General features: G+C 43.1%; 5 protein-coding genes and 2 long non-coding RNA genes across 16 annotated transcripts; 3 read left to right on the plus strand and 4 right to left on the minus strand.

Annotated features, from left to right (window-relative positions):
- Positions 1–10651: 10651 nt before the first annotated feature.
- On the minus strand, positions 10652–66731 carry WNT7A (Wnt family member 7A). 5 transcript variants are annotated; one of them, XM_081898463.1, is made up of 4 exons: positions 66112–66731; positions 63874–64100; positions 26248–26519; positions 10652–12730 (listed from the first exon to the last, which is right to left on the minus strand). In XM_081898463.1, the coding sequence occupies exons 1-4, from the start codon at positions 66180–66182 to the stop codon at positions 12251–12253; spliced, it is 1050 nt and encodes a 349-aa protein (XP_081754589.1). In that variant the 5' UTR covers positions 66183–66731; the 3' UTR covers positions 10652–12250. The 5 variants fall into 5 exon arrangements, with proteins under 5 accessions (XP_081754589.1, XP_081754590.1, XP_081754588.1 ...); XM_081898464.1 differs by lacking the exon at positions 66112–66731 and adding an exon at positions 65042–65614 and having other exon boundaries at positions 63878–64100; XM_081898462.1 differs by lacking the exon at positions 66112–66731 and adding an exon at positions 64434–64562 and having other exon boundaries at positions 63878–64100.
- Positions 66732–75574: 8843 nt separating this feature from the next.
- LOC309362675 lies at positions 75575–79846 on the minus strand. Its single transcript, XR_014165074.1, has 3 exons — positions 79669–79846; positions 79037–79103; positions 75575–75850 (listed from the first exon to the last, which is right to left on the minus strand). It is a non-coding gene; the product is annotated as an uncharacterized lncRNA (long non-coding RNA).
- Positions 79847–81146: 1300 nt separating this feature from the next.
- Positions 81147–92971, plus strand: FBXW12 (F-box and WD repeat domain containing 12). Its single transcript, XM_081898344.1, has 10 exons — positions 81147–81299; positions 82430–82467; positions 83605–83765; positions 84706–84827; positions 86481–86690; positions 86940–87101; positions 87893–88100; positions 88907–89088; positions 89189–89316; positions 90021–92971. Exons 1-10 carry the CDS (start codon positions 81207–81209, stop codon positions 90112–90114), a joined length of 1398 nt encoding a protein of 465 aa, XP_081754470.1. The 5' UTR covers positions 81147–81206; the 3' UTR covers positions 90115–92971.
- LOC309362642 (tripartite motif-containing protein 54-like) lies at positions 91134–108189 on the minus strand. Of its 3 annotated transcripts, none has more exons than XM_081898346.1 (7): positions 107967–108185; positions 106430–106588; positions 104637–104807; positions 96780–102645; positions 94988–95248; positions 93350–93443; positions 91134–93100 (listed from the first exon to the last, which is right to left on the minus strand). In XM_081898346.1, the coding sequence occupies exons 1-4, from the start codon at positions 108138–108140 to the stop codon at positions 102034–102036; spliced, it is 1116 nt and encodes a 371-aa protein (XP_081754472.1). In that variant the 5' UTR covers positions 108141–108185; the 3' UTR covers positions 91134–93100; positions 93350–93443; positions 94988–95248; positions 96780–102033. The 3 variants fall into 3 exon arrangements, with proteins under 3 accessions (XP_081754472.1, XP_081754473.1, XP_081754474.1); XM_081898347.1 differs by having other exon boundaries at positions 93350–93448; XM_081898348.1 differs by lacking the exon at positions 106430–106588 and having other exon boundaries at positions 107967–108189.
- Positions 108190–114429: 6240 nt separating this feature from the next.
- On the minus strand, positions 114430–146739 carry PTPDC1 (protein tyrosine phosphatase domain containing 1). 4 transcript variants are annotated; one of them, XM_081898317.1, is made up of 9 exons: positions 146588–146739; positions 125635–125727; positions 122581–122752; positions 121737–121817; positions 121430–121548; positions 120598–120735; positions 118404–119548; positions 116113–116298; positions 114430–114570 (listed from the first exon to the last, which is right to left on the minus strand). In XM_081898317.1, the coding sequence occupies exons 2-9, from the start codon at positions 125717–125719 to the stop codon at positions 114445–114447; spliced, it is 2052 nt and encodes a 683-aa protein (XP_081754443.1). In that variant the 5' UTR covers positions 125720–125727; positions 146588–146739; the 3' UTR covers positions 114430–114444. The 4 variants fall into 4 exon arrangements, with proteins under 4 accessions (XP_081754443.1, XP_081754442.1, XP_081754441.1 ...); XM_081898316.1 differs by lacking the exon at positions 146588–146739 and adding an exon at positions 138884–138941; XM_081898315.1 differs by lacking the exon at positions 146588–146739 and adding an exon at positions 133261–133378.
- A 35802-nt stretch (positions 146740–182541) lies between these two features.
- On the plus strand, positions 182542–193923 carry BARX1 (BARX homeobox 1). The gene is made up of 4 exons (XM_081898354.1): positions 182542–183026; positions 189556–189844; positions 190699–190783; positions 193184–193923. Exons 1-4 carry the CDS (start codon positions 182819–182821, stop codon positions 193346–193348), a joined length of 747 nt encoding a protein of 248 aa, XP_081754480.1. The 5' UTR covers positions 182542–182818; the 3' UTR covers positions 193349–193923.
- Positions 193924–219699: 25776 nt separating this feature from the next.
- Positions 219700–221839, plus strand: LOC309362665. The gene is made up of 3 exons (XR_014165061.1): positions 219700–219818; positions 220737–220817; positions 221035–221839. It is a non-coding gene; the product is annotated as an uncharacterized lncRNA (long non-coding RNA).
- The last annotated feature ends 66519 nt before the right edge of the window (positions 221840–288358 follow it).

Raw genomic sequence — 288358 nt, forward strand, 5'->3', positions numbered from 1 at the left:
ATTGTGGCAGGATAAAGAGAGAACAATCTATCACCCAGATACTGCCACTCCTCCTGCCCAAACAAGTCATCAAAATGACAACGTTGGTGCCACAGCCATCAATTAGGGGCTCTGCATCACCTTTACTCTTCTCGTTATGAAATAAATTGGTGTTATGCGACTAATGTTAAGAATGTGCCAGCTCCCTGCCAGTGGCTTTCCCATGGAGGAGGCAAGACGTTGCCAGCTGCCCTTAGGCTTTGATTGATTCTGCACTTTCATCCAAATGGGTCTGGCCTAAATTAACACAATGTATATTCTCAGAAGTTTTCCTCTCCAGGGTTAAATCTGAATTCAGTTCATTAAACATGCGATTGGACATGGGCAAGCATTGAAATAATCTGACTGGTACCCATACTTTGTACAAAGGCAGTGAGAGAGGATAAATTGCCTTTCTAACTTCTTGTTTTTTAAAAGGCTTAATCTGTTTGGGCATTCTTTTACTCTGAGATTCTCACCACTTGTGCTTAGAGTCGCCATAGCTGATTGCCCTCACTCCACCTTGTCATTTTCCTTTTGCAGCAACAAAACACCAAACAATATTTGATGATTGCACATAACACTCTCTGGATGGTGAATTTGAAATCTGGGCATAAATCAGAAAAAGCAAATTGCAGGAATTGCACTGCAATCGATGAGCTTGAGGTGCCCAGTAAAGTACTTAAGTCCCAATGATTTAAACAGAATGAAGCCATGACTGTCTGTCAGTTTTATAGACTGTAAGGCCTTCTTTACATTAGACCTGCAGACATTAGATCTTCTGCACTCTGTTAGCTTTTTCCATATTATTTAAATGCCACTAAACATCCAGGAGCAAAATCATTGCAGGATGCTGCTGTGTACCTCAGGAGGAAGAATTGCACATTAAGCATTACTCAACATTTTAAAATTATTACATTGATTTCTAAATTTAAGAGCTGACTTAACAATAGATGCATGATTATTGAATTCTGTGGCTTTTTCATGTATTATATTTTGCACTTTGGTTTCTGCCACAAGGTGAAACCTTGCATGAAAGTGGCTACTGGTCCTAATCCTAACTTTCTGGGAGTCTCAAACTGTAAGTTTGTATGTTATTGCAAATATCCCTGTTGCAGGGATGAGAAATGATATGGAAATAATGCTTTGTACTCAGGATGAGTGCTTCAGGCAACCACATTCACTACATGCAGAGTGGAATAAAAATATATGCTTCTGTGTAGAGTGGTTGTGTGGAACAGTGGGCCTGCAACATTAAGGTGATTAATTGGTAATGATAATCTCTTTAAACACACACACAAACACAACAACAACAACAACAACAACAACAACAACAACAACAACTTTTGATCAACTAAAAAGATAGTTCAATTTATCAGGCTGCACCATTTTGAAAGAGGCATTCTTGCTACTCTCAGAAGTACTCTGAATTCAACTGACGAAGACTGGGATATAAATAAATATTACTTTCTATCTCTACCTTCCTGAATAGGGACTCTGTCTTCTCAGATGATGCTACAACACACACATGCATTCTCTAAAAGCAAATAAAAACATTGCTTCAGAACAATGGTTTTACTGTATGCAAATTTGTGCAAGTTTGGTTGGTTAATCTGCTCAGATTTCTTTGTCAGGCGGATCTAGTTTTCATACGAAGTAAGAAGCTCACACGGGCAATTTGGGTGTTTTGGAGTATAAGGCTTTTGTTCCCCTCCTCTCTGTTGCTCTTCTGTTTAGCAACACCACCCCACATTATCTTAATTCATCCCTGGCTACCCTTCTTCCCAAGTGGATTTAATTCTAGAGCTATGAAGGGGAGAGTGACACATCAACCACCCTTGAGAAAAAAAGTAATACACAGTCAGCCATGATTGCTGCAGTTAACAATGGCACAGGCTCTTTAGTAAGATAGCACTGAAGAGTTTTGTGAAAGTACGGTATAGTGATTAGCTTTTCCCTCACAACCTTTCACCTTGGGCCACTTCCAGGAGTACACAGTGTACAGAAATTCCTGTTTTCACAAAGCTGCAAGTTTCATCGCTAGGCATAAACTTTCTGGTATAAAGGAATTGTCTCTGGAATGATAAGGGTGAGAGGATTGGCAGGCTGTGTGCCTTTGGCAACTTTTCTAGAAAACACAACATCCTCCCCCCCACACTTTGTAGCAAGCAAAAATAAATACCTTGGTTACGCTGAGGGTAATTTGCTGCAAAACACTAATCTTTGCTTCTAGAATGTTCTGCTTCTTCCCTGCTTTGATATTATATGCATTTAAGGGGGAAACAGTCCTTAATAGCCAATTAGGGGTCCCAGTGTTTTGAAGAGAAAGTGAGAATCCTTCACGCTAACCCAGTGCCAATAGAACCATAATGTTTGATAAAACCCAAGTATTGGGTTAAATACTGTGAGCGACATGTTGGCATGTGCTGCATATAAATGCCTGAAAGCAAACCCATTGCTAGTAGGAGTGCAGGGTAAAATCTGGCTTCCTTTCTTACTCTCATGCATACATTTTTCAGATTAGCTCTGCTCCTAAGAGCAATCATTTTTGAATATTGATAGATGAATATTCAAAGCTGAGTCTGAGAGCTGGTGCATTTTTTTAAAGTTCACAAATTGCAAAATGAGAGTGCCACATTCACTAAAGTAAATGGCTATTCAAATTCAAGGTGCTAAACTGTTTGTTTTAGATCAGGAGATCCATTTAAGATCATATGTAAGCCTATGATTTTACAGGCAAGTTTACTTTCTGATTGAATACTGCTTATTAAACAATTCAAAATCAATAGCCTTGGCTTGCAATCCCATACACACCCAGGGACCAGTCCTAAGTATGGGAGGCCAGTGTAATTTACACTGGTTTACAGTAATCCAGCATAAAGTATACCAGATGGGAACTCTGTTCAGGAGTGGAGCTACTGCTGACCTTAGCCTGGCAGAGAGAAAACAAACCTTTAAAACTGAGTTTGACTTACACCACCTTTTTGTGGCATACGTCCACTGGGTTGGCAGGTCAGGTGACTGAACTGTGCAGATTTAGGATCCAGCAAAAGTTCCAGTCCCCCGCACTCAGTTCCTCCTTCTCCTGGAACACTTATTTTTCAGGGCTTATGCCAGCATAAGAGCCACAGGTCTTGGGATGAGGGAGTTATGCCAGCATGCCTCCATCTGAGACAGGATGGGGGAGTTACAAAGGCACTGCCTAGCTGCACCAGGAATTGGCCAGCTGAGCTGGAGGTCCTCGAGATCCAAACTTGCTCATCCTGGCAGATCCTGGGTTTCAGTTGCCCCCTTATATGGGAAAAAGTCACATTAAGCTCAACAGAGCTTACTTCAAAGTAGACATGTTCTGTAACGGCATAGCTTCAGTATCCTTGGGTTGTTTTTAGAGGTTTTCATATGCCGTCTTGGGTAGACGCTCCATTGTGTTGGTGTGCTTGCCTTTGCTCCTCCCTCATTTCTTATTATTGTTTTGAATTCTCTTAATGCGCAAGCAAGTTCTAATGCTGTAAGCAGGTGGGGTAAAATATATAGATAAATAAATAAAAGTGTGTCTTTAAGGAGGTAGTACATCATTGGGCAGGGTCCAAATTGTCCTGGAAGGGTGAAATCTTCTGCAAGCTCTCTGGTGTTCAAAAGCACGTTCATCCTGCACCCATAGCAGATTAGTCTTGTTGTCATTATCATGCGGACAAAGTGATTCATCACATTATTCTCCTACCTGGCCTGGAAAGATCCATGACAGCCATTAGCAGGAATAGATAGTTGTGGGAACGTGCTACTCCAGCTGAAAGAACAGCGTAGTTATTGGTGCTAAGTGTTATGGCAGCAGCATGGGAAAACCATCACATCAACCCAATTCAGATCATAGGAAGAGCTCTGCTTGGTCATGTCAAAGGACTAGCCAATTGTTCTGTCCCAGGCAATGGAGGGAGAGATTCCAACCACAAACCACTAGTCTCAGCTCAGACTCTAGTAAGCAATGCCAGGTCCAGCAGGTCAAAGTCAAAGTGAGGTCAAATTCCCTTGAACAGGGTCAGCTGAAGTAGAGGTCTGGTTCCATTGAGGTCAGTCAACCAAAGCATAGTATAGATCCAGATAAGCAAAGTCAGGCATAGCAAAGGTCAAGGTCCAAAATGAGGCACGTAGCACCTTGGACAGCTCCAAGTGGACTATAGGCTAGACATCAACTGGGCAGGTTTGAATGTTGCTCCAACAAGCAGCCAGTCCAGACTGCAGTTCTCTCTCAGCCGCTTGCTCATCCAGATGAGTGGAGACTCTACTCTTAAAGGGTCGCGGGCTATTCTCAGAACCAGTCAGCATGGGGGAAGCTGAGACTCTACTATGGTCCTCAGCTGGAGCCTTCAGAGTCTGAGGAAGATGCCACACTTTCTTCAGGATGGAAAAGTGCTGGCAGGGATGTCAAAGAGTCATTCTGAGTACAAAGCCTCCTCCTAGTACAAGATGTCCCCTGTATCCTCGGTCTCTTCCCCTGAATCTGATCCCAGGCTCATGCCACCAGTCCAGCATCTCAAAGGGACCAATCAATGCCTATGGGAAGTCCACAAGGCATAAGAGCAACAGCCCTCTCACACTGTCGTTGCCCAGAGACTAATATTCAGCGGCATGGTGCTGATTCTGCAGGGAGTATATAGCCAGCATGAGTAGGCATCGGGGAGGAGAGGTGAGTGGAGGAAGGAGGGGGATAGAGCAAGGGAATGAAAGGAGATATCCTGTCCTCCCTGCCCCTGCAATCAGTAGCATAGCAGCAGCCACAGTTGTCTCTGTTGGATTCAAAGTGGTTGAATCATAGAAGGGCAGGATCAATTATTTTCCACCTTTGATTTAATCCAAGCCAGAGGCAAACTCAGAAGTTTTAATGTTAACTTTATTTTCAAGGTGAACAGCATGAGTCACCCAATGTCATATTCTGAGCCAAGGAATTACAAAACTCAGAAACATCTTGATCATACCTTAATGAACTTGTTCTCTACTTGTGGCTGTCTGGAATGTCTGAAATGATCTGTTATGGATTGGTATGTAAATTCTCCTTTATGGCAGGAGGGAACTGGAATTGAAAGAGGGGTTGATGCCTTTCATTTGCAGAATCCAGATGTTCTTTAACATGGTGGAATGAAAAAGCTCTCCTCATATAAGACATCTCAAAACATAAGCAAAGATCTACAATATGAACTCATCCATCATTAATCACTATATACGATGCAGTGTTGTAGGACCTACATGCATTTCAACCACCGTGAAGACCTACATTGGTGCAAGTCTCCACACTCACGTTAACCCAACTGTGTGGTTGTTTTGAGTAAATGTGTTCACCTAAACAAACATGGGTTATCTGCAGATATACAGCGATCTTCAGTCACCTTGGTGTTGTGCAGCCCTCTGAATGCATTCCTCTTTCACCCACCGAGTCCCACCAACAGTGAAGAGGTAGGAAACTTGCTCATATACATGTCTGGCAAAGACATTCTGCCACCCCAAGCAGCTGGCTTATGTGATCCAAGAGATGCATTCCCACATCTTTGCAATGTTGAAGAAGACATTAGGAACAACACTCAGATTATGTGCAGATAAGCTCAATCTGATTCCCAACATCTGCCAAGTCACAAAAGATATTTGGAAGTGGCTCTTGGGATGCACACTGCTTCATTGGTATACCTGATAATAGGACTAGCCGAGCGAATGCTTGAGGTTTTCTGTGGAATCATCTGAGCCTATTTGCATGAAAACTCCACTGCTCTGGTCCTGAGAAACCCATATATATCCATATATCCATATATATATCCATTCCACATTGGAAACCCCCACCCCCAGCATTCATCCAGCAGCAAAGTTTCTCCACAGAGACCTTATGTTCCATACATTTATCGCCTGATCAGCACTGTCAGCTCTACATAACATCAAGCACCGGTAGGAAGAGGGAGAACAAGAGAGAAGTAAAGGATTGATTTGGTTCATGCATGGTCTCCCCCAATGTTTGCCCACTTAACAACTGGGTGTGAGCATGATGTCACCTGACCAGCATTTTTGGTGAATGACACTTGAGGTGGGAGCCCACAAGCACCTCAGCAGGTGAGCAGCCTTGTGTTCTGTTTGTAAATTCCAGGACTGAGGTTCATACCTTCATTGGAGCATCTATGGCATTCAGGATCATGAATCTTGATGCATAGTAATAATCTGGATGTGAATGTAACTGGCAAAGTATCATAACAACAAGGCAAATTCATTTCATTGGAAAAGCAACTATAGCTATGCTGATACAAGCCACACCATGTGCCTTTGCAGCCACACGCATCTTTAGGAATGGGTCTTCCAGTTTGTTTCCATAGTCTTTTCCCTTTGTTTTTACTTATTATTTTATTTATTATTACAACATATCATCTCATAATACTATAGGTGAATGGGTTATTCTTTTCATTGCTGGTTATTTGTTATACTTTGAATTGCTATAGAATGGCAATGTGATTTTTGTTGTACTTTTGGTCATTTCTTCAGCCTTCAGTATGATACAGTAGAAGGGTGGTACACAAATTATAAATTAAATGAAATATTTGCTTTCAAATATCCCCAGGGTACCTACAGGGACATTCACTGAACACTTTGTTCATCTGGCAAAAGCCTTTTTGAGGGGAATCCTATCATAAATTGCTATTGTGCCAATCTTTAATAAAGAAAACCCCAAGAGATGGTGAATAATAGGTTGGGGAAAGAGATAAAAAAATACAGAGGTATCTCTTCTTCATGTTTATTTTTCATGCCATTGAGGCATCATCCATCTGTTGCTTCAGATGTCCTGGTTTCCCCTGACTTGTAAGATTGGACCCTGTTATCACTGTATGTCTGTTTTTAATCTGTTTGCTATAATATTTTTTATGTTTAAATCTGCATTTAGATTTTTATTTTTGTTGTGTTCTATTTTTATATATATTGCATAGAGATTTTTCAAATATTAAGCAATGTTGGTCATTCCAAATAATTTATTTATTTAACAATTAATTCCCAATACATGGTTGATGGATCAGATTGATTTTAGTAAGAGAAGATATGGTTGGACTACCCTTTCCTCACTGCACAATTTAAAAGCACTGCTAGTTGTAAAAGTTTTATTGACTTGAAATACTTCTAAGCAAGAGAGATAGTCCAAAATTTTAAAAGGTTCTGTTCAAGTTAAAGCTGATTTCTAAACCTAAATTAGTGCAATATTCATGTACTTTCTCCCTAGTTCATTATGAATTTTCTAAAAATGAATTTTCTTTGTACACACCCGCTTCTTATTGTTGCAAGTAAATCTATTTAAATAAACCAAATCTTTAGGAGTCATTGAGATAGTTATACACTGTGCATCATTAATGTAAAGATATACAGAAAGAGATAAATTCTACGTAATGCTTTCGTAGAGTAAAAACATACTGCAAATGTAACGGTTGGTGCTTTCTGTAATCCACGAACAATGTCTACATTATTAAATCACATGTTCACTTCACAGACATTTAGCTAATAGTAATTAGTGGACTACGTAAAACTTTGAGAATCGGTTCTTATTAATGCAGTGATAGAGTTAGATGTTTCTAAAATCATATGTTGTGGAGCCGTAAGCTGAAAATCTACTTACTGTCAATTCATTGAACATTTCCTAACCCATAAGATGCCATCTAAAGACATGGTTCATCCAGTGCTCCTCCTCAGTGCTTTGTAGACTGTAGCTTGAAAACTGTAGAGAATGTAATAAATGGGTGTATATAAAGTGTGACACTATTGAGCCAACCCAACTTGCAGCTTCATTTCAGGAAAGTTGCACCTGTTGAATTTATGATACAACTGTTCTAACTCATCTTAATGATGTAGATGAGTATATACCAGGCTTTTTGTTCCATAATTCATTGGTTCTCAAATTTCTTTGGGCTCTCAAATTTGATGAAGCTAAACCATCCCCTTCAGCACTCTCGTTCCATTCTGGTCCCTTCCAACTCTATGATTCTACAGCATTGTTGCGGCGCCCCCTGCAGCGCGGCGCCCAGTGCGACTGCACTACTCATGCTAGCCTAAAATGGCCTCTGCTTAAACGCCACTGAGCAATTCAGCAGGTACAGCACTCATTGCAACCCTATAACGAGAGATGCTGTACCTGAGGAACTTGTCTTCCTCTAGGTTATTAAATGGTGAAACTCTATCCCACTGAGGATATTGGTGAGCATTAGCCCTAATTCCTTTTACACTTACCCACTCCGTTGTTGGAGGAAGTTGGAGGGAGGAGGCTTGCTTCCAATGCATTCTTCTGCTCTTTCACTCCAAGTGGTTGTGCCAAGGAACAATTCAAACATTACTTCAATTGTATGTCTGCTACCAAGAAATTAAGTCCTGCTCTGATCTACATGGTACCATTTGTATGACGTGACCCCTGTGTGGTTCATGTGATTTAAATCATGACTCATAATAAAGCTGTGTTTCCTCACATTCATTTCTGATCTCCCAAATGTAGACTAATTTAGAGTGTTAATAGTTCCTAAAGAAGGTAACAACTGGGCATGTATGCATTCTTGTGATAGCTTTTAATGAGACAGGAAGACCTCACAATTTGACCACTGTCACTAAAGTCCTAGTGTGTATACTTTACCAACTTAAAATGCAGCAAGGTTGTTCCTTCTCTCGATCAAAGCTGTTTTGGGGAAACATGCATCAAAGCACAGTAAGGTAAAGGTAAAGGACCCCTGGATGGTTAAGTCCAGTCAAAGGCGACTATAGGGTTGTGATGCTCATATCGGTGCAGGCCGAGGGAGTCGGCATTTGTTCACAGACAGCTTTCTGGGTCATGTGGCCAGCATGACTAAACTGCTTCTGATGCAACGGGACACTGGAAACCAGAGTGCACGGAAACGCTGTTTACCTTCCCATCACAGGGGTACCTATCTATCTACTTGCACTGGTGTGCTTTTGAACTGCTAGGTTGGCAGGAGCCGGGACAGAGCAATGGGAGGCCATCATACAGATCTGAACCGCCAACCTTCCAATCAGCAAGCCCAAGAGGCTCAGTGGTTTAGATCACAACACCACCCACTCCCCAGATCAAAGCACAATATTTGATAAGAAACAGCAGGGCAGACATGGGATAGATATGGGTTGTGGCTAACGTTATATGTACACCGGTTCCCAAACCAGCAGTGGGGGACACACTAGACACAGGACACACAGCTGTAGACACATTCATTTAGAAGTAAGTCTCATTGGTTTTAAATGAAAGGTTGGAATAGAGATTGGAATAGCAGCTTTAAGGAGTTGTCATATTTGATGCAATTGATTAAAAAATGGTTTTATGTTCTACCCCTTCCTAAAGCCTTAGGTGGGGCACAATAAAGTCATGTTTATGTCTCTAACAACTAGGTCCTGTATTTCCAATACATCAGTCTGAAACACACTGCCCAGGGTTTAAATGGCAGTCTTTTCCATCACATCTTGAAAGATAGGGCACACACCAGAGCACATCTGGTGTGGCTTGAGGGGGCTGCAGCCACGAAGAGAAATGAGCAGCCCCTCCATGCATAGACACAAGTTCCTTAGGCATGGGGCTCTTTGGAGCCTTACAACCCAGAGGGCTGCATGGGCAAGACAAAAAATTGTGGATGTCCAAGACTTCACATAAGCAGTGGCGTAGCGTGGGTTGTCAGCACCCGAGGCAAGGCAAGTAATTTGCGCCCGCTAGCCCATGGATTTGCGCCCCCTAACCCGTGGATTTGCGCCCCCTAACCCATGGATTTGCGCCCCCTAACCCTAACCCCCAGATGTTGTGCCCAGTGCGGCCGGCCCCCCCTGTACCCCCCACGCTACGCCACTGCACATAAGCAACCTTTCTATACCTATGGGAAATAGCTGACATCAGGGATGTCTCTGGTTGATCCTGGCTGATCGTGGGACCCTGATGCCCCCCCCCCAAAAAAGGCTCAACAACTTTGATTAAGCTTTTTCAAAAAAGAGCTGAACAACGATGGTCAATCCAATGGGTAGATCACTGCCGGGGGTTTTATAGTGGGAGTAGATCGCAGTCTCTTGGGAGTTGGACAGCTCTGGCTTACATCATGCAACAGATTTCATGTACAATTTTTTACATTTCCTTGTATGAGTTTCTTCCATGAAAGTTTCTCTGGATATAATGTGGAAAGGGGTCCCATTAGTTTCATCTTGGAATCAGGATGTGAAATAGCAAAAGTCAATTACATATTCGGGGGAACGACTTTTCCGTGATCCTGGTGGAATGATCACAACAATTCCCCAAAAGCAAAACAATTTAATTGAACATAATTGCAGAAGAAAATCTTAGGGATAAGAAAGGAAATGCCACAGTGCAGGAACTGAACACACACAAAAAGTAGTGGGTGCCTGATTGAAAGTTTGTCTAAAATGTGACTTGATCTTTTTCACTAAGAACCTTCCGAGAGGGAAAGAGTAGGGCAAATGCCAAAAACTAGTTGGACAAAACCCGTAAGCTTTGTGTCTTATCTATGAGAATCAGTCTATGCGTGTCATGCTAGTTTTTACAGTCATAGTCTACAGTCTTGCACTGATAAAATCAAATTTGACAGTAGCACAATATAGAGGTTTAACTGACAGCACACACAGCACATTTGCTAGTCATAACGCCACAGTTTAATGACTGATGCATCTGGGAAGCTAATTCAGATTTTTTTCTGAATGGGATAAAGGAGCATCCAGTTAATACCAACCATGAATTCAAACCATGTGACAAAACTGATGCTACATACCCTGTTCTTGTTCTGCATATTCTGCAAATTGAATTGCAGGAAAAGAGCCACGTTGTACATACATCCGGAGAGAAAATTCATTCTGTATTTTGTACATCCACCAGTAACAACTGAATGCATCCAGCTTGCTACTTTCAGGTCAACAAAGTAATCAGCCTTTATCTGTTAAATAGCCTAACAATTACAAATTGTGTGCCTGTTTTGAGAAAAAGTACAGGTTATAGAATTATACAAGCAGACATAGTATAAATAAAATATTCATATAAAAATAGTCTCTTACAAAATATACTCTTTTATCCTATGGTTCATTTTCCAAAGATGGAAACTTGTCTGGAGTTTTGCATTTATGTGTGATGCATTATTTCCAACTGGATTTATGTAATGCTCCTTAAAATAAAATTTAAAAAAACTGGACAGGTTATGCACTGGTATCTATCTAGGTGAAGATGAATATCAGTTTGAGATTCCAGACAACTAGCAGCAAACAGCCAAACAAATTATAAAAGATGCCTGCTTTTGTACTTAACATCTATTATTGCAGGAAAAAAACATCCTGCAATTCCAACTAGTAGAAATATCTGAGTAAACAATAATATATACAGCTCAAGGGTGTCCCCTCCTTTCCATATCTACAAAATTATTCCACAAAAAAAGCAGGCTATCTAAATGCAGAATGGTTTTCAAAAATGTCGGTAGAGTTCTTTTTAATTAAATAAATTAATATTAGCTTTATCTGGATAAATTGTTAAATATTGCTATTATTATTATGCCCAGATGTCCCAAATCCCTGTGCTAAAATATCTGCAGCACGACAAAAAGGCAGATAAACCAGTGTTTATATGGAAAACATCAACAATCCTACTTGCAGTAGCACATTGTCTGAAAAAAACGGAAAGACAGAAGGACCAGCAGAAGCTTTTCACAAGTGTAGAAATCCCTAAATCTGCTTAATCCACTCTCTTTAAGTTGAAATTCACACTGGCGCATTGTCACCCCATCCTGTGCAAAGACCATGTTTAAGAATTGTTTGTTCCCCCAGCCCTCTCTTTATGCATGGTGCCTTTCAATCTCTCCCTCATCCAGTCCCCAAGAGCCCCTTGCCTTGGTCTGGACATGGGCTTTTTCCCTTAAGGCAGTCAATAAATTATGTTCTGAAGGCGCAGAATATCTGAGAGCATTTCCCCCCCCCCCCACTTAAATTTTTTTTTTTTTTGTATTAGGTGACTTGTTTGTTTCTGTTTCCTTTTTTAAAAAGTCTGATGTTGTTTTTGGACTATTTGATGGGTCTCCATTTAAGCGCTGATATATTAAGAGGGGAAGATGGGATCCATTTGCTGGTTTTCCTTTTGGAAACAGTGTGGGTCTTTGCTACAGTCGTGTGTAGGTGCACTGAGCTTATGTGCAAAAAAAATATATGTGTTTATTCCAAGGCTGTAGGATCCCCCTCCCAAGCCACACTTTCATTTACAGGTGTACACTTCTGTTCTTTCACTGCACGTATTACATTTAACATAACAGCACCAATGAAATTTACAGTTGCACTGCCACACTCTTGAATACTGATGAGTATTGTAACCTCGACCGCAACACATCAGGTCACAGCCATTGGTCTGCTGGGCTGTTTTGTTGCACATTCTGCCCTGTGTTCCCAAACTTCCAGTGACAGGGTCCTCTTCACAGTAGTTAGGTGATTTCTCTATGTACACTAAATCTGTATCCATGGGTTTACGGTAGGAGAGTGGTTTCTTTATCTTAAGAAAAGTTGGGCGTTTATTACGACTTGCCCTCACTGGTTCAACCTGAACGGCTTCGTTGTATTTGTCCTTAAGGATGTAGCCCAGCTCCCTGAATTTAGGAAGAGTTGTCCAGCATGTCTTGGTAGTACATGATCCCGACACACCGTGGCACTTGCATTCCAACTTCATGTTCTCTTCAAGGATCTAGAGTAAAAGGAGGAGAGGGTGTTATATTTAAAACCACAAGAGAGGATGGAGAAGAAGGGTGGTGCGCTTAAATCTGTTTCAGAATATGCAATAAGGACCCCTGATCATTAGGTTACTCGTGGCCGACTCTGGGGTTGCGGCGCTCATCTCACTTTATTGGCCGAAGGAGCCGGCGTACAGCTGGTCATGTGGCCAGCATGACTAAGACGCTTCTGGCAAACCAGAGCAGCGCACAGAAACACCATTTACCTTCCCGCTGGAGTGGTACCTATTTATCTACTTGCACTGGTGTGCTTTCGAACTGCTAGGTTGAATATGCAATACTAAGCTCTAATTTCAAACGTTCTTTATCTTCATAATTACAATGAAGAACAAATGGTAAGAACCAGGCCAGGCTTAAAACACACAGTGATGCTTATGGAGCCATTTAATCTAAAAATGCAGCAAACACAGCTTTTGTTGATAAAGGAAACATTGGTCAACCACACCTCTGCTTAATCAAAGGAGGGGTTAAGTCTTTAAAACCACTTGCAATATAGTGGGCCAGTCTAACTAGAGCATTACAGGAATCCTACAGATGGATAACATCCATTTTTTATAGATGGTGTTGAGGACAATTCTGTACAAGTTTATTTGCCCTTGTTTTTCCTAGCTTTACACCTTATGTAGTCATGCTACAAAGTCTACCACCTGGTGTCTTGACCAATGTTTAGAATGTGTTGCCCTAATCTAGAGACCCCTTGTAGGGACAGGGATGCCTACAGAAACAACAAAGAGCCTCATCACACCTTCAAGCAGCTTTTAAATAGCAATAAATAAATAAATAAATTTATTATTTATACCCCACCCATCTGGCTGGGTTTCTGGCTCGGTCAAGCATTGCAATATGCTTCAAAAGCTCAGCAAAAAAAGAAATGGGAGACAGGAGCAATCTGACATGCAGTGTACGCTCGGGTTGCGAACGTGATCCGTGCGGGAGGCACGTTCGCACCCCACAGTGCGCCGCATCTGTGCATGCATGGGTTGCGATTCGGCACTTCTGCACATGTGCAAAGTGTGATTTAGTGCCTCTGAGCATGCTCGAGCATCGAAACCTGGAAGTAACCCATTCCGGTACTTCCGGGTTTCGGCATGTCCGTAACCCGAAAACGCGCAACCTGAAGCATCTGTAACCCAGGATATGACTGTACATCTATTTTACAATTGTCACAGACTGTACTTTTTGCATTTCATGGCCTACATTTTTTTCTTTTCATGTGTTTGTGCTTAAATAAACCTGCCAACTGAGGATAGCGCTTTATGCATCTACTCCATGATGCCTTACATAATAAGTCTTCAAGGTACTATAAGACTCCCTTTTGTTTTTACTACAGTAGTCCAGCATAGTTACATCCTCTGAAAATTAAATCTCTCTGTTTCAGGTGGTATAGCTTACCCTGAAATTTAAATGCTGCTGTTTTGAATTCTTGCTAGCCGTGTGGCTTTGTTCAGAGCAGTCTACACTTTTACAGTGCCCAAGTTCCAATTCAGCCCATGAACAGACAGTGACCACAGAGGGAATAAACAGCTCCATTGGAAAGAGCTGAGTAAGCTGCTGCAATGGATCAACAGCTGAAAGGACTTGTGACATGTGTTGAGCTTGCTGTTCTCTGTGATGTATCTTGATGCCAGCTGGAATCAGCTTTGAGACCTTTCTCGTCTAAAAGCGGGGCTGGGCACATGTTGCCATGCCCAAGTTTTCATTCATATAAAAGTGCGAGTCAGACTATCTTTTTTTAGGGACAGGTTATGAGTTTGAAGCAGATTTCGCATCTAGAGATTTCAAGTTAGAGGAGCTCAACTAAGTAAGTAGGAATGGGAGAGATTATTGCCTGACACGCTGGAGATCTACCAGCAGGCAAGTGTAGTTAGTTCCTTTGTAGATGGCAACTGCTCACATATAACTTCTGTGTGTCCTCAAAGCTCACTGCAATTGTTTCAAAAACACATGCTTCCTGGTCTAGCACTAGTTCCCCTTTTCATTTACCCCTCCAGTTTTGAAGTCCTGATGTTTTCGGTGAAAACATTCCTCTCCTCTTTCCACACACCCCTCCAACCACTTCATTGTTAATATTGTCTGACAAACAATATAACAACTTTAACAAACCTTGGCATATTAGTATTCTTGTCACATTCCACAAGTTCCTCTCAGGTGCCTGTCCTCTTTTTTCAAAGTCTTGGCAATATGACAAGAGTAAAGAACTAACACAGATTACTGGTTTCCAGGCAGGTCCCAGTCCCAGTTAGCAATAGCCAAAATATACTCAAAGACTTCTGAAACCCAATTTACACTATTTCTGTTGTTTTTCTTACCATCACCACCACTGGGTTAGCTTTGTTAGTCTGTTGCAGCAAAAGCAACAGAGTATTGTGGCACCCTTAAGACTAAACACATTTAATATGGCATAAATGTTTGTCATCCAGAGTCCACGAACGCTTGGCCCATAATAAATGTGTTGGTCTTTAAAATGCTTCAAGGCTCGTTATTGTTATGCTTTTCTATTGTATCTTTCAGTGAACAAAGTGCCTTCCTGCCACCCTTTGACACAGGCTAGTCTGAGAGACACTGACTTGCTTAAGGTTACCAAGTGACCTTCATGGCTGAACAGGAATGTTAAGCTGCATTTTGACCCAAATCCAAACCCAGCACCCTATTATTGCGATCTTCCTGGTCCCAGCAGAGCCTGAAAGGCTTGACTAGTTTGCCACAGGTAATAGTTCAAATTATACCAGCATATAATAATAAACACAGCAAGATGTGCAGTCTTCAAATTGCAAGCTTGCTTACACACACACACACACACACACAAAGTTCCAGCAGCAAACTTGTGGTTTGAAAGCAAAAGGTTTAGGCTATTCTAAATGCTGATATAAGCAGTCTTTTTAACCTTGCCCACATTTTCTCTAAGCCTCTGGGATGAATTGATGGCACTAGTTAATCTATCCATCTCTTCTCCCCCCTCAACTAATTAGCATCAAAAATTTGGGTGTGTGCACTGTGTATTATCTATAAGTAGTCAAAATTGAACTATGGTATTCTATACAATGCATAGCAATTCCACACTATTTCTAATCACCATTCAGAACATACAATCAAGAGTTTAAATCCTTGATTTCTTTTCTTCTGTTGCACTCTCTACTGAACTACACTTCCACTAAGGAAAAATACATTCTGGGCATGGTGCACACATGCAAAAATGTGTATACCCAAACCACCCCCTTGGAACTGCCCCTTACCTTCCAAACAAGCCAGAGAGCTTTTAAGTTTTGGGAGGCACTCGCAAGATCTCGTAGGGCCATCTGAGCTTCCACAAGATTTCTCAACAGCCTCCCCAAGCCCAGTAAGCAAGTCAGAGACATTAAAAGTGTTTTCCACACTGGGAAAACCCAGAGCATAGGAGCTTTCAGGATCTCCACTTTGGGTGCAATTGATTTGTGGGATTTCAACCAGCCAGCTTTCAACCACATAAGGCTGAAATGGGGCAAATTAATTGCACGCAAGACATGACTGTACTGTACATGCAAATTCCCCTCAAATGAAAGCAAATCCATGTACTTTAGGGCCTGTCTGTTAACATCAGGTTTTGTTGACAGGTAAGAGCCACTTCGGCCAAAATGGGAGTGGTGCAAAAGAAATCCCAGCCTGCTCAACAGCGAGGAAGCCATGCAGCCATATTTTGCCTTCTCTGTGCAATTTAAGGGTGTTTGAAGCTGAAAGGGCAAAGCTATACATCAGAATAAAAAAATCCCCTAAAAAGTGGTGATGATGACATACTTGGCTAACATTACCACTTTCCCCAAAGAGGAAAGAACCATCAAATATTTTGTTGAAACTGGCCATCCAGGATTTCAGGACACCTTTGACACAATTATCCCTGTCCTCCTAAATTTAGGTATGACTAATGGCCTATGGTTTTCAACTGGACTTCATCCTACTTGATTGACTGATTTATTAAGGTGTTTTTATTCTGTATTTCACCACAACCATCACATGGAAAATAAAATACAACAAAACATAAAAGCCGTTAAAACCAATTCACAGAGAATTAGTTGTACACCTATTAATAATAATAATAATTTTATTGTTTATACATCTGGCTGGGTTTGCCCAGCCACTCTGGGTGGCTTCCAGCAAAAGAATAATAAAATGTTAGACATTAAAAACTTCCCTGAACAGCGCTGCTTTCAGGTGTTTTCTAAAAGTTCCCATTGCCCATGACTACGGTCAGGGGCATTGGGAATGTGCAATAATTTGTTATAAGAAGCCTATGCCCCCCCTTTTCTATTTGCCTGTGTCATTTGACAAAAGAAAACAAGTAAAGGGATATTTTAATGTGTTGTTTGTATTTGTTATTAACTGGATTTCTTACCTACTCTTCACTATAAGGTCCCAGTGCAGGTTACAACAATATAAACATGCAAGATTGAAGTAAGTTGAAACCATTTACAATCAGAATAATATTGAGGGATATAGATAGGTGTCAATGACCAGGGCAAAGATGTATGTCTTTAGTAGATTTGAATCAAAAAATGCACTCAGTACTGTTCTGCTTATACTTGGGGAAGGGTGAGAAGGTATTTTTGCTAATTCCTCCACCCCCTACAGCCCCCTGTGTATCCTACAAAGCTTCTCAAGAGTTGAGGGTTCTTAGAGTCTAGGACAACATGGAAAGTGATGCTGTGGCATGGAGCGGGAACTATCAAAACCATTCCCTTTCTGTGAGGAACCTCTGCTGGTTCCCAGTTTCCTCTGTTAATTGAAGGAGCAAGTCTGGATCCAACCCATTACATTTTTGGATACAGCATAAATTAGAAATTGAAGTTTAGCATTTAACTTTTAATAGGAATAGATCTGTTTCTTCATTTTCCAAAATTAGCTTTCAAGTTCTTAATATATGATTGCTACTGTTTGTTACTTAAGCTTGATTTATCTTTAAGCTGCTTTCTGTAGTTAAAAGCTACTGCTGTGATAGTTTGTATTTAAGTCATCTTCTTCCACCGACACCAATATACATCTATCATAGATGAATCATCACATATTGCTAATAGTTTTCAGCTATGTAAACAACTCCTAGAAAAAGGTGAAGAGTTGTCTGCTATTAAATACCCACCAAGGCTAAAGTAAAAGCCAAATAGGCTTATCAAGAGCAATTTTTGGACCAATCAGAACAGAAAGCCTATGAGAATAAATTACTGAAGAAGTTGTAAATCCTTTTCATTGGATATATTTTATGTTGGACAAACACACCATTATATGGATGTCTTCCCAAGGATATATCATGAGCTGCTTCCTTGGAAATGAACCTCAAAGAAATCAATGGGACTAACTTCTGAATAAATATAATTGGGGGAAAGTGTATGTTTTAAGACTTAAATGTTGAGGAGACTTTAATTGCTGTGATTCTTCTGAGAAAATTACATTTGCAACTGCAAAACTGAAATAGCATCCTAATTCCATTTTTTATTGAGAGTCCTTAAAAAGACAAAGGTCGTGGATCTATATGTCTAGGGGATAACATAGCCAGTAGCTTCTTTGGTTTTTCTCCTCAGCAATATAAGTGGCTAGATGGGAGACTTCAAATAAACCTCTGACTATGCAAGCAGCTCTCCAACGTACACATGCCTACAGCTCCTTTGGAATGTAGCCATAAATCTCAAAAGGTTTGAAAGCAAAGATCAGCAATGCTAATCAAACAACAGCAAAGTGAAGGGGAGAAAAACAATTTTAAATGGCGAGATTAACACCTGAGCTTCAAGGCCTAGGTGGCTTTGCTGCTGATACCATAATATCACTTGATTCCAGAGGTATCAGAGCAGCCTCAGTCAGTTTTTAATTATTCAACAGTAGGATGTTCTTCTAGACTTCCTGGAGTCTATGGTAATTTTCAAAAGTTCCAGACACGTGAGGGCATTGAAAGCTTCTTTTCTTTTTCTTTTTCTTTTTCTGCTGGCATGACTTGAGATAGCTGAGTGCTATAGCACATATTTTTGGTTACCATGGTTGTACATCAGATTTTTTTTCTAGACAAAGCTTCTTGACTTCAAGGCCCAACTAAGAATGGCACATGCAGAAGAAGAAAAAAACTTTCTCCTTGAGGTGCCATCTCCACAAATACACAACACATCAGCAAAGAGACCACACGCTGTCTCTCGTCCACTTTCCCCATTGTTAAAACGGTATACACAAACACCCTAGCAGTTTGCCACGGAAATTAGAAGCACAATTCTAATGAGGAAAGATGGAGGACAAAAATACCAGTGTTGGTGGAGGTAACTTGCAATGACTAGCAAATAAGGATTGACCAGTATTCCTAGAAGGACAAAATAATAGCTGCATTACATCCACTTGCAAAACCAGTACAGGTATTTGGAGTTCTAGGAGTGGAACTTGAAAATGCAGGGGCAGCCATTGTTCTACCTGTAGAGTCATGTTGAAATTCTTTGAAAGTCAGTCCATTTATTTGAACCTTAGGTTTACCCAGCGCTTTTTTCCTATAAAAACGGTGCTGGTACTCACCATGAAGTTGTTACAGTAAGTGCCACATTTTTAACCTGTGCTTTTCTTTGAGAAAAAAGGTTGCCAGTACTTACATACCCTTGAGTACCACCAGAAAAACAGCATGAGGTTTACCTTGTCCTTTTTATCTTGATTTGTTCTGCTGCTGCTGCTACTACTACTAAGACTTGTGAAGCTGAATTGCACAGGAGTCCACAGGTTTATAGAGCAGAGAAATGTAACATGACTTGGTCAGTGGAGCATGAGACTCTTAATCTCAGTGTCATGGGCTTGAGCCCAACGTTGGGCAAAAGATTCCTGCATTGCAGGGGGTTGGATTAGATGACCCTCATGGCCCCTTCTATAATTCCACGACAAAACATGTTCAAGTTCTAATTCAAGGGTGGAGGCAATGGGCAGATATTATTTAGCATGGATCTAGGGGAAAGAAGGGTGGAATATAAACTGGAAAAAGAAATGGAAGAGGAGGAGGAGTCTGGGAGTGATATACCAAAATTCAGATTTTCACGAGCAAAAATATCCAAAGAGAATAGAGGAAGGCCTGTAGCTTAGTGGCAGGGTTCATGACTTGCATGCAAAAGGTCCTTGGTTCAATTTATGGCATCTCTAGGGATGGCTGGAAAAGACCTCTATTTGAAATCCTGGTGAGCATCTCTGTCAGTTGAACAGGTAATAATGAGTTTGTGGATCAATGGTCTAATACAGTATGAGGCTGCTTCCATGTTCAGCCACTCTCACACAATTGTTTAGAAATCAAGATTCTTCCATTGACCTTGCCTTTTTCATCTCCTTTCAAATCAGTTGCTATTTCGGCGTGCTCATTTTGTAACTTATGATCTCATCTCGATCAGCTATGTAAGACTGCATTCTTTGTTGTATTTGCTCCGAACTCTTTTATACCAGAGATTTCTACTGGAGTGCTGAAGGAAAAGCAAAGTGCTCCCTGTGCAGGACATGATAGGATTACTAAGTCAGCACACCTATGTCCCTCTGTTGAAGAGACACATCAAATAAAAAGCCACCTTGATATGCCCTTGGTTTCAGGAGCCTTCTAATGCAGCCTGTGTCATGATTTATAACAATGACTCATAACACGGTGTTATATTTAATATGATGTAATGCTGATGCAAAATGCCATTCGGTGAATTTCAATGTCACGAAAGAGAAAGCGGGAGCACAATTCAATAATTTGCTTTCCACTCAGAACCAAAATGTTGTTCCTTGAAAGGTATTGGCTCTTTCTTACACCCTATCATATTCTACAGTAACACCGTCTGAAAATGCATTTCTGTTTTTCTCTAATAAATGACAGGCTTTCCCCGCTACACTCACATGGCCTCAGTAAAAAGGAAGTTGAATTTGCTAAAGCTAATGCATGAACATTTCTCAACCACAGCATGACTTTCAAACAAGCACCTTGTGGCAGAGAACCTCTTCATCACCCATCATTCTACTCCACTGCCATTTAAATGTTCGCATAAAAAACCCCAACCCAAGGAGGGTGACATTTTTTAAAAAAAATAATACAGAAAATAATGAATTCATGTTACATCAGGGAAATAATAATAATAAAACTATATAAAATTATAAAAGAGATTTTTTAAAATCAGAAAAATGGCAACTAATTAAAAACATGATTACATTTTTTAAAATACAAAGCGTAGCAAAGAGCAGCAGAGAATCATGAGGTGATATCCAACTTTCTCAGAGAAGATCCACCGAAATCAACCAACATACATGACTTAAGTCTATTGATTTCAGTTTGTCTGCTCCAAGTATGGCTGCTGGATATAGTCCACAGTCATTCTGCTACCTTGGAGTTTGCTTATAATAAAGTTTTGGTGTTCGTGATGAGCTTTGTGTTCACATGCTCCACCTGCCCTCACTCAATTAACTAGCTACTTTCTCTTTAATGTAAATCCTAGCTTCCCATTACATTCCAACGAGGTTTTGTGCTGAAGCGTGCTAATCATTCCTCAGCATCTATGAAATTACATTAAAAGTGCATTAAAGGGATCTTATGATATTAGAGTCACTCTGATGAAGTACTCCCAAATATCAGTGTTGATGTAGAACACAATTCCATATGTGTCCTAAGTCAAATATGTTGTAAGGGAGCAATCCTAAGCTTTTGGGAAGGGCAGCTAGGAGAATGTTGGATACTGCACATCTCCATTTCCATGGCCAGAAATGGAGGCCCACAGTTGGATGGAAAGGTCCAAGGATTAAGGTCTGCCCAATGTGGAGTCAGAAAGTTCCACATTTACTGATCCAGCCTTAGAGTTCCACGGACTCCAAAGCTCCCTATATCTCCAGAACCAGCAAGGGAAAAGGGGAAATAATAATAAAAACAAAAGTGTCCACCTCACTATCTGCTGTAGTCTGTGCAAGTCCAGTCCTCTGCTGTGGACTTTATCCTGCCAGCCTACATAAGATTGTTTTGTCTAATAATCAAGAATTTGGTAGATGTTCTAGGATATTGGTCTTTCGGTGGGTTATAATAAAGGTTATACTGAGTATTTTTATTATATTTGCAAGTATGAGGTCAACTCCACGTATTAGGTGTCCCCTAGCAAATGCTTAAATTATGTGTGGATATATTTATACCACATGAAATAGCATCATTCAACACTTCTATCAATTTCTCCACTTCTCTGTAGACCTTCAGTAATACCATCCGGTCCAGTGTTGGACTACAACACCAATAGATTGCCAACAACTCCAAACAGTTCAGCAGTTCTACCCAAGGCATGCAGGAAAATATCTCCACATCAAAACAGTTTCTTTGCCTTCTGGAGAAATGGCAGGTGGCCAAAGTCACCACACACCCTATCTCTTCAGATAATACCCTCAATAAAATGAAAGCTTTCATGATCAGATTGTTGGGTGCATACGGAGTGCCTAAGAGCTAGTTCTGCCATGATGTTTTACATCTCCATGATGCCTTTGGAATGGATTCTGTGATTTGAACACTTTTCCATGAGAATGGGTTGGGCATACATCATATTCAAATGTGACACCCTGAGCTGAAGCTCCCCCCACCCCCCATTTCTTGTTTGAAGAGCTAGTTCATTGAAGGATCTCTGAAATGACCCATTTCCAAAATGGAATTGGAATCTATATGAATAGTCCCATCAGCTAATCTGCAGATTCACAATGCTACACTAAAACTTGCACTAGCTAACAGAAACAACAATAGGTCTGTTTACACAACTCCACTGCCACCACCACAATAGCATGACAAGAAGTGAAATTGTCTTCACTGGTGCATTGCCAATGCACTTGTTAACTATGTCCACTAGTGACTGCACATTTATCAATAGAAAGAAAAGTTCCGCTATATATGCTATATGTGTGTGACTCTTTTTTTACCCTATTATTATCTCTGACTCTGAATGCCCTGGGTACTGCCAAGGTTGAGTGCATGTGGAGCCTTCTCATTCATTTCTGGGAAATGAAATTCTACTTGTCTACATAAATATTCTTCAGCAAACATATGTTAAACTCCACGAATCACAGAATAAAACCTAGAGCAAAAAGGAGGCACATCAACATTCTCACAGAGAAACTGAAGTATGCACCATATATAAGGCCTTTTAAATTCAATTTGCAACTATATTTTAGCTGCATTTGCAGATTTGAATATGACATCATTGGTGGAGGTAGGATACTGAAGATCTCAAGTGCCTTGAAATGTATTGTCCTGTCATCCAAAATATGATTGTTGCATGATCCTACCCTGAGACATACATGCAGGGACAGCCATTGGGTGAGAGTGTGTGGAAGATGCTAAAGCTATAGTTCAGAAGGATGTATGGATCCAGAATTGGCCTCCACAGTCATTACTGACTCACTGTTAAAACTGTGTTCGTGGAAGGCAATCTTACTTGTCTATGAGTGATCGCCAAAGAAGAAGAAGATAGTTCAGATGAAACAGAGATGGGGGAAACACTTCCTGTCACTGCCAGCAGCATCGCATTCAAAGTCATTCTGAGTACTGTGATATTTTTGCTCCCATATTTCAGAAACCAGGTGGAACACAATCACTAATGTACAAAGCTTGAAATACCATGCACATCTCCTTCATCCCCAGTGTTTACTTTATTAAGTAATTTGTGCCAACCACACAAGGAAATCTGCACGCTATTTTTAAGGCTTTGTTTTCTTGCCAATTGGGGTGGCAGGGGGAATTACCCAGGTGCCATATAGTAGTATGGTTTAATTGCTAGATTTAATTATGTTTAATTGGTGCAACAAACCTTCAGCTTAACGAACAACACAGGCAGACTATGATGAATCTTCACACTTCAAAGAGTTCAAAACCAGGTTCCTGATCCAATGTTCAGGAGCAGTTATTAAAACTACTTTAAACCAGGAGAACCACAAATATGGTAAACGAAAACGCTTAAAATGCATTCATATTTTGCCTTTGGAACCAGCTTTCAGGGGTATCAGCTCTGAATACAAAGGTCAGACCATGGTGTTTGGGCCACAGAAATAAGCCTATAATTCAAGCCCCCTTTGTGCTGGGTGTATCTCTGTGTGTGGATTGGATGGAGGTGGGCAAAGGGACACTAGTGTTGCTCTGCCAGCACAGACCCTGTTCCACCTGCTGAACATGCAGCTGGGTGGAAGTACCACTGGTGGGATCCCTGTGATAGCCTGCAGAAAAACCCAAAACAGGGTGCTGCAAGAGTGAGATGGGACTGGAAGAATGGAAGCTGCAGCCACATCCTATTTTTCCTGCCACTCAACTGACTTGCCAGAAGGACATTACAATTTACATAAGATTGGACTTTGCCCTGGGAGCAATGGGTTGCCCACTTCTGAACTAGAGACAGAAACAAACAAGAGGTTTCTGGGCAAGTACAGATACTAGCCTGAGAATGTGCATGTTTCCCAGTGAATCTGTAAAATGCAGTCAACAGATGCACATTCCCTAAGGCCTGTTGCTGATGATGGATCTTGCCTGGAGAATGTACAAAAACCTGTTGACATATGCACATTACTCAAGGCCTATTGTAGACTAAGCAGTTATATTGAACAGGAAATGTGCGTGTTACGTGTACGTGATCCATGAGATGTGGTGTATGTGCACAATGACCAGTTGTTATGCACATTAACCACTGTCCTCACAGCATCTCTAACATACACATGGGTGCAGAGAGACTGAGATGTGAGGTCAGATGGAAATGAAATGGGGGGGGGGGAGTCCTGTAGCAAATACATTAAAACTGAAATGTGTGCAAAATAACACAGTGACCATTTACAACAACAGCAATTGATAAAACAAACATCTTAGCACTGCTTGATTCATGAGCTTTTGGGAGTTGAATCCTATACTCAGGAGTAGCTGAACTACGTAGCTGCAGAATTGCAAACTGAGGGTCCCAACCCTTTATTTTAACACATTAGCAGCATTGGTGATTGAAAGCTATTTGCACTGCAGCCTCATCCATTCAGTTTTGAATCCCTTCCAGATGAGGCCAGAAAAAAAGCACAAAGTAAATACTGTCAGTGACAAAAGAGTCAAATGAGGGTAAGGCTTTCCTGAATAGTATTTTAGCTCTCTGAGATTTATCAGAGCTATTATGTACAGAATTGGTTAAGCAGCAATATCCATCATTAGTAAAATTGTTTTCTGAAATCAAACATTTTGTAAACAGCAAATCCAACTCCTTGTCAGCTGTAATATAGCTCAGGCAACATATGCTGACTGTGGTGTTGTTTTTTTAAGGGATAACTAATTTGGTGTCCTCCGGTGTTGTTGGACTCCAATTCCCATCAGTCCCAGCCAGCATGGAAGATGATAGACATAGTCCAACAGCATATGAATGGCACCATGTCAGATCCTCCAAGTGTCCCTATATTCCAGGGACAGTCCTGAATTTACAGAAGCCATCCTGGTTTCTGATTTGATCCTGGAGTGTCCCAGTTTTCCTTAGGACATCCCTAATTTCATCAGAGAAATGTCGGAGGTATGGAGTTATGCAACCCCCAGACCAAGGAGATACATAACTATACAACCTTTAGAAGACATCTGAATGTAGTCCTTTATATAGAGGTTTTTTAATGTTTAATGTTTTATCATGTGCATATATATGTGGGAAACCACCCAGAGTGGCTGGGGCAACCCCATCAGATGGGTGGGGTATAAATAATTTTAAAAATGTTATTATTGTGGAATAGGACATGCCTACTTTCATTGGAGAAATGTTGGAGGTCATTCAGGAGAGGCATCCTGGATTACTGAACTTCTCCAAAAAGGAAACCCCCTTCAGTCCCATCATACCAAGTTGCCTGTCTTTTTTCTAATGATGCAGAGGTAGACATTTCTGCAAGCAAATGGCATTGCAAAAATATGGGACTCACTCCTTCTAGAAAAGGTAAACCAAGAAGGATTCCTGCAACAGATTTGTCTCTCACTCACCCCCAGGAAAGAAAGCAGTATTAGGACAGGAAGTAAGCATGCAATTAATTGGTTCTATGTGATCTGCTAGATTCAAATGTCACCAAAGCAGAGTAAGAATTGAGTTCTTACCACACCTGTACTGTAAAAGCTAGCCAAAGAAGCTGCCACATGGTGGGAGTTGCCAGGCAATCTAGATTACAGCATTCATCATTTCCCTCTGTTTATTTGTATATCTACTTGCTTTCTATAAAAAGCAAGGGTGGACCTTTGTATACCCCAAATCCCCCAAATAAATAATGAGGTGGCCATATGCAATCTCGAAACTTTTAAATGCTAAAACACAGTTTGCTCCATTTTGTTCTTTCTTCCTATTTTATGACTGTAAAGCATCGAGATGTGGTAAACCTTTGACTGGCTGCTGGTCTTGTGAAGTGCAAGTTTGCATAGCTTGTGGACCAGCAAGTGACATTGGCTTCAAAGCATATGCACATAAATGTTGCTGTAGACCAGAGGTGGCCATATTCAGAGGTGAGCAAAGGTGCCTACCTTTCGCCCCGCCTCATTGTTGTGCAAATTCATGAGCGTCCTTGCATTCTGCTTAATCTCCCTTGCGTCCACAAACACTTTGGCGAATCCTATTCCGTATCGGATGTCTGCAGAGCAGCCTCCCCATTTCCATCCTTCGTCTTTGTGGTACTGTCCCTGTTTTTCCTTGTCGCAGCCGCAGTCGCTCAGGTTCCCCTGGGTGCAGGCAGCAGTGATTGCATGCGCTACTCCAGCAGCAATGATGGCGTAGGTGAATGCTGCTTCTCTGCTACCTGAAATTAGGATACATTTCTCAGTAAAGGATAGAACAATTGGAAGAACAGGGTAGGGGGTGGGGTGGGGGTGGAAGAGGGTGGAAGAAACTGTGGAAGTCCATGCAGTGGAAATTCTTCAAGGTTATTATTAGACAAGCTGTAAATATGCAAGGCATAAGCATTTCTTGACATTTCAAAGTCCTGGTCTTTTGTTGATGTTCAGGCACTCCCAACAGAATCAATACACATGCTGTAGTGAAGGCAGTGCATTTTGCCATGTCCATAAAGGTAAAGTTACCAAACCCAAAGCAAATCAATCAGTGCTTAATGATGCAGGTAAGACTGCTGTATCAGAGTGCAACCTTGAGTTCACCATGGCTTTCAAAAACCCAAGCACACAGCTTCAGATCAGGCCAACACATGGCCAACGCAAGTGCTGTGCTATGTGTATTCAGGAAACCTTGATGGTCTTGACTTAACATTGGTCATGGTGATGAAGTTCATCCCACAGAAATCCAGAGTGTGGATCACCACTTGCGTGCTATTTGCCAAGTGCTGGTTGTGAAGGGCGCAGACTTCTACGCCACACAGGTGTGCACTAGGCAGGTCTAGGACAAACCTTCCGTGAAAATAATCCAAGCTGAATTTTAAATAATGAAGCGGAGTTATTAAATGGCCTCTGTGCTTCATCCTGTCATAGTGATTATGAAGGCTTTGGCAGCGATCACTAACATGACAGAAGTGTGTTAAGTTAAAAATGTGTTTCAGCACCCAAAACGAAAATCTAGTTTTCACAGCCAAACTAGTCTGGGAATTGTATTTGTTTGAACCCTGGGGATCTCACAAAACTACAGGTCCCAAGGATTTCTTGAGTGAGTTCACCACAGTAAAGCTTGGTGTACAGTATATTTGGGGTTGTGGGTGTTATTATTTTCTTTGTTTTAACCTTGGAGACGTTCCAGGACCAGATTGGAGCCATGGGCTGCTATACCAAAATATAGACTAGGAGAGTATATTCTTCAGCCAAGGGTCCCTGAAGTCATTTGGGGTAAAAATTTAAGGACAGCCAACTTTGGGTTTCAAAAATGCTAGTATCTGGGCAGTATCCAGGATAGGTCAGGGGCTATAACCTGGTAAACTGAGGCTGGAGCAGGACCAACAGCATAAGCTTTCTTTTTGCTCCTGTGGCTTGCGCTATGCAGGTATAGTGGCCTGAGCCAGTTAGTGTGAACTGGGCTGTCTTAAGTATATGTGGTGCCAGGGTGTAAAGATCCACCTGGCGCACACACACACCCCAGGTTGCCCAGAGCTTTTTTAGGGCGGGCTGGCGAGGCGAGCACAGCAGAGCTGGCCTGGCTGGCCACCTCAACAACAACAGAGGAGGCCGAGGCGGCGGCAGCAGCAGAGCAAGGCTGGGGCCGGGCGCCTGTGGGGGTGGGCAAGCAGAGCCCAGCGCAACAGCAGTTGAGCCCAAGGCAGCGGGGACTAATCGCAGCCGGGTGCCTTGTGTGAGCAGCATGCGCTGGGCGGGTCTCTCAAAGGCCCGCCAATCCCAGGCGCGCAGGAGGGCGGAGCCAGCTGGCTGCATCAACGCCTCGCTCGCCCTCAGCAGAAGAGCTGACATGCTCTGCTCCGCTTGGCAGCAGTTTTCGGCTCTTCCCAATCCCTGGACTCCAAATCTCGGCCCTGGACTCTTGGCCTGGCACCCCTAGCCCCTATGGGTAAGACAGCCCTGGGTGTGAAGGAGCTGCACAGGGATCTGGGTGTGTAATACCACAGCAGCCATAGCCCAGTTGCCATATTGCTCTCCCATCACCCATCCCACCTTACAGAGAAGCTGTGGAGGAAGCACACCAGTTGATCTTACAGCAGTATATGAAATGGAGCACTGGCTAGGCTGGACTTACCCTGGGACCCACAGCCCATGTGTGTGAGTTACCCAGTTCAAGCATGCGCACACAGTCAAAACAATTGTGAATTTTAGTGAAAGTATGTATTGTGATAAGAAATCATCATAAATAGCCCTTGTTAGTCAAACGCAGGGATTCCACCAAATTGTGTGATACATAAACATGCACTGGAGTACTGTAAATCAAACGTCTCTGAATTCCTGCTTCAGGTACTATAAGATACTGACAAACATTTCACAGTTTGGATCATGGCTTCCAACTTATCTCCCTCAAGGACCTTGCCAAGATTATGGAGCACTTTGATGTTTTAAATGGAAGAGGATGCTTCTAAAATATAGTGCTCTCAATTTACATTTAGAACTGTGTCTGGCCTCCACCATAATAGTGCCTTCCAGCTGTTTTAGACCACAGCTCCCATCAGCCCCAGGGAGTTCTGTGCTGGCTTTGAAGCCTCTCGTGTCAGGGTGATGCACGCTGTAAGGTGATGCAGATTTGATGTCACTAGATAAATAACTTTTTTTCCAACTTCTAAGACAGTAACTTCTGAATAAGAATATTATGGTGAGGTGTTTATCAGTATTAATATGAAACCTGGCTAATACACAAAATGGATTCAAATTGTGGATTGATATCCAACTAAGACATTCTCAGAGTAGCTCCAGTGAAAGCAATAGTTAAGTCATTTGATTTCAATGGCTCTCCTCTGAATATGACTAACATTGGATATTTACATGCAGCCAAGATATACAGTTTAGTCCAGCCAGGGTTGCCATATTTCAAAAAGTTAAAACCAGGACACCCCAGAAGTGGTTGAGCTTTTTATAGGAATTATTGAGTCTTTTTTTAAGGAATTTTCAATTGACTTGCCTAAGATCCAGGACAAAGCACCACATTTCAAAAATTCCCCCCCCCCCAGGCATCAAATCCACCTTTGAAATCCCAGGATTGTCCAGGAAAATCCAGACGTATGGCAGGCCTAAGTCCAACTCTCTTGCCATTTCTGATGCATGGCCTTTATGGCTGAGCAAGCTATCTTCCCCATTCTAAGTTATTGCAAATTTTAAGGACCTAAAATGTTTTGGCACAAATGTGCTATGGTTGGTACTTGAAATTCTTTTCAAACTCTGACCTTAGATAAGTAAATCTTCATAGCTACTTCAAGATACAATCCCAAATCTCTGGTACTTGTACATTGTGATTTGTAGAACAAGCATATTTCCGATGTTTCTGTTTAAAAGAAGCACCAAACCAAAAAGAAAGACTCAGGCACTTTATTCTCAGCAGAATCACTCACCACAAGTGATCTATATATTAATGCTTGTCTCTTAGCGGTTCTTCTACTGAAAACATCTACTTCCTTATCATATGCCACAAATAGCTAGCAGCATAATGGATTCAAGGATGACATCAACAAATTCAGTTAATAGGTACCATCATGGCCACTTAGCTGCAGGATATGTATTAATAGAATTGTATACTATCCTTTTTTAATGTTTAGTTGTAGTTTTTTATCATTTATATAACTGCATGTAAACATAAGAGTTCTATAGTACTTTAGTAACAGTAAACTTTCCAAGGGGCTCCTTTGTCATGAGAATAATTTATAATTTAAACAGCTCCGAATGTATGAATTTGAATCAGCATATTTCATTTTAGCAGGATGTCTTGCAGACTTTGCAGATTACAGTTTAGAAGCTCAAGATTTTACCACTTACATGGGCTGTGACCTTAACTTATTCGTAGCATTGGACAAACATCAAAATGTGTTTGATGGTAAATCCTGTTTATTATATCCTGTCCTTCCCACATCCCACCACAAAAGATGCGAGCAGCTTGTCTTGCCAAATGCAAGGTGGTTCTTTTGTTTGGAATTCAGAAGCAATATATAGTGGTATCTCTAGTTACGAACTTAATTCGTTCTGGAGGTCCGTTCTTAACCTGGAACTGTTCTTAACTAGAGGCATGCTTTCACTAATGGGGCCTCTTGCTGCCTCTGCGCCACCAGCACATGATTTCCATTCTCATCCTGGGGCAAAGTGCTCAACTCGAGGTAACTTTTCCAGGTTAGCGGAGTTTGTAACCTGAAGCGTTTGTAACTCAAAGTATCACTGTAAATTTTATTCCTAAACAGCAAACAATATATACACACCAGGGCCGTGCAATCTAAAGCTACCTGGAGGAGTCACTTTGTCACTTTGTCTTTGAGGGCTTCCAAGTGGCAGATAGAAGTGCATGCCCCGTATGTATATATACTGCTTGCTGTTTAGGAATAAAATCTTCTCCCTCACTTTTGTTTTCTATTACTTCTGAATTCCAAACCAAAGAACCACCTTGCATTTGGCAAGACATGGCTTCTCAGCTAATTATGTCCCACCCAGCGGAATATTTGACTCTCCGACATCATTAGAAAACATTGAAGTGGAAGTAATAGTACTTCAGAGATAAGTAGGCCAAACATCTTAAGCTCTCTAGCAAAATTGGGATAAGCCAGTTCTAATGCTTGTGATGATGAAGCGCTATTGAGGGGCTGAAACTGAAGACTAATGCAAGAATCATTTGACTTCTGAATCGCAGCTGAAAACAGCACAAGCAATAGTAGCATATGTGTAATTGTGGCTTCCTGCAATCATGACATGACTTTATTTCTGAAGCAAAAGTATACTATAGCAAAAGTATAGCAGCATTTATTCTGTATGTGGAGGGGCGAGGGAGGTATGGCGGTGGGGGCAGATGTCATAGGCGAAGGGGATCGAGATACGGATATGCTCGTACCCCTTCCAATCTGCGCCCCATCCCGAGAGACGAGGGTAGGGTGAGCAAAGATTACTCACCTCCGTCACTGGTGTTGTGCAATGCCAGGTCTATAGGCAACAAAACCGCCACCCTGCGAGATTTCTTCATCTCGCAGGAGGTCGACCTGGCTTGTGTGACGGAGACCTGGGTGCGCGAAGGGGATACTGTTACTTTACGAGAGATGGCGCCCCCAGGTTTCTCCATCCTCCACCAGTCGCGGACTGTGGGCCGGGGGGGAGGGGTGGCATTATTAATCCGGGAAGATTGTTCTTTCAGGGCTCTACCATCGCCATCGATCCCCGGCATTGAATGTGTTGGCCTAGTGTGGGGCTCCGAGGTGAGCTTGGCTGTCTGGCTGGTGTACCGGCCACCTAGCGCACCAGCAGCCACCCTGCCAGGCCTGCTGGAGGCGGTGGCCGGCTGGGCCTTGGAGTTCCCTAACCTATTGGTATTGGGGGACTTCAACATCCATGCTGATGCCACTCCCTCCTCACAGGCTCTGGACCTGGTGTCTTCCATGGCGACACTAGGGCTCTCCCAGTTTGTTTCGGGCCCCACACATCAAGCAGGCCACACGCTGGATTTGATCTTTGGCGCTGGTATAGATGTGATCATGCTTCCTTCAATGAAGGTGCCATGGTCTGATCACTACGCTCTGAAAGCCAGGATTGACGTTCCACCCCCACCCTGCTTAGGTGGCGAGCCGATTTGGGCTCGCCCGCAGAGGCTGATGGATCCTGATAGATTCCGTCAAGCCTTGCGGGACCTTTCTCCCCCTGGCGACTCATTGACTGAGCTTGTTGAGGGCTGGAATACCCATCTCCTGGCAGCCATCAATGAGATCGCACCTAAGCGCCCTCTGCGACCCCGCAGAAACCGGGCTCCCTGGTTTACCGAGGAGCTCCGGAAAATGAAGCGGGACCTCAGACGGCTAGAGCGAGTATGGCGGCGTGCCCGTGACGGAGCTTCAAGAACATCTTATAGGGTTTTTATGAAAACCTACGAGATGGCTGTGAAGGCCACTAAGAAGTCCTACTTCTCGGCCTCCATTGCATCCGCTAGCTCTCGCCCGGCGCAATTATTTAGTATAATTCGGTCTTTAACGTCCCTCGAAGGACAGCCAAATTTAAATAACAAATTGACACACAGCTGTGAGGCATTTGCGAGCTTTTTTGCGGAGAAGGTCTTGTCGCTCCGCCATGACCTCCCTGCCAATTTGGATACAATAAAGGAACTGGAGGCCCCTCGACTGTCCTCGGGTCCAGTATTGGACCACTTCGACCGGATATCCCCAGCCGATGTGGACAGACTCCTCCGAGCTGGAAAGCCCACCACCTGTCCTCTTGACCCGTGCCCGTCTTGGCTGATTAGAGCGTGTCCAGACGAGGTGCGGGCCCTCCTGGGGGATATCATCAATTTGTCCCTTGGCACGGGGACATTCCCAGGGGAACTGAAGGAGGCAGTGGTGCGCCCGCTCTTAAAGAAAACATCATTAGATCCTTTAGATCTATCCAATTACCGCCCGGTTTCGAATCTTCCGTTCCTGGGTAAGGTGATTGAGAGAGCGGTTGCTGAACAGCTTGGTGGGTTTCTGGATGAAACATCGGCTCTGGATCCATTCCAGTCCGGCTTCCGCGCTGGCCATGGGACCGAGACGGCTCTGGTTGCCCTAACAGATGATCTTCGTAGACAGCTGGATCGAGGCGGGTCGGGGCTGCTGATTCTTCTAGATTTGTCAGCAGCTTTTGACATGGTCGATCATGAACTTCTGGACCACCGCCTTGCCGACGTGGGGATCCAGGGCACAGTCCTTCAATGGCTGCGCTCGTTTCTCTCTGGTCGGGGACAGAGGGTGGCGCTTGGGGGGGAATTGTCATCGCGCCACTCCTTGGTGTGTGGAGTGCCTCAGGGTGCGATTCTCTCCCCGATGCTTTTTAACATCTTTATGCGCCCCCTCGCCCAGCTTGTCAGGAGTTTTGGGCTGGGCTGCCGTCAGTATGCTGATGACACCCAACTCTATCTGTTGATGGATGGCCATCCTGACTCGGCCCCAGACACACTGATCAGATGCTTGGAAGCTGTGGCTGGATGGTTGCGTGGGAGCCGGTTGAAGTTAAATCCTTCGAAGACAGAGGTCCTTTGGCTGGGACGGGATGATATGGGACTGAGGGGGCAGCTCCCATCTCTTGCGGGGGTGCAATTAGTGCCAGCACCGTCCGTTAAGAGTTTGGGTGTAATCTTCGATACCTCCCTCTCCATGGAGGCGCAGATTGCAGCTATTACAAAGGCGGCATTTTTTCATCTCCGCCAAGCTAAGCAGTTGGCTCCTTACCTCTCTCGCCCTGACCTAGCTACTGTGATCCACGCGACGGTCACCTCCAGACTGGATTATTGTAACTCGCTCTACGTGGGGCTGCCCTTGAGACTGACCCAAAAACTCCAGCGGGTGCAGAATGCCGCAGCGAGACTCCTTACGGGGTCTTCGCTGCGAGATCACATTCATCCGGTGCTATACCAGCTGCACTGGCTCCCGGTGGAGTACAGGATCAGGTTTAAGGTGCTGGTTTTAACCTTCAAAGCCCTATACGGCCTAGGACCCTCGTACCTACGGGACCGCCTCTCCTGGTATGCCCCACAGAGGAACCTACGGTCTTCAAACAAAAACACCTTGAAGGTCCCAGGCCACAGAGAGGTTAGGCTGGCCTCAACTAGAGCCAGGGCCTTTTCGGCTGCGGCTCCAACCTGGTGGAATGCTCTGTCACAAGAGACAAGGGCCCTGCAGGACTTGACATCTTTCCGTAGGGCCTGCAAGACAGAGCTGTTCCGCCAGGCCTTTGGTTAGGGCGCAGCCTGACTCCCTCCTCTGGCAACCTTTACAAAACTTTATGGCTGCCATCAATCTTGATTTTAATTAATTTTTATAATGTTTTTATAATGTCGCACTATTTTGGTGTTGTTAGCCGCCCTGAGCCCGGCTTCGGCTGGGGAGGGCGGGATATAAATAAAATTTATTATTATTATTATTATTATTATTATTATTATTATTATTATTATTATTTGTTATCTAACTATAGAAGAATGTCCTTAATCCATGTAAACTCTTAGATGAAAATAATCAGATGAAAATTAAATGATAGAAGCTCCATTAGAAGCATCAGGTGATACCTTCAGAGCAAACTGACAAAGTAGAATGTATGCTTGACTCCGATTAGGGACAGATAGATTCTGTCCTTTGAAAAGAATGGTAGAATCCTACATACTAAGGGTTGTAATCCTACCATGTCATACACAGAGTAGATCTAGTGAAATCAGTGAACTTACACCAGTCTGATTATGAGTTCATAGGATGCAACCCTATATACATGCCACCTATCAAATCACACAGTAAAAACAATCAGAAACAAATAACAACAACAAATATTAAAAACTGTCGTTTTGGAATCACATGAGGCAACATAGGGTTTTATTTTTAATTTGGGAAGGTGTGGCATCTGACTGCACTAAGTATTCAATGTAAGCACAAATACCTAAGAAACAAGCAGCTTCTCCTTAAGACTGGTAGTACTAGGAGCCAATCATGTTCATTTAATTCCTCTCTATAGTTTCAACAGCATGGATATTATCTTTTGAAGCATCTACTCTTGTAGGTAGCTTCATTAACAGTGGAGTCTGGGACTTGCTTCCAAGTACACATGCATAGGTTTGAATGGTCATGCCTTTTCTTCTTCTGCCCAGTATCTCTTGGTGAGATGACTCTCCTGCTATCCTCATCTAGCCCTTCCACATGTCCTCTCGACTGTGCTCCCAACTCATGATTCCAACTCCACTCTACTTTTCTACCATCTTCTCGCCATCAACATTGCCCTTGCTAAGATCTCAGATTATCTACTTATTGCCATACTTAAAGGTCTCTACCAGGGGTGCCATCTTCAGAAGAACATTGAGGGGACTTGACATGACATCACTCTGTGCCCAACGCTGTGTTCAGCCTCAACAATGGGGAGGGCAGCACCCTCAAAATAAATAGAGGGGACCCAAAGAGCCTTGGCCCCCAGGAGCTGGCACCTATGGTAGTTATAGTTACTATTACTATTGTTATTAATGAATCCATTGATGAATGAGGCACCTTGAAGAAATTTGCAATGAAATGGCACCTATGAACCAGTTCCATATATCAAAACAATTGCATACAGAACTAATAAAAAAAAATTATACATGTAAAATTCATTCAAAACAACACATACTTAAAATCAACACAGATCCAGGACAGATACCAGTTGGGATAAAGACTATAGAAGGCTTGGTTCTTGTTTTTATTTTGATTATATATATTGTGGTTTTTATGTTGATCTTTTCTGTGAAGTGCCCTGAGACCTCTGGCTATAGGGTGGTATATAAATTCAGTAATAACAACAACAACAACAACAACAACAACAACTAGCATTTTTAGCAGGTGCTGAAAGGCAATAGAAGAGGCACCTGTCTGATGTGCAATTGGCAGGAGACCTGATCCGGACATTATGTGAAACAGATCTTTTATGATAGTACAGTGGTACCTCGGGTTAAGAACTTAATTTGTTCTGGAGGTCCGTTCTTAACCTGAAACTGTTCTTAACCTGAAGCACCACTTTAGCTAATGGGGTCTCCCGCTGCTGCTGCGCCACCGTGCGATTTCTGTTCTCATTCTGAAACAAAGTTCTTAACCCGAGGTACTATTTCTGGGTTAGCGGAGTCTGTAACCTGAAGTGTCTGTAACCTGAAGTGTCTGTAACCCGAGGTACCACTGTATCTCCAAGATGCCCTTTCCTGCAGAATGCAGTGATCAGCTGGGTATGCAGAGGGCTAGACTATATTTTATGCATCCTGGTACCAAGCTGATTGGGTTTTATACTCCAATACCAGCACCTTGAACAGAACCCAGCAGCTAATTGGCAGCCAGTGCAGTTCCATCAGCAGTGGCCTAAGTCAAGTGAGCAGTGAGCAATCAAGCTGCAACATTTTTGCAGCTTCCAGATCAGCTCAAAGACAGCCCCACATACAGAATATTGCAGTAATCCAGTCTGGAGCTTACCAGTACATGGATGACAATTGTTAGGCTTCCACAGCTCAGAAATGCCCATAGCTGTCTTGTCAACCAAAGCAGGTAAAAGGCACTCCTAGACACTGAGGTCTCCTGGGCCTCCAGTGACAGAGCTGGGGGCATGACCAGACTACAAATATGCTCTTTCAGGGGGAGGATGACCTCCTGCTTGCCTCTGTGCCTTAATTTTTCAAGACTTCATTCTTAACTCCTTTTCCTCCTACCTGTCTGACTGTTTATTCAACTTTTCTATTGGGGGAAAGCTCTCCCGTCTCTGTTGGGATCACTTGGTATTATGGGCTGTGTGCTTCTCCCCCTTCTCTCCTTGGGTTTCATGAAATTAGAACAGCTTTCAATACTCCTGTATGTATACTGGTGAGTCCCAGCTGTACTTGGACCATTTCCCCTTCAAGTCTGCCTGAAATAGTCACTTGAGTGTTTCATGGACATCTTAATATGTCCAAGACCAAACTGTTCATCTTTCCTACCAAGACTTCTTCTCCTTGTTCACTCTCCATACATCCAATAAAGCTTACCATTCACGTGGTTATATCAACCACACAGCCATGGCTTGATCTATTATTATTTTATCTCATTTGTTCCTCACATATAATTAGTTGCCAAGTTGTGCCACCTGGGCTATAGTCTTCAGCTTTTCTATCCCATTCAGTCCCCTTTGACCTGTATCCCTCAGTGTCATTGGAATCTTCCAGAATGCATGTGCTACAGGTGATACAGATGAAATTGACAAAGGGTCTTGTGCCACAAATGCATTCTTTTGAGTCTACAAAAAAAAGGTTATACCATAACAAAATGAGAGAGTCTTCAAGGTGCTACTAAACCATTATGAGTCTGCTGCAGCAAAATAAACAAATACAGCTACCATTCCAGAGAAGGTACAGAGGGTATCTGCATATTTATTTCTTATGAAACACTGCAGGCCCTGAAATATAACTTTGCATTGTACAGGTTTCTATTAAATTAATTCTTTGTACCAAATTTAAGCCCTTCAACTTTTGTTACCTGGGATTCCTGCAAAACAGCCTTGTTTTTATACCTGCAGTTCAGCTGACATGAGCATGAAAAGGGAAAGCTGCCTACCTTTGTGTCTGAATATTTATGGCTGCCTCATGTCAGTTAGAGAAATGTGTCCTGGAGTATGAAACTAGAGGGTTTTACCAAACCCTTTCTATGTTATAAATCTAGCCTTTGAATGTTGAAGTGGTTTTAGCCTGCAAGACTGTGTGTGTGTGTGTATTTGCTTCTGAACTGTCAATTTCACATGTCACGATTTTGTGAGAAGATCAACATGCCCTCATCTTCCAGAGCTCAGAACAGCTCTGTGTCTTATGTTAGAGCATGGGTAGGCAAACTAAGGCCCAGGGGCCAGATCCCGCCCAATCACCTTCTAAATCCAGCCCACGGATGGTCCGGGAATCAGTGTGTTTTTCCATGAGTAGAATGTGTCCTTTTATTTGAAATGCATCTCTGAGTTATTTATGGGGCACAGGAATTCGTTCATTATTTTTTTTCAAAATATAGTCCGCCCCCCCCCCAAAAGATCTGAGGGACAGTGGACCGGCGCCCTGCTGAAAAAGTTTGCTAACCCCTGTGTTAGAGATAGCAGTCCTCTATTTAAAGTGTTGTCAAAGGACAGTCCTCTATTTAAAGGCCTCTCTGGTCCAAGTCTGCCTTAAAGATAAGAATCATGAGAAGAGAGAGCAGGAGGGACCTTGATGGTCAGCCCCAATCTTGGCATAAATTCTTGCTATGAATGACTTCTCTGCAACAAAAGTTTTTCTTTTTTTTAACATGCACACATTATATATGAACTCTCTACAAGCTGAGTTAATGGTAAATCAAATTTGCACAAAGTAGTAACTAACTCCTTCGGCGAGGCCACACCTCTGAGTCAGCTCTCCAGGAACTGGCCTCCTGGGTCATAGCTGTTCCTCTTAAATGGGCCACATGCCAGCTGCTTAAATAATAGTGCATACATTACAATATGTAAAAGGTAAAGGGACCCCTGACAGTTAGGTCCAGTCATGGCCAACTCTGGGGTTGCGGTGCTCATCTCGCTTTATTGGCCAAGGGAGCCAGCATACAGCTTCCAGGTCATGGGGCCAGCATGACTAAGCCGCTTCTGGCAAACCAGAGCAGTGCATGGAAACACCATTTACCTTCCCGCCAGAGCGGTACCTATTTATCTACTTGCACTTTGACGTGCTTTCGAACTGCTAGGTTGGCAGGAGCAGGGAGCGAGCAACGGAAGCTCACCCCGTCGTGGGGATTCGAACCGCCAACTTTCTGATTGGCAAATCCTAGGCTCTGTGGTTTAACCCACAGTGCCACCCACATCCTATATTACAATATGTAAATAGATACAAATCCAGTAGGTGCCTCATGGTTTTTCCTTTTTTCTGAAGTGCTGTTTGGTGTCTTTTATTAGCTAGACCAGGGGCACTGGCTCCAGGGGCTAATGTTGAGGGAGCGGAGGAGGCTGTGGTGATATAGTCCCTTTAAGATTAGCTTGCAGGTTGTGTGGGAATTTGTTAGAATTCCTAGAATACTGAGCCTCTCATTAAGGCCTCAAGGCCAGTGTCGAATGGTAATCAAAGACACGTAATGGCAGCAGGTGCCAATATTGTCGGGCAAAAGGGGTGAACGCCCATAGTCAGAGTTCCCTTATAACTTGGGTTGGGGCAAGCATAAGGAGCTCTCAGCATGGACGGTCGGCGCCTGTTCGGATCTTAGAAGGTATTTTGCCTGCTAAGATTTATGCGTAAGTGTTTCAGTCAGCTAGCTAGGATAAGATAGTTTTGTTATTTTTTAAGCCTCTGAGCAGTCTTAATTTGTGTAATCATTTGAAGCTTTTCCTTTTTGCAGAGTTTTGTTTTAATAAAGTTTCTTGTATGTTTTTATAGAAATTGGTCTTGCTTGAGTTTCTGAACCTTCCCATTTTGACTACACTTTTCAAAGTGAATCATTCATCACAGAGGCCAAGCTCGAGAGAGGAGCTGTCGGCCATTGAGGCCATGCTGTGCTCAGCTCCATGCTCTCCTCCTCCCAACCACATGATGTCACGTACATAACATCACATGTGTGCGTTGCACACACGCATGACATCACACATGTGTAACATCAAGGCCCTGCCATCTTTGGCGTAAGCTGGCACCTCTGAGCTAGACTATATTTGCATGAGGGCTGCAGTCCTAACTAGAAGTAAGCCCCACTGAATTCAGGTAAATTAAAAAATTGTCCAGTGTGCACATGAAAGCTTATACCCAGAACAAACTTAGTTGGTCTCTAAGGTGCTACTGGACAATCTTTTAATTTTTTAATTTATTTTGACTACGTCAGACCAATGGGGCTACCTACCTGAATCCTGAATTCAGGTAAGTGAGGTTAGGACTGCAGCCTTAATCCTCTTCTTACAATGAATTTTAAAAACCAGTTGAATGCATTGCTCATTATTGTTCTTTTCATAAGAACATTAAGAAGAGCCCTACTGGATCAGGCCAGGCCCCTGTTCTTACAGCGGCCAACCAAATGCTTAAGGAAAGGCTAATGCTGCAGTTTTAAAAAGGACTCGTATGTGGTTAAGTAGCAGAAGTAATTCCAACTATCCAGCACACGAAGAGCAAAATATCAGATAGGTGTGAAACTTGCCCTCCCCGATTTCTGAGTAAGGGAAGCTATATAGAATTACAAGTTTATACTGAACAATGAAATCAGCTTACCGAGAAAGGCTACAAACCTAATTCTGTTTACTTGGAGTAAGGCCCTCTGAATTCAGTGGGACTTACTTCTGCATAGACATGGTTCAAACGGCAGCCATAGATGGCTTTGTGATCGGCCACTAGCTACTTACCATATTTTTTGCTTTACAAGACTCACTTTTTCCCTCCTAAAAAGTAATGTGTGTGCATCTTATGGAGCGAATGCAGGCTGTGCAGCTATCCCAGAAGCCAGAACAGCAAGAGGGATTGCTGCTTTCACTGCGTAGTGATTCCTCTTGCTGTTCTGGCTTCTGAGATTCATAATATTTTTTTTCTTGTTTTCCTCCTCCAAAAACTAGATGCGTATTGTGGTCTGGTGCGTCTTATAGAGTGAAAAATACGGTAGTTTATTTTGTCTTTCAGGTGCTGCAGAACAACCCTGTTGTTCTTGCTGCAGAGGACGAACAAAGGAATACTACTTTATTTTACTTTTATTTGTAAACCCCATAAACGTGAAAAATGCTAAGAAATCTAGGGATTCCTGTGTGACATAAAAGCAATATCCTGAGATTAGAATTGACTCAGAGTGTGTTAAATGGTACTAAATGGCACTAATCAAACCATAAGCCTTTTTCCTTCTTCTTTGCTGAAAACTGCTAGTGAATCTTCGCCAGTGTTGAAGGACAGAGGGAAGGGCAGAAAACAGACAAAAATCCAAAGCAATTTACCACCCCAGAGTTATAAAAAGCTTGATGCCATATTGATGAAACATCATCCTCTTGCCTCATTAAATTTAAAAACATTGTGGTTTTCACTGATGACTCATGATCCTGAGCATGATAGTATTTGTTCTTTAGAATGTAAATGAAGTAGAAAATAGTCTGGCATCAGTGCTTGTAATTCCCTTTTCTTATTGGGTTATTTTAAGGCTCTGTTGTATCTGAGAGATTCATTTTACCCTTGAAAATTCGTTTTGCCCTGAAATAACAGTTCTGATCCAGAGCACATTTTGTGCATAAGTTCCAACGCCAGCCATTGGATACAATTAGGTGAAAGAATTGTAAGAAAAACCGCAAGAGCTCACCAACTTACTATTTCATGAATCTTTGTTAACATTCTTCATACTATATCATCATTTAAATACTGCTAAAACAATCCTTGTTTAATCTGTGGCCACCAGATATGCCCTAAAAATGCTCAGACTCATGTTTTGGTGGACCATCCTGAGGAAAGGAATCCCAGTGTGATAAAATGTCACCAAGAAGGTACTCTGTTACTTATACATTGCTGCTTCCACCTGCCACCAAGACGATTGTCTATGAGATATGGCCATCCCAAAATACGATCAAGTACTTCCATTATCAATACAAGTCATGTTAAAAGAAACAACTGTGGAAGAAATGAAAACTAGGAATATAAGTTAGTAGTACATTCAGAACAGACAATTGAGCACTTTTCATATTTCAAATAATTAACATATGGAATTCGCTCCTCAAGAGGTGAGTCACTGCCATGGACAGCTTTAAAGAGGAATTAAACAAATTCAAAAGGATTAGGTCTATCACTAGCTATTAGTCATGACAGCTAAATTGAATCTCCAATTCCAGAGACAGCATGTGCCACATGCCCACTGTTAGAGGGCAATATTAAGAGAAAACCATTGCCCTTGGGCCCTGCTTGTAGTCTTCCCAGGAAGCATCTGGTTGGCAAGTTGAGGACAGCAGAATGCTGATCTATATAGGTTTTTGATCTAATTTTCTTATGTTTTCTTTGCCCATATGCAGCAGGCCAGCGGCTACCAAGGAGGGGGTAGGTGGAGCAGGAACAGCAAAGAAAGACAAAACACCATCTTGGGATTGAAGTGGCTGCAACTTTTTTTATTGATTACAGATGTCAGTGGGTTTTGGCATGGGCACTGGGTATATATCCTGAATCAGCCAACCTGGTTGCTGGCTGATACTCCATCAGGGTCAATCCTGGGGTTAAGGACCCCCCCCCCATGATGTGAATCAATGGGATAAACCTGCCTGGTTGCCACTTCTATGGCCTATTAGCCCCCATCTGGGCTTTAGGACAGAACCCAAACCCTGGACCCCTTTACCAGCATACCCTGCATTTGATCCTGGACTGAGGGGTGAGACATACACCCTGCTTAGACTAAGGATGCAACCCAATGCCACCTTTCCACCAAAGTTGTGGCAGTTCCTATGAGGAAGGCAAAAACCCCAGACAGGCCCAATTCGTCTGCAGGCAAATTCCTCCCTGGCTCTGAATACGGTGACCAATTAATTCCACAGTAAGGCTATACATATGTATAGCCCACTTACCTCCGGGCAGAGCCAGCATATACAGTGGTACCTCAGGTTACATACGCTTCAGGTTACAGAAATAGTGCTTTAGGTTAAGAACTTTGCTTCAGGATGAGAACAGAAATCGGGCTCCGGCGGGGTGGCAGCAGTGGGAGGCCCCATTAGCTAAAGTGGTGCATCAGGTTAAGAACAGTTTCAGGTTAAGTACGGACCTCTGGAACAAATTAAGTACTTAACCTGAGGTACCACTGTACAGGGTGGGTCGGATGTCTGATTTTCGACCATGCTCCCTATTCGCAGAGTGGCTGGCTTTTATGCTCTGGAAGTAGACCCAACAGAAATCTGGCTCTGACGGGTCTGCCACCAGAGCAAGAGCCCTGATTGGCCCACAGAATTCAGAAAGTCGCAGGCATGTCCCAGCAGCCCTAATGACTGGCCAAGGCCAACAATGGTGTCAACCGGTCATGCGGGCATGACTCTTTCCCCCTCTCTAGTTCTCCCATGGCTGCTCTGGGCAACAACTGCTCATTTCTTACCAGATTTGTCAACTGACATGTGGGGGTATAACGCAGCTAAAGTTACACTGAGAAATAGTGACTGACACAAAGTCATCTCGTGAATTTCATGGCTGACCGGGGAGAATTAAGCACCACTCAAAGTTACGGCAACAAATATTTAAGAATCCATGCAATACATTTTATTTATTAAAATAGGTACAGAGTGAACTTGCAGGCTCCACTGTATTCCATGGGCCTTGGTTCCAAGTAAGTGTGCATAGGATTGCAGTCTCAATAACTTGAACTTGTCTGCATTTTTATGTCTATATTCAACCTTGTATACTTATTTGTGTGTATGGGCGGAAGCAAACTAAACCACTGCATGCACAGAACAATTTCTGTGAGCACAAGAAAACTTTTCCTCTCCTGTGTGCACCCCCAAAACCTCTGGGTTTCCCCCCAACCCTCCAGAGCAAATGTGGCGGCAATGCAGGGATGCAAAGGGAAGTTGTTCCAGATGTACAATAATTAAGTTGGCTACCACATTTTGTATTGATAACGAAGTACCGTATTTTTTGCTCTATAAGACACAACAGACCACAAGACGCACCTGGTTTTTGGAGGAAGAAAACAAGGGAAAAAATATTCTGAATCTCAGAAGCCAGAACAGCAAGAGGGATCGCTGCGCAGTGAAAGCAGCAATCCCTCTTGCTGTTCTGGCTTCTGGGATAGCTGCGCAGCCTGCATTCGCTCCATAATACGCACACACATTTCCCCTTACTTTTTAGGAGGGAAAAAGTGAGTCTTATAGAGCAAAAAATACGGTAAATTAATGCATGAGCTAATATTATTCAAAAATGTGGCATTAGTACATGCTAAACATCATTTCCCCCTAAGAACTTGTTCTCTGCTTTTCCTTAAGACAGATGATCAGTTTCACCATAACTGTTGCTCCCCTGCTCTTAAAAGATTTGTATCCCACTTTATCTGAATGCTCGAGGCAGCTACATGAGCAGCTTCCCTTCCCCTTCTTCCATTTTCATGTGAATCTGTACAATGCAAAAGAAAAAAGAAGCCTTGAAGAATACAGCCCAGAAAGCTAAGTTAGAATAATGAATAGTAAATGGTGATACTTAAAGAGGGGATTGTTGCGCCTGCCTGAACAGGGGTTGAAGATTGGTTACAAACTGCTTTCAGTCATTGTGTTTACATAGTTGGAAATGCGAAGTCCGACCAGAAAGCACAAAACAAGGTATCTTATGCTGCACTCAACAAGAGTCCATTTCTATTAATTCAATCATGGAGCTATTAATTTTGGCTTGTTAAGATTTGGCTGGTTCTGATGGTTACTAAAATCAATAGGAGAATAGGAGAGCAGTACATACCACATTCAATCCATAGAGTAGGAAAGCCTGCTTTGTGGCCAATTGCTTGTTATTGGTTCGTGTTCTGCGTCTGTACAAAGACAACTGGAGTAGCAGTGCTACTGTCACAAGAAGCTGACTGATGTGAATGGGTGAAAATAAATGACCTCAGTCATTCATACTGCATGTGATGTTTCTAACACTGTGTAAGAGCCGTGGTACACACCCTCTCTTGAAAAAGCATGCAATACTTTATCAGCGGGGGCGGGGGGGAAATATGATAAATATATTGGGATGGATGGAATAAGGAGCAGCTTTCTTTCAAAGAGTTTTATATTTTTCATAAATGTAGGTTAAAATATTTATAGAAAATTCCTATGCCCTAATAAAACTCATTGTTACTTTGGACAAGAGATTTACAAACAGTATTCATATTTGCTTTCATATACACCCCATGGACATCAATGAGACTTTGGGGATAAATCACATTGAATTCTGAGAGTTACTTATGATTGTTCAGTCTGTAGAGCATGAGACTCTTAATCCCAGGTCATGAGTTTGAGCCCCACATTGGGTGAAGGATCCCTGCACTGCAGAGGGTTGGCCATGATGGCCGCTTCCAATTATACAATTCTATGAGGTAAATATACATAGGTTTGACTGTTAAAAATCCTCACTTCAGCCCTGCACCCAGTAGTCTCAAGGAAGTAAAGAGAAAGGAGGGAGTTTCCTCTATAGAACAACTCCTATCATAGTGGACATTGGGCTCCGAAAATGTTTAGAACCACCAAACCAGCTGTGCCATAAATTAGGTATTCTAGGAAATAAAAAAGACAAATTTGTATTAATCTCCCTGGAAAACATACGTTGCATTTTCTGCTATTTAAAGCCAAGAGGTCAGGGAGGGAGTTATCTGAAGAGACATGTGCTGAATTATATGTTGATTGTGAAAATATAAAGATGGAAAATACAGCAGAGCTTGCCAATTATGTGCCATAAGCTGCATTATTTCACATCTCTATAGAAGTCATAATTCATAGGCAGCAAATTGGAGACGAGGACCCATCTTTTCCCCCGATTAGCTGGATCTGCCTCCTTCTATTCCATCATTCACTACAGACATGACCATTAAACAAAACCCTTGCAATGAAAAATGGTGGCCTTGAAAGTTATATAAGATACCCATTGCTCTGATAAATAGCTAGATCCTGCAAGATGCAGAACACCCACCACATTTCACTGGTGTTATTCGATTGGGCCTGGGGGGGGGGGGAGTCTATTCTTCAGCTTGTGGAATCAAGTAGAAAAATGCCGCCCAAAGCATACTGCCTTTGAAACGTGTTAGCTATGAAACAGTTGCCAACTTCATGGATCGGAATGCATGAATGGATTTTTTTGCCTGTTTTGTTATGTTTCAGAAAGAGGAGCAAAGCAAGTGAGAGAGGAAATGCAAGGAAAAACAAAAAACCTCCATAACTAACAAGCCCAGCTGAAAGTTGTGTTTAGTACTGAACTTTCTACCCAACTTAGAAAGCTAAAACATCATAGAAGCATAAAATGGTAGAGTTGGAAGAGACCCCGAGAGGCATCTAGTCCAACCTCCTGCAGTGCAGAAGGAGCATTGTCTCATATCAATTTGTCCACATATTAAGCTTATTAAGAGGCACTCCTGAGGCTTTCTGGCAGGGGCTTGTGAAAGGGCCTTTTTGGTAGTGGCTCAGAGTCTATGGCATGATCTCCCCACTGAAGGTCACCATGACTCAAGTTTACATTCTTTTAAATGCCAGATGACAACTCGCTTTTTGTCAGGCTTTTAGAGGTTGGTGGGTTAGGTCATTTTAATGATGATGCTATGTTATTAATGTAATTTATGAGAATCACATTTCATTTTTAACAAAATTAAAAAATTCCTTCCAGTAGCACCTTAAGGTAAAGCTAAAGGGACCCCTGACCATTAGGTCCAGTCGTGACCGACTCTGGGGTTGCGGCGCTCAGCTCGCTTTATTGGCCGAGGGAACCGGCGTACAGCTTCTGGGTCCTGTGGCCAGCATGACTAAGCCACTTCTGGCGAGCCAGAGCAACACACGGAAACACCATTTACCTTCCCACTGGAGTGGTACCTATTTATCTACTTGAACTTTGATGTGCTTTCAAACTGCTAGGTTGGCGGGAGCAGGGACCAAGCAATGGGAGCTCACCCTGTTGCGGGGATTCGAACCGCCGACCTTCTGATCGGCAAGTCGTAGGCTCTGTGGTTTAACCCACAGTGCCACCCGTGTCCCCAGTAGCACCGTAGGGACCAACTTAGTTTGTTATTGGTATGAGCTTTTGTGTGCATGCACACTTCTTCAGATCTGAAGAAGGTCTCTAGGGTGCTACCGGAAGGATTTTTTTAATTTTGTTTCGACTACAGCAGACCAACACAGCTACCTACCTGTAACCAGAACTATACAAGGCATTTCATTTTTAGTTTATTGTGTTTTCTATTACCACATTTTTTTGTAAATTAGCCTGTGAACATGTTTGGTGAAGGGAGGTAAAAAAATAATTAAGTAAATGAACACAGGTTTACACATACTTTAGTCCATTCATCATGGGAGCCAATGCTTAGGGGCTGTGGGGGCTTCTGCCTCCACAATAAAATATTTGAGGGCCCCCACATAGTTCATGGTGTGAGTGCACTGCATCATGTGATAGATTATGTGGGGCAGGCCTTACCTGGGCCCAACAATATTTTATTCAAGTTGACACCCCTGCCATTCATTTTAATGTGCACTCCTAAAAGCACTTATTAGTGAGGAAGCTCCATTCAACACAGTGAGGCTAACTTCTGAGTAAGTAGGTTTAGGATTATGCTTTAAATGCACCTAATTTTGTGCTGGATTTCAGCCCAAATACTTTAGTGGTGTGTTTGGTTTTTTTTTTAAAAAAGGATGCACTCTACATTCCCCAAACATGTATAATCACAAAATCATTATTTCACTGCACGTAAACATCATTTTTCAATGCAGAGGGGTTGGTTTTTTTCTTCTGTACCCAACTTTTATATGACATTGTGACATAATTTTTTTTGTTTGTTTTCTTTTAGAGAAAATTATAAGCAGAACTTTAGTAAATGTTAAGATATCCTACCCCTCTAACATACTGTAATGTAATCTTTTTGTTTCTTCTCCCAAACATGTACTCACAAGATACATTTGAAGGCAGGTATGAAATGAGAATTCCTGCAAAAGTGACCTTGGGGCAATGTTTTTTATCTTACTATGACAGTCACTGCCTAGAAAGATTGACTCTCTGGCATAAAGCATCGTGCTGCTTTTTAAATACTCAGCGCCAGATTTCCAACCTGGCTTCTGTTTTTGCAAGAATACTTTTCTAGCTGCCTCCAAAGAGGAAAAAAACTTCCAATAACTCTGCCCCTGTGTCTTTACAGTTATAAAATGTCATGTACACAAATTATTTACATACATATATTGATCCCAGTGAAGTCAAAACAAAATTATCATTCATTTCCTGAAGAGGCAGTAGTTCATTAACCCAGTACAGATGTTCCTAATCCCTGTAAAAAAACTGATCACACACATGTTCCATCTAAGTGAGGAGCCTTACTTGGGAAGAGCAAATTCACACAATATTTTCCTTTCCCTGCCATGAACAGGAAAATGGCAACTTGTGGCTTTTCCTGTTCACAGAAGAGGACCAGTAGTCTCACACACTAATGCTCTCACACCATGAGAGTAGATCACGCTTTATGAACAGGTATTTTAAGAGAAAGGGTGCTACAGCTCCAGTAGCATCTGCATTGGCTCTCAGTTGTTTGACCATCATTTTGAAGCCTCATTGACACTGTGTGGAGAAGAAAGTCTGCACAGTGCATGTTATTTGCGCGTTTAGACCCAGAGACCTCCCCCCTAAATAAACACACATTTGACTCAAATTTTAGTTTTGGTTTTTGGCAGAATTTAGGCCACAACTTTATTGATAACAGAAAAGTGAGTGGTTGCATAGGCTCTGGTTCGACTAGCTCCCTACACCCTTGCAGGTAGCGCTGACCCAGAGCCAAGGGTGAAGACCTGAGGAAGGTGAAAAGGCTGGGAGCAGACTCTATTCACTCCCTAGATGCTCCCCTGGACTCAGGCATGGGCACAACCCCCTTTCGGGGGTTGACTGAAACAAGTTGAGTCCCTGGATTCCTTTAATGGAATAACCTTCACATAGGGATGGCCAGACCGTTCTCCCATCCCTATCACCTGAACCAGTGCCTATCCGCAACCTTACAAGTTGTGACGATTTGCTCCGCGGCAGGCGAAACCCAAATGGCAACAGCAAATTGGCCAAGTGGGGAAAATTCCTGCTGTGGCCTTGTCCCAATGACAGACAACACACGACGGCATAGCAAGGTCAGTCGCAAAATGCCCTAAATATAGGATAAGGTGGGCAGGTGTTCCGATGCACGAGCCAAAAGAGGAAGCTCTGGGTCACGTGCATAGGTATATATAGGTCCCTTTGCCCATCTAGACAGCTCCCCATTGGCCAGATTAAACCCAGCAACGAGGGACCTACCAATCAGGTGTTGTGGCTGTCCAATAGACACACCCACAACCAAGAGGTCAGTCTCCAGGTCTCACCACATGTGCCCTCTTTTAGGGAGGACACGCTATATAGGAGACAGTTTTGCCATCCTGCGGCAAATTTCTGCAGTCTGGATGGAGTGCCGACTGGGTCTCAGTTTTGTGATGAATACAGGACATATTTGGTTCTTCCTAATCTGTTTGTCCTTGCCCATATTAAGGTAAAGGGACCCCTGACCTTTAGGTTCAGTCGTGACCGACTCTGGGGTTGCAGCGCTCATCTCACTTTATTGGCCAAGGGAGCTGGCATACAGCTTCCGGGTCATGTGGCCAGCATGACTAAGCCGCTTCTGGCGAACCAGAGCAGCGCATGGAAACGCCATTTACCTTCCCGCCAGAGTGGTACCTATTTATCTACTTGCACTTTGACGTGCTTTCGAACTGCTAGGTTGGCAGGAGCAGGGACTAAGCACCCTGTCGCGGGGATTCAAATCACCAACCTTCTGATCAGCAAGTCCTAGGCTCTGTGGTTTAACCCACAGCGCCACCCACGTCCCTCAATGCACAAATTATGGAGGTAAAGTATGGGGTTCCTTAATAAAATCTACATGTCTGCCTTGCCTTGAATCTCATATCAAATTTAGCCAAATCATGCACCACTCATAGCCCTCTGAAAACAGTAGCTAAGGGCCTTGGTTGGCAAGCGGGTGTAGGGGCTCTTTTAAAATTCTACTTTTTAAAAAACTATGTTCCAAATAAGGATAGGAAACATATTGAAAGGAAGGGAAGGCAGTTGCAAGCCCATCTAAAATAAATATCAAAAGTAGTCATTAGGAATATTTCCCTTCATATCTTTGAAAGTTCCTTTACAGTAATCCAGGACCAAATATTGCTTTACAGACAATATCAGATGAATGTTATATTGCCCTGATGTAAATGGGGATGTTAGGGGCATATCCAAAGTACAAGCATAGACTATTTTTTATTCCCAAAGACTCATGGGAATTGTAGTTTGTTGAGGTGATTATTAGAAACACTTAATTACAATTTTCAGGGTTTCCCATGAAGAAGGAATGACCGTCTTGTAGACCTGCTCTAATTCAGTTTACTTTGGGTTTTCCAAATAGCTTCATTTTTGTAAAGAATTTTAGACTCAGAAGATATTGTTTTCACTAATGAACAAGTTATGATGTTGTTGGCTACTGGAAAAGAATGTGGCATGAGCACAGAGACATTAACATCCTAACCCAACTCACTGAATCACTGAGCATCTCTGACTGAGATTCTTTCAGTATTGGCCTAAGGCTCATTTTACACTTCTGCTCATTTAAACCCCATGTCAAAGTAAAGCATGTCACAACGCAGCATCATACCTTAACGATCAGATGCTTTCCTGAGTGCACCTCAACATATGCGGAAATTCTGCAGCCCCAGTTAAAACTGAAAGTGCTGTATGGAGCAAGTGCCATTCTAGCTCTTTCTAGCTCAGCATCTGGTCTCTGAAATTACGTTCACTGAAGTGGTCATGCAGCCACCTTAGACTTTGGCAATGCCAGGGCTGTTGGCCCAATGGAGGTTTCTAATAAAATACAGTGGTACCTCAGGTTAAGTACTTAATTCGTTCCGGAGGTCCGTTCTTAACCTGAAACTGTTCTTAACCTGAAGCACCACTTTAGCTAATGGGGCCTCCTGCTGCCGCTGCGCCGCTGGAGCACTATTTCTGTTCTCATCCTGAAGCAAAGTTCTTAACCCGAGGTAATATTTCTGGGTTAGTGGAGTCTGTAACCTGAAGTGTATGTAACCTGAAGCGTATGTAACCCGAGGTATCCCTGTCCTATTTTATTCATGGTATGCATAAGGCAGTTATGCCTTAAAACATAAAAGAAAACAAAGTTAAAAATTTGATAACTATGACAATAGAATACAATGCAGCAGAAAACTTGTAAACTGTGGGATACTAAGGAAACCAGACAGTGGGCCTTCTCGGTGGTGGTGCCCACCCTGGGGAACGCCCTCCCAACAGATGTCAAGGAAATAAACAACTATCTTACTTTTAGAAGACATCTAAAGGCAGCCCTGTCTAGGGAAGTTTTTAATGTTTGATGTTTTATCGTGTTTTTAATTCTGTTGGGAGCTGCCCAGAGTGGATGGGGAAACCCAGCAGGTGGGTGGGGTATAAATAATATAGTATTATTGTTGTTATTATTATTATAATTAACTAAAACAGTAGTAACAGGCTGAAAGGAGGTGGGAAAGCAATACTATCATAGACACCAACTCCCAAAATATATTGGGATAGAGCTGAGCCCCCCCCCCAATCTTGAGGGGCCAGAACCCGTCGGGCCTCACTAGGGGGGGCCCAGTAGGCCTCCCCACAGCCATGGCGGCGGGCCCCAAAGTTGGGCGGAACTCAGCACCTCTAAATCCTATTGTGGGTGTGTGGGTGCTGAGCAGGGGAGAATCTTTTCAGAACTACTGCCACATCCTAAGCTCTGATGACTAGCTAATGGGCAGGTGTAAAGTGGGACACATCTGCCTTTTCCTATTTCCCTCCAAGCATCTCTGCTCCTCCTATTGACTGCAATGGGAGGAAATTAACCATATCAGCAGCAGGGCTATATGGAGGACCTGTTTGGGGTGTGGATCCATGACCTCCCCTGACATGTCCCTGACATGTATTTGGGTCAATGAGACAACAATTCCTTTTATGCAGGCGTCCTTAGATATGGAATAGTGTTTCTCATACCAGTCAATCAGCTTTTGGTGGGTAAGCCAATTTTGTGAGTCATCCAAAGTGGCATGCAATTCTGCCATGCTGAGTGACAAGCACAATTATGATTTTCTTAATAAATGAGTCATTTGATCACATCATCAGTCAGGCATGCTAATAAAATTAGTTGTCCATGTCCATTCAAATTGTAATGGGATTATCATCTAGTATTCTGCTGAAAGGATTTCAGTGTATAAATTTCAAGATATAATATCATTAAAATTGACTTTTAATGAATTGGGCCAGATCCTTGCCTGTACCAAGTTGGTACGGCTTCTTTAAAACCCACAGAGTCCTTTATGACAGGAGAACATCTAATCCATTGTTAGTTCAACAAATATGTATTGGTCTTCTCATATATTTTGATGAACACTTTTTCCAAAAGAGCAAATTGAAAGAGTGAAGATCATTACATTACATTTCACCAGATGATGATAGGCTGTGATCCAGGATGTTGCTTGCGCACATAGATTTCAGTTTTAGCTATCCACATTCTTCAATACTTGAATTCAAAGCCATCTATAGCCACAGTGCATCAGCTAAACTGGATTTGGACTCAGTCTAAAAATCTCTTTGGAGTTCAAGGACATTATGTGTTATAGGAGCATTACCTTACAATCAATGATATTCTTGCTTAGATCTTGAGCATCCTTCAGTGAAACCAAATTATAGGGTTGGGTCCCAAAGAGAACCACACCAGAAGACTAAAGCATGATTACATTCATTCTTGAATGTACTGGAACCAGCATACATCAAAGATCCTCTTCTAAGCCCCATGCTCATCTCCTTGAGAACAGCTTCTGAATTATTCTGTATAACATAGGAAGCTACCTTATTCTAGGTGGTAGCATTTGTCCATTTAGTCCATTTGCTCATCTAGTCCCTTCCAACTCTACAATTCTATATGAGTCTACTCTGAATAGTAGCTGTTCTTTGGGATCTCAGATTGGAGCCTGTCAGGGATTAAATGTGGGACCTTCTGCATGCAAAGCATATTCTCTACCTTTTCTGGGTAGAGCATCTCCTTTGCCCTGATACTAACCTTTCAGATGCAGGTAAGATTTTAGGATTTGCTTTGCTTAGCCTGATTTTAAAAATGTGTGTATCTTGTAATCCATACTTAGATCTAGGGGTTGACTTATCTGGAAGGCTATGTTAAAAGGAATCAAACTGATGTATCTTATCAGCTATGCTCATTTTGTTTGTTTGAACTGAATTGGTTAAAAAATGTAATTTTCATAGATGGATGGGAAATGGATTTATGAATAAATACATGTGAAATGGACACCGGTGAGAAATAAACTGACCCACCCATTCATATGCAATACACATTTTGATATGATCAGCAGTGTTTCAGTATTCAAAGTAGATCACTTTGCCCTCTTGTGAAACAGGGATGGTACTGAATCCCCATTCACAGTGCAGTCCTATAGATATATAATTGGAACTAAGCCCTATTGAGTTCAACAGAGGTTGCTTCCTTGCAGTCTTACTCCAGCGTTTCCAGAAGGAGCTGACCTGATATTTCTGGATGTTCATAAGCAAGGGAGAACATAAAAGTGATGCTCTTTCCACCTTCTATGTTACCAGCAACTGATTCCCAGTAGTATATGGGTTCAGAAAAAGGGTGTTCCATTTAAGTATCATGACTAGTAACTGTTAATAGGACTATTCTCCCTTAATTTATCCAATCCTTCCCCCTTCCCCTTTTAAAACACTTTAAGCTTCTGGAGTTTACAATTTCTAGTGAATCCTTTAATTTAATTATGTGTGTTTTCTTTTTATCTACACTGAACTTACAACTTCCATTGGGAGTATCAGAATTGTTCCAGCAACAAGAAATGAGGAACATTTCTCTCTCTTTCCTCTCTCAAATCTGCTCATATTATAAAATAGATTGAAATGAAGCCAGTAGAGCTTACTTTCAAGGAAAGATGCTTAGGAAATATGTACCATTTGTATTCAAGGTGACCTGCCTTCGACGATATATATACACACAGCTTCTATTAGCATACAGGTTATGTTGGTGCATCTTCCCAAACTCAAGAGCAAAATATTATTCAATGTGATTAGGATACCTACACATTTGTTGCAGTAATAGAACAGAATAATGGTATTACAGCGATACAATGCAGTAAAATCTTTTCATTGTTGTTTGTCTGATTTCATCTTGGGTTACTTTAGAGTCTCAGTGAAATCACTGAACATTTGTGCTTCTCTAATGGCTTTATTGAAAATTGGAGTGGTAGACCGCTGGTTTCCTGTAGCCTCCTGAAACAGCTAGACTAAGAAAAACAATCAATCTACACACATTAGGTAATGTTCATAGTTCTTTTTTTAATCATAGTTAAGTGGCACTGATAAGGTCAGAACTGGAGGAACTAAAGCGATACAGCAAATGCTGAAACTGACACAAGCACACTTTTTAAATAAAAAAACCCCTTTGACTTTAATTTAGGGATGGGGAAAATTTGATTCAGTTTGCATTTAAGGGTGAACATAACTAATCACAAACAATATGGGGACCAAAACACAGTCATCCTTTGAAATTTGCCCATCTCTGAATTTTGCAATGCAATTCACCAGCCAAGTAATGTGTACAAAAATGCATACCCTGGGGTAAAATGTGCATCAAAATGCATAATTCGGTGAAAAATAGCATGCAAACGTGCATTACATTAGGAGAAATTGCTTGGAAAATGTTTGTGTTAAGCGAAACTGCATATAAAAATATGTTTGTGGGAGCAACTTGCACTAAAGTGTGGATACAGTTTTATGAGGATATATTTTTATAACAAATTGGGATGGAAATGTGGAGAACTGAATTTAAGATTGGGAAAATGAGAAACCGACAGATTTGTCCATCCCTAATGTATACAAACTAGTCCACAGTTGAGCATATTAGAGGCATTGGGGCCACTTCTGTACTGGGAAGTTATCTGCAAGTCTTACAGCAATGAATGGAAGTTGCAAAAGACACCATGCTCATGTGAAACTCCCATGCATTTCAATGGAACATCTGCAAGAAAAATTGCAGATAAATTGAATCCTTCCTTTCTCAATTGCAACACACACACACACACACACACACACACACTTTGTGGGGGGAAATCCTCCTCATGGGCCCTTGAACCGAAGTTTACTTTCCCTTGCCAGTGCAGAATTGGGACTGCACTTTAAGACTCCCAGATGTGCATTGGCAATTGCATCTCTACCTGCCTCACACCTGACATCACATGTGGCATCAGGTGTGGGGCATGGGGGTGTGGTTTGGGAGAAATTACTTTGTGGGTCAAATCTGAACCCTTGGCAGGCCAAGTAAATGTGTTAAATGTTTTTAGGTATTCTAAATCTTTGTGAATGTTTTTGATGCGGGTGACGCTGTGGTCTAAACCACTGTGTCTCTTGGGCTTGCCGGTCAGAAGGTCAGCGGTTCGAATCCCCACGACTGAGTGAGCTCCCGTTGCTCTGTCTCAGCTCCTGCCAACCTAGCAGTTCGAAAGCACACCAGTGCAAGCAAATAAATAGGTACCGCTGTGGTGGAAAGGTAAATGGCGTTTCCGTGTGCTCTGGCTTATGCCACGTTATTTCGTTGCACCAGAAGCAGTTTAGTCATGCTGACCACATGACCCGGAAAGCTGTCTGTGGATAAACGTCAGCTCCCTCAACCTGAAAGCGAGATGAGCACCACAACCCCATAGTCACCTTTGACTGGACTTAACTGTCCAGGGGTCCTTTACCTTTACCTAAATGTTTTAGATTCCCCCCCAAATGTTTTTTAAATGTTTTTATTTTTAATTGTACTGTTTTAACTTTTTGAATTGGGCTCCTTTTGGAGAAGGGCAGGATACCAGTTCAATTAATAAATAAATATTTCAGTTTCACGTGTGTTCATGCACCCTTCCTTCCCATGTTTACATCAGTCTGCCTAAACAAAGTCTGAATCCATATGGCCATCTGTATTTAAAAGATACATATTTAAAATGTGTATTTTATCTCATTTCTAAATGTTTTTTCATCTAAAGTACTATTATTAAAAGCATTTTGTTATATTACTGTTATCATACAGGAGTCAGAAACCTGCAGCTCTCCAGATGTTGCTGAGCTCCATTTCCCACCAGCCTCTGCAAACCTGGCCTGTTGGCGGGGATGATGGCGTCTAGCAACATCGGGAGGGGCACAGGTCCCTCCAACCTGGTTCAGTAAATTCAAAAACCTGTGAACTCCAAAGGATAATTGCATTAACTGTGTATTAGTCTGAGAAGTACAAATGAAGTCAGTTCACTTTAAAAAGGGGATCAAACAAAATTATCCTGCGACCTACGATGGGACATAAGAATGTAGCCTTGAAACACTGCTGTAGGATTCTCTTGATTATAATCAAGGAAGCACGTTGAATTATGCCCAGTAGGCTAATGCAGGCATCACAACACTGGTATAATATGCTTCATGCTCCGCCGTCAATCAGTAGAGCAAGCTCAATGCTTTTTGCCATTTCAGATATGACAGAACATGAACAAACTGATGAGCACCTCAGATCCCTTTATAATCTTCAGTGGGTTTTGGAGAACGCTCTCAGTTTCTCCTGAAAGCCATCCATGTTTGAGGTTGCATAAGGGATCCTGCTCTCCCACTGATGCCATCGAGGAAGAGATCCCTTTAATTTTGACACCCTCGCCAGCTACCTAGTCTGCCTGCTGCATTGTCGCACCAAGCGTGCCTGCCTGGAGGGCCTCTGTAAGCAATGACTCAACTTTCAAACAAGCCTTCAAGGGCAGCCATCCAACTCTTCAGCGTCAGGGTAAGGCACGAACAAGGACAGTTGCCAGGTTTGAATCTGAGAAAGTGTTGCTAAGTGTTGTGAACTTGCAGGGAGTTAATGAATTGTGATCCTGGCACCTGCATGGCTTGGGTGCCCAAGAACAGCCCGGGATTTTGAGCTTGAGTGTGCCAGAAGATCCCGTTCAGCAACTAAGCTGGAGACAGATGCAATAGGTTTGGAAGGTGGCATGCTGTAGAAGAGTTTAAGGGAATTCAAAAAGAGGACCCCTGCTCATGGTTTGCATGCATAGGGGTGGTCTGCCCATAGGCGCCTGCGTGCTTGGGATACCCTGCACTTTCACCATTTGCAAACAGGTTTTGCAACATTTTTATGTTGTTTCAAACACCAGCCAACCCTGCTTGACCAGAAGCAACATTACGACAAAAAGTGTTTGTGTGTGTGTACCACGGGAAGTGAAGCCTTTCTCAAACTACTTCCAAATCTTTTTCAAACTATTCCCATTTCCATCTCCAACCTCAACGAAGCTACTTCCTTCCACGCTGCCCTGGCCTCCTTCAAGAGGAAGGGTGGGATATAAATTGAATAAACAATAGTAAGTCAGAAGAGCTCCCCAGTGCATTTGCTTTCGCTTGGCCCAGATTCAACTCGAGTCAAGTCACAGGATTCCTATCCAATTTAGGTGGACTTCCAAGCAAGCGTGAGCCTCACAGACCAATCTGTGGACCTGGGTTTCCCCAGCCTCTGCCTCTTCAGCAACAGCATTCTCTGAACTCCCAGCATGTTTCGTTTCAAAACTCCCCTGAGGCAGAAATGGCTTTTGTAGCTCAACACAGAAAACCACTGGAAAGTCAGATCTGCAAGTGGTGTTTTTTGGATGTGTCCAAAGCAGAAATCCTATGAGAATGAGCCCTGCTGAGCTGGCTGGACTGGCTTCTGAGTAAAGATGCATTGGGTGGGACCAACAGCAACGGAGGTGGGCAGTGGCATGTTGTACATTAGGTGCCATTCTTAAAGAGATAGGAAAGCTTACTGAGTATATATGCCTCTTCTAAAAGCACGTCTGTGAAACTGCTGAGAGGATAAACTGGGAACAGATAAGAATGGCAGAATGAATGAAGCAAGGGGAAATTTTAAGGGCCAGCAGGTACAAATACTACTTGTATGTATGACTTTCTGCACACACTTGTGTGCACCTGTGCTTGTGTGTCCCAGGCAAACTCATAGCACAGCACACTCCTAGTTCTTGTCAGATGTCAGTGGGTGTGAGGACAGATCTTGAGGATGGCAGACAACCAGACTTGCTCTTGAGGAGACTCAGGTTTGCAAGAAGGAAGAGGAGGAGGAGGAGGAAGGATGATGATGATGATGATGATGTCAATTTCTTGTAAGGGCCTACTCCAGACAGGGGTGCCGACTTATAAAAAATATTGGGGGGTCCATACCGACTTATAAAAAATATTGGGGGGGCCCAAGACCTCCAAACCGCTGCTGCTGGGGGAACGAAAGGGGCGAGCCCCGGGCTGCCCCGACCTTAAGTGAACCTGTGAGGGCCCGCCCTTTGCGGCAGCCAATTGGCTGCCGCCGTGGGCAGTGAATATTAATGATGTATCATTTTTGTGCTTCATGCTGTGGCCACAGACATGTGATCTGATGGTGAATTTGGGGTGACCCAATGCAAAAATCCTGAGAATCCCTGTGGATCCATGCTTTGTAACCACGTTTTTGCACCATTGCAGCCCCAGGCAACAGTGGGTGTGTGATTTTGGGGGGGCAGGCTGTAGCCATGGACATGCTATGTGCTCTGATGGTGAATTTGGGGTGACCCAATGCAAAGATCCTGAGGATCCCTGTGGATCCATGTTTTGTAACCACGTTTTTGCACCATTGCAGCCCCAGGCAACAGTGGGTGTGTGATTTTGGGGGGGCAGGCTGTAGCCATGGACATGCTATGTGCTCTGATGGTGAATTTGGGGTGACCCAATGCAAAGATCCTGAGGATCCCTGTGGATCCATGTTTTGTAACCACGTTTTTGCACCATTGCAGCCCCAGGTAACAGTGGGTGTGTGATTTGGGGGGGGGGCAGGCTGTAGCCATGGACATGCTATGTGCTCTGATGGTGAATTTGGGGTGACCCAATGCAAAGATCCTGAGGATCCCTGTGGATCCATGTTTTGTAACCACGTTTTTGCACCATTGCAGCCCCAGGCAACAGTGGGTGTGTGATTTTGGGGGGGCAGGCTGTAGCCATGGACATGCTATGTGCTCTGATGGTGAATTTGGGGTGACCCAGTGCAAAGATCCTGAGGATCCCTGTGGATCCATGTTTTGTAACCACGTTTTTGCACCATTGCAGCCCCAGGCAACAGTGGGTGTGTGATTTTGGGGGGGCAGGCTGTAGCCATGGACATGCTATGTGCTCTGATGGTGAATTTGGGGTGACCCAATGCAAAGATCCTGAGGATCCCTGTGGATCCATGTTTTGTAACCACATTTTTGCACCACTGCAGCCCCAGGCAACAGTGGGTGCGTGATTTTTGGGGGGCAGGCTGTAGCCATGGACATGCTATGTGATCTATTGGTGAATTTGGGGTGACCCAATGCAAAGATCCTGAGGATCCATGTGGATCCATGCTTTTAAACCACATTTTAAGTGGGGAGGGAAGGAAAAACACAGAACGGACAAGGAGCACGAGAGGGGTGTGCAGAGAAGCAGCTGGCTAAGAATGCAGGGGAGGGGTATAACGGCAAGGAGGAAAGGAAGGCAAAAGTTTTCCCTCACCTACCCACCCAAGCCAGCCAGCTCGCACGCGCTCTCTCTCTCTCTCTCTCTCTCTCTCCCTCCTGCCTGCTTGCCTGGAGGGGAGGGGCTTTCCCTGCTCTTTGTTCCGTTTGAGCAAACACAGCAAGGAAACAGAGGAGGGTGGGCAGTAAGACCCTGAGGCAGAATGCAGGAAAGCAGCCGCTTCCTCTTTTTGAGGGAAAAATACGGTAATCATTTTCTTAAATTATTGGGGGGGCAGAGCCCCCCCAAACGAATTTTTGAGGGGGCTCGGGCCCCCTCAGGCCCCGTGGAGTCGGCGCCTATGACTCCAGATTACCTTTAAGGTCCCTGCCAAGGCTTCCTTAAAACAGAGATCCATTCAATTGTCCTCCATATTTTAAAGTAGGGTTGTGTTTTTCCTTGATTTTACTGTACTGTATTATCTTCAAGGTTGGTTTGTTTTTGTTTGTTTGTTTGTTTTACAAACAAGCGGTGTATAAATTTTATGAAATAAATGTCACTCTCTGTTTAGAACTAGTGAGCTAACCACGGACATATGAGTAAGCACACGTGGTCTGAAGTACAAGGGACCATAATCCTCTGCCCATTGCCCCTGTGTTTTGATTTATTGGAAGCCATCCAGTGTGGCTGGGGTGACCCAGTCAGGTGGGCAGCATACAAATAATTTGTTGTTGTTATTGTTAAAAACAACGGAAAAGGATCCCTGGATGGTTAGGTCCAGCCAAATTAGACTATAGGGTATGGCGCTCATCTCTGTGTTCAGGCCGAGGGAGCCGGTGTTTGTCCACAGACAGCTTTCCAGGTCATGTGGCCAGCATAACTAACCTGCTTATGACTATTATTCTGAAGATAATTGTCCTTAAAATATGACAATAAGTTTAGACCAACACCACTGAAACTCCCTCCCTTTCCCAATATTCTCCCTCATCATATTCTGCGTATCTGCTGTTGAATGAACAGCTTGAAAGGCAGTGCCTGCGTTGCAGAGAGATCCCACCATTCCATTGACATTTGGAGCATTTTAAGAAGAAATATCTTGCTATCTGGCTAAATTGAACATGGAGGAAAAAATAAGCATTAGGACATCAGCCAATGTAGTGATTACATCGGCCCTCCAGATCTTCTGGGACTACAACTCCCATGATCCCTAGCTAACAGGACCGGTGGTCAGGGATGATGGGAATTGTAGTCCCAAAACATCTGGAGGGCTGAGTTTGCCAATGCCTGGATTAAAGTGTTGGAGAAGGGCCTGGGATACCTGGGTTTCAAATCCCCACTCAGCCATGAATCTCACTGGGCGACCTTTATGCCTGTCACTGCCTCTCAGCCTAACTTATCTCACAGGATTGTTCTGAGGATGAAATGGGGAGCGGGGAGGACCATGTGTACCCCGCTGAGGTCCTTGAAGGAAAAGGTAGACTATAAATGTTCAAGGTTGCTCTCTCGACTGCATTGGTTTTGATTCACAGCTAAACACTGGTGGGTTAAGATTAAATGGGGTTGGATAACCACTCCTGACAAATAAAGAGTCCAGATGTCCCTTGAGCCTACCAGCCTCCTCATTCACAAGCCCCTTAGGCTGCCGCAGGACTCTGTCAATGTTCTTTCTCCTCAAGATTCTTTGAACTTTGACTGGCTCTATTCCAACAATCCACAGGTCTGGAGTCACAGGTGCCCTCATGCCGCCTCTGAAAGCGGAATTTGTGTCATTATGTGCTACAGTTTTGATGGCGGATTAAAAGTACCTTACAATCATAGGCCTGGAACTCTGCCCTTAATATGTCTCATTATGTTCAGAAATGGCTTGGTACCACAAATGGTGCAGTGACTGAACGCTGAAAGTTTCAGCCAGAGCAAAGCCATCATGAAATCACATTTTTCACAGGACTAAACTGTGTGGGTGGTGGCTATAAAATTTCTATAAAAGCAAAGTCAATATTTAACCATGTGCTTATAGGGGCTCCCAGTCAATATTGTTGGGCTTGCTGTCTATTACACTTACATGAGAAAAAAGTCGATGAAAATCATGGATAGCAAGATAGTTATTACATTGCACATTTGGAGAGAAAGCAACACAACTTCTGACAAATAACTCCTTACCTCAGATGCACCCCCAAGGGAGCTTTGTTATACAAGCACAAAAATAACATATTAATAATGTTAATTTGTTTTTGTTTTTATTGTTAATTGTTGTGGAAGACATTCAGGTTGTATTATTTATTTCTCCAATTTTGATTACTCATTTATCCAAACACGATAGCACCAAGGCACATCCTTATATACCATATGTGTGCATTTGATAAGTGAATTGCTAGGACTTTTTTGAGTAAATAAACTAACAATGAATAAAACAGCTGAATTTCAAATGCAACGCAAAAGTGATTGACCACAGTCCAAAACAAACTGCTATTATCCGTGGCGCAATAATCAAGCAATAAAACACAGATACCCCACATCTGAGAGCTCAGCATGGAATGTGTATATTATTCTGATCTAGTTCACATTTTTGGATAGCTCAGTCAGTAGAGCATGAGATTCTTAATCTCAGGGTCATGGGTTCAAGCCCCACATTGGGAACAAAGTTCCCTGCATTGCAGGGCGTAGGACTAGATGACCTTCATGGTCCCTTCCAACTCTACAATTCTATGATTCTATATGTAAAAATCAGTAAGAAAAAAACCATAACTGCAGGGAAATTGATGTCATCAATCATCAATGATGATATTATTATTGCCGTTCATTGATTAAAAAGAATGACAGTGGCTCTGTGTTTTTTAAGCCACACACTGTGGTTCCCATATTGTGATTATCTAGGCTCTTCCTCTTTATTCCAAGCCTAACCTGAACCTAGTTTTGACACCCTGGAAACATAACCCCTTCCAGATACAGTGAGCCCACATACCATGTTTCCAGCTTTTCCCTTTTCTTGCGAGGAATCCTATTCAGAATAAGGGAATTTCCCTTTTAAAAAAGGAAACATTGACAGCTATGGTTTCCACAGCTCATTGGTGGGTCCAGACTGCTGAACCATGGTTCAGGAATCACTGCCACAGTAGAAACCATTCCTAGTCACCATCAAATGCTATTCTCAAATACTTCTGAGTTGGAAGAATAGTTGGAACAGATGTCTTCTCAGATGTGTAGGACCTGTCTTAGACCACACTACTGTATAATGTGCTAATTAGACCAAAATCAGTTCTGCCAAGACAATCCACACTTTTGTCACCCTTTAACCACCTTGCCTCCTGATTTAAAGAGTGTCAAAAAGCAGTTAATCCACTTTACATGATCACGGGGTTTAGAGCATTTCCACACCTCAGTCTGAAACCAGTTTTGGTAATGCAAATGTAAAAGCTGTATTTGCTAGAATGAACATTTGATTTTAAGAGTTATCCCCCACATTTCATCAACATTCTCCCATATACTGTACAGTAGTGCATGGGAGGCTCTCTGACAGCTCATGTGCAAGAGTGTTTTCTTGCGTTTTCACATCCAGAGCTTACACCTTTCCTACCGCCACCTTAAACTGCTCTGAAACATGATTGTGAAAACCTAGACACACACTGGAAACCACCTCAGCTTTTAAAAATGGCTTTCCATCCCACATGCACTGTATTTGCACATTGCACAATAAACTGTGAAACAGACTTAAGAGCATATTCTTGTGCTGTGGGTTGAAAGGCCTAAATAGCATGCTGTTGGGCATCTTAACTCAGAAGTAAGCCCCACTGAGTCCAGGGAAACCTATTTCCTAGTAACTGGGTTTAGACTTGAAACCCAATCCTAAACAAATCTGGATTTCAATTAGACATTTCTTAGGAAGTGTATTGAGGGTTGCAGCTTTACAGTAGAAACCGTTGTGGTATGTGTGGGGGTTGGGGGGGGCGTGGATAACATAAAAACATAACGAAAACCCCACTGATCAGGCCAGAGTTTTATATAATCCACAGTGGCATAGCATGGGGGGTGCAGGGGGGGCGGCCACACCGGGCGCAACATCTGGGTGTTAGGGTTAGGGGGCACAAATCCACTGGTTAGGGGGCGCAAATCCATGGGTTAGGGGGTGCAAATTACTTGCCTTGCCCCGGGTGCTGACAACCCACGCTACGCCACTGATAATCCAACAACCACAGACAGACAGTGGGATGAGGTGCTATTACTCACTTGACCTCCAGTAGGTCACTTGCTGCTGCTTACTGGGAGTTAGAGCGGGAGGGGCGAGGCGGCAGGGAGTTTGGTGCAGTGCAAATGCACCAATAGGAGGGCTGGATTGGCTCTGCTGTTCTATTTGCACCCTGCTGACCTCACCACTGCCTTGCCCTCTACCACCCAGTAAACAGCACTGATGCAGCTGACTAGAGGTCAAGTATTTGGCAGTGCCCCACCACGCAATCCACTGCTGTCTGACATCCTGTTCTCACTGTGGCTAACCAAAGGCGCCCCAGAAGCTCCACACCCAGTGCAAGCGAACCAGCCGCGTTCCCCTAAATCCACCTCTGCAAGCAGGACCTGAGTGCAACAGCACCCTCTCTCCCCACTTGTGATTTGCAGCAACCGGTAGGCAGAAGCATACTGCCTCCCACAGGGGAGTAGGCCTATGAGTGGAGTAACGGCTGTATACCTAGTGAGGATGAGTATACACCAGGGCTTTGCATATCCCTGCTGAAGCCAGTTCTCTTAAGCAGCCTCCTGCAGATGCCATCACACCCTTTGCCTATCACACACACACATTTCTCTTCCTTGGACTCGAGGGTCCACCTTGCCACAGCTTTTATAGTAAAGCGGTAACATACCCACTTTCAGCTCTTTTCCAAAGACCGTCCTCTCGCCCAGGGCGGAGCAATTCCACCGTCCATTGCGAAACTGAAACTGGCACTCGTTGATGCCCATTTGGGAGCCTTCTCCGATCACTATGATGGCATCGGGCCTGCTCTGACAGATCGCCCTCTGTCGAGGAGCTAGGCCCGGGATCTTGTTGCAGATGATGCTGGCCCCCAGAGCCACGACGGAGGAGAAGCCCCTAGGACGAGAAAAGAAGAGAGAGAAGGTGGAGGCTGGAAGGAGCTGGGCAGCAGCACCAGGTCTGGGTCACAGTCGATCGTTTAAACATGCCTTCTGAAGGAGCCAGGTGTGGCAGGTCTTTCCAGCTTCTAAGTACTAGGTGGATGCCTTTAAAGCCCTCTTCAGCCCCTGGTCTGCCCTTCGAAACGTGGCAGCAGCTGATGCTACACAGTGTTAACTTTTCACCAAGCTAAACGCTTAGCAGTTTGTTTAGTACGATTCCCTCTCCTTCCGCCTCCAGCCCCCCAAAAACCAACACACACACACACGGGTTAAGTAAGGGGCGTCGAACCAGAGCGAACGTGCCCGTCTCCCTTTTCTCTCTCCCAGGCATTTTCACGTAGCATTTTCGCTCCAACCCTTCCGGGTGCTGTTTGCTAATGTCAACTGGCAGGTTGCGGCACATACTCGAGCAGAACCGAAAACATCATTTTGCTCAACCAGCCCGTGGCCAAGACAAGCCCGACGCGGCTCGGCTTGCCTTGCCCGCCCCTGCAGTCCCCCGGGGAGCCTGCGGGTGAAAAGAGTCAAAGGAGCGATTTGGGTCAATAATTAGATCGAGATCTCGGGAGATAAGAGTGTTAAACAGGGATAAGGAGGAGCACGTGGGCTTTTCCCAGAGCGCAATCCAACTTCCTGATATATAAATTAAAGCGCACAGACTCGGGATCAAGAAGCTTTCACCGTTTGAAACGGTGCGTTTCTGTCTAGAAACTAAGCTCCCCACCCGAGCAGCCTTGCTCGCACACGCCTTCCAACATCATCTCGCAAAGTGCCCGTGAGCGCTGCGTTGGGGAGCCTGGTCGTGTGTAGCTTGACGGGCGCACGCGCGCACTCACGTGCAGTTAGACACTCACGGGTATAAAGCACCTACTAGTTTCCAAGCAGGGCCAAACCTACCTGAGAATCCAGTAATGGGCTAACTCTCACCAGCTCATAAGCCAGATCTGAACTGTACGTCATTTCCGTGGTTCTTTGAATACAAATACCATATCTCAGGCGCGCTGTCCGGATTGGGGGAACGCGACTGCCCTGCGTCAACCTGCGCGCTAAGAGCCCTCAGCATTCGGAAGCAAGTTCCGATGTAATGAATGAGACCCGTCTGCTTAGGATCGCGCGTCCTCCTAGGCATCACTTTCTGCGCGGTGCCAAGCGGCGGGCTGCAGCAGCGCCGACTTTTCGCGCTGACGGTGGTGTTGACGGAGGAGTTGGGGTGTCTGCGATCCCACAGGCCAGTGGTCCCGAGAAAGGGTTGAACAAAGAGTTTGCGCGACCGGAGTTTGTCCTGGGCCGGAGGGATTTAGGAGCTCAAGGGAATCCCAAAACGCGGACGAAGTTCACAAACTTAGCTCCGGAACTTGTCTTCCAGCCCTGGAAGATATTGTGCTGCCGAGCATGTGCAGAGCGCGTTTGCTTCCTTTCCCCACGTAACCCATCGATCCGAGATCAGGCGGAGGTTTTGAACCCAGCCAACTCACCCTAGCCCCCACCCCAAATAGAAACACTTTAAATAAATTTGCTCTGAGAAAGGCTGGGTCTGGCCAAGAAAAGAGGGAGGCTGAAGCAGGTAGCGCGCGCTCTCTCTGCCTGTCTCGCCTGAGCTCATTCAAGCGCTCCTCGCCGCGCATTAGAAAGCAAAGCCTGAGTGGATTTCAGCGGGCAGCGGAGATCCAGCCCTCGGCAGCAGCGGAGATCTCCCCGCCGCCTCTTGCCATTCTGGTCATGCCTCTCGCACATCCACAGCAAGTGTTTTCTCTCTCCCCAACACGCCGCCCCCCCCCCTGCGAGCCACACACTTAGAATATAATGTGGGAACAACAGCAGCAGAAATCATATTCTTACCCTGGCTTTAAATAAAAGGAAAGAACTCCCCCCCACCCCCGCCAGTTGAATGCTAACAGGTCCGGGCAGGTTTGGCACGATGTGTTTGCGTTTAAGGGGGGGGGGGGAGACGGGGGGCGGCGACTTACCCAATTTTGATATAGACAATCCCTAGGCTCAGAAAGATGTGGAATATCCAGCGCCTGGTTTTCCTGTTCATATTCCTCGTTGGTTGTTGGGTTTCAGATCAACATGCGATATTATGTATTTTTTTCCCTTATAATAATAATAATAAAAGCAGCAGCAGCAGTAGTAGTAATAGTAGTAGTAATTCCTCCCTCACACTCTTTGCGCGCTGGTTAACTTCTCGGTGCCTCAGACAGTGCAACGCCAGGTCAAAGTAGTGCAGACAAAACAGTCCAGCCCTCCTGAGATCGGAGCCACCCGGAGCGAGCGGTGGGTGTTTGTAAATCCCAATAGACAATCACCATCGCCCTCTCCGCTGGGTCTCTCTCTCTCTCTCCCTTCACTCCTTCTCTATCCCGGATTTGTATGCCTGTCACACGTAACACTTTAGAGCGCGCTGGGGGAAGAGAAGAAGGGGAGAGGTGGGGGGAGAGAACACCCCACACCACATGTATAGGCTCCAATAATCTCTCTCCCTCTCGCAGCGCGCAGCAGCTCTGGAGGATTTCCCCTCAGGTTCAATGTTACTATCTCTCTCTCTCTGTATCTCTCTCTCTCTCTCTTCTTCAGCCTACTTGGGCGTGTTCTCCAAAGGAGGGAGTAGTCCAGCCCGGGTGGGGGGTGGGTGGGAAGGGAAAGAAGTGTACGGTTTGGGATGGGGGCGAAACGGGACGGCGGGAGGAGGGGGTGGGAATAAAGAATCGCACGCAGAAAGAGATCACCTGTTTGCCAGGAGGAGAAGGAGAAATCCCTCCAGGAGCTGACTGGCTTCTCCCCCACCCCGCTGAAAGAAGGAGGGTTTACAGCAGGCAAACCTCCCGCGATTTGAATGGCAGTCCGGAGCGCAGGATCAATTCCTGATCAATTCCCACTTGGTTCGATTGGGAAGGCTCCCTTGACGGAGAGGCTCGCCAGGGCAGCCGCCGCCTCTTACTCGGTTCCCTCGCCTCCCTGTTCTGACGCTCCGCTTCCCTCGTTGCTCCTGTTTTTCCTCTCTGCCCGTTCAGGTCGGCGCGTGTGTTTTTTCCCCGCCTCCCCCGTCCCCAAACCTGATCGATGATTTCGCGCGCTGTCAGGGAGGGAGCGGAGCGGAACTTTCCTGCTGGCGCGCGTGGGGAGGGGTCGTGCGCGCAGGAGCGCCCTGGGCCCGCAGCACACACCTCGGCGCCCCACACCTGTCTAGCCCAAAGCAGGTCCCGCGCAGTTCCGTGGGGCTGGTTCCCAAGTCAAGGGGGACGGAGGGGGCAGGATCGGAGCCTACGTTCCCCTTGGGTCTGACAGGGTGCTTGACATACCGATCCCTAAATAAGACTCACAGAATCACCGAGTTGGAAGGGACCCTGAGGATCATCTAGTCCAACCCCCTGCAAAGCAGGAATATGCAACTCTCCCTTGCGGGGATCGAACCTGCAACCCCAGTGTTATCAGTGCCACGCTCTAGCCAACTGAGCTATTCAGCTGATTCCCCTCTTATTCTCCAGAGGGTTTTTCTGAGGTGCCTACCCAACTTCCTTTCCTTCCATCCAGCCCCCCCCCCCCGGCGTGTTTGTTTTGTGTCTGCCTCGGGATGAGCCGACTGCCCCAGACGCAGAAGCCACCACCCTCGCCTCTCCGCCCCAGCAGGAGCAACATCTCCCAGCTAAACGGGATAGCGAGGAGGGAGAGAGGGAGGGGACGCTCCATCGGCGGCAGGGGCAGCAAGAGGCTGCCGAGGAAATAGATCTCTGTTTTGTTCAGCACCAGTAGCGAAAGCCTCGAGCCCAGGACAATTTAGATCCTATCGGCCGCTATTGACGGCGAGGCTAGACTCTCAGACAGCAGCCCCCGAAAGAAAAAGACCATTGTTGCCTCGCCACTTTTGCCTATATGCTTGGCTTGCCTTCCACCCCGCGCCCCTCCCCGCTCGCGCCGCCACTTCTTTTGGATCGATTTATTCCGGGACGAAAGAGGGGCGGGGGAGGCCGAGCTGCTCACCCCGTGCTCAGGCAGGTGCCCTGCAGCTTCAAGGAGGGGGGGCGTTGTGTGTGGCAAGGCCCGGGGGAGGCAAGCGGGCGGGGGGGATTGTTGCTGGGTGCTTTTGAGTTGCTTGGTTGCTTCATCCTCCACCTCTCCCCTTCCCAGCCGAGAGAAAGTGCCGAGCGAAGGTCTGGAGGGAGAGACGATTCCGAGCGAGGGCACATTCTCCTCCGGATTCCATGTGCTGCGGGATCTCTCCTCCTCCTTCACCCTGGATCTTGCCCCTCTGCCTTGCCCCCCACCCATGGCCTGGCAGCCTTCGCCCAGTTGGTGCCCTGAGCACCTGCCTCGTGGGATTCCCCCCTTACACACACGCCAGCTTTGTTGATCCTAACAGCGGGACTTGACACTGCTGGGGGGCCGCGGGTGGGGTGACGGTTTTATTATGATCCCCTTATCACACTCGCACAAGGGAGGACTCGTCCAATGATAACAGCAGGGGTGGGGTGGCGGTGCTGGAAACGGCGCAGCAGCCGCAGCTTTGGGTTTCAATAATAATCATCATCGCGATGGTGCCGGTGATACTAGAACAATCATAATAAACGTAAAAGGCATGAAAAAAGAGCGCTGCTGCTGTCGTCTCTTTGCCCTGCACAAACAGGTGATCCGAAATATCACTTAGCACATTTGACAGAGTTATGAGTAGAAAAGCAATTTGCAAATACTTTTAATTCCACTGATCTGACAAAACGCCCGAGCGCGGTGCTGTATCCCTCGAGGGCAATACGAGCTGTTTACTACAGTAGAAATCCACATTCCAAAACAGGAGGCTTATGAAACGGCAGGTCGGTCCCCCGCCCGCCCCGCCCCGCGCTCCCGTCTCCTCGGAAAGGAGCCACCTCCTTCGGAGGGGGACAGTGGGCGACCACGACCCGCTCGTCCCACCTGCATTAAACGCTGTCCAATGTATATTTATATATCTTATGCGCGCGGGAGGGTATAAATTTATTCTACCCCCTCCCCCTCTCCCAATACAAATTTATTTCAGGCGACAATCCAAACCCCAAATTTTGCCGGAGAGTGTGAGGTGTGGGGCGATCACGGCTTCCGCCACCGAAGAGAAATCCCACGTGGGATTAAAACAAAACAAAAACTGGCCAGGTAGTCCAGGAAGGGACAGATCAGGCGCCCGAAAGTTTGCTCTGTTTTCTTTGTCAATGCGCCATCTAGTGGTAGTCGAGATCCACGGCAGTAAACGGGGGATGAACTAATAATGGTCGAATTGACCTTTGGGTGAACGCCGTCATCATAGAAAAGAGGGTGGATTGGTTGGTTGGATGAGCTCATGCCTCGAATTATAAACCCTTAGCACGTAGAACTCTGACTAGGTTTGGGGGGTTTTGTGCCTGTTTTGGGAAACATTTAATTGTCTGTTTCGAGCCATGGTTAACAGAAAGGTAAACTAGATAGCAGTAGTAGTAATAATAATAATTTATTAATTATACTCCGTCCATCTGGCTGTTGTCCTTCCTGTCCCTCCCCCCACCCCCAGTTAAAAGCTCACTTGAAGTGGATTTTTAAAAGCTGTAGTTTACACAGAAGGCAGCAGAAAAGTAACCGGAGGGAAGATAGTCTGCTTAAGACAAGGGCAGAAAATGCTTAAATATAAGATGGGAAATACTAGCCTAGATAGCAGTGTTGGGAGGGGGAGGTCCGGGTGGATAATGAAGTAAAACGTGATCTTGCGGTCCAAAAAGCTAATGGAGCCACCATTTTAGGTTGCATCAATGGAAGGGTTGTTTCCACAGCCTGCGAAGCAGCGATGCAATAAGGTAATTTTAGACTCTGGACTTAATGGTCTTTGGAGGGGGCTCTTTAGGTGGTAGTATTACGCCACTTAGTTCCAGATGTAGTAAGGCAGGCCTGCTGCATTTCGGGGCCCTCCTGCTCAGTCTGTGAATGGGGCTCTGTGCGCCTGCCCCAAAGTCTGGCCCCGATGACTCTGCTCTTGTGAGGTTGTAGCACTGCTCTGCTTAGCACCGTGGAGAAGGGGGGTGGGAATCCCGCTTTGAGTTATGTGTTCATCTCTGGGCATCATAGTCCAAAAAGGATGTTGCCTTGTTGGAAAGGATTCAAGAGAGAATTAGGAGGACACAAAGCATTTTGGAATTCAAATGGCACCCTCAAAGGAAACTGCTTTATACTGAGTAGAATCATTGGCCCATCTTCTAGCTCAATGTTCTCATAACCACTAGTGTTTTTCCAGGGTTCCAGACAAGAGTCTTCTTTTTCAGCCCTACCTGAATTAAACATGCATACAAACCTAAGACAAGCCCTGTAAATTCATGCCACTGGCCCCTCTAGTTCACACAGTCGCCGCCCAGATGCTGATGGGAAGCCTGCAAGCTGGACTTGAGCACAAAGCTTTGCCGCTGAGCTACGGCCTTCCAGAAGCATGGGTTCATTTCAAGGGCACTTGCACCAGAGAACTTCCTGGTCAGTATTGCCCAAGGCCCCAATATCTGGAAATCTAATAACGACTTAGAATCATAATCTGGAACATGTAACAGTGGAAAAGGATGGAGTCATCATCATCATCATCATCATCATCATCTATTATCTATTATCTATACCCCACCCATCTGGCTGGGTTTCCCCAACCACTCTGGGCAGCTCCCAACACAGGACTAAAAACAAAATAAAACTTCAAACATTGAAAACCTCCCTAAACAGGGCCGCCTTCAGTTGTCTTATTGTTGCTTATTGCCTTGACATCTGCTGGGAGGGTGTTCCACAGGGCAAGCACCACTACCAAGAAGACCCTCTGTAACTTGGCTTCTTGCAGGGAGGGAACCAACAGAAGGCCCTCGGAGCTGGACCTCAGTGTCCGGGCTGGACAATAGGGGTGGAGAAGCTCCTTCAGGTATACCGGGCCAAGGCCGTTTAGGGTGTTAAAGGTCAGCACCAACATTTTGAATTGTGCTCGGAAATGTACTGGGAGCCAATGTAGGTCTTTTGGGACTGGTGCTATATGGTCTTGGTGGCCACTCCCGGTCATACTGTCAGAGGCTTCAGGTTCTTACAGTGCTGCAAATCTCACTGTGTCTGATCCCATTCAATGTTAAACACATATCAGTGAGGTAAATTTGAACACCTATTTAACCCATGGAAATCACTAGGACTTTAAACTCATCTGGAGAACTTGTGGCCCTTAAGATGCTGCCAGACTACAACTCCCATTATCCCCGACCATCGGCCACGCTGACTGGGGCTGATGGGAGTTGGAGCCCAACAGCCTCCAAATGACCATATGCTCCCCATCCCATACGTGGTGGTGGTCTTGTACCTCTTTATAGCGGGGGGGGGGGCATTTGCTGAGAGAAAATTTTGAAGATCAGGTTGTTAGGAAATTTTGCTCAAGACCACTGAAAGAAGTGGTGTGTGGAGTCAGCAATGTAGAACAACCAGGGCAATTCATTTGTTTTGCCTTCCCATATGTTTATTCGTCTTAAAAAGCAGATGGGCTGCAAAGGAGAGCAACAGTTTCTTCCCAATGTGAGATATTCATTCTCACCAGATGCTAACCGGAGAAGGCTGCCTTTCCATCTCTTTATTTAGCAGCAGCAATCTTCTCCTGAACAAAGATAGCAGACTGAAGCTACACCCAAAAAGCCATTTGTCATTTGTTTCCACATTTGTATTCCTATTGTTAATTGTCTATCAGGGTTGTCTTTGCAGCAAGGCTGGGCAACAGTTTAGTGCCCGGTTAGGTCAGCATCGAATGATGCGGTTTAATTATGAGTTATATATTGGAAGATACAAAAGAGGTCTCCGCAAAGTCCACTTCAGAACCGGAAAACTAGCCTGCAAGAGACGGTCTGCCGCTCCACTTTCACTGAGAGTCAGTTTTGCTTTCAGTGTCAAGATTCAAATCCACTGGTAGCACGAAGCAAGGAAACTTACACAATGCCTCCACACACAATGGTTGGCTCTGGTCAGGGTTATTAATGTCTCATTTTTCATATGTATAAAGGGTTACTCAAGCAATAGCAACAACACCAACCCCCCCATCCCAAAACAAGGCTTCAGGAACGCTAGCCTCTCGCAATTTGAATTCAAATGTTAAAAGCCCATTTTGTAACTAGATCCTAGACATACATGCCATCAATAGCCCTCGCTTTTATCAAGCTAATCATAGCTGCTCTGTTTTGTTGTTAAAACACCTCCTTAACAGCCACCCTCAAAAGTCTTTTCAGGGGCAGGATTTGAGAAGATATCAGTGTTTGAATCATTTCACCACCACCACCTATCTAAACACAAATTACATACTTTCAAACAGAGCTTCAATTCCATATTTGATTCCATACCAGCAAAATGCAAGAACCAAAACTCAGGGAAGCTGCATCGTGATCTGCATAAGTGCGTGTGCGCTATCCGAAGAACGCCAGTCCGGTTTTGAGATTTTTGAAATGCAAATGAGAAGAACAAATCTGAAGGGTCTTTTCCTTGTATGGATATGTTTTGTTACTTGAAATTAAAAATCATTCTTTTATGGAAAAAAAATCTTACAGGTCTGTTAATGTCTCTGTAACATAGGTCTGAAGAGACTAGATCAAGCCAAACTTTCCTCATTGCAGGACAGAAGGAAGAGAAAAATGGGAAATGTCAGTAATCCATGAGAAGATAGTATGACATCTAGAGGTGGAGCTCCAGAGCGTGACAGGAAGGAAGCTGATCAGAAATGTGTCTTGAAAGGCCTAACTGTAAGCCAGCGATGGGGAAATTGGCCTGTGCATGAGGCCTCAGCGCATGAGGCCAACCTGGTCATGCCACAGACACCTGCCCAACACCTGGTATTGGGTCTTATCATTGTGCATAGTGCCTTGCAGGGTCCGGTGATCAGCTGACCAGCTGGGGCTTGCAGATTGCTGTGCTTTAACCTGCACTGCTTTGAGTTCAACCTACCCAGGCAAAAACTGGTCATCTGATGTCATTGTGATGTCAGGTGACTGACAGGTGGGTGGCTGCACCCACCTGCAAAACATGGGCCAGGGGGAATGAGGAGATAAGCTGACTGCTAGGATCCCAGCCCTGATATAGAAAGTAAATTGCCACAAGACCATAGAAGAAAGGGGAGCGTTTTGTAAAACTTATTCCAAATAGGGCAGTATATGTAAATACTTTTTGCAGAAAAAAATATTCCAAAAGTCTTCACATATGTTCATACTTACTACAATTTAATCCTTAGAGATATTGTCACATTAAGTTTGTGTTATTGTTGCTAGCTGCTTTGGACATTTTTTAAAAAAGGAAAAGTGAGCATAACTGTAGCAAATAAAAATGGGAGATCTGATATAACTTGAGTTGGTGGTTGATGGCATAACTAGGCTTCTGCTTCCTCTTCACCCCCCCTCCCCCAAACAAAATCCGCTCCGGAAGGTCCCACAACACTTTGGCACAGATTTTGGAGGGGGTGCATGGGAGATTGGAGAGAGGAGAAGTGAAACCAGAAATCATGTTGTGCAAGTAGGCAGACATCTTTGGATATCACCCAATAAGCTGATGTTCATCCATGAAAAATTGTTGGCCCGGGCCAAAGATCCAGCTCCCAAATAATTCTTTCTTCCAAATATTTGGACATATGGTACAAAGATGCACATGCAGTTGAGTTCTAAGTGATCTAGCTCTACCAGCCACTAGAGACAATCAAAATAAGTTTTTATCCGTATGTCTGGTATAAAAGGAGCACTCTGTATTTTTGTATAATTGAACGCTTATGCCATGATGTAAGGTAAATGAGCATCTTGCTGTAATGGAAGCAAGTCTTGCTGAGTCATCGAAGGATGTGTGTCTTGGAAATTCTGGACGAAGCTATGAAGCTAATTTTTGTTTATGCCAAGTGTGACTTGTGTAGACACTTAGTTTGCATCTGTTTGCAAAAGGCATATTTCCAAACTATAATTTAGGAGTAAATGAAAGGAAAGGCATCACACCTATCATTGTGAACGCTGTCAAGTTTAATGCCATATTTAGAAAATAGACCAAGTACTGGCATGTCCCCTTTGTGGTTCAGAGAACATTTTAAGTTCAGAGAAAGCAAGGAAGGTTAACCAGTTATCAGGATACAAAGGTGTCACATTTTGATGTCTCGTGTCAAGACTGTCAAACAGCAAAATACTGGCGGACAGCCTCTAACTTCAACATTGGAAAGCTTTCCTTCATGTCAGTGAAACTATGCCTGTGAAACATATTACACAGGAAAGCGCATTCTCCAATTAAATGAGAGTGCGTGTTGCGGTGTGGGTCACCAGGCCAGCCCTGTGTTACCGGGCAGGTTAATGGCTATTGCCCGTTGCATTGATTGGATGACTGGGTTGCTGGGGCAAATTGCATGTTGCAAATTGGTGGGTGGGACCATTAGCTTTTAAATATTGGGGCTCTCTGGTTTTCCTTTCTCTTTTGCAGAGTTCATCGGATCACCCGCCCGCCCGCCCGCCCTGTTTTCCGGTTGACCTTGCTTTGCCTGTCATGGGGTCGTCTGCCTTGATGCAGGGGCCTAGTAGGAATTTTGCCATTTGGCTGATTGGCTGGTGCCATTTGGTTTTTGCCCAATACTTAGCAATTCGTCACAACTTGTAAGGTTGCGATTAGGCATTGGTTATAAATAGCTGGTGGTGGAGGGGTCAGGATAGGCTGTGCCTGCCCCTCCAATTGTGCTGAAGGGAATTCCATTAAAGGAATCCTGGGGCTTGCCACGATTTCGTCCAATCCCTGTCATGGGACCAGGGCCGGCAAGCCTTGGGGAGATGGTTGGGTGAGCGGCGTGGGACTGACGCTCAACTGATTCCCAACATTGACTTTTCCTTCTACTGGCATCCGATCGGAGCTCAGAATGTCAGTTCTGTCCCTGGCGGGGGGGACAGATAGTCATAACCAATGTCTAAACAACCACTCACAGATTTTGTATTTTAATAAAGTTGTGGCCAAAATAGTGCCCAAAAACCAAAACTAAAATTACGTGTGATGTGTGAAATTATTTGAGGGGTGGCCTGGACACACACAAAAGCTTCTCATGAAGCCTATGCAATACTTCTTTACAGCAAAGACACATCCGGGGCAGACACAAAAAAAGTCTGAAGAAATTGGAATATTTAGAGAAAGGAAATGAAAGGAACAAAGGGGAAAGGGAATAGGATGAATGAGGAGACTTGGGGGCTAGTGTTTCAATTTATTTATTCCTCCTCTGATCACTTAAAATAATGTTGCTTTTTCCCATACATCTCAAGAACAATCTGGGCTTTTGCTTGCAAAGATTTCACACTACCACACCCGCCTAAACCAAACTATAGTGTTTGCTCTGGAATCCATCTCTCACTGAGGAGGGGATACTTAAGGCACTTCTCAACAGCATGTTTACTGAGCATTCGTCCTGATTTGTTTTCAGGGAAGCTGAGCACTCACTCTGATTTGTTTGCAAACAGGCTAGACAACATCAGGGCCGGATCTACACATTTGGCTACTCGCTCTCCTGCAGGGTCATGTGGCAGAGGGGCAGGGGCACGGCAGGGTAGAATATGTCTGAATCTGCAGACTCTTCTTATGTTCTTACATATATTGAACGTATATTAAGTGCTTTGGGCAACATCAGGCTTTTATTCACCTGATCACCTTCCAATGCCGTTCATGCAATCATCTGCCAGCATTCCCTTCCTGCATTCTGCATAGGAGAAGGAGGTCAGTCCGTACCTAAAAGAATAAAATGGATGTACAATTCTTGCATTAGAAACAGTAATGTTCAAAAGCAAGTTGGGAGAACATTTCAACCTTCTAAGACATTCTGTAAGCATAGCTATCCTCTGGAAACTATTACTATTACTAGTATTGTTTTTAGAGCACAATTTTTATAATAGGTAACTTTTTTATTTCTACTGTATAATAGCTGTTTTAACTGGCCTGAGTTTTACCATGTTGGTAATTTGAAATTTGTAGTGTGTGTATTTATGATGTGCCGGATGCCCCAAATAACCAACCAGTTAAAGTGACTCTAAAAATAAATAGCAAAAGATACCATAGTACAAACTTAACCACTTTACTACTCACCCCTAACTCTAGATCATTTATGAACAGGTCCCAATACTGATTCTGGGGCCAGGGGGCAGGGAGGACTCCACATTCTACAACCTTCCATTCAGAAAACTGTCCATGTATTCCTGCCCTCAGCTTTCGGCTGCTTAACCAATTTATATATCCTGCCCTTCTTCCAAGAAGTTTAAGGTGGCCCATATGTTTCTTCCACCCCTCTTAGAATCTGAACAATCCCATGAGGTCAGTGGCGTAGCATAGGGGGTGCAGGGGGGGCTGGCCGCACCGGGCGCAACATCTGGGGGTTAGGGTTAGGGGGCGCAAATTACTTGCCTTGCCCCGGGTGCTGACAACCCACGCTACGCCACTGCATGAGGTAAACCAGGAGGAAGGAAATCAGTCTGGTGACAGTCAGTATAGCTGAATAGGGATATGAACCTGGATCTTCCTGTGCCTAACCCCTACCTCACACTGTCTCTCACAGAGGCAGTTTTCTCTTAAATCATAATAAATAAAGCTTTTCTACCTCATACCTGAGGAATCTACTCACAGTGCTCCTGCATGAATCATTTATGGGTGCAACCCCGCTAAGGGCAGGTAATTCTGCCACAATCTCTGCACAAGTCACTGAATGATCCAGACACATCACAATGGACACAACAAAATTACTCATCCAGGGGAAGCTGATTGGAAGGAAACCAGGAAAGAATCTAAAGAGGACAGCCTCCGACAAGGGCTTCTGGAGGCCTTTATTGATTTTTCAAGGTACTTCATTGTGGCAAAAAATGCACCTGCCTCCTGACAATGCTCTGCATTTAAAGGGAGATAATAGTTAGAAGGATTTTAAGACGCAAGCATTTGCACTGATATACAGTGGTACCTTGGGTTACATACACTTCAGGTTACATACGCTTCAGGTTACAGACTCCGCTAACCCAGAAATAGTACATTGGGTTAAGAACTTTGCTTCAGGATGAGAACAGAAATCATGCTCCAGTGGCACGGCGGCAGCAGGAGGCCCCATTAGCTAAAGTGGTGCTTCAGGTTAAGAACAGTTTCAGGTTAAGAATGGACCTCCGGAACCAATTAAGTACTTAACCCGAGGTACCACTGTAATAGCTGTTCATCTGACTTCATCATGAAAGCCAAAGCAGGTGACTGGCTAGGATTGCCCATTTTGACATCTATGCCTAGGACAAGACCAGAAACAGGCAGTACAGAGTTTCAAATTTTGGTATGCCTAAATGCTGACCTAAACCCTAGCAGGATCAGCATTTAAGCATACAAAAATTTGGAGATGCTTAGCCTCTTATTTCTGTTGTTCCTTTTCTGACAAAGCTGGGAGAAGGCAGACAACAGGACAATAACTGCACTGGAAAGAAAAATGACGTCTCTTGGAATAACATAGTGCAAGATAAATTAAATTACATTCTTGTGGATGAAATTTAATTTTCAAGACTCGACACAGTATTTTTAATGAAAATTATGAGAACTGCTGTAATACCCTGATATATCCTCCTGTCTTACCTTATCTTACTCATATTAATCATTGCATTAATGGTAGCTACAGTTGACTAATTCTGTTAGACTTTTACTTTGTATTTGTTGTATTCACAACTGGTTCTTAAATTATTATTGTAATGCTGTTGGGCATACACATAAATTGCAATCTTTGTTATTTTATCTAATACAGTAGAAAGGGGGGAAGCAACAACAAAATGCTGCCAGCCTATCTCCCAGTTATTGCATGCCTCAGCTTTGAAATCCTGACTTGGCCTTAAAGAACTTGAAATGCAAGTGTTTGGTTGTTAAGTTACTTCACTCCTAAGACTCCCCTACGCATGCTTTCAGCGGGGGCAGGTGGAAGAGAAATCATCCTTGAGATTCGACCTTATCTAAGACCATCATGCACATTCAGGAATTCTCAACAGCTTTGCTTTGCCAAAAGTTAAATAGTGGTAATAGCTTATTTCCTGCCATTATAGCAAGTGCCTCTCTTATTTATTTTTGCTCTGTGCAAGGTCCTAAAAATACTCTTTTAGCTTTCTGTACACAATTCCAAGCAACAATCATTTCTTAACTTTATATGAATTATGAAGGCTTCCAGAGAACTGCTCTACTTTTAAATACCCTCCCATTAATATCTACAGTAGCACATGAATTTTGGCTTTCCAAAAGTTCAAGGGAGTTGACAGATCACACTGTTACCTTGTAAGGGCACTTATCACCGTAAATCCACCCACAAAAGGTTTTTCCTCAGGATAATGGCTGTTTTGGTGATTCATCTTACAGACCCTGCCCTTCCTTATTTGCACAAAATATCCTACACCCAGCAATAATTTCTGGGTCAGGCTCATGCCACACATGTGATTTCCTTTTGGACACAGAGACAAGAAAAGATTAAGTGAAATGCTTAGACCTCCCTAGGTGAACCTCCCCCACTTCAGCTGCTGGGTCATTTCAAGGGCTACTAATAGGATGTTATCAGATTCAGTGAATATTCTCAGGGGCGCAGCTGATTGTCTGTGCCAGGCAGAGTTTACTGTTGTCTCACTGAGGGAGGAGAGGGGAAAATAGTACTGCTGTTGTGCTGGAAAATTTCACTGTTTCTGTCTCTAGTGGAAAACAGTTATCACTAACACATCCTGGCATGTAATTTGCCTCATTTATTATTGTCTAGCACTGGCTTAGAAATGCACAATAAGCACTAAGGTACTTCCAGAGAGTTGCAGTTATTTAAGGAAACTTTATGCTGGGATGCCAAGAACTTTCAGATTCCCGCCCCCCAAAACATTCAGACTGAGACACACCTTCAAGACTTTGAAAAAATATAGCTCAAATAAAACTTACACTGACAAAGAGGATGACTAAGTGCAATAAAAGACCTTGATTCTGTTCCTGTTTCCATCACATATCACTACAGAAAGGGAAAAAATAACACAGGTTTTAATGTTATAGCCTTTAATACAGTGAATAGGGTTGCATACTTTACAGGGCAATCATACATGTGTTTACTCAGAAGTAATTATCACTAAGTTCAGTCAAATTTATTCCCTAGTGAGCGGGGTTATATTGCAACCTAAAAAAAAAAATCGATAGTTAATTATAACTTTGATAACATTAAATTGTTCTCCAATGTGGAGTTTGGCAAAAAGGACAAGGTCCAGCATCTGTGACTCTGAAACGACCCACCACTAAGCAATTTACACACACGTGTGGTGTCCCACCTCCGGGGCCAAACTGGACGGGGGGGGGGGAATCTTTAAAATATTACTTTTCTCGTCAATTTGTAGCCAAAGTTAGCAGATTGCGTGCCATTCAGGAAAAAGACAATGGCTCTTTCCTGTAATTAAATATAGAGCCGTACAAAAAAATCACTGGCACGTGTCAGTTCTAAGTGGAAATACAGCACTAGGTAGGGATGCAAAATTGTTCCATGTGTAACTCCATTGCCAGGGATGCCTTATATTAAAATAGCTTACTGGCACCTAGCTCTGAAAGCTACCGAGAAAGGGGATCAGGTCGTCGAAGCACCCAAGCAAACACTCAAGGCTCCCCGAGAGCTAAATGTTGAATTCCATATGTAGGATCCCAACATCTCGGTGAACTACGGTGAACTACACTTCCCATGATGCTCTGCTTACACGGCGAATGCTCGTCGGGCCTCGGTGACTCGAGAAGTCGAAAGAGACGCTAATCACTTGTTTGCCTGGGAGAGGCGCAAATGCAGAGGCGCCGCCTCAATGCTTGTGTTGCGATGCTTCCGGTTCCCGGGTGCAGTTCGCAAGCTTCTCTGCGCGCGGGGCGAAAGAGCGCAGGGGAGGCAGGGTGATCCCGCTTGCTTACTCGGTACATTGCCCAGAGTTCAGATGATCGCTAAATCTCCCGTGCTGGTTCTAAGCTGCTTCTTGGTCCTTTATGGTGGTGCTTTGTTGTATGAGAATCGTAGAGTTGGAAACGATCCCAAAGAGCTCATCTGATCCAACCCCTGCAGTGCGGTATTTTGGCTATCATTAATTGTATCTCATGCCTTTCGTTTACCGCCGTAGTAGCTGTATAGAAGAACGTAATGTGTGCTGCATCAGGCAGATTTGGGGGCATCAGGTGGCAGGACAGTCTCAAACAATGATGTTCTCCATAGTGTGTAGAGCGATCGTCTTCAGCTGCTGGGGCGGGGCCCACTAGTGGGCTGCGGCCTGATCCAAGGTGGATCGCCCCAAGAGCAAACACGTGGTAAAAGATTAAGAAATAAAGTCCCCAAATGCATGTTTGGGTTAAAAATAGCACCTAGGTCTGAAAAGGTTGAAGATACCTGGAACAGAGAATGTCTACGAATGTAAAACCCTCTGAACGAACACATCAACATATTTATCTCTGATTGGTTTAAATTACCAACTAAGTTCAAGCTTTTTTATTATTGTGCGAGGCAGTTACAGTGAATTGTATAGTCTCTCCGCTGCAGAGTGAGACTTGCTTCCAATTAACCATTCATAGGAAGTTGATCCAACGCGATCTAGAAAAGACTGGGAGCTTCTGAGTTCTATGAGATGTACAGTCCCACTTTTTAAAAATTGGCTTTATTCCCAGAGAAGTGTGTAGAGCAGACATAGGGACCCTGGGATAATGTTGGGCTACAACTCCCATTATCCCTGCCCGTTGGGCTTGCTGGCCTCGTGTATATATAGGAGATAGACCTCCTCGAGTATTAACATTCCACGTTCACTATACAATAAATTCCATGGATTTTAAAAAAACTGATACTTGCTTCCTTGACGTGCGCGCGGATGTCAGGGGTTCTACTGCCCAGAATCAACAAATGCCTCTTGATCAGGGACAAAAACAGCGGAGCAGCGTTTGAGACCTGCTTGCTTTTAAGTAGTAGCAAGCAGCCGCCAGGCCAGCCCAGAAGGAACGTGACGCCCTCGCCCCGCCTTCGTTACCAGGCTGACCGAACAGGGGCGGGGAGGGAAGAGGAACGTCCGGACTCCGCTTGTCCGTAGCGGGGAATCTCGGAGGGAAGATGAGCGCTGAGACGCTGACCCTGGACTGCATCATCCACCTCTTCTCATACCTGGAGCCACCGGATCTACTCAGAGCAGCCCAAGTGAATAAGGTGCGTTGCAGCGCCGGTTGCAAGTGCCCCCAAATTCGCCCGTGCGCCACGGGTGGAGAGAACATCTTTCTCCAATTCGATCACGGGAAGTGGGGAAAGAGGGCTCCCCATAACGACCTCTCCAAGCCAAATGCGCCAGTAGCAGGCGCGCTTGCTCCAAGTTTCTCTCGACCTCTTCAAATACGTGGAGCGCGATCTTCCTGTTTTAATGGATGTATGACGTCCCAAATCACTGCAACCCTTCTCTCCCTAGCTTCCTCCTCTTCTTCTTCCCCTTGTACAATTTCACCCGCCCCCCTTTGCTTTTATTAACGAGCGAACTGAAGAGGGCGAGATCCGGATTCCGGACGTCTCAGTCTGAGCGCGTCCCCGTCCACTGTCGTGACACAATAGTCAATAAAGGGGGGGGGGGAGAAGATTCTGCAGCAACACACTGGATTCAGCAAAGCGCGCAACAGTATCCCTGGCCACCGCACCGTGGAAAGCCCCCGAACAAGACAGGCGCCTGCGCTCTTCCTGGAAACTTTGCTTTCTGTTTTCAAGCCGACCCCACCCTCGATGTTTCTGCAGTGCTGACAATGCAGCCAGTAAGAGCGAAAGCCGCTGATCCAAGCGATGGTCCTTCTGGCACTTCTGTTTTTGCAGATGTTAATGGGAAGATTCTAGGATTGCAACCTTCCCTAGCGATGCTTCGGGGCCTCTTGCCACCTGTGTGACAAGCAGACGTTAAGCTGACAAAAGTTTTCCCCATCATTGTATTTGCATGACAGGAAAAACTTCACCTGCTGAATGAATATCATTTTTATGGTTGCTTAAAGCAGAACTTTTTTTTTTGTACAAACTTACATGTCCAACTTAGTACTTTGAAGTAAGACGTGCCTAAGGCTGCAATCTGATGCCCAGTAAGCCTCATTACTCTGTTTTATATTTATTGCTTCTTACTGTGGTGTGTTGGGTATTTTATTACTTTTATTGTAAGTCACCCTGGGACTTTGAGGTAAGACAAATAACAGACTGGCTGAATGAATAAATGAAACTGCAAGCACTGTGCTCAAGTGCGCTGCTATGTGACTCAGTCCCCTGAATTTTGAAGAACTGCCTCTAAAACCTGTCCTTCTTTCCCGTTTTAGACATGGAATGAAGCTGCAGAGACCTCTTCTCTTTGGAGGTTAGTGCACTTCTTTTCTATTTTAATATTTGGCTTTGGTGCATTCAGTTTACTTATTACAGTTGTACCTCAGGTTACATACGCTTCAGGTTAGATACGCTTCAGGTTACAGACTCCGCTAACCCAGAAATAGTACCTCGGGTTAAGCTCTTTGCTTCAGAATGAGAACAGAAATCGGGCTTCGGCGGCACAGCAGCAGCGGGAGGCCCCATTGGCTAAAGTGGTGCTTCAGGTTAAGAACAGTTTCAGGTTAAGAACGGACCTCCGGAACGAATTAAGTACTTAACCTGAGGTACAACTGTACTGAGAACACAGCACCATTCGCATACATGGAACTCAGCAGAGTTTGATAAGGACAACATAGCCAAGTCCCCTCTGGTGATCCCAACGGACATGGCTAGAAGACAGAAAGAGATCTGGGGGAAAGTCAAAACAAGGGTGGCAAGCAATGGATGTGAGGAACTTCGTTACAGCTGAGAATGATGATTAATACACACCATGCATTTAATGCACATTCTAAGAGCACACACACACACCTCAATCTTGGAAACTATAGCTTGCCCTTCCCAAAGCTACAGCCATGATTCTTGGGATGGGGACATGCTTAAAATGTGCTTTAAATGTATTGTATGTGCATAGCTACAGAAAACATGGGTTGGGAGGAGGAAGAACAAGATACATAGCAGGGTCAGTGAGGGATCGGGCTTGGGGAGAGGGGTGGGTAGGTCTGGGGAGGCTTGGAGGGCTGCATTTGACCCCCCACCTGAGGTTATCTGCCACTGCATTAAACTTGCAGACAAGAGTTTGTGCTAGATATGAAAGGGATAAATTATTTGGCAGCAGAATTCTGTATTGAGGAGAAAGGACTGGAGAGGATGTAGGAAAGCTCAAAATGAGGAAGGCTGGAATCAGAATTTTAGATGAGGCGATGGAGAGGAAGGAGCAGGTTTTTGCAATGCCGTACATTGTAAAAATATGTAAATGAATGAAATCCAGCTGAAGACTTTGTAGCCAATTGCTTTTTATCTAATGACGGCAGATGATGGTTGTCAATCATTCCCGCCTCATTCAGTGAAACTGCTCTGGAGGAAGAATTTTAAAATTTCAAGATAAATCTGCCATTCTTTAAATTTATAGAAATATGTGTCTAAGACGATGGGCCTTCTGCAATATCTCAGTGATCCCAGGAATGCAGACGTGGAAAAAGTACTATCTCCACCGCTCTAATCTTGAGTATAAAAAGATATCTGGACGGCCTTCAGTTGACTACACATGTAAAGCGATGAGAGGACATACAGGTAGGCCAAGTGTGGTAAAAACTCATAATTTAATTTCCTGGAATAGGAAATACATATCACTCCCTCTCTACTTATTTTTATATTCATTGAAAATAACTACCATAATGGAGTGGGTAAAAAAGATTTGATATGCAGTAATGATGCCTAACCTTACTAATTTGACAGGGGAGGTGAAATGGGTGGGGGGAAGATTTGGACGAAAAACATGGTCCCTCCATGTGATGTGCATATGGAGCAAGTATTTAAAATAAATCCCTTCTCACTGCTGAAATCGGAAATACTTGAGTTTAATGAAGCAGAGTTATGAAATATATGACTGAATGGAATAATGATGGTATACTATAATTATTATATGCAGCTTGTCTTTTATTTTTATTTGGGGAGAAATAAATTGAATAGTGCATTTGAATAGTACATTTTATTCTCAGGGTGCTATTTTAGAGTTATGTGATAGACCGATGTTTCTGTTTGGTATATTGCATGTGCCTGAACACTTTTGTAATTGAAGATTAGGCAATGGTGTTTACATTTTTGGCATATACTGAAGTCCTTTTTGTTCATCCAGCCATTTCTAGATTGTTGATATTTGTCAATTGATACTGTTTTCTGTAAATTGTGGAAACCATAGTGAATTTTAATGATCTTGTTTTATGTTGCTTTTATTATATATTGCATTGTGTGTGTGTTTTTTACACTGTTTTGGAGTATATATTTAATGCATGCTTTGAGGTTTTTTTCTTAAAAAATATAAAGTGGTATAGAGATATACATGCATGTATGTGTGTGTTTATAAGATTTTAAATAAATAAAATTATGTTGAGTGTTTATTACAGATTTATAATATGCCACGCATCTGCAGTATCAGAAAACCCACCAGATTGATGGTTGTTTTCATAATGAAATTATGCTGTTTTTAAAAATTCTGTTCATGTTGTTATAGGAACGATAACTGGTATGGCTTACCTATCAGAGAACGAGCACACATTTGCAACAGGAAATGTCAAGTCTGTTGTGTGTACCACTTCTTCTGATGGCACAGTCAGGGCATGGAACGTCCAAGAGGTAGGACCAAAGAACGTGTGAAAGATGAATGGTGGATTTTTAACAGGAAGGAAAATATTTCTGATTGGTGCCAAGGGGTGATCACACTTATATTCAGAATTACTTCAAAGAGGAAAAGGAAGGAAAGCCCAGGCAGCTCAAATTGTTTGTTATTTGTTTGTTTAGTTAGTTAGTTATGACATTTATCTGCCACCTTTCAAGCCGGGATGCGGGTGGCGCTGTGGGTTAAACCACAGAGCCTAGGGCTTGCCAATCAGAAGATCGGCGGTTCAAATCCCCGTGACAGGGTGAGCTCCTGTTGCTCAGTCCCAGCTCCTGCCAACCTAGCAGTTTGAAAGCACGTCAAAGTGCAAGTAGATAAATAGGTACCACTCTGGAGGAAATGTAAATGGCATTTGCGTGAGCTGCTTTGATTCGCCAGAAGCGGCTTAGTCATGCTGGCCACATGACCCGGAAGCTGTCTGTGGACAAATGCCGGCTCCCTCGGCCAATAAAGCGAGATGAGCGCCGCAACCCCAGAGTCGGTCACGTCTGGACCTAATGGTCAGGGGTCCCTTTACCTTTACTTTACTTTCAAGGCAGTTGCTGTTTTAAAGTAGTGGCTTTGAGATATTTAAAAAGAGATGGGTGGAAAAGGGATTATCCTGCTGGAGAAAGGGCTTAAAGGGAACCTGCAGTCAGGAAAAGCATTTCTAGCACGGACGTAGCCAGGATTTATTTTAAGGGAGCAAAATCGAGTTATCTGCGACACAATTGGTCATTTAGTTAAATATTTCTATTTATTTCCTTGATTACCTGTACCCCCTGGCTATGCCCATGACTTCTAGGAGTGCAGGAGGCGGGGGCAGTATGGTTGAAAATGGCCACTTCCTGTCCTCCAGTGGGAGCCTCTGCTGAATCTCAACCCCTTTCCTGGAAGAAGCCCTTCTATTCACAGGAGGACAAAGCTGGGGGCACCCCAATGAAAGTAGAAAGGAAGAAAACTAAAATTCCAGAAATTGGCATGGCATTTTTTTAAAGGCTGTTGGCATGACGTTGATGGCAATATGGAGGACAAAAGTCTGATACCAAGGAAGCATCCATTTATTTGAAATGAATTCTGTTAGAATATTCTTGGCTGCACATCAGGACTTTGAAATACAATGGAGACTGACTCATTATGTTCTGATGTGCACATAAATCAAGTGAACATGTTTCAACAAGGTAAAGGTGAAAGCAAGCAACAAATACGCAAACTTTTCTACAGCATGTGTTCGTTTCCTTTTTTTCTTACCGACTCCACACCGAAAAAAGTTGGCGTATAGAACATACTTGAAAATACACCATCAGAGAAATCTGTATAGTTAGGTCTTAGGCAACATACACACCAGACTGTTAAAGTACCCCCTGCTCCACACACACAGAATCCTGAGAGTTGAGTTTAAGGGTGCTCGGAAGTATGGGTCTGTAGAAGTAAACTACAGTTCCCAGAATTTTCAGGTGGGGGTGTGTGCTTTAAAGGTTTGAAGCATATCTAGCCTTGGTCTTGGGTGAATGGAGTTTTGGACTGCATGCCATGCATAACATAGATGTGTTAAATGAAATAGTCTGAAGATAATAGAGAATTGGAAATAAGTGAGGCACGAATGGCACCATGTTGTGTTTTTTAAACAGGGTACACAGATTTGGTCAAGTCCCCAGCAGGAAAATGGACTGCAAAACATTGCCACGTTTCCTTCAGATAAATTGGTGGCTACAATAGACTGTCATGGGATAATCAAACTCTGGCATGGAGAGACAGGGGAAGAGCTTGCAACGTTTTCAGTATCATCCGCATCATGCTCTGTGGTTGCCTACACAATAAACAGCAAGCCATTCTTAACGGTAAGTGTAGCGTGACTGACAGTTTGAACCAAACTTCCTGTTAGCTTGCCAAAAGCCTACTTAAAAATGTGGAATAGTAGTTTTTAAAGTTGTTGCAACTCAGGGCTGGATCAGAGCTATTCCATTGTTTTTGCAAGAAATCCAGCAATCGGTGACTCAGCAGAAATTGGTAATCCACAGTTGAATCTTTTGCATGCCGCTGCGAAGGAATCATTAACTATATTTTCTGTGCTTCCTTCCTTGGTTTAGGTAGGCACCGGAGGAGGTAAACTCTATACGTTAGCAGCTGCCGATTTAAGCCAAATTTCATCCACACAACTGTTCCAAAACTGTGGCATAGATTCATTGCTTTGTTCACCCGATGGTCTATGGATAGTTGCTCGCCCTACAGATAATGCTTTACCACCAAAGGTACTGTTACGCTGCAGCATTTGACCATTTGTTGAGACTAAAGTCAACTTCAGGGTCGTGGTGGGAATTCAGTCGGGTTTGTGGTGCAGGAGAAAGGGTTAAATTCCTCCTTCCCTGCATGCTGCAGTCTTGATTTCCTCCCATTCCACATGGCTATTTAAAAGGGAAACTGTAACATTGAATGCAAAGCTGAATGCAGTTTTCGGGTGTCAACACTTTGCGTAGTATTTGTGTCCTTCCCTCCCCATCTCCATGAGGTTACACCTTAGGCTTCCCATCTAAAGAGTTCTGAAGAGCTTGAAAACTTGCTCACTGTGTTGTGGCATTTAGTTGGTCCTAGCAAAGTTACCACTATTTTGTGTCTTCTTTTTTCTCATCAACTTGCAATTGTTGTCAATGAACTTCCACTCAAATCTCCATGCCACATAATGAGCAATCTTTACTTGGGCAAAAGAAAAATGTCCCATTAACAGAGCTTCCCCTTCCTGCCTCTCCAGAGAGATGGGGAGTGGGAGAGGCTGAACCTTGTATGATTTGACGCACAATGGCTAAGTCATTCCCCGTCCCAACCCTGCGGCAAGACACTTGGAGGGCCTGTAGGGATACAACCCTAAAGGAAGTATCAAACACCATTTGTGATGTGCCATGAAGCTCTGTAATTCAAAGTTCAAAATAATTTTTTGCATAAAATTCAAAGTGAAAATCCTCACTTGGGCTATCCAAGTATACCATAAGCAGCTCTTTGGATTCCAGCTATTGTGTGTTAATGCTTGTTTTTGTATATGTAACAGGTGGTTTATACAAATTCTGCAACTAATTCTCCAGATGATGAACTCTTATCTAGTCCTCTTCCGATCAGAGGTCAGTGCCTTGACACCTGCTGGTTACCAGCAGAACCCGCAAGAGTAGCTGTGCTGCATGATGAAGAGAGAAATTTTCACATTGTGAGCTTAGATATACACATTGAGAAGAAGTCTAAATATAAAATGAGTATTACAGGTAAGTTTCTTCAAACTGTTGTCTAGCAGAAGGTAATTTATCCTTTTATTCAGTAGCAGTCCAGAAAACACCCTGAACTGAATTGCTATTGAAAAGGAAATGAATTGTCAGGTGGACCTTTCTTGTATAGGTGAAGAGGAACAGCATATTTGTTTTTAAATGTTGGTTGCAATTCCAACCCACTTATGTGCAAATAAGCTCACTAAATTCAATGGGGCTTATTTCTGAATAGACATGGAAGGGATTTCAGCCTTTGTCTTTCTGTGCATGGTAAGCCATAAAAGCAGGGACTTAGCTGCACTGTGTCAAAGCTGAATAACAAAATGCATGGGAAAGGACAGTTCAGTACTAGAGCATGTGCTGTAGTAGGAAGTAGAAGGTCCAGGTTCAGTCTCTTAACTTCTCCACATAGGTTTGGCAGAGACAACTGCCTGAAAATCTGGAGAAATGCTGCCAGCCAGTGTGGACAACATTGAACTAGACAGACCAATGGCCTTCCTATGTCCCTAATTTTATATAGTGGTGTTTTGTCAAGCTCAGCAGATAATACCCAATTGACAAATTTATTTCTTTAGGCAACTTGTTTTCTTAATCAGTGTTCTCTATGTTTTCATTCCTGTCCATAGCAGCACAATAGACAGAACTGCTAGCTTGGGTCTGAATCAGCATGATGTTCTCGATACACAATATGTAGCTCAAAATTCAGAGAATCGTGACCTGACTAATATACTGGTGAGCACTGTTGCAGTACTCTTCACAGTAAACACAGCAGAAATTTCAGTGCTAAAATGTTTTTTATGCAAAAGCTCGACAGGTTGCAGACTTCACATTACCAGCACAACTACGGATTGGAGAGACAATTATGAAAGGATTTGGCAAACAAACTATTCTTTTAGCAACTGGACCAGAGCTGAAATTATACACTCTGTCAGGAACTGAATTAATGGCTTTCAAAGATCACCACAATTCTATTACATCAATCTGGGTGGTATATACAGTTACTATTACTTACTACTATTAATTTGTTCTGTAGACTAAATATTCTTTAACTAAAAGGATTTAATTTGCATCTGCCCATCCCCAACCAGGATCCTTTTCACGTTGTCACATCATCCATGGACCTCTCACTTCGTGTGTACTCCTGGAAAAATGACAACAAATCATCTTTGCTGAACGGCCGCTACCACTTACTAGGAGGATCCCACAGATGGTCAAAGTAAGTTTGAAACATTTTGCAAATGTAAGATCAGAGCACCTATCACTTTCTTGCTAAATACATCTATAGTAGAAGGCAGATTTGAGAATAAAAGCACATCTATGACCCCAAATGCTAGTTTGAACTGTATTTATATGGAAGACTTCAGTTCAATTTTTTTTTGAAAATCAGTCTAAAGTATAGTGATACTACATCATAGGAGCTATGGGCCAGGGTTTAAAGACAGTGATATGTGAATTATACAAAGGCTCTGGGGATTGCTTTGATTTTCCTTATGACTGGACCCCTTGACACCAAGTCCCATTCAACATCCTCTTTCCCCCGTTTAGGACCATGAGAGGTAGATAAAAGCTATGTGCACTGTTTTTTACCTGTGCCATCCATGGCTTTCCTCATCCCCCAATTTAATCTTTGCAAGCAGTGAAGCTTACAGCCAAGGGATAAACCAATTCTGTTGTAATGAACACAGAATTAACCTACTACTCAGGTTTAAAAAATATTGTAGTAACTCAGCTTTGAAACAGGGCAAAACTGGGGCTATGCTTAGCAGGAAAACATAAAAAACCCACTGCAAAATCTCAAAAACCTGCAATTTAACTTCTCGTACTAAAACAAAACGAGTTTGTTTCAATATGTCAAAGTAGTTAAATGTAAGTACTAGATTGTGCCAAGTACTGTGAGCTATATATTTTTTCCTCTTCTAGTGGCTTTAGAAGTGTGGCTTGTGATGATGTGAGCATTGTTGGTGTGGTGGCTGGAAATGGAGACATCTTAAGAGCATACTCCTTTAACTTGTAAGACTTAATGTTTCTCTCATTTTACAGTCGTGTTAGTTTTGTTTGCCTGTCAATTAACTCTAAAGTGAATTCATCATCACATGATGCAGCCCATGTGTAATCTAGAGACAAAATGTCAGTATGATTTATAACATTTCATGCCACTTGAAAACAAAAGCATGCAGTGAAATCCAAGCTTTGATGTTTTTAGATCAACAAACTATTGAAGTGGTTATCTTTTTCCTTGCTCCTTAAAAATACATGACTTTCATGAAATTCCATCTCAGTCTGGAAAAAGGCAGTAATTTAATTAAATGCTGAGATATAATGTGAGTGTATAATGGACCAGATTAGTAAATATTTTCAAGTTTTTTGTTTTTTTTTGCGGGGGGAAGTAACATGGGTCCAATCTACCATAGTGTACACCTCAGTTCAGTTTCTAAGATAAAGCACTCAAGGTCATGTCCAACATTGCTGCTCTGCAAAACTGAACGTTTCCCTCCAGCCCCCTTGCATCAGAGGCAGATTAAGGGCGCCTAGTGGGGCACCGCAACTATGAAGTAGTGAATTGATCAGAACTGAAGGCTAGAGGTGGGGCGCCAAATTTTGGCCTGGCACAGGGCACTGCTGAAATTTGAAATACCGAAGTGCTTGTACACTCTCAATCTGCTCCAGATGAGATTTTGAGAGTGCAGCAGGAGAGCAAGGGATCTCCAGTTGCCTGAGCAAAACTCCATAGGTGCAGCATTGGACAAAACTATTCAAAGTTGGTTTCACAGCTAAACAATGCAGACATGTGAGAACTCCTAAATGTGGGGGTAGGACCACACAATTTCTAAGGCCCTAGTAAGACCAGCACAGCTTATGTGGAACAGCTGCTTCAAGGAGAATTACACAGACTCTTACCAAAATGCCATGTTCAAAAATTGGACACATGTGAACTCTACAGTTAGATAATCAATACCGTTCATTAAAATCTCATTTTTCAGTTTTATCTACTGGGGTGTTGGAGAAAGGCAACATAAGACAGGAAACAGAATGTACTACTACAAAGCAGTTTATTGAGCAGCCTAGTTTACTTAAGTACTTCTTAAACATATGACACTTTGGAGCCTTAAGCGTTTAAACCATTACACCATTCTCTTTTCTACTCAGTTTGGGTGGAATAATTTGTACCATAGAATTCTCTTAGCAAAAAAGCCAAGGATACATTCTGTAGGCTAAAAGGTAGCTCAAGGTTTCCCCACATTTTTTGGCTTACTCAGTGAACAAAACTTTTCTAGCCAGTCTTCCAAACCTTAAACCACAACCTAGTGGAGGAAGATTTAAAACTGAGCCAATATCATCCTGTTGTAATATTAAAGCCCTAAGAAAGGCAGCAGGTTGTATAGTTAACTCCTTGCGGGCAAAACCACTGCCCTAAAACTATGCAACCTACTACCTCTTCCTAGGAACCCACCACTTCTTCAGCAATCCTTCAAAAAAGAAAAGAAAAAGATTAGCTGTAGTGAAATACAAACTTTATATAACATAAGGTAAGATGCTGTATCACAAATGTATGTGTTCAGTTACTATAGAAGGTGAACCACTTGCTACGTAAGTACAAAGCCATTCACTGTTAGTCCTTTGTTATATCATTAATAGTATACACACTTAATATCCTCCCAATTAAACTTAAACAAAACACTTGTTTCTTTTTAATCCAACTCAGATCAAACCAAGTGGCACATATTTTCAAGATGCAGATACCTGAAACGATCAAATTAATGCTGAAAAATAGAGTTGCATTTAGTTACAGATCTTCTGTGCAAATCATTGCATTTTTTTCCCATTAAGAGAGGTCCCACCAAGGTTGCTGGTAAACTCAGCAAAAACACTGCAGAATTTTTACTCCTCAAGGAAGGCAATAGATTGTATAGTTATCTCCTGAAGAGGGCAAAATAACTGCCCTACAACTATACAATCTACTACCTCAACCTGATAAGAGAAATAGATTTAGAAGGGTTCTATTTCCAGTTAATTTGTTCTGAGTCTACCTGCCCATGGACTGGATCCTGAGACTTGCTTGCAGATGGGGACATCTTTCATCTTCTCTCACCTGTGCTTCACAAAAAGCCTTTCTGGAAGGATATCCTAAACAGTGCGGAATAGGGCATCAGTGGGCCAGCCTAATACAATTTGCTGCCCTAGACAAATGATGATACAGTTCCATTTCATATAAAGATCCAGCTGGACTGGCAGGCACATCTTACTTCAGTATTGTTGCTGGAACCGTTTCCTTTATTTCGCCTAGGGCAGCAGACTAGCTTGGGAGAATGAGGTGGGGGCTGCCTCCTGAGAAAGATGCCTCAACTTTGCCTATTAGCCCTGGCTCAGAGAAAGAAAAACAAAATCATTGGATAAAGGCACACTTTGCACAAGGTACCTCTGGCCAATTCAGGTCTGCTCCCCACATTATAGTTCACACCTTTCGGAAGGCTCCCTGACTCTAAGGAGAACAGGTGGTGAGAAGATGATAGAAGTCACTTTCCACAAGCTTCTTTCCATTCATGTTCCTCATGATCCAACTCTGAGTCCACATTTCCTTGACAAGTGTGTCCGATTAGCCATCATTATAGCCTCCCAGTTGTAATTGTATAGCCAGTAACAAAGCCATACGGATATCACTGATGATTGTCTGCCTCTTTAGGAAAGACAGTAGACTGTATAGTTATCTCCCAGTGGTGGGTATGACCCTAAAAACTATACAACCTACTACCTCATCCCACAGCGCAGGTATCTTCACTTAAGGTATGTTGATTATGTTCTTAAAAAGAACAAGTTTACACGAATGCTTCTAATAGGTCAAGTCATTTAAATACTTTTTAACACACACACACCAAATAGCTGATGGATAAAAGAATGGTTAAACCGTAGACACTTCTCTGGATAGCAAGTTTCAGTAGACTGTAAATGTTCAAGCAAAGGAACTACAATACAATATTCTTCTTCCTGTTCCCCACTCAAACCTGAAAGGAGGAAGAAAGGTTAATGAAAAACCTTCCAAAAAATATAAACTTCAACTATATGGTAAGTGTCATAATATTACACAAGTAGTGCAGGAAATCAATCCTCCAGCTTATTCTAAAGGAAGATGCAGTTCAGAAATTTCAGAAATTTTTTACTATTCCTTCTCCTCTCCGAAATTCTAGTTTTCAGAGAGCTTCTGGAACAGTGGAAGAGGTGGTGCGAGGTTACAAAGACTGAACAAAAATTACCTCCTCTTTCTTCTTTGGGAGCCTTCTCTGGATATTCATCCCTTGCACTAATGTAAGGAGTTCTCCCATTCACAGAAGAAACAGAGGCAACCCACTACTCTCAAAGCAAGGAAATATAACATACACTTTAAAATAAAATTTTAAAATTTCTGGAGCATTTTATCACAGCAATATCTAAATCTTTAAAAGCCTACTCCATATAAGTAGTACTCAGAACAAAAATAATTGGAATCATTTATCAAATGTAGTTAAATTGACTTTTAAAATGATTAATTTAAAGTGTGATTCAGTCACATCTCCTTACTGAACAACTGCTTTTAATTAAAACATCTACAATTTCTTGTGCATTTTCTTAAATTGTTCTCATTAGACATGCACAGAAATTGAAGCACTGGGCCTTGATGATGACTCAAATAATAGTACCTAAAATATTTAAAGCAATTCTGTATTTTTGTGTGGATAGCAATAAAAATTTTCAAGTCTCCCTCTGCAGGTAGAGAGGGAGGCCTATTCCCAGAATAAAAGTTCCATCCTAGCTGTTATGGAGAGGACTATCAATATTAGGCCTCCACTGTCAGTACTCTAAAGGCAGAAAGGAAAATGAGGGAGTGTTCACAGGGCAGATGAGAAGAGGCACTGATCTGCTAAGACCTAAAAAAGCCTACTGCCGTCCCCACATGCCCCGGGAAGAAGATGGGGGAAGTATACCAATGGAGACACACCCAAAACAGGTTTACTGGCAGTAGCAGTGGAATAATCTAAAGTGGCTGTGAAACACTCACCATTTGGATTTCTCACAATACTCTAATGTGTTTCTCCAAGAAATTTAACAGCAGTAAGAACCAGGCTGTTAGAAACAGTGGATGCAGCACTGGTATCATAATCTATGAGTTCTGAGGCAGATGCCCAAAGTCTGGACTAAACCCAACTCACATTAATTAATTCACGTTAAAATCAAAAGTAACCATTTGGCCCTAGTTTGCCTTGCAAAGTTTTACCCTGCTTTGCACTAGTTTATTATTTCTTGAAACACACATAATTTAATGACCCAACTACTACTGTGAAAGCTGCTATACAAACTTTATTCTCCAGTCTTCTGTTTAGCTTCTTATCAGTTCCAACCCTGCTTAGTCAGAGACTAAGCACCCTATATTCAGTTTTGCAAGTTCTAAAACTGAATGAACGTCTCCAGCATCAAATCCAATTTTATTACGTTTACATAGATCAGCATTTGCAGATTAGCAAAATACAAATTTTACTGTAGTGTAGCACTACAGCAGCCTTCCCCAGCCCAGTGTCCTTCAAGATTTTTTGGACTCTCAATGCACATTGCCCCCAAACAGCACACTCATTAGTCAGGGACAATGAGTTAAAGCTGAAACAGCTGGAACACATGGAGAACATCAGGCAGAGGACTGTACTACAAAACGCATCAAGTATATAAAAGATATATCACTAGCTCCTCTATGCTGTTTATCAATGCCATTCATAAACTCAATTTTATCTGACCTAACGTTACGCACAGATTACACTTTCATCTGATTAATGTCCATCAATGAAATGTAGTTTGGTAATATCAATTTTATCAACTAAATATAAATCAAATTCTAAAGAAATAAATTGCTTCTAACAATCTACAGTATGTTTATTCAAGTATCCCAGAAGGCAGTTGTTTCCTGAAGTCTATAATCTCTGAGCTTCCTTCCCTTCTCCTGAAACTTTGTGCTTTCTGTCTTCCCACACACAAGACAGCTGGAGAAGTTCAGCAAACTGCTTAACAAAACCAACTACCCCCAAGGATTTACAAACCCCATAAAACGGTTTCCAAGTACTTTCCTTTATCATCTTCAATGCCAAGTCCAGCCACCACATCTGAGGCTAATGTTTCTCCTTCCTCAACTGTAAAGAAGCAGATATTATTACAGACTGTCAATCTATATGGTCATATTTTCCTACCAATGCAATTGATGTTTTGCCAGAGAAAGCAAATGAGTCGCTTTGCAACCTTTCTACCTACCCACAAGCGGGATATAACAAGGAATGCAGCCCAGCAGCAGAATTGCAAGGGACAAAACACATCCGCCCCATATCGGGAAGAGGTCTGAAGCTTTGGAACATGTAGCTCTAACAACTGCCATAAGCCACTATCTAAAATTGGGAATTTGAGGATTAAGCTGTGCCAGAGGTGCCACCTTCCAAAACCGTCCTACCCTTTCTCCCTCCTAACCATCAGCAACTCGGTGGTAAAACAAAGAGAGTCAGTGGCCACAGCATATGAAAGCCACTCACCTTCCCCGATTTCCAAAGTTAACATACATACCGGTACATACACACACATACAAAGTTAATGCAGCCTTGCAGCCCCCAAGGACATGCAGGAGACCACCCCGCAGTCCCGCCCTACTCTGCTGCCACTCTCAGAACGGGCACTTGATGCCGAAGGAAGAGCTATTGAGGCCCCAGGACGGCGGTTTACTCGGAAGTAAGCCGGCGGGCGCACGATCCTTGCCCTCAGCCTGCGATGCCAGGCACAAGGAAGGGAGGAGAACGCGCGGGAAGAAGAGGCGGCGCGCCTCGTGGTAAGGGAGCCGCTTGCCAAGAAACAGCCCACCTCCTGCTCCTCCCCTGCCTCCCTCCCTCCCGTCCACCGTAGAATGCCCCGGGGGGGGCGCCCGCCTCGCAGGCCTTTCTTCGCCTAGGGGCTCTCGGGGCCCAACGTTCCAGCCAATGGGAGGGAGGGAGGGAACGTTGAAGCGGCGGGGGGGCGCGCGCAGGAGGATGAGCGCGAGAAGGAAGCAGCGACGGTTTTCGGCCGGCAGTAGGCGGGAAAAAGGGGTGCCGAGAGGGAGAGAGACGGGGCGGGGCTTTCCCCCATCTTACTCGGGAGTCCCCGCCGCAGCATCACCTCGCGCCCCACCCACTTTCTCTCTTCCCTTCCATCCCGCCCTCACACAAGCCAAGGTCTCTCTCTCTCTCTTGCCCACCGCGAACTTGCTACGGGAAGTGACGCGACACTTACAAGCCAAGCGCCCTCGGCCAACAGCAACCGAGGGTGACCGCCGAGCAGCCAATCGGCGGTCGCTTAGTGGGCGGGGTTTCCCGGAGCCTCAGGTTTGTCAGGGAAGGCGCGGCGGCAATGGGAGGGGTGGAGGGGGAGAGAGAATGGAAGAGAGCGGGGAAGCGGGCTAGAGAAGCTGACGGGGAAGGAGGAGGCGGAGAGGATTTGTGACTGGAACGCGGAGAGGGAAAGCGGAGGTTCTGTCCCACTCCTCCTCCGCAGCGGGGAGCTCGGGGGTAACCTGAGGGGCTCTTCCCTCTCCCGCGCGCACGAGAACAGCGCCGGCTCCCTCAGTGGAAAGACCGCTGCTGCTTCTTCCCTCAGCGCTCCCTCCCTTATTTCCCCATCTCTCTCTCTCACACACACCGGTACCTGCAGAAGGATGACCCAGCGCCACCCAAGACCCGGATGGAAGAACCGCCGTCGATGGTGCTGCTCCTGCAGCAGCGCTACCGCCTTTCCCCGCAGTGGATCACGGGAAAAAAAGACTGATGACGCCGCCCCCCCCACCTCGGAAGAATGGAAGAACTCCGCCCCCGCGGCGTGTGCCGAGTTAAGGGAAGGAGCGTGACCCGTCCGTCACCCACGCTTGCCCGCTGTCATTGGAGCACGCAGCCCGTGTCCCCGCCCTAGTGCAAGATCGTGTCTTCTGATTGGAGGAGTGCGGGCTCCTGTGTCAGCCTACCCTACCTGGTTGGTGCTCAAATTCCTTGGCCCCTGCTCCGCCCTCTCCTAATGGGAGAGCGCCCTCGGCTTTGCCCACTCGGAGGGAACGAGGACTGGCCGGCGAGTCACGTACTGCCTTCTCGCCCGTCCTCTCTGCGTCCTTCCTCGGAGCTATAACCCGCCCACCTTCCTCTCAAGCCTGTAGGCGCCAGAATTGATAGCTAACGCGGCTCTGGTCTCACTCTGACAAAGGCTGCTGGCAGCCGGCTGTGCTGAGGAGGAGTTAGAAGCAGCCGAGGAGTCTCGTGGAGCCTTGACCATGGCATCGTTAATAGACACGACCCTGTGCATGTTTCCTCAGTGAAGTGAAGAGATGCAGCTTTAAATTTGTTAGCCTTTCGGGCAGTGCAAGATGCTTAGGCTGCCGTCAGTGAGGAATCTAAATGGTCAGAAGTGATGAGGGTTGCAGGCCAACAGCGTCTGGTTTTCCCATCTCTTCAGTTGTAACTTGCTTAAGGATAAACTCTCTTCCACTTGCCTAATCTGTAAGGCAGTGGCAAGAGGTGGGGAGGGTGCCAGCTCTGCCAGTGTATTGCAGGAGAATAATTCTTCAGCAGATAAGACTTTGCACTTTCATACGTTATACATTTTGAGGAGGATTTCTGTTGTGTCCATTCTTTGCACCTGGTATGTAAAAGATATACAGCACCACCTACAGCTTACCTAATACATGGCAAATTCGGAGATTGTAAAGACCTCTGCATATGCAGGGTGTAACACATTTATGGGCTCAATTCTCATGGTTAGTCTAAAAGTTGGTGCTCTTCCCATCCTCAAACTGCATGACTTTTGCGCTTTATATTTCATGCTTCCTGCCAGTGCTCTACTTCATGCAACAGTTAAGGGCAAAAGAAACCAACATTATTTCTTAGTTCCAAGCTCACTTCTGAGAGTATGGGATTTTGACTGCAACCTCATGAAATACCAAGATTGCTGTAGCACATGTTGTGGGCAGGGAAGCAGAAGTTCACATGAGGGAACACAAACTATTGTGGTTGGGCTTCCTTGATTTACCTCCTTCCCCCTTTTTTGCAAAGTGCATTCCTCCACCCCATATATTAAATTCTGTTTCCCCTCTGCCTTACTTTAAGTTAATTAATCGTTAAAGTGAAACCCTGTAGCCTGGCATTATTATTTGCTTATGGAGAGCTGAACTGCACCTGTCATTTCCATGTGAAGCTCAATGTGCCCCATCGATCTTACCAGCAGTTCTGTGGCATTTTCTGTTATTGATTATGAGGTGTTGGCTCACTACTGCAGAATTGTTGAGAGAACAGAGTTCTGAGAATTGCAGAAAACAAGGATATAGAATCGGGAACAGAAAACATTGAATTGACAGCAGGATTTAGTTTAGGACTAGGACTGGATTTGAGCTCAGGCCAAGACATGGACCAGACAAGAAAAAGATATTAAAAAGGCCACTTATGTAAACACTGAGAACTTCAGGATGATTTACTATTCTCAGCATCTTTTAACATATACTTAATAGCCTCAACCCTTGAGGATAGATGCAAGAATCAGCAGGCAAAACGAACTTCTCTGAAATAGCTCCTAGGGGTAGCATACAAGGCAAGAGAGAACAAAACTAGTATGAGGGCTCTGTGATCCACAATAAGTGTGAGGTCTGCCTCCTCAGATCAAGTAGTTGGGCAACTACTTGCCCAAAGAGCAAGGAGTATGGCTACCTAACCATACCCGCTCCTGAGATAATTTAATACAAATTGTTACCTTCATTCTTGTGCCTTGGGTGAGACTCTGGACTGGTTCAAATGCGTAAGCCGCACTCTTGTGTCCCTGCTGGGACCATTTCATTACATGAACTGCTGTGTCAGTGCAGGAGTGGGTTAAACTACAGTACTCTGAATTGTTGGAAAGCAAGGTAGTGCAACTACAGTTCTGTTTTCTATCACAAGAGGGAGCATGAGTCCCATATTGCTGAAGAGGTGTGTAGCTGCATGTATTATGCTTGCATGTAGAGAAGAGCTTGTTCATTAAGGATCATGCCTTGGATCAATTGGGTTAGATGTGATGAGCTTCTGGTCCATAGCTGTCAATGTTTCCTTTTTTTAAAGGGAAATTCCCTTATTCCGAGTAGGATTCCTCGCAAGAAAAGGGAAAAGTTGACAGCTATGTTCTGGTCATTTCAGCTGAATGATTCTGATTCAGACTTGAAACTTGAACCTTACCCTAATAAGAACTATAAACACCTACATGCAGAAATATTCTCATTTGCACCTAATTTTGGAGATATATATTTAAGACGAAATAAATGCCCCTGTAAACTTCGTTGCCAGAATGAGAAGAGATAATGCTTTATATACTAAGCAATATCATTTTACTTCACGTTAGTAAATTTTGCTGATAGTATAAGCCAAATTATCTTTTGGCTATGAAATTATAGCATTGGTGACAAATTGGTACAATAGGAAAAAATTTTCCTGTTGCCATATCACATGCTGAACTAGAGAAAAAGAATTTTTAATAGAGTAACAGGTAACAGTATATTTTTGGAGTGGAATATTTTTGTTCACTGAATATATTAGTTTGAGCCTATCAATAGATGAATGGAAGCTGACTCAACAAGGAGTGACAATTAGTCACTATTGAATTAACAGAACCTCTATTTCTGTTGTATATACACCATTGTTCTGTACCTTGCCCAGTCATAAAGTAATCTGCAGTAGTAATGCTTTCGTTCTAAAATATAGTTGCTCGTATAATTTAAGGGGTTTTACTAAACTGTCAGTAATTTAAAAATAAATATTTGAAATAAGTTGTTTTTAAAACTGCTTAGTTCGTTTTTATCAAACAGCAGACTAAGTACTGTACTAACACAGCAGAACACAGATTAAGACATGGAATCTGCTGTTCTGGCAGAGTGGATTGTCCAAAACCTAGGCTACTCACTCTCTCTCTCAATATGGATACTTGCCACTGTTATGACTAATTGCTTAACAAGCACTTTACACTTGTTTTGCAGCTATGTTTGTAATAATCTCTCAGGTGATCACTTTACACATAGAGGACCAAGGATTCTTTTTAAAAAGGAAGAAACCCTATATCATTTTAATCCTCTCAATCCAGTATTTTTATGCCCCAGGCCACACTACTGCTACCTAAACATATCTGTAATTTTGATATTTTTCCATTGCTGCTCTTGCAATCCATAGATCTTTCAGCCTTACAGCAGTCTAGTGCAGTAGATCAGTACTCTGTTGTAGAGGGCGGAGAATTGAAGTGGAAGAATGGCTTGGATCCCCAGGATCTGGCTGGGGAGGAATCGGGGCAGGGCGGGGCAGGGGGCTGCAACAGGAAGGGGCAGAAGGGGAAAGTCCTGTTCTGTGAACATGAACTGTGTTACATTCATAGGAGGTATATTAAGAACCAATCCAATGATGTGTCCATTGCCATAGATAAGGTAGGATTTATAACTAGGCATTTCAGCTTTAAGTATAAAATGCTAGCTAAAAGATCAGGTTTACTGTCAACAGTAACTTCCATTCATTCTGCCACACTTTGGAAATAAGAGTTGTGTCTTATCATGACCAGCATATTTTTCATGAATAACACACTTACATATAAACCACAACTTCTAGTTTTGAGATGCAAGTAGTAATCAAGAAAATAAAAATTGCATTTTAAATGGAAAATTAATTTATGGATGTCTGCAGCATTCATGTTTTTGAAAAGGAGACCCAGCTCTGGAAGGCACAAATAAAACAAAGCTTGATTTACGAAATATATACGCTATATCTGATGTGTACAATTGTGCACACACAAAAACAGTCCCCTCTCTCTCCCCCCCCCCCCGAAAATTATTACGCTGTGATTAAGAAAGAACTAAGACCAAGTGTTTTTTCATACAATGCTCAGAAATACTTCAGTTTTTCAAATTGTGGTTTCATTTTGTGAAATACAGGACATCTGTAAGAATAACCATCAGTGACATTTTTGTGACTGCAGCTATGCCTCAAAATGTGTCATTTGCACCTGAAAACCTTGGCACCATATGTTTGAGACAATAATGAGTTGGCTCACTACAATTTCAATGTTCCCTTCACCAGTAAATCAATACATCTAAACGTAACATCTAGACGTAAACTCACTAACAGAAAACCATTTTGTTGCCTCAGATCACCCAAAGGGAGATAGGCAGCAAATGTTGAAATGCTGAAAATGTTGTGTGGCTATGATGTTGCAGCATATGACTGACTTGTCTATTTCTTTTGGAGCTGATTTTATCTGGCATTCTACAGTTGCTGCTAATGATGAGTATTTAATCACTTTGTGGTGAGAATAAAAAGTCTATACTGACCCAAACGTATATTTTAATTTTGAACATCTCTTCTACTTTGCATTCCACGTTCAGATCACACTGAGTCTTGTGTGGAAATGTCCTAAAGCATATGTGAAATGAATTCTCTTTACTCAAATTTATCTGTCAAAATCAGTTTTCTAGAAGCTTCAAGGTCATAGTCCTGGCTATGGAAGGTTCTTCTAAGCAAAGTAAACTGGAGTTGTAGAGAGTTTGGGTTTCTAACAATTAGTCTACAAGTTAACTAGTAAGGCCAGATGACAGCAATATTAAAAGTACAATCCTGTAGCCATTATTTAAGCATTGTTGTATCCTCTTGAATTTTACCAGTGACCTTTTTTTTCCAAACTTTCAAATAATTATATAAGGGTGATGATGATTAATTAGCAGGGCCCAACACAATATGTGTCAAATGCCATGCCATGTGGTTGCATCTATAAATATTTTATTTGCTAATGAGTAGTGAAAATCAATTAGAAGAACATTTGTTTGTTTCTTTTTTAATAAATTATTTTGCTCTTGGTGGTCTTGTTTCTAAAGCTTTACCTATTCCATGGCTTGCCTTGATATTGATTCTGTTTCCAATTAGATGTCATTCCTATTTGGTGTACTATTGTTATCCCTATGGGAGACATTTTGATTAAGATCTTGCTTTGTTTCGTTTGCTTTTTGGAAAAAATCCATTAATTTTTCGTAGAAGGACTCATTAGACATTTCTTCAGAAAAAGAAAATGTGGGACATTCTGGCCTGAACACATCAGGGAGCTCATCTGACCTTGTAGGTGTTTCATCGGAATTAGAGGAGACATAGTTGTTGATATGGGTGGCTTTGATCAAGTCTTTAAAATATTGCCCAACGGAAATATGGTAATCTTTTTTGTTTGGGTATAAGGAATTTCCTTTTGCAAGTTTCTCTATCTTGCTTCTGAGTATTTTATCCTCTTGGAGAAAATGCACTGAATTTGAATGCTGTTCCAAGAGAGTTTTCATTTCTTGATAAAGGTTTCTTGGGACTTCAAGCTCATTTGCCAGCTGCTGAAGGTTTTCTACTTTCATAGAATATTCTTTGCCTAATATTGCTTTGAGTTCAGTCATTCTCCGCCGGATCCCTTTCAGTAAACCTGCTCCAGTGGCATCGATAACAACCTTGACTTCAGCAGCAGTATCCGTAAGTTCATTGATCAGCATTTCAATTTCCTGTTGAAGTATGATATAGAATTTCTTAGTAATGCCCAGAAAGTACAATTTAAACATTTTTAAAACTACTTCAGCTTCATTATTCAAAGCAATTATTGGTAAATAGTAATCCCCAGATACATTGCAAAGAAAGCCCTTTGGCTTATATCAAGGATATAATAGCATAATCTTTTCTGGAGGCATCTATGAGTCTCTAAAAGACTGTGCACTCAAATTCTGCTACTGAAAAGGCAGCATGCTGTTCTTTAACAAAACAATCACGAGTTAGCTGAGAAATTGTACTCTCTAGCCACCTACAGTCAACTGTGACTTTGTGCAGTCTGCCTATGTGGTTGCCCATATATATGGGAATGGCATATGGTGACAGAAAATGTATAACATCTTCACAAAAGGAGAAGGAAAAGTTGCCAATATTAGAGAAATCTTAACTTTATGCCGCTGTTATTGTCCTCTAACTCAAAGACCAGTATAGTCAGAGAAGATGAAGAGAAGAAGTGTGTTTTGCTGCCTTTGAGGAAGAATCCCTGGACTCGCAGGGCTGGGCCAGTGAGATGGATGCAGGTGGGTATGCCTCACCCACCAATCCCTATTCATATCCAGTCCCAAGAAAATCCAGAAAGGGACTTGAGTTGTGCTTCCTGACAGCTGTCCCAAGTGTCCAAGAGCTTTTATTTATCCCCTTCCCTTGTAACACTCAATGAGTTGACTTCTATGTCCCCAAGGTGTTGCCTGGCAGTGACGTTGCTGCCTTGCCAGTTTGTTTTGGTTTTTGCTTCGAGCCTCCTCCTAGCTTTGCAGATACTGCTGTTTTGCTTCTCTCACATGGGGTGGTCTGAGGTAAGGGGGTAGCAGCAATGCAATTACATTTCTCATGGGTTGATATTTTGCCATAACAAAACTCCAAATGGCTTTTAATGAAGGCGCTATGACACTATATCTGAAAAGGGGGGAAACATCACTTTTCTGGCCCAAAGTAAACCACAAATGTGGTAATGTACACTGCTCCTAGTGTTAGAACAATATGGTCATGTAATCATATTGTTCGTAGTTTCACAAACAGACACCCAGTTTCTTCCACATCCGGTTTCACCAGTTCCTCCTCTCCTAACTAGTCTTAAGAGTAGTAGCCAATTTCATTCATTCTTTCATTCAAAAGATGTTTCCCCCACTCTTCAGCTGGAAAAGTTTCCAGAGCGGATTGCAAATCAATTTTGAAAAGCAGAATAGCACAGTCTCTTCCCCCAGGCCTACAGACTAAAAAGACATGACACAGAGAAGTTGGAGAGGGGAGACAAAAACTAGCAAGCTCGGGCTCTAAATTGTGTTGCCAAGATCTTTCAATGGCCAGTTTTCAGTGGACATGGATGAGGCACTGGGAGTTCCGAAAATAGGTCAGCACTGGACTGGGTGAGGGCTACAAGTGAATCTCAGTCTAGATACAAAAGGAGTACTATGTGGATATGACAACACATCCAGCCCCAATTAGGATCAAATTCACAGGGGTGGTGTTAGTTCTGGTCATTGCTCTAAATGGCCAGGTGGCAGCCATGGCTTTCCATCAACTTAGGCCAATAACCTACTTGTGACCTTAGAGAAATCGTGGCCACATTTATCTATACTCTGGGTAGACTACTATATGTGATGACTTTGAAGGTAACTTCTCTCTTATGAAAAGATTAAAATCTGTTCTTATAAATAGTCAGGGCAATTTTACCCAGCACACTAAAATTAACTTGTTAACCTGGTATCTGTGATGAGTGTCCATTCAGAGACGTTAAAAGTGTGACCTTTTGGAAAAGAACAAATAGCATACTAGCTATAGCTAACACTGAAAGTCCTATAAATCAGGGTCAAACCAGAAAGACTATAAAATTATTATTGCCTTGTTGGAAATGTAAAGAGGGGGGGAATCACTCAGCATGAAAATTAAAAATTGTTTTTGTTAATGCAGGTGAGGTGTTTTTTTAAATATCAAGCTTCTTTTACTGCACCTTCTTAGCTTGTTCAGCATGTTCAGATTGTTGGTTTACCCAATCTAAATCTTTGATCAATCTCGTTTTCCTCTCTGAGTAAACTTCAGATAGTTTTGCTACATTGTGGGACTCATGCTCTCCAAAGAGTTTGCAGGTGGCGCATATCGGCTTATCATCAGTCAGGCATACCTGGGTGAGAATGGGCAACGTATGTCATGTTATCAGCCAGCACAGCAAAAAAATTACACCACTTTTTAAGCATCTAAATAAGACATTGCCTCAGAGCTATGAACTCTGTTTCTGTTGTTAAAATTAAAAAGACTCATATTTTATTTTCATTTACTCTTGCACCAATCTAGTACTCACTGAATTATATCCTGTAATATTGCTGCAGGAAGATAACTATTATTATTTTTAAATCACAAATGACCTTCCATGTTTGAACATGGAAGCACATACAGTTCAAATAAAGAGCTGTCTCCAACCAAGTCATATTGAGAAAAGACCTGTTGAAATAAAGGGATTTAAGTTAGCCAGGTCCATTGATTTCAGAGGGTCTACTCTGATTATGGCTTAGCTGAATACAACCCACTCTTCTTTTTTTAAGCAAATTGATTGTTAAATGAGGTTACTCGCTGTGAGGGAAGGTGAAATATACTCAGAGTCGCAAGGTGATTTCATGCTCTTTATTCAGCTCATAGTGGTGAGGAGGAATGAATGAAAGTCCCCTCAAAGTATCTGCTTTATATACATTATTTACACAATGGGCTGCACATGATTGGCTAATTCCAGAATTCTACTGTAAGCCAATCAGGTTGTGGATTCACTTCTATCTGGAGCATGATTGGGTGGTTCCTGCCAACCAATCATACTGCTGCATTGTTCTAGGACCAATCAGACTGCTGCCTTTTGGATCCTATTGTTCTAGGACCAATCAGACTGCTGCAGTTTGGATCCTATTCAATTCAGTACATAACAGAAGGGGATGCAGATAATGCTGGTGCTTGTTGCTTTCCCCTTTTTTCCATTAAATGTGTTGATTAGGATCTGGTCTTGTACCTGGGTGCTACAAAGGCATTTGACCTCTAAAGGAACAATGACACCTTTTTTAAAAGGTCACCAAACTGTGTGGGCACAGTCAGGAGGAGCTCTGGTGTCACAAGGAGTACCCAACAGGTACAGTATGGCACAATGCTTGCATAACGTCGAGATATCACTTGAAAAAGTGGTGGCTATGTTAGCTGCATAAATGCAATAGACCACAACTGAAGCAATTCCTTGGTGCCTGGATGATGTTCAGCAGAGAACACTTTCCCCAGCCTGACATGTTTTGCATAGTGTCTTACTCTTACCCAATCTAGAGGATCATGTGAATTTCCATCATATTGGAAGGGGCAGGGCGAGAGCCCTCACTTTTATAGTTAACCAGGGCTGGGCCCCATTATTAGTGTGTGGTGACTGTCTCAGGCAGCAGAAGCTGGGGGACAGTGCTGACAGGCCCAGCTGTGCCCAGACAGTCAGCTTCTCTTTCATAAAATCGTAAGGCGCCATAATGTATTTTGCCTCAGGCAGCAGAATGTCTTGAGTTTGCCCTGAAGTAAATGTGCCTTTTAATCAGCCAGCATCAGATTTCTCTTTAAAGAATTGCTTTTCTCTTTTTATCTGATGTGTTGTTATTGTTATACACTGGTGCGGTATTTTGCAATGTTTAGCAGTTTATACATATTCCAAATTAACAATTGAAAATAAAGCACTGCAGTTAAGTTAGTTTCATTAAGAAATAGGGGGGAAAAGGAGTGGTGGAATTATACCAAATTCATACGCTCTCCATGTTCTTCACATATTTGGGACAATTGGTCTTGTTCTTTGGCATGCACATTTTCAAGCTCATACTTATATTTTTCCAAAATACTCTCCACCAGAATATTTCTTGGCAAGCCAATGATTCCTCTCCCTCTCAAGGGTATGATCTGCAAGTGAGATGAAATCATCAAATGCATCCTGTAACATTTTGCTTCGAAGGTTTAATGTGGGGAAATGACGTAATTGTTCTGTACCCAGATTTTCTATCGATCAACATAATGTGAAGGTAAATTAAATGCTGCAACTATGCGGTATGCATATCAGTTTCTTTTTAGTACTACTGTATGTGTTTCCTTCTGGGTTGCCAGTTCTTGTGAGCTAAAATGTTCCTTATAAATGATTGGAGAGGCCAATTTAAAGGTAATAGAGATAAACTCCTGATCTACAAGATAGCGGGAGCAATAATAGAAATTGCAAAACACAGGAAAACCAAGTGAAGCTCCATCTTTACAGGAGCGGCTACACAAAATATTTTATGCCGTGATCAGGAACAAGGTAGGGAGTAATGACACACTCTCAACTGGGCCAATTAAAGGCAATTCCAGTTTGTCATGAAATGTGGTCTTTTTCAAATAGACTATTTGAACTATAGATTTTTATAATGTAATGTTAAAATGTAGCCATTGGCGTATGTATTACAGTGGTACCTCGGGTTACAAACACCGCAGGTTACAAAGAGTTTGGGTTACAGACTCAGCTAACCCAGAAGTAGTACCTTGGGTTAAGAACTTTACCTCAGAATGAGAACAGAAATCGCGCTCCAGCGGCGCAGTGGCAGCAGGAGGCCCCATTAGCTAAAGGGGTACCTCAGGTTAAGAAAGGTTTCAGGTTAAGAACGGACCTCTGGAACAATTTAAGTTCTTAACTAGAGGTACCACTGTAGTTAAAACAAGCTTGTTGGGCATGCAAAGTGGGGAGATAAATGTGATTCTATTTCTGGTCCTTTTTTGCCTGTGGTTATATATTTTGTACATGCAATTTGTAAATGTTGGGTTGTATCCACTGCAGCATATGCCCAAGGGGGGATCCCCTGTCCCCTGCTCCCTACTGTGGCTCTTGCTGTTACCACCAAAAGCTTCCTCATGCCCAATACTCTGATTCCTGCTCCCACAGGGCATGCAGGGGGCTGAAGTGAGGCGGAGAGGCACATGGAATCTCCCTTGCCTGAGCACTGCAGGGGACACAACCCATTAGGAATGAAAAAGTCATACAGAGCCCTGTGAGCTTGCACCAAGTTTGCACCGTAGCTCTAGAACTGCTACATGAGGAATGTCGCCATCTGCAGAGGCAGTATGTTTCTTGCGATAGTGCTATTGCTCTATACGTCTGCCCAGTTGCTATACCTCTAACTGCCAACTTCTGCTTTAATATTTCGCTGTTTATCCTGTAGCATGAATGTGGGCAGTCGGAAACCCACTTGTACTATTGGAGAGGGCAATCTGTAAGCAGATTGCAGAAGGCAAAAAAAAGCTCTCTCTAACTTACTTTTCTGCACATTGGGCAGGAGAACTGTCCATTGACATGGCTACAGTTCTGGCTGATGAGGATCTTCTCCAGGCACTTCTTGCAGAAATTGTGAGCGCAGGATAGGACCAGCACGGGGGGAGTGAACAACTCTAAGCACACCGAACATGAAAGCACCTGTGCTAATGCCTCCATGACATGGCTGCGCTCAAAAGAACAGAGCCTCAACTTGCCTTCTCTTCTAGCGGCATTCTCATTTAAGTTCTAGAATGGCACTGAAGGCCTTTCCAGAGGCATGTCACAGCAGCTCCATAGCAACATAAACTCAACTGTGTCACACTTTTGCAGAAGACCTTTGAGAATTGTGCTCTGTCATTGCCAAACCATGGAAACGCTAAATTCTCAGTATTTATGGTCGCATCCAATGCTTTTCCCACTAAAAGTAAAGCTATTGAAATTAATGGACAAGACTTAGGTTCATTCGTTCCAATGGGTCTACTTGGAGTAGGACTTCACTGACTATAACCCTTAGTTTTCTGATTTCATTTATTAACTTAAAAGAATGAGATTGGCTTATATTCATCATGTGGCGTTGGCCATTGCTGTGGGCCTGAAACTGACTTAGAAAAGCAGCTTTTGAGTGTTGCACTATTGTTTGAAAGTGCCAATACAGTCTTGACCAAAAGACCAAGTCCCAGAAATGCAGGTTCGTGTTTTGAGAGCTCATTTGCAGATCGTACCAAATATATTTCTTTAATAAGGAGTTTGCAACTTAAGCTCAGGTTTTAAGTTTCCTAGCTTTTTGCAGTTGTCTGGCTAATGTTTCAATATTTCAGATATTGGTTCAAATTGTCCTCATTCCCATACTGGAGCAAATGCTTGCAAGCTGCTATTATAACAGAATTGTCTCTCCCTGAATCTGTTTTCCAATTCATGAGTCAATAACAGTTATAAGGCCTTCTCACTAAGGTTCATTTTCACTACTTCCTTCAAAATTAATAGCATCACTGTTAACAATAGTGTCAGAAAACCTCTGAGAATTAACAAAGTCGTTCTGATGGTGCTTCATGTTCAGCAGATTCATATGCTTCAACAAAAAAGTGCTGAAAACAATTATTTCACATTTCTTGCAAATACCTCCCAATCCATTTAAATGCTGTCTCAATTTTCATATTCTCCTGGTGCAGTAGTGATGTTACAAGTTTAATATATTCCCAGGACATTTAGCATAATTTCAGTAAGAAATACTGCAAAGGACTACAGATCCAATCAAACAATCGAATAGTTTTGTTTTTATTTGGCCAAAGTTTTTACAAGGGAAGGATGCACTGATCAATTTGCAGTTTTAAATTCACCTCAGTATCACAGTAAAGTCAGATGAATTTCTTGTTAACATCTTAGTGGTACATTGTGGAGGTCAGGTGGGATAGTGATGAGGAATTATGAAAAATGAAGCAAGCTATTGTGTCAGCAATGAAAGCATTGCGTTGACTGGGTTTGAGCCATTGACAATAATTTCTGATAGCAATCCCACCTGACCCCCACAGTACGTTCTCTTTCCAAAGCAGCAGTGGGCCTGCTGACAGATGAAGGGTTAGATTCAGTGCTGTTTTCGTCTGGTAAAAGCACTACCACATTGCTTCTGACAGGAGTTGCTGTTCTAGATTTATTTCCTGCTCAAATACAGCCACAACATGTGGCTAATGAATATACTAAATGTGCTATTATTATTAGTAGAATGTCACCCAAAATTTACAATTCAGCAACTTCAAAATAATATATATATCAGTCCATAACCAAGTAGTCAATGAAATGAATTGCTGGTGGGGAACACCACGACGCCTTTCAATGGATGATGTCCAAGACAGTATATCTGGATTGAATCAACTGTTTTGAAGATGAATCTTCATCAGCAAATAGTTTTCGATAGAATATCCATACAGGTAAATGTAATACTTGTGGATCAGAACTCACTAACCAGTGTAGCTAACCAGCAATTCCCCGTCAGCAATTCATTTCATTTTGGATGACATACTAATAACACATTTACTATATTCATTAGCCATTAGCAAATTATTCTGTATTGCAACACAGGGTTTGTTTTTGTCACTAGAATTATTTCCAGCAGAGAAACTTACAATTGATGTTTGCTTTGAAGTCCTGATGATGATGATAATGATAGTGGTGAATTGAAGATATGCATTTCCTCCCAGCCAGAGGAAAATATAACTCAATCTATCTCCTGCCCCCACACCTGTCTAGCAAGGCATAGAATCACACACTGTAGCCAAGAGTTGAAAAAATACAATTTGATTATGAGGTAATTGACTGCTTCAGTTAATTGACTTATTCTGACCCACAGCAAGCAAAGACTACTGAATCCCACCTCACCACTAGTGATTGCTCTGGATGGATATCATAGCAATGGATATCATAGCCATAGGGTCTGTTTGCTATTTCATCAGCCAAATAGGACAGTTGTGCTTGAGCTCTTGAGTCCCTGATTGGTAAATTTAGATACATAAGAACACACCAGGCCTGATAATATTCTCTCCATTTTAATCTCTGCCTGCTGACCCTTCTCACATGATTTTTCATGGTAAGCAAATTCCACTGCAGCAGCAACACCCCCACCCCATGTAAAATAGCATGGAAACACAAGTGGCAGTTTTAAAAGCTTCTCAAAATGATCTCCTTTTTTAAAAAAATCTATTCATTTCTCCCCACAATATAGTCAAATTACAACTACAAAAAAACCGGAGGGGGATTGAATAAATAGAATAGAGTCTTCTCTTAAAAGTAATTCTTAGGCCTTACTACCCTCAGAGGACAGTAGCTCCTCCCAGCTCTCACCTGGGATCTTTCCTTTCTCATCCCAGCTTCTCATACTGGGAGACCAACCTTTTCCTGTCTCTTCCCCAGGGTCCTCCATCAACCGTCTACCACCCCCCAAAATTGAACTCCAAAGAAAGAAAAAGAAGAGAAACGAAGACAGGAAAAAGAAAACGGAAAAGGAGAGGGAGAGAGCAAGAGAGAGAAACATTAGAAAAAGATGCAAAAAGAAAACTTCTGATTTTCCATCCGCTGGTTTCATTAAAATATATATATATTATTTAAAACTTTTAGTCCATGTTAATATCCATCTTCTGTTAAACAATATATCTATTAAGAAAAGGTGTCAGAACTTCTCAAAATCTCAAGCAGCAATCTAAACCTAGGAATACAGATAAAACTGTCCATATCTTATTCTGCCTTAACAAGGTCTGAATGAGATGATATTTTGGAATATTCTAGTTTTAAGGCTCTGGATATATTGATTGATTTGATTTGTATGTTCACAACATACAATTTTTTTCTTAAGAGTCACCAGCAACACTCACCACCTCCCCAGTCAATAATCTATGTAGGAAATGAAGAGACTTTAAAACAATAACTTTCTTTTTTATTCATCCACATGACACTATAATACAGGTCTCACATTTCAGTTTTCCCGACAAATGTGAGAATTATAAATTTATATGGTGTTATAAAGTCAAAATTCTCAATTTTCTAAAAAGGATCTATGAGCAATTGATTGCCTATCTTGGTGCTGCGCGTCAAGTTTCTATTTCCCCCTACATGTTTGTTTTGGCATTACAGAGGAAAAGCTGTACATTTGTACAACAGTCATTAATAGAAGCCAATGTTTACTCACCACAAAATAAAATGAAATACCATTGTCGTAAACTTCATCTTGTATACTTAGTGTTAATATGCAAACATTTAACGGAATAAACCATTGCGTATCATGGCACTGAAATTATGGCAATAGCTCAGTGTGAAAAAAATAGCTTATTAATGATAAACTTTCTAAAATCAATAAATTAAATATAAAATGCCACAGTACAGACACAAAATGGCAACTCATTAAATATTAACTTATGTACACAGCCAGACAGAATTAGTTGTGGTTATTTAATAACCAACGTTATTAGTGAACATGAACCAAGGAATACAAAATATAACAATAGATGGTAAAGGAAAGAAAGTCTTGGAAAGCTGCAGAAAACTAGCTTAGCATGTAAACATCAAAAGAGGGTTTCTGTTTGGTCTCTGGAGTATTGTCTTTGGTGTTCCAATATCTGTTTAAAAATATTCTTCAGAATGCTGTAAATGTCCAAGCCACCTTCCGAATCAGAACTCACCTGCCGGAAGCAAACTTAAAGTTAATAATATTATACCACATACATATCAGGCTTTATCGGAAGACAGTACTGTCTAATTCAAAACACAATGGTGTCTACAGAAAATGAAATAGAAATCCTACATATAGAATCCTGCATATAGAAATTCATAGTGTCTCATTTTACCTAGTACTAGAATAATATCTGAAGTTTACCACTTGAACTACAATGGCTATTAGATGTAGTTTATAAAATGGAGTAGCAGGAGCTAAATAGAGAACAGCGCTTGCAAAATTAGCTGTTCAAATCTATTGTGAACTGCTATGGATGCAGTTTTGTCAAAAAGTAAATTATTACATCTGCGGTTGTCCCCCCCGCCCCCCGCCCTGACTGTTCCCATAATAGTGAGTGAGTGAGTGAATGACCTTTATTTTCACTATACCACCTGTGTACACTGAAATTAAACGAGCCCCCCCACATACACTCAGTTTTGTCTGTGCTCTGTGTGCTTGTCGGAAGTCAACCGCACCACTATTTTTTCCCATTCAGCAGCCCAACAGCCCACGGATAAAAACTGTTCTTTAACCTGTTGGTGCGGCTGACTATACTTCTGTATCTCCTGCCCGAAGGTAGGAGATTAAAGTGGTGCTGGCCAGGGTGTGAGTCGTCCCTAAGAATTTTCCTCACTCTCCTGAGGCAGCGGTCTTCTGCGATGTCATTTAGCAAACTCCAGGGACAGCCCATGATATCATGTGCTGTGTTCACCACCCTCTGTAGGGACTGTGGCTGTCAAAACAGCATACCACATTGTAATGCAGTATGAAAGGACACTTTCTACTGTGGCCTGGTAAAAGCAGATCAATTTTTGTTTGACATTGTTCTTTCGCAAGACCCTAAGGAAATGTAGTCGCTCTTGGGCCTTCCTAACCACCTGGGTTGTATTGATTTTCCAAGTGAGGTCTTCAAGGTAAACTCCCAGGAATTTAAAGGAAGAGACTCTCTCCACACAGCCCCCCCCCCGATATACAACAGGGCTAGTTCCCCTCTCTTCCTCTGAAAGTCCAACACCATCTCCTTTGTCTTGCTGATATTTAATAATAATAATAATTTATCATTTGTACCCCACCTATCTGGCTGGGTTTCCCCAGCCACTCTGGGCAACTTCCAACAAAGATTAAAAATTAGATGCAAGGTGTTCTCTAGGCACCATGTGGAGACTTTCTGAACCTCCTCCCTATACGCTAATTCATCTCCACCTGTAATTAGACCCATTATGGTGGTATCATCTGCAACCTTAATAATTGCAGTGGATGGATCAGATGAAATACAGTCATATGTATACAACGAGTACAGGTAGGGACTCAGCACACATCCCTGTGGGGTGCCAGTGCTGAGCTTCAGAGAGGTAGAAGTAACAGGTCCAGTCCTCACTATTTGTGTGCGATCCCTCAGAAAGTCTTTAATCCAATCACAGATGGTAGGGGAAAGGTCCAGGTCCATCAGCTTTTTAATAAGAATGTCCGGAAGGATGGTATTAAAAGCCGAGCTATAATCAGTACAGTGGTACCGCAGGTTAAGTACTTCATTCGTTCTGGAGGTCCGTACTTAACCTGAAACTGTTCTTAACCGGAAGCACCACTTTAGCTAATGGGGCCTCCCACTGCTGCTGTGCCGCCAGAGCACGATTTCTGTTCCCATCCTGAAGCAAAGTTCTTAACCTGAAGCACTATTTCTGGGTTAGCGGAGTCTGTAACCTGAAGTGTATGTAACCTGAAGCATATGTAACCCGAGGTACCGCTGTAAACAGCATTCTGACATAATTCCCCGGTCTCTCCAGATGACTCGCTGCAAGGTGAAAAGCTGTGGCTATGGCATCATCTGTTGACCTATTTCTCCTATAAGCGAACTGGTGTTCATCAAAATCCGGTGGAAAACATGTCCTAAGGTTGAAGAACCAATCTCTCAAAGCATAGGGAGACACAGAGCTTCATTCCCCCCCCCCAAAGCAAGGTAATTGGGAGCAGAGACCAAGTGGGTGGCTTCTGAAGCAGTCGGAGCTGAATCAGTTTGCTTTCCAAATCGCCAGATCAAGGTCCAAAACAAATCTTGTTTTGTGGTGCCCACCCCTAGAAAGCAAGCAAGCTCCGTGTGGACACTGATTGACACCAGAATTCTATAGCCCTCTGTAGGTGTGCACCCACACATTAATTGGTTCCAGCGTACAGTACATTTGGTTCAGATTCTTTGCATGAAATGCCATGTTTGAAATAGTTTACCATCAGGTTAATTATGGTCAGCGTTCTAGGCTGGTCTGTGAGTTACAAAAGATCACAATTTCACATTCTACTTGCCTTTGTAAACGCTTTAATGGCACGATCAAGGAGAAGGTCCTCCACATACATTGGTATGGTCTGCAATTGCACCACGCAGTTTAAAATGCACAGTATAGTGTGATATTTTCCCTGATGGGGAGCGGAAAGACATTGTTAGGTAGGAAATATTTTAAAAACACCAACGTGGAGGAGATACCAACCACAAACCAACAGCATTTGGCATGCTTGAAGCTATATGATTCTACAAAGAGAGTGTGAACTCTTTCCTTCACAATCACCTTTGTGATTTCCACCAGTGAAAGAGCAAACTACACCTGCTGAAATGCCCTCTTCTGCAGAAGCACAAAATGTCCTCTATAAAAGGGTGGAGAATCTGTGGCCCTTTGGAGGATGCTGGATTCCAGTTCCTATCAGCCCTAACCAGCATGGCCAATGATCAGAGATGATGGAAACTGTAGTCCAGGAACATCTGCAGAGCCACAGGTGCTCCTCCCCTTTAAGCCTGTTAAAGTCAGTGGCATTTATCAACAGTATTCACTCATAGCAAATGCAGGCAGGGCTGGATTAACCATAAAACAAAATAAGCATATGCTTAGGGCATCAAGGGAAGGGGGGCACTACAGAAAATTCCCATTGCCAGATTTACCATCTGAACAAAAACAAACATTATTTATACAAATATAGAAAACTAAACATTATTTTCCATCCTACTGTAGGTTCCATTTCACTTTGAAAAATAAAATTTTATTTTATGGTTTACTGCAGTTTATATTTTGAATTTGATATATATTGGGGCACCAAACTCTCTTAAGTGCTTAGTGCCTTTAAGGATCTTAATCTCTAAGCCTGAATATAGGCTACTCAGTAAATTATGTCCACTTGAATTATGCATTCAAATGCAACAAACAAAAAGGTTTCCCATCAAAAATTTACAAATTCTGAGCACAGGTGACTAGCATACATGGAAAAGAATATTTCTCTTAAAGACTGCCCCCCTAACATTTGCCACCCAGTAGACTGGACAAAAAATAGTTTTTATAAAACCTCTAGATCGGTAACAAAAAAAGGGTAAGTGATATGAAATACAGCATGCACTTATAGGGCTCTCCCACCTAGCCATTATAAGTTACCAAGAAAAGAAAGTAAAAGCTATTAGTAAAAGGAGAACATGTTTTAGGAGGCAAAATGAAGGGTGGACATATTTTCATAGTGGTGTAGAAATACGCAGGAGGGGGCGAAATGCAAACATTACTCTTAAGGGTCGTGCAAAAGATAAATAGCCAAGGAACCCACATTGGGATAATATGAAAGAGGGTATGCAGAAATGTAGGGACAGATACAAGTACCATGAAAGAAGAGGCCTTAGTGAATGTACATTTGTTACGCTGTACTTTTTGTGATAAGGAAAGTGACAGGAAAATACACTGGGAAGTATAGGATAACTATTTATGCAACATTGTATAACCTCTGAACAAACATATTAGAATGAATGCTCAATAAATAGCTGACATCACAAACTCGCTGCAAACTATGTGCAAATAAATCATGACATCTGGAAGCAACCAAAGGCAAGGAGATGTGTATGCCGTATTTGTGTCATCTCATGCAAAATGCTTTGTGAGGTCTTCCTGAAAAGTGGTATATAACTGCCTTAATACATTAAATGCTTACCTTGTCTAACAATTTAAGTGCTTCTTGAGGGTCTACGTTGTTTTTTGCTAACACATCTACATCATTTTTGGTTAGAAGAGGTTCTTTAAGTTGCTCTATCCAGGACCACATCAAACTACTGAGGATAAAAGGATCTGTCTCACCGCATATCCTATCCCAGGCTCCATTCTGAGAATTCAGTTCTTTCTAAAGATAAAGAAGAAAGAAATCCTTGTCAACTTTCTATAAATTGTCTTTGCTTTAGTAATGTTAGGGTAGAATTCTATAAACACAGACCCCTTTTGGTATAATCACACAGAGGAAGGAAGCAAGGCAATTTTCTCCCATTCCCAAATCCCTGCCTGCCATACATGCATGGGGATGAAATGTCTGAAGAGCACTTGTTCCATTTGTGATTTAGCACTCTATGTGACCGTGGTCTTCAGGGAGGGGGGTTGTTGGGAATGTGACAGGAGCAGCAGAGGCAGACCTGCTCTCTTTCTCCACGCTTTTACAATTGTATGGAAAACAATGCCTTCAGGCAGCTTATGTAGTGTCTCTCTCTCTCTCTCTCTCTCTCTCTCTCTCTCTGTGTGTGTGTGTGTGTGTGTGAGAGAGAGAGAGAGAGAGAGAGAGAGAGAGAGAGAGAGAGAGAGAGAGAAGATAATGGGGATATGGGGCAGAGAGCATTTGTTGGGGACCGTCAAACTAGTTTCCCCAAAGCCTTCCATTTTCTGGGTCCAGTTTAGAAGCAAACAGATTCAACACCCCTGGATGCATTTGTGGTGTCAGCTCCACAATCTGGGCCCCCTTCAGCCAATGCATTCTTAGTAGGCTTCCTTGACCTGGATGAGACAAGTCATGTAAGACCAAGGGCGCAGTGCCCTTGACCTTCTTGGGTAAAAGATAAAGGTAAAGGACCCTGACAGTTAAGTCCAGTTGCAAACAACTCTGGGGTTGCGGCGCTCATCTCACTTTACTGGCTGAGGGAGCAGACGTTTGTCCACAGTTTTTCTGGGTCATGTGGCCAGCATGACTAAGCCACATCTGGCGAAACCAGAGCAGTGCACGGAAACACCGTTTACCTTCCCGCCAGAGTGGTACCTATTTATCTACTTGAACTTTGATATGCTTTCTGCTAGGTTGGCAGGTGCTGGGACCAAGCAACAGGAGCTCACCCTGTCGAGGGGATTCGAACCATCGACCTTCTGATCGGCAAGCCCTAGGCTCAGTGGTTTAGACCACAGCGCCACCCGCATCCCTACCTTCTTGGGTACCCCATGCAAAGAGTCCACGACTGGCCTTCAATCCCTACCTCGCTGCCCAGGACAACTGCAAGGGGGGAATGGCTGGGAGGTATGTGTTAAAGCACCTGCTGCTTCAAACACAGTCTTTCTTACAAATGCCTTGCTCTTGTTTTAGGATTTAATGTAAGCAGAGAGTTTAGGACCCTGTGTTGACTCATAAGCAGGAAGTTTGCCCTTAGACTGCATCACATTCATACAAAAATCAAAGGGTTTGTCACTGCTTAAAACCTTTTGCAATTGCATGCCCATTTTGGTTTCAGGCTGTGTTTTGGTAAAAAGCTGATTCCCATGTTCCTCAAAATATCTGCTCAAGTATTATGAAGGAGCACTGAAGGGGAGTGTGCACCAATTGGATGAAGTACTCACTTTGCCGCAACTGAAAGAGGAGCAGTAGTCTTTTTACAGATGCCATAAGTCTGGTTCTAGAGCCCAGCTTTGCACGTTAATTGCATGTGTACAACAAGAACACCTGCTTGTCCCTAGATTAAGCAAATACAACAAAGCTAGTGGCTACAGCGTCTTATCATTGAAGGGCATGAAGTAGGGCATAGTAAGCACCCCTGAGTATGTTCTCTTTATAGAAGAAGAGTTTGGATTTGATATCCCGCTTTATCACTACCTGAAGGAGTCTCAAAGCGGCTGACAATCTCCTTTTCCCTTTCTCCCCCACAACAAACACTCTGTGAAGTGAGTGGGGCTGAGAGACTTCAGAGAAGTGTGACCAGCCCAAGGTCACCCAGCAGCTGCATGTGGAGGAGCGGAGACGCGAACCCAGTTCCCCAGATTACGAGTCCACTACTCTTAACCACTACACCACACTGGCTCTCTATATATAGCTTTATATTTTTGATAGCATAAGCTTCAGTAGGAAGAATGGCCTTTACTGGTATGACTTTATGCTCTCTGAAAGCAAAGATGTTATAGGATTCCCGCCTCTCTCCCTCCCCTTCCTGGAGGTGCTCTCCTGAACTAGACACATGTGCAACATTTACAAAATGAAAATACCTGCCACATCTCCACTTTTTTCTCTTTTTCTTCTGATCCCATAAACTCATTCACATCTGCCAGGGCCTTGGCTGCTAACGTTCTTCGTGCCTCCAGAGTTAGTTCTGACTGTACAACGATATGGGGGATTGATTCACAGAGATCCCGAATATTGCGGATCTCATGCTCTGCTTTTGAAGCGTCCGAGTCCTCAGAGGACCACATTTTTTTGCCATAGCTATTAGTTTTTCTGCCACAATTATAGTTTAGTGCTTTTAGCTCTTCTTCGTCTTCCTCCGCCTCCTCTTCCTTCCGATCACTCGAAAGGCCCGAAGAAAAGGTTTGGCTACGCTGCACTTCTCCGGGATACCTGCTTTTATGGAAAAATGGAGAATTAGCTTCTTTTCCATCTAAAGGCGTCCTGTCCTGACACGAGAAAGTAAATGTACTACGGATTAAGAGTTCTTGGGTTAAATCAACCTTGAGAGTCTGGCAATTGTTCGGTGGGTTTGTTTTGCTGCAGAGTGGCACTTGCACAGGCACCGACCAGGGGGTCTCTCCTTGCTCACAGACAAACACCGCTCTTCTCAAATCTGAGTCGCTGTAGCTCAGGCGCCTTTTTGCACGAGCCAGAGGCTGAAGGCAATCAACGTTCCTCCTCTTCCAAAGAGGATCACATTCATGTTCATTGGGATGAAGAGGATTGGCTCCCGAGAGAGAAAACGGCTCTGAAGCACTACTGTCTTGCCTTGTCAGTTCTTTATCAAGCTGCGTGGAAGCTAGCTGAGAAACAGTCTCTTCAATCTCAGCGGACAGGTCTGGAAGGTCCACAAGTTCCTCTATCACGTGCCGGTTTTCAGCCAAGTCCAAGAGCAATTTGCAAACCAGATGAATAAGCTTTGGCACATACTTGAGGTTCCTGCTCTCATAACCGTGGAGCAAATGCCGCTGCCGGATCAGGTACTGGGAAAGAGTGACGGCGTGTGCTTTGGGTTCACAGGATGCAAAAACATTCCTGAGAGGAATCAAGAACTGGGAAAACTCCCGTACACACAACAGCTGTCCTCTGGTTTGGATAGAGTTAGGCCTTTTCGCCCTGACAAAAAGGATTGCTTGGTCTGCTGTCATTCGTGTGGCAAAAACCAAGTAACAAGCTATTAAAACACCTGGAAGGTAAGTAAAGGACAACAAAGAAGGAGGAAATGTTAAATTTGTTAGGTGAAAACAAAAATGTAATTATCAAAATAGCACAGGGCGTATGGATGCAGGTTCATGTTCCTTCCAATAGAGCAGGCTAGCTGAAGCTGCCGCCAGTTATGAAAATCAATTCTGCCTTGTAGGAGCTCCTCCAGATTATTTTCCCCCCACTGCATCATACTTGTTTATTTATATAAAGAATTGCACATTTACTTGCTATAGAAACATAGAACAGCTTCCAGAACAAAAAATTATTAGAAACCAACAACCTTGAAACATCTACACTGAGTAGGCGGCAACAAATTGACTTAAGGATTACATCATCACCCAAAACGGGAGATGAAAAAATTGGGAAATTGTTTTGAAAACCAATAGGTCTTTACTAGCAGATGAGTGGAGGTCAGGGAAGGCACATACTGAGCTTTTCTAGCAGTGCTTCCCCTGATTTAGAGGAATGAGAAAGCAGTTCTTAACAATAATAAAGCAAAATATCTGCAAAAAATACAAGGCATTGGTGCCTATAAGGGGAAGGAAGGAGTGGCCTTGTTCCTGTTACCACATTTTGGGTTTTTTACAAAAAGGGCTAGATGAATACACTTATGCCTGAGGGATACTTTGGAAAAGAATTAAGTAGGGTTTTTTAAGTATGAGAATGGAAAGTGGGATGGTGTTGAAAAGGCACTTCATGGATATGGCACAAAAGCTTCTTAAATAGCAAGTGCCTCTAGAAATGCTATCCCCACCTCCGATTTCCCCTTTACAAAAGCTCTCATGCCAAATCCTTTGAACACAAAGACCAGTTTGGGAGTTGTGTGGCACATCTGAGAAGAAAATTGTGAAAAATGCATGCATGCAGCCTTTGAAACAATGAGGGTGTTGTGCAAGCATTTCTATCAGAATAGACTTCATTATATGAATGTATCAAGGAATCTACAAAGGAATCAAGGAATCTAAATTATCATTATTTTGCATTTTATAACAATACATTCTCAGTGAATTTATAGTTGAGCATTTTTACCTGTTCTGCCAAGTCCTGCATGACAATGAATAGCTACTCTCCCTTCCTGTAAGGCAAAAGTCATCACTTTTACCATATCGAGGATAGTAGTGAGAGAAGCCACACCATAATCCTTCCATCCAAAGTTATAAAAATAAACTAGAAAAAACAGTTTAGAACATCATTATTATCAAAAGACCATACATAGCTCATTGTATTCATATTGCAACAAAAATATTAGGATCTGTTTTAAGAAATCTTTTCAGAATTGTTAGCCTGTATTTGTCTTCCTCCATTTTAGTATGTCGTCCTATGAGAACTGCAAATGCCACATTGCAAATTGGTCAAGGCATTTCACACAAAACATGGCATATCAAACCTGTAACAAGTAAGGATTTTGCTGTGTGTGTGTGTGTGCGCGCACACACACACACACACAATATGTAACATAATGTTTTGGGAAGTAACAGAATCCCCACTTTCTTAGCAGCTATCAATCTTACCGAAATGAGCAACAGTGTCTTTTCATTGGAAGGGAAAGTCTTTCGATTGCAGCGGAGGCAATAAAATCCACATGCAAATCTATTGCTTTGCCAATGTGCGAAATGCACAGCTGCAGATACTAAACACAGCTATCCATTCTCAGCTGCTTATTTTACGGCTGTTTATGAGATTTCGTATCTATAATGCTCCATAGTGGAGCTGTGTATTTCTTCAACTTTCTCATTAGGTGCAAGTTATTTTCTTTGGCAAACATTTCTCAGCTAGCTGCCACCAAGAAGTAGGTGGCAGAAACAGCCTGTAAGCACCACACTTTATAATTAACAAGGAACAACAGCAGGAGCCAACTTACTTCCCGCCTCCATGAAAGCTTCAGGAAGGTAGGTGAAACCACTCTCTTGTTCCAGTGGATTCCCGCAGCTAGCGTGTTCTCCAGGACGCTGAAGGTTAATTACTGTTTTTATGCCACATCTTAGGCAAAGAAAAAGAAGGCACATTATTGAGCTGTGCATGCTTTTCCACAATCAATATCCCCACCAACGTTCCTTCTTACTTCAGAATTGTTATGAACAGTTCCAAGCCAACACAGAAAAGAAATAATAGGTCAGCTTTACAGCTGTAAGAACTGCAATAATTCATTACCAGTCTATTTCTTTTACCTTTGAAACTGCTCGATAATATTATATTTTTCAATAAGTTCTGTTGATGGTCGAGACATGGCTAAAATGTTATCTGTTATCCTGGAAAGGAGCAGGAAGAGAAGAAGTGAGCAGTTATGGGTTAAAATACTTCCTAGCTGGTGTTCAGCTGTAATTTTCTAATAACAAACCATGCCACCTTAGATAACTATGTGCTTTTAAACCATTTAATGTCTATTATCTCTAGTTAAAAAACGTTATGTAACAAAATTACATTATGGTGCAAGATACTGTGATAAGAATGTAGATAGCACAGAATATTCAGATTTCTATTTCTATATCCATGCACAAAATAACTATACATTTCTTTAAAATGTTCTTTTAACAGCTTTATAAAATAGCACTCTAGTGCTTGGGAATGCTATCATTACATCTAAACCTTACTATTCAATTCTAAAATTTCAATTAAATTAAAATAAGGTTTGTGGTAAAAAAATTCTGAAATATAAACCATGCTACAAAAAGCAAAAGCCAATGCTACCAACAGAATTTTAACATACACATTTTGAGCATAAGTCAAAGACACAGAATTCAAAAGGAACCTTACCTGTTTCACATATGTAGTTCATGTAAAATATGATTACTAGCACTGTATTTAAGCTGGTCTGCACATCTAAAACATAAAGTATCTAAATCTATATAAAACTAGTTCTCTTTCACTGACTGTGGAGCCTGATTCTAAACTTGTTTACTCAGAAGTTCAATGGAATTCAATGTGACTTGCTCACAAGTAACTCTGGGTAACCTTTGACATATAAAAGCAACATTTTTAGAAATCTAGTAGAAGCTAATTGCTTCACATTACCAGGAAGAGTAAAGCCCTTTCACAGCCTGTTCTTGGTCACTCCACCGAGTTGGATTTTCATATTTGCAAGCACGACCACCGCATGCCATAGAACACTGCATATGACCAGGAATGACATGGCGAAGACGTTCTCCAACTTTTGTGTATTTCGCAGTCGGACGCCTGGACCTTCCTGCAACACAAAAGGCAAGACCAAGTAAAATCTTTCATCATACAACTTTTGTGAATCATATAAAAACAAATGTATGCAGTATATATTTCAAAGCAGGCAAAGCAGTCAGGATCATTAAAACATTTACTGAAAACTGGCTTCTGTCTTAACGTTTCCCTCTCAAGGGTCTTTGTATGTAGCAGCTCCTGAATAAAGTAATTGTCAGTCATTATCTAGAAGCAGCAAATGCTTTTTTCTCAACTAAAATTCCATGAAAAATAACATTAAGCTTTTATGATGGTATAAAATGATAAGTAAAGAGTCAAGAACTTCATCTATGATTAGTTATGGGAACAAGATTAGACACATTGCCATAAAACCCAAGTCCAGTTTATAGAAAGGAAATTGCCAATACTTTACTTTTTTTCTCATGGAAAGCAGCATTTAGCTCCTCGGGGCTTACAGAGGAAATGGCCACCATAACTCTATGCGTAGAAGTCGAGAGGACCTCTACAACAGAGCTCCGTCGCCTTTGGAGTATGCGGAGAAGAGGATCAGAGGAGGAATGTCTCCGGCCCTGAAAAAAGTTGCTAAAAATATTCACTGTCAAGCGTCTTCTGGGTGAGCCTTGCATGGTCACCCACTACTTGGAGCAGTTTAGAAATGCTGTAGGAAGTCAAACTGAATGAGAAGTCTGACTTGCTCAGTACTGAACTTGCACAGAGACATGCATCTTTCTGTATGATCTAATAGCTGTTCAGGATAGGCTGCTCTGTCTCCATAGAAACCAACAATGAACTCACTAGTGGCAGCTACCCTTTTGGCAGCTGAATTCTATATACATTGATTCTGTGTGGGACAAACTGTTCCACTGCCGATGAGGATTAGAATCACTTGAAGCAGATCATTCCAAACTGGAGCAGGACTCCCAAATAGTTTACGATGAACAGGAAAGGTTTCTGGAATTTGAAGTACAGACCTCAACAGCCTGGACAAGAAGAGGCTTCTTCTTTTTAAAAAAAACCCCTCAGAAATTAATACAATTCAAGAAATCACGACTAAGGTGTCAACGAACATCCCATGCCGGATTGGAAGATGGAAATCAGAAGTGCGTGGAGAGCCTTATGTAAAAGGATGAAAAGGGGAATTAACCTTTTCTTGGAGAGAAATTATATAACACACTCATTTCCCCAGCAAAATAACTATCATGCCTTTGAATTTTAATGCTAGTGTAGAAATAAAGCTTTCTAAAGAAACACTAAGATCTGTAAAGTATTTTATCAGCAGGAATAAAAAGCAACACTACTCTTAAAAAAGTAAATTATCCTGCTATTTTATGAGATCTGTAAAAGAATGTATAGATACTACTTGAAGGGTGAAGGAAACAGATGAGGGGTAAAATAATTCCTCATAGTATGAACAACAACAAAGCAATCCAAAGCGGTCCTGCCAGTATCTGGGAGCACTTTACATCAGAGAATATGTCAGCAATCCAAAAATGAATTTATTCATTTGCTTACTTAGTCTCCAGCAGGAATTTCTACACCGCGACTTCCCGATGCATAAGCAGATACACAACAGACTGCACTCTTAAGTACATGCCTGTCACAGCACATTGCACCACCAGAGAATTTCTGTGAATATACCTTAAAATTTCCACCAGAAACCACTAGAAGTCACTCATATTCTTTCAGTCCAACTGAGGTTCTTAACTATAATTTAATGGCAAAACAGGACAAGTCTTTTAATTCACTTTAAAAGGTGTTGGACTACATCACAAATGGAGTTACTGGAAATCTTGTAGCTGTGCCAACTGGTTCACATAGCTTTCAACTTCCTTTTTGTCTACACCCCAGTTTATACATTTCCCAACCCAAATGGCCCTCTCAGCACAGCCATGTGTAGGAAGTCATGCATAACCTGGAGCAAGTCATACTGGTGCCCACTCCTCAGGAGCTCGTACTTATGTCATTTCTCCCCCTGCCCATCCTTTTTGAAGGAACAGAAATCAGGTGAAACAAGAAATGAAGAAACTCAAAAGGTACAGACTTCTCCACAGAATCGAAACAATCTCTCTCTCATTTAAAAAAAATGTAAAACATTTAATTGTAATATTTAGTGGTGCGCAGAACCTGGCATGATATTGCTGAATCAACAGCAAATAGTGATCACAGTGCTATCCAAAGTAGCTCCCTGTAGTAGCAAGGCGGAGAGAGTTCTTATCCCAGGTCTCTGGTCAATTTTTTTTTGGGGGGGGACAATTAGGGACATGAGATTCGGACATGAGAAAAAAGGCCTATTCATATTCTGCAACTTTTGTTTTCTTAATTCACTGACCTTAAAAGCACTCTGCCAAAATGATGAATCAGAATTACAAGTCATGACAATGGTCATTTGTTATCCTGCATTGTCAATATCCTCCCTCTGTTGCATTCTGCTATTATTCCAGCACTGCTTCTGGGGCAGCTGCTGATTTTCCACCCTAGTCCCTCCTATGAAGTGTACTGGAGGAGAAACAGGGGGAACCTCTTCCATTGGGTAATATCTATATCTCTAAACTTGCACAAAACCAGAAAACTGCAGAAACAAATTTACAATTGCTTGACTGCGTACTTTTACACAATTCTTGGTCAGGGGTTTTTTTTATTAAAAAAAAACACAGGTTCAACAGATTAGAATCAACAAATTTAAAAGCAGGGAAAATACAAACAGGAACATCTATGGGAAAGGCCAATGTTGCTCCTTTTATACAAATCCAAATTATGTGTGGGTGTGGGACTAGGGCTGGGCGATATCTGGTTTTCAACATCACAATTTGCAAGAATAGCCTGGGTTTTTTTCATTGTTTTATCCCACATTTTAATTTACTAAAAGTAACTCCTCCCCCCAAAAAGCCCACTTACCTGAACTCATGGTTGCAAGATATGCACTGCTTGATACCAGAGAACAGTAGGGTAATTCATTTTCCAACAGGACTCCTGCAGCCATCGCAGTACCTGTTGAAAGATTTGCCACATTAGCCTTAGTTGTGGTTTGTTGCATTATCTTCAAAAATAGCCAGAGGAGGAAAGCCAAGGTAGAACGTACTGTTGCACACCACCCCAATCTCTGAGCAGTGCAAGATTCCAGGGGGTTCAGGGGCTTACCCAGGATCTGTGTTTCCTTTGGAATGAGGAACAGCAGAGACCTTTTTGATACAAGGTTTATTTAAACACACGTATATAACCTGAACCTACGAAGGAGGGGTTCACAGCATCAACACCCCAAAAGGCTCTTGATCCCACAGCCTTGGATGCCAGCAGAAATCAGCCATGACTTTCTCTTTTGACTTTCCAGCCTGCTTCTTTTTCCTCTAGGTCACATCACAGCCAACTCTCCCTTCAAAGACTCAGGCTTTGTCCTTCCAACTGTCTAAGCACTGGATGAGGGGCCCCACCCATTCGTCATCTGGCAGAGAGGGCTCTTTTCTTTGTTCTCTTAATGACACATCACCCAGGTGGTTACCTTGTCAGGAAGCTAGCCTGGCTTGATTAGCTTTTAACACTTGCTATGATTATGGGTTGGTGCTGGAGGAGACTCTTGAGAGTCCCATGGACTGCAAGAAGATCAAACCTATCCATTCTTAAGGAAATCAGCCCTGAGTGCTCACTGGAAGGACAGATCCTGAAGCTGAGGCTCCAATACTTTGGCCACCTCATGAGAAGAGAAGACTCCCTGGAAAATACCCTGATATTGGGAAAGATGGAGGGCACAAGGAGAAGGGGACGACAGAGGAAGAGATGGTTGGACAGTGGTCTCGAAGCTACCAGCATGAGTTTGACCAAACTGCAGGAGGCAGTGGAAGACAGAAGTGCCTGGCGTGCTCTGGTCCATGGGGTCACGAAGAGTCGGACACGAGTAAACAACAACATGATTATGGGTGTATGGCATCTACAAACTCATATCAATACTATAAGCAAAAGATGGTGCGATGTGTAGAAACTGCTGAGTGAAACCACGTAAATAAATTGCGTTAAGGGAAGAAGTATTTTCTTAGTCCTAAATCTATTGCCAATGAATTTAATGCAGTAGATGACCACTCTGTCCCTTCCTAAACTCTTAAGAAGCACTTTTGTGCTAGTTCAGAAAGTGTGAGGTTTGAGCTGCGATTCCAAATTAAATATGGTAAGGCACAATAAAGTCTCTTAACTTAAGAAGGCAAATTTTATGCCAATTTTAGATCTGATCAAGATGCATCTAAAAAAGGTACTGCCACCTGAAACATCACATCCCCAGAGGATTTGCACATGGAAGCTTTTCCCACAGCAGAGAACACAGTCAATTGCTCTCTACTGAAAGAGTCACATTATATTGCAACAAGTTTGCAGACTCTCTTTAAGAGCCGCTCTGTCACGTTTACATACATGTGAGAACAAACAAGAGGCACTTGAAAGCTCCTCTGGAGGAAAGGAAGGGTGAACATGTGATTTAAAAAGCATAAAATCAGTAGAAGTACCCAGAATAGTATTTAATGTGCATTTCTCAGTGCTGACAACTAGTTCCATGAAAAAATACACCTATGATTAAAGAGTTTTAGTATGTTTGTTCTCTAATGAGTTGGAAAGATAATTACACATTTTACATTGGCCTGATTTGCACAACACATTAAGCCAAACTATGGTTTCTTCTTGATGGCAGCTCATGGTTAGGAGAGAGATTAACCAAAAACCCTGGTTCAGACAACTCGCTACAGTCTCAGCATGGCTAGGTGGAAAAAGGATTGGAAAAATGTTTAAAATATCTTTCAGCAAAAAACCAGAGGCTTACCTACTGGGAATCACAGATTCGGATATCCCTAAAAAAAGCAAAGGAACGTTTTCCTTATGCTACGGTTGCAGCAAGAATACTCATTGTGACAAATTGGAAAAGCGAAGAAGTCCCTTCTAGATCAGAGTGGACTCAAAAAATGATTGAATATGCGGAATTAGATAACTTATCAGAAAGAATAAAAAATAAATCAAAGGAAGTATTTCTCTCAAAATGGGAAGTTTTTAAAATTTATCTGAAAAATAGTAATGACAGTTTGAAGTCTGTAGCAGCATTTGAATAACTTCAGCAGGAGTTTTAAGTTTGATGGAAAACCGATAGAATAAATAATATCAAAACCAAAAACTGTTATAATATGGCAGTGAATAATTGATGAGAAATAGAAGTAAGGAGTAGAATGAAATTCAGTTATATAGAAAAAAAGTCACTTTTATGTTAAACGTATTATGAGCACTATTTAATGTGTTGTTATTGTTGTTTTTCCTTTCTTTCTTTTTTAGTTGCTAGGAGGTGATGGATATTTGTTTATTTCTATATTTATTTTTTGTGTGTGAAATAATTAAAAAAAATGAAAAAGAAAAAGGATGGGGGGGGAGCAAAGTTTCTATGAGCTCCCTTCCATGAGCCTGCACATCTGTGTGGCCCCATTATGTAAAAGGAGACATACCGGGTCATGCAAACTAGGCCTATGTATCGTTTGCCACTTTGGAAATGCAGGGGATAAATAAATAAGATTTACAGAAATTTGGATTTATTTTCTTCTACCCTCACTCCTAAATATGCATTTTCTTTTATACAGACAATGCTATTTAATGGCTTCCAGAAACCTACAAAGTTTTGGTTAAAATATATATATATATAGAGAGAGAGAGAGAGAGAGAGATGAATTTACTGTCAAACCAGTTCCAATTTCTGTACTATGAGTAATGCTCAACCTCTGCATTTATATGAGAAAGGAAAGTGTGATGACTAATCACAACGGAAAACAAGAGCTCTTTAGAACTTCACTTGCATATCCACATCAAAAATTGTCAGGAAACACAATTCCCCCCTCTTGTAGCATTGCTCAGTTATTATCTATATATAAAGATGTTTCATCCTCACTAACAGTTGTCAAAGATGCTACATTTCTTCAAACACACATAGCTGAAATATAATACATGCGTTATCAAAAAACCCTGATGTAAAGTCTGAGAGGGGTATTTTTTATTTCTTGAGATGGAGAACATGAAGGCTCAGGGGCAGGCCGTGTTATGCAGAAAGGTGAAGTAACCTATCTCAGACAGCACTGTGGCAGCAGTGGCAAGTCAAAGATCCAGGCAGGAACCAGTGCCTGAATGGTGCAGCAAGACTTTGCAAAGTGTTAGCCCTAATAGGAGAGGCACCATTTGGACTCAGCTTCATGCAGCAAAATATCCTGGGCTAACACAATAACACTAACTTAACAGCCTCTACTGTTACAAGGGAAGACTGATGTGGGGGACATACAGCTTACTGTCCAGGTAGCTCTCGTTTAGAATACCTAAATGGCCAGGTACATGATGATGGGAAAGGCTTGTGCAGGAGACCTTGGGAAGCCACTGCTTGTCAGAATACAGCTAGAAAAACCAGTAGTCTGACTCTGCATAAGACAACGTAAACCAAGACTTATGAGGAGCCATTGAAGGAGCTGGGTATATTTAGTCTGGAAAAGGAGAGACTGAGAGGAGATATGTAAGGGGCTGCCACATGTAAGATGGAGCAGGCTTGATTTCTCCCACTTGAACAAATGGATTTAAGTTACAAGAAAGGAGATTCTGACTAAACATCGGGAAGAACTTTCTGACAGTAAGAGCTGTTTGACAGTAGAACAGATTCCCACAAGAGGTGGTGAACCCTCCTTCAGTGGAGGTTTTTAAGCAGAGGTTGGATGGCCATCTGTCATAGATGCTTTAGTTGAGAATTACATGGGGCTGGACTAGGTGGCCCTTGGGGTGTCTTCCAGCACTACAATTCTATGAACGTCATACAGTGGCTGGAAAATGGACTGTGCCAGCCCAATCTCAGAAATGGAGGAGTGATGGTTTTCTTGGGGCGGCCAGGAAGGTATCAATGAAAGTTGCATTTATTTATTATTATAAAATGAAGTATCTTTTTTTATGTTACAAAAAGTCTTTTTTTCTTGAACAGAAAGAGTATAAACAGATATTATTTATATTTACCAACAAAAGGTTTGCATTAACAAATGTTTCATTACGTATTTATGTAAATAATTTTGGAAGGTATTGAATAATTAGACAACAATGTTCCATGTTATTTCAGGCCATGTTCCTAATTCTCCTGCAGAGCTAATAAAGCCACATGGCTCTAGATAGTCAGGTTATTGGACTAATCAGATCAACTACATTTATCCATGCAACATGCACCTCCATTGCCATGACAGTTAAGAAACATTAATCTCGGGAGCATGGTTAAATAGAAACGTGTCACCTCACTTTGAACCACACCCTCCCCCCATTGTTGATTTAACACATGTAATGGAAATAAAGCATACAAATACATATATGCATTACCTATTTACCTCATGAACAAACACATCACTTATGGTCAGGGCACCTATTGTGCTATTCTTAAGAAACAGCATACTATCAAATGGTTTGTAATAGAACATTATTCCACTGCTTGTGTCTAGCTACCATTCAGCAAACATTTCATTAACATGCTGCTCTCTTCCTTGGAACTAATTAATGGGACATATTAATGGACAGAATTTGTATCGGGTGGCTGTTCTCCCTCTTGGACAATCTAGTCTTCAGATTATTTTCATCATTCTTGAAGTTATCCAAACAAGATAAAGATTACAGCACTGGCATTGCTCTTATTACTTCATTACAACATAATGAACATACTACTCCTTGTTTTGTTTTTAACAATTGGTCTTAAACTTTAATGCCTAGCCAGATAATTTCCTGGTTTTGCATAGGCTGCTGGGCTAAACTAATGAATCACTCCTATAATTAAAGAGGTTATATGTTAAATCCTAGATTACCCCTGCTTCTGTGGTAAATGATGCTGAGAGGTTCCTATATATTAAGGCAAGAGTCTCTGAGCAGGGGCACAAGTGGCCAACTGTTCTAATCCTACTTCTTTACTGATAGCACTTCCTTCTTTATCCCTCATCCATTTAGTGAACAATTGTGAGAGTATTTTTTGAAAGAGCAAAGAGTCAGAAATCAAAATTCAAGACTCAATTGCTTAATGGAAACTCTGCTTCAGTCTTTATAAATTGAGAGATTACCGCATTTTACCAAGGCTGTAACCTTGCTCTATTTATTTCAATCAAAACAGGTCCACATGTGTCTCAGTTCTCTGAACCAACAGAATCTGCAAGGAGCAGCCGAATTGTGCCTTTATAGACGAAGTTCCACTGATCTGCTGTTAAGCACGGAAAGACGGAACTTTCAACAACCCATTGACCTGATCAGTAGAATTGTGGTTATTTGAAAGGGCTACATACATTGCTCTGCTGTTAGACTGGGCGGGCTGCAAATGCAATCCAAAACCATGATCTGCTGGGTTAGAATGCATGCGGACGGAGTGGAGGTCTCCCTCCACCTAGCCCAGGATTACTGCACTGCTTCCTGCTCCACATTCCAGCCGCTGCTCTGATGTCTGGCAGGCTTCCCACTGGCAGTAGCCCATGGAAAGCTCCAGGGATGGGGCTGAACTGGTATGGGCTTTCCTGGATCCCCAACCAGCCCCACTGCCCTCACCCAACAGCACCAGGCCCAGTGACTATGCCAACTCCAGATTGGTGTTGTCCAGAGCAGGCTTTTGCCTACCCTGCCTTCCACCCGGGTCAACATGAGCAGTGCAGCTGTGGTGGTTATGCCACTGCATCATCTCCCACCCCTGCCTGGCTAGGGTTTGAATTCCTCTGCAACAAGCACAATTCTTGTCAGGCTTCAGGAAATCAAATCCCTCCCACGGTGGCAGCCAAGAAGCAGATAAACAAGAAGAGTTCTTACCAAATATTTTATTCAATATTCACAGAGAGACGAAGAAAAGCAGTTTCTCTTAGATAATGGCGTTACTCCAAGTAAAGTCACACCTCCTCAATCTCTTCTATTCTGCGTCATCCCTGCGTCGGCTGATCTGAGTTTTCTGCCTCTGAGCTTTCTGTTCTACTACTCTCAATGCCTGCCTGGTCCCGGGGGAGGGGGGCAGGAATATTTCTAAAGACACTGAGTCTGTCAGCTGTCTCTCCCCTGGTGCATCCTCTTCCTGCTGTTCCTCTCCCATTATTTCCCAGCTTCTCCCCTCTGCAGTCTCTGAACTATGACCTTCTGCAAAACACTGTTATAAATCTATACTGTCCTCCTGTTCTTGGGAAGGTTCGGGGAGGGGGCGATCCCCACCATTCCTCCTCAGTCCAGCTGCTGACAACTCTATCTTACAAGGGATGCACAACACAGAAGTCTGCGTCCACAAGCATGGAGCACCTGGCTGGACTGGCGCACAAGGAGAGTGCTAGTTAGCAGGCAAAAGGCATCTGAGTCAGAATTTACCCTCCAGAAATGGAACTGGTGAAAAATTACTGAATTTATTTTCAGTTACCTACTGATTATCTCAACAAATTATAAATCCACAGTGTATCAATCCGTATCCATCTATCTAACATTTTGGGTAATGATAATAGAGATGTTATATAACAGACGAGAATCATGATGTTCTCAGGGTATGGTATGGCACCTTGCTGAAGCCACACAGGACTGAGTTTAGGCAGTGCCTGGTTGGGAGACTACCTCAAAACCACACACACTTTATCTTGGGTTGCATGATGGAAGAAAGGTCAGAAATAAATGTAAGAAAATAAAACAATAAATAAATCACATTACCTCTTTCTTTTTTACTCATCCATGGTTGGGTCAAGTCTACACACCTCCACTTACTCTCAGTGATTCATATAGACAGTATAAAAAAATGCTTACACACAATCTTAGAAATCAAAATAGGTCATATGGGATACTATTTAAAACACAAGAAAGTAATTTCTTTTGCTTTTTATTGAAAAATTATTAAAAGGAAATAAAAGGAAAACAATACAATAACTTTCAATACACCCATCTTAGTTTACACATATAGCTCAATATAAGCCATCCAAATAGGTAGCAAGGATATGAAGGTCTTCCCGCCACTGCGTAATTAATGGTGGGTATTTATCCTCCAAGGCTCTTCTTTATTACTGCAAGAATTCACAAATTCCATTTTTGTTGTCTTACCATTAATACCCATATAATTTAATTAACTCTCCAAATATCTATTTTATACATTTTATTTGTTAGCACTAAGCAGTAGTATCCTTGCTGTTAATATAGCTAGGCAACGAAACAGTGCAGCCTTATCATACAAGTCATATCATGGGATGCAAGTCTCACCGGCTACAGTCCAGCACAGAGTTAAGCCTGCTTAAGCTGACTGATTTCAATGGGCTTAAAGTGTGCTTAACTGTACTGGCCAGTCCATAGTCACAGCTATTTATTTTCACTTTCAATTCCAGACTTCTAAAATCAGAAACTGGTTGAACTCTTTGCATCTGTTTTCACTGCAGAAAACGTAGGCCGGATTCTTGTGCCTGAACTGAAGCAAACAGTGGTAAGCAGTTCTCACCTTACCAATAAATAAAAAATGAACAAATCCTCAGAGTTCTTAAAGTAACACGTCCCTAAGATCAGCTTCCATACCTGGGGATTGGAAAGTGGCCAATATAGAACCATTTTTTAAAAAAGGGATCCAGGGAAGATCCAGGAAATGACTGGCTGTTCCTGGTAAAATAGCAGAAAGCATTATCAAACAGATAATAACCCAAGCATATAGAAGAACAAGTAACACAGGGAGCTGCCATTTACTGAGTCGGGCAATTGGTCCACTGCTCTATTTCTATTGTAGATTAGGGCCACTTATTTCTTTAGAGTATGGATGTGTTAAGACACTGGTTCAAAAACACCTGTGATTTTATATTTATGCTGCACCGTTATTTCTTTTGTATTTTTATATAATAAATGGATGCTTCTCTTTAGCATCCAAAGAAACCTTTGGTGTGGTATGAATGAACTGTTCAAACAGATCTTTTGAACGGCACTCAGTTGTGACTCCTGCAAAAGGTTACAGAGAACCAGACAGAGGGCCTTCTCAGTAGTGGCGCCCGCCCTGTGGAATGCCCTCCCATCAGATGTCAAGGAAATAAGCAGCTATCCTATTTTTAAAAGATATCTGAAGGCAACCCTGTTTAGGGAAGTTTTTAATATTTAATGCTGTATTGTTTTTAACACTCGATTGGGAGCCGCCCAGAGTGGCTGGGGAAACTCAGCCAGATTGGCAGAGTATAAATAATAAATTATTCTTAAGTTATTATAAAAGTCCCCATCTCTCAAAGCATGTTTTAGGGTCATGTGTGAAGAACACACAAACTCTCCACGTGTAACAGCATGTTGTAGATAAAGTGGCATTTCAAATGAAATCATTAATCCCACTGATTGGGACCAAACAGAAGATCCCTGGGTCCATATTGAACTTGCCCCAGCCATGCCAGCAATCTGAGCACTTCCCTTCTTTAAATTATTAGATTCGCCCAGAATTAAGTTTAAAAGCCCAGAATTAAGTTTAAAATACTAACTGATGCGAAAGAAAGAGGGGGCTTTGCCCTGCCAGACTTAAGGTTGTACTATGAGGCAGCAGCTTTCTGCTGGCTTAAAGACTGGCTGCTTCTTGAGGACACTGATGTACTAGATTTGGAAGGTTTTGACAATGCTTTTGGTTGGTATGCATATTTATGGTATGACAAGGTTAAAATTAACAAGATTTTTAAGAACCATATTGTCAGAAAAGCATTGTTTAATGTCTGGACAAAATACAAAGACTTACTGGAAAATAAAACTCCAAGGTGGCTTTCACCATTGGAAGCCAAGGCCCGGAAAAGACTTAATATGGAGGCCAAATGGCCGAAATATTGGGAAATATTAGAAAAAGATGGAGATAATTGGAAATTGCAGAGTCAGGAGAAAATGAAAGACAAAGTGCGGGATTGGTTACACTATGCTCAGATTAGAGAAGTTTTTAAACATGACAAAAAGCTAGGATTCCAGGTGGAAAAATCGAAGCTAGAAACGGAATTATTAGAACCAAAGACTAAGGTACTTTCAAAAATGTATAACTTGCTGTTAAAATGGAATACACAAGATGAAACGGTTAAATCGGCTATGATAAAGTGGGCACAGGATATTGGATATAACATCATGTTTGAGGACTGGGAGAGGTTGTGGACTACTGGGCTGAATTTTACTGCATGTAATGCTTTGAAAGAAAATGTTATGAAAATGTTATAGATATGTTATAGATATGTTATATGTTATAGATATGTTATAGATATGTTATATATGTTATAGATGGTATATGACTCCAGTCAAACTTGCAAAAATGTACCACTTGTCTGATAACAAATGTTGGAAATGTAAGGAGGGCGAAGGAACATTCTTTCACCTCTGGTGGACTTGCCCTAGAGTGAAGGCTTTCTGGGAAATGATATATAATGAGCTGAAAAAGGTATTTAAGTATACCTTCCCTAAGAAACCAGAGGCCTTCCTGCTGGGCATTGTCGACCAGAAGGTGCTAAAGAAGGACCGAACCTTCTTTATGTATGCAACAACAGCAGCAAGGATACTTGTAGCTAAGCACTGGAAAACCCAAGATCTACCCACATTGGAAGAATGGCAGACGCAACTGATAGACTACATGGAACTGGCGGAGATGACTGGCAGAATCCGAGACCTGGGAGAAGAGACGATAAGAAGACTGGAAGAAATTCAAGACCTATCTATAAAAATATTGTAAACTGTATGAATGTTAAGAAGGATGCTAGAGTATAAACAACTTGGCACCATTAAGCTAGAGGAAGTGAATTATGAAGATAAGCTAAACCTAAGAAAAGATTAATATTTGGAAGTTCTAAGTTATATTTAATGTTTTAAGATTTGAGCAAAAAGATATTTAAAACTAGAGATATAACACTGGAAAATTAGACAATAAGAATAGAAACAAGGGGATAAATTTGCTGGACAAAGTTTTATAGACAAGAACGCAGGAGCGGGAGATGTGAGGGAGTCCAAAGAAGCTAAGAAAATTAAGTTAAGAGATGTGATATTGTTTTGTTTATTGGCATTGTAATTAAAATAAAACTGTTAATAAATATATTTTTTTAAAAAATAAATTATTAGATTCGGTGATAAAGGGAATTGAATCCCTTTTAAAAAACTACAATCTTGACATGGAAAAATCAAAGGAAAATGTTGGCCTCTGGAACGTCGCCAGTACGGTAACTCCCTTTCTAGACCATCCTGCCTTTTATCAAGGCAGATAAATTTATCTGCCATTTATCAATAAGATAAATATTGGCATACAAAGAATGAAAAAACAGAGGCTTATACTCTATAAAGGCAAAGCAATAGGTAAAGAAAGGGTAAAGGAAAATCTAAATGATCTGCACCCCAACTGGCTCCAGATTCTCCAATATTGTTCATTTGCAGTTGTTTGTTCTCTTATGACATTTGAAACAAGGTGTATTGAATCCCACTGTGATATGAAAGGTGTGGTTTCATTGATTTATGGTGTGCTCATGGAATATTACATTGGGAATGAAAAAGGTTTGCACGTAGTATGAGAGACTGAAATAGGCAAAGAAATCAATAATGAGTCGGAAGGCATATGGAGGACCCCACCTTTAAGAACCATTTCATCTCACCTTCAAGAAGCTTCTTTGAAGGTCGTCCTCAGGTGGCATTGGACTCTGGTTCGCTTAGCAAAAATCAACAAATCCTTATCCCCTCTTTGTGGGAGGGGATGTGGGAATAGGAGAACATATTTTTAGGCTTGGTGGGAATGTTAATTTGTCCACACATTTTGGACAAAGGCCTTCGGTATCATTTCTAAAATTGCTACACCTCTCTCGCCAAATCCAGCTTTAGCTCTGCTCTCATTAAATCTAGATTCTGATCTCACTATTCAACATAAAGATCTAATTTTCTTTTTCCTGACGGCTGCACATTTGGTGATAGCGTATTTTTGGAAATTCCAGGCTGAGCTACCCCTTGAAGTCTGATTCAAAAATATCTGGAATGTGGCCATTTCAGAGTGATTAACTGGGCTTAGAAGGGTAGCAAAAGGTGTTATAATGATGAAACCTGGTCCCCCTTCTTTTCTTACGTAAGGGAAGTTGATAGCAAATCTCTCCCACTAATTTCACAAACATGTCTGTAGAGAGCCTATACTGACCATTAATGCTCTAAGGTTATGTAAAATGATGTTATTTATTATTTATTGAATTTATATACCTCCCTATACCCGGAGGTCTCAGGACAGTTCAGAGAATAATGCGATATTTGTTTATTTTGTGTGGGTATACTGTATTGAGTAAAATAAAGGAAGATACAAATGGGAAGACTGCTATGGGGTTCTTAACCTGCTTGCAGGTTTCCATAGGCATCTGGTCCATCACTGTAGCAACAGGATGCGAGACCAGATGGGCCTTTGGTCTTGCTATGCTTTTGTTAAATATCTCAGGAGAACCACTGCTTGGAAGTGATGAAGTTCCAAGGAATGCAATTTAAAATCCAGCTGCACAGCTTCAGATAGTGGTTTTACTGATATTGCAGCCTGAGCAACTGACTACTTGTCATCTGTTTCACAAATGGTACTGACAGGAAGTGGGAAAGGAACTTATGCATTATGTGATCACATAAAAGAGTTGTTTTCTGACTTCCTGCCAGTGCCATTTTTCATTTGGTAGCGGAGCACCCAGATGGCTACTACCACTTTCCTAGAGAAAAGTGTGGTCAGCTGCTCCATTCACCAAGCAAGCAGTTGGGTAGACAAGCAGAGCAGGAAAGGGCTGTTACACTGAAACAATGGCAAATGGGGAGAAGCAAAGCCATGGCAGCAGAAGGTGGAAGCCACCATAAGGCATCTCGCCAGGGCTGCCTCAAACCACTGCTGCAGGCAATGGGAAGCCAGAGTCCACGGGTGCCTTTTCTCACCCCAGCAACTTATTTTTTTTCCTTCTGGCAGAAGTCTCTCAAGTTGCTCTGGAGGGCCTTCCAAAGGAAAGAGTTTTAGGGGGACACAGTACTCTGCTGCCAGAGAGATTCGCTGAAAAGGTATTAGCTAATACAGCTGCAACTGATGGAAAGAACAGATGGTGATACATCTATAGCAACAGCAGTTTAAATAAGGCAAGTGCCAAAGGTGCACGCTTGCAACGCTGCCTGCCAGTGTTAAAGTGAGCTTAAGAATCATAGCTGGCTCAATACTGGCCAAAAGGTCACTAGGACACACGTAAATGGAACGTGAACTTCCTGAGTCCTTTTCTTGGCTTGCTAATAGTTGTTGTGCCACATCTGTCAGAGAAATATTGGTGTATTGAGGTGAGGGTCAGCAAAAGAACCATTGTGCCCAAGCTCTATATACACAGCTATAGCCCCTCAGTCTCACAATTACAAAACTGGAAGTACATAAACTACAATTCTTGAAGCTTATGTACCCAACATTTTTTTTAAAAAGGAACATTCCAGCCACAGGACAATCCCTGTCCTAAGATGAAAGACAAGGTACAAGACTAAATATCTAGGTTAATCATGTGAGATGGTGGCAGAAAAATAATCACTATGTGTAAGACAAGGACCAGAAGAAAAGTTGAAAATTGTCTTTGATTTGCTGAAAAACCATTCACCATCTGTTTTAGTCACAACTGATTTTCACTTAATCAATAAGCACCATGTTTAGGTAGAGCCAGGGCTGCTTATATGCACCAAATAGCAGACAAAAGGAATAAAGACATGCAATTTAATTGGTGATACGTGGTGTTCTATGATAGTTCAGCGTTTCAAACTGCCATGTATTAACGGCAAGAACTTGAATGCTAAATGACAGAAATTAATTAGCAGTAAGTAATCCACTGTCAGTATCATTATGGTAGGATGCAACGTAACAATTTTCAAATATTTTACAGTATCTTGAACAGGCTTCCAGCCAGTAATTAACACAGAAAACTGTAACAAAAGAGTGTGGAAAACTGAATACATTAACTGCTTCAAAAACAAACAAAAAAAGCTGACATTTCCCACCTTTTCCAGTTTTACATGGGATTTAGAATCATTATGTTCTATGATTAAATAGCTTTATCATAAAACTTGTTTTAGAACTGTCCTCTATGCTTACAGTTCTCTTGTATCTGAACATGTCAAATGCCCAGAATTAATGTTAATCTCCTATTTTACAAGCAGATCATTCACAGTAATTGCAGCTTGCTAGCCTTACCTGTAACCCAGTAAAAAGAATTGGTAATAGTTGATCCTTTCATTACTACCAGGTTTGACCAATCACAAGAACAGCACAGTGTAGAAATACAGAAGGGTTCTGCTGGGTGCTGCAGTTTCTGCTGTTGTTAATTGGATTTGTAAATGGTAATCTGGGAGGAGCCAGTAGCAGCCTACTTTCTCTTCAACCTACATGCGGAACACTAAATGTGCTATGTAGATAATTATCCCAAATACTGCTTTCTTGGGCCTGGCCTATATTATAAATAGGTTTTAAACAAACAGGTCATAGTAAACCATTGCAATGCAGTATTCTTCCTTGTTATTTTTGAAGTTAATTAATTCAAAACTGCCAGTTAAGATACACACCTTAATTCAGTAATTTTAGGTATCCTACAAGCATTTCTTGATGAACCCTTATATTAAAAGTTAATTATGAAAAGGAAAATGAAGTTAACCATTTTGAAATAAGAATGCCTTTCTTATCTAGAAAGCACCCCTTTATTCTTAAGAGGTAATTGAAGTTTATCACTTTGGAACAGTGATTATAGTTTCACACTCTAATATTTATAATATAATATTTATATTAAAACAGAGGTGGGACACAGGTGGCGCTGTGGGTTAAAGCCTCAGCGCCTAGGACTTGCTGATCGAAAGGTCGGCGGTTCAAATCCCTGCTGCGGGGTGCGCTCCCGCTGCTCGGTCCCAGCGCCTGCCAACCTAGCAGTTCGAAAGCACCTCCGGGTGCAAGTAGATAAATAGGGACCGCTTACCAGCGGGAAGGTAAACGGCATTTCCGTGTGCAGCTCTGGCTCACCAGAGCAGCGATGTCACACTGGCCATGTGACCCGGAAGTGTCTCCGGACAGCGCTGGCCCCTGGCCTCTTAAGTGAGATGGGCGCACAACCCCAGAGTCTGTCAAGACTGGCCCGTACGGGCAGGGGTACCTTTACCTTTACCTTTATTAAAACAGATGATGTTTTCGTACTACCTCTCTAGACTGTTTTGCTTCCTCCTGTGACTGTTTAAACACAGAATTTGGAAGATAAAGCTAAGTTAACTAGGTTGAGCATGGTAAAAGTAACCTCATATATATCCCTATAAAATGTTACTTGCCTGTAGGGGGCTGGCACAGGAGCGATGGAGAGCTCAGACCCTCTTCCAGCAGTCTGTTGGGCATAAAAAGGGGTCCTTCTTTTTCCACTAACCCACTCACTCACCTCATGGCTACTAGGCAGCTGCTTAAATAACAGGCTGGTATTTTGTTTTGTTTTTAAAAACTGCAGCTGCCAGCATCTGATAGGGCAAGTTTGTAAGGCATCCCTTTGGTAAATTCATTCATTCATTCTCTTCTATTTTAAAAACATTTGTATACTGCCCTTCATTCAATACATTCCTGGGTGGTATAAGAAATAAAGCAGTAAAATATACAATAAAACCAAAATGTCACCAGTAATATAAGGCAGCAGATAAAACACAGAGCAGGTATTAGCCAAATTAGCCTCAGAAAACAGAAATGTCTGCATGCATACATACATAGTTTTATTTGTATGCCGCCTTTCCATAGTTCAACCCATGCTCAAGACAGCTTACAACGTGAAAAAATAAATAATTGCAACATAATAAACTAGTCATAAACACTAAATAAATATAAATTACACAACCAAATCAAACAATTTCCACATAAATCATAAGATCTAAAATAAAGATACAAATAATTAACAGCAATAGCTGAAAAAACCCCAACAAAACTCCCTACCCCCCCCCCCCGAGCCCAAGAGTCTGTTCAATAGCCTCAGGTTTTGTAGCTGGAATCAGGGCCCTGCTCTCCCAGGCCATGTGGGAAAAGGCCTGCAAGGCATGGAGCGGGTCTTCCAGGACTCACAGCCAAGATGGTCCAAGTTTTAGACCAAGATGGTCCAAGACGATGCATGTTTTAAATATGTTTTTATTTTGTTGTTAATTTTCTTTTTATTAGTGTCTGCTGCCCTGGGCAGTAAAATAAGCTAGTGGTTGGCTCAAGGAAACTCAGAAAGAGCTTAATGGCACAGTGGGGATTTTAACTTGCATCTCCCTAGTCCTAGTCTGAACTCCTACAACACACTGGCTGAAATTGTGACTCTTCTACACACTACAGAAGTGAACTTTACTGCACTGTTTTATTTGACCTTCCGGTTCCTCCTTTTCTACAGCTGATACAGCACATAGTTGCCACTGTATTCACCCTAGCCTACTCTCTTTGGAATACAGTAACTTATATTCACAGAACTTTAGGAGGATATATCTACAGTGGTACCTTGGGTTACATACGCTTCAGGTTACACACTCCACTAAGCCAGAAATAGTGTTTCAGGTTAAGAACTTTGCTTCAGGATAAGAACAGAAATCGGGCTCCGGCGGCGCGGCAGCAGCAGGAGGCCCCATTAGCTAAAGTGGTGCTTCAGGTTAAGAACAGTTTCTGGTTAAGTACGGAACTCCAGAACGAATTAAGTACTTAACCCGAGGTACCACTGTATTTGATTTATGCAAGCAAGAAAGCTCTAGAAGCAACTCCTTCCCAAGACCTAAGCCTGAATAGCAAATAAGCCTGGAAAAAAGTGTTTCAGCTAAATCCTTATATTTGACCAGCCAGCAAAGGCACTGGGATTATAAACAACTGAAATTATTGGGTCATTGCATATATTACACTTATACCTAAACAGGATAATGATCAAATGTCAGTCTCTTTTTTTCTTTCTTTTTCTTTCACTTTTTTCTTTTATTCTTCAGTTCTGTATTTTGTACTTTTGTACTTTATAAATACAAATTTTAAAAAATAAATCTCTTTGAGATAGTTATGCAGTTCAAACATATTAAAATGAGAACAGTCAACTGCATACAGTTGCAACTTTAAAAAAAATGGATTAAAAAGAGAGAGCTAACAATGCACTTCAGAACTTTGGTTGCATCCAGCCAATTCTGAAATTTGAAGCATTGCATCACTTGTTTATATATTCCCTTGGTACCATAAAGGACTTTATAGAAACTGTTGATAAGAAAAAGAAGGGAAAGAAAATTGCTTCAAAAGCAATTGTATGTATCACCTCGTATATATTGCTTGTATATATCACCCTGGGATTAATTATCCCACAGGCCTGGGGCCCAATTTTTACTAACTGGGGTGAAAGCTTGCTAGAAACAATAAGTTCTTTCTAAGCACCAAGAGTCAAGGGAACAGCGCAAAAGAAAAAAATAATTAGCTCCACATAATCAGCTAGGAAGCTAATCAGTTTTATTGCTGTTATTATGTGAATAACAATAAAAAAAATCAAGGCAGAAACCAAAACCAGATAACTAATTTTTGTTATTAATTAGTAAAAATAATGTGTATGTGAAAACACTCACTTTTTATTTATTTTCTAATTTGAACCACATTTTTAAGAAGCTCTGTCAAACAAAACTAGGTTAAGTAAGCACAACATTTAGCCTCAAGAGCTCTAATACCACAAGCACAAACACAAATATCAACAAATGAAAAACGTGGTTTTTTCCAGAGCAAAGGATTCAAGAAAAAAAGCTATTATGTAATAACACCGCATATGCTTACCCAAGATGTGTACTCCCTGTGTCTTAGGTCATAGCTACTTATTTGAGTAAGCACAATACTTCAGTGCTGCTAAATCCCACCAGTGCAGTCACTAACCCTACTGGGAGGCCTTGGTAACTCATCGTTAAAATTGTCAAACAGTGGTACAATTCTATCCAGATTAAGCATTTCTAAATCTAATTTATCTCAACATGAGAACAAAATGTATGCTTATCTCCCACTGAAATCATGGGACTTTTAACATGTCTAATGTTAGTGCAATTGGTTCTGAAGTTAAAAAGCTTCTGCTAGTCTACAGGAAAAATTACTGGCAGAATTGGGCAGATGCAAGTTGTTTTTAAAAGAACAAGTATAATCAGTGAACATGTAAAGGAAAAGCTTTAACTTAAGCAGAACACACTTCCCATAGCCATTAGTGAGATACAAATAAAATCAGGCTTTTGACACTGCCAGTAAAGCTGTGAGCTGTCAAATACGCAAAAGTAAAAACTGATCATGTTTGAATCAATTCCCTTACCTAAGCCCATTTCCTTCATAAATTGTAAAAAAATAGTTAAATTATCAGAGCTGATGAAAAACCACAAACACAAAGAGTTGTCTATAGCTTTTAGATGACTTTAAATTGCTAGCATGTAAGAAATAATTCCCAGGTATGTCCAAGGGCTTCTCAACAGCTACCTGGAGGACCATCTTGTTCCTTGCAAGCCTGTCTAGGCCAGTGTTTCCCAACCTTTTTTGGGCAAAGGCACACTTGTTTCATGAAAAAAATCTCGAGGCACACCACCATTAGAAAATGTTTAAAAAATTAACTCTGTGCCTATATTGACTATATATAAAGTAACTCTCTTTAATAGGAATCAAATAAACACAAAGAAAGTATTTTATAATTACTTTATTATGAAATAGTAAGTAAACAGAAATATGAAAAATTATAAAATACTTTATTCATTTACCTTTGAGGTTTGTCTCATGAAAGTTGCCTGTTTCTCCGTGTTTTCACGCAGGCGAACAAAATAGTCCGCATTCTTGTTTTGAAGCGAAGGGTGTTTCGTTTGGAGATGGCGTTTAAGTTTGCTTGGGACCATAGCACTGTTAGCTAGCTTTTCACCACACACCACGCACAGTGGAGTTGGTTGGTTTGCATCTCCGGTGAAAGTAAATCCAAATGAAATATAGCTTTCGCTATATTGCCTTGTGCCGGAGAATTTGCTTGAGCTAACCATCTTTGCTTTCTTTTCATGCCCACTCATACTTGGGCTCTCATCTGGCTCCAAATTTTGTTCAGAGTCCAGTTCTTTTCTTTTCAAAAACTTTTCCATCACTGCAGTATCCGGCCATCCAATTGCCACTGACAAACGGATACAGACCCCTTTTTTTTACAGCACAGCTCGCACAAATGTACACGGAACACCCTTTTCGAATTAAAACACACAGTCTCACGAGAGCAAGGAGCAGCGATTTTATATTTTACAAAAAGAAGTCGCTAGTCCTCATGGTGACAGGGTGGAAAATATTTAAAAGCAGAACCACCTTGAGGAAGGTGGAGCCATATCACATCCGGGCAGGAGGCCTAAATTGGTGGAACGCTCAGGCCCCGCTTATTCAAAGAGGACACCAGGCAACGTCTCAGGGTATTAAGAACCCTGAGCTAGATTAATGTCCCCAAACGTCATGGTTTGTGCCAACCTACTGACACTCCACAAAGCTTCTTAACCATGTTTGTATGAAAAAAAAATGGGGTGCTGCGGCTCTCCCAACCCACTAACTACCAGCACGCTTCAACACAATGCCGCGCGCGGCAAGAGCCCAGGCTTTCTGATCCAAGCCGCTTTCCTTAGCGCTTCCGGGCAAAGCCGAGCACATGCTACGAAGCGCCCACACGTGTACGAAAAGTCCTGGCTCAGCCGCGAGTTGGCGCAGGCAGATGCCGTCCTGGAGGCAAAAGCCGTCACATGGGGATTTTCTTCCTCCTTCCTTTAAATTTGGAACGTACGGCGCGCGCTCCCTTCACGCCTAGGGGGATTCCCCCCTCCCCTTCCCGCTCTCTCTCTCTCCCTCCCTCCTTTGGCGCGCGCTCCCTTCACGCCTAGGGGGATTCCCTCCTCCCCTTCCCGCTCTCTCTCTCTCCCTCCCTCCTTTTCTCCACCCACACGCCTCCCTTTACGGCTGCTCTGCGTGTGTGCGTTGCTGCGACGCTCTTCCAGTCTTTCCCTGCACCGTGGGAGGTAAGTGCTGGCTCCTGACGTGGGTGCGTGCGGCACCCCCTCCCCCCCGACCGCCTTCCTCCCACGGCACACCAGGCAACATCTCGCGGCACACTAGTGTGCCACGGAACACTGGTTGGGAAACACTGGTCTAGGCATTGAGATCTTCTAGAGAGGTCCTTCTCTCTGTCCTGCTGACAAATAACTTAAGTGCCGATGAGAACCACTGAAATTAATGAATATTGACTAAGTTAGGTTGATTAATTTCATTAGGCTACTCTGAGCAGGGCTACTTCATTGAATACAACCCATTGTTTTTCATTAGTGGCCACTATTAGCTGCCTCTGTATACCAATATATATCATCTGTACATCAATATACCAGTTTCCAGACCCTTTCTTTCTAAAGTCTGTGGAAATACCAAATGAGAGGAAGGGAATAGTTTGCACATTAGTTTGAAAACATGTACAGACAACACAGATAGTAGCTGTCATTTTAGATGACACTATCACAGGAAGGTGTGTACAATTGCAAACCACTATATATAAAGGAACACTGAGAAAATGAGCCCTATGATTCGCAAAGGCTACATTGTACATGGCCTCTGAGTAGACTGAAATTAATCAAGTCCATTAATTTCAATAGGTCTACTTTGAGTATGATTTAGTTGGACATCACCCATAACATTTATCTTGGCTTCTCTAGAAATGCATAGGTGTTAAAGTTTAAAGAAATAGTAATTATCAATTATTTTTTTCAAGGCAGTTATAGGTTTTCTACCCCAACAAAATTCTTAGAACTGCATGTTTTTATGTAAATAAACTAGTCTACTGCAGAAAGGTAAATTTATATTTGTTACTCTGCCCATTACCAGCACAAGAGCCTCACCCATGAGGGTAGGGAACCCTCATGCTCAAAAAGGTTCCCCACTCCTGCCTTAGAGTGCACTGCATATTCAGTGCTTGGATATTTTTGCAAATAATACAAAAAGGTACCCCCTCCTATCATTTCATCACATAAAGGATTACACAGCATTTTTATTTGTCCGTAGAAAACATCCCCTAAATACCTAGGTTATCTACACTAAATGGATTTAACGCAAGTTACATCCCTTGCATCTTGACAAAGGCAGGTGACAAAGTACCTTCTGATCAGACAGGAGACAGTATTTTAGGAGTGTTAAGTTGTCTGAAAAAGGTTTTTGCTTTCCACAGCTTCTATCTTTCCACTGTCATCTGGTGGCCAATTCTCTGAAACACCACAAAAAGTCTGAAGCACCCGATTGCCAAAGTGCATGAGTCCAAGCAGCCACCGTGCCTCTTTAGGAGAGGAGAGGAACCCTCATCCTCTTGTCTCCAGATTTCCCGATTTAGTTTGGGTTTGTTTCCCCCCAGCCCCCAAGCTTTTTTGAGCATATCACTGAAGGGGCGAGGGCTCGCCTGTTTGGAGTGAGACGCTGCCTAGGAACTAAAGGTAAACCCTACCTATATGGGGAAGCAGCCTGGAAGATGAGTGGGTCATGGAATCATAAGCATCGTAGAGTTTGAAAGGGAACTCCCAGGGTCATCTAGTCCAACCCCCTGCAATGCAGGAATCTCAACCCGAGCATCCATAATAGGTGGCCAGCCAGCGTGTGAGTGACCCACACAGCAGCACCCCTGAAGGCCACCTGAGAAGCGCACAGGGGCAGCGGAGGAAGTCGTCTGTGGGGTGGGAGAAAAGCTTATAGGTGTGGGGCAGGGGGAGGTGCAACTCAGGGCTCCGAAAACCGAGGAAGAGGCACCGGGGGAGCTGCGAGGCTGGCTGGGGAGAGCCTCGTCTCGGAGCCCTCGGGGAGCCGCCCTCCTCCGGTTGTGGGGGGGGGGGGACAGACGTCGCGGGAGCATATCCTGCGAAGCGGCGGAAGCGAACCCACCTCGTCACGGTCGGCTTCTGAGGCGGCGGCGGCGGGGCGGAGAAACCCCCCATGCGGCGTTCCCGGACCTCCTCTCCGCGCCGGGCCCGGCCGGCATTGGGGAAGGCCCGAGGGATGGGAGGGCCCGTCCCGCCTTCCAGGCGGCGGCTTCTTGAAAAGGCGAGGCGAAGCCGAGAGGAGCGGCCTCCGAACAAAAAAAGCGCCGCGGGTGCGCCTGCGCGGCCCGCCAGGCCAGGCCTCGCTTGGGCTTGTTGCCATGGTGACAGGCCGGCGGGAAAAACGAAACCGGGGAGGGAGGGGCGGAAGGAGGCCGCCCGTGCTCTGTTGGAGGGGAAGCGGCACGGTGGTGTTGGGGTTTGGTTGACCGTCTCCCGCTTCGTCCAGCGGGGCTTTGTAGCTTCACGGCAAAAAGTAAGAGTGCTCGTAAGTTTAAACTGGGCCTCGTTGCCCTTAGAATCAAAGAATTTGGAAGGGACCTCCGAGGGTCATTTAGTCCAACCCCCTGCAATGTAGGAATCTCAACTGAAGCATTAGGACAGGTGACCATCCAACCTCCGATTAAAAACCTCCAAGGATGGAGAGTCCACCACTTTCCGATGGAGGCCATTCCACTGTCAAAACAGCTCTTACCATTATCATCAACATCATCATCACCATCATTACAGGCTGGCTATCCCACAGCATCCAGGCTCCACAGTTAGAGTGGGCTTGGCATTCCTGCGCAACAGAACCACTTTCTGCCATCAAAATGCAGTTCTAGTCGCTACCTTCCATGCATTCGCATAACCATGGTTCATTTAGTTTCCCTTTCTGTCAGTATTTATATACAAACTACATATATTGTCACTAGATCCTGTTTCATAACATACCGGTATTTTGCAGAATCTTGTATAACCTTTTAAAAGAATAAATAATAAAAAGAATATGTGTTTCTGTGTATATAAACTCAGGTTGTTCTATTAAAAGTTTATCATTGTTGCGTGGAAATGTGCTTCCCTCACCACACACAAAAATTGGACCCTTTTTTTGCAATATTGAAAGTGATGAGAAAATGGACTGGGGAGTGTGGGGTACAAATTTGCTTGATGCAACGTCATATAATCTATGTGGCAAATCAGAAAGCTCAGTAAGTAACTGGTGCTGTTTAATCTCCCCGAAAATTTGTGTATGCAAATCAGTTTTCATCCTAGTTCATTTGCCATTTGCAGGAACATTAAACAACACTGGGTGTTTGCAGACTATTGATTTTATGTTTTTACTGCTGTAAACTGCTTAGATATATTTTTATGATATAACAGTATACAAATATTTTATATAAATTCTTATTTTGCTTGTGGTTGAGTTTAATTGTTTTTGAATGTTTTAAGTATCTGTTTTAACTTCTATTACTGATAAATTTAATGTGTGGTGTGTTTGGAATTTTTTGCTTAGAGGTTTTAGTACAATAAGTGGGATATAATTTTTATTTATTTATTATTTATCAACTCTAATAATAAATCTGATGTTGAAATTCCCCGAGTCAAGAAAAGAGAAAGAAACCCAACAGCCCCAATAAATATGCCAAAGAATTACAAGTTTTTCTCCTTCTGGGAGACTTTATTGTTGTCCTCAGCCCAGTAGCAAGCAGGTCAAAAGGGAAGAGAGAGAATAGGGTCCCATTGTACTATGCCAAGCTTTAAGGTCTTCTAGGGATACAAAATGTTGCTGGAATACTGAATTGCTCCATTGTTCTTCTACAGTGCAAGTCAACACAAGAGATGAAGAAAGAACACTGCTTTCTTTATTCCATCAGTTAAAATTAGGGTTTCCGAGCTGGTACTCTGTCTCTTGGGTCAATTTATGGCCTAAACAGTATCTGCCAATATGTGTAACAAACCCAAATGTATTTTCTTTTCCTTACCGCTTCAGGAATGGAGAATCAGCTGGGGTATTAAATTCATTCCAATCCTTACCTAACACTTCACTCCAAATTGGCCCCTAAGCTGCCTCTTCGTGCCGGGTTCCAACTGTGTTTTTGCAGCTATTTATTCTGAACCCCACTTTTCAGACTATTATCATATCCCAAGGGACTCATATCAATTAACAAGGAGAGAGAGAGAGACAAAGCACTGTCATCAGGCTTACAAAGACACAGAAAGGAAGGGGAAAGGCAAAAGAAGGAGAGCAGTTGAAGGCCAGGTCTAAGCAAAAAGAAGTGTTGGTTATTTATACCCAGTTCAGGCCCACCTGATCTTCCCCTGCTGATAATAGCCGTTGGTGGCATATGTGGTCAGTGGATAGGATCAGAGTGTTCTTTTGCTTCATTTAATGGTGGGCTGTGTGAATTCACTCTCACCAGATGCAGTAATGGGCACGACATTGAGTGGTTTTCAAAGAGGGTTAGACAAATTTATGGAGGATAAGGCTATCAATGGCTATTAGCAAGGATACCGATACCTGTATTCCACCTCTAATGTCAGAGGCATTTGTGGAATGTATGTAGGAAACAGGGTGACTGGTGACACTTATGCTAAACATTCCTTTCGGATTTCTTCTGGCACGTTTTTGTTTTGACTAACTTGGGGAAAACACTGAAAAGCAAGTGGTTACAGCGACAATTACCACCTCAAAATGTGAGTGCCTCGTTCCTATTCATTACAGGCCTGCTTCAGAAAGGTGTTATAATTGGACACTGGTATACATCTCTGTTTTTGAAATAAACACTTCAGCTCCAACCCTGTGAATGTTCTAAGACTGTGTGAAGGAATGCAGTATTTGGCTTCAATCCAACAAGCAGGTCCTGAGCTCTACATATATGATGGTGCTTTTGAGTCTTCCTTCCATGAGCTGCTCTTATGCCATTTGACCAGCCAAACCCTCCTCCCCAAATTAACTTGGAGTAGCTTGAAACATCCTTTCCCAAAATATAAGGAATTGTTTTGTGGTGCAGGGAAAGGTAACATGTCTCAAGGTGTATAAGCCTTGGCACTCCTAAAAGGGCTCTTTGGGTCTTATTTTACTTGCCTCTGATCTGGGATCTCTGAAATCTTGATGAGTTTCTTGAATAAGTATCATCATATTAGCTCAGCCACCATGGCATAACTGTGGCAAGTAATTAACATGAAGATGATTTTCAGGTATGTCTGTTAAGTGATGCTTCTTATTATAGATCAGGGGTTCAAACATAAGTTTTTTTAGGGATTTTGCCTTTCTCCCCCCAAAAAACACACTGCTTGGCGCTAAATCAGAGCAAATAGCAATGCATGGAAAAGCCTGTTTGTTCCGATTCAACACGAAACCAAGAGTTTTCTTGGGTGAAAGCAGTGGGACAAGTGTGGAGGAGCCCTTCAAGGGAAGTAAATATACCCAGTCACTATGTACCTGTATTTCAACTGCAGAACAATATATCCTTAATACTGGAAGGGTTAAGATGCAACTCAGCTTGCACAGAAGGCTGATGTATCTGCATGGGGGAAAGTAGATAAAGGAACCTCCAATTTATCTAGACTGTCATTTCTGAGCTAACCAGTGCTGGCCTCCTATCAGACGCTAGACTCAGCTATACAGCTGCAAATAAAATGGTTTAAATGTGTTGTAAAGTTCTATATACAAATGTGACACTAGACGGCGATGGTGAGCTATGCCAAATTCAATGTATTTTTCAAAACTTTTTTTTAAAAAAGCATTTTCACAGCGTTTTTTATATGTGTGTAGATTCCACCTTATATCCTTAGGGTTACTGATCTCACTTCCTACATTTTCATCCTCATATTGGGAGAGGAGACATCTTCCTTTGTCTTTCCTGCTGAGTAAGCATGGCTCATTGCATTTCCACCTTAGGTTAGATGGGTCTTTCCTATCAAGCATGTATGTGCTGGTCCCGGGGGGAAGGTTACCGTTGGCGTAGTCAAAGTCTGGTCCTGGGTCACTAGCCTGGAAACAGTCCACAAGGAGCGGGGCGAGGTCCGAAGCAGGAAGCCGGGCGGGGACAGGAACACTGGAGTCAGGTCTGGGTCCGGGCAGGAACAGGTACTCAACAACGACATTGCTCCCACAACCTGCGACCGGGCTGACTGGCCTTTATCTGCTCTGAGGCCAGGGGCGGTCCCGGCCCCCAGGAGACCCGCCTCTCTTGGCCTTAAGGCGAGCACTCCTGCTGGGAGAAACCAGTTCCCTCCGCCTCTCTACCCTAAGCCTCTGCAGTTCAGGAGAGGCTGGGGAGTTACTGGACCCAGGGGGAGACTCTCCTTCCTCTGGCAGGGCCGGGAGAGGCGCACCTGTAGGCACTGTGTCCTTAATCACCTCTGGAGCTGGAGTGGAATCACCTGGTGCCTGCTCCTGAGGCTCCGGCACAGGTGCAGGCTCTTCAGATCCAAGGCCCTGCCCCAGTTCAGCCGGCCCTGGAGGCGGGGACTCCTGTGCAGGCTGGGATTCCTCCGGTTCAGCCTCTGAATCTGATTCCCAGGCCATCACAATGTATTTCCTACAATAAATGTAGCTTTCTTATTTTCCCAAAGCACACACCAGAGTCTTGGTGTGACTATCCAGGGTAAATTGTGCTCCTCCAGCAGGGATTCAGTATTTAGTTAAGTTCCTGCCAACATTTTAATTCCAAATGTCAACACACAATTCATTCTGGCTCTGTTATGAGCATTATTTACATCCTTTTCTGGCTGTTTCTTCTTTTAATTGTGTTTATCACTAGTGATAGTTATGTATCTCTGCTCTTTACCTAAGTGAATAGAGACTTTCCAGAGACAACATTGCTTCTCACTGGAGGCCTCTTGCTTACCCTGTTTACATAGATGCATCACACATTATACAATAACTGTCTTGTTTGTGACAGAACTGAGAACGGAACAAAAGAAGGCTAGTCAGCTGTTACAGCAAGGCACAGCCTATGATAGGCAGCAACACTGGCTGATTATGATCTGCCATTCCTACAGAAACTATAATAAATATTTCTGTAATATTGTAGGACTCTACCACAAAGTACCATACTCTTTTTTTTTTCAATTCTTTTTATTAATTATTCCATAAAGAAAAACAAAGATTAACACACAAGTAAAGGAAAAGATATACAAAAAAGAATAAAAGAAAAACATCATACAAAGAAGATAAATAAAAAAATACACAAAGTTATTGTTTTCTTAACTCTCCTATTTCATAGCTATCTCTTTCAGGACTTCCTTCAGCTTGGCCGCAAATCATTCGAAGCAATAAATAAAGTTACACGTTTCATCGTTTATATTGCCATTATGTCTAATTTTGTTCTCTATTTTCCTTACACAATATCCCATAGTCTATCACAGTACATCTTTAAATCCCTTTAGCGTTATTTGCCCTTCACTAATACATTCCAGATAATCTACATACTTTCCCCAATCCTTAGTGAACACTTGGTCTTTTATATATCTAATTTTCCCCGTTAGTTTATCGAGCTCTGCATACTCCGATAGTTTAGATCTCCACTCCTCCACTGTTGGGGTTTCCTGCTGTTTCCACCTCTGAGCTATTACAACCCTTGCTGCCGCAAGCGCATAGTATACCAATCTGCGATCTTCCTTTTTTATCTCTTGTCGTAGTATCCCTAATAGGAGGATTTCCGGTTTTTTTATAAACATGTACTTTAGTATCTTTTTTAATTCCGTATATACCTTCTCCCAAAACTGTTTTACCCTTCCGCACTCCCACCACATATGGTAGAAGGAGCCCTCTACTACTTTGCACCTCCAACACTTGTTGTCCACCTTATACATTTTTGAAAGTTTCATGGGTGTCAGGTGCCACCTATAAAACATCTTCATGACGTTTTCTTTTATCGCCGTACACCAAAGTACCACACTCTTCTTATTTAAAATAATCATATACTCTGCCTGTGAATGAATAATCCCCAATAACTCCCCCTTCCTTTGTTTGGTCACATCAGATTCATTTTTACCTTTTCAGCAGTTGCTGATTTATTTATTTTTAAAGCTGAATGCAAAGAAACAAACTGGTACTATATTACCATTTATGAACTGCAATCCAAAGGTTTGGGAGGCAATCCGCAAATCTACCATGTTTTCAATAAATCTGCTTATGAGTGAACATTATGTAAACTCACAGCACTTAATATTTTAACCCTCTGAGGCCAAATCAACCATTGTTGCAAGTTAAAAATAAATGCTTTCATGAGAACCAAACCATCTGTAGCGTCAGAATGTTTTAATAATATCATGCTCTCTTCTTTATCATTATAGGAGTGTACACAGGGTATTTGGTGTGTGCCAAGGCGCACCCTAATGTTTAAAAATCAAAAACAGGAATGTGGAGACAGGAAAGAGTACAGAGTACCTGACTTTCTCAGCTGCCATGACCCACAGGGAATCAGCAATGGGGAAGAGATAAAGGTGATAGTTAAACAAGTTACCCAATCAGAACCCGGGGAGGTAGAGTCAGAGGGACTATAAAACCAGCTCTGGGAGGGGTGAAGGGAGAGTTCGTTGGGTGGTTGGTTGGAGTGGGAGTGAATTGGAATAGAGTCTGTGGGTAGGTTGAGTTAGTGTAGCGAAATAAGCTGAGTCAGGAACAGTTAGGGGCTAGGAAGACAAGTAAATATCTGAGAGGTGGTTTAGTGAGTGAGAGCAGGTAGCGGAAGTTATAGGTCTGGATAGGCACCGATACCGTTTATGAAACCACACGCTTGTTAAACTGCAATAAATAAACAGAAGTTTATGTTCCAATTTAAACCTGACTGGACTCAGTATTGTACCAGGTAGGGCCTGGGTGGCAGCGAGAAATCAAGTGATGGCACAGGGATCAATAGACGGTGAAACGTCCGGGGACCCTGTGTGATTGCCACAGAGAGAAATTGAAGAAAGAGATGCAAGCAGAAGAAAAAGGATGGAGCTTTTTCCTGCACCTGTCTCTGCAAGCACCAGTCCTGCCAATCACCCCCCTGCCACTTCCAGAGACAGGTGCAGGCAAAAGCTGTAGATCCATTCCAAGCGTTTTCTCCTGCCTGCATTGCCCAGTCCCATGACTCTTGATGTTTCCTATTTTCTTCTCACAACAGAAACTTTCCTTCCTCTCATATGGGCCAGCTATTGTGCCTTCTGTCCAGCTATGGAGACATTAGGTTGGTTCACATAGGCAAGCTGAGCATTTATTTTCTCTTGGGTACAGCAGCACATAAGTATCAGCATGAGCTGGGCTGCACAAAGGTATAGGCACTGCCACCATTTGTACGGCTTCAATGGCATCTTTCTCCATGCATCTGAGTTGTATTTTTTAAAAAAGAAAGAAAGAACAGAAGCTAGCTCAACCTTGTGATGCAACCCCTTAGATCTCCTTAAACTAGGCAATAACTTCATATGCACGAAACCTGGATGTAGAGCCTAAATCATGTCAAAATGGTGTTACATTAGGTGTGTGGTTGCCACCCAAACCAGCATGTGCTCAGTAACCCCTCTCTCCCACCACACAGGGCTGGTCCTACCATTAGGCAGAATGAGGTAGCCACCTCAAGCAGCTGATTTTGAGTCTCATAAAAGGGCAGGAGAATGAATTTAATATTGTTGCATTTTAACTCCCATGGAGACCCTGATGGAATTTTCTGTCTCAGGAGCAAAAATAACTTGGCTAGCCATGAACTACTATGCACCTTGATTGAGCCGGGTCGGGTAGAGCACCGTTTGCTGCTCTATCTCAGGAGGTAAAGTATGGACGGTGGAGGGATCCTCCACACACAGCTGTGGTGGCGCGATGGCGGTGGCTCTTGCTGCCGCTCCTGGGTCAGCGGGGTGAGCCCCCTGCAGGGTGCCTTCTTGTCACCCCTCTAGCAATGGCACCCAGGGCAGACTGCCCCTCGCCTCTCTTCTTCCACCACTGCCTATATGTTTTGGAGGCAGAGGGGTGAATCAAATGTTTGAGTGGCACCATGTTTAATTCAAGTTCAGTTTCTTTGGTTTTCAGGCCATGAACATCAAAAACAGTGTAGGGTTAACAAGACAACCACAGCAAACAAGAAACATGATGTACATACATGAACACATGAGAATAAATGAGAGTAGTACAAAATTATTAAAAAAATTAAAAAATAGTTAAAGTTACAGACAATTTTAACTCACAGTTCATCTTCTCTTTAATATTTATGGCCTATTTCTGATGGCTGCACTATGGAACTTGGATTTAGTCCCTGCGATCATTGGGTTAGAATCTGTCGTTAAAACTGAGACACAAAATTCATCTGGGTTCCCCAAATGTAGGGAAAGGGCTGGGGAGCACATTTAATGTCATGTGTAGTTTGTTCTCATCTCAGGGACAACATTCAGAACGAGACTGCCAACTGGTTATGGTAGGTTCTAGGACATTTCCTGTGAAAAACAACTGGAAGAGATGCAGAACTCCAGATACAGAGAACGACAAAGAGCCAGGCACTGTGATTTGAAAACATCTTGTTCCACCGATGTTGTACTTCCAAAGGGAGATGCCAAACCAGTCTATCACTTTGAAGCTTCAGTCGCTGCACTTGATTTCGTGTTGCAAGGCAACACTGTCAACAGTTAATTATGTTATCACTCAGCAGGCTTTCCGGAGGTGGGTAGCTGCGTGAAGCCATTGTGTCTACAAAGGTCACTTGCACATTTGCTTAAATGTCATCCCAAATTATTTTTAACCAAAGTCAACACTAAACTGTGTTTACCTGAGCGCTATAGAGCTCTGCATGAGTGTGAAGTTTCCCTAAGGAAGGGGGTCAAGGTGGAAAAGGACAGGGCCCCTGCACCTCTTCACAGTTGTGTAGAAAGTGGGAATGTCAGCTGGAGCAGACTGCATATGTGGTGCATGATGCCAAATGATGTGGGAAAGATAGAATAGTCAAACTCCACATTTGTACTCTAGAAAGAGCATTTCAAAGCCTGCACAAAGACCTTTGTTAAAGCAGCTTTTACTATAAATGAGGGGGGAAATGACTTTTCCCCAGCATATAATACCATTGCAAGACTATCATTTCTCCTGCACCTGGCCTTGAGGCTTTTGTGTTAGTTTTCCATTTTCTCTCCCCCACAACCCAAACTTCTGACTCCCCTGGCAACGGCTTGCCAAGACTGCCCAGAACTGTCTCACTCCCAAGTAGTTACATTTTCACTTAACCCCTGTTTTCCCCAAGGCAACTAGTCTCATGGAATACCTTAAAACCAAAACAGGCACATTAAACACCACAAAACATGAACATACATACATTATCTGCCACACGGGAAAAGGTGCAGAAATATCCTCTTCTCCACAGAGATTCAGGCACTCATTCACCTGGCTGTCCCAACTGGGATTTCTGGCTCTCATCCGGAGGGATCTTCACAGCACAAACCTGTGTATGCCAACTCAGAAGTAAGCCCTACTGGGTTCAATAGGGCTCACTCTCAGGTAATGAGGTATAGGTATAGGGTATTGACCTCACAGAGCTACAATGCCCAGCATCCATAAGAAACGACAGTTCCCAGGATTTTCCCACAAGCAGCCATTAATGTGGTGTCAATGTATGGTGTGGGTGTGGACTTATACCACTGTGGTGCTAGATCATACTACTTGATCTAGACTGGGGAACCCAGGTTGAAATCTGCTCAGCACCAAAGCTCCCAGGAGTCGGTGTCATTCATTCTCTCTTGCGCAAGTATGAATGTGTGTTGGAATAGCATGCCCTGGAATAATATAAATACTGTTTTTGTCTGATGGAGCAATGCAGTGCATGGAGGAGAAGGTGGACAAACCATTGCAACAACCAAAAAGCTGTTTAAAAAATATTATTCTGGATATTTTAAGCAGGTGCCCCCAATATATTGTTTTAGATCTCTACTGAAATTCAAAGTGTTGGGGCTGACCTTTAACGTAAGGTTACCAGGCGTCCCCATTTCCCAGGGACAGTCCCCGGATTTACAAATCAGTCCCCTGACAAAATCCATTGAAGTTGGATTCATTGAAAAAAAAATCTGGTAACCTTACTTTAAAGCCCTAAACGGCCTCAGTCCTTATACCTGAAGGAACATCTCCGCCCTCATTGTTCAGTCTGGACACTGAAGTCCAGCGTTGAAGGCCTTCTGGTGGTTCCCTCACTGCGAGAAGCCAAGTTACAGGGAACCAGGCAGAGGGCCTTCTCGGTAGTGGCGCCTGCCCTGTGGAACACCCTCCCAGCTGATGTCAAGGCAATAAGCAACTAGCTGACTTATTATTATTATTATTATTATTATTATTATTATTATTATTATTTCCAGCGAGCCTATTCATAGGTTAGTTATGTATTTTTACTTTTATATTTTAACTGACTTAATCCATGATAATTATTATATATTATTCTTGTAGAGATTCTTTTAAATGGAAGCAATTTATATTTTTGTTCTAAATAAAGTAATAAAGAAGAGCAGCCTGTCTGTAAGTCTATGGATTAGTTAGGTTTGGTCCATACTGGGGCACTTTGTGAATACAGTAATGTTGAATCCTGGATGTTTTTAATGGAACAGGAGGTGGTGTGTGGGAACAGTCTACAGTGGTACTTCGGGTTACAGACGCTTTAGGTTACAGATGCTTCAAGTTACAGACTCCACTAACCCAGAAATAGTACCTCAGGTTAAGAACTTTGCTTCAGGATGAGAACAGAAATTGTGCGGCGGCGGCGTGGTGGCAGCGGGAGGCCCCATTTGCTAAAGTGGTACCTCAGGTTAAGAACAGTTTCAGGTTAAGAACGGACCTCCAGAACGAATTAAGTTCTTAACCCGAGGTACCACTGTACTTTATTTGTATTCTCTTTGCCATTCCACTGTGTTCTGTAGCCCTCTTCTGGCCATAGTTGTTACTTCTCTAGTGCAACCTGAAAGGCTTCACAGATGCACCTTGGCATTTCTGTATCTGATTGCACATGATTTATCCCAGGCAGCTAAGGGAGATAAAATGTTAGATACCATATATGCCTTCCTTACATCTATGTGTGAACAAAATAAATAGAAGAAGCAAGATAATTGGGGTATGTTCTTTTGGGAAAGGAAATCCCTCCACTTCCATAAAGTAGTACACTCAACATGCAAGCCTGTTGGTTTTGGAAGTTAGCATCACAGTCTCCCATGCCCTTTTGGAGAGGTGAGCCATTGCCTTAGCTGCCTTGCCAAAATGCTTGTCCAGCTCAGCTTCGACAGAGAGGTTGCTGGTTATGGTGGAGCCCAGGCTGACAAAATTGTCTACCACCTCAAGTGTGGGGTTGCCAGTGCTGATGTGTCGAGTGATAGCAGGACAGAGTCTCATCCCAAGCCCACATGTCCAGCATGTTCACACTTCTGTCTCAGTGACATTTATGCTGGCTTGGTTATGGAAGATGGCAGGATCCACAGGGATGGGAAGCTGGCTTCAGGCGGACCAACTCTGCATTACAAAGATGTCTGCAAATGCAATATAAAGACTGACAACATTAAACCCACTGCATGGGAATCCCTTGCAGATGATCACAGTCAGGGGTGCCAACTTGCCCTCAGGATTGTGGATGCCCACTGCCCAGGGGCATACAAAGTGGGGGCGGAAGGGGCAGTCCGCCCCAAGTGCCACTCTTGGGGGGGTGACAAGATGGCCCCTGCCTCCCCCCAGCTGTAGAGCTGCTGAGGGCGCACAGAGTCAGTATGGGCGCCACTTGCACGGCATCCATGCGGGCTGCCGCTCTCACGTGCTATCCATACGGGTGTCTGTATGGGCTGCTGCGCGTGCGCACTCCGTGCGGAATACCACACATGTGCACTCAGTACGGGCTGCCGCTCTTGCGTGCCGTCCATATGGGCATCCGTACGAACTGTCACGCGTGCACACTCTGTACGGGATGCCACACATGCGCAGTCCATAAGGGCTCCTGCTCTCGTGTGCCGTCCATATGGGTGTCCGTACAGACTGCCGCGTGTGCACACTCTGTATGGGATGCTGCACATGCACACTCCATGCGGGATGCCGCACGTGCACAGTACATACCGATGTCGCATGTGCGCCACCAGGCGGTTCGCCCGGCCCCTTGGCGTCCTGCCCCGGTCAAGCGGCAGCCCATACGGATGCTCGTATGAACGGTGTTCACACGCAGCAGCCCATACGGACGCTGCACGAGCGGCATCCCGTATGGAGTGCGTGGGCTGCCACACATGCGCACTCCGTACAGATGTCACATTTGCGCCACCAGGCGGTTCTCCCCACCCCTTGGCGTCCTGCCCCGAGTGCCGGAGAGGGTTCCTCCACCACTGCCACATCCTATCCACACGCCTGCACGTAGTGTGTGTGTTGTCACATGCACTACATGCAGGCATGTGCGTGCGACATTGCCGGTGGCAGCTCTATTCACATAATCTAAATCATTTAGCACACATTCACACGCAGATTTCCTTGCTTCAAACTGGATGCTGGACAGAGCATCTACAGAAAGGTCAGGTGATCTTTCCTGACCTTCGAACTCAATGGTACTTACTTCTGAGTAGATGTGAATAGGATTGTTCTATCCCAAAGTCTCATGGCAAATCACAGTTTCACACAATTTAGAATAGTTATTTGTTCCAAAGTCCCACTGTAAAAAAATACAAAAATCCCTTTGCCTTCATCCATTCCTCACAATAAGGAAACCACTGATATCCAAGAGTAAAGTTTGGCTGAATTGGGCCCAGTTTAAGACATTTCAGGAGCACAGTCTAAGAATTCTCTATATAAATATGTCAACAAATAAATAAGTATAGCAATACATTTTAAATATTTCTGACATAAAGAGATTGGAAAACTATACATAAAGAAATGTATGGAAGGCAGTATCTGTACCACTTGCAAGCACTTCCGTAACTAAGCAAAAGTCTTTGTAATTCTTTGAGTGCTAAAGCCTATCAAAGCCAGCAGAGGACAGTATTGCCTATGGAAAAAAGTCTGATGCTATTTCCGCTAATCCTGAGTGCTTTGGTTCATTGGTCCTAGGCGTGCACATACTAATAACAGAAACAGGAAGCTGTTTTGTTATTTTGCCACACCACTCTCATACTGCACCTTGCACTTAATAAGGTCAGCACCAGACAGGCGTGTTCTGGGGGAGCAGTCTATAATGAGGACACCACCAGTAAGAAATCCTGCCTCTTGTCACCACACACTTGACCTCAGAAGGTGTGGCACCCAGAAGATGAGGCACGTGGTCATCCACACAGTCTGGTCCGAAACTATCGGGGTATGAGCTTATCTCCATCACATCACACTTATAAGCTTCCCAGTTGCAGCTTGGTGGCTGCTATTCCAAATAAAGATACAGTATTTCTGCAAGTAGCCTGGAGAAATGTGCTTCTAAGCATCTGGTTCTTTCTTTCTTTCTTTCTTTCTTTCTTTCTTTCTTTCTTTCTTTCTTTCTTTCTTTCTTTCTTTCTTTCTTTCTTTCTTTCTTTCTTTCTTTCCTAACCACATTAAGGCTCCCTATATCTGGGCAGAGGGGGTGAGCCATGTAAGAGATATGTGTCTTCCCAGCAACCTAGGATTTGATATTCTTTCGTTCATTCATTTATATCCAACAGTGACAGTGAGATCATATGCATGCTATTCAGGAGAAGTACATCACATTGCGTTCAATAGAGTTTAATCCCAGGCAAGTGGGTACTCTGATTTGCAAGACATTTATTCCTATTCAGCTGAAGTTAGTTGCGACCGAAAGCAATTGGACTTGTTCACTCTGTTGGGACACACAATCTTATGCATGCTTGTTGTTGTTGTTTAGTCGTTTAGTCGTGTCCGACTCTTCGTGACCCCATGGACCAGAGCATGCCAGGCACTCCTGTCTTCCACTGCCTCCCACAGTTTGGTCAAACTCATGTTTGTAGCTTCGAGAACACTGTCCAACCATCTCGTCCTCTGTCGTCCCCTTCTCCTTGTGCCCTCCATCTTTCCCAACATCAGGGTCTTTTCCAGGGAGTCTTCACTTCTCATGAGGAGGCCAAAGTATTGGAGCCTCAGCTTCAGGATCTGTTCTTCCAGTGAACTAGAAAGAAAGTTTCACTGTGTTCAGTTGGGCTTACTCCCATGTAACTGCCCCTTGGGCCGCTACAACTTCAGTCACTTTACAATTAGGTTAGATCATTCTTGAATTCTGCTCTAAGTAGCGTTTTAATGACCTCTTAGGCAGGTAATGCCCAGTGGTAATGCCATGTACAGTGGGTTGGAGAGCAGCTTTGAGGGACAGGCTGGGAGATGGTTAGAGACTAAAGGTCAGGAACTGATTTTCCCCTGGGCCAGATCCCGACACCAAAAAGGAACTTTCTCCCAACCCTTCCCCAGTTGCCTATCTAGAGGTGAAAAATCTGCAACAACACAATACAGGAAGCATTATACCAGATCAGACTACTTGTCTCCGTGTTCTTCAGCCTGGGGTGCCCAGATGTTGGTATAGCACAATTCCCATTGTCCCTGACCATTAGCTAAGCTGGCTGGAGATGAAGGGACTTGCAGTCCAAGAACATCTAGGGATCCAAGGTTGAACAACACTGGTCTAGACCAGCTCCAACTGTCTCTGACAGACATCTGTCCCATCACTAGTGACCTAATCTTTTTAACTGGAGATTATGGGGAGTAAAGGGGGAAACTTTTAGCTGTAAAATATATATTCTACTACTGTGTTGTGGTTTCTTCCCAACAGAATTTGCTGACTGGCTGTTTCAGGGGATCAGGAATTGGCCACCTCCAAGTGGCTGTGTAAGAAACCTGTTGCTAGCCAGGACTGTAGATGTGCAAAAAATAAATTTTAAAAACTTATTTATTTTGCAGAAAAGGATACAAACTGCACGTGAGCGAGCAATAAGTAATTGCTCATGAGAAAATGCAGCTCATGGGGAGTGGGTGAACATCTCCACCCTCAGATTGTGAACCTGTTCTGCAATCAGAGATTGAGAGTAATCCCTAAATGCTCCTGCAACATGGAATCTGATATGAATATGACTGTACTGATCAATTTAATAGCAACACTGCTGTGACTACTTGTTCCAGCCAATCTTTTGAATTACCTGCAAATGAGGTTCATAATGTAATAGCCAAACAGCAGTCCCATTCATTCAAAATTTCATGGTTTTTTCTAAATATTTTATCTGAACAAAGGCAGCATATTATACTAACATCAAATTTGTATTATGATTTAGGTAGACAGAGAGCATTCCACCTCCACCATGCAAGCTTATAAAGGTTATAATTTCTTGCATGAGGCAAAATCAACAATTAGTGAAGCTACTGTTTATATTTCCTAAATATTATGATACAAACAATATTCTCCCATCATATCAATAACTTTCCTTGAATCTGAAATAATCTCAGGTTATTGTGTGTTTTAGTATGTTTTATGGAACTTTTGTGTGCCTTCAGTGACCTGTGCATAAATTCTATAACAGGCATTGACTTTGGTTCCATGAGAAATATGTATGTCAGGAAATATCCATGCACATGAGGTGAGTGACTGCAGTGTTCAAGGACAAGAGCTTATTACCTTGCATGATTGCTCCTTCACCACAAGCCCTGGTTACTGGGTTTACATCATTAGTATAGCTTTGTTGCACTTGTTCTATTTTTGAGCTGGCAGAAATGGCATGTGTGAATTTCTTTCATTTCTTTCATTTTGCAAATTGTTTTACTGGTGGTCTGCAGGCTGCAGCCTTCCTGGGTGACCTCAGTTCCATCAAAGCCCAGGGGGAGGTATCACAAAGTTGCTCCTCCTTATAGGGCTTGTTCAGACCAGAAAGCACAAGCAGCTGGGGAGGCTGCAGGGTGCTAGATAACAGTTAACATGAAAGAAAGATATATACACTACCCATGGATGCCTTGCAATGATAAATTAAACTACACACACACACACACACACACACACACACACACAATTTTAAAGAAATTCTAAAGTGCCCTGAGAACGAGGCAGAAAAGCAAAAGTAGAATCAAATATTGATGCTGCAAAAGCTTTTAGACGTGGGTGGTTCTGGGCCTTTTACAGCTATGGAAATCTGTAGAAGGAACTGAGCCGTCTTTATTTGGAGTGTCTGGAAAGGAAGATGGTGGTGAAAAGGTGATCCATTTTAATTGGAGAGGAAATCACAGGATCAGAGTGCAGTCGGATGTAGCTCACATGGCATGCCAATTACGTGATCTCACTGCACGTTTTCAAAGATAGCCTCATGTTGCAACTGCCTGAGATGGCCAGGTGCTTGCAGAAAAATCATTTGGGGAAGAGGGCCACATGTTTCGGAGCTGACGAAATTTCACTCAGCCGTGAAATGCTGCGTATTACTCAGGCCCAAATTATGCCTTCAACAGCTCTGGTGCTTTGTACGAATGAGAGCATGATTTCACATGCTCCGTGCCTTTCCTGAATGTTGAGTGCAGTAACCAGCAAGGAAGGTAGAAATCAGAGCAGCTGATCTCTCCCTTGCAGTTACTCTGCTGCAGAGGGAGAGGCAAGAGGCTGTGTCCCTTGCAAGGCATGAAGGTCTTCACCAAATACAAGCATCCGGAGGTTAACAGGAAGAAGCTGGTCCTGGTCCTGTCCCACCCAGGGAACCCATTATATAACACAAGAAGCAACATACTGGGCATTACCCTTGAAGGGGGCAAGCGGAACTCAACCCATGCAACCCAGGACTACAAGTTCTGAATGCACATCCCACAGAAAGAATGGCAGATGAGGTGTTCAGGATCAGATCCAGCTGGTTGCTGTCAAGGCAGGAATTTAACCTACATCAAACAGTACTATGTGTTGCTGCAACTCAAGCATATGGGGAGAGATCACCAGATGGGTCTGATGATCTAAGAGAACCTTTCTTGACCTTGAGGACATGTTTTTTGACAGCAGCTCCCATCAGTGCCAGTCAGCATGGCTGTTCTGGCTTGTGGGACTTTTATTTGGGAAAGCAATGCTGTCCTGGCTGCACCACTGGGTTAAATGTGCGGCTCAAGCGCTGGTCATGGGGGTCCCTTTTCTCCTCTTTGCACCTTCCATTGAGCAGAAGGATGAAATCTGCTGTTCCTTTAACAACACAGAGAGAATAACTCTCTCTGATCAGGGCCAACCCCTTAAGGATGGCAAACAAAGCAAAACAAAGGTTTCTCCCAGGAGAAGATCAGGAGTTTGACAGCTAGGTTTATCAAAGTCTCAAGGTAACTGCTTTTATTCTGACTGGTTCTCCCTTGCTCAATAATTGACTCCCTCCCCCATCTTGTCACTCTAACATTTCATTAAGAATTCTCATTAAAATGGTGTGTAACATTGTTATATTCAGAACAAAACTGATCTGTAAAGGCAAGTTTTTAAAAGATCAGCTTTACGTTATTCGGTCTCATAAGCAATAAGCATTTTTTTAAAATCATTTAAAAATATTTTGCTGCAAAATATTAAAGCGAAGGGCTGCATCACTGCAACAAGTTTGAGAACCCCTGTTCTAGACAGTGCTGGGATACTCCTGAAAACGCAAAACTCCAAGGTCAGCCAGATTCTGCACTAAGTTTCAATTATTCAACTTGGGTGTAACATGTGTATGCAACTTAATCTTTTTCAAGAACAAATTGCCACGCAGAGATCCTGCAATCACTTCTAAAGCCACATGTACACTCCCCCTATATTGAAACTGGCAGGATGAAACCACAACAAATGCCAAGGAAGTGGAGGGCTAATGTGATTGCTGCAAGCATCAGCCTGAAGCAAAGGGTACGCTTTGAGTGACATATCACAACAGTGCCCCCTCCTGCACCTGACCTTGAAGCTTCTGTGTTTGTTTTCGCTTCCTAACTATCCCACATAGGCTTCTGCTGCCAATCCCCAATGAGGCTTCCTTTGTATTCCTTGTACTCAACAAGTTAAGGTACAACAGTGCCCTAGTCCGTCCTGTTGAACTTCTGAGCAGGCATGTATAGGATTAGAAGTTCATTCAGCCATCAGATTGCATACTTTTTAGTATGGTACTACTTCTTCTTCTTTGGTGATCACTCGTAGCCGAGTAAGATTGTCTTCCATAAACACAGTTTTAACAACAAGTCTGTAAGTGACTGTTGAGGCAAGTTCTGGATCCACACGTCCTTCCACAGTGCGGACATTGGTTTCCGGGCAGGGGTTGATCACGGTGTGCATTTGCCAAGCAAATCCATTCTTAGCACGTTTCTCCCTTGCATCCTGAGTTTGAGTGTCTTCAAAGCCCATGACACCTTAGGTAAAGGCTGTTCTCCAACTGGAGTGCTCGCAGGCCAGTGTTTCCCAGTTGTCAGTGTTTATACTACATTTTTAAAGATTTGCCTTGAGACAGTCTTTAAACCTCTTTTGTTTAAAAAGCATTACACTTTCCATTTTTAAGTTTGGAATAGAGTAGTTGCTTTGGAAGACAATCATCAGGCATCCGTATAACATGACCAGTCCAACAAAGTTGATGTTGAAGAACCATTGCTTCAACACTGATGATCTTCGCTTCCTCTAGTACACTGATATTAGTTCACCTGTCTTCCCAAGTGATGTGTAAAATTTTTCGGAGACACCGTTGATGGAATCTTTCGAGGAGTTGGAGATGGCATTTATAAGTAGTCCATGTTTCACAAGCATATAGTAAGGTTGCTAGTAGAGTTTACCCCCATGTAATATTTTTGAAGCTGTTACCCTGATTAAAGGGCCTCAATCAAATCATTTCAGGGTGAGTTTTTGGTTGATTCAGTAATTAATTAAAGTGAGTTGTCTCCCACTCAGTTATACTCGGAGTAGACCCATTGAAATTAATGGGTCTATGTTAGTCACCTCCATCATTTTCAACGAGTCTGCTCTGGGTAAGACTAACATTGGCTACAATCCAGTTACATATATTTTCATATTTACTGTCGTGTAGTAGCTACAATAGCTTATTTGGTTAAAGCATGGTGCTAATAGTGACAAGGTTGCAGGTTCAATCCTCATATGGGAGAGCTGTACATTCCTGCATTGCAGGCAGTTGGACTAGATGATCCTCAGGTTCCTTTCATAGAATCTTGGAGTTGGACGGGACCTCAATGGTCATCTAGTCCAACCCCCTGCAATGCAGGAATCTCAGCTAAAGCATCCATGACAGGTGGCTATCCAACCTCCGTTCAAAAACTTCCAAGGAAGAGGAATCTGCCACCTCCTGAGGGAGTCCATTCCACTGTTAACAGCTCTTCCTGATAGAAAGTTTTTCCAAATGTTTAGTCAGAACCTCCTTTCTTGTAACTTGAAGCCATTGGTTCGAATCCTACCCTCCAGAGCAGGAGAAAACAAGCATGCTCCCTCCTCCTTAAGATATTTGAAGATGGCTATCATATCTCCTCTTAGTCTCCTCTTTTCCAGGCTAAACATACCCAGCTCCTTCAAGCGCTCCTCATAAGGCTTACTTACTTTCCAGACCCTTGGCCATCTTGGTTGCTGTCCTCTGCACACGTTCCAACTTGTCAGCATCCTTCTTAAATTGTGGTGCCCAGAATTGGACACAGTATTCCAAGTGTGGTCTAAGGCAGAATAGAGTGGTACTATTACTTCCCTTGATCTGGACACTATAATTCTGTTGATGCAGTCTAGAGTAGCATTAGCGACTTCTTCTTTTTACTGCTACATCACACTGTTGACTCACGTTAAGCTTGTGGCCCACAAAGACCCCTGGATCCTTTTCGCATGTACTGCAAGTAAGCCAGGTGTCCCCCATCCTATATTTGTGCATCTGGTTCTTCCTGCCTAAGTGCAGAACCTTGCATTTGTCCCTATAGAAATTCATTCTCTTAGCTTGCGCCTGGTTCTCCAATCTGTTAAGGTCATTTTGAATTCTGATTCTGTCTTCTGTGGCATTAGCTACCCTTCCCAGTTTGGTGTCATCTGCAAATCTGATGAGCATCCCCTCAATTCCTTCTTCCAAGTCATTTATAAAGACGTTGAACAAACTCTACAATTCTATGAATCTAGGATAAGGACAGGGCTGAGTTCCATGGGCCAATGGGCCAACTCAGTGTAAGGCAGCTTCCTATGTTCCAAGCCGCATCTGTATGTGGAATGGGGAGGGCATCATCTTCTCCTTTCCCCTCAGAGAGCAAAATGTGCTTTACTTCTTGCCTGCACCTTCTAGCCATTCCATGCTAGAAGCTCTGGCTGTCTGGGTCTCCAGGAGCTTTAGGCTCCAAGTTCCTCCACCCACCCCTGCCACTGTGATGGCCTGGGATTCGGACTCAGAGGCTGAACCTGAGGAATCCCAGCCTGCACAGGAGTCCCCGCCTCCAGAACCAGCTGAGCCGGGGCTGGGGCCTGAGCCTGAAGGGTCCTCGCCTGTGCCGGATCCTCAGGTGCAGGCACCAGCTGAGTCTGCTCTGGCTCCTGAGGTGATGGCTGCAAGTGCTCCACTCTCAGCCCCATCAGGGGAAGAGGAGGTTGCCTCTGGGTCCGGTAATCCTCCAGTCTCTCCTGAGCTGCAGAGGCTCAGGGCAGAGAGCCGGAGGGAACTAAGTTCCTGCAGGAGGAGTGCTCGCCTCCAGGCCAGGAGAGGCGAGTCACCTGGACCGGGGCTGCCCTATGCCTCGGGGCAGATAAAAGCCAGTCAGCCCCAGTCCCAGGTTGTGGGAGCAAAGTTGTTGCTAGCTTGTTCCTGCCTGCCCCCTGTCCTGCTCTTCTGCCAGAGTTCCTGACACCTGACTCCCCGCCTTGGACCCAGCTACAGCTTTGATGGACAGCCTCCATACCGCACCATCGACCTTGGACTGGACTTGGACCTCACCTCTCGGTTAGCCCCCGGGACCAGCACAGCCACTTTGCTGACAGGGTCCTCTTTCTCACACTTCCTATTCCTGATCCTGACAATCAGAAGAAGAAAAGCCACACACAGTGCCGAGATGGAAAAATCCATTTAAGTTGCTGCAAGTTACTGCAGCAAAACTATCTTCTCTTAAGGAATCTTTGTGGATGGCTTCCTAACATTGCCTAGTAGTGCAGCTGGTCATGATATTAAATGTGGCACATTCAGCTCTGCCACTAGCAACCAGAACCTTCCTGGATGACAGGAGAGTTTGGGGCTATGCCCTGCTTCTCCAAAAAGACAGGTGCCATCTCTGGAAGTCAGGCTTTCTGATCCCAGAGGGTCTCCTCCTACTCAGTTCATATGCTGCAAAGCTGACCCAGCCTGGGAACCACAAACAAGTGACACTGGAGGTTGCCAAGCTGTGGGACCCATGGATGCATTTTCAAACTGTCATGGGAAGTTATGTTGGCTACCTGATCTATTGGGGACACTCAAATGCTCCTTTCAAGCCTAATTTCAGGAAGGGGACCCTAGGGACGCCCACACGCACTGTGTAAGGGACCTCTGGGTTACGCAGTTAAACCCAAACTCAGAGGAAGTCCCGATTGACAGAAATATTGAGTCTTTCTGGGGATACCACAAGACTAATGAACTATCATGGCAAAAACGATGGAATTTGAGCAGAAACAGTTTCACCCAGGTTGTTGTCAGCATATAGGTAAAGGACCCCGGATGGTTACCGGTAAGTCCAATCCAAGGCGACTATGAGGTGCAACACTCATCTCGCTTTCAGGCCGATGGAGCCAGCGTTTGTCCACAGACAGCTTTCCAGGTCATGTGGCCAGCATGACTAAACTGCTTCTGGTGCAACAGAACACTGTGATGGAATCCAGAGCACACGGAAACACTGTTTACTGTCCCGCTGCAGCGGTACCTATTTATCTACTTGCACTGGCATGCTTTCAAGCTGCTAGGTTGCCAGCATATGGGGCAGGTTGTCTAGGAAGAGAGAGAGAAGGTGGCACTGCAGCTCACAAACCATCTCTTCTCTACTGAACGGGGTGATCAAATAAACGATGCTTGGGGCTGAGGAGCAGGTAGAGGCCCCATGATCTCTCTGCATGCTTTAAAATGGCTGAATGGCTTTAAAAGAAGACAGAGCATGTGGCCGTGGAATCATTTCAGTGGGAAATCCCTGGGTTTGGTGAGATATTAAGACGGGCAAGCTTCCTGGTTGAGGATGACTAATGATGAGCACATCTGGAATTCTACAGTTAAGAAGATATGCCTAAGGAATCTCCCAGTCCAATCAACACTGAGAGGAAAAAAGGGAAGCCCCCTCTCTTACATAGGCTTACTGGAATGTGAAGTGTGTGTGTGTACTGACAAGAGTGGCTAAAGTGTGGTTAAAACCACAGTTTTGAATGACTGAGGTTGGGGGTTGGAGCCAGTTTGGGCAGGATATCTGGAACTCTTGGCTGGCAGTCCGCCTCCATTAGCAGCAGAGCACAGGAGATGGTGTGGGCATGAGGGCAAAGGGAAGGTTAAAATTGCTGCTGGTACGAAACCAGCAGGCTGGTGATTATTCCTGACTGATGAAGAGGATAGGCATGTAATCAAGTGTTTGCAATTTACTTCCACTGTTCACCCAATTATACAGATCTTCTTTTAGCTGTAATATCCCAGCCTCAGTGTAGTTTATGCTATGTATAAAAGTCTCAGTGCGGGGGGACGGGGGACGGGACCTGATTTTTGTATGCTGTTCTTCCCGACTGTCAAGTTCCACAGAGATCCACTCCCTAGGAAGTGTGTTTAGGACCATAGGAAGCTGGCCATGGGTGCACCTAGCTCACTACTGCCTACTCTGACAGGCAGCTGCTCTCCAGAATTTCAGGCAGGAATCTCTTCCCTCCCCAGCTGGAGATGCCAGAGATTGAACCTGGTACTGTTCACATGCAGATCAGACGCTTTGCCTATTGAGCTAGGTAGGTCCGTACCCCGATGGGCCCCTCACAGACTCACTGGATTCAATGGATTCCTCATTGGATTCAGGGCTCTTTAAAAAAAAATTATGATATTCAATTTTATACATTTCAATAATTTTACAATCATTTTAACATTTTGGAACTCGACTTCCTTCCCCCTCATTCTGCACTTCCTTATTTTTTTTTAATATATATTTTCTGCATATTCCAAGTTAACTTAATCATCTACTTTAAATGTGTACTCTTATAAAAGTGCAGACTATTACAATAAGGTTCTTATCTGTTTGCAGTTTGTTTGTAAATATTCAATAAATCATTTCCATTCTTTTATAAAAAGTTCATTGATTTCTTATTTTTCTGGTAAGTTTTGCCATTTCTGCATATTCCATAAGTTTTTGTATCCATTCTTCTTTCATCAGAACTTTTTGGCAAATAACATTCTTGCCTCTGTTGTCGCATACATTAATAAATTTCTATACAGTTTGCAGGGGCGTCTTAACCATAGAGGCTAGTGGTGCGGGGTGCCAGGGCGCCAAGATCTCGAGGGCGCCAGGGAAGAGGCGTAGGCTAGACGCGGCACCTCCCAGCATCAGCTCGCCGCCCTCGCCCGCCTCCGCCATGCCGCACTGAAGCAGCACCGCGCCTGGAGCCTCCATCTGCCATGGCCACCGTGGCATGAAGCAGCCAGCTGAGCCAGGAGGCACCGCATCCAGCCTCCGCCTCTTCCCCGCCAGAGGAGCTGCCCTCCAGCCACTGCCCGCCTCCTCCAACCCTGCCAGCAGCACCATCCTCCCTAAAAAACTCTGGGAAATGGGGAACTTTGCACCACAGCGCTAGATATACTTAAGACGGCCCTGACAGTTTGGAAAGTTCTGCCCCTATAATTCCCAAAAGGAAAGCTTCTTAGGTTTTGTGGTGTGTGTTTTTAAACATCTTTTTCAATTCATTATGTCACTTCCCAGTAAGCTGTAACCTGACTACAAGACCACCACATATCATTGGATTCAGGGTTCTAGACCCCACTAGGTCATGAATCTCACTGTATGACCTGGGGCCAATCACAGTTTCTCAGCCTGTCCTAGCTCACAAGGTTGCCGTTGGAAGGATGAAATGGAGTGGGGAGCAGTGGCGTAGCGTGGGGGGTGCAGGGGGGGCCGGCCGCACCGGGCGCAATATCTGGGGGTTAGGGTAAAGGGGCGCAAATCCACAGGTTAGGGGGCGCAAATTACTTGCCTTGCCCCAGGTGCTGACAACCCACGCTACGCCACTGGTGGGGAGGACAAGGCGCAAAGGTGGGGTAGAGATGTAAGAAATAAGCAAATAAATAAAGGCTCTTTCAGGTTTGTATCAGCTAACCATAGATTGAGGCCCATAGATAAAAGTCCAATGGGAGCTTTGACGGTCAAGCTCGCAGAAGTTTGCCTAGATGAGGGTTCAGCGGCTCTTATCTCCTTTCTGTTAAGATCAGGGATGCCAATCCTGCTCCCTTATCCTTTACATTAAAAAAGGAGGTGAAAAACTACAATGCTGTTGTTGCTGCTGCTGCTGCTGCAGATTCCGTCCACTTATCCATCTTTTACCCCTGCTCGACAGCCCCTCCGTTTCCTCCCTGAAGGGCCGGTTACAAAGCAAAGATGGTCCAGGCTGCAACTTTTGTCGCCTCCTTCCCAGGGCCCAGGAGTTGGCCATTTGCTCTGTGCTGGGAAAAGTGAGAGGTTAATGGAAACATTCTTTGATTATCAACTCTTGCCCACTTTGGGGTCCCTTCTCCCGCAACCAGCTGATGTCAGGGGTACAAGTGACAAGGCTGAGCTTTTAATCGAGCGACGTCGAGCTTACAGAGCACGTCGACCTATTCCTGCCCTGATTTCTTTGTTCTCTGGAAATCTCTAGGGTGCAGGAAGGGGCGGGGGCGGGTGGGGTTCAGCTAGTGATCTGGTGGCTTTCTAGACTGCTAGTTCAGGGGATCACTCAATTCGGATTCAGTGAATACGGAGTAAGGCACACGTCTGAGTTTTCTAGTCACGCTGACGTACGCAGTTTTAAGAGCCACCCATCCATTTACAAGGTTGCCCTGAAAGATTATGAGCACGGATCCGCCCTGTTAGCACTGCCAGAACAGGCGGGCAGTAAGGGTAAAGGAGCGCGCGCGCGTGAGAGGGAAAAACGGATCTGGCTTTCTGGGTCTTAAGCACGCGCTGCAGTTTGCGGTGAGGTCCCCACTGAAATCTGCAAAGACTCCTTCTCAATGCGCATAACTAAGAATGGAGCACCTTCAACCCTTCAAATGTGGTTTTATAATAAAATAAAATAGGAAAAAAATATTGTACGTTGCTATTGTTCTACACCATGGTTCCTCAGTCTTTTTAAGCACTGAGGTAGCTGGGGATAAGACAGGCAGATCATTCTTCTGTAGGGCCCCTTGGCCATTAACTCTGCCTAATGTTTATGTCAATTGTTGCGACATTACGATCTTGTGAATCGTTGCACTAAGTTCCTCGTCGTGGCGAGACCTGACCTGCCTCAGCTCCTACGGGACCAGTTCTATAAAAGTCTGTAAAATGTAAAGCAGCAAGAAGCAGGGTGTCCGCTTGTTGTTGTTTTTTAAAGGGGACACACGAGATATAATCCGAGACATAAAAATATCAAGAGTGTAAGATGCGTGGTGTGATTCTCTGTCGCTAAATGGCGCAAGCGCAGCTCGGAAGAAGCAACGGGGAAAGGAACTGAGCGCTCGGTAGGAGCTACATCTTTTTCTGTAACAAAATGGCAACGATCCAGCCAAAGTCCAGCACTTTAAAGAATCTCATTGTTTTCGACCTGAGCTATTTAAATACTGTGTATGGTGAAGTATCTTGTTAACCAGCAGGGTTTAGAAATGGCTTAATTCTGGCCGGTTCCGCCTCGCTCAAATGCACCAGGAGCGGCGGCGAGGTTGTCTTGGTGGGGAAGGTGAGGACATCTCCCCCCGCCCCGCATTTCTCACTTGCTCCGTCTTTCCCCGACGGTAATCCGGCGCAATCACCTTCGCTGGAACTGAAGCGAATCCGGGCAGATTCCTCTTCTTTGAGGCCAGATCTCGTCGGGCAATTCCTCCCAGTCTGGACTCCGTCGAGCCTCAGCCCCAGACCCGTACCCGCAACCCTGCACTCATTACTCGGAAGCAATTTCCCCTCGTTTCCATGGATCCAGGACTCCCTTGCCAGGAAGTGGGGCTGCTGGCCACCCGCAGGATCACCACCATCTCCTCCTCCTTCTCAGGAACAGCGCCCGACTTCTCCAGCGCACGCTCCTCCTGCCTTGCATCTGCAAAGGATTTTCAGGAAAGCTGCAAATTGCTCCCTTTTGTTCCAAATGGGCCAATTTCATCAGGCGCACGGGGCGTCGTTGGGGAGCAGTTTGGGGGCCAGGCCAGTCCAAAGACGGGTGTGTTATCCAGAGGAGGCGTCCCCAGCACAACAGCCCTCTGGGAGAAGAAGGAGAAAAAGAGGGAGTGTGTGGAAAGCAATCTCGCAATTGTCCGGCCGGATTCCGTGGCTATTAAGGAGCAGCGGAAGAAGTGAGTCCGGATTAGCAGCTCCCGCCTCTCCAGCAGCGGCTAGGGTGAAATCGACGAGGACGCCAAGGGACTGCTAGTGGGCTGAGCTCGCTCTTCTCTGCAAAGGCTGGAGGGTCGGATCCTGAGCGCTCTCTCTCGGGAATTCGAGTTTCTTAGCTGCAGGGAAAAGCGGCGCGCAGCCTAGGTCGGTTCCACGTGACAGCGCTCCAGCTCTCGCCTTACGCTTTGTGCTTTTTTCAGATCCAGTAAATCGCAGGATGTGGAGCGGTTTCTGATGAGAAAACCAGGCACGTTTCCTTGGCAAGAAATGGACAGATCCAGATAATGGGAAAGGAGAAAAATACGAGCCCACGTTTCGGTTCCAAAATTCAGCAGAGGCAGCAAAAGGGGCGAGGCTCAGATAGTTACTTCTGAGTTCTTAGTAAAAAGGCTAGAAAAGTGACATATATTAAAAAAGGAGGATCGTTGTCCCATTCTGTAAGGAATTCATTTACATACTCACAGCCCCAGTGGGAAAAGAGAGGATTCTGCACGCACTGTGCAACGCCAACTCTGAAGGACTTGCGCTGCACAGTGAGTGCGCACAGGACTTCAGCCTTCGATAATGCCTGGTTTTGCTTTGCATTAGAATCCTGCCTAAAGGGGGCTCGAAACTTTATGGGTGTGAAAAGTGGAAATAGGCTCCTTGTTTTTCTCTTAAAAAAAACCAAAACAAACAAACAAACAACTCGTGTCGAATTTTATTCTAGCGTTGGGTTTGAGGAGCAAAGAAAAATAGCGGAGAAGCGGGAAGGAAGTGTTTTCTCGAAAGGAATATATCTGTTAAAGATGTCTGGTTTTCACCCTTACGGAGATTAAACGTCTCCCGATTAACTTTTGCCTTTTTCTGACCTGAACTCCTACAGCCACGGAGGGCACAGGACGCAGGATAGAGTGGGCCGAGGGAAGTTTCGGGTGTGTCATTTCAATTAACCTTCTATTATCGATCACCGGCTTTTGGAGCACGTTGCTCTTGCACTTCAGCCGGCCAAGTGGAGTCAAACCGGTTTTGTCTGGGAGGATCGATAGTAGCACATTCCATCTCCCTGTTCCTAGAGCTATTCGCTGGATACGAGTTTCCATCCAAAGGAATGCCCTGAAAAACCTGGCTGCGTTAGTTCCCGGACGGCCCAATCTTAAATGTGCGTGCTCAAAATGAAGCCCCTCATAAAGCAATAAAGCAGTAGGGCTTGACTCTGACACAGTAGGCATGCCTCCGGATCGGTCTGCACACTGGATTATGCGTGCGTGAAAAAACGCGCACCCAGATCTTATGCACGTTTACTCGCTTTACTGGCCGAGGGAGCCGGCGTTTGTCCGCAGACAGCTTCCGGGTCATGTGGCCAGTACAAATTGCCTTGAGAGAAGGACAGGAGAATGACGCCTGATGAAAACATGGGTAGGAAATAGTTGAGAGCCTAAGCCAGCATGCAGTTAAGTCTCAGTGTGTCCCAAGAGACTTAGTTTTCACTCTTTATTTTATTTTTAACTTAAGTTGTTGTTATTAAACTCATCTTACCCCATTCCTGCCTCAGTCATTTGCACTTCTGCCTGGGACCCAGCGAGACTTATTTCTGGGTAGGCATGTCGCTAGAGACGACGCTTTCTCCGTTTAAAAAAAAATGATCAAAGCGGCTTACGTGGAAGAGGGGCCGATTAAATAATAATAATAATAGTTAATAACGATGCAAAACACGGATTACTTGAACACAGTCAACATTGCAACGCATTGAAACTCTCAATGAAGTTTATTATTCCCTCTGATTTCCAGTAAAAGGTGCCCAAGGTCGCCTCGCCCATCTCCTTTTTCCAAGTGCAAAAGTGTCGCCGAACTCCTCTTACTCCTTTAAAGCTTCCGTTTCTTACACGCTTCTCCCTCCTTTTCACCTCCAGGGTGTCTCTGTGTCTCCCAAAGGGTGGGCAGAAGGTGGATCGGGGCCTACTGATAGATCTCTGGGTGAGTACAGTCGATCGAGGCGGGTTTCTGATTCCCAGTTCAGGACCATAAAACAACTTTCCCAGCTTAAATGAGGCTGCTGGAGTGAATAAAGTTAATGTTTTTGGGGCTGTGAACTCGGTTCAGTTCCGGTCCTGTGGGCGAATTCTTGGAAACAGAGCAGAGAGGAAGGACCTTTCTCAGTCCGAGGGCCGCATTTCCTTCTGTGCAGCTTCCGGGGGCCACATGCCCGTGGTGGGCGGGGCCGAAGACGAAAGCAGGAAGAACAAAGAACATTAAATGTCTCTTTTCCTAGTGGAGGTGGTTTCCACCAGCACTCTCACCGCCTCCTCTGTCCGGCAGCCAGACACAGGAGAGGCATTCTCAGAGTTCAAACACAATTTTCAAACACGCAAAAACATTCAAGGGAGATGCGAAGGAGAGCCAGTCAGAGGTATTACCTGTGGGATGGGAGGTGTGTTGTAGGGAGAGGGTCTGAGGGCCGGATAGGGAGCCTTGGAGGGCCACATTTGCCTTGGAGCCTGAGATTCCCAAGGATTCGAATGTGCTTAGAGGGGACCCCCCTTCAATAATTATATAATGTATGTATTTTTCCCCACCTGGCTCTGGTTGGTAAATCTTTGGTTTTTAGTTTTGAAAACACGCACAGAGAGAAGTAGATCTGGCAAGGCTGACACCTGGGCTGCCCCTGGCCCGGAAGACAGCGACAGTTCTTCCTGGCTTCCTTCAGTGCTTTTCCTTGGCACCTCCTTGAGGTTGCTCAGTTGGGTTGAGCGTGTTGCTGATAATGCCAAGGTCGCAGGTTCGATCCCTGGGTGGGACAGCTGCATATAGGATTGGACTAGATGAGATCTGCAGGGTCCCTTCCAATTCTATGATTCTATGAGATGATCTGGCTTGGACTTCTGCGCAGCGCAAGAGGCCACTCTCGACCCCCGAAGCCGCAAGATAGACGGCTATGGATGCTCGCCTAGAAGTAAGCCCCGCTTTACCCTCTCCCAGAAAAGCCTGCGCATAACGAAACGCCACGGTCAGCTTGTAAGGCTCTTCGGCCCTATTGGCGCCCCTGCCTGTGGTTTTATTCCTGATTTACGGCCCTCCATTCCTCTAAGTGTCTCTCCCCAAAGAAAACCTGCCATTTCCCCGGCTGATCTTCAACGAGAACATAGGAAAGTGCCTTAAGCCGAGTAAAATGGTCCATTTAGCTCAGTACTGTCACTGACTGACAGCTGGAGAAGGAGGCAGGAGAAGCCTGGGACTGAACCTGGGACCTTCTGAATGTCAAACGGGTCCTCTGCCGCAGAGCTACAGAGCTGAGGGATCGGCCGACTGCCAAACCAGGATAAATACATAACTGTGAGGAAGTGAAAGACAACAATAGCGCACGAATGTTCTTCGGACAATCTTTTTGTGTTATCAGATTGTCGTTAATTATCCTGATCAGGTGCTCACACAGCCCCTGAGAGTGAATCCTAAGGTTGTCCTCAACAACAAAAAAGATGCAGTTTTGTAATACTAATACTAATGATAATATCATTTATCTCTGTGTGTTTGCATCTCATTTCAGATGAACAACAACAAAAAAGGAAGAAAAGAAAAAAGGAAGGGAAGGGAAAAAGACTAGAATTTCCTGGGGGTTGACGGCGTTGTTTGCTATTCCCTGTTGATGTGATATTTAGCACTCTGGCTCGAAAGTAAATTTCATGACAACCAATGGCGTTTAACTTCTAAGTCCATTCGTTGATCGTCGGGGTGCTTGGATATTTGATCAGAAGTTCAGGAGGCCATGAAGAGCGATGAGTTAGGAGTAAGTCCAGGTTTAGCGAGGCTTACTTCCCACTGAAGGCGAGACTAAACTTTGACATTCTGACAATCTCCATCCCCAACTCACATCCTCCAGAGTGAGTTACGTTAATTTCAATGAACCTGCCCAGATCAGCAGATCTAAAGTGTGCTGTTTACTAAGAAGTAAGCGCCAGGGATTTCCGTGGACCCTGTTTCCAAGGGAATGCGCTTAGGATCGAGTTGCTAGACTGTGTATACATGACAATCTTTCGCCGCTAATGGAAAGTACACTCGGTTAGGAAACTGAAATCGGTGGATTTCTCCCTTGACTGGTTTCGAGGTTAACCACATAGTATTCGGGCGCTATTCTGCTCTCCCTGCCCACTTTTCTTGCTCAAATCCTGGTCTAGACATTGATGGAGGTACCGGGAGGTGGCGTGGCGACGACTTCCAGAGGAAATCTGTGGCGAATCTGCAGTCGCTTCTACCTAGTCCCCCAAGTTCTCTGGCTGTGGTTTGTGACTCAGGAGGGAGGAAATATCTCCGGGAATTCCATTTGTAATAAATCTGAGATTCTTTATATCCCGTCCCGCTGTGGATATTCTCGGAAGGTGTTGTTGTTTTATATATATAATGTGCGTAAAGCAAAGCGAAGTTTCTCACCGGCCTATTTTGATTACGAAACGAAACTGGTTCTAAATGGTGCTTCTGCCTGGGTTGTTTGAGTTGATGGTTCATTGTATTTACATGTTATTGATTTTAATCCGCGAAGCGCCTGGAGGACGTGGCTAATGCCCAAGATAAACATGAAGTCAGATAAATAGATGGAGATGAAGGATCTGTGAAATAATCTCTCTCTCTCCAAAGCGACTGTGGGTCTCAGTCCTGCCACAGGCAAGCGTCAGTTATGCCTCCCCCTCTCCCAGTTTGGTTCACACACTAGTCGATAGCGGAAGAGTTGCCCCCCCCCCCAAAGTGGAATCTAGAGTAATTCTAATCGCAATTCATGTCTGTATGCACCTTGCTCCAAATATCTGCCCAACCATATTCTGTCTTTCTAGATATGTGTTACCTTGGTGAACAACGGGCGAGCCGAGGTATCCAGGCCAACAGAACCGAAGTTTTGGGAATGGCACTCGCTTAAACATGCATCGACTCGGTTGAAACTGATGTCTGTCCTCCTCGCCGGTGAACTCTTGCTGCCAATGGGACTACCTCCGCTCATGGTCCGCCCTGTGGGAACAGCGGCTTCTTTGCGCTGGGAAAAGCATTGGGTTCCCTATCCTAAGGAGTTTCCAAGTCAAGAGTGTGTTCCCCTCTGCTTGTGTGGAACAGTTTGAGGCGGACTTGCGTCGGCCCCCAGACCTTACGACTCCACTGGGAAGCCTCGGAGCCTTCCTTAATTCGGTTTCCTCTCCCCTGTGCTTCCTATCCACGCCGCGTTTGCTTTGCACACCCGCTACATCTCACTGCGTGGGGGTGGGGGGGATGTGCATAATGTTGTCATCTTCCTATTTAAGAAATAGTAGTCGATTCTTTAATTGTATGATTCGACGGGTCGATTGCGTTTGCGCGTGACACAAAACGACAGCTCGGAAGCAAGGAGCCTCCTTTGTTGTCCGATGAGTCGGGCAGGTCCTCCTCGCAGCCGCCTTGGAGGTGCAGGAATCCCGAGAAGCCGATGTTACAGGTGTAGGAATGTATTTAGGCACTAGGAGAGTATCTATTATTTAGCTATATCCATTCCTACAAAAGGCATATTCGTAGCTCACATCTGACTCCCCAACCCTTCTGAAGTTCAGGGTGAATCCAGACGACCATATATCATCACCAGGTAAAACGGTCGTCTGGATCCACCCCAAATCTTCGCTATGTTGAGTGTACTGCTATGGACTTCTAGACCTGGCTGCCATCCATGACCGCTTTACTCCGAAGTAGTCGCATTCGAGTTATTGGACCAAGCCAGGAAACGCTGCCTTTGGAGCGTGGTAGCTCACGAGTGGCAGTTCCAAGAAGCCATTCCCTTGAGTTCAAAACTGCAGTCTTATGCACACTTTCCGGACGTCAAGATCCATTGAACTCCGTGGGACTTACTGCTCAGTAGATATGCATAAGATTGCAGTGTAATGTCTGCAAGCCGAGAGGAGAGTGAGAGGTAAACGGAGTCCCTTCATATGCGATCTAAATATGAGTATAGTAACCGGGGACGAAGCTGCAGTGCCAGAGAGAGGAAATCGTAATATCTATATCTATACCTATATCCACAATGTTTCCCTATATCCACCACTATTCCCTCTTCTCCATCAGGCCTAACGCCGGTGAGCACACACTTGAGCGTCATTGTCTTTTATGCTTAAGGCCCCGAAGAGTTATGCCCCTTCCTCTACCAGCTCCCATCACCCCTAAACATTGGCAGTGCTGACCCAGGAGTTGATGGGAAGAGGAGAGCATATCTGGAGACCACATCTGGAAAGCACCGCGTTGGTTACCCTTGATGTAGAGCTGCGTGAGATGAACTAATGTTTTGGCCAAGGCAGCGTATGAACTGATGGCGACGAGGAAGGAAACTGCATCTGACTGCCCTGTGGAAGGTCTGTCTGCGGTGTTGCATCTGCGACGGCCCCTTCAGAGGGGAAGGGCCCTGGTTCAGGTCATAGGTTCGACCGCCAGCATCTCCGGGCTAGCAGAGACCGTGGCCAGCCGCTGCCAGACAGTGCAGACAACAGTGGGCTAGATTGGCTAAATACATACACCTCCTGGTTGTGTAAACAAAACAAAACCTCTGTAAGAAGGCAGGTCCTCGTGTCCTTGACACCAGGTAAGGAGCACACCTGTATGAACCGGCCCCAGGTCACTCGTAGGATTGGTTTCCCATAACTTGGATGAGGTAGGAATACAAATCTGGACATCCTTTCTTTCCCAAGTTCAAGGAGAGGCGCCCACGAGCGCCCTTGCCAATCAAACAGAGGCCACTGGGTCTGGTTGGACAGCTTGGTGCCATTCAGTACCGATAAGGAAACAGAGACGTATCGCATTACGTCCTGGTTCATTTTCGCTAGTATTATTATTCTTTATTGACTTTTTAAGTTTCACTACGCACAACAGCCACAAACAAAACTACCCGCCTCCCCCAAAATAGGAAAGGCGGAAAAAGCCCAGTAAAGTCCTACTCCACTTGCGAAATAAGGACATGATCCAACCAACATTAAACACTTTTTGAAGCGTTGCTGGAGAGATTTAGAAGTAAGTCCCACTGACAGGTCAACAGGGCGGTATCCCAAGTACGCATGGCCGCTTTGAGCACTTGCTGAAATCCCCCTGTTAAAATGGCCAGAACTTTAAATCAGCCAGTTGTTGCTGGGCAATGCCTTAAGTATCCTATTTTCTTTTGCAAAGCTATTAGACGTAGTGCTTATTTTGGCGGGACACAGCCGCCTATTAACCTGGACGCTGTCGAACCGGAGTCATTGGAGTTCAGATGTACTGTATATCCGGCCAGCTGCAATTCCCCATACGTTCACAAGGTCCAGGGGCTCTCGACGGTTTTCGGTGCCGGCTCCAAATCATGTTGGAAGCCCAAGCCACAGAGGGGGTCACTTCGATTTTCCACGTCTGTATTTAGAAAACGTCTGCAGACTCTTGGTAAACTCTCTTAATCGCTCAGTTGACTAAAGGTCGTTCCAATAAGGCAACAGTAAAGATATACAGTCAAGTGTTTTATAGATATGAACGTGATATTCTTATTTGGCACGTCTCGTATAAACGAAGCACTGGCTCATCCTGCTCCGATTACTCCGAAGTAAGGCCGAATGAATTCCTTTGGGATTTCTTTCAAGGGCGGATGATTCCGCCATTGCTGCAACTGGAGAGGGGCTTGGTCGGCCTCATCTGCGGAATTCTCCCGGCAAACTCAGGAAACGGTCTTCTACTGAATCAGATCATTGGTCCATGGAATTCAGTATCGTCTGTACTGACTGGCAGCGGCTCTCCAGGGTTATAGACAGCGACTATTCCCTGCGGTGCTTGGAGATGCTTTTCTACTGAGCTACGGCCTTTGGACGCATTTAATTATTGGGGGCCTACTCAGTTTTGCTTTTTTGCAAGACTCGACCGCGCAAACTTCTAACGCCTACTGAAAAGTCAACCCCCACTGAAAGAAATGGAACTTTCTCCCGGACAAGTGAGCCCAAGACTGCAGTTTAGCAATTCCTAAGCCCGTCTGCTCCGAGGCAAGTCGTTCTAAGGACTGCAGCTCCACACTGTCTTCACCCGAGTAACGATTTCCAGTGGGTTAGCTGTGTCAGTTTGTTGATGCTGCTGCTGCAGCGAATGAGCAAAGAGTCACGTAGCATCCTAAGCATTAACCCATTTCCGAGGGCACGAGCAGTCCACTTAATCAGATGCTGCTTTTGCTTCTAGGATAGGCACGCATAAAATTGCATGGGCAGTTACCTAAGCGGCCTATTGCTAAGGAATACAGAAAATGGATTGCTTGCAAGTGAACTTTAATACATTCGGTACATGAGATCTGTATTAAGTTGATCACTCTTCCTGCAGCACGTACTGAGGTCCTATAATTCCTATTTACAGAAAGAATAAAGGCCTAAATCATTATGTGTGAGCCCAGCATTTTCGAGAGCCACATATACGCCTTGCTTTGTGTTTCTTTCAGAATCAGAGACTCAGCAAAGGGCTCTGGTTGCTATTTTGATTGAAGCTGTCGTTAAAATCTCCTTTATTGGGATGACAATTCTTCTGCAGTGTAATCCTAGCCAGGTGTCTTCAGAAGAGCAAATCCCGCCGAGCTGAATGACGTTTACGCCCAGGCAAATGCGGTATAAGGACGGCAGCAGCATACATATATCGACCCAGATATGGAATCAAGAAGAAACCATTGCAAGAAGACCCAAAAGCAAACGCCTTTTGCTGTGTCTGATAATGAGTGGGAATGAGGAAGGGCTGCTTGCTGGCTTCAGGGTTATTGTGGATGCTTTATTTCCTTTATTCCTATACCCTTTGGCCCTCAGGTGGGATCCTGGAAAATGCTTTAGCCCAGTGGTTCTCAAACTTTTCTCTCTGGGCCACACTTTCAGAATGAAAATTTGCTGGCGCCACACCGAATTTTTAATTGAGGAAAAATACCTTGGGTGGGTGGGAGAAACACCTTCTAGCAGTGCTTGATTTTGAAAATACATGTCTCTCTATCCATATTCTGCAGTTTTCTTTTTTTTAAATCTTCCCTCCACATTTGCCAGCCCCTCCTGCCACACCCTTTGAGAACCGATGCCTTAGCTCCATAAAGGCAAAAGCGTTGGACAGGGACCGTGGCCGCCTTGTCCGCCTTTGCTGCCCTGCGCAGGCTGCGGTCCTGGATCAAATGCCTGCGAGCAACCATGCTCCCAGCCACTGTGAAGATACCACTGCGAGGCAGCCTTGGGTCCAGCGTGCTCCCAGAATAGGGGTGTGTTTGTCACACACACACACACACACACACACACACACACACACACACAGAGAGAGAGAGAGAGAGAGAGAGAGAGAGAGAGAGAGAGAGAGAGAGAGAGAGAATCGTTTCCACTTCGGGCGGAGTTGGCCCCCAAAGTAGGGCAGATGCACCTTTTTTCGTGGCTGCACAGGGAGGGGGCGGGAGGACGGCTTGGATTTCTCCAGCCGTCCAGCGTGGAGACTAATTTGCTTGCATTGGCGCAGGATCCAGCGCTCCTTCCCAGGTACCCGCCCCTCCTCATCTCGGGCATCTCTCTCTCTCCCCTCCCCTCCGCGCTCCAGCCCGCGTCAGCCCTATAATAGGCTGTTGTCTGCAGCGGCGCTGGGGCGGAGAAAGGAGAAGGGGCTCCTCCGAGGAGGCCGCGCCTTCGAGCAAGCGGACGCGGCGCGCTCGGCTGCCTGGCCTCACTCCGCAGGGAGGTCCTCGGTGGCGACTGCGGCCAGACGCGCGGGCGGCCCTCGGGGGAGACCGGCCGCGCCCCGCCTTGCTTCCTTCCGAGGGGGATTCGAAGAAGGGGCTTGGCGCCCCGAGGCCGCCAGGATGGTCTCTGCCTCCGCCAGGCCTGCGCGCGTCCGGGAAGGAGAGGCGTCCGGGGAGAGGTCGCGCTGAGGGTTGCGCCGCGGAGCCGGGCCGAGGAGGGACCAGGCTCCCGGGGGCCGCGCAGAGCGATGCAGCACCCGCTGGAGCTGGGCGCCGCCGCGCACTATTTCCCCGCCGACCCCTTCGTCGACCACCGATCGCACCGCTACCGGAGTTTTATGATCGAAGAGATCCTGACGGACCACCCGGACGCCAAGGGCTCTGCCCCGGCAGGAGAGCTGCTCAAGTTCGGCGTGAAAGCGCTGCTCTCGGCGCGGCCCTACCACAGCCCCCTAGGTAGGTCTGCGGGCAGGTGGGTGAACCGAATCCCGTCCCTCCCCGGATCGAGCTGTTTGTGGGGCGTGGGGGGGGGCGGGAGAGCCCGGCTGCCCCCCTGGAGAGGGAAGGTGGGGACTGAAACGGAAATAAATAGACGTGGACCTTCTTTTGTCCGCGCGCAAAGAGCTGCTTGGACGCTGCTTTTCCCCCTTTCCCTGCTCAAGGTCAACTCCCCCCGCCTGGAAGCTCCACCGATCTGCTTCTCCTTCCATCTTTGGCCGCGGGGGCGGCGGGTGCCTTGGGGGCAGGGAGGTGGCGCGCGAGGGACAGTGAAACTCTGCTCTCGGGGGAGTTTCAGCACTCCGACACCCCCCCCCCCCAGTATGGAGAAGTCGAGGGAAGTCCCACCTCTTTCAAAGGGAGCAGATCTCCGTCGAACATGTCTAAGGCTTCACGGATCAGGGCCTCGGGTAATCTTTGGCTGCGATCCCCAAAGACACGCGCGACTTTCGTTCCGTGGAAATCTAGGGGACCCGCTCCCCAAAGGGCTGGCACGCCAGAGCTGTAGCTCAAGAAATGGACGGGCCTGTGGCACAGCAAAGTCTTACGTTAGTAGGGATTTTTCCCGAGTAAGACTGCAGTAAGACATAACGACTGCTGCCGTCCTTGATACACTAAACTAAGGAGTAATCTCCCGTAAGCTTCGTGGTGCTAATTCGTTTTACTTAATTAACTTGCCCCCAGAAACGGAGATGCAAGTTTGTTGTCTTTGAGAGGGTCAGCGTGTCCCGCCACCCATACCCGTAAATAACACAATTCGGAAGATTCCTATTCTGATCCATGTAGATCGGTTTGAATAAGTAAGTTCAGAGTTTTGGCGTGCGCGCGTGTGCTGGGTCCAGGCAAGGCGAAAGGAAACAACCCGATCCACAACCCATTTAATTTGATGCCTTTAGGCAAGCAGTTGTTTCCACTGGCATGGCATCAAAGGAAAGGGAATGGATTTAAGGCTGCAGTCTTGTGTTCCCTGAGCTTTTGGGGCTGTGGGGTGCAGGGGGGAGGACACGCGTTTTGGTTTATGAAGGCCCGTTGAGGTCGGTGACACTTACTTCGGAGTAAACTGGGACGAGATCCGGTCTCTCTTTGACACCCCCGCCCCCTCCCTTGTGTCCAGATGAATCTACTGCTGGCAGAGATAGCAGAGCCGGTGTTATGGGTGGGTCTTGCAATAAAAAGATCCCAAGATCCTGCGGAATGGCATGGAGGGAAAGAGTCGAGGCTTGCACCGCGAGAGCCGCGGCCTGGACGCGAGGGGCAAGGGGAAAGGTATTGAACTCTAGTTGCTCCGAACTAACTCCCTTGTGGTCTAGGACCTCTTCCTCCCGGGTAACCGGCGGAGGGAGCCAGTTTGGGCGCTGGGTGGGTGCTCCGCTTCGCTTCACGCCCGATTGGACCAACCCCAAGCTTTCGATGAAGGACGGCTCAGTCGTCAACCTCCAGAGCACCAAAAACTGGGAAGGATTCTTCCAAAAATGGGGTCCTCGCGTGGCAGCGCACTGCTCCCTAAGAGAGCTAGCCTGAACCCCCTACAATGCAAGTGGGGAGTGAAACGGACCTTCTTGCGAGGGAGAGCCGTTTCAGGCCCACCCCAACCCCCCACCCCGCTCTCCTTAGCAGCATTAGATCAACCGCCCATGTTTCTACGAGTGGTATTGCTTTGTTTTGTTTTGTTTTCAAAGTAACCGTATCCAAATGCGTAAAATGTTTCCTTTGCGTGCCATTCCGTCTTGTAGAGTGGGCCTTTGGACCTTGCAGTCTTGCTCTCGCCTTCCGGTATCTCTTTGCTGTGCCCCCAAACTTGAAATGGCGCCTCCATGACAAACGTGTGCGTGATATTTCTCTGTAGGAGAAGATCCCTTTTCATCCGAGGACGGGTTTTCTTGCCCCTGGTTCCCCACCCGGGCCTTCTAGAACCAAACTTACTCTCCTTTTGCAATCTGCTTGGAAACCAGGTGGGGCTAGACGCGTAAACCTTACAGTTTATTGGCGGAGCTCTGTGTGTGAGAGAGAGGCCTGCACAGACCAGGCTCTCAAGCCGGAAGGATTCCGAGAGAGTCTTTCCCTTCCCTCTTCAGTGCAAAACGGTTCCCTTTTCGGACTCCAGCGCAGAACAAATTTGCATCCCTCCGCGAGCGCTGAGCTGACGCGGGACCAAGCCCATCGATTTCAAAGGCTGCGTTTGGCTAAACCTCTTTTGCTTTTTAAAAAAATCCTGAATTGACATGCAATAGCAGAGCGATCGGTGGGAACATGTATAATATATCTTATCTGTATTTCCCATGACTTCAGGGAAGGGGAAGGGATAGGCCACAAAATGTTAACGAGGATCCGAGGGCGCACAAAAAGCAGATTAACAGCATAACCCTCTGCACCTTTACAGAGTACATCAGCCCAGCGGGGCTTATATGCAAAGGATCATAGCCTTATAAATCCAGCTATTTTCTCTTAGCCAGGTAATGCTTCGCACGAGGCCGACGATTAAGACAAGCATAACACGATCGCCAACGGGTCTTCAAAACAGAGTCAGGAGATAGCAACGGAATTGCCAAAAAGAAAAGTTTACATAAGTGTTCTGCGCGCTGAATTCACACGCCCTCCCCTTTTCTATTTGAATATGTCTGTCTTCAAACACTGGCCTCAGGAATTATCATTTAGGTCTCATTTTATGTCAGGAGTGGAATTCGGACCCGATACAGCCCTCCCCCGGCCAACCGAGGGTCATCTGCGGTTGGGGTTTTTTTGCCTAGGCGTAGCTCTTTCTGCGACTCTGTAGGAGCAAATGGTCCCACCGTTAGAGAAAGCAGCCTTGGATGGGCTTTCTAAAACAAAACCAAAAGACCCAGTCGGACATGCTGGCCCGGTAAAGCATTTGAGCCCACGTCGGCTGTTTATTTTGGGGCCTCTTCCGCGGGGACTAGATCCTTGTAAACGCTGCGCGCAAACGCCTAACAAGCCAGTGGTGGCAGCAGGCGCGTTTCGATCTGCTCGTGCTCCCTGCGGGGTGATCCGCTTGCCTTCAAGGCCCTTCTTCGACCTACCAACAAAGGCGGCGGAATGGGTTCGGTTTGCCAAGCAGGAAGCCGCTGCGCCTTGATTTAAGCCGAAGTAGGGTGGATCCGAGAGTCCCTTTTGGAGAGAAACGTCGTGGATGTTCCAAAAGAGAGACGCGAGGATTCTCTCGCTTCCGCGCCAGGACTCGGAGCACGCGCTACGGACTCGCCCTTTAGAGTGAAGCCCACACTCTTGACACCTTTCAGGATCGCAGGCTGAAGAAAATAGGAGCGCGGAGAGGGGCCCGTGGGTCGAAGAGAGCTGCTCACATGGCACTCATTGGGGAGCCTCTTTCTACTCTACCAAGGAAAGAAATCTGAAATTATAAACGATTTGCGTCTTAGTCTATTTTTAACTGATCCCTCTCCCCCGTAGCCTGTATGCATTGGCTCTCGAGCGCTGCCAGCACCTTTCCCCTCCCCGCCCCAAAGTATGCGGAGTGCGGATGAATTTGTAACTCTCAGGCGGATGCAAATGTACCGCCGCCTTTAGAGTTTGCTCAGCAAGATGAAAAAGTACCCCCAAAATGACCTCCTGCCTGGATGGAGCGAATAAAAATTCCTCCACGGTTTTGCGAGGAAATCACTGAAGGCGGCAGGTCTCTTCTGCATGCTTGATAGGGAAGGTAGTTTCATTGAACTCAATGGGGGCTGCTTCTGAGTAAACGTGCATAGGAAGGTGCTGTACAGATATAGATAGATGCGGTGAGTGGAACGCTGCATGCCATTACTTTTAATGGGTGAAGATTTAAGCATATGTTGAATTCTCTCCACTCAGTGCTTAATTATGTTTGGATCCTGTCCCTGGTTTGGTTTAGTTTGGGTGTGTTTTTTTTGGGGGGGGGTGTAAGCTATGATGTTTTTGCATTAAACAATGGTTGTCTCAAATCTAGGAAAAGTTGTTTACATCTTTTCATTATTCTATTTTCACTTTTTCATTATGGAGGAAAATGCTGGCATTGTCTTAGAAGCTTGATTGACACGCCCTTTAATGTATTTGCATGCAAATTAATGTGTATGTTATGTACAGCTCAGTCCTACACATGTCTACTCAGACGTAAGTTCCATTGACGTCAATAGCATTTACTCCTAGATAAGTGTGTTTTGAGAATCTAGCTTTAATCTAAATATCGGGTTACATTTCCATTGCCTTGAGAATCGGCCTATGAAAGTGGAATAAATTTAGATTCCATTTTAAATCCTATTCATAAGCTGCTAGACAAAAGACTTTCCAAAATCAGAGCAGTAGGCTATATATCAATCTCTATTTATCACCTGTTTTATGGGAAATACTGAGTTACTGCTTCACTAAATAGATTTCCACAAACATGGAAATAGTTTTTGAGCAACAGTATATACAGACTGCATGTAGTGTCTTGAATTCTTTTAAGAAAAGGTTTTCACCCGTTTGCTAGACGCATTGCTTGAAAGTAAATTTCGGTAAAATCGAAGGGACTTGTTTTGTCTAATATTGTGCTTCCAATGTTATTTATTTATTTATTTAAAAAAAACTATTCCTGATGCTCATATGATTTGAAAATACTGTAAATATTTTAGCAGCAGCAATTTTTCCTTTCTTTCCAAACGATAGAATATGTTCTACTGCTCTTCAGGGAAAACTAAATATAAAATATGATCACTGGGAGCAGAATGCTAGATACACAAGCTGCTGAATAAAACGGCAACATTTTCAAAGAAGACAATTTCTGCCGCTGTCTTAAAGCTTTACAGTGGTAGTGCCATCCTAAAAACATGCAAACAAGCGCAACTTGCGAGTAAGTCCCATAATCGAAGTATTACCAAATAGGACGTTACCTAAATTCGACTGACGTCATCGACGTCTATTTACAGCACAGGAAGCGCCTAATTCACCTTCGTCATAATCAATGGAAGTTTCGATTTAATTTGTTTACGTTTGAAATGGCAAAACCACTGAAGTCACCAGGGCGCTAGTTTCCTTGGAAATAGCTTTCGGATAAATACAGCAGCTGAGGATTGAAAGTTAAACCAGTTTAGTTATGGAAAATTGGCAGGATGGCTGATGGGACTTACAGGAAAGGAATCCTTCCCTGTCGATCTCTCCTGCTCTCTCACCCCCCACCTCCACTTTCGATACCCAATCGCTTTGGATCTAGACGCACTTTAAGAGGCGCTTTCATTACTCGGCTCTCCTTCCCAGCGCCCTCCAGTAAACCTCCTAGTGGCTGGATTGGGCTGCGGGAGTATCGCTAGCCAGTGCGCGAGAAATCGTGCAACCTGCCCCTATTCACCTTTAAGCCAGAATCAGACACGCTTAGACTTAATCCTAAATCAGCCTGGAAGGAAAAGATCGCGCTGCACGATTTCCCGCGCTCCTGCTGTCTAATCCCAACCTCGTTTACTCGGAAGTAATGCAGTTTAGTTAAATGCGTCTTAACTGCCAAGTAAATACGTTCATTATTATAAACCCCAGCTGCTCCTATTTCCACCCCCTGCCTCCTCCTGGCTGGCACTCGGACACCTCCTAGCTAAGAGACTCCCCGTTTCACATCCAGCTTCGTCCTGCCAGATTGAGTTGAAGAGAGAGCAGCAGGAGCGCAACCGTAGACCTCAAGGTTCTGAGTACAGGTCCCGCTCCTCCCCGAGGCTTCCTGGGTGATCTGGAGGCAGTGACTCAAATATTCTACCTCACCTGGGTGGGGAGATGAAATGCGGGACCTACCTGCCGCGCAGGTCACCCAGAGCTCCCTTGAGAAAAGCTGACATGCAAATAAAGGAAATACATATATAGATCAAGCGATTCGAGATCTCAGCGGGTTCTTAGTTTCCTTACCACCTTAGAGGCCTGTCTTAGGACTCTATTAATAATCAGCAAGCCACATGATGGGAGTTGTAACCTAGCGAGGTCTTAGAAGGGCACTGTCTGCCCCAGCGCAATCCCTGCAGTAAAGATCTTTGTGGAGAGCAGATTTATAGTGATCCAAGTGGTATGCCCGAATACCAGTTTCTGGGCGTCCCAAGCGGAGCGAGTGCTGTACTCACGTCCTGCTCGTGTGCGCTCGCTGGTTAAGGCGACTCTGGGTACAGGATGCTAGCTGCACTATCTGGGCCTTGGGCCTGATCCGGCAGGGCTCTTCCTGTGACAATACCTCTGTGCGCCATTGCGCCACGGGAAGCCATAATTCATCTGCTCCCCTTTAAAGCGCCACAAGGCTTCTTTTGTCTGTGGGTAAGGGAAAATCCCCTGAAGAGTGGCCGGAGAGTACCGAGCCTATGAATCTGCCAGGCGCAACAACAAGCTTTCTTCCCCGGGATCTTTGTCCTGACGCTTTCGTGCTTCCAAACGCTGCTATCTCGGAAGTGGGGAGCGGGCAAGGGTGCTAGAACTTGGCTGGTCGTCGAGGATTCTCTCCCCCCACCCGGCTGTTGACTCTCAATCTCTCTCTCTTTGTTTTCAGCGGTGCTGAAGGCTGAGCAGGCGGCGGTTTTCAAGTTCCCGCTGGCGCCTCTGGGCTGCTCAGGCCTGAGCTCGGCGCTGCTAGCGGCGGGCTCCGGGCTCCAGGGAGGCTCGGGCCCTCCTCACCTGCCCCTCGAGCTGCACCTCCGCGGGAAGTTGGAGCCCGGGACTCCGGAGGCGGGAGGCAAAGCCAAGAAAGGCCGTCGGAGCCGCACCGTCTTCACCGAGCTGCAACTGATGGGCCTGGAGAAGCGCTTCGAGAAGCAGAAATACCTCTCCACGCCCGACAGGTGGGCCCTCGCCCAGGGAGAGGGAGGAAACGGGAGCCCTGGGAGTGGGAGTTAGAGGGGGGCCCCGGACAGTTCACGGTGGTGGGGATCGTTGTGGGGTGGGTGAGGGGAATCCTATCGGCTTGCCTTCCTGCCAAAAGAGAGAGGGGGAGCGCACGTCGAGAAAGTCAGCCCGGGAAATCTTCCCCGCGGATTCTTACAGGTGTCAGGATCAGTTTCCCCAGTCCCCACCAGACCTCAAAGTCCGCAAAGGTAATGGGGCAGGCCCTCCGCGAACGACCCCACCTGGGCAAGCCTCCGACCCCCGCTGAACCCTTCTTCCCCACAATGGGGATGGGGGTCCAAACCCGGAATGAGTCCATTCTTCCTTTGGCCGCCGTTTCTCCAGCAGGACAGCACCGAGGGTGGTTTCCCACATCACTGCAAGATTTAATTGTGTGCGCAGGAGGGTACTGAGGCCCCCAGCTTGCAAATATGGCTCATTTTGGGTTTGCTTATTGGTGATGCACCAGACATTGCAGTGTGGAATACTAGATAGTTATATATAACCTTTTTTTCTGAAAAGGACCACACAACTAATCATTCATGAAGCTCCCTGGACGGACCTGATAAATTGCTTATTTATTTCTTTTCTTTAGCGAGCCAACCTCTCAGGGTCGTAATATTTGCTCACTTTATATACGAAAATGCTGCGCTCCCAGAACTAGAGGTCCTGACCCTATTAAAGAGGGTGGATGGTGGGCGTAGAGGGGAAGGGATGGTGAGTGGATAGCGGCGCAGTTTGCGCGCAAGGGAAGGAGGATCTGGAGATAGAGATCTCGAGCCACGCGCCCCCTCTCTTCTCTTCCCTGTAGGATAGATTTGGCGGAATCCCTGGGCCTGAGTCAACTACAGGTGAAAACTTGGTACCAAAATAGGCGAATGAAATGGAAGAAAATAGTAAGTGTGCTTTCTGGAAGTTCAACCATTTAAATCGGTGTGTCCCCCCCTTCACCCCATGTACTTAGTTAGGCAACCGCTGAAAAACACACTGTCCCAGCCAAATGGCTTTTCTTGACCTCCTAGGAAAGGGAGAAAGAAGGCGCCAGTACCGTTCATCTTTATATAATGGCAGAGGTTTGTTTTCTCTCCTGCTGCCTGTCTCCAAGTGACCTGGATGCATCCACCCCAGCCGTAAAGGAAAGAAAATGCTAGTCATTTGCAACCCTTTCCTCTGCAGGAAAAGTAATACGCCCCCCCCAACCCACAGATTTCCTAAGGCTGCAGACAGAAAAGGCTCCTTCCAGGGGTGGAGAACCTCGACCCACCAGACGTTTTAGACCACAACTCCTATCAGTTCCAGGCAGCATGGCTAATGATCAGGAATGATGCGAGTCAAAGATTGTACCTTTGCCATTGCTCCAACCCGACTCAAATCTTCAGGGCTTCCCCGGGCAAAACGTACTCTTGGCAGGGAAGAGCCAGTCGACCCCACTTCCACGGTCCCATGATGTATAAGAAGGACTCAGGATTCAAAGCTGATCCTCCTCACTGCGCCCCCCTCCCATTGCTGGCAGAAAGCCTGACACTGGTGTTCTGTGGGATTGATGGACCCATGGATTACTCGTGGATTTCAATGTGGCGTTCTAACGGGATGGTAATCTGTGCGGCTTTGTCCACACCGATGCCTTCAACCTGCTGTTATCCCAGAACAAGACCTTGCCTGGGATATTCAAGGGACGGAGAGGCTGTCCTGTTCCTCACGTGGAACTTGAACGAGATGATGTCAGATTGAATTTGGGCTGTTTAAAACCAGTCTCTCCTATTCTGATCCTGACCGCAACTTTAAAGTCCAGATAGACAGTTGATCGATCTTACTTACCTCCCGATTCTCACAACAGGAATGTGGGAAACAAACTCATTGAAGTAAGTGGGGCCTGACACACATTCACGGTGATTTATTATTAGTCTTATTCCATCGGTGTGCACGGAACACTACAAAGGAACAGTAGACAACTTGGGGAGACACCCAGAGGAAAGGAAAAGCTGGAGAGGCAAGTGTAAAGGATTAATAATAATAATAATAATAATTAATTGTGTTTGCATACTGCCCTTCCTACTGAAAGAGCGCAGGGCAATGCGCAGCGTTTTAGAAAAACCTCACCTTTAAATCGAATCAGTCAATTAAATAAATATTAATCCCACTCTTTCCTCCCAAAGGAACCCAAAGTAGTCAAAACACCCGGACAGTGCAGAACTTAAACCATAGTATGGAAAAGCAGCACCAAACTAACATGGCTGATATGCGCAAACACAGTTAGTACTGGCAGTGCACATTGTAATTGCATTTGCGCGCAGTAGTTATGAAGAAAGCGGCAGCCTTGTACGCCTTCCAGGGCTCATAGGACTCCAACTCCCATCAGCCCCCGTCAGCATGGCCAATGGCCAGGAATGATGGGAATTGTAGTCCAGCGACCTCTGGAAAGCCACAGGTCCACCATCCCGGAAATTCTACTGGGAAGAAATCCTGTGGATCCTGTACAGGATTGCAGTGCGGTTGTCTTTTACGGAGTGAGGGTCTCTTGTCGTGGCCTCCAGCATCCCTCAGACATCATCTGGCAAAAACAGGGGGGCGTTTTGCAGCGTCCTTTAGGCGGAAATCCTGTGCCTGTTCACCCGGGGCTTATTTTAGAGCAGGCATACCTAAGAATGTGATGCGGAGGGCCACAGGTTAGGCACCCCTGATCTAAACTCCTGAAGAAGCTCCAATTGTAAGCAGAAGTACTCCTATAAAACAAACCAGCACGGATCTTTCCTGGTTAGGAACTGGTGCTCTGAGTGAGGGCACAGATCCAGCAGCCAAGGCGATCCTCTCTGTTAGCCTCGCTCCTCTGCAGCAGGAGAGTGACTCTTACTTGCTGCCTGAAGATGGCCACCGGTTTCGGACAAGACTAGTGCTTCTTTAACAGCTGCGCAAGGTAGAAACCCAACAGGTGAGGCGATCTTCTGCGTGGAGAACAACTTGCTGGAGAAAGGCTCGCCCGCTGGATTTCTGCCTGCCAGGATTCTGTCAAAAGCGCAGGATTTCTGCAGGAAAAAACCAAACCCAGACAGTCCTAGTTGACCCACTGGATCGCGCAAGCCAGGTGGAGGGTCAGGGTCGGTGTTAAAATCCTGGGGAACCGATGCTTATTAGAAATCAAGAGCTTTTTTTTTTTTTACTTTGAATTTCCCTTTAAAAATAAAATAAAAAGGACGGGTTCCTTATAAGCCTGTAATTCCCCGCCCCTCAGCTGGTTAAATTCTCTGGGCCTTCTTGCTTTCTTCTCCCGATTTCCCCCCTTTTTTTCTTTTTTGCAGGTTCTGCAAGGCGGAGGGCTCGAATCTCCCACGAAGCCTAAAGGCCGCCCGAAGAAAAACTCCATTCCTACCAGCGAGCAGCTGACCGAGCAAGAGCGAGCGAAGGAAGCAGAGAAACAAGCGGAAAGCCTGGGCTCCCCCTGCCAAGTCAGCCAAGAGGAATAACGGCGCGCCGCAGGCTGAGGCCTCTCGGCGGGAGTGCCTTGCAACACAGAGACTTACGGTATTGCAAAGGCGGCCGCGGCCGAAGCGCCTTGCTTCTCCATTGAGTGGCTTAAGAGGCTGGATCCGCGACGCCTTCGAAATCCTCCCTCTCGCATCCGCGCGCGCCCTGTTGGAACCTCCAGCCATTACGGTTTGAACTGCAGGCTTGTGCGCCTTGCCAATCGACTAGTCCTCGCTGAGGCGCTCGCTTGCGCGTACGTGGTTTCTTTAAAAACCAAGTGGATTGCCTGATGCGTAAAGAGGAGTAGGCGCACAAAACAGACGAGGGGCGCGCTACTGACTTTGTTTTTCAGAAGCTGCAGAGTGGAAGAAGATGGGTGGCAAAATGGTTAGTGGACTATTATTCTCAGTTGAATCCGTTGTATTTACTGCGCGTTTGAACTGCCCCCGCCTCCGTCCCTGTTGTGCACACGTAAGGAAAACATCGCCTTCGCGCTGGGTGGGCGTTGGGTGAGAAGGATTTGGGCAGAAGGGGGGCTCTTTTTCTTCTTTCGCTGTCTCAGACACGGGGTGGGGTGGGGTTGGGCGTCCCGCAAATTATTCGACAGACAGACGCCTTTTACAATCGGTTTTCATTAACATGAAGATATTGATTTTATTTCAATAAAGTATTTTATGGACGACTGGCCTGAGCAATGTCATGCGTTCATTTCCTCAGAACCGTCGAGGCCAGGAATGGGAAACCTAGGCGCCTCCCCGCCCCCCATAGGAGTCAATGGGGCTTCACCCCCCATAAAATATTTGAGGGGTCCTCCGCCAAGTTGATGGACATTTCAATTCAAGTGGTGTGCGTGACCACATGTGATTGATTATGCGGGGCGGGGCTTACCTGGGCCCCAAATATTTAATTCTAGTTGGTCCATGGGTATGACCAGAAATTTTGGTTGGGGGGCAGGTTTTTGTTAAGGGGGGGGGCAGAACATGATTTGATGGACTGATTGATTGATTGGAAGCAGCTGCCCCCTGCCCCCCTTGGCTACACCCATGCCCCTGCCGCCCCCCCACCAGATGATGAGTAACTTAAATTTCCCAGCAGCCCCAGAAAGCGTGGGAGTTGGATTCAAGCAACAATGGGGCTAGCCCAATAATAGGAGGATTCCGGAGAGTCAATGGACAACTCACGTTCCCGCGAGAGTAATCCTCTCCCTGTTCAATTGGACTAACTCCCAGGGACCTGTGCAAAGGCAGATTTCCTGAGAGCAACTCTCAGGCCACTAATTCGAGGCAATCAGCTGCAGGAAAGACAGTCAAATTCTTAACAGTGTTCGTAGATCAGTTTTCGCAAGAATACAAACCTCCCCTTGTTAATACTGTAACGTTAATTGCCACTCTCTGTGCTTTCTGCATTTCCTTTCGCTTAGATCTCAGGATTTACGATCAGGACCCCACACTTCATGCATCTGGGGAAGTGGACCGGAGTCTAGGAAAGTTTACGCCGCAATAAATGCGTTAGTCCTTAAGGTGCCACATGGCTCTTCGTTGCTCTCTTGCGGCAAGACAGACTAATGGGGCTGCCCTCTTCGAATGAGTTATTGCTCCTCTTTTCCCTTCCTTGTCAGCGCAGCTTCCCAGCTAGAAAGGCTCGTTGCCTAGTTTTTGACCTTCTGTGGTATCAAGCGAAGCGTAAGCTTGACTAAATATAGAGAGCCAAGATCCCTTATAAAGCGAAGCATTTTCTTGGGATTTTCCTTCAAGGCAACAGTATGCAAACCTTTAAGGCACACAGGTGTCTCCATCCGCTTGCCGTAGGCTTCTGTGATACCCTGAAGCTGGCATACTTTGACACCAAGAAACGAGAGGGCCCAGTCAAAGCTATCATTTAATAGCTGACACTTTAGGCTATGGTCTTAATTAGGCATGTCTGAAGCATGCTCTGTGAACTTCTGTTCACAGAAATCTGTGCACCAAATCTTGCAGAACTTCTCAAGTGAGCGCAAATTAAGCACCCGCTGGACACTCGCGGGTTGAACTCTGCCGTACTGCCATGTGCTGAACTTTGGCTAAAATTTGATCTTGCACTGCTAGTCATTATTTAAAGGTGCTTAATGCTCTCTGTGTTATTCCTGCATTGCAGGGGGTTGGACTAAATGATCCTTCCTTGGGGTCCCTCCCGACTCTACGATTCTATGATTTTGTGTTACCTTGTCCTAGTTTTGACTGGGGCTACGTGGAGCTTATTGCCCCAGGAAATGTGGTGCGTGTAGGATCACCGGGCCAGCGTGACAACTGCTGCCCCTGCTTCAAGAATTCTCCGCTCTAGCTTGCACACACTTTAAGCTCTGTAGGACTGTCACCTCAGAGCTTCTCCCAAAGCAGTCTACGCAGGTTTGGAAACTGACGTAGGTTTCGAGTTGCCCGCCAGCTATGTGGCGCTACGGGCCAGTGGCGTAGCGTGGGTTGTCAGCACCCGGGGCAAGGCAAGTAATTTGCGCCCTCTAACCCATGGATTTGCGCCCCCTAACCCGTGGATTTGCGCCCCCTAACCCTAACCCCCAGATGTTGCGCCCGGTGCGACCGCCCCCCCCTGCAACCCCCATGCTACGCCACTGCTACGGGCTGCTCCGGCTGTCGGATCCAGCGGAGGATGGAGGCCGGGTGCGCAATCCGAGCCGCGTTGTCCAACAGCAGCCAGCTGCCTTAGGACTGGAGGCTGGCTGGCAGGGCGTGTATGGAGTTGCAGGATGAGCCGCTTTCCCCGTCGCTTGTTCCCACCTGCTGGAAGCCGAGCTCTGTGGAGAGGGGCTCTAATCCAGTTCTGAAGGACATCGGGACTTCTCGCAGCTAAAGGCGGGCGGCGGGCGGGGGAAACAGAGGCTGCGATCCTTAAAAAAACCTCTTTCCTGAGAGTGAGCCCAGTTATCCGTGTACAGGATCGGGCTGCTCAGAGCTGTACTACTTTTAGTGCCCGTTTTAAATTCTACTTGTAAACAATATTTCCTCCAAGGAGTGCCTCCTCCCCTCAGGTTATCCTTAGGACCACCCTGCGAGGTAGGCTAGCCCGAAAGAATGGCACAGTGAGTTTTATGGTTGAGGAGGGATTTGAATCTGGATCTTTCCTATCTCTGATCTAACCACTCCGCTGCTGCTCCCTAGCAGCCTGAACCCAAAGCTCAGATGCCAGCCGCCGCCATCTCAATAGGGAGCTGCCAACCGAGCGCATGTGGGATTCAGCCTGGCCTGCAGTTTAATCTTGTCAGCCAAATGAAACTGGGTGGCGGTGGCCACCCTGCACATACGTGTTTATTCGGAAGCCGGTCGGTGTTTGGCGAGGCTTATTCCCAAGGAAGCGTGCCTAGTAGGATCGAGACTGGTCGGCGCTGGGCTGCCCGGCCCTGTCATTGGGCAGAGGGAGGGAGCGGCCTTAGGTGAACTGCAGAAAAATGCTGGAGGGCGGAGCGGTGTGCCTCGCAACCTGCCTGCCCTGCTTCTCCTCGAGCTGGCCTCCTGCCCCACAGGAAGATTTCAGTGCCAGTGTGGGGTGGGCGCGGATGGGGGAGGGTGGTATTGCCCTTCGCCTCAGCATTCATGGTAAGTGTGTCGGAATAGACTTGTTCATAGGAGCCTAGCCTTCAGGCACACCCGGAAGGAGAAGTACTTCAGGCACAAGAGCGACTTAAAGCCAGGACTTTTGATCAGAGTGGTCGGTGGAGATATAAAAGTAATTAAGACCCGCCCCGCCTCACTGCTGCTGCAGCCCCACCAATGCTCTGTTCATCTCCTGACTTCAGCCTTGACTCCTGAAGTCCCTGGTTATAAATTAAAAGTACAGGTGTCTAGGACTGCGGCAGTCGCTCCTGGCCCTCGTAGTCGTGACTATTCGGGTGTTCCCATTGGGATCACTCACAGCCTGACGATGCCTTTCCCTCTGCAATTTTATGATTCGTGTATTTAGTATAATTATATCCCGCCTTTCTCCCAAGTTGGGATTCAAGGCGGCTTACAACATTTAAAAACGTCGTTGTAAAATACAGAATGAGAAAAACAAACTCGTTAAGAACAATAAGAACACCGGAAGACATTTAAATCCAGCTGCCAAAATAGTTTGCCCCGACAGCACTAAGTTCCGCAGAGTTTAATGGGACTTACTACTAGGGAAGTGTGCATAGGTCAGATTAGTGCTCCTCTTTTAGGTGACTTTTACATAGGCGAGGCTTCCCGTGCTGAATGGGAAACCGCAATTCCGCGACTCTACAGCCCGATTCCTCCAGCATATTTTACTCGGAAGTCCCATTTAGTTCAGCGGAAAGGGCGCTTCGGAAGATTAAGCTCTTCCAGAGAAATAAATACTTCTAAAATCAGCACATCTGGATTTTAATTAAAACTAGTGCCCCAATCCAGCGCATATTTTTGGGGAAACTAAATGCTGCCAGCAGCTGATTACAGCAGGAGGATTCCGCCGCTTTAAAATGTGATGGAATCCGAGCTGAATGCGAGGACTTTCTTTGGTTTGAATGGGGCCACCAGCCTTGATTCGTGGCCCTTGGAAGGAGAAGGTGAAAAACCAGGGCCGGCTCCTGTCATGTCAGACAGCATCGTCTTCTGAGGAGAGTGGGTGATGGCTTTCAAAAAAGATGCCAACCTGATCAGAACAGGTGAAAGCAGTGGTGGAGCTCAGGTTGGATCTCGCGGATTTCGTAAAGAATAAAAATCGAACAGCGGCAGTAATATAACAGCTTTCTTGGAACCAACGGAAAACTAGGGAGCAGTGTTTTCGAGTTTCACAGATCTCTTCGTCAAAAGTGTACATTGAACCACCACCCAAAAACCAAATCAGCTGATGGTGGAGAAGAAGACAAAAGTGAAGAGCCCGGTGAGGCCTTGCCTGTAATATGTTAGGTCCTATAATGTGACCCGGGAAGTGTCTTGCGAGTTCATTAAGTTAGTTTGTGCCCAGCGCAAAAAGGGGTCCAAGTCCCTCGGTTCTATGCGATTGATCTGTCTTTTTAGCATTGCGCAGCGAGGCGCTGAGCAGAGTTTAAGAGAAACGTTAAAAATCTGGGATAGAGTCAGCAGAAGTCCAAGGGAGTGCTAGTCATAACTAGCGCAGCGGTGGCTATCTTTTTCTTTTAAGAGAGAGAGGGAGACGCGTCTGTTGATCTGCGGAGATCAAGTAAGAAGAGAGGTTGTTATCTCCCACATTCCGCTTCTCCGAGGGGCCATCCGACGGAAGCGAAGGGGGCGATGTGCGCCTCGCCACTATGCTCGCTTAAAAACAAAAATATTGTAGCTGCCACCGCCCAAATCGGTGGGCTTTGTTGGGGCGGGGAGTCTGGTGGGCTGAGTCAGGGGTTGGCCACAGCTGACCCGCTGTTTGGAGATTTTGTTTTCTCCTTAGGCAAAGACCTCACGTTAGATGGTAGAAAGCAAATCTTCCAGTTTTGGGGTCCCCATGTGGGTGGCTCTGTTCTCCAAAGGAATGGAGACAAAAGTGCAGTGTTGGTACTTGGACGGGTGTGTGTAAAACCCGAAGAGTAACATAAGCAAAAATACCTTGCTTGTGATCCAAAGTACTTCCTTGCAGTTCACAAGTGCTAGTTTGACAGAACTCTTCCTCATTTTTGTCCAGCCTAAGGAAGAATTCTGTGAAACGGGAAACTTTTGAAATTAAGCCAGGCCTTGGCAAAGCACTGAGATGCCGTTGACGCTTATTTTGTTGTGAATGGACCAATAGATTGCTTCTGCTTTTGGGTCTTGAGACAGGACTGCTGCAAAACTCTGTGGGGGAAGGAGAAAGAATCTCCCCGGAGTTCTTCGGAGTGTCCAGGCCTTTAATTGTGAGGGCGTCCACTCAAGGTTCGTACTTAGCGCGGATTAGGGAGCCCTAACACTTTAACCTGCCTATCATACTCAGCTGTATTTGGGAGGAGGAGGAACCTAATTAGCCTTCGCTTTGGGAACGACACGTCTTCCCTGTTGAAAAAGGAATAAAAATAACGTGACCTGTTGTGCGCGGGCACGCAGTCTTTCCCTGAGGGATAGGACTTCAGGCTGGGCGAGTGCGCAGTGGCGGGTCGTTCCACAGGCGACTTCTTTCCAAGCATTTTCTCCCGGCCACTCCATTCAAAACAACCGCTTATGTGCTCAGGACTTATTCCTGCGCTGCAAAGACTGCCACTCCTCGAATCCTCTATATCTGGGCCGTTTGCTCATCTCCAAATCCATTTCAACGATTTAGTGCCTCTTTTTCACCTGGAGCAGAAAAAAGTGGTTCAAGTCGCAGTCCTAGATAGAAGGAGCGGATTTCAGGGAAGTCAAGGAGGGCTTCTTTCGGATTGCGCTGGGGGTGTCTTTGGAGAGAGGCGCCCCACAGTCATGGAGTTGGCGTGAGCTCCTCTAAGCATTTCCTCGATTGTTCAAACCACTTTGGGGGGAAAGCGCCAGTGAGCCGCACATTTTTTTTCAAGGCTATTTCAACGAACTCTTCCATGAACTCAGTGGAATATTTGTACCAGCTGTTGACAGATTCGGGCTGCAGGTCTATTAGGTATATTTTGGCACCCGGACCGAAACCCGTTTACTGGAAGTCTGGTTGGCTTCCACTGAAATTCACTGCGGCTGCGCGTTGGTAGGCAGCAATTTTTTTTAGCTGTCTCAAATCACCTTCCACACCAGGGTCGTGGCTGAAGTATAAAGCTAAGTCCCTACTCTGCCTGGAAGTTCTTTTTTAATGGTGAAATTCTTTCCCAACCCATGAACTTCCCTTTGCACACGTGCCATCCAAGAAACCAGGTCGGCTCGGTGCCTGGACTTGAGTTTTGCTTTCGGATGAGCTGGAAAAGTAATGAAAAAGGAGAGCAAGACCTTGAAACCTGGTTCTCCCGAACTTTTGATAAAACTAAACAGCGAAGGAAGTCTCAACTCCCAGGGGAAAAAATGCAAAGGAAAGGAGGCGAGGAAGAGCCAACCCATTATTTCAAAGCTCGATTTTATTTGCCTTGGTTTTTATTATTCATCCTGTTCTAGCTTTTCCCTTAGAACAACAAACAGAGGCATCAGAAGTCGCTTTAAAACCTTGGAACTCAAAAATAAATGAACAGCAAGATCTTAACCGTGTCTGCTAGGAAGTTAGGTCCTCTGAGCTCAACAGGGGTTGCTCCCTGATAAGTGAGTAGTACCGGCTAACCCCACTTCTCTGGGAGCAAGCCCCATTGATTCCAATAGGTCTTATCTGGTTTAGGGTTGCTGTAAGGGACGCGGGTGGCCCTGTGGGTTAAACCACAGAGCCTAGGGCTTGCCGATCAGAAGGTCGGCGGTTCGAATCTCCGCAATGGGGTGAGCTCCCGCTGCTCAGTCCTTGCTCCTGCCAACCTAGCAGTTTGAAAGCACGTCAAAGTGCAAGTAGATAAATAGGTACCGCTCCAGCGGGAAGGTAAACGGCGTTTCCACGCGATGCTCTGGTTCGCCAGAAGTGGCTTAGTCATGCTGGTCACATGACCCAGAAGCTGTCTGCGGACAAAGGCCAGCTCCTCCGCTTGTAGAGCGAGATGAGCGCCACAACCCCAGAGTCGGTCAGGACTGGAACTAATGGTCAGGGGTCCCTTTACCTTTACCTTAAGTTGCTGGAAACTGCAGAGGACCTCCTTTCGGGACCAGCGTCCATTCCTGGAACGTGTGAACTGATTCCCCCGCCGCTGAGTACCCTCATCCTCATCCCAGCTTTCAAGTCAGAGGATCCTCTTTCTGGGTAGCTTTGAACCTATTACCCCGCCTATTCCGGACGTGATTGAGGCCTATGATGGGTGCGTGTAGTAGGCAAGAGGAGAGACTGGCGCTTATTCTTCGTGTGCCAAGCCGGCGTCCTCCTGAACTAGACACACCTTTCCTTTGCCCGTCCCTTCGCAGTTCCCCGGCTGCTATTGCTCCCAGGCCCCACTCGCCATGGTCCCCTAGGAGAGACTTCCGCCTTCCTGTCCTGAGCACAGTAGGTTGCAAGGAAGGAAGGAAGGAAGGGAGGGAGGGAGGGACGGAGGGATTTGCTTTGGGATTGATTTCCACTTCATCTCCACAGCGGAGTTCCGCGCCAGAATGCAGGCCTGTCCCATCCTTGACAATCTGGACTTGCATACTGGAGCTATCAACGCGCCTGTATTATTTCCGTCTGCCTGATCCGCCACCCAGATTGATCCGATTTGCACCTCCTCCATAATATGCAGGGGTTTCTCGGTGGTGGTATCAATGGGGTTGCCTTCCAAGTCATGACCGCCAGGCGCACCAGGAGTTCAGTCAGCCTTGGCTGGTGGCTGTTTTATTTACCATTAATAATAATAATTAATTTGCTTACATCCAAGAATTCATTTGCGCAGAGAGATCTTTGCAAAACCAGCTCCAACTTCTCAGGCTAGAACCGAAGGGCTCTCTGCGCGCTCGCGCTCCTTTGCGCGCGATGCTCGTTTCCCTGCGTTCCCTCCCAGGCCCCACTCGCAAAAAAACTCCCACCCCACAGGCCGGCTTTGTCGCCCAGAGTTCAAGCACGTCCCTGCCGAGGGGTCTGGTCAAAAAGGGAACGCAAGTTGGTTGTTTTTGTTGTTATTTGGAAAGGTGCACAATTTGATCAGGCGCGGAGGCGCGGACAATATAAAATACATAAGAAATGAGCATTGCAAGGTAGGTGGCACAGGACCTCTTTAACATGCAAGCCCTTCCTTTTCCTTCCTTCCTTCCTTTCCAAAACAAACACGCGAAACTGATTGTCTTCACCCTCCGGTTGCCGACGAAATCTCCAGCTGTCCACAAAGGTATTCCAACGTTGACTTTTTGGTGCGTTTCTGTGTGTGGACTTGTGTTACTTTTCTCCCTCCACCACTTCTGTTCCCATATCAAATTACCGAGTGGCTGAGGAAGCAGGCAATTACATTCCTTGTTCGAGGAAGAAACAAAAACAAAAATAGAACAGAAATCCACTCATTTGGGAAGAGCGAGTGGGCGAAGGGAAGCTCAAAACGGCTTCCCTTCTCTTCTGGATACCGCCGGAAAGGGACGAATGAAACTGTCTGCCTTTTCTCCCTCCCTCCTCCCTGTTTCTTCTTCTGAAATTTAGTGCAGCACAATCCCGCGCAAATGTACACGGCAGCATTTCTCAGTGACTTTCAGTAGGACTTATTGGGGTTCACCCAATGCAGCCCAATCGCAGCAGCAAGACTCCCGGAGTTCAGTGATTCTTTACTTCCCAGGACTGCGGGTGTTTCTGTTTACGCGCGAGATCCGCCCCATTGTGCTCCGCGAGAAGCTCATCTTCGCGTAAACAGGCATAGCGGGATCGCTGCTTTAAGGCGCACATTCTCCACCCCAGGGATTTTGCTTTGCTGTCTGGTGAATTGGCTGCTTTTAATGAAAGGGCTGGTGCCCTGCTGTTTTTATTGTAATGATCATGGGTGTAGCCAGGATTTTGGTTGAGGGAGGGCAGAACCTCAGATTTGTATTGCATTGTGTTCTTAGCCGTTTCTGTTCCATGTGTAAGCCGCCTTGCGTCCCCATAAGGGAAAAAAGGGGGGATATAATAAAAACAACAGTAATAGGAATAATGTCAGTAATATTAAGTGCCTGGGAGGGAGCGTGCATAAGGAAGACGCCTGTGATATGTTACTGATAGATACTGTCGAACATCTAATATACATTGGAACATTTTTAGGAATTGCGATAGTGGGTGGAGAGTTTTTAAGTTTCCTGACCGAAGCTGCAGGAGTGATGCTGAATAATGAAAAGCCCCTTCCTCGTGGTTCCTCGGGGAAGCGCGGCCCTTCCGCAGGCGCTTTCATTGCCGAAGTAGCTTTGAAATCCCACGAACTCTTCCCACCGAAATTGACAGCTGCCTCTCCTCCTCTTGGTTTCAGCGACAGGGCTACAACAAATCCCAGTAGCCACTCGCGGTCCTGGGAATAATCAACGCAGAATGTTCTGGTGGTGCCTGTTATGGCCTCACCAAAGGAACAGAAGCGAAGCAAAAGCGCACCTTCTCTTTCCATGTTTCCTCCCTGCCAAAAAAGCAAAAACAAAGCCAGAGAGGTCGGCTGGAGGAGGCTCCTTCTCTCTCCCTTCCTCCCCACCCGCTTTCGTTTTTTGTTTTCAGGTTTAAGGCTGTAATCCACACATACACACTGAACCTGAGAGAAAGTCCAGTTGAAGCCACTGGACCGAAGAAAATCGTAGGATTGAGCTTCCTTTAACGCAGAGAGGGTCTTGCAAAAAGTTAACGATGTTGACAATCTGCTCTTTGCTGGTGCGCGGAGGCATTTGCTATGCCGATGATCTGCTTAAACAACGGATGCCTCACGATCGTTATTTTACACCCCGCCCCCATAGCTCTCATTTTTATTAAAAACATACCCAAGTCTGCCGATGCCGCTGGACTACAACTCCCATCATCCACTGGGGCCTGGGATGGAAGGAGCCTAATTACATTTAGAGGACTGTCAACGCCAAAGGTTGCTGCCTCTGGTATGTTTTTATAAGGAAAGAGAAGCGACGTTGGAAGATGGAAAAACAATAACGAGACCTAAATAAACACGAGACCTTCTTGCCCAAGCTGCTCACTGGCACCACAAAAGGCTCTTTCCAAAGGTCCTTTCCTCCCCAGCTGAGATCAGATTGGAGCAGCTTTAATTTGCGGGACCTGCCTGCTCTGGAAGATGCGCTGCTCTCTGCTTGGACCATCTCGTTACATCCCAGTTTTTCTCACTCAGGACCCTCCTTGGCCGCCTCGTGTAATGTGTGCGAGCGCAGGTTTAGGATGGGGCTTCTCTAGCTGCGGAGGAGGCGCTTTCTCCTTCTCATTCTAACACCGCTTGCCATGGGATGTCTTTGAAGGCCAGTTTTTTTCCGTTGCGTAAAGCCACCTGTCCCGCAGGTGAGCTCCCGGGACGGAGGCCTGCGGGGTCGGGGAGGAAGGCGGTTTGCGGAGGTCTTCAATGCTGCAGAAAGATGCTGCATAAACGAGCCAGGGAGATCCCGCAGAGAGGTACCTGCTGGCACAAGGTGGCCCAGCCTGGACTCACCTGGCGCGACCGGGCGGCGCCCTCCTTCTCTCACCTGACGTCTCCGCCAGGCCGGGCGGGGTTCCTTGTTGCTGTTGCTCCGAGTTTGTTGTTTGGTTTGCTTAAAGAATCTATCAACTGCCCACCATTTAAAAACGCCCTGGCAGCGTAAAAAAAGCAAAGAAAAAGCAAATACCAACAAAATGCAAAGCTAAATAAGAATACATTAAATCCATCTGTAAAACCAACAGAAACCATTTTGAGCAGGAATGTCAACACTGCCTTGGCCAGATAGAGTGCTGGATTTTCAAACTTCTTTCTAGCTTACATGAAGGAACATTGATATAGTTTGAACCCAAAAGGTGCAGGTGTTTGTGGGTGTTTACGGGAGCACAATGACATTTTTATAGTGCATTTCTATACAGGTCTACTCAGAAGTATGCTTTATTGAGTTCAATGCTCCCAAGTAAGTGTGTATAGTCTCTGACGAACATAATAATAATAATAATAATAATAATAATAATAATAATTTGTATAGTCATCCAAAGATCATAGAGTGGTTTACAAGTTCTATAAAATTATAGGGTTTCTTAAATATATTACTGGTATTTTGCACTGAAAAGGTCCTCAAACCGTTTACAACCAAAGTAAAAAATACAATAATAAAATCACATGAACATTATTAAAACAGATTTAACAGTATAATATATAGTTATTTTTATTGGGTTTTATAAACAAGAATGTTATACAAACAAGTATACCAAGTTATCTCATGTTATTTGTATATCACAAAAATAGCATAATAAATGTGGGGAAACATATGTTTCATTATTAGTGGTCAATGTATAAGTTCTTGGTTTATGAATTGGTTTAAACAATTAAGAAGAAGAAGAAGAAGAAGAAGAAGAAGAGGAGGAGGAGGAGGAGGAGGAGGAGGAGGAGGAGGAGGAGGAGGAGGGAGAGTGGTGGGTGGGGTGGGGGTCGGGTGGTTATGCTTCTTTTATTCTACTTGGGGTGTGTGTGTGTGTGTGTGTCAGTGTTACTTGTAAGGGTTCTCTTGCTATTCACTTGTTATGTTTCCTTGGTGGTGAGAGAGGTTGGAGGTGGCTTAGCGTGTGGTAGGTTGTCTTTGGTTGGCTGTACTGAGAATTGTTTTTGTGTGTGAGCAGGGTGTGAGTGTGTATTTTTGAATCAGGTTAGCCAGATTGAGTCGTATGCTGTCGAGGGATTCTTCTTGTTGTCTTGTTGGGCTGTGCATGTGATATCGTGCTGGAGCACAAGGAAACAAAAATATATTTGGCAGAGCCAGTCTTGTGCTCCTGCTGGTGCGTTTGCACTGAGCCAACCCCCTTGTGTCTTGCCCCTCTTGGTAAGCCACAAGGAAACTGGTGATTGGTCAGGTGAGTACGACCTCCTTAACTTGCTAACTGTTGTTGCTTCTCCCGCTAGATTGACTTGAGTGCAGATGGGTTGGACTTCAAATATTCAAAAACAGAAACACCTTTTGCACATTAAGTTAGAGCAGGGAATCCTGTCTTGGATGCAAATGTTTGTTTTCCCAACCCCATCAGCCACAGAAATGTGTCAGCCCTACACACCCCTACAATATTTTGTTGTGGAGCATTTATTGTACAAGGCTGCTCCACAATGCTCCAATCTGGAAAGCTGTTTAAAGAAGTTCGTTGATTTATACTGAAGATTATGTTGGGGAATGCCACTGGAAAAGTCTGTAACAGATAATGTTAGGGATGTCTGGAGCAGAAATGTGTAAGTTTATCTTGGTCTTTCCTCTCTTTTCCCCCTCCCAAGGGATTTGTAAGCACCACTTATGAGAAGAATTATGGATTCAATGTCAAAAATTAATTTCTCTCCAAATTGTTTCCATTCTGACTACACACCAGGTCTAAAATATGCTTGGTGGAGCGTCCCAAACCTCATACAAATTCTGCCAAGATAAAAAGAAACAAAAGTAAACAAAGCTGATCAAGGAAAGTTCAGATGACTAATACTTATTCGCAAAGTTAAAAAAAATCACACACAAAAAATCTAGGCTCATTCACTAACCATGACTTCCAGCATAGTCCCATTGATTTACACAGACCTACACCATTGTAAGTAGTCAATGAGTCACTCTATTAGAATGCTTCATTAAACCTCTAGGTTTTCTTCTTTCTTCCAGGCACGTAACATGTATTCCCAAATGCCTCACAATTTAAATGAATGCTTTCATGACCGCAACCTTCTTGCATGAATTATGTCTTTCAAAGTCTTCAGTCTCCCCAATAATACACATCTATAGATGTGCAACTGCTATGCAGGCTGCATATAAATCTTCAGGCAGGGTCAGAAAAGATGAAAAATAGGGTTGAATCAGACAGTAAAGAAACTACTTATCTTCTCCAGTCTCCAAACTTCTAATTCATTTGGAGAAAGCTATACAAGTTCAAAGTTGCCCATTCAGTTTGACCTTATATTTCTCCCTTTGCCTGCTAACCTCACAAATAAGGCCTGTGGATTCAACACATCCAGACACCAGACATCCAAGGGTTATTGATCCTTCAGACCTGCCAATAAATGAGTTTTTGGAATATCAGGTTGCTTTGAAACATCTCCCACAGTTTTATAGACATCCTGATCACTCTGTTCTTACTTCTGTACTTTGAAGGAGCAGTTTACCAGATTTTCATATTTTTAAAGAAAGCAGACAAAAAAGCCACAAGTTGCTTGCACACCCCAGCCTGCCTTCTGCCTCTGCAAATTGTATCAAAAGGAACTGAGCGAGTAATTCACCCAGTAGTTCGTGCTATCAATTTGAATACAATCTGCATGTGCTAATTAATTTTTAAAAATAATTTGCTAAAAAATCTGCACCACCAACATGAAGAAGAACCTTATATGATAAGCAGGAATCAGCTTAATGCCACACATGGGGCCAATATATATGGAAAACCTTTTGTGGGGGGTCCAGAATATAAGGGACTGTTACATGGTCTTTATTCACTGTTCCAAGCAGAAAGCCAGAATCCTCAGTGGCTGGTGAGACTGTTCACTGATAAGAATTTCCCATGCCTGCTATAGAATGATGCTCAAGTCTGAAGTGGGAGTAGATATCTGAGATGACAAGGGAAGAAGCTTAGCAGCACAGAAACACATGTCTGTTGACTATCTAGAAGCCCTTCGCATGGGCCACTAGAGGCAGTTAGTTAACAACCATGCAAAACTATGCCCCACAGCCATGGCCATAATTTTCACTTGTGAACAGCCTTGCCAATTACCGGCAGCCCAGATGGCCAGCATAATAATAAGAGACAGCTATGGAAGCCTTCTCTGGGACGTGGGTGGCGCTGTGGTCTAAACCACTGAGCCTAGGGCTTGCCGATTGGAAGGTTGGCGGTTCAAATACCTGCAACAGGGTGAGCTCCCATTGCTCGGTCCCTGCTCCTGCCAACCTAGCAGTTCAAAAGCACGTCAAAGTGCAAATAGATAAATAGGTACCGCTCCGGCAGGAAGGTAAATGGTGTTTCCGTGAGCTGCTCTGGTTTCGCCAGAAGCGGCTTAGTCATGCTGGCCACATGACCCAGAAAAACTGTGTGCAGACAAACGTTGGCTCCCTCGGCCAGTTAGGTGAGATGAGCGCCGCAACCGCAGAGTTGTTCACGACTGGACTTAACAGTCAGGGGTCCTTTACCTTTATCTTTTATGCAAGCCTTATCGGCGACTTTGAGTGGGGAAGCGGCGTATTACAACAAACAAACAAATGTGCACAGAGACCCACAAGGGAATGGAACTCAGAAATGAACTTGGCAATACTTGATGGCTGCCTTTGGGAGGAAGGGATATGATATAAATTCAAATGAATGAATGAATAATACAACATCAAGTGAGTCATTTGTGTACCACCAATTGAAAACACTACAGGCAGAACTTAGGTATCATCAGGTTAAGCAATACTTTTCAGTTGGGAGCAATCAAGTTTACAGGTAGCACTAGCTGTAAAATAAATAAATATTTTCACTTGCATTCCACTTCACAGAAATCTCAGAGGTTTTGTAAAATGTTTGAGCTTGTTAGTTTGGATTACTGGTACTCAAGGGTCTAGCAGATAGCGTTGTTAGGGAAAAAAATCTCATAAACTATAAGTCTGTAGGGGGATTTTGCTGTGTGGCCTGATTTAATATCATTTATGAATAAGGAGGGCGATGGATGAATGGTTTCTCCTGTCTAAAGTATGAGTTTCATGAACCTCATGCCTTTTTATTTTATCATATTTTACCCTTATTAAATATCTATTCATATGGTGCACACATGATAAGAAAGCAAGGGAATTAATATTAATATTTGATCCACCTCAAGTTCAACATATTGGTAATTATTGTAGTGTTTTCTTTTTCAAATATGTAGAAGTACTTGTTAAAACTCTACAATATTTTGTTCTACTCACGTTCCATGTCTGCATTGGCACTGCACAATGCTTTGTTTTTTGTTTTCTGCAAACTACTCTTTTATTTCTTAGTTTTCCTTCTGTAATGTTTTCCTTTCCTTATAATTTTAAAAGTCCAATAAAATGTATATGAGGAAAAACACTCCAGTACAATGAAAAGAGCTGATTAAGAGCTGCAATTAAAATCTACATAAAATGCAGAAATAGTCAAAATGCAAACTACACAATGTAGGAGGGGATAAAACAAATGATCATATAACAGCAGAACAGAACATCGACTTCTTGGCCATATGGTCTTAGTTGGTTCCAAAAGCAAGGGAGAACTCAATCAGAACTTAGCTACTGCAGATGCCTCCAGAGGCAGGGAGTCCCACAGGTAGGATGTTGGGATGGAAAATGTCCTGTTTTGGGTTACAGCTGTTTGGGCATCATCCAATAATGGAACCACAAGTGGAGTCCCCTCTGCAGAACTCAATGGCCAGGTTGGCACAGATGGGGAAAAGTGCTCCTGCAAATATTTCACAGGTGTGGAACAAATTCAGAAGCAGACATGGTGTAGACAATCAAAGACTCTATATCCAATAAGTGCCAGAATCACATCAGAACGAAGTGATGTAACTAGCATGGTAATTCTGAAACACATTTTCCCTATTAGCCTGCAATGTCACTCAATTTGCTTCATTAGTGGAGAGCTGCAAAAGCCAAATAGACAGATCAAGATATTTTCTTCAAATTACACATGAATTCTCTCCCTAATGCTTTCATATATCTGGAGAAAAAGGCTTCCGCAGAGATATTATCGGCATTTTACTTTTCATTAGCTACGCAAGGGCTGGGTTAAAATAAAAATTCCCTTTAAACCAGAGAGCCTGTAATTGGAGGCTACCAATTTTGCACCAAAGACTTTGGCACGATGCTCTGTTTCCTTCCTTTTAAAATGCCCGACGCTGTTTTTCTTGGGCTCAGGCATGCAAAACCCACAAGGATTCCCTTCTCTGACCCTTTGTTTACATATCTCACTTTTCCCAGTGATATTTTTATTAGTGTGCTTTTGGTAAACATGACCTTGACTGTCCTACAGAGTCTCTCTCCACTATACAGTCTATCAGATAATATTCAGTTTAGGGGAAAGCTTCAGTGTGAGAAGCACACCATAAAAATGTGCTGAAAAGTCAGCGCAAAATACAAAGGGTCACATTTGAAATATGAGCTAGGAATAGGACGCTAGATTTCTTGGGAACGGACTATGGATCGGACTGAAAAATCCTTATTCATGTAAAATTTCTCACCATTGCCAAAGGAGGTTTGTGCCTAAGTAACCAGAGCCGAGCTATAAATTATTATTTGTTGCATTTCTGGGGTAAATTATGAGGGAGGGGCATTCAGAAGAAGTTGTTTTCTTCTGAAGGAGAATGTTTTCAGCTCAGCAAAAACAAAACTCTGCTTGTTTCAGGACCAGCTCATACTTCCACTTGATGACTGCAGCACCTATCAGGCAATGTGAAGCAGGCAATGCAGAACTCCAGAAATAGAACTTCTCACTTCGCCTTAAACAGCAGTGCTTTTCAAAAGAGCTGGGTCCACAGATTCAGCTGCCAGTAATCAAAACGGCAATATTCAAGGGATATGCTTGCCTTTATCAAGCAGCATAAGTCTCACAGTCTTGGATTTAAGGCTGGTGATGTCATTACATTTCATATTTCCTGGCTTCAAAATATGAATCTCAGTAGCTTGCAATGCTTGCATTGACGAGCAAATGGTGAAACCCCACAAGTTCTTTGGTAAAGATTTGGAAAAGAGCTTCCATCTTCCCTCTCTGCCTCCTCCTCACCCACTTCAGACACCAGAGCAGAGTAGGATGTGGAAAAGGCCTGGCTCCCCTTCCTCCATTCCAATAGCGCTGCCACCACAGCAGCACCCCCATTCAGAGGTGCCAACTTGAAGGAAACCAAGGACATAAGGACAGTGATGTGGGACAGGGGGTGGTGGGCAGGGAGAAGGAAGGGAGGGCAAAAAAGGAACTTGAAAGTACATGGCAAAGCTCTGGACAGCAGAAAATTATGTCTGCTGCCAAGGTTGTTGTTACCCTATCAAAATGATCTTACCACATTATTTCACTGTAGTGAAGACTGAATTTGACCGCACATTCATATGGAGAGCAATCACACTTCTTTCTCCAAGGGATACATGAGATATTAGTAGGTTTTTCCCCATGTGGCCAAAATCATGTGCATTCAAACTACTGTCAGGACAGAGTGATTCTGAGGTCAAAACTAATGAACTTAAGCATAAAAAGAGAAAATAATTATCATGCTTATGTCACAGTCTTTGAACGTTCTTTTTAATGGGCTAATGTTTTGTTGTTCCTGTGAGGAGAACAAGGTTGACGTTGGGCAAACAGAATTCTGTCCTTGGAACCAAACTAGACATGCCATGAAAGATCCACAGTCAGGATATCTTGCATTTAAAACTAGGTCAAAGCTGCAAGGGGGTGGGGGAATTGGATCAGGATGGTGATGTGGTCAGGGGTGGAGATAAGGGAAGATTAGCCTCCATGCTGTCTTTCTGAATCAAAATGCTCTCCTGACATTATTTTTTATTGGCCTCCAAATGGGGAACCCAAAGGTGCTGTCCATTGTTGTGTGTGTGTGTGTTTATGTATATTTAGAGGGGGGAAAAACAATTTTTGTGATCTTGGGGGTTGGGAAACACAGCAAACACCTTGGTGAACTGGATACTTCCCTGTATCTGGAAGTTTTTAATATTTTACTTTGTTTTATATATGCTGTAAGTCACCCAGAGTGGTTAGGGAAACCCAGCCAGATGGGTGGGGTATAAATAATAAAATTATTATTATTATTATTACTATTACTACTACTACTACTACTTCTACTACAGGAACATAGTGCTTTCTCCCATGGGGAGAAAAGTGTTGAGGAACGGTTTCTGTCCTTCCTTAGCACCATGGAGCTGATCTAATTCTCCCGTGGCTGATACTAATTCCTTTTCATAGAATCATAGAATCATAGAGTTGGAAGAGACCACAAGGGCCATCGAGTCCAACCCCCTGCCAAGCAGGAAACACCATCAGTGCACTCCTGACATATGGTTGTCAAGCCTCTGCTTAAAGACTTCCAAAGAAGGAGACTCCACCACACTCCTTGGCAGCAAAATCCACTGTCGAACAGCTCTTACTGTCAGGAAGTTCTTCCTAATGTTTAGATGGAATCTTCTTTCTTGTAGTTTGGATCCATTGCTCCGTGTCCGCTTCTCTGGAGCAGCAGAAAACAACCTTTCTCCCTCCTCTATGTGACATCCTTTTATATATTTGAACATGGCTATCATATCACCCCTTAACCTCCTCTTCTCCAGGCTAAACATGCTGATCACAGATCTTTTGCAACATGGCTAGTTGCGTTCCTGCATCCCCATCTTTGATGCTGGTCACAGCCCCACTTCTACAGCTTCACAGCCCCACAATGCTACAACTAAGCAAAAACTCAACTAGGCCATTTTAAGAAAAAGGTATTGTAATAAAGTCATTACTTACTGCTCCATTCATCATGCCCACTGTGGCTAAACATTTCCTTTTACAGACTGGTTCCATAATCCTTTGTTATGCTTGATTTTGTGACTGTATATTTAGCAGTATACATAATGTTTCTAAGCTTAGAGCAACTTTTAATTATAAATAGTATCTCTCCAAATGAATGTTGCCACTTCAAATACAGAGAAACGGCTATTTGTAATTCAAGAGGATTTTATCAAACTGCAATTTCCTTAACAAGCACGCTAATGTCTCATTTGAGCAGCCTGGGCATATTTATCTTATGAGACAGAAAAATCATTTGCAGAATGCTTTAACTGCTAAATAAATATTTTACTGGCAACTTCTGAAGCATCATAAATGCAAGTCAATATAAACAAAGCAATGTGGAAACAAGCTCTACTCGTGAGACTAAAGTGACGGCTGGCGAAGTCATTGTGGAAGAGGACTCTGTTTTGCATCAGGCAACATATTAGCTTTTGGAAAATCTGATTTCTTCCCACTATAGTAAGCAAATAATTGTAGCTTGTTTGCAAATTCTGCCAATGAAAAGTACATCAAGCTTCCAGGCTTCATGATACAGCTGGAGAGGACATAACAGCATGCCAATTATTTAAATTCGCTTTATTGCCATTATTTTTAAATTGCGTTCGCTGTTTATAAAAGGTGATGGATTCAGAGACCCCTGTGGAGAAAGGTTGCCTCCTTGGCCCTGGAACAAGAATGCTATTGCTGTGGTAGCATAAGTATATTCCATTATCTTCTGCAATTCCCGTAGGGTGACTCATTTTTATAAATGCACCCACATGTAGTGAAATCCAGCCTCTTCCCTCACAACAAACCTTGCATTTGGCTGTGTGTTTCTTTTACCAGATGATGGCCCGTTTATAAGCACAAGGAACCACAGTAGCATTTATCTCGTCTCTCCCTTGAAACGGGCAGCTTCAATGTACACACCTTGGAGTTAAAGAAGCCCTGGAAGCTGTTTATGAGCAAGTTTAGATGGCTTGGAAAAAGAACCAAGCACTTCCTTGGAGGGTGGGCCTATGAATAGCTCATTCTACGTGGGGCTGCCCTTGAGACTGACCCAGAAACTCCAGCGGGTGCAGAATGCCGTAGCGAGACTCCTTACGGGGTCCTCACTGTAGGATCACATTCACCTGGTGCTATACCAGTTGCACTGGCTCCCAGTGGAGTACAGGATCAGGTTCAAGGTGCTGGTTTTAACCTTTAAAGCCCTATACAGCCTAGGACCCTCATACCTACGGGACCGCCTCTCCTGGTATGTCCCACAGAGGACCTTATGGTCTTCAAACAAAAACATCTTGGAAGTCCTGGGCCACAGAGAGGTTAGGCTGGCCTCAACCAGAGCCAGGGCTTTTTCGGCTGTGGCCCCAATCAGGTGGAATGCTCTGTCACAAGAGACTAGGGCCCTGCGGGACTTGACAGAGCTGTTCCACCAAGGCCTTTGGCCAAGGCACAATCTGACCCCCTCCTTTGGTAATCCTCATAGAACTCTAGCCCAATGGTTGCCATTAATTTGATTCTGAATTGATTTGATTCTGAACTGATTTGAGAATGTATTTCAATTAATTGGTTGTGATTTTATGTAAACTGTGTTACTTTTAATGTTGTTAGCTGCTCTGAGCCTGGCTTCGACTTGGGATTATAAATAAATAAATAAATAAATAAACATAATAATAATAATAATAATAATAATAATAATAATAACGTCGCAACAGCCAAATGGAAAGTCCATGTACAGAGGCAGTATAATGGGGAAGACCACCAGACCAGCACCTTCACAACCTGACAGTGGAGGCTGGCCCATTAGCACAAAGGGGGCACGGCCCTCATCCAGTCCCCCCCTCCCACGCCTGCCTTCTTACTTGCAACCAGTCAAGGGGATGGTGCTACCTGTCAGCTTCCTCCTTCTCAGTCTCCATGTCGCTCTTAAGAACTCACAAGGAGGGAGGGGGGCAAATCCGTTGGCTCTGGTTTCTGTTTAGGCCCCCTGCCTTCTGCTCTCTCTGGCTCCGTGGGCACCAGTCACAACTGCAACCTGCTGGCTGGTTGAGTGAATGAATGAAAACAGATTACCGGAGAAGCCAGATCTTGGCCTGATCCTGGAAGACAATTGGTAATGTTCTTACACTGTGCAAGTGTGTTGATGATCCCCAGGAGCCTTTGGAAGACAGGTGGAATGGAAATGCGAATGGTACAGCGCTGTATTTGTGGACCACTATTATATTTGGTAATACTTGCATTTACTGTATTTATAAATATACATGAAGACAAGAGTGCCTGGCGTGCTCTGGTCCATGGGGTCACGAAGAGTCGGACACGACTAAACAGCAACAACATTATATTGATCAGTGAATGGGTCAAATTTGCTTCACATGCACATCAGTTTGCTCTATCTATCATCTATCTATCATCTATCTATCATCTATCTATCTATCTATCTATCTATCTATCTATCTATCTATCTATCTATCTATCTATCTATATCTATCTATCTATCATCTATCTATCTATCTATCTATCTATCTATCTATCTATCTATCTATCATCTATCTATCTATCATATATCTATCTATCTATCTATCTATCTATCTATCTATCTATCTATCATCTATCTATCATCTATCTACAGTATCTATCTATCATCTATCTATCTATCTATCTATCTATCATCTATCATCTATCATCTCTCTATATCTATCTATCATCTATCTATCTATCATCTATCTATCTATCTATCTATCTATCTATCTATCTATCATCTATCAATCTATCATCTATATCTATCTATCATCTATCTATCTATCTATCTATCTATCTATCTATCTATCATCTATCTATCTATCTATCATCTATCTATCTATCTATCTATCTATCTATCTATCTATCTATCTATCTATCTATCTATCTATCTATCATCTCTATCATCTATCTCTATCATCTATCTATATCTATATCTATCTATCTATCTATCTATCTATCTATCTATCTATCTATCTATCTATCTATCTATATCTATCTATCTATCTATCTATCTATCTATCTATCTATCTATCTATCATCTATCTATCATCTATCTATCTATCATCTATCTATCATCTATCTATCATCTCTATCATCTATTTGGAGCAGCCATGCATGGGTAGCAAAAGATCCAGGGGTGCATTGTAAAGACAGAGATGTCTTTGTTGGACTGTGATGTCTTGGCACTTCTTTGTGTCATTCACATCTTTGCATAGCAAGGAGTAAGTCTTATTATGTTGGCTCACTCCCTGTTTTTCCCCATGATGAAAAGATCCAGGGGTGCAGCCTGGTTTGGTTTCCTTCAGAAGGAGACCAGAATTTGATTAGCATTTGGTAAGACTTGCATTTATTTATAAATATACATAGGTGGTGACACAGCTCACACACACAAACTCGCCAAACATGCCAAAGTCCAGGGCTCCCACACCAGCTTTGTGGACACAGTTGGCACCCTAAGATGCTTAGAGGGGGTAAACTCAGCTTCCTGTCTTTTGCCATTTCACTTGAACTGCAGCCGATTGTTCTTTTTTGTTATCCCTTTGCCTAGAGGAGGAACCTGGATGAGACTCTTCTAACCATCACCTAGCTTTCCTACTTTCCCTGGAGACAAATCACTGGATATCATCACTCTTGTGCCAATTCCAGAGAGGCTGGCCACATTTAAGAAAGGATGTGGAACTTCCACAGTTGTCCATCCTTCCTATTTTAATTTGGATTTTATGTCTTGTGCACCTTGCCCATTTTTAATAAAGACCAAGCTTTTCCTACAGAGCAGGCTGCAAGTAGAACTGAAGAGGGGAGAGAAAGAGATAAATGAGAAGAGCATCAGCAAACCTTCTCCTCGCTTTCAAAGAGAATGAGATGCTCTTTCCAGTATTGGATTTCCGGCTGCACAACTGCAGAACAAAATGAAACACCTGTATAAGGTATACACAAGGAGCTGCACTTAACTGCTATGCCATCTGCAGCCCACCTGTAAATGGGTACTGATTTAGAACCTGGAGAGAGAGCTGGGAATTCTGAAGAGTGGCCAAGCACCAACCAGAGAAGTGGGAGGGTTCTATCTCGGTTCTTCCTTATTCAATCCCACCATTCTGAGGGCGTTTCTCAGACAAAGTTTCCAGCAACTGAGGAACCAAAACAATAAACTGAGAAGTGGAATTGAAGCAGCGAAGCAAAAGAGCACAAGCCACCAGGATGCCAGATAGGGAGTAGAGGTGATATTATTGCATTTTATTATTTCTTTGATTTAATTCAGCACACAACTTACACAAAAATAGTCCAAGGGGAGTCACACAAATTTAAAAGATGCAAAAGGCACTAAAACGCAACAATTTTAACAAACAATAAAATACACAATGTCATAAAGACCTAAAAGCCACCACAGTGTAAGGAGAGAGTCGCAGCCCATATGATGCTATGGCAACAGCACTATATGTCATGGTAATGGATAACACATTTATCTACCATCTGAAGCAGTATTTGCAATATTGTGAGCTGTGGCTCATATGTACAAGTGGAGACCATTTTCCCTCATGTGTGGGATGTAATTCAATTGAATATGAGTCACTTAATGCATACCACACAGGCCCCTGTGATTTCATTTTTCTCTTTCTTTATGTAATATATTTAAAGAGAAAATCATGCTTATTTTATGGAGTGAGCAGCTTTCCCCCACCCCCACACCATGTTTGAAGCATGATTGAAAACATCAGAAGAATGTTGCATTGTTCAGCAAAGATGAACATGCGTTTAGTTCATTTATAATATATTTTTCACAGATGGGACTGGGACTGTGTTATTACTATGATCAAAAATGTGTGTGTGGGGAGAGAAATCAAATTCTAATTAATAATTTAGTTAGGGATTCTCGCTAACTACAATTTATTTTTTTTAATTGGCAGTTGCCCTTAATAGAATGCACACGCAAACACTCACAACAAATTCCTTTCTATAAAAGATAACTGGGATTTGTGGGAAGCTGTGGTAGGGCATAGAAAAGCTGGCGCATATATGGAAGATGACTTCTGGGGTAGCAGGGATTTGAGGGATTAAGTTGAAAAACCCACAGATCTAACTATCATAAGAAGATATTGGCCACAAAATGACTTCAAACATTTCTTGGTTCAGTTTAAAATGTTTCTAATGAGTCTGTAAGCTTTTAGTTCAGACTGTCTGAATCTCCCAAGGATATACAATGCTTTTCAGCTACTATAGAAGAAATTAGGATGACACACCACTGGATAAACAAGGGCCAACTTCATGGATACTTCAGTAGCTATGTATCAGTCCATTCAAGAGAATTTGTGCAAAACTTACCTTGTTCTTTGTATCTACTAATCTATTTACAAGTGCTGCCTGCTTTAAAGCTTCCCATAGTTGGGATATCAGAAAGAGTGTGTTTTGATGATAAACTAATAGGTTGCAAAAGCTTTAAAGGTGTTTTGCTTTCTGTGGTCAGACAAATATGAGTGATGAGTGGAGAATGTGGATAGAAAGTGAGTTGCTCCACTCCCATTATTTTTGAGATGAGGAACCAGAACTGCACACAGTATTCCAAGCACCATAGATATGAGAATTAGATACTGGGAAATATATTTCCCACCCCTTTCCTAATGATCTTACAGTATTTGCTTGAATGTGCAGCTCTAAGATGTGTGTCACATTTTGGTCTGATGGACATAGGAACAAGTTGTGAAACTTATCACATGCCCCTAAATCAACAAGTGCCTAAATTTGAGAACTCCTCTGAGAGTGAAGCTCAGGCCAAGTGGCCTTCCAGGTCCCTCCTCTGACCCTGAAAGCATGGGGGGGAGAAAGGAATTGCTGCAGAACGTGCCCCCCCATCACATCCTCTGCCTACCATTTTGTATAACACCCTTTCCTCCTAATAAGGCCAAATATCAGGGGGATGTTTCTCATTCAAAAAATGGTGCACGTGGAAAGAGTAAATTCCTCAGTGGCACAGTCCTGGTCCAGATTGGGCCCTCCTTCAACTGCTGTTTGTCAACGTTTAAAGAGATGAGAGATCTAGGCATCGAGCTGGGTCCTCAAATGCTCTTCCCCAAGGGAAGGAGCCACAGAATGAAGCAGCATTTGTGTGTGTTTCATGCTGGTTTTGACCAAAAGGTTTGTGGTTGTCAAAAATAAACCATGGGTTTCATCTTGAATGGCAAACCTCATGACATTCTATCACACTTTTACCACAACTGGTGTACCAGCTGAAAATGTCTTGGTGCCTTTGAAGCTAGTTAACATACAGAAACCTTTAGATAATATCCTCCCTAGCTTACTTTGCATTTATAGATTCCCCGTTTTAATACCACATTTGCAAACCCCTTTATTACACAAACGAGACCACACTCACCATGGTTTCACCATGGTCTGTCACAACCTATTTTCATAACACAACCCATTTTATTGTATGCTGAGCAGTGAGAGTCCAAGCCACAAGTGGGACTCATTCAGCTTCAAGCTTTCTCCTCCTCCTCCCTCCTGAAACTTTAGCCCTGAAAAAAAATATTATGAAGAAATATAGACTTGTCAGAATTAATAATTAACATCACATTTATTTTCCCCATGCATACACAGTCTCTTTTATTCACCTACATACTGTGTTGAAACAAAGTTATTTGTATAACAGCCAAGTGGGTATGGTTTTTAACCTTTTCTTGTGGCAAAAGTGCAACTGGGAGGTTGGGTCAGCTGTTTTGGGCTGCTCTCCTCTGCTTCCTGTGTGCCTGATATTTGTTTAAGTTGCTATTTCAGATGAAGGCAGAGGCTGACCCTCTTTCTGCCTGCATGTCTGATTTTGAAATGTTTTAGTATGGAGCGGGAAAAATTGCTACTGATCTTTCAGACTGAATGTTTCATGAACATCAAATCCTTTATTTTGTGTTTCTTATTTCCCTAAATGCTAGGAAGTTCTAGGATAGCCCCTTTTTCTTCGAGGAAAGAATACTAGACTGATGATGGGTTTGTGGTGGGAACAGGTGGTGGTAGCAATCAGTGAGAGGGATGTTTTAGTGATGGAGTCTCTGCTGTGGAATTTTCTCCTCAGGAAAAGTTGCCTGATACTATCATTACTGTGCTTTAAGCACCAGGAAAAGTTTGCTGTGTTCACTCATGCTAAGGCTGAGCTGAAATGCACCCACCAATTTCGTTTTCCCATTCACAGATGGTAAAAATGGTTAACAATTTTTGGGGGGTGGAGATGAAATTTGATCTATTGACAGCAGCAATTCTCTCATGGCGGCTACACCCCCCCCCCCGACCACTGCCTCACATAACAATTCTGAAGGAACTTCTAGATGGAAACAAAATGGCTGGCAGCCACTGAGAAGAGCTGCATAATTGCTGGCAGGAAGATGGCTGCAATGGCAAAACAAGAAGTGGCGGGAAAAGGTGAGTTGGAGGCAGCATTTTTTAGATACCTACCCTCCCCAAGCCTGACCCCAGCATTTGATAAATACTTTAAATATAAGACGATGTGAATGCTACTGCAATTGTTTGATGTTTTTAGGCAGCTGCTCTTATATATATTTATTTTTGTGTTGTCTTAATTTTTGTAAGCTGCTTGAGTGTTATTTTAAGTGGAAAGTGAGATATAAATAAGTAAGTCAGAAAATAGTAAACTCACACAGAATGCCATTTCGTCAAATTTAATTCTGCATGTGGGGAGTTATTAGCGGGTCACAGGACCGGATTTAGGTTTGATGAGGCCCTAAACTACTGAAGGTAATGGGGCCCTTTATATGTCCAGCTGTCCTTTGTCAGCAGCAAATTGCCACTGTTATTTTTGTTTGTTGAATATATACTATATGGTAATTTATGGACCTAATAGGTATCTAAAGCATTTGCACATAACAAATAGGAGCCTACACAGCACAAAACACTGTTGCTGTATGTAAGTTTTATTTTTTTATCTTATATTTTGGAAATGTACATCCAGTTTCTTTTCCTTTAAATGTTTTGGGGGCCCCAAGAGAGTGGGGCCCTAAGCTATAGTTTGTTTACCTTATACGTAAATCAAGCACTTGTGGGTCATGTCAATATTATCCTAACAAAGAGCAGTAGTGGGGAGAAGGGTCTATCCAAGAAATGAATAGAACCAAATAGTATTTTCTGTGAGCTACTCATATTGATTTGAGGGAGGGATCCTTCGAAAACTTACCAAAATAAAAAAGGAGACCCAATAAGCACTGCAAATACTGGGTAAAAGCATGGTAAGCTAGACCTGATAAACCAAGACCACTTGTACCAGCAACATAGTTCATGAGAAGTAAATGGATCACAAAGGTATCATATACCCTCTTCATCCAGTTCTAGAGTTCAACTTCCTGTCTGGAGTATGAAATAACTTGACCCTGTGGAAAAAGCAAGAATAGGCCTCTGCAAGAGTTTGTAGTATGCCACTGCAGGCGTCAAATAAAAATTTGTTCTCCCAGGTGGTGAGCAACGTTACACACTGAATTTGGGTCACACAATTTAAAGGGAAACATGTGGTTTCAGCATTTTGCTGAAGAAGCATCCATTGAAACATTTATGCATATGAGCCTTGTTCTTCCAGGGCCTGAATGAAAACATATTAATTCAAATAAATCTCTTTCATCCATTTCAGACGATGGGTTGGCACTTATAAGTAACCGTTATTTGCTGAAGAATGATTTGCTTTTTGAAATGATACAAATCACAACCATCTTTCCACAGTTTCTCCATACTCCAATTTAAAGAATGTTTCATGGGGCTATTAAAACATCAAGATGATCACTATTTATGGAAACAAATCTTTCCTTTAAATATCATTTCTGACATGCTTGATAAATAAATATCCCTCCAGCTACAGAAATGGTTCAGTGGCAATACAAATGTCTATATGTCAGTGGAAATGAGTTGCATTTTATTTCAAGGAGTCCAAAGGAAATCTGTTTTGCTGCATTTTAGTAGTATTTGTAAATATGGCAATCATTTTCATTTATGATCTGACTTTGATTGGGAATGGAATTCAACCTACTCCCCACTACGTGTAATGCACAGTGATTAGAATGAACTAACTCAGATTAACTAATTACTTGGATTAATTATAAATGTATGAATTACACCTGCAAGTAGTTCTTATAATTTCCAGGTGAACAGCATGTGAACTAAACTCCTTTTGCGGTGGAACTTGATTTTTAAAAATTCCATTCCATTTTTATTTAACAAGTTACATATATACAAAGAAGTTTAATTGAACTTAACTCTGTGTTTGATTGTGGCCACTGCATTTACCATTTTTACCCATCTGAAAATTGATGCTGCTGTTTAAGCTTAAAGATCATACTTGTTGTGAAAAATAAATAAAGCTATTGTTCGCATTACAGTGTATGTTTTGATGTCTTCTTTCTTCTTAAATATATTTTATACTTCACCAGAGCAGATTGTAAAATTCTGAAAGCTGAAAAAAACATGCTGAGGACCAGGTGAATGAATTGTGAATTGAATTGGAATGCAATTAGTTCCTTCTCGGATGGGAAGAACTTGAATGGGAACTAATTCCTTTCTGGAACAGGTGAACTAGAATGGGAAACAATTCCTTTTTGGTGTGGGTGAACCGAAACTGGAGTTTCTTTTAGAACTGAATTTTCCAAGTACTGGTAATGCAGTCATACAGGTAGTGAGCCTATAGGAGGAACATATGGTACAGCAAGTGGTCAAGGAACTCAGTCAGTTGACCTCCAGAAAATATGGTTAAGTGTTGAATATGGTCAAGGACAAAGCAGAACAATAAATATAAATATATAAGATATAAAAAGGGTCAAATCCTGTTGTAAAAACTGTATTTGGTCAGGGAGAGGTTCCAGTTAAGGCTGGTAGCTTTAGGTCTCATCAGCCTAGCAAGAAGATGCCAATTCTGTAAGTGTCCCATTCAGAAGTGCCAACTTCTCAAGATGATTGAGAGGGCCTGATGTGACGTCCTTATGTTGCAAATGCAATGTCACAAGGAGCTGGGGGCAAAGCCAAATGCCCTCTGAACATTGAGAGGGCATGCCTCCCTCAAAAAAAGCACTGGGGGGATGGGACAAAGTGCCATAGCCCCCAGGATCCTGCACCTATGGTCCCATTCTGAGGCAAAATACTATGCAGCTGCATAAGGAGGCGAGTCTTGTAAGCATGGAGATCTCTGGGGTAAAATTCACTATATAATATTTCTGCCTTTCCCTATAAACTATTAAATAAATGAACCTGGAAAGCAGAGTTATTAATTGGTGTTTAGATTGCATGAGTGGTGGGAAGAAATAAGCCGCACATAATCCCCAAAGTGTTTTTCTTATGAAGACTCTTGCTGGAATCCTGAGGTTTAGATTTCATTTTTTTAAAAAAACCAACCACACCTTATAAACGTGGAGAATATTTAAGAAAACATGGAAGAAAAAGACAGGAGCCTCTCACTTGAGAAGCCCAGCACCAGAAAAATAGGGATGCCAGAGTAGGTAATACTGTTGAACAGTCAAGAAGGGTGAAACCATCAATTTCCAGTGGTACTATGGTGGGACAGAGGATCACATAAATTTCTGAATGGTGCAGCAATACTTTTTGAAGAACTGGCCCTTGTCAAGGTTCTTCTCTGTGCGCCATATTGGCTATGCTTCAGGTTGGACTGGTATTGTTCAAAACCCTACAGTCTGGGAGAAGTATGTGGGGTCCCAGGGATTAGTTGCTCTGTTTAACTTCATCATCCAGAGAGAAACTGAAGAAGAACCCTTCCAATTTTAGTTTTTCACATGCAGGGCTGGCCCAATACATTTTAGCACCTGAGGTGAACCACAAAATGGTGCCCTGCCTCTACCAGGGAAGAGGGGAGCGAAGATCTGCATCAGGAGCAAGGCAGGAGGGACTAAAGATCAATATCAAATAGGAGACCAGCAATGCCCCCTATTCACTGAGAGGGTGCTGGTAAGGCAGCTAGTATAGTGGGGGGCTGAGGAAGTGGAAGATCCAGCCTCCAAGGGGTGCACTGCAGCTGCATTCCTTGGAGGTTGGATCTGCTTCCCCTGTAGATCCTGCCACCTGAGGCAGTCACCTCACTTTGCCTCATGAGTGGGCAGGTCCTGCTCACACTACCATCAGGAAACCCAGGAAACCCAGGCTGACTGTGTTAGTTACTGTATGATCATCTGCCGTCCACACAGAAACTCACTACCAGCTGAGTGAATGGTAGAACAAAACACTATTTTTGATGAGGTCTGGGAGCCCTGCAGAGAGTAGTAATAACTTATTCCAGTCAGACCACACCTCTCCTGGGTCACAGCTGTTTCCCTTAAAGGGGTTGTGTATATTTTATTATCTCCACCAGTAAGTATTAAATGAAAATATCCCTGGATGTTTCCAGTGGAGAGGCAGGAACCAGGCTAATTTATTGCTTCTTCTGTGTGATATAGTCCTTCCACTCTTTGGGTTTGAATTTTCTTCCATACCTTAAGTGGGTGTCACTCATATTTGGTAGTGGCTATGGAGAGTCAGGTGATGACCATTCTTCTGCCTGTGGCTCTTCTGTCAGTGTGGTGTAATGGTTAGAGTGTTAAACTAGGACCTGGGAGAGCGCAGGTTCAGTCCCCACTTGGTCATGAAGCTCACCTGGTGACCTTGGGCCAGTCACTGCCTCTCAGTCTAACCTACCTCAGGGGGCTGTTGTGGGGATTAAATGTGGAGGCAGAGAACCATTTACACCACCAGGAGCTCCTTGGAGGTGTGGTATATAAATGCAATGAATAAATAAAACCTCTCCATGGCCATTGGATGGCTGCTGGTTATGGTTTCATTTCTCTCAGCTGTTCCCTTTGTCTCATCTGCTGTTTCAGCTGCAGGAGCAAGTCTAGGAAAAAGTCTTAAGTGCCAGTGAATTCAACTTAGTGACTTTCCACTTTCTATCTGTACTCTATATGACCTGGGGCATCCTAGCAGGTTTTCAGAGCAGCTCTGCATTCAGAGGAACCCACAAGGGTGCTGCGTTTCTCAAACCCATTAACCAAATGATTTTAAAACCTGTTCTCCTGTTGCTCAAACTCAGACATTTTCTTTAGAAGGTTGACATTTTTCATTTCAAATGCAATCCAGACTGTCGAATTGAAAGCAAAATTGCAGCAAAGCACACAGAGAGCTGCGAATATGTAAACCTCATGCAAAGTGTAAAACCAAGTGAGTGAAACTATTTTTCTTCCTCATTCATTGGTGCCACTATTTCAACTTTGTGTGAATAAAACTGGTGTTTAGCTTGGCTCTGGCAAAGTGAAATGAAATAAGCTGGCCTACCAAACAATCCCAGCTTTGTATGCACAGTAATGATTAGACTTTGTGGAAATGAGGAGAAATATGGCACTTACTCAAGGTTCTCGGGGCAATTGGAAATTAGGATGCACTGGAAAGAGAATGTTGTTCTCTAGCCGGAGCAATTAACAATTGTGGTAATAAAACATCTTGAAGTATCCCATAAGAGCCAAATTAAGTACTAATTTGCAATAGGTAGGAAAAATATTTTTTTCTAGTTTAAGACTTTGCAATTTGTGTGCAAAATACTAGAATATAGCCAAGATACTGTAACAGAATGCTCCTTGCTTAGGGCAATTGTTTTCTGTTGGATTTCTGGAAGCATTTCTCCTTACATAACCGCTACATGGATTTGCCATTTACAATCATCTGACATCCTAATCTTGTGGAAATGTAGAATATAGAAGTACTACACTAGAAGGAGGAATGGCCAAGAAGGGTCTCTGCTTCACTACTTTTCATAGTTATGAAGAAGGAGTTTTACCAGCCATACATGTCCCAAATACAGTATTGTCTTCTACATCTTTCTTTAAGGTTCAGCAGCATACTCTCTTTTACATACTGTGCATGAAATATCTCATGCTTGTGAAATATATTTATTTTGAACAGGAATGGTGAACCTATGGTAATCTGGATGTTGGTAGACTCTAACTTCAATCATTCATGGCCAATGGTTATACTGGGTGGGGCTGGTGGGAGTTGGAGCCCAGTAATAACTGGAGTGCCACAGATTTCCCATCACTAATTTGGAGCATGTCTATCCTTCCTTTCTATTTCTATTTTACAAGAAGCTCTCTGCTCTCAAGATGAATATCACATAATAACATAAGAATTACGGCTGTAAGAATTTGACCAAGCCGAATTGTGCCTATTTGCAGGGACTCGAGCAGAAATGTTTGTGGGATTGATAAGTTAAATTCTTCAGGGGAACAAACTCTTATCGACCAGTATGTCTGATTTTAATAATTGTGTAATGCATTTTATTCTCTTTTTATTCTGCTTTATGTATTTTATCTTTTATAATGGTTTCAGCTTGACAAACCAACCAAACAAACACACAATAATTAAAAAAGTAATTCTTTTTTTATAATACTGAAAGGAGTCTGTAGGGAAGGAGTCAGTCTATCAGATATTTGGGGCTGCTTTGAAATGGCATAAATGCTACTGTTCTCTTTCCAATATTTCTCTTTTCAATATTCTCTTTTAGGGAACCATATAGCTTGGTCATATAATATACGTGTTTATTTGTAACCCACTCTTGATCAGAACTGCAGCTTCCATTTGATTCCCAAAAGTATTTTAATGTCTGTAAGCTTCCTATTTTAAAAAAGACAATGAGTAAATGCTCTTTTGATATATCACTGTGAACTCGGTAAGCAAAAGCTAGCATTGCCAAGAGGAGGTAATTTATGGGGGAAAGGCCCAAACCACACACCAAAACTTCCAGATCCAAGGACTTGAGAACGTAAGGGTTTGAAATCAGAAACCAAACTGTCCCAGACTGCTTTGATTTAGCTTTTGTGTGGAGTTTGTTTGTAGTTCAAATCTTCCAGCCAAACCAAGATCAGGGTTTGGGGTTTACAGTCTAGTCCTGACATCTTTTGATGCATCTCAGAATGTGTCTCTAGCCAAAGTATTGTGAACAAGAACTGGTTCATTGTAAAGCAATCTCTAGCCCTTCTTGGACCTGGCACCACATCCTTGTTTTTACATAAACATACTGGCACCTTTTGAGCCAATTACTGTCCCTCATCCTCACATCCTACACCATGGGTCAGGCCCAATTGCCTTCTGGATCCGGCCCATGGACAGTCCGGGAATTGCTGCATGGGTCATCAGCGTGTGCGTTCTTTCCCTCTCCCTCTCCCTCCCTCACACGGCACCGCTGCCTCTTCCTCCCTCCCTCTCTCCTCCTGGCTTCTCCCTGCCCTGCCTAGAGGAGGAAGGGGGCTGGGCTTTGTTGGTCCCAGCAGCAGCAGCAGCAGCAGCGTTCGAGTGGCTGCCATTTAAAGCAGCCCCTCTCTGAAGCCCTTTCGTGCGCCGCTCCTCATCCCGCCGCCAGCCCCTGCTGCTCGCAAGACACTGATAAGCAGCCACCGGGGCTTGTGGTGCTCTTGCACTACCCCCCCCCAAAATATAGTCCGGCCCCCCCACAAGGTCTGAGGGACAGTGGACCGGCCCCCTAATGAAACAGTTTGCTGACCCCTGTCCTACACTGTAAAAATAGGCCCACCCAGTAGTGACTGGTACCCAGTAGACTTGATGGGGATGCTAGATGTGGAAAGAGACCAGCTGCTTGACCTGGGCCACCTTTGGTGGGCCAAAGCTATTGTGAGAACAGCAACTGTCTGGGAAAATGAAAGAGTGGATTTGAAGAGCCAGAAGAATCTGAGATAATTGTTTCTTTTTAAAAGAACATATTTTTTATTAAAGATTTATTGGTTTACGAAAGTATGTGCAATGTCTCTTTTTTCAAGTTACATTTTCTACAGATCAGTTTCATTTGTTGAGACATTAGTGTTACATTAGGAAGAAAAGGGGGGGAAGAGGTGGAGGGGGGCATGGTGAGTGGGAGTAGGGTCGAGTGGCGATGTTTCTATTTTACTTATGTGTATGTGTGGGATTTTGTGTCAGTGTCGCTTGTGCAGGTTCTCTTTACTATTCACTTGTTTTGCTTTGGTGGTGAGAGATTTTGGGGTTGGCCTAGGGTGTGGTTGTTTCTTTATGATTGGCTGTGGTGAACTTTGCTTTTATGTGTGAGTCAGGTAGATGGGTGTTTTTGTATCAGGTTAGCCATATTGATTTGGATGCTGTTGGTGGATTCTTGTCGTTGTCTTCTTGGGCTGTGTATGTGATAAAGGGGAGCCATACTGGGGTGAAGGTGTCTTCTTCTATTTGTCCCCTTGTCAGTTTCAGTTATTGGTTAGTTTTTCTAGTAAGGCTGTTTCCCATACTATTTGATACCAACGGCCCATGCTTACTCCTGACAGGTCTCTCCAGTGTCTGGTTATGATATTTTTGGCTGCTGAGAGTAGGTGGGTTATGAGCTCTTTATGATGTGAGTGGGCATCATTATCTTGGAAGATGTTTAGTAGGGCCAGTTCTGGGGTGACGTCTAATACTTGCTTAGTTATTTTGTATATTTCTTGTATGATTGTTGTCCAGAATAGTTGGATAGTTGGATTTCGGGGCATTCAGAGATAATTGTTTCTATCCACTTAGCTTCAGTTAGGCTCTTCTATGACTAGAACTACCAAAAGGTTGCATGAAGCAAACTATCAGTGCATATACAACCGAGAGTGTATTTGGCAACCATGAGAGAGAAGCCATCTTCCCCCCTGACTGCCCACTTACAGATGAATGCTTTACATCTAATGTAACCAAACTAGAAGAGGCTTCCCCACCTCTGAAACATTCAGTGTTATGCTCGTACAGAAAATTTGTTTATTGGACAGTAACTATTTTTCATTAATGGTATTTCTTGATAGATATGTAGACTATAGGAAAAGTCTGACATTTTTGGATCAGTTTCAGAGCAATCTAGTCCCATTTGGCAAGCATGGCCCTTGTTCATGTGCAAGCTTGTTTCTTGTTTATGATTGTAGGCAGAAGTAGAAGACACTTTATAGCGTCATAGGATCTGATATCTGAAACAGTCTTGAGAAACATCCAGAAATATAATGAATACATACTCTTTATTCATATGTTGTAGAACGTGAAAAGGAATATTTATTTTTCATTACTCTTCCTGGAAGAGAGAAAACGTGGCAGTTTTGTAACATTTCAACTCACATTCTACTTTAAACCCAGAATTCAAAATACAAAAATTATACTTAGCATATCTCATATAGAATCCAGTGGCATGTGTTGAGAGTAAAAAAGTCTCAATTTTACAAATGCTGAGGTTATTGTTCCTCGCTGATGTGGAGAAATGGGACTTGTGGCCTGTACAAGAACCAGAAATATATTTTTCAAAAATGTTATTTAAATGAAATAAAGGGATTTACAGAATATTTTAGTACACGTCTTTACTTGGGTCAGTTACTTGAATTAGCCATTGAATGTTATGAAATTGTGAACGCCAATCTTCAGAGATAACAATCTTATTATTATAGTAATATATGTTAATTTATTATGAGATGAAAGAGATCTGAACTTCTGTTTTCTTCAAGAAATATTCAGTGTTGTCTGCCTAAGCTCACCTCAGTCTATGATTTCACCCCTACAGCATGTTAGGATAATTGTAGAGGTTAGGATAATTTATTTTGGTTGCAAGAAAGCAAGTAGGAATACTTAGAATCATAGAATTGTGGAGTTGGAAGGGACACCAAGGGTCATCTAATCCGACCCCCAGCAACACAGGAATCTTAGCTAAAGCATCCAAGGCGGATGGCCATCCAGCTTCTGCTTAAAAACCTCCTGTGAAGGAGAGTCCACCACCTCCGGAGGGAGTCTGTTCCACTGTTGAGCAGCTCTTGCTGTCAGAAAGTTCTTCCTGGTGTTTAGTTGGAATTCTGATTTTAGATCAGACCAAAGCAGTCAGGAGGTTTAAGGGTATTTAAACTCTTTAGTAGCACTGCATTGGCTGTCTCATATCACATGACATTTCAATCCTGGAGGATTATAGGTTGTTTGCATGCTTACAAGGGATCTAGTTAGAAATATGTCTCATTAAAAGTAAGTCCCGCTGAGTTCAACTGAGCTTGCTTGCATTTACCTTCTTTGCATCACTTTGCATATTGCAAAAAGTCCAGTTTGGGAGGTGGGAGGGGGTTTGTTGTGCAAGAGTGACAAAACACTTTTAATTGTGCAGCTTGAATTTGCCAGAATGTGACTGAATTCTACCTCAAAATAGCAACAGCCTGGAAGTGCTCTATGGCTGATCCTGGCTTAAGCCCTGCAGTAACACCTACGACCTCTCCAGCAGCAGTTTTATTCTATAATAGTACCTTAATCATGAAAATACACACTAAATGGTTCTCTCTCTAAATGTCATGTATAGCAGATCTTTTTTTTTTGCCACCTAAAATATACAATTGCTAAGGAAAACTGAAGAGGAAATGTTTTGTTATTATATTATATTATACTACACACACACACATTGTTGAATGGCCTCCAAAATCAATACTGTATGTTGAAAAGCCTGATGTTTTCCCAAGGATGTTTGTAGAATAAAAATATAGCTTAACTTCCCTTGCCCTGCTCTTTCAAATAATTTGCCTTTTCAATGATACCAAATTTGAAGCTCCTCTCTCTCTCATATTCTATTTCCCCTTTTATGCAGGAAATGCCTTAAGGAATCAAACTTTTTGTTAGCTCCCTTAACCTGCATAAAATGATTGTGCTCAGAGGATGTGAACTTTACGTTTAAACTACAACTGCCTAACGAGCAAATAATTTGCATCAGTCACAGGATCTCTGCTGCTTGTTCCTGTGCCAGAAAGCCACGGTGATGAGATGAAGGAATTCTGTTGGTCTCTGTTACTATGAACAATATTTCCCCTGGCAATAAGGGCTACAGTGTGCATTAGATGTTGGGACACTGCATAGCTGTGGTTGCTTGATGTCACTGGAAAAGGGAGTGCAACATAATTATTTTTCATAATAAGCATCCACTCTGTAAAGTTGCAAATTGCTCCAAGTTAAATACAGTCAAGTTCTCTTAAGTCTGCCATACCTTGATCTATTGAGACATTATTTCTCCTGTATTCAAAAGTATGTTAAAACTGTAATTGTTTTTTAATGTATGACTAGCCCTGAGGTTGTACAAGCCCATTAATATGTCAGTGATATTATTGGGCATATTCCCAGAGGGTGCTGAGCAACTGGTATCCTAGTTAAAGTCTAGCATAACACATGACTTAGGATCAAGTTTGTTGACTTTAGATTAAGGCTGTTAACCAATGGAAATTTGTTTAGTTGGCTAATAATCTGCTTTACAACTGATGATTTGATAATTTGTTAAATAGGTTTGCATAGTACTGAAACTCCGAGAAAGGTTCCTTTTTGAGATACTAAAGGGGAATAGAAATGTAGGTTAAAAACAACAAACAAACAAACAAACCAGAAGCTTTGACTGACCAAGAAACGGTACGGTTTAATATTGTCCTTTTCATCCTTATTTGACAGTGAGATGGCAGAATGGAAGGTGTTATTTCAGATGGCAGATGGGAAATATTGTTACAGTCTTTAGTGTGATCAGTGAAACATTTCAGATGTGCAACACTTACTGTGATGAAAGATGTCACTGGGGAATTACTGATCTTTTGTCATATTTGTGGGATAATCAACATGCTTAAGTCTTATCAATGCATGTAGGGGCTAATACCATAGAGTAAGCTGCCCTGCCAGTCTTAGCTCACCTTGGGAGGGACTAGGTAGTCAAGCCTTTGTTCTTCTTTCAGCCAGCTGGAGAGTCCAATGTGTGAGAAGGTCTACATGGCTTTTATTGGATACTATACGCGGGTGGCGCTGTGGGTTAAACCACAGAGCCTAGGACTTGCCAATCAGAAGGTTGGTGGTTCGAATCCCCACAACGGGGTGAGCTCCCGTTGCCTGGTCCCTGCTCCTGCCAACCTAGCAGTTTGAAAGCACGTCAAAGTGCAAGTAGATAAATAGGTATCGCTCTGTCGGGAAGGTAAACGGCGTTTCCGTGTGCTGCTCTGGTTCGCCAGAAGTGGCTTAGTGATGTTGGCCACATGACCTGGAAGCTGTACGCCGGCTCCCTCAGCCAGTAAAGCGAGATGAGCGTGCAACCCAGAGTCGGTCACGACTGGACCTAATGGTCAGGGGTCCCTTTACCTTATACCAATAATTTAAATGATTTGTTCCTATACCAATAATTTAGGAACCACTTTGTAACTAAGCCACGTTTTACTGTCTGTGCAGCCTTTGCTGCATGGGAAAGCACATGGATCTGACCTTTTGAGAGTTCCTAAGTAAACCATTTTTAACTCATCAAATGTGTGAAGAGGAAGCTTTGGAACTCACTTTAAAGGGCACATATTTTAATGGTCTAACAGCCTAAATTTCCATGTTTTACTTTACTGCATGTTTTGTGATTTTTATACTGGTACTTCCTCAAAACGTGGATCTTGGTATCTAGGAATTCTGTTTTACACCTATTTTTCCCCTGCACTAACAACATTTGAGTTTATTTATAGATATGCAGGTTGAGCATAGCTATAAATGCAGCTTAAAGTATTTATGTTTTAAATACTTCAACAATCATCCTGAATCACTGTGCTGCATCAGTGAGGGATGCACCCCCTAGTGCTTGTTGCTTATAGACCTCCCTCCCCCAAACTCACCTGATGTTCTCTCTGCATTTCTTTCAGTGTCTCTTTCTCTTTGCCTCAGCCTGTAGTTTTTATTCTTCCTTTTCACTCAGGCACTCAGATTACACCAACATGATGAGTTTTCCTATACAGAATATCCCAGAGTAGGATCACCTAAATATATCTGGATATTAATACTCCTCTATCCAGTTCAAGAATCTGGCCTGGTATTGCCTGATACACCAATCCACATTGATTTATAGAAATAAGATAGGAGACTTATAAATATATTTCTTCTTATTGCTTCACCATGTAAATGTTTGCATCAGGTAGAAAACTTGCAGAACCTTTCTCTGCTCTGCTAGATTTCTTCCTGTAGAGAGCTTTTTACATCTAGGGAAACACTGAAAAATGGCATTCCCACCTAAATCTGTATTGGTACTTTTTACTCCATTATATTAAGATGTCAATACCTCACCCACGCAAATTTCCATGAGACTTACTTTCTACATATGCTTTGGATTGGGGATGTAAGCTATATAGCAGCTGTCAAGGAACCATTTGTTGTGAATTCTACAGATAGCTATATAATCAGTGCCATAATCCATCACATACTTAGAGATGCTTAAACTATTGATTTCAATGGGTTTAGGTGTGTTTAATTCTATCATGGATTGTTGTTCATATGTATTTTTTAATTCGAATTATTGTATGCCTCACCTTTCCTCCAAGAACATCTAAGGAACATAAACTGGGCTGTATTTAGCTAAAAAAACTGCACAAGCAAAACAACTTTGGCTTGTGCAATGGCACTCTCCACCCTCTCCTCCCCCCATATGTGCCCCACGCCATCCCCAAAACTTGCCCCCCAGAAGAAAAGGAGCAATTCAACATACCGCTGAGGAGATCACCCTGTCATTGCAGTCATTTCTGCTTGCCTGATGAGATGATCTTCCCTCTCCTCCTTCTGTACACTGATTTGGACATTCTTCAAGCCAATTTGGGGGTGAGCATGGGAGTGCAGTGGGAGGATGGGGGGTGGGAGAACCCACTGCAGCAGTGGACGGTGTCCTTGCATAGCGTTCTGCTAGGAGGACCCCTGAGTTGAAAACGGCACAGATATATGTCACTCTTGAGGAAGGAGATGGGGGAAAGCCCTCTTGCACAAGTAGAAGTCATTTCTTTGTGCAAAGTGTTACATGGTACTACATTGAACATAACTCATGGTTTGCCCCCAGCCACTCTTTATCTTTCAGAACTCTGTGAGGTAGTTCTGGTAAGAGATAGTGTTTGGTCCGGGGGACACCCAGGGAGCTTCATGACTAAGTGATGATTTGAACCTGGCTCTCCCTGGGTCCTAGTCCAACACTCTTCTAACCACTCTGCCACACTGGCTATGTAGGTTTAAATTTAATAGTGTTCCCCTAAATACAGTCTTTAAGCAGGCGGTGGAATAAACACGAAACCAAATAGCAAACCCAACCTCTGATGCAACTTATATACCAGAGTGAAAATTGTTATGTGTGATGAAGTAGTCATTTCCTTTACATTTGATTATAACATGTATCGTCTGTGCGGCCGGCACAATACTTGTGGTGCTTTTAACTGCTTTCTTCCTTTAAAGTGGGCTGCATTTCATAAGTGATGTGATATCTGGTTGAAATTTTGCAAACATACCCAGCTTTTGAAATAAATAAATAAATAAGTTTTTGGCTTTTCAGTACAGTTGGCTTACAATGTAGGGAATCGTCATTAAACTAAATTGTTATTTTTGAAGACAAGCCTAACCACATCTATTTCAAGGGCTCTGTATGGTGCCCTCTTGGATGGGAGAAAACACAGGCTAGGCAAGAGGAGCTAGATAGTATGAAAAAATCCAGACAAGCCCATGCCTTTGAATTCTGTCCATACTTTGAACTTGATCCTGATCCCGATTTTTTTAAAAAAATAATGCGCGGGGATTCAGTTTAATGAAATATGAATCACCTATTGTAATCCATGATGCACATGTAGTAGAGAAAGGGTTCCTGCTGTTATTTTACTGGCCTCATTCCTGTGTTTCAACGGCAGCCTGAGAACATAAATTTAGCAGGTGAAATGTTTTCCTGGCATGGAGATAAATGGATGGTAAATTTCTATGTGTTGGCCCAGCGTTCAAGGCGCAGGAGCGAAGCCAGCTGAAAAAAGAAGTGGCAACCCTCGGAGGCAATTTTGTTGTATTTTTAGTTGTAAAGAAGTATATGATTCACTTTGATAGAAATATTTCTAGGGCATCTTGCAAATAAAATTACAAAATAAAATTCAGGGAAAAACCACAACAAAACCAGGACACAGCAGATAAAGGCACGTAATGAATTAAGAATGAAAACGTCTGGGATAATAAAAGGGGATTTATCTGGTATCAAATACACACACACACACACCCCTCAGAGTTGAGGTCATAGCTGCTTTTCTGGGGGGAAATGTGGCTTTCCCCCCATTACTATTCACCTTTCCTCAGGTGGCAGGGCCACCTGGAAGAGGTCTCCTAAGATTGTACAGGCAGATTTCTTCAGGTGTGCAGGTCCAAAGTCATCTGGAGCTTAAAAGGCACCTATTATATATAACATGTCAGTTCCCATTGTGTCACCCTCTACTGTGACCAAGAAACAGAACCTACAGATGAAAGAGACAGGCTTCAGTCTCATTATTACTTGGTTCACCAAAAAAGATGGTAGCTATGCAAAACCTTTCACACAGTTTTAAAATGCTCTGAATGCCATATATATTTATAAATATATAATATTTATATTTATAACAGAGCCATACATGCATGTGCTACTGGATTCTAATCTAGGGAGAGTCCATCCATTGACTGGAGTTAAAACTGAATCATGCCTTATGATGTAAAGTAGCTAAAATAAATGCATTTCTGAACCCCCTATCATTTAGCAAGCCAAAATGTATCATATTCTCTTCTGCCCACAGAAGATTCCTCCAAAATTTCATTCTGTTTGAATCATATTCTGGAAAACTGCGGTTGGCCTTAGTATCTGACATGAGAAACATCCTCCTCCTCTTCTTCATTCTTTTTAGCAAATGGAAGAAAAAATATGGCCTGTGATTCCATAGAAAAACATTAAAAGTGGGTAAAATGGCTGTGACCAGATATGCCCAGAGGCTGAACTTAGATTACAATATTTATTGCAAATATATTAGCAGAAAACCAGTGGATGCATTTCAGTTTAATAAAAAATATTAGCATAAATTAATATTGAGAAAGGGGAAATATGCAAGGTACAAAATAACTGATTATATGGAAAAATTAACTAGCATATAAAATTTAACTCGAGAAGAAAATATTGACGCATTAAATACAATTATTACAAGCAAAACTTATGGCATATGAAGTTAGCAATTATTTCTACTTCAATTTGCCTCCCAGAACTTCCACCAGCCCAGACTAATTAAAGGCTTTGCTACATTACAATTATATAGCAGCCTATCCTAAATATTAAGAAAAGAGAAAAATATATAGCTACCTATCCAAAGAGAAATTCAAAGGTACAGGGGTTTCTGGGCTCATGTGAAAGCTGAGAGGTGAATTTAGGATCCAAAGATTAGGATCCAGAAGAATCCAGAGGGAAATGGAAAAGTAAAACAAATAAAATGAAATCCTGATTCTGAATAGGTAAAGATACAAAACAAAGACCATTACACACCCACCCACACACACCCACACACCCACACTGCAAAAGCTCAGTTTGTTGAAAATTGTTCATGAGCTAAAGTTGCATCCCCAAAGGAGTAGTTCAGAGAAAAATGGCCACAAACTACTTCAAACCTGAACAGGCACAAGGCAAAAAGGCTTGTCTGAAAGACCTCAGAACAGGCAAACATCTGTTTAGCAAACTGGGAGGCAAGCAAGAAAATAAAATTTAAAAATCAAGCACAGAAAAAGTCTTAGCAAAGCACAGACATTTTTTGAATCCTTCCACTTCTCCACATTTTCCTGCCCTCTAATTCACTTTTCCCCTCTCTCACTAAAATTCATTTATGGATTTGTAAATGACAAGACAGGGTACAGAGACCTGCCTAAATGGGTGGGATAGCTCACTTGGTAGAGCTTGAGACTTAAATCTCAGGGTCCCCACATTGGGCAAATGATTCCTGCAGGACATTGGACTAGATGATCTTCATGGTCCCTTCTTCTAACTGTGATTCTGAGACATAACTTCTCTGGTATGTCAGTACAGTCTCATAAAACCTGAAAGAAACTTCAGCAGACAAAACACATCTTGTGTCTGATTTATCCCTAGTCGGCAGGGTTTTTTCTTTCTTTCCGCAGAAATGTAACAACGGTAGTTTGAACGATGCTCAGTTCAATCACTGTAAAATTGACACGGCAGCAGTGTGGGATCATCTTCCGAACACAGCTCCACCTCTGGGCGCTCCAAGCCCAAGGACTACTTTCAAAGCAAATTGCAATCATGAGGAAGAGTCACTCCAATGGAATCTGCAGTTTGTAGATTTCCATCTGAGATGCAATTTAATCATTAGGGAAAGTTTCTGCAAAGCCAGCCCAGCATGCCTTCCTAGAAGGAAGTTGACCCCAATTTTGTAAGCGGGTGTTTATGAAGTCAAAGGTGCTCTCTTAAATAGACTCTAAAGCTGGCCCGGCAGCAGAATGCCCAATCTGGCACACACAGGAGAAATTATCCACGATTAAAGAGTTTCTGATTAATATGGCTTATGTGCCAAAACTGCACATGCGGCGTATGATCTCAATTAGACTGAAACCTTATTCTTCAAGGCTGAGCTCCAGATCCATTCTGTAATTTCTCCTTTGTTTAGCTTGGACATTTTTTGACAGGGTTTTCCCCCCTTCCCTTTTTTTAAGTAGATAAAAAACAACAACCCTCGTTATAAATTATACCTCTACGTAAATGTCTTTCTTATGGTGCCTTTACTATTTTAATCTTTTATCCCTGAAGGTTGTGTGAAGTAAGGGGGCTGTTGTGCATTCATCTAAAAAACAACTGCCATTTAGTTTTGCTAATGGAGCTTTAACAGTTTTCAGGAAAGAATGAGTCCCCGTGTGCAAGTTTTCAGTAAGGGGGAAAAAAGAGAGAAAAAGGTAACTGTTGCCAAAGAAAACTGCTTGAAGGTGGAAAGGAATAAGTATATAATCACACCACTGTCATTACCTCTGATATTAAGAAAGTAGGAAATGTCAAAGGCCTGTAATAAAAATAAGTCCAGATTTAATGAGTCCGCTGGAGAGGAATTATCAACATTAATCATTTAGGCTAGTGTATTAAGACAGTTGGCAACAACAGAATAACCTTTTCCATCCTGTGTTTATATACAGCAGTTGCTCTGGGCTTCTTTTGAAGACCTTTTCTCTTACCATGAATCCTAGAATAACCACCTCTTCTGAAAAAGTGCCGTCACATTGTGAGCACTTTTGCAAGCTGACATGCGAAATTCACACTCCCTTGTAGCCCTGTATACAATATCTTGTGCTGAACAAAATCAGAATCATGCTCTTTGTGATTATCAAATGTCATGCCGCCCGGGCACAGGAACTCTGAGGCTGCAATCCAATACACAGAAGAGCAAGCCCTGTTGGAATGGGCATTATTTACTACCAAGCAGATACAGATAGGACTGAGCTGGAAATAATAATTTTACATTGTTTAAAATCTTGGACACCGGCATCTAAGTTTTTGCTGAAAACTCAATTAATTAAGGCACCCTTCCTTCCTATATAAAAGTGTTGCTTGCTATTTGCTATTCAGACTCCGAAATTCTTTCTAGATTTGTTGCTAAGGCTTCAGAGAGCTCCGTACAATGAAAAGTGAACTCTGAATATACAGAGATCCAGCAGAGGGAGCTAAAAAGTTAACTTGCTGGCAGGCAAATTAAAGTAAGGGGGTTTTCTAGATGCATTAATTAATTAATTAATTAAGGGATGTGGCTACAAATGAAAGGTGGATTTTCCTAGCAGCCTTTAATTTGTGGATCAGAGGCAGGGAACTTACTGTTTTAAATTGACTTAACTAGAGCTTATTTACTCTCAAGTAAATATGCATATAATCCCAACCTAGGCATCTGATTGGATTAACATTGTTCTGTTATTTACATACATTTCACTATATATTGAAGGTATACATCCACCCACACCCACACACTTTGTTATATCATTTAAACAAGTTTTTATTCATAATAAAAACATTACAAAAAAAACCTTCAGCAAAATAAAACCAGTTCTACAGAATTTCTTAACAGTGCAAAACACTTCTAAATAGAATGGAACGATGTTACATTGCGCCTAGGCAGGAAGAAGAAATGATGGGAAAAATCAGATGATCTCACAAAAGAGATGCTGATTTGCACCAGCTTGGTGTCCACTACAGTAGACTATGTTTACACAGTTGAGCTGCTTTCTTCTCCATTATGTGACCCCAGAGAACTGGCAAGTGTGTTTGAATGTCGTATCCACATGGCTGGAGTTAAACTCAGTGGGGCTTTCTTTTGAGTAGACATGCTTAGGGTTGTGTTTTAAATTTCTCTATCTGCGCACAAGCTCATTTAGTCCCCTTTCTTAGAATTTTTTCTTCCAGCAATCAAGTGCTGAGTGTGGGATGTTCTCATTATGGTACCAGATGAACATTGCAATACATGTGCTAGTGTGGCAGGAAGGCTACAGTGCAGAAATGTGTTGGATCAGGAGTCCAGTCTCTAGGACTTCAGTGGAACTTTTCGCATTGTGAGACTTTTGTGGGGGAGCTAAGCTTATCAGATCCCGGGAGAGAACACTGAGGCTGAGAGGGAGGGTGTGCTAGAAGGGGGGGGGAATTGATATTGATTTTTATATATTAATGTAGCATTTTTACATGTAACTGCATTTTTGTAATATTTTTTGTCCGTTGTTGCTTTTCTTATCTGTATACCACTTACAGATATTTTAAATATATTAAGCGGTATAGAAATGAAATAATCAATCAAAGTAACCAATAAACCATATTTTAAAGCCAACTGTTTCCCCTACCTGGGATAAGCTCTAGAATGGGAAACACTTGTAGCTGGTGATTGGTACCAGTAAAAAGGTTTGTAGAACTGATGTCTATAAAACCGAAAAGTCATATTTCTCCCCTCCAAAAATTATGATTGGTGTCCCTGGGCACCTTTAGGGGGACAACTTTGTTCTCCAGCTCACTTAAATTTTGCACCCCATGTATAAGCCTAAGTTATTAAATAACAAAATAGATTCTGCCATTTCCCCCCAGAATGACTGCGTCTTGTCTCACCTCAGCTGTAATCCTAAAGTTCACCGCATACATAGGCTCATGCTGGATTCAAGTAAGATAGATGCCTTCCTAAATTGTAACAATAATAACTCGAGTATCTTCTGCCCATGTTTTGTAGATACTTCCTGTTAAATTAAATCCATATGTAAGGCTGGCCTGCTAAACAGACTGAATCCTTTGTGAATTGCTTTACTGAGCCCCTATTCCCATGTCAACATTAACAACCTTAAATGTAAGACAGAGTCCAAATAAAACACGTTAAGTTCAACGATAACATCATTGTTATAATCGTGGTCATTGACTGGGGAGGACATTCTAAATAACACTTAAGCTCTGCTGGAATCATGTTGTTAATGGAGTCAATTAAAAGAAGACTCAGGTTTCTCATTTTAACTGCAAATGTTACAGTCTGGTCACAATATTCTTTAGACAGATTCTTTTGGCAGGTCGGTGGCCATGCTCAGTAGTTATGGTGCTTAAGTTTTAAAAAGAACAGGCTCTGTTTCTGGCATGCAGTCTCTGTAAAATATATTTAATTCTGAGCACTGTTTCAGCCAATTAATAGCAGGACAGCAAATGAGTCAATCTGCTGAAGTTAATCATCTAACTAGGGCAGGCATGTTCAACAGGTAGATCACTGGTAGATCATTGGCTCCCCCCAAAGAAGCTGAACAACAACTGTGGCTCCCCTAAAAAAGCTCAACAACTTTGAAACTTTGATCACTGCCAGTTTTTAACTCTGTGAGTAGATCGCAGTCTCTTGGGAGTTGGCCACCCCTGAACTAGGGCATCTCCACCACCATATGCTCACCCACCTCCCACCTGGGTGACCATCACAAAAGGACCCAAGGGAGCCCAATCAGCTCCTCTACTGTATGCACCCTGTCTCTTACACAGGGCATCCCTTATCCACATAATGACCAACAGAGGGAAGTGCCTCCAACTCTGTGAAATGATTCCTCAAAGGGGCAGCTCCCCTCTTCTGCCAGGGTTGCCCCATCGCCATCTGGAGCAATCTGGGGTCTGAGCTGTTCTCACCTTTGCCTCTTTCCCATCCTGCAGCCTTCATCACCTGCTCACTTTTGCAGTTCTTCCTCTCAGTGGAGCTTATGGGGGGTTCCTCTTTATGCTCCAAGAACTGGAACCAACGTGGGGCAACCTCAGCACTAGAAGCTGACTTCTTGACATCTTAGAGTCCAACAGCAGTGCTTGACTCTATGCAGTTCCAGCTGGGCCACCCTCTCAATCTGTCCATTATGCTGTTTGTTATGCTTAGACCAGACCCTACCTGCTTCTTATATCGGAACGTACATTTTAAAAAAAAACTTGATTAAGCTTGGTGCTCTTTCTCCCCCATCATTATGGGAATCATGTTATTCTGTGGTTAATTTATTACATTGCACATACATAGGGAAGAAGAAAAGGGTGACCCACATAGTTATCTAGTGTAACAGCTTTGAATCAGGTGAGATAGTCCTGAAATAATTCATTCTACAGCTGCCTAAGAGGCATGTTTCATGTTTAGAAATTTACTCATGCTGGAAGTCAGAAGTAACTGCGATTAACAGACATTTTCACATGACCAGCTTTGGGCTGAAAAACTCCTCACCACCAGGGAATGATCCCACCCTGAATATCCACATGGTGAAATGTTCTTGTGAACACATCCTCCCTCCTGCCAGTATTGTGGTAAAGTCACAGTGTCTTGAAACACATTGTCTTTCTTAGGGCTGCCATACATCTGGAATCTCCCAGATATATCTGGGATTCATCTGTCGAAAATAGCTTCTGGGCAGAATTTCCGAAAATCGGCTAAAATCTCCAGGAAAACCCAGGCATATGGCAACCCAAATCTGAAGTATTGATTGTTTGGCAAACCTCCTAAAAATAGCTCAATAACTTCGATTTCTTAGTTACAAGTAGGTAGCCGTGTTGAAGAAGTGTGTCTGAAGTGTATCTGAAGAAGTGTGCATGCACACGAAAGCTAATACCAATAACAAACTTAGTTGGTCTCTAAGGTGCTACTGGAAGGAATTTCTTTATTTTGTTTTGATTTTTAAAATCAACAAACTTGCCAAAAAAAAAAAAGCTTGTGTCTGGTTTTTCACTTTTTGAAATATGGCAACCTTTAGTTATGGAAACTAGCTTTTAGTTAGAGCAATACTGTTAGAAGGATCTAATTCAAGGTTACTGAACTGAGCATTTAATAGGACAGACAACATCTGTGGAGAACAATATTAAATATTCCTTCCTGTATAATTCAGCATTTGCCTATTTCGGATATAGAATTCAGGACTTACTTAAGTAGATCAGATTGTAGGAAGAGGAAGTCATTATTCTGTTCCTTTTAAGGCCCTCTAAGGCCACACGTCTATTGCATGGAAGTTACACCGGTGTGGTATAGTAGAGTGTTGAACTATGATTGGGGAGGCCAGGTTTTGAATCCCCACTCAGTTATGAAGCTCACTGGCTTACACTTGGGCCAGTTGCCGTCTCTCAGCTTAACTTACCTTACAGGTTGTTGTGAGGATGAAATGGAGAGGAGGAGAACAATGTACACCTCCCTTGAGGTTCTTGGGAGAGAGAAGGTGGTATATAAATGTAATAAATAAAATGAAAATGGCATCTGTTTCCATTCATGGATTGTCCTCATGCTATTTACAGGATTGCAAAGAAAGATTAGTGATGGCATGGAGAAGATGACCCAATGCATATTGAGTTCAAACACATGATTTATGTCCTGATTGTGCAAGATGCCATGGGGAGCAATTTAAAGCAGTGTTCATGCTCTCGTTGTATAAGGTCCACACCTCCTTCCACTTTACTAAACAAAACAGTCCAGACAAAATATTCTCTACCAGCTGCAACCTCTTGGATATGCTCACAGATAGGACTGCCTTTACTCTCTAGGCCTCCTATTACCACTCTTAATGCCACTCTCAAAGTCAGCACAGCAATTACTATGCAGTTTAACTTACAAGTCATTATAGTGTTTAGCCATCATACCATTACAGTGTTTCACTACAATCAACAAGGTAATTAGGCTTACACTGAGTAATTGTAATGTAATTATCGTGCCACCTAAGACTTCCAGGCATCAGGTTGCACTTCTATTTTATGCCAGAGAAAAAACAGCGTTTAAATAGTAAATCTGTGTGTTTATGGAACATATATATTTTACTGGTGAGATTCCACAGCAATTAGATTGGCAGAAATTTCTGACAACGGCAACCCTCCAAACCCTGAGCAAGATCTTATCAAATTAGGTTCTTTGCATAAGTGGAATGAAATATTTAATGGCTAATAGCTATACTTACATCTGGTACAGAAAGTGGTTTTTAGCTATTTTGGGGTTTCTGTGTTATTTGGGACTCAACTGAAGAACTGTTTTTGCTGATGATTTTTTGTCTAGCTTGATTGTTATGTATACCATCCTGGATTTTCAAGGAGGGCTTTGATGTCACTTTTTTGTGAAATTTGATTTTATAGACAGTCTGAAATTTAGGTTGAATGTATACTAAGTTATCTATTTTTATTTACTTAACAGAATTTGTGTAACACTTAATTGTAAAAATCTCTAAACAGTTTACATAAAATATACATTAAAATTACTGGCAAAAGTCATAGGTTAAAAGCTGGTGGACCTAAACAATTGTCAAAATAGAAGGTTAAATATATACATTGGAAAATAAAAACTACATATTAAAACATATGTAAATTGTACACATTTGACTATGTTTGCATAAAGAAAAAGTTCACAGCAGGTGCCTTCCTCATGTCAATGCGTTACTGATTGAATTGGTGAAGTGCAGTAGCAAATTAATTCTTTTTATTATTCAAAGCAATAAGGTCACAACCCCTCCCATTATGTGTGCAGCACCCATAGGTAAGGGATCTCCACAGAGCACACAGCCATGACTCCCCCACATGTCCAATCCCTAGGCTGGTATAGAACAAGCTTCCTCAACCTTGGCCTTCCAGATGTTTTGAGACTACAATTCCCATCATCCCTGACCACTGGTCCTGCTAGCTAGGGATCATGTGAGTTGTAGGCCAAAAACATCTGGAGGGCAGAAGTTGAGGAAGCCTGGTATAGAACATGGGCATATATCCCATATCCACACCAAGCCATGGCTGAGCTGGGATGAGGTGGTTATGCTAATGAATCTCTAGCTGAGCCATGGTGAGGGCTTTTGCTGGCATAGCCAATTGTACCTGGAATAGGCTGACTAAGCCAGAGATCCACTGAATCCTAATTTGCTCATCCAAGCAGACCTTGGGTTTGAGTCTATGGCTGAGAGCAGTTGGGACATGGAATGTTAGGTTGGTGGTTGAGGGAGCAGGGAGAACAGAAAATGGATGACCGGGGAATAGAGGAAATAGACCTGCTCAAGCCCTTAACAGCTTGTAGTGAATGTGCTGATACGCAAGTTGCTCTTTTTTAAAAATAATAATAAAATAAAATAAATACTGTAGTTCATTAAGATAAAAAATGGGACTGGTCAATGGGGAGCATGCTTTCCTATAATGAAAAGTTAAAAATAAACCTGCTGACCTGCTTGACAATGTGTCTGTTGAAAAGCATTTCCTACTTAATGTACATGTTATGAAAAGTAGCTGGCTACACAGGTTCTATGAGCCCAGATTTGTATGCCCTGTGTAGTATTTTATAGACATACAAGAGTCTTAAAGCAAATAATTAGTATGAGAGCTAAAACTGGCCTCAGGGAAATGTTAATGAGATCCTTCAGATGAGCAAAGAGAGTTTCTGATATATATCTTTATCGTTATCTGTATCTGAAATGAATTCAAAAGTAGCTCCCGTAAATTTGCAAGATATACCTAGAAGTTAGAAACTTTGTTTCCTTGTCAATCTTATTTTTAACTTTCTTGTTTTTCTGCTGTACAAGGATCACTAGACCCTGGAGACTAACAAATTTTACATGATTAACTTAACATGATTTTACACAAATAATTTTGGTCAGGAACCCTGGGCTTCATCACATAAGGGCCATACATCGTAGAAGGTATTTAATTACAGCATTTATTTCATTAGCCCCATGCCGCCTTTAAAAAAATGTTGCTTTAAATGAAGCCTCTTTGACTTCCATTTTATCAAATATGCACAATATATTTAACTTAGAGGATAATCACATGGTTCCTCAGAGGGCATCCCAAAGACCATAGAGTGGGTGTCAGAGAGCAAGCTGTTTTATTCCTGGCAAGACAGAGGCCCTGAGGGCAAGCAGTTTCTGTGTCTGAGAAATTGGCCAATTCCCAGTCCTGGATTGAGTTGCTGTCCCCTTGAAAGGAGCAGGTTCACAGCTGGTGGTTGTTTCTGGATCCAACTCTGTTACTGGAGGCACAGGTAGCCTCAGTGGTTAGAAGTGACGTTGACCAGTTCATCAACAATGGCCATTCCTGGACTGGGAAAGTAGTTTCATGCATTGGTTACTTCAAGCAGTGGCGTAGCAAGGTCAGGGGCTACCCGGTGTGGAAAATTTCTCGTCACTCCCCCCACATTGAATTTAATTTTTTTGCCTGCAAAAATGGTTTGACTTTATTTCATTTTTGGTGAGGGGGGAACCAGGGTTGTTGAGCTTTTCTTGGGGATCCAAAATTGCTGAGCTTTTTTTGTTTTTTTGCGCAGCCAGAGTTGCCTGCCGCCCTACAGCTGAGGGGGAGTCGGCAGGCAAACTGTTTTGGCAGCCGGAAGCCTGCGCGCATCAAATCAACAGTGTCTGTCACAAATGTTGAGGGCTGCACAACATTTTGTCACTCCCCTCGGAGGTGACGCCCAGGGAGGACCACACCCACCTTGCTCTACTGCTGGCTTCAAGTAGTTCATGCGTTCAGAAGCAGAGCACGAGTAGGGCTGGAATGGCCGTCACCTTTGGTGCAGTTTTTTGAGGGGGTGCATTCCTTAAGACGCCATGCCAGCTCCCCACGTCATGGCGCATGCGAGCCCTGGAGCACCTGCCCTAGGCACCAGCATGAAATGCTCCACCGCTGCCTGCGTTGATAACTTCAAGACAGGATTACTGCAATACATTCTATGTGGGGCTTCCCTCGCACTTGATCCAGAAGCTGCAGTTGGTGCAGATGGCTGCAGCGCAATTGCTGACAGGAGTGAGGCCTTGTCAGCATATAACACCTGAGCTCTGAGATCCGCACTGATTGCTGATCTACTCCTGAGCCAAGTTCAAAGTGTTACAATTAGTATATAAAGACCATAACAAACTTGGAACCAGTTGACCTGCAAGATCACCTTGTGCCAAATGTGCCAACTCGACTGCTTCCATCTCCGTAACTGGCACTTTTACAGGGGCCACATAATACCTGCACCACATCTGTAAGAACTCGATCGTTCAGTGTGGCAACACCGACACTTCGGAACTCTCCGCATTGATAACAGATAGGTGCCTTTACTGTATTCTTTACGTCACTTTGTGAAGACTTTCTTATTTAGAAAAACATACCCAGGTGTTTAGAAAGTAATAGGAATGTTAGTCTATTTGTTTTAGTCTATTCTGTGGTGGTTTTATCTTTCTTTGTAGTTTAAGTTGTCAATTTCAAAGGGATGATTTTATTGTTTTATCCTTCTGTAAACCACTTTGAGTTTTTTCTTACAATAAAGCGGTGTATAATCTTTACGTTGTTGCAAGGGCTGAAAGAGACATTCTGGGAAGCAACTGGGAGCTGAAGGATTCTACGTCTTGTGGTTCTCTGTCACCCTCCCAAACGGGAAGGAAATTTCAACACCTTTCTCACCTCTCGCTCCCTTTCCCCTCCCATTGTCTCCAATTATTACCTTTGGGTTTGCTGCTGTGGGAACTTTTTTTTTTTGGCTGGAGAGCTGGGGGAAATGTTTTAGATAAATAAACACTCTCCTCCTGACTATAAACATTAGATTATAGAATTTTTTATCTTTGTCGCTAGAAGCAATCCGGAGCTAGTGACATCTCTGCATGGCAAAATAAGCATCCTGCATGAGGATTATAAACTGCATTGCACAAGCTACAAAATGCACAGCTAGTACACCCCCACATGTACTAGTGTTGCACATTTTCATTGCCTGGGTCCCTAGGCAAGATGCCCTCCCACAAAACACACATGCTTGATTTACAATTAGTTCAAATGCTTAAAAGTTGGTTTAAACTTTTTGGAAGAATGTAAGTCTTTATTTATGTAAGTCTGTATTTTAGAGGTGCAGCCTGGCCATACATGAAGGTCACTTCTGGGGGTCTCTTGTACAAGTAATAATAATAATAATTTATTTATACCTACCCATCTGGTTTCCCCAGCCACTCTGGGTGGCTACCAAAATCAGATACAGTGGTACCTCAGGTTACATACGCTTCAGGTTACATACGCTTCAGGTTAGAGACTCCGCTAACCCAGAAATAGTGCTTCAGGTATAGAACTTTGCTTCAGGATGAGAACAGAAATCATGCTCCGGCGGCACAGCGGCAGCGGGAGGCCCCATTAGCTAAAGTGGTGCTTCAGGTTAAGAACAGTTTCAGGTTAAGAACAGACCTCCGGAACGAATTAAGTACTTAACCCGAGGTACCACTGTAGTTGTTTATTTCCTTGACATCTGATGGATGGGTGTTCCACAGGGCAGGAGCCACTACCAAGAAGGCCCTCTGCCTGGTTCCCTGTAACCTCACTTCTCACAGTGAGGGAACGGCCAGAAGGCCCTCGGAGCTGGACCTCAGTGTCCGGGCAGAACGATGGGGATGGAGATGCTCCTTCAGGTATATCCTGTTGAATAAGTCACAGTGGATGGCAAGTGTGAAGAGAGCCTTCTTAGTGGTAGTCTCCACTTATGGAATGTTCTTCTCAGAGAATCAGGGAATTCCATCTATTCATTATATGAAAATGTACTTGTGGCACTGTTTTTTTAAAAAAAAGAATTCTTGAATTATGTTAGAGATCACAGCGTACATGGAGACATGATGGACTCCAGCCACTTATGTTTTATAGAGCTATTCCATCGCCTAGAAGCCGATATGGGGCTGGTTAGCTGTGGGTTCCCTTATCATTTAATCTAGTTGCCATATAGCAGAGGCAAGTTTGGACACTCAATAAATCCCATGTAGTTCAGAGATTGTTTCTATAAAAAACAAAAACAAACCCATGACAATGAAAACCCAGTGACTTTCCAGCTTGATACTTCTTCAAAAATACTACTCTCTTAAGGGGAGGTTAGAATTGTTTTGAGCAAAGTCCAAGCAATAATTTAACAACTTTTATGCACACAAACACTCGTCTGAAAGACACAAATCATAGAAACCTGATGTTGAAGTCGTTTTTAAATGCTACTAACCTAGAGCTGGGAGATGAAAAACATGTGGCAGACCTTTCTAGCAAGAGTTCATAGAAAAGAGGGAGGCAGGGAGGATGGGAGAGGATGTTTGCATCTGTATAGGAGGGCCTAAAAATACTCTGCAAGCCGACAGTTCACTTAAATCATTAATCCTCCATTGAAGACGTTTCCACATTTTAATGGACTGCAATTAAACCCAATATTTCTTAATACCAGTGTCAGGTGTTTTTCAGCAATGGCGCAAATGAGTGCTTAGTGCTATAATTCTGCAGAAGAAGGCATTTAGTCTGGGCTCATTTGAACAGCCAAATATAAACAGCAGCACATAATTCCATCTGCTTTTTGGCAATTTGTTGTTCCTTTTAGGTTCCCTTTCCCCGTTTGTCTTGTGGACACAGTTTGCAGGAAATGTCAGCCTGCGTGATTGATAGCATAAGATTGGATGTACTGACTTCATGCTTTCATAAAGCAAGACAGCTGTTGGAAGGAACTTTTCCTTCAGGAGCTGGAAAGGTTTAAATTTTCCATCTCTTTGACTAGGGCTTGATGAACAACGGAGTTTTACTAGGCAAGTAAATAAATGAATGGCTAAAGAGGTACTAAGATGGGACTCACTTGGTCTTTAAATAGCAATTAAAGAAAGAAGAAATATATTAGCAACAACAACAACAACTCTCTCACTTTTGGAATCTGCTTTGAACCTCAAAAGCTGTGCATATGCTCTCTAGAATTCCCTTTACATAGCTGACCCGTGGTCAGTTTTTGCAGATAGAACTCCAGAGCGCATGAGCATGTTCATGTCAGCTGTTGCTTTTGTGTTTACTGAAGTAAACACTGTGGCTAGATCACAGCCTAATGCCCTGCATCTGCAGATACCTGCAAGATGATGGTTGCTGCAGCAATGCTTATAAAAGTGCAAAGGATGAACAGGTAAGGCACTGCTGAAGGTGTTTATTACAGGAAGGTACCACTGAAGGTTGTTATATAAAATGGGTTTTCCCACTCCTTTGGAATGTCAACAGGGTGAGGGCTAGGAATTTTGCTAGGCTCTTGGTAGCATTTCTGTATTATGAGTGGAGGGATTATTGAGCTAGGTCAGGCATAGGCAAACTCTGGCCCTCCAGACTACAATTCCCATCGTCCCTGACTACTGGTCCTGTTAGCTAGGGATGATGGAAATTGTAGTCCCAAACATCTGGAGGGCCGGAGTTTGCCTATGCCTGATCTAGGTGTTGTTGCTGTGGTGAAATAACAGATGCCTACCACAGAGCAGTTTAGGTTGGCCTAAACTGGCAAGGATCAAATTTAGTTGCTCCTCCAGAAGAATGAGATAGCAGCTCCGAAGACTGGGGGATTGCTGCGCTGATATAAACACAGCCACACCAGCTAAGAGTAGATTAAGAACTAATTAAGAAACAATTAGTTCTGAGAGCATTTGCTTCTTGCAACACAACCATTTTAGAAGCCCCCAGGACCTTTGTTAAGTATTCAGTGGTCTGTGTTTGAGTCTGGACTAAGGATTCTGAGCCCCTGTGTTCTGATTCAATGCGTGATATCCAATCACAGAACATTTCAGGATTTGGGCCTCTGCCATTGGCCCTTAAACTCTGAGTTATGATTCGCAGCTTGGAAGTTTAGACAGCCAATCACGTTGGGAGTGGCGATGGCCCAGGCCTTCAGAAATGTATATAAGCAGTTGCTTTGCCCCTGTTGACCAGTTCTGTTAGTTCAATAAAGGTTCTTGCTGTTATCACTGGATCTTGCCTCATGGGAACCCACCTACACTTCAACCTTTTCTTACAGGAAAGCTGCATGAAGAGCTGTGCTGTCTTCTTGACTCTGCTACTTCTTCACACAGGACACAGCTAAACTACTGAATTTCTTATCACAAGATGCAGTGGCGGCTGACAACCTGCATGGTTTGAAAAGGAGATAAGACAAAATTCATGGAAGATAAAGCTATTAATGGCTACCGTATTACCTCCATCATTGGAGACTGTGTGTCTTGAATACCAGTTGTTGCAGATTGTAAGTGGAAGACGGTTGTTGCTTCTGAACTTCCAATAGGTATCTGGTTGGCCACTGTGAGAACACAATGCTGAACTAGACAGGCCTTTGGTCTGATCCAGCAGGACTTTTCTTGTGTTCTTATTTGCTTGTTTATGATTGGCTGCCCAAACAAAGCACACCAGGAATACCCTACTTTGAGCCCCTTTCCATCTGAACAAGTTTCTATAAAGATTGTTCCTGCATTACCTCACTATCCACAATTCTAAGCAATCCTAAGCCTAGTCAATATATTCAAAAGTATGGTTCATTATAGCAGTTGGCTTTTGCTGTCTATCAATGGTCTGAAGTCAACTACCCAGTCCATTCAGCTGTCTGACAATCCTGGCAGGCTCAGTTAAGAGTGTTAAGCTATTGGGAAATGTTTGTGACCTTTGGTCGTACTGTCAGGCTGAGCACCGGGTGACATTGATTGGCTAGGAGAGTGTAGTGCATGGGCATCAGGTAAGCCACTAATGACCAGATGTGAGCTAAGTATTAATTTCATTTTCTCAGACTACTCTTGTTAAAAAACAAAACAAAACTCCACTGCAGGCGAAACAATTTGGGTGGAGAAAAAGCCTTTTAAAGAATATGTAAAAAAAGAAAAAAGGGGAAACCATGAAAGGACCTCAGATAATATTGAGAGTAAGAACCAAAGTTAAATCAGACTTATTTAGGGGCAACCCAACCATGGCATTAACTATTCTGTGGGTGGATTCTCAATCGCTTTAAGAGGATATCTGGGTCACTACAATTAGAACTAGTAAACATTTCCACAATTACTAATCATCTGTACCGCTGCTTAGCTCAGTCTGAATCCAAACAACAATCTAATCACTTATGAAAATATACAGTTTCGACCCTGCCAATTATCATGATGGTATGGAAATGGAGGAAAGCCAGCTTGTAGTATTTTCATATACTGTAACCACTTTACTGCTAGAATACTGAAGGCTTAAAGAACTAAAAAAATGCTTTCATTAAACAAAATGTTTAAGGATTTTGCAGGTCCGAATACTGATCTATCAAGTGAATCAAATTTTCATTTACGAAACTGTCATCTTAAACATAATCAGTGGTATAGAAGCTAGGGGGGCAGGCTGCTTGTTACACAGGGAGATCCATGACTCATCTCTCAACTCTTTTTACTAGTATTATTATTATTATTACTATATATCTTACTTTTAAATAAGACTGGGGTGTGGAGGGGTGCTAATTTGATTGGAGAAATTCTGGCTGCATTTAACCCTTTCCCCACCGCACCATTTTGTCAATCTAAAAAAATTCTAAATGAAGCTCCTCAAGCTAGCTGCTGTTGGCTCACTTTCTATGTGAGGAAGTATCACACCTGTATTTCCTGCGTAACACAGCAGAGAGCAGCTGAGGAGGCAATTCATTAATTTATTAGGCAATTTAATTAATTAATTGGTTAATTATCTTTTATTCATTTGCAAAGCCCTGAACACCTTAGCTCCAGGGTGCCTCAGGGGATTGCCTGAACCTTTATTATCCCAGCTCAACCACTGAGATAATCTACAGGAGTGTCATTGCTGGTCGTTCCCTGAATTGGTGATCCTCATTTGGCAATAACAAGATCATTGGCCCAGTCCTCTGGAATACTCTGTCAATAAAAACTCAGCAGACATCTTGTGTGCCAACTATGACTTTACTAAACGACTACTTGTTCAGATGGTTGTTTTCCATAAATATTTCCTTATTACAGTGGTACCTCGGGTTATATACGCTTCAGGTTACATAAAGACTCCGCTAACCCAGAAATATTAAATCGGGTTAAGAACTTTGCTTCAGGATGAGAACAGAAATCATGTTCCAGCGGTGCAGCGGCAGCAGGAAGCCCCATTAGCTAAAGTGGTGCTTCAGGTTAAGAACAGTTTCAGGTTAAGAACAGACCTCCGGAACGAATTAAGTACTTAACCTGAGGTACCACTGTACTTAAATTAATGAACGAACTCTGGTCTGTGTCAATTCTAGGGGTAATATATGCTAGCTTTGCTATGCACAGTTAAGCATATAGAGGGAGAAACTTAGTGACTCAGTTGATGGTGGCAGCAGGAGGGATATGAAAGGAAGCCTGGGACAACTGGACATGCTGAGTGGCTTGCCTAATAATCTCCAGAGGCCAGGGCCTTGTAGAAGTTCCCTAAGGGCATTTTACCATAGTGGGAATAAATTCTAATTCCCTTGTGCTACAATAGATCCTTCACTTACTATCTTCCCTTGCTGTCTATTTGAACAAGCGTATGCACACAACAGTTTTACATTTCCCTCTCACCACTGGGATTTAGTTACAATAGCAGACCCTCCAAGTGTCCCTATTTTCCAGGGATGTCCTTGAATTAGAGAAGCTGTCCCAGTTTCTGATCTGGTCCTGGAATGTTCCACTTTTCATTAGGATGTCCATATTTTCATTGGAGAAATGTTGGAGGGTATGGAGTTATCCAACCCCCAAGCTGTCTGAAGGCAATTCTGTAGGGAAGTTAATTTGATCTATTGTCTAAGTATTGTTTCATTCCCACACACTAGGTACAATTAACAGTGATCAATAGGGACTTTTAGATAAGAACAGAAATACACATCCAGTGAACTAATTCCAGTATGTGCAGTTTGCCTGCAATCTGTTACATATAAAGTTCAATAATTAAAGAAGTTCAAAATGTAGCATTCAAATAAATCTTTTAGTGATGCCTCTCCCAATACACACAATCACAAATGTCTTTTCATAGGAAAAACCTAGCTGTTGTTCAAAGACTACAGGAAAAGGAATGTGCCTGAGTTGCATCGTGTTTTAAAACTTAACACTTCTTACTGTTTATGCTGACCTTTTAATATTAGTTGCTATTCCAGCAGACAGAGCAAACTGGACTGGATGTTCCTAAAGCCAATCTTTTAATGGCACAGATGTTTACACAATATTTTATTGCTTATTCTTTATTCATCGGGTCTCAATTCATAATATTGAATTATAAGTAAGAATTATTTATGGGGACAGCTATCGGTTCGCCCTGATTTAAGGTTGCAATAAAAACGGCTCATAAGTCTATACAGACATGAAAGGTATATATCAACAAGTTTTTATGTCACTATATAGCCTTCCGTAAAAAGTTATTTAAAATTTACACAGACAGGATCTAATGCACCTTTTGAAATAATGTTTGGCAGGTGAACAATTCCCCACCCCCCAAAATGGATGGTTTTCTGGGCTTTAGCTCTGTAGTGAATGTAGTGTAACTCCATTATATTAATATTATTACTTTTGGTTTATTCTAAATCACAGACATGAGTCAAGCCAGTGGAATTCTTTCTACAAGTGGTTCAAAAAGATTAAGAGTATGCATGTAGCAGGTGTTTCTCAGAATATAATAATATTTATTATTTATTCAATTTTTAGTCAGACTCTCACGATCTCCAGGTATCTGACAATAAAACCTCAAATATCATTAAAACAACATCAATAAAATCAGAGGCGGGGGGGGGCAGTTGAGGCTTCAAATACTGTCATAACAATAAGGTGGAGCCATAATTTCACAGCCACTCAACCCCATTACAAAGGCCTGGGTGGATGTAGATTAATGAACAGTGATAGCAGTCATACCTAAAAAAGGGGAATTCTATAAATGAGGGCCACTGCAGAGAAGACCCTGTCCCACGTCACTACATGAATGTGATTCACCCAATGCTGGGGCTTTAAGAAGGGTCTCCGCTGCATGTCTGAATACATGGGCATGCTGGTCTTGGGAAATGTTGTGCTTCAGGTATCTGGGTACAAAGTTGTTTTAACACTTTATAGGTTAATATTGGCACCTTGAATTGGACTTAATAGCATATAGGCAACCAGCTGCTCAATATTCATGGGTGGGCAGCACATTCTGCACTAGTTGCAACTTCTGAACAATCTTCAAGTGTAGCCCCACATAGAGTGGACAATCATTGCACGGGATATTTCCAAAGTAGTAGATTTCCAGAGCATGGATGACTGTGGCAAACCTATCCTGGATCAATAAACTTTTATAGTTGGAAATAGGTACTTCTTGCCACTTACACCACTTGGGCTTCCAGTGACATTGTTAGATCAAGGAGTACGCCCAAGTTCCAGAAGCAGAAAGTAGGATTACCTTCTCCACAGGCAGAAGGCTCAGATTCATTCCAGCCTTTTTCTTCTGCCTGCAGTTGTCTCTGTCTCATGGCTCTGTCTCCATCTGAGCTCTGCTGGCTACTTGTTGTGGCAAGAGATCCATGAAGGTGAGAGGCTGCTTTTGTAGTGTGAAAACAAGGAGGAGTCGGAGTCATTCCATCCTTGACCCTCCAGATCTGCCTTGCCTCTGGCCAGCTTGGCATGAGTCTTCTACTCTGCAGGGGAAAACTCCTGTTTTGGCTTCTTGACCACTCTTGTAATGGTTGTTTGTTACCTTTTTGCCTCTGTACCTCTTCCTTATTTTTGTTTGACTTGTAATTCCCCCCTTCTTCATATATCTATCTATCTATCTATCTATCTATCTATCTATCTATCTATCCATCCATCCCTGGGTGGACAGCCTAATGAAATGTGCTAGAGTTGCTGGAATTAATACCTGGATCCAGGTGGTAAACTTGATTAGAATAATAATAATAATAATAATAATAATAATAATAATAATAATAATAATAATAATTTCCTTATACCACATCCATCTAACTGGATTGCCCCAGCCATAACAAAAACAAACATTAAAAGCTTCTCAAAACAGGGCTGCCTTCAGATGTCTATGGAAAATTATATAGTTGTTTAACTTACAGGTTTCCTAGTGTGAAAGTATGGAGTGGTACTAAATCCTCCAAGCTATTCTTATGATGTCTGTCCCAGCAGGACCACTGATTGCTTCCTGCAAGCCCCTTTCTTGCAATGGCAAGTTGGAGTGCCTACCCAGAGATACATCTGGGGAGACTCCTTGGTCTGCTGTTTCAAGTATGTGAGAAAGAATACCTCATGCCAGACTCTGGCCTGCCTCTTGGAAGTAAATGCTATTATGCTTTTCATGCTATTTTTACATGTATGTTGCCTTTCTTCACTTAACCCACTCAAGCAGAAACTCATACTGCATGTCTAGCCTCTCCTTCAGCTTGGGAAAATGTCAGGAGGAGGCCGTCAGAGAGCCCCTGGAGCTGTAGTTGGAACTAATGCCTAAATATCCTGATGTCTGTACAGATGCACGTGATAGCCTGAAAGGCTTAGTTGAATAGGCTTATAAAAGTATTGAAAGTCCTTGTGGATTTTGGATTTGAACTTGTCCAGCTTTCCACATTGTCACTTTATTTTTTCTACCCCATCACATTCACCGAGACACTTATCTTCCTCCTTCCTCCTTTTGACATCGCATGCCTCAAGGATAACATGCTAGGCAGACAGGTTTTTGTGCTATGCTCTGGCAAGAGAAGTTGTTCCTGGTTGTGATGACAGAGCTATGTGAGCCATAACCATGTTAATACTGGCCGCTGGCATTTTTATGGACCTTGAAATAATACTTTATTGACAGATGCTTTTCACTCTGCTGCTGCTCCTTTTATTCGCTGGGAATGCTGAAAGCCAATGAGACAGTTACAAAATAAACTATTGTCAATTAACAACCCAATAGGACACAGTTGTTGATTTATCTGTAAAGGCTTTGGCTTGAACATAGAAGTTGGTTATGGATATCAGATTGCACCGTTCTCAGAGACAACCTGCAAACTACTTTGGTAACAGCCAAAATAGAGCCGACATTCAGTGTGTTCTCGCATTTAATTTGCCCATTTCCTAGTGTAAACAACCAACATGGAGGGTCCTGAAGATGGTGGGTACCGTGGCAAGCAGAGAAGGAGGGAGAGAGTTTAAGCCTTTCCCACCCATCCATAATCGTGACCAAAACATTGTTATACCAGACTCGGCTATGTGCTTTAGGATTGTGGCAAAAGGAAAGAATTAAGCACGCCTACCCAGCATTGTCTAAATCCTGCTCCCATATGTATGTATTTTGTTCTAAAACCCCCTATTAATTTAAATTGTGCATTTAATATCATACATTGTTTCACTCAAACTGGATAGCAGGTTTACACAGTACACAGCTTTAAAATTAAGAAGTGGGGAATGTGCAACAAAACATTCTGGTGTCTCCACATATTGGAATGCTCCTGATCAGAGTTCTAGCCAATCTAGAATAGGGCAAACCAAAACACAGCCATTCTGTGAAATTTGCACTTCTATGAATTTTGCAATGCAGTTCCCCAGCCTAGTAATGTGTAAGAAAAGGAGGAAAGTGTGCCTGGAATGCACACATTTGTTAAAATAGCATACAAAAATTCAACATATTAAAGGAAATTGCTTGGCAAAATAGCATAGAAAAGTGTGGATGTCATGAAAGATTTGCACTGAATTTCTGATGAATTTTCAGAAGGATAATAATAATAATAATAATAATAATGATAATAATAATAATAATAATAATAATGAAAACTGATGTTTAAATATGGAGAACTGAAGAATGGAGAAGCAAGGAACTGAGAGAAACGGAAATGGTCAGATCTGCCCACCCCTACTCATGAGTAAGCATGCTTAGGACTGGAGCCAAAGTACATAGCTGTTAAAACACAAGCCCAAATTTCTGTTGAATGTAAAGCTGTTATTGTTAGTGTCTTCTGACAGGAACAGAGATTATAAAGACTACTTGTTCACATAATGCACACAGCTGGCAGGGTGGGGGGCAGGGGGTTCTCACAATAATAAAAAAATGCATCGGATCACGGCTGGGATCCTTGTCAGTAAGATACTCAGAGATGGTTAATTGGATATTAATGTGTCAGATTTTCAACAAAATAACAAGAAATTTGCCAAAAAATGAAACTCGGAGGAAACACGCCTCCAAGTTTTACAACAAAGCTTTGTTTAGAATAGGAGTTAAAGCAGCTGAAGATTTATGAGATGTTGACATAACTGATGGCAAAAGGAGTTGGCTTGATGCTCCGGGTGTGAAGGTCCAGATGAGAACATCTGCATTAAGAAGCTAATTTTCTTAAACACACTGATCAAAATATTAATGCTCCATGTAAACACGAGTGCTTTATCTGACAGTGATTTACATTTGGAACGACCTAATCCGGCTATGCAGTGCATCTTTATTCATTACCAGCAGCCTTTACTTAACACTTCATGCCCGCTTGCACAGGTGGACAATCTACTCAGAGTGACTATTGTGTTTATGTTATTTTTTCATAAGCCAGGTTTGAAATTTGTCAAACTGCATCATTGTTTAACTATGTGCCAGTCAAAGGGAAATTGCCAGATGGAGCAGCTTTCCCCTAACCTTGCTCCAGGCAATGAAATTACACATAGGCCACAGTCTTATGTCAAGCCTTTAAAAAAAAAAAAGAGGGGAAAAAAAGGCCGTGAATAGGTATGACTATGTGCATTCACAAAACCTGGCTTTCTTATGCCACTAATTTTATATGAAGGCTCATGCCAATGGTAAATAAAACTTCATGTCCGTCATGTCACTCATTAACCAGGTTCTCATAATTTATGTATTTAAGGCCTGCTTGTTCACCAGGCAATCAAACAGTAAACCATGTTTTATAGGTGTTAGTGTTTATAGAAACTGTAAATAAATGTTAAACAAAAAAATAAAAACCCAGGTTCAGAAAAATGATCAAGCTTAAGTCATTTATCATTGTTCCAAATGGAAAAATCTGAAAGCGGCTGGTGCCAAAGCAAATGTTTCTCTGGCTTTTTTCTTCTCAGCTTAAAAAAAACAACTAGATTGTAGAATTTTGTTAGCGTGATTTGATGAAATGGAAAACTTTGTAGATCACATGCTTTAAACGAGCCCGTTGCTTGACGTATAGTGTGCACCAACTGTTATAATGACCCATATTTTATTTAAATTTAAGAGCAGTGGTGAGCTAAAAAGGTGAGGAAAATGAGTTAGTCAGAGAAATGAGCAAAGGTATACTTTGCAAATAAAGACAGGTGTCCCTTCATAGAACTGGTGCGTGCTACTCCATGTCTTCCCTGCTTTTTCAGCCAGAGAAGCATTTATTCTTACGAAGTACTGCTATAAAATTCTATCTGGAGACAGAAAGCACTTCAGAGGATGAGATCAAACTATATAATTGACAAACTAAAAAAGTAGGTGACACATTTATCATCTTAAGCCAAATTTCAGAGAAGCCCCAATTCTCAGAGAAGACAAACTGAATAATCGAAGCATATCATTACCTAAGTGACTTGAGATTCAGCAACACTCTTGTAAGTGGCTGGAGTTTTGTTTTTTATCTGTGAAGAACAGTACCTATGGTAAAAGTTCTTCAATAATACTTAGTCTCATGTGGAATTGCATCCTTCCAATTGATTTAAACATTTTTAAATGTTTTATAACCAAAGTGTTTTTAATTTATTGATTGACAGAGCCTTCTGATGGCAGATCATTCTGACCAGTTTCTAGAAGGATATTGGCACAAGATACCCTTGGCTCCTTACAAAACTGCTCCAGAGGATTTGGGAACGCTCTGAAACAGTGCAGGAAGAGGCACAGGGGCTGTAAGGGGGTGAAGTGCCAAAAACCGACTCTTCCCTTCGTGCAGAGGGAGCAGAAGGAGCACTGTGGACCTAGACCCGTAAATTGTACAGTAATTATTTCCGATACACCATCCAGACAATGTATTATAATGGGTGGTGTAAAGATGCTGCAAATGAATGAATAAATATTGTTTGAAACAGAAAAAAATTGAGAGCCATTGGTGTCAGCACTAACTGGCAAATATCAACATTTACCAATAAGAACTGAGAAATGTCTAGAACTGTTAAGAATTTAATTGCTTGCCATACTTACTGTATCTTGCACCTTTCATTGTTTTATGAATACCATTACAGAGCACATACATTTCTTATGATCACTGAGGCTGCACCTAGCTTCCCAAGATGTCCCATACTTGGGTCTCCAGCTGTTTTTGGACTACAACTCCCACCATTCCTGGTTAGCAGGACCAGTGGTCAGGGATGATGGGAATTGTAGTCCAAAAACAGCTGGAGGCCCAAGTTTGGGAAACCCTGGGGATCTGTCCGTTAGGCTCCAAATGATAATGAGTGACCATCTGCTGATGTAATGTTAAGATGTAGGGTCACATTCAATGTAGCGTGAGGACAATTTTTCCTTGTGTGATGAAATGTTCTCCTCTCCTCCCCGCATTATCTAAACCTCTTCTGGGTTTTCCCCCAACCCCCTACAGTAGATTTGGGAATTGTGCAGAAATTATAGAGTAAAAGCAGAGTTAATAGCTAAGTACAGCTTTGATTTGCCCCCCTGTCTGCCATATATACACAGATATAACAAGGAAATTAACATACATACTGTATAGCTACTTTTGTCACCACCACAAAAAAAACCTTTTAAATACTTCAATAAACATTTTATTTCATTATACATTTATTTTATTGCATGTTAATTATAAACAACTTTTTAAGTACTTTAATAAAACGTGCATTTGCCTTATCTTCATGTGTGGTTGCCTAAAATATATATCTTGCTTTTTAAAGTGGCACACAGAAAAGCGAGGTGCAAAATTAATGACCTGCTATTTGTGCTTTCAAATCTAGCTGTTTCTGGGCTCTTTACCCAGCCTTTTAAAACTGATGCGAGAAACCCTTTTTTATGGCATGCTGATGTTTACCCAAAAGTCACATCATTTTTCAAGATGACAGTACCAAGTAAAATAATTTTTATTGCCGTTTCCCAAAAGTCATTTGAAAGCTACAGGCATTTGAAAAATCAAATGTTTTTAAGCTGCCACCCTGGGATGTCCTTAAGCATGTTGTACACAAGGAAAAGCATTACATCTACAAGAAGTCATAAAGTGGTACTAAATCCAGTATGTCTGCAGTGCTAACAAGCAACAAATAATGCTTCTTCATCTGTCAGTGTCAGTAATTTGTGGTTATGGCTGATCCTAGCTTGAAGTGTAACTGGGCTGCAGATCTCAAGTGCCATAAAAATATTGTCTGGGAAAGTTCTAAATTGGTTGGCTTTCTTTGCGCATGTGCAACCTCACACGGCCACCAACTCCAATGGCTTTAGAAGAAGACCCATCAAATTCACAGAGGATAAGGCTGTCAGTGGCTGGTAGATAGCATGTGGGATACCTTGATGTATGTCCTACTTCCACAGTCAATGACAGTCTCCTCCTGAATGCCTGTTGCTGGGAATCGCAGATGGGCAGGGCACTGTTGAGCTCAGGTCCTCCTCGTGGGCTTCCCATACACGTCTGGTTGGCCACTGGACTCATCCAGCGGGGTTCTTCTTTAGTTCTCATGCTTTTCATGCAGGGAGAGGAGAAGGAGGTGGCAGTGGCAGGTCTACTGGCAGTGTGGGTTTTGGTAGCAGCATTGCCTACCAAGGATGTCTCTTGTTTCGGTCCAACTTCTGCATAGCCCTTATACACTGGAATGAAGAACAGGAATAATGTGGCCTATGTGTCCTTTGGCTTGTTATTCCAGTATCACAATCTAGGCCTCAGTGCCTCCTAGGTTTCCCTCATTGTTAGCATTTGGGATGACCACTGCTCTCTGAAAGGTAATGTTGTTGTTGTTGTTGTTGTTGTTGTTGTTGTTGTTGTCATCTTTTCTAGGCAAATGATCGTAAGGTGAAAAAACAAACAAACAAAGAAAGAAAATGCAAAGGATAAAATACCAAAATTTAAAAGCTTAAATGCAACTTAGCAATGCTGCTTTTTTGAAGAGTCAGGGGAAAAACATATTAAGGAACGATTTATCATGCTTGTTGTTTAAGCAGTTCAGTTCTTTCCTATTGTGGTGGCAATCATGCAGTAATAATAATTCATAATCCAATTTGAAGTACCTGGCAGTTTCTCTGAAATGTTTATATAGCCTCTACAGCCAAAGCAAACACGACCAGGAACATGAACATTTGATGATGTGGAGGTGACCTGTGTTGATTTGCTTACATATGATGTACTCAAGATCTTCCTAAGATCTTCCCAGCATAAGTTTCCCCTTATGAAGGCAAGCAGCTCTCTGCCATAATTCTGATAATGCCTTCCACTTACAGCCTATGTAAGAGGGTTAGCACTGCCCTCTTTGCACCCCAGAGTCTATGTTGCTCCTTCTCTTCTCTCACCCTAGGGAAATTTCTTTTACAGACCCGTGTTAAGAATCCTGCCGGCTAATACACTTCTGTGTGCTTGATTTCAGTATTTAAAGTTCAATAGGCAGCACTTCCAGCCTTCCCTTCAATGTTTGTGTGAACCCTTTTTACCCTTTAGCATTCTGAAACTTTATTTCTTGCTTAATTTTAGGCCAGAAACATCATCTTTTTCATTTGAGTGGAAGATTATGACCACCAAAGAAGATTTAGCATATATAATTTATAGCCAAAGCATGCCTTTTCCAGTTCTGTGGGTTGCAGAATCTTAAAAATCCTATGATGAAAAAAGAGGATAATTGTCATGCATAGAGGAAGCAGGGCTTTAATCTTAAGCATGCTTGCTGAGTGCAGACTTACTTCTGGCTAAACATGCTTAGGATCACACATACTACACGGCTGTATCCGGCTAAATATCTCAGCGGAACAGTGGAAATGCCCTTTCCCTGAGTGTTGGTGCGACATTAGGCCAAATCTTGCTTTAAGCATTGCTTGTGTGGATGAGAATGCCTTCTTTCTCTTTCTCTTTCTTGCCCCCCACCCTCCCATCTACGAGGACTCTCTTCGTTTGGGTATTTCCCATTGGTTGATCACTGGGTCATACGGATTATTTTTAGTGTTTTATAGTATTGTATTTGAATCTATATCTATCATCTATCTATCATCTATCTATCATCTATCTATCATCTATCTATCTATCTATCTATCTATCTATCTATCTATCTATCTATCTATCTATCTATCATCTATCTCTATCTATCTATCTATCTATCTATCTATCTATCTATCTATCTATCTATCTATCATCTATCTATCTATCATCTATCTATATCTATCATCTATCTATCATCTATCTATCTATATCTATCTATCATCTATCTATCTATCATCTATCTATCTATATCTATCTATCATCTATCTATCTATCTATCTATCTATCTATCATCTATCTATCTATCTATCTATCTATCTATCTATCTATCTATCATCTATCTATCATCTATCTATATCTATCTATCTATCTATCTATCTATCTATCTATCTATCTATCTATCATCTATCTATCTATCTATCTATCTATCTATCTATATCTATCTATCTATCATCTATCTATCATCTATCTATGTATCTATCTATCATCTATGTATCTATCTATCATCTATCTATCTATCTATCTATCTATCTATCTATCTATCTATCTATCATCTATCTATCTATCTATCATCTATCTATCATCATCTCTATCATCTATCTATCTATCTATCTATCTATCTATCTATCTATCTATCTATCTATCATCTATCATCTATCTATCTATCTATCTATCTATCTATCTATCTATCTATCTATCATCTATCTATCTATCATCTATCTATCTATCTATCTATCTATCTATCATCTATCTATCTATCTATCATCTATCTATCTATCTATCTATCTATCTATCTATCTATCTATCTATCATCTATCTATCATCATCTCTATCTATCTATCTATCTATCTATCTATCTATCTATCTATCATCTCTCTCTCTCTCTCTCTCTCTCTCTCTCTCTCTCTCTCTATCTCTATCTATATCTATATCTATATCTATCTATCTATCTATCTATCTATCTATCTATCTATCTATCTATCATCTATCTATCATCTATCATCTATCTGTCTATCTATCTGTCTATCTATCTGTCTATCTATCTATCGGGATGCTGGTGGCACTGTGGGTTAAACCACAGAGCTTAGGGCTTGCCCATCACAAGGTCGGTGGTTCAAATCCTTGTGACGGGGATTAATCCAAGGTTAAAGATGATATACATCCCCTCCAAGATTACCATTTGGGATGGTGGTGCTATGGCCCATCAGCCCCTGTCTTGGCATCTGGACAGAGGCACCTGTCCTTGGACCCCTTTAATGGGTACCCTGATTCCTTGGAGCAGCAGGTGGGGCTCCCAACATCACCTGCTATCCATCCTGACTAAGGATTCAACCCAAAGCCTTATCCACAACCAAGCTGTGACAATTGCTATGAGGTAGGCAAAACCCCCAGACAGGACCAATTTTTCTGAAGGCAAATTTCTCTGTGGCCTCAAATACCATAGCAAGGTCTTATGCATGACATTCTGGCTTACCTTCTGTCAGAGCCATAGCATGATGCAGAGGGGTGCGTGGGTGTGGATTCCAGACTGACTGAGGCAGAGCCAAATATGTATACACATCTATGGTAGCCTCTAGGAGCTTGTTTTGGCTTTTCTAGGAAAGAAACTCCTGCCAACCTAGCAGTCTCCTGCCAACCTAGCAGTTCGAAAGCACATCAAAGTGCAAGTAGATAAATAGGTACCGCTCTGGCGGGAAGGTAAACAGCGTTTCCATGCACTGCTCTGGTTTGCCAGAAGCGGATTAGTCATGCTGGCCCATGACTTGGAAGCTATACACTGGCTCTCTTGGCCAATAAAGCGAGATGAGCGCCGCAACCCCAGAGTCGGCCACGACCGGACCTAATGGTCAGGGGTCCCTTTACCTTTATTAGGAAAGAAACTGTAATGTTAGCGAATCTGCAAACCTAGTTTGACCAGAGGCTGTAGCCCTCTGCAAATGTCTCCTGACACCGGCTCTGATGCCACATGCCGTGCCAACCTTTCCCCTTATATGCTGTTCAACGTATATGTGAATGTATATGAATGTGTAGAATCAAACTGAGAGAGAAACATAATTAAGTGCATTGAGCTGTATGCATGAACACAACACCCACCCACCTTCTTTGTTCAGCTAAGTGAGGCTATGATTCATGCTATGAACATCTTCCATATAAATTACTGCGGGTTTGTACTGGGGAGATCAGCTGTCCACAGACTAATGTTGTTTTGAACCTTGAATGAACTTTCTTCACAGCCTCCATAAGGGAAATATTTAGTGTTACATCTCAGTCTCCATTCCTTCTTTCTTTGCAGCAGGTTTATATACAACAGAGTCATATCCTATCAGGCTAAAACCACATTAATTTACATTTTTTGTGGTTGGTATAATTTCTTCTTTCACGCACACTAATTAGGAACGTCAACTGAATTAACTAAATTAACTAACATCAACTTGGATTTTTTTTTAAATGAACTGCTGTGTAACTATAAAGAGTTTTCTGTCCTAAAATATGAGAAAGGAAAATATATTATCCTTTTACTTTAGTTATCAACACAGTTTTCTTTCTGCTGGAAAAACTATAAGCAAGCTTAGAATCATGGTTACCATTTTAAGTTGAAGAGAAAAACAAGCCTGTATGTGTATGGCGCTTTGCATTGTAAATAAAGGTTCAAATCAGTCCTTTTATATTATGTTGGAAGCCACCCAGAGTGGCTGGGTATAAATAATAATTTATTATCATATTCCACAGTCTGGTGCTCTTCAGAAGACTCCAGCTCCCATCTTCTCCAGCCAGCATGCCCAATGGTCAGCAATGAAGAGAGTTATTGAGCACAACATCTGGAGAGCACCTGGCTAGGTAAGTCTGGCTTACAGAGTGCAAATGTACAGATCCATGCTTACAAAAAATAACATTTAGGGAAGCAGCAGGGGGGAAAGGAAAGGGTTAACTGGGAAAGAATGTGTGGTGACTCCAGCACCAGGCACATGCTATGTGTAAAGTTCTTGGTATAATATTGCTTCCAATGCTACTTCCCACCTGAGGCGTATCTTTAGAGAATGGCTGTCTTAATGGATAGAATGCAAACAGGGTAACCAGGGACAGGGGGAGTATGTGTGTTTGGTGTTTGCTGTATGAAGTTTCAAACTCTGCTCCACATCGAACAAATCTGAATACAATGAGCAGAGGTGAAGTTCGCCGTTATTAAAATGCTTGGCCATAAAGGCAGGATTCAGATAACCTGTTCCTCTAACAATAGCCAGTGCAAGCAAATGGCTCTGAGGGTGTTGGGTGAGCCCTCAGAACAGGGGAGGTCCAGATTATGGAGGGGAGGAAGGCACCGGAAACGTGGAAAGAAGCTTTCATCACATTGATACCTAAACTAGAAACTGAAAAGACCCAACTTAAGAACTACCGTCCCATCTCACTCTTAAACGTGGATTATAAAATTTTTGCAGATATTTTGGCAAGTAGGTTTAAAAAAGTACTTAATGAAGTGATCCATAAGGACCAGGCTGGCTTTCTCCCTGGTAGGCATTTGTTTGATAACACAAGAAACATTATTGACATTTTGGAACTTCTTCAAACAAATCTTAACACCAGAGCGGTTTTAATTTTTATTGATGCGGAGAAAGCCTTTGACAATATTTCTTGGATGTTTATGAAGAAAAATCTGAAAGGGATGGGAGTGGGGTGGGGGTTTGAAAATGGAATAGAAGCAATCTACTCAGAACAAAAAGCTAAGTTGATAGTAAATAATGTGGTGACAGAGGAGTTTAAAATTGAAAAGGGGACACGGCAGGGGTGCCCCCTATCCCCCCTATTGTTTATTTCAGTCCTGGAGGTACTATTGAACATGATTAGAGAGGACCGGTCTGTACAGGGAATTGAGGTCGGAGTGAAACAATATAAACTGAAAGCATTTGCAGATGATTTGGTTTTAACATTACAGGAGCCAGTCTCTAGTACTAAAAGAGTGCTAGAATTAATTTCTGACTTTGGTCGGGTGGCGGGATTCAAGTTGAACAAACAAAAAACTAAGGTCCTAGCAAAAAATTTGACAACTATAGAAACAGATGAGTTCATGAAAGAAACAGAATTAAATGTGGTTAAAAAAGTAAAGTACCTAGGGGTGTATCTGACCTCTAAAAATTTGAATTTGTTTAAAGATAACTATGAGAAATGTTGGTCAGAAATCAAAAGAGATTTGGAAACATGGTCAAGATTGAAACTTTCCTTGTTGGGCCGAATAGCAGCTATAAAGATGAATGTATTGCCGAAAATGTTATTTTTGTTTCAGGCCCTACAGATCGTGGACAAGGTGGAATGTTTTGGAAAGTAGCAGAAGGATATTTCCAAGTTTGTTTGGCAGGGTAAAAAGCCCCGAATAAAGTTTAAAATACTAACTGATGCGAAAGAAAGAGGGGGATTTGCCCTGCCAGACTTGAGGTTATATTATGAATCTGCAGCCTTCTGCTGGCTGAAAGATTGGATTTTACTGGAGAACACTGATGTCCTAGATCTGGAAGGGTTTGATAATGCTTTTGGGTGGCATGCATATTTGTGGTATGACAAGGTTAAAATTCACAAATTGTTTAAAAACCACATTGTCAGAAGAGCAATTTTGATGGTCTGGACAAAATATAAAGACTTATTGGAGAGTAAGACTCCGAGGTGGCTTTCACCGGTGGAGGCCAAGGCACGTAAGAGACTTAACATGGAGGCCTACTGGCCTAAATATTGGGAAATAATTGAAAAAATTGGAGACAATTGGAGGTTGCAGAGCATGGAAAAGTTAAAAAACAAGGTGCGAGATTGGCTGCACTATGCTCAAATTCAGGAGGTTTTTAAAGCGGATAAAAAGGTTGGATTCCAGGTGGAAAAATCGAAACTAGAGACAGAGCTGTTAGAGCCAAAAACTAAGTTACTTTCGAGAATGTATAACTTGCTGCTTAAATGGAACACACAGGATGAGACAGTTAAATCCGCCATGATAAAATGGGCGCAGGATTTGGGGCACAACATTATGTTTGAAGACTGGGAAAGGTTATGGAACACCGGAATGAAATTTACGGCATGTAGTGCCTTGAAGGAAAATATTATGAAAATGGTATACCGGTGGTACATGACCCCAGTCAAGCTTGCAAAGATATATCACCTGTCTGACAACAAATGTTGGAAATGTAAAGAGGCGGAAGGGACATTCTTTCACCTCTGGTGGACTTGCCCGAAAGTGAAGGCCTTTTGGGAGATGATTCATAATGAACTAAAAAAGGTACTTAGATTTACCTTACCTAAGAAACCGGAGGCCTTCCTCCTGGGCATTGTGGACCAGAGAGTGCTTAAGAAAGATAGAATTTTTTTTATGTATGCTACTACAGCAGCAAGGATCCTGATTGCAAAGCCTTGGAAGACACAAGATTTACCCACGCTGGAAGAATGGCAGATGCAGTTGATGGACTATATGGAATTGGCCGAAATGACTGGCAGAATCCGAGACTCGGGAGAAGAAACAACTGAGGAGGACTGGAAAAAATTTAAGGACTATTTGAAAAAACACTACAAGCTGTATGAATGCTAAAAAATGCATTTTTTAGGAAACCACAGCCTCAGCAATCGTAAATTAATGAAATGGAAATTAAGGTACAAGAAGCCAGAGGTGGAATATTGAAACAACTTTATTGTGTTTAAATTAAAATCTTGAAGACTTGGGTTACAACATTTTTGATATTAGGTAACACGATAAAATGAAAGATACAATAAGTTTTGAAATAAGTTAATAAATTGCTGATGTTCTGTATTACAGAGAATGCAGGGTTTGGAGGATGCGGGGAAGTCCATTAGATTTGTTGAAAAAAAGAACATGGAAATTTGTAATTTCTTTGTTTCCGTATTTTATAAATTCAATAAAAATATTATTTAAAAAAAAGAACAGGGGAGGTCCTTCTGTTGGGCAAGTGGAAATCTTTGCACTGATGGAACCATCTCCTTAGTGCTACATTGAATTCCACCCTAAATATCTTTTAGATGTACTGCAGTAGCTTTTTGTTGGATTAAGTGGGTCATATTAAAAATGGTGGGAATATGAATCCCCAACATGGTTTTTCTATTTCTCTTGCATGTTTATGTACATTTTGAAGTACAGTGGTACCTCTGGTTAAGTACTTAATTTGTTCCAGAGGTCTGTTCTTAACCTGAAACTGTTCTTAACCTGAAGCACCACTTTAGCTAATAAGGGCCTCCTGCTGCTGCTGCGCCGCCAGAGCACAATTTCTGTTCTCATCCTGAAACAAAGTTCTTAACTTGAAGCACTATTTCTGGGTTAGCGGAGTCTGTAACCTGAAGCATATGTAACCTGGAGTGTATGTAACCCGAGGTACCACTGTATAGTTACATGCCCAAAGCCTTTTGACTGGGCTACCTCAAAAACTACGAACAAGCTAGCTATGATTCCTGTTCTCGTATCGGATTATGGAGGATTTCTAGCTTACTTTCATAAACAGGATGAAGAAAAGAGGGGGGAATGGTGAGAGGGGGACCCCTCCAGATGCTTTTATTAACTTATTTGTCAACAAAGAATGCGTTTCAGAGGCCATTTAGGTTGTGTGTGACCCTCTGCAACTTCAAAGTGTTTCTCTTCTCATTCAAGTCTGTTATGTTTGTTGTCCTAGAAAAAGCGATGGCAATCAGGCCACTGGCTTGTTATTATTGGCTGTCTCAGCTGGGGAGGCCCAAACAGCAAGCAACGCTGACCTTCCCCACTGCAGTGTAAACACTGTGATGCACTGCAGGTGTTTTCCACATCCTCTGTCACCTCCTAGAAATATCGGTCGGGATTTTCTACTTCCTATTTGGGTTTTTAAATGAAGAGCCGGGTCAGCGTTCAAATGATCAAACTCATAAATCCTCTGACCTATTGTGTAAGCTTTCAGCAAGCATCTGCCTTTATCGTGGCTCATGGCAGCTTTGTCCATGCCCTTGTTGATCTTAAAGAATGATAGCATAATGAACATGTCTACTTTTCCACCTTAAATTGCCAGCGAGGAACTGTACAGTCACAGGGCAACTACTTTTGTTAGATTTGTGTATTATTATTACTACAGTGGTACCTCGGGTTACAAACACTTCAGGTTACAGACTCTGCTAACCAGCAAGTAATACCTTGGATTAATAACTTTACCTCAGGATGAGAACAGAAATTGCACTGCGACGGCAGCGGGAGGCCCCATTAGCTAAAGTGGTACCTCAGGTTAAGAACGGTTTCAGGTTAAGAATGGACCTCCAGAATGAATTAAGTTCATAACCAGAAGTATTTAGAAAACCACCATCAGGTATTAAATTGCCATGCCTCTTAATGATCCCTTGATTTGAATTTCCCCGTAGGAGCCCACTCTTGCGGGGCTATTCAGTGTCATACAAATTACAGCAGGATGCAAGGTGTTGAAAAGGGTGACTTCACTAGGACTGTCACTTAACTGCTGGACTAAAATTAATGGCTGTTGATTTGCATTTTATGCTCTGCTGGTTTTCCTCTGCTGCAGACCATGCAAAATTAAAGAAGGAGACCTAGTCAGCTCAGGGAATGGCAGCTTCATCTAACCAGTTTCAAACACACACACACACAATAATACTCCTGTGTCATCCTAACTACATTTGCTCAAGGAACAAATATCGTTTTAAAGAGGAGGGGGGCAGACTTATAACCCAAGACGAGTCCTCCCCCCGGCTCATCCAAACATGAACAGGAGTTCTCACCAACCTGGTTCTTTTTGGATTCCATGTCCCATTGGCTCCAGCCAGAGCCAGGCTGGATCGTGCCAGCTTGATGAATGCCACTGTACAGCTTTCACAGCCCATTCTCAAGTTGAATGTGAGGTCTTGACCCATTCTCTGAGTGCCATCTGACTAGATTGCGCTGCCACATCCTGCCATTAAGGAAAGAATGTAGGTATAAGACTCAAGTATCCGGAAATGGGTCTGGCTAAGCGTTTCAGAATGTTTCCTTGCTTTTTATTTTATTTTTGCAAAACCATACTAAATATTTTCTAACCAAGACCACCCTCTCTGGTGACCAAGAATGCATTTCATCATGTGGTGATAATAATCCAATTCTGACTACAAATTACAATTATTTTTCTTGTAATTTTATATGAGTGCATGAAAGTATACTTTTGGCAGACCCCATGCCGGTCAAGTAGCACATAATTCACATGGGATGTTCAGAGGATTTTTGGCCAAGCTGTCTGTGGCTAGGTTTTGGTTTTCTGTATCTCCCCCCGCCCCAATACAGACTAAATATGGTCACTGTGATTTTTTAAAAAAACTACTAGTACTTAAAATAATAACCAAACTGTGCTTGTTATTCCTATTCTAGGAGATGAAAAAAACCGTAGTCATTTATTTCCCTGAATTCTACCTAGCCCTAATAAACTCTTAGCAAAGTACTACACAAAGATTGAAAGAGGCAGGAGAGATCACGCAGAAGTGGTGAGTTGACAGAGAATTATGAGTGACTTGTATATCCCATTTGCAATTTATGTGTAACACCTGAATAGGGTCCTCAAGATGCTCTCCTCACCCACAGTGAAATTCCCACAGGCAAAATTGGGGAGATTTCCTTTGGGATGATGCACAAAGAACATCACTGTGTAACTCTCCCTTTGAAGCATCCTAATATTTTTTTTGAGACAAGGCATTCACATTTCAATACAGTGATACCTTGGTTCTCAAACTTAATCTGTTCTGGAAGTCCGTTCCAAAACCAAAGCATTGGAAAAGCAAGACACATTTTCCCATAGAAGGTAACGCAAAACGGATTAATCCATTCCAGACTTTTAAAAACAACCCCTAAAACAGCAATTGAACATGAATTTTATTATCTAGCGAGACCATTGATCCATAAAATGAAAGCAATAATAATGTACTGTATTATAAAATAAATAAGACGGTATTGTAGATGATAAAAATTAAAAATAATTTTTTGCTTACCTGCACTTATGATAGTCATTGTTTGGATTGGGGGGGGGCCTTTTATCCATTTCCGCAGTCACACAATCAATCAATCAGTAGCTGAACTGGGTTCCACACAGTCACAAAAACAAATTAACCAAAAAAGCCTCAAAAACAAAAATGCAAAATAAATAATAAAAACAAAAGTGCCAAACTTGGACCGTTTGACTTCTGAAACATTCGAAAACCAAGACACAGCTTCTGGTTGGTGCAGGTGCCCTGGAAACAATAGCCGACAGCCGCATCGGACGTCTGGCTTCCGAAAAACGCCCCCAAACTGGAACACTTACTTCTGGGTTTTTGGCGTTTGAGAACCAAGGCATTTGAGTACCAAGGCATTTGTGAACCAAGGTACCACTGTACAGAATTGAGCACTTTTGTCCGAATCAGACAAGGCAAAGGTGGAATCCTAATCAACTGATGGGATGCAGCAGCAAGGCACTGGCATTCAGTTTCCCCAACTACCCCTTCCCTGCTACCAGAGAGCTGAGATGCAGGATTCCAGATTTATTCATCACATGAAACCACAGCTGTCTGCTGAATTGAGGCTGCTGATTTTGATGGGCTTCTTAAGCATGCTAAACTCTAAATTCATTTCGAAGTTCTAGGGCAGTGGAGATCCGCCAGGAATTGTTACATGTTTAGAAAACAGATTGCGAAACTCTTAGGTAATCAAGAAGAACTGATGGTTTGTACCAGATACACATAATCCGAAGGTTGAGTTACACAAGACAAAAGCTGGGCTTTTAAAACTCAACATGTGCATTAACTGCTTGTGGCAAATTGGTCATCTGGAGAAGCCACATCTCCCCTAAACCCAGAATGCCAATGTGCAAAAGAAAATACTGTTCATTTTGAGCTTAGCAGTGATCTATAGTCCTGTTAGACAACTGGTTTTCCAAAGGCATGGTCATTTATTAAAAGGGCTGCACATATATTCAGGATCCAGCTACTTTAGTAGAGAAAAAGTGTTTTAGATGTGTTATCACACTGTGACACCAGATGGTGCTGTAGAGCTCCATCTTTCACCAATGTGTTTCCCTGTTATGTGGTTTACAATGCATTTTCCTGAAACGCTTTTTTGATGTGTCTAGATCCAGCCTCAGTCTCATGAACCAGCTTTCATTTCGTCTCTTAAAAAGAGAGCGGCTTAGCGCTCTCACTTTCTTCCTACCCAGCCATAGCAGACAGTAACCAGGTGCATCATAAAACATTTGTCTTACCCAAATGTCATAGGGTGCCTCCAGACTGCCAGCATTTTAAGGGAGGGATACATTAGGTTTGCAGAATTAAATAATTGATTAACAAGAAGACACAAACAAATCAGGGTGGATGTTCTTTGTCCTATAACCACCGGGTAAAGAAATAAGAACAAATGCTCTGGGAACACTGGCCATAGCCTAACTGCTGCATGAGTTATGTGCAAGCAAATCAAGCTGAATGCTGGGGGGAAAACCAAGGCATCTGGATTAGCTCATAGAAGTCGGGAGCACAGGGATGCAGGAAGAGCCCTAACCAGGTGGAATCGCTGACATTTTACATGCAGCCCGGTGCTGCAGTGGAGAAACCACCCCATGGCAGCACAGAGTTGAGGAGAGGCATGATGACTAAACATTGAGTTGCAATGCTTTCTGCGTGTTTCTTTTTTCTTCAAGAAGATGTTGTGAAGCTGCACCTAAAAGGCAGTAGCTGTACCATTACATGCACATCTTATCAGTTCTGAACCTGGGAAATGGTTAACTAATTTAATAATTACAAGTCTTGGGGGGGGGTACTGTGTTGATTTCTTACAAGATAGGCTTAGTAACACAGCTAAAAAAAATTAGAGAAAATAATTTGTCCATTGTTTTCCTTTGACCCTTTAGTAATTGCATACTTGGCAGGATTACAGTGTGCTTAGAGCTAATTCACACAACCACATCTGGGACTTATTTTCCATCTGTAGTAACATCTCCCTTTTGTTGCAGTCAGCCTTGGCTAACTGTGAAGTAGTTGTCTGGCTGCTTCACCACTTAAATACCCCTTGGAGGGCACCAGGAAGACAATCTGCAATAGGATGCATCCATGGCAGAGCATCATTTGCATCCCATTAAGTCTGACAATAACTTGGGAAGATGGCAAATCTTTTTTTTTTAATGCATTAAATTGAACCCACCAAGAATACGTATACAGATAATAAAAAGGTAAGTATGACATCATGCTGCAAACTACAACATCTTGTGGCTGCAAACTACAGCATGGTAACAAACTGGGCTCTCTGAACCGCCAGGCTATCACAGCACCAACAGAGGTTGAGGAAAAATAAGACAGAGACCAGTGGGCAGCCCAGCCAGCGAGCAAAGAAACAGGCAGCCCAGGACAGCTGTAGAGGTTTGGCGAGGTCTAAGGGCAGAAGGGAGGGGAGAGAAGAAGGGGCGATGGCTTTGGGGTGTGGGTGTAGCATAGGCAGCATTGGCAAATGAAGAGAGCAGCCTCTAGTGTAAGGTTACCAGATTTTTTTCAAGGAATCCGGGGACACTTTGCAATTTCAATGGATTTTGTCAGGGGACGTCTGGTAACCTTACTCTAGCAGTGTATTGCAATAGTGATGTAAGCACGAATGACTGTGTTCGTACATTGTGATTCTACAGTCATCAGAATGAAAGAAGAACTCTACTGGATCAGACCAAAGGCCCATCATGCATGCCTCTGGGAACTCTGCAAGCAGGACATGAGTGCCAGAGCGCCCTCCCCACTGGGACTCTTGAGCAACCAGTGCAGTCTCTGATACTGGAGGTCATACCCAGCTATCATAGCTAGCAGCGACTGACAACTTAAACCCCCCCCATTTCTCTAACCCCCTTTTAAAGCTATCCAAGTTGGTGGCCTTTACTATATCTTGTGGTAACAAATTCCATAGTTCAAAGATGTAATATGTGGAGAAAATTCTGTTTGTCCGTCCTCAATCTTCATCAACATTCAATTTCAAGTTCTACTCAAATTGAACCTCACTCTATCCACTTTCCCCAGATCTTGCACATTTTTTTGACACATCCATATACAAAGTACATGATTATCTTTTTTTAAAAAAAAAGATTTTTATTGGTTTTTTACACATACAAAAGACAATACAAAACAAAACACACACATCAAAAACATACAACAAAAATTTGACTTCCCCATGCCTTCCTTTCACCACATCCTTATTTTATCATTTTTTCAAGCAACCCTTCAGTCAATTTTTAATCAAGTCTCTTTTAAATTTACTTAAGATTTAACATTTACAGCTGTAATTCTTTGTTTCTCACCCCTTGACATCTTATCAGTCCACAATTTTACAATAGTTTTTAAGATATATTTTAAATTTTCTCCAGTCCTCTTCCACTGTCTCTTTCCTCTGGTCACGAATTCTGCCAGTCATCTCTGCCAGTCCCATGTATTCAGTCACCTTCGTCTGCCATTCTTCCAGAGAGGGTAGTTCTTGCACCTTCCAATACTTTGCCAGCAGGATTCTTGCTGCTGTAGTTGCATACATAAAGAATGTCCTATCTTTCTTTGGTACCAATTGGCCGACCATGCCCAAGAGGAAAGCCTCCGGTTTCTTTACAAATGTCCACTTAAGGATTTTCTTAATTTCATTATAGATCATTTCCCAGTAGGCCTTAATCTTTGGGCAGGTCCACCAAAGATGGTAGAAAGTGCCTTCAGTCTCATTACACTTCCAACATTTATTATTGGGCAAATGGTAGATCTTTGCAAGCTTGACTGGGGTCATGTACCACCTATAGATCATTTTCATTATATTCTCTTTCAAGGCAGTACATGCCGTAAATTTAATGCCGGTGGTCCATAACTGTTCCCAGTCAGCAAACATAATATCATGACCAATATCCTGTGCCCATTTAATCATAGCTGATTTCACCGTTTCATCCTGTGTATTCCATTTCAGCAGCAAATTATACATTTTAGATAGATTCTAAGTATTGGGTTCTAGCAATTCTGTTTCTAACTTTGACCTCTCCTTCTGAAAGCCAAGTTTCCTGTCCTGCTTAAATGTCTCATTTATCTGACGATAATGTAACCAATCTCGAACTTTATGCTTTAGCTTCTCAAAACTTTGAAGCTTCAGCTTTTCACCATCTTGTTCTAAGATTTCACAGTATTTGGGCCAATTAGAGTCCATGTTAAGTTTTTTCACTGCCTTTGCTTCCATTGGTGACAGCCACCTGGGGGTTTTACTTTCCAATAAATCCTTATATCTATTCGAAACATTATACAGTGCTTTCCTTACAATATGGTTTTTGAAACTTTTATACACCTTTACCTTGTCATACCACAAATATGCATGCCAACCAAAACTATTGTCATATCCTTCCAAGTCCAAAATGTCTGTATCCTCCAGAAGTAGCCATTGCTTCAACCAGCAAAATGCTGCTGATTCGTAATAAAGTCTTAAGTCTGGCAGGGCAAAGCCCCCTCTATCTTTCGCATCAGTTAAGATCTTAAATTTTATCCTGGGCTTTTTGCCCTGCCAGACAAATTTAGATATATCCTTCTGCCACTTCTTGAAGCAGTCCATTTTGTCTAGGATCTGCAACGTCTGGAACAAAAACAGCATTCTCGGCAATACATTCATCTTGATAACAGCAATTCGGCCTAACAAGGAAAGTTTCAGCCTAGACCATATATCTAGATCCTTTTTTACTTCTGACCAACATTTTTCATAGTTATCTTTAAATAAGTTCACATTTTTAGATGTTAAATTTACCCCCAGGTATTTAACCTTTTTTGCTATTTCCAACCCAGTTTCACTTTGAAACCTATCTTTTTCTTTATTTGTTAATTTTTTTTCCAGCACCTTTGTTTTCTGTTTATTTAGTTTAAATCCTGCTACCTGGCCGAATATCTCAATTAATTCTAAGACTCTTTTGGTACTAGCTTCTGGCTGTTGCAAGGTTAACACTAAATCATCTGCAAATGCCCTTAATTTGTATTGTTTGGCTCCGACCTGTATTCCTTTAACCAGCTGGTCCTTTCTAATCATATTTAACAAAACCTCCAGGACAGATATAAAGAGTAGAGGAGATATAGGGCATCCCTGTCGTGTCCCTTTCTCTATTGGTATTTCATCCATTACCACATTGTTCACAATTAGTTTAGCTCTTTGTTCAGAGTATACTGCACCTATACCATTTTCAAACCCTTGGCCTACCCCCATCCCATGGAGATTCTTCTTCATAAAATTCCAAGAAATGTTGTCAAAGGCTTTCTCCGCGTCCACAAATATTAAAACTGCCTTTCTGTTAATGTCCACCTCCAGCAACTCCAAAATGTCTATAATGTTCCTCACATTATCTGACATGTGTCTCCCTGGGAGAAAGCCTGTTTGATTCTTATGAATCTCCTCTACCAAAACTCTCTTAAATCTTTTCGCCAAAACGTCTGCAAAGATTTTATAATCCACGTTCAAGAGTGATATAGGGCGGTAGTTCTTAACTTGATGTTTCTCAGTTTCTGTCTTCGGTATAAGTGAGATGAATGCTTCTTTCCACGATTCGGGAGCCTTTTCCCCCTCTAATATTTGATTACATACTTCCTTCAATGGTTGTATTAACCATTCCTTAAGAGCTTTGTAATATTTCGCAGTCAAACCGTCTGGTCCTGGTGATTTCCCCAATTTCATATTCTGGATGGCACCCTCTATTTCTTGTTCTGTAATTTTTTCATTCAAAATCCTTTTGTTTTGTTCTGAAATCTTTGATAATCCATATTTTTTGACGAATTCCTCTATTTCTTGTTCGTTTGTAGGCCCTTGTGCATACAGTTTTTTAAAGAAACTTTGAAAACAGTTACTTATTTCATTTGGATTGTTAATAAGTTTCCCATCTATTTCCAAGGATGTCACAGTGTTTAGCTTTTGTCTCTTTTTCAGTTGCCATGACAGCAGTTTTCCACATTTATCTGCCGATTCAAATGTCTTTTGCCTCATTTGCTTTATCTTCCATTCTATTTCTTGATTCATCAATTCCATGTATTGCGTCTCAAAGTACATGATTATCTTCTACCCCTTCCCTCTGCAGTCCCCATTTCTTTTCTCCCTCACTTTTAAAGGAAATATTTTTTCTTTCTTTCCACTGCACTGGCAATTTATCTACTGCTTCCTTCACCTCTTCCCTGCCTTACTGACTCTGATAAAGGGCAACGGGTGGGGTGTGTGAGTGAGGGACCTTCAGAGTGAGGTCTTCTGCGGAGGCTAGAAAGCAGGTTTTAAATTTAGTTTTAGTTACTTGCAATGAAAATAAAAATCTAGAGATTGAGAAGTAGCAGCAGGGTTTCACGTCTCCTCCTCTGCATGTTCAATGTGTCCATGGCCAATCTGGTCCTGTGATCAGGCCTGAACACAGAATGAAATATGTCTAGAAAATCCATATCAGTTGCCCTGCCGTGACCCTCTCCACCACTTTTGCAGAGTCAAGGTGTCTAAATATGTGGATAAGTCATTGCACAAGTCCAAAAACTGGTTCTGCCAGAAGAATTCAGCAGTCTGAGAATCTTAGCTTGCCATGTGAAATGCACTTTTAACCCTGAAGGCTGTGGAAGATGGTCTTAAATGGGTGTGAATAGACTCGGCAAAATCTCAGACACCGAGGTGTATGGCCAATAGTGAGAGTGGGGAGGATTGGATCCTAACTAAGCCCTACCCCCTTTCCCATATCAAACAGCTGTGATTTTTTTAAAAAGTGCACATATATATATTATTTATGCAGAAACTGTGTTCTGTATAGACTGCTTCATGAACTCCATGAGGTTCTCAGGTAGTCCTTGGATCCAGATGCCACACAGTTGCAGACTTGCCTAGTTTAAGATAAAATATTGTGGGGGCCCAGGTAAGCCTTGCCTCACATAACCAATCACATGACGCAGTGCACACACACCATTTGAATGGGAATGCCCATCAACTTTAAATATTTTATTGTGGGGATCAAAGCCCCCACGGTCCCTAGGAGTTGGCTCCTATGCAGGCCATACTGTGGCTCTTGATGTTAGCTCTGGGTAACATCATGGTACACAATTTAGATTTTTTTTTGAAAAAGATAGCAAACCTGCATAACATCAACAGGAATAAAATGTTATTTTTTTTTAAAAAAACCCACTTAATAGTATTTACCAAGAACAACAACAGTAGTAGTAATAGTAATTTATTATTTATACCCTCCCCATCTGGCTGGGTTTCCCTAGCTATTCTGGGTGGCTCACAACAGAACACCAATAACAATAACAATAACTTTAACTCTCTCTTTCTCTCTCTCTCCTTGGACCTACCAAAGTCATGAAAACCACAGGTGCTTCAAACCAGGTTTTTTCCTGCAATGTCCTGTAAAATTCTAAAGAAGAGTTTCAGATGACATACTGTGATGCATTGTTTTTCTGTACATGGTTCAGTTGAAGCAAATTACATCTGAAAAGGTCTTTTTTTAAAACAACAATCCAAACCCTTATGGTCTTTCCCTGTAGATGTGTAATATTTCAGCCCTGTTTAGATTAGAATGACGTGATTACCCTGTAGATCCCCCCCAAATTAACTGGAGACAAAGATGGGGGAAAAGTTTAACTCATCAACAATGTACTGTAGGTGAATTATTTGCTCTTGCGTCTGAATTGTGCAGAGGGCACCCTAAAAATCTGTTGATCGGTGAAAATCTGCACTGACACTTCTTACCTCCATTACATTGCTTGAATTTTGCCATGTTTGGTTCTTGCACTTTTATTCATATTTGGAAAGCCTTTGTTTTAACCCACAGCTCTCAAATCAAGACCTGGGCCTTTAATCTCTAATCTTCCCTCGCCTAGTTCACCGCTCCCCAACAAGTTGCATGTCTCCTGCAATTGATTGCCAAGCCTGAATTTTAAACAGTACATCTGGAGGGGCACAATGCCCCTCGCCATTGCATTAGTGGAACCCGGCTCACAGGTCTCTGGATACAGCCAAGCATGGACAGACTATCCATTAGGGATTTGTAGTCACTGAAGATCTGAAGGAAGGGGTTAATCCCAACAGTTGCTTTGTGCCTTTCTGTGAAGACGCTGACCTCATTTCATAGGAAAGTAAGGAAGTTCCAATCTGGGGGTTTGGGGGGAAGAGAAAAGAACTGCATGTACAATTTAAAAAGTACATTTCTTATGCACATGACATCTGTAATTAGAATGCACTGTAGATGTTACGCTCCTGTTGTATTACTGAAGGCTGGCATGTTACAATCAGTTTGCTTAAATTCCTGAAGTTACAATATTTATATTTCTTAACTTGCCATACCCTTGTGTTATGTGAGATGTTTAGCCATTTCACTGGGATGCCATAAATATTACTTGGCTGGTGCACATACTCTTATGAAACACATCTGCATGTAAATTTAATATAATGAGATCTAAACAAATCTCAAGCTATGCCTTTTCATACGGAGAGCTGTGTTCTTCATTGCAGTTTTTGCTTTGATGTCCAAAGATTATAAATGTTAAAGCAGATTTGCTCCCTTGCTCCCTCCCTCCTCCTTTGGCTCTTTTATGGCATCACTGGGAATGAAAATCAGCCCACAAAGCCCATAAAACCACTTAAAATGGCCTTTAAATGATAATTAAGTGATGTAAATGTCTTTGCTGTGTCTGCTTGCTACTTTAATCTTATGATGTGTCTCAAGTATTACATCAGAATTCTCCCTTTTTTATTGTCATGTATTGAACTGAAGTGTCTCATTCATCTTTCCCTGTACTGTATTAGGTTTCTGAACTCGACAAGAAGGAGTTCCAGGACTAACCACAATATGATTATCTTTGAGATGCATTAAACGTGTGGAATTTATTTTATTTCCAATGAAGCAAAGGCTATCAAGTGCAGCGTTCTAGTCCCAAACATTACTCCCACAGCGAACTACTGCTACAAGCAGTGCCACTTGTTCAAAGCTTCTAGATTCTTTCAGAAATCTCATTACCAGATGACTTTTCATAGAACCTTTTCATTTCCTAGAAATCTAACAACAGAATCATAAAATGCAGCATAATGGAACACACTCTCTCCCCTCCCTCAATAAATGCATCTTATTTTGCTACATAAAGGTAAAGGGACCCCTGACCATTAGGTCCAGTCATGACCGACTTTGGGGTTGCGGTGCTCATCTCACTTTATTGGCCAAGGGAGCCGGCGTACAGCTTCCAGGTCATGTGGCCAGCATGACTAAGCCTGCTTCTGGTGAACCAGAGCAGCGCACGGAAACGCTGTTTACCTTCCCGCCAGAGCGGTACCTATTTATCTACCGTACTTGCACTTTGACAAGCTTTCGAACTGCTAGGTTGGCAGGAGCAGGGACTGAGCAACGGGAGCTCACCCCGTCGTGGGGATTCGAACCGCCGACCTTCTGATCGGCAAGCCCTAGGCTCTGTGGTTCAACCCACAGTGCCACCTGCGTCCCATTTTGCTACATAATGCATCTTAAATGTCAGTGTTAGGCCACAAATCTTTGGAACTCTCCTTCCAAAGGAAAGGAAACTCAGGTAAGAGTTGCCCTTGGAATGCTTCCAGGCATCTGTCCAGGCATATGGAGTGTCCAGAATGAAAGAGAGGACTACAAATATATTTGGGACAGTGAATACCATCTCATTCTTCTTCCTTCTCTGCATGTGGAACACTGGAAGGAGAGAGCGGGGAGGTGGCAGTAGTCAAAACAAGAAGCTACCAAGACAGGGACCAATATTCTCATCAAGGAACTGAGAAAAAGAGATGGAATTTTACAGGTGGACAGCCAGGAATGGTTGTTCATTAATCTGAATCTGGATCCAAACAGGAAGCCTGGTTTTGACCAGTGGTGAATGAAGAAGACTCAAGCTCTGCTTCTTCGGGGCTCCCATCACATGAATTGGCTTCATTGCTGTATAGAACCAGGATGAACATCAGAAGAAATATTGAAGAGTAAATCAGGTGATTCTATCTGGGTCCTCTTTATGGAACGTGAAACAGTCAAGGGTATGCATGCACGAAATGGAGCACTAGGGAAGAAATACTTGTATTTCTAGACCCGTGAAGGACAGAGCCTTTTCCTCAAATCTTCATCGCTACAATTGTAACAAAAATATACTGACAATAGAGATTACAAATTCCTGAACTATGTACTGTGTGTATCTACTTTTTTAATCTGTATATATTGCAATAAAAAACCAGGCACAAGGTTATACAAATAGCCTAAAAGTGATTGACATGCTAATAATGCCCAATCAAGCCGGTAATGCTCGTGTAACAAGCTCCTGAGAAAATAATATTTTTGGTCAATAATACATTTTTAAGCGAAGTGTTTGTTTTTAATTAGCCTCATATTTAGCTATTTAGTCATGCTGTGTCTATCAGCCATGGCTAAAAAGAAAATAACACAGGCTGACTTGAACTGTACTGTTGCCTTAAACTCTTTAACTTTCATCTCTTCCTTTTTGGCTTTCTTTTCTGCATTCCACCAGAGCTTGCTTGAAAGCATTGGGGGCATATCCCAGCTTGTCCTGTTTCTCCTCTTCCTGAGCGCTTCCTCTCTCAGAGAAGAATTAGGTGATTCTTGTAGGAGAGGACCTCCTGCTCTGCTGTTATACGCCTGGGATAACCAAATGGGGTGCCAGCCAGCAGGGCTAATGGTCAGGGATGATGGGAGTTGTAATCCACCACACCTGAGGGCTTGTTCAATGTGAGCTTGTTGACAGTACTTACCCATAGTGCTTCAGTTTCCCCTTCCTCATAGACTAGGGGTTGGAAACCCCAGGCCAGGGAGACAAATGCAGCCCTCTAGGCCTCCTATCTGGCCTTCAGATCTCTCTCCAGGTCACTCCTTTTCCCATGATGCACCTGGATCTGCTCCACCCCCTCCTTGGGTGCTTCTGCCTGGTTGGAATGTGCCCTTGTACCAAGATAATGCTCTTGAACCAAGATAATGCTCCTTACTTGCATGGCTGGAGTTGGGCGTGTAGAAATCTTTGAACTCTGTATGGCTTGAATGTAGCTTACTAAGTCACATATGTTACTCTGCCCAGTTTTTGCCTCTGGCCATGTGGTTTCTATAGGAGGATGTGACCCCTGGGCAAATAAAGTTCCCAAGCCCAGCCAATGGCAGACAAAATTTGATTTTACCATGTTAATCAATCAGCCGACCCTATCAAAGTGAGGCAAAGAGACTCATGTTGTTCCAACTATAAGATTCTATTATTCTATGAATTGCACAAACTTGCATTTCTAGGATGCACTCAAATCTTTCCCACAGCACATGGATAGTCTGGAGATGATATCCAATAATGCTCCATCTACAAACATGATTGATTTTTGTGTGGTACAGGAGAGAAGGGATGCTCTGCACGAATGGCTACAGAGAAATGTTCTTGGTTCCCCAAACTGAAGCTGTGAAAGGAGGAAAAAAGAAGAAGGATTTCATGCAGCCTTTCTGGACTCTTGGATGACAAAAGGAAATGAAACCTCAAATCTTCTACCAGTGCTGGATTTACAAAAAAGCTAAACAAGCGATAGCTTAGGGCCCCACTCTCTTGGAGCCCCAAAAAAAATTTAAAGAAAGAAACACCCTGGATGTACATTTCCAAAATATAAGATAAAACCTACATACAGCAACAGTGTTTTGTATTGTGTAGGCTCCTATGATGTAAGTAATGGGCCCTGCCTGCTAGCCTGCTCCCTAAAATATCACTGGTTTGCTCATTTCTATATATAGGGTGCTTACATCCTGCATGGAGTTTGCATTCTGCAGGGACTTTTCAACAATTTGATAAAATACATATTTTGTTATGTGCAAATGGCTTTAAATACCTATTAGTCCATAAATTACCATATAGTCCATAAATTACCATATAGCATATATTCAACACACACAAAACAGCGACAATTTGTCGTTGACAAAGGACAGCTGGACATATAAAGGGCCCCATTACCTCCAGTAGCTTAGGACCTCATCAAACCTAAATCCGGCCCTGTCCTCTACATAAGCTGCTGTACGCCTAAATGTAAAAACATTCTCATTTCCACAGGTTTTTTGCCTGCTACGGTCATTTTTCTTGCCCTGTGCTTTTCAAATTGAACTGTTCTATGAAGCTGTCCTGATATATCTGATGTCCCAGAGGAGAGAAAGTTGTGAACTGTACCATGGGCAATTGGATGGTCCACAAATTGGGATTTATTCCTTAAACCAATTCTGGTTTAGTCAAACATTTCTTCTGTTTAAAGAAATCATTAAGGAAGGGATAGCAATTATTACACACACACACACACACACACACACACACACACACACAAACACGAGTACCAATAAGTTTTGGGGGCATTATCAGTCCTCCTCACTCACAAAATGATATTTCTGATGGCCAAGGAGGGGTTGATCTGCATTCCCATTGGGGAGCTGGGCAAGGTGGAGAGTTTTAAACTTCTTCACCCAATCCAGCAGCACAATGTCTATTTTATTTATCATCTTGGGGACAGATGTTGGGGTGGGAAGAAAAATCTGATCCAGGCCCCCAGGTCAGAAATGAGCCATCCCAAAACTACACAGATTAGGTTCCAGTCCCCTACAGGTTAGGGGAACTTGTACCTTAATAATTTCTAGAAGGATAGTGTGTTGGTCTCCAGCACTGAAAAGATGCACCAGTTTATTATACCACATTGGAATGCTTAAGCTAACAGACAGCCATGCAGCCAGCAAACACACTCACTGGTAATGCCGTTTATGCATTTCACTCCCACTTAGCAGTGTTCATCTCACTGAACTGGAATCTAAAGTGTTGAACATGTTCCCATGTCAACTGAATACATTTGGTTTTATTGGACTATTTACTATTTAAAATTCTGGTTGCCAGCTGTCACTAAGGCATGCAAAGCATGAAAAGTAATGGTAACATCAGATAACACAGGACTGATTTTTTTAGTTTTTTAATGTGCCAGTAGTAGTTTAATCCCATTGGGTACAGAACTACCCAAAACAAAGATGAAATTGAAAAGAGACCAAATGTTATGGCAGCAAATGCAGCAGGATATATAGGACCACATATGGACACCTGAACACACCTTAAAACATATTTTCCCCTAATTTACATAGGCTACAATCTACTCATAGTTATCTGCATGGAACCAGTTCTATGCATCCTAATTTATGTCTCTTGGATTAAAGCTTCTGTAACTGGGTGGTGAATGTCTTTCTTCATCCACAGAAACAGAGATCATTGAGAGACAGGTAGAAAGAACCAGAAAATACTCTACTTCCCCATAAGGCAGATTACCTTAGGTTGAAATGCTGCTGACAGATGTGTCAGAGGCAAAAGAGCTTGCTACTCTTAGCTTGTTCTAATGCTAAAGTATTTGGATTCTTGGAAGTTCCCTCATTTCCAAATGTCAGCTTAAATCTACCTTCTGGCTAATCATATCCACCCCTTCCCAGTTTCCATCAGATCCTCATAGACACAGGCCCAGCTGAGACATTACTTGGGCAGCATGGCTGCCACCAAGAAATCCAACCCATGTGGTTTGGCACTCGGAGCATACAGAACTAAATGAAGGGGAGATGCTTTACACAACTATTTTCAGTAGCATTGACAAGTGTTCCCCTGTTGATGATTTTCCAGGGTGTGGTCTGAAAGGGGTTGCCCATTCAGAATGAGGGCAATGTTTCCTGTGCTTGCTTTCAGTGATGATAGCACATAGCTCATTTGATTGGCTCTGTAGTGTTTCAGTGCTGCCCTGTTCAGAGTGTGTTCCCACACTGGTTAGGGTAACTTGTTTACATAGATTTTTCATTCTTCTCACTGCTGTCCACATGATCCAGTCAGTCAAGGACATTGCACCTAATGTGATGACAAATTAGAAATGGCTATGTGACAACAATTCTATTTCACGTGTATACGAAGCCATTGGGAGTGGTCTTTAGAAGATACGGAGCAAATTGTAATCACATATGCTCATGAAACACAGCTCTATTTCTCTATAACATCGGACATAGGAGTGGCCAAGTAGGCTCTGGACCAGTATCTGGGGACAATGGTGGGCTGGATGAGGACCAATAAATTGAGTTTAAACCCTGGCAGGATGGAGGCCCTGCAGATGAATGCCCTACCCCCTGAGTATTTTTTGCTAGTTGTTTTTTTATTTTTATTGGCAAACTTTTTTTTGTTTGCTTTGGTATTTCACTGTAAATATCAGAGCTATGAAAAATTAAAGCTGAAGCAAGGGGGGGTTGCTTTTCTAGCTTTCCGTCTGTTAATTTGTATTTACATGATCAGTGAATGGCATTGTAGATTTGTATTTTGCTTTTCCTTCCAGGAGCTGAAGGTTGTGAACAATATCCCCCATCTCTTTTCTATTTGCAACAGTTCTATGTGGGAGGCTAGGCTTAGTTAATGTATGTACACTCCCAGAAGTTCTTGCCAACAGATGAAGAGGGTGGGGTGGTGTATAAAGGGGGCTCAATCCACATGCAGTTCACCAGTCCCAAGAAATCTTGTTGGCATCCCTGACTTTGATGCTTGAAGGAAGATATCTTCCCATCCCAGGTTACGTAGAGCCCAGAAAGACCCAGCTAGTCTTATGCCATCGAAGCAGGAGCATTGTCTCCACCTACTTTGTTTTCCAAAGGCTAGTTGATGCCACCAGATACGTGTTGTCCAGCATATTTAAATTTCCCTATTTGTTGTGCTCTTCCGGACAACTGTTAAAGGCACAGGGGTAACCCATACCTCTTTTTTACCTTGCTAACATACTGTACAGTCTCAGGGCAGCCCCTCCCCTTGTTGTAAGCCAAAAATAATAGAAGCTGATTAAATAGAGGGTCAAATATAGTTTGACTCCTTTGTGGACATTTTCTTGGACCAAAAAGACCTAAGACAGTAATTGGAGGAGGAAAATGCCACTGAAAAGAAGAGGCAGTCAGTGTGTGGAGTGGGGGTGGAGGAGAGTCAACCAACAGTTCAAGAAGTCAGGTGCTTAAGGTGAGTATTGTGTTGGTGATCTGTTCATACGCATCAACTGTGTTATTTTGAAGTGCATATTGAAATCAGAGAGCATTCTGTTCAGCCAGTATAAATGCGCTGGCAGGTAATGTTTCCTTGACTAACTCCAGGAGGTGTTTATCTAGATTGAACTAAAAAGTGAAATTAACACCATAAAATTCCCTTTCAAAAGGTAATTGCTAAGTCACTCTATCTCACATATACAAAGTGACATTGCCTTTCACTTGGGTTAACAACTGCCCATAGATTATCTTCAGGGGTCTTCTGATATAACCATTGGGTCATGCAAAAATGTTTTATATGATTGCCAAATTACTTCTGGAAAGGGGACCATGCCTTCAACCATTTTTTATCGTGGTCAAATATTCGACAGATGAAACCTAATGCCTAATTGGAGTTCCCATGATAGATAAAGCTGTGGCTTTTGAATTCCTGATTCACTTCATTTCATGCAGCTGTAAAAAGATACAGAAATTTTGCTAGAAAAAGGAAGCAACTATTTCAGGAATAATTCCTCAAAATTCTCAAGTGCTGTTCATTCATCTCCAATGGTTCCTGTCCACAATAAGTCATCTTAACATTGTGGTATCTATCAATATTGATGGAAGGCCCTATTGCCCAAGTAAACATAGGCTTTTGACATTGACATAATGCAATGAGAGAAGATGAAATTACTAGGTTTGTGAGGCCTGCCTGTGATGATCACTTTAATATGGCTGTTGCCACTAACCACAGAGCAGCTAGATCATTCAGCTTCCTGGATAGCCTTCTATCATCACAGTCAACAGAAGCTTGTCTGTGGCAGGCTGGGCATATCAATATTTTGTCTCCCATCTGAAAATAAAGCACTACAAAACATTTGTGCATTATATTAAATATTTTATTCATGCAAAATCACCAGCATCTCAAAAAGGCAAAATATGGAATATTTATTATGATTTGGCTTGAATCCTTATTATTACTTGTGGCTATATATTCATGTGTGCAAAGAATCAGAAATTATGGAAGCTGAAAAATTGAAAACACATGTTTTGAAGACAGAGTGAACAGAGGTTTATATAAGGAGCAGATTTATGCTTTTTCTGAGCTAGGCCAATAGCCCATTGATGGCAGTATTATTTAATCATGGTAAAGTAGCTTTTGAAAGTATCAGTCAGACATATTTCCCAGCTCAACTACCTGAGATCCTTTAAAAAGACGTGCTAGGAATTGAACCTAGAGTATTTTGCATATTGCACTTTTTTCTACTTCCCTGTCTTAAAAAAAGAGAAGAGGACAAGATGTGACTCACGTAGTCAGTCATATTCTCTGTCTGATGATGTATAGCATTTATATGATTAGGTGTGTTTTTAAAAGATTGCAATTGTGACTCTGGTTTTAATTATTTTTGTGAACCATTTAATCTTAGGAGAAGCAAGATAAAATGTTTTCAAACAATCAATCAATCAATCAATCAATCAATCAATCAATCAAAATGTGATACATCCATCAAATGAAGTCAAAGGGGAGGCTTATCACCAGGTAAGTACAATTTCAGCTGGGAGTAAAACTGATCTGGGTCGATTTGAAAGTTCCAGGCATACATATGACAACTGTCATTATACTGTGGAAAACATGATCAGCATTTCCTCTATGAGACTATGACTGCCATCCACATTTTGCAATGGACCTCTTAGTTTCTTTTTTTTAACAAGAAGGTATAGGCACAATATGACTGAAGTGACTAAACATCAAGGATAAACTCAAAAGGAATATTTTTTTTCCCATTGGTTACCTGTACTCATAAAGAGAAAAATGTTCCAGCTTGACACTTGAACAAATAATATAACCAACAACCTGACATAAGAATTAACCAGATCCAAATGGGATATTTTAGCAGCTAGATTTTTCTTGAAATTATGCTGATAACAACAACAACAACATAAATCCATGGACACTGTATAGACAGCAACACCTGAATACCTTCAGTGGTATCACAACTCTTTGTAAATTGTTTATAAGCAGTACTTAGGGATATATTTTGTCCAGCTTGGGATAGAATGTCATGTTCAGTAAACCAATGATTCATAGATGTCTTGTTGGTGTTGCTCAGCTAGAGGTTGGAATATTTATTTAGTACATTCTATCTTTCCTGCCAACCTAGCAGTTTGAAAGGACGTCAAAGTGCAAGTAGATAAATAGGTACCACTCTGGCGGGAAGGTAAACGGCATTTCCATGCGCTGCTCTGGTTCGCCAGAAGTGGCTTAATCATGCTGGCCACATGACCCGGAAGCTGTACGCCGGCTCCCTCGGCCAATAAAGCGAGATGAGCGCCGCAACCCCAGAGTCGGTCACAACTGGACCTAATGGTCAGGGGTCTCTTTACCTTTTTATCTTTCCTCTAAGAAGTTTAAGGGGGCATTCATAGATCCTTCCCTATCTTTACTACACTCCCATTTTATGCTCACAACAGTCCTGTGAGGTTGATTAGATTGATGGGGGTGGGGGAGACACACACACACACACACACACACACACACACAGAGAGAGAGAGAGAGAGAGAGAGAGAGAGAGAGAGAGAGACTGGCTCAATATCACTCAGCGAGAGCTTTATGAATATGTCTGTTCTTGGGGAGATACTATAGGAAGAAGCTGTAGCAACTCTCTTTCAATGAGCACAACTTCCATCCCTAAAAGAGAACTACTCATAGCAGCCAGTCCTTTCATGGTCCAAAATGCATTGTATATTAACAAGGCCAGCTGTTTATGTTAGTTTCCACTTACATCCTCTTTGACTTGAAATTTCAATTCCCATGTGGTCTAAAAAAAGGAAGAAAGAAGTTCCAATTTATAACTTTCAAAATTTAAGCCTTGAGCCCTGACAA

Source organism: Podarcis melisellensis (genome assembly GCF_964234715.1).
Source record: "Podarcis melisellensis genome assembly, chromosome: 2".
Taxonomy (NCBI): domain Eukaryota; kingdom Metazoa; phylum Chordata; class Lepidosauria; order Squamata; family Lacertidae; genus Podarcis; species Podarcis melisellensis.

Bases quoted from the DNA above. Each gene is read 5' to 3' on its own strand.
- WNT7A (XM_081898460.1), bottom strand. From the start codon at position 64,547: ATGTGCCGCAACCTGCCAGTTGACATTAGCAAACAGCACCCGGAAGGG. The intron at 64,101-64,404 runs GTGTGTGTTGGT...TTCTCGTCCTAG, and splicing joins CCCTTACTTAACCCGTGTGT to GGGCTTCTCCTCCGTCGTGG. The intron at 26,520-63,873 runs GTATGTTACCGC...TCCTAATTTCAG, and splicing joins TGGAAAAGAGCTGAAAGTGG to GTAGCAGAGAAGCAGCATTC.
- FBXW12 (XM_081898344.1), top strand. From the start codon at position 81,207: ATGAGCGCTGAGACGCTGACCCTGGACTGCATCATCCACCTCTTCTCA. The intron at 86,691-86,939 runs GTAAGTGTAGCG...TCCTTGGTTTAG, and splicing joins ACAGCAAGCCATTCTTAACG to GTAGGCACCGGAGGAGGTAA. The intron at 89,317-90,020 runs GTAAGTTTGAAA...TTCCTCTTCTAG, and splicing joins GGATCCCACAGATGGTCAAA to TGGCTTTAGAAGTGTGGCTT.
- LOC309362642 (XM_081898346.1), bottom strand. From the start codon at position 108,140: ATGGAGGCATTAGCACAGGTGCTTTCATGTTCGGTGTGCTTAGAGTTG. The intron at 106,589-107,966 runs GTAAGTTAGAGA...TCTCACTTGCAG, and splicing joins CCTGCCCAATGTGCAGAAAA to ATCATACCCTTGAGAGGGAG. The intron at 102,646-104,636 runs GTGCAGTAAAAG...ATACTTCAACAG, and splicing joins ATGCTGAACAAGCTAAGAAG to GAAATTGAAATGCTGATCAA.
- PTPDC1 (XM_081898314.1), bottom strand. From the start codon at position 123,365: ATGCAAGGCTCACCCAGAAGACGCTTGACAGTGAATATTTTTAGCAAC. The intron at 120,736-121,429 runs GTAAGTTGGCTC...TGTTTTTTCTAG, and splicing joins AGCTTTCATGGAGGCGGGAA to TTTATTTTTATAACTTTGGA. The intron at 114,571-116,112 runs GTAAGCATTTAA...GCTCCCCATCAG, and splicing joins CACTTAAATTGTTAGACAAG to GGAAAATATCACACTATACT.
- BARX1 (XM_081898354.1), top strand. From the start codon at position 182,819: ATGCAGCACCCGCTGGAGCTGGGCGCCGCCGCGCACTATTTCCCCGCC. The intron at 183,027-189,555 runs GTAGGTCTGCGG...CTTTGTTTTCAG, and splicing joins GCCCTACCACAGCCCCCTAG to CGGTGCTGAAGGCTGAGCAG. The intron at 189,845-190,698 runs GTGGGCCCTCGC...TCTTCCCTGTAG, and splicing joins TACCTCTCCACGCCCGACAG to GATAGATTTGGCGGAATCCC.